The sequence below is a fragment of the Astyanax mexicanus genome, chromosome 12, assembly GCF_023375975.1.
Source record: "Astyanax mexicanus isolate ESR-SI-001 chromosome 12, AstMex3_surface, whole genome shotgun sequence".
Classification (NCBI taxonomy): Eukaryota; Metazoa; Chordata; class Actinopteri; order Characiformes; family Acestrorhamphidae; genus Astyanax; species Astyanax mexicanus.
Window position 1 is genome coordinate 1,903,118 of NC_064419.1, and position 288,358 is coordinate 2,191,475.

Sequence of the window (288,358 nt, forward strand, 5' to 3'; positions counted from 1 at the left end):
TGTTGTAATTTCTTTAAGGGTCAGTTTAATAATATATGTAACAAACTGTGATACCGTGATAACCGTGATACCGCGGTATTTTCTGAGACGGTTATCATACCGTGAAAATCTCATACCGTTGCAACCCTAGTCTGAACATGTCTTTTCCTGCATACATGAATTAAATCTGAACCTGGTGATCTTTTAACATTTCCTCTAAACACACATGACCTTTACACGTAGGTTAAATTAACATAGCAGCAATGCACAGTACAGCCTATTAAAAACTTCCCTGCTTGTTTTAGAGGCCAACGGGTCAGCGACTGGGAAAGCTCTCCACCAGCAATCAATTTCAGATGAGCGTGTTTTCACTAATCATTGATTGGTTGAATTCATTATCAACATGGAAAGAGTTCAATATCCCATGACCCACATGCTGTAGTTTCACTGCCTTGAAGTCAACCTACAATCAAAATGGACCATTTTTTTACATTTTAATATGACTGAATATATGATATTCATCTAAATAAAATTTGGAATTGGTTGTAATTTTATTGCGCACCAGTAGAGTAATATTAACCAACTACATCCAACAAGAATGGTGGATGAATAGGTGTACAGCTAAAGTGAATTCCTCTCCTCTTCCAGGCAGTTGGTTTCTCTTCCAGTTCCAGGTGGTTTTCATGGTGTTGCTAGGTGGTTGCTAAGGTGTATTAGCTAGTCACCATGGTGTATGCCGAAAAGATGCTAGATGGGTACTACATAACAGCAAGGTGATTTCTAGGTGACGTTATGTTGTCCAGCTTCATAGATGTTGCTTAGTGGTTGCTAGGTTGTTGATTGGGGTTGCTGGGCAGGTGTTGCCATGGTGTTTCAGGTGGTTGCTAAGGGGTTGCGAAGTGGTTTCTGTAAAACCCAATATTGATTGTTTAGTGTTACAAAAACAGCAGGTACAACCTACAACTTTTGCTAAGTGATTAGCCTCTTCTCTTGCACATCGTACTTCCTATTTCTGTTCTCGAATAAAACGACTATCCAATCGCCTTCTCTCTGGTGACGTAGCCATGCTAAATGCCTTCCAAAAATTATCACACCCTAACCTTGCCTCATGAGGGTTCCACTTCCTCCCTGCTTTTGTCAATGGTGATCCAATGAAGCGATGATGTCCAATACGATAAAAAGATTAGGTTCATACAGAGATATTTACACAAAGAAGAATACATATAAACTGTGACAATAAACACCACTATATTTATATAACAGTATACAATTATACCACATTATATTGTAGTATAATTTGTAGTATAGTTTAATTTAGGATTTATTTCATAGATTTATGGAGGTTCCTTGCCTTTTCCCTTATCTAGAGGACCTAGATACTCAGTTCCTCTCTTCCTCCCAAACTGTACCATCCCTGGCACTGATAGATTTACCCACCAGGCTAGATTCACCAGTTGTAGCAGACAGGATCTCTTCAGTAGAGTTTTGTGTGGCGGAGGGGGGGCCAGGAAGCCGACCTGCTCTGCACACTTCCATTCATTTGTGAAGCTGTCACACGCCGAGAGGCGGCATAGCCGGGATCATCAACCACAGCGAAAGACCCTTTGTCAAAAGGCAGCCTTCCGCTCTGTGAAGTGGCTCTCTGCGAAAAGAGAATAAGACACTTAAAAAAAAGGAAAGAAAGAAGAAAAGGCACCAAAAAACAGCAGCTCGGGTGCCGTAATAAGATGTGCTTCAGTGACAGCTCAAAAGTCCGACTGACGTTTGTGTTTTTGTTTTCCCACCCCGAGCACTAGGAGGACGGCTTATCTGACCTTAAAAATGTAGACGAGGAAATATCCGCCCCGGTTTCGCTGGGTCCTTCAGGCCGCTGTGTAACAGGCCGCTGTTTTCTCCAGCGAGGAGCTATCAGAGTTGGCAAAGGAATTCAAATCAGGACTTTGACTCCACCACTCCAAAGTCTTTCTGGCTGTTTTTCTTCATTCTTTGAGAAGTGGATTGCTGGTGTGTTTTTGGGTCATTGTCCTACTGCAGAACCCAAGTTCGTTTCAGCTTGAGGTCACAGCAAGTCCTGAAGCAGCAAAACAGCCCCAAACCTCACACTTCCTCCATTTCACTGGGTCTCCCAGGCCGCGGTGTAACAGGCCACTGTTTTAACCAGCGAGAAGCAATCAGAGTTGGCAAAGGAATTATAAGCATAACAGCTCTGACTCAACACATTGAGTAAACAATCAATCAAGCCCCCAATCAATAGACCAATCATACCATTGATCAGCTGGTTTTCTGCCGGTACATTTACTTACCATCCATTAAAACATGCTGTCACACTCTGACACACTCTGACACACTTTGGCACTCACATACATACATACACACACACATACATACATATATATAATTGTGTGTGTGTATGTGAGAGTACATATAAGTACGTAGAAGCTACACAGATGCCAAATTAAAGGAAGACTCTGACTAACGAGTGCAGATGTTTCCAGACAGGTGGACTGCATGACACATTTAAGCAATTAACATCCTACAGTGATGCTTGGCATGCATACATGCATGATGAGAAGATCCAGCTGACCTCGATTTTTAATTCAATGTTAGTTAAATCAGTATCCCATTTAAAAGTTGGTTACATTAACTTAATATTTTTGGCTGAAATAACAAACAAAAAAGATGCAGAGCTTTCAGACCTCAAATAATGCAAAAAAAAAAGTATTAAGAGTTCAGAAATCAATATTTGGTGGAATAACCCTGGCTGGTTTTTAATCACAGTTTTCATTCATGCATCTTGGCATCATGTTCTCCTTCACCAGTCTTACACACTGCTTTTGGATAACTTTATGCTTTATTTTTACACTCCTGGTGCAAAAATTCAAGCAGTTCAGCTTGGTTTGATGGCTTGTGATCATCTATCTCCCTCTTGATTATATTCTAGAGGTTTTCAATTTGGTAAAATCAAAGAAACTGTCTCTCCATCACAGAAACTTTCTGATATAGGAGAAGGACAGGAAAGAAAATATAATCCTGGTCATTTTGGAACATTTCCATTGGTCTATTCATTATGACAAAAAGTGTTGATAAAAAAACAACTGTCTCATTCAAAAAAAGCAAATATAGTGATCAAAGATTTTTGCACATAACTGAATGAATATAAAGGTAAAAAAGCACTTATACAACAGCAGGATCATTGTATTAGTCACAATATTGTACATATGGCCAGTTTTCCTTTGGTTATCCTACAACCTTAGGACATGGACACACACACACACACACAGATCCTGACGCTCTTTCTTTGCTCTGACATTTCATAGATTCAAGTCATGCTGATATTCTGCATTCTTGCATATTTGCTGGGTTTAAGGCCCACATCCAGACAGTATAATTGGCAATTACCTGTCATCTTCCCCTGAGCCATATCCTCCAGCTTCAGACTCTCTACATTAACAGCAAGTTTGTGGACCTTAGAAAGGTAATAACCAAGAGGAAGGATTTCATACTCGACAAATGAAAGGCTGACTCAGAAGCTGCAGAGTATTACTGCTGAATATCATCAGATTACACCAGAATATGTCTTTGGCGCATGTTATGAAGTAGATAAGGATCAAAGGAAAAGAAAATAAATCATATTTTTATTAAAGATAAAGAAGCTGCTGGTCAAGCAATGCGCCCAGTATAGCAAAGATCATATGAAAGCTGCTGTGACATCCCAGCTGGTACATGAACGGACTTTATACTACGAATGTTACTATACAGTTAAAATAATGTTAGTTATAGTTTTTATATATTAAAAAAAAAACATAAATTTAAAACATGTTTTTTTCCATAAATATGAGAAGATAATAACACAATACTTTTTATTTAACGTTGAATTTTAAACATAATTTTTTTTGCTAGTGGTTGGAGAGGTGAAGTGGATAACACCACCGCCTTGCCAGTGAACTACCATGCAGGAGACTGGGGTTCAATTCCAGGTCTGGTTACTGGGTTACTGATAACAGTCCTTGGGCAAGACTCCTAACACTACATTGACCAACCTAATAAAATAGAAATAGAAAAATCTTGTAACTCGCTCTGGATAAAATAGTCGTCGTAAATGCCATAAATGTAAATATTGTCATAAATACGATCATGATTATGATTTTATGAGAATTTTAATATTTTTTAATCATAGGACCACTTTAAACATCTAAGTTCATGAGAAAAGAGAAGAGCAGAGCAGACTGTTGTTTGCAATAAGTCATTGTCAGTGAAAAGGTCATTCAGTGTTGATCTGAATGCGATTTTCTATTTCTCAATTCATCACTATGTAGAGGGATTTACAAAATTCATCAACAGCACAGACGACCAAGGTTTTGCCAGTTCAGATTAAAATTGGAATGGATCGATCTCTTATTAAATCTCCAGTTCTTGTAAATCTGAGTTTAATAAAATATAATATTGCTTCACATAGGAAAGGAGAAGTTAGAAGCTGAAAGAGACTCACAGGGATGATGGTCAATGTCTGGTGGAAAAGAGTGATGAAGAGCTTGAGCGAGATGAGTGGGAACTGTTCTCAAGTTCTCAAGTTTTCAGATAAATCAAAAACTTAATTTTTCAAATGTTACCTTAATTCATCTTTATTTGTAAAAATAATAAAATAAAAAAGTGAAGCCACCGCAGGTCTAGCACCTCTCACTCTGTGCCCTATCATACATTCTTTGCAAGACATGTCACAATGCTCATTGCTATCTTACACCCCGACAACTGTGTCTATTTTCATGCCTTGCATTTTTGTCAATTAAATAGCAACAGAGATTGTGAATATATCAATGCTGATGGGCGTAATGGTCTGGAAATGGTTGTGTTCAGGTAAATTCTGGCGTATTGCTATCTTGACTACAAAAAAAAACACAGGTGCGCCACTGACTGAACAAACAACAGCAACTTAAATTGTTGTTGGCTCCTAAAAGGGAATGATGGCAATTGACACACTGATTGATTTATTTCACGTTACGCCCTATAAACACTCATGATCAATGAAGAAAATGAGTACATTGCTTTTGTGCAATGATTTCGAACGACACAATGCTTACTTTTCCTGTCGTTACGATAGCAAAGACAGTCAAGCTGCATGGTGCTGAAGCACACATTGACAAATTTTATTTTCCATTTTCCATCTTCCATTTCTGTGGAACAGAAGGATAAAGAACAAAACCCTTCAGAGTCCATGTTTCTGGAGTCATTTGTTCACGTCACATTAAATCCGTGTCTAATACTAATTATCCCATGAGTCCCATGTGTCCCAACCTATCTGGCTCAACAACCATATTGTTTAATTAATGCTTCACCTACTGATACTGTAAACATTTATAATAATTCTCAGACAGCTGAAGGCCTGCAGAGCCACTTAGTAAAGGCTTGGCCTCCCGACTCATAAATCCCCCCCCCCCCCCCCCTGTTGCCAGATTTTTTTTTGTTTTTTTTTGTTTGTGCCTCTGGTTTTAAATTAAACTCCCCCTCCCCTCCGCCCGCCTCCACCCTCCGCTCCGCCGCACTTACGGCCAATTTTCCATTCGAGACCGGGGTTCCAGTCTCCGCTCGAGCAAACACACCATGCTACACCAATAAGGGTCCTTGGGCAATACTCTCGCTACATTCGCCCACCTCTGTAACATGATTAAACTGTAAGCCGCTCGGGGTAAGGCTGTGCCAAGCGCCATAAATGTAATTGTAAATATACATAGCCTAAAAATAGAGAGCATATATTAATTTAATTTCATCTCAGACATAGAGGGAGTGAAAAAAAAACAACGTGCACAAGTGCGACATTCTTAAATATCTGAATCCAATGGTTCTGGAAGAGCACTGGTGTATCTGGGGAAATCTCTGTTAGAATTGATTTCTGTTAGACACAATAGTGGATAAAGTATGATGTATTGCGCTCTGTTGCAGGAAGTCAAATATTGGCTTTGCTCTGATATTTATTTCTCTGCATTGTCCTGAAATGCCCATGGGGAAATATTTCACAATATTAGATAGAAGTGACCAGCACACTGGCCAGTTTACAGGCTGTTGGCTGGAGCGTCACTTGGGAGAGTCGTAAATTCGAGTGGGAGGGTCAGGAAAGCGGCCAGGTTGACCCGCGAAGCTGCGAAATGCCACCAGACCCGCTGTAATCGCGTCTACTGTATCGTCGAGGCTTTTTCCGAGGCTTTGGACGAGCGAGGAAGAGAAAGAATGATGCAGTACAACTGGAATTAGCTAACAGATCTAATCAGTATTATAACAGAGGTTTAGATTATGCTTCAACAAGGAACATAATAGAGCTCTCACACACTTTGCAGAAGCAGTTATCATAGAACTAAATGATGAGCCATTAACAAGCCATTAACCGTTTAGGGGGAGAAAAATGAGCCACTTTTGAGTGTGGGGGAGGCCTCCAGACTTGCTTTAAATCATTTCCAACGCATAAATAAAAGTGCAAATTGTCGATGAGTGAAGACAAATAGGCAAATGAAAACTGCAATATTGCACTAGGGAGGCTGTGGCAGATATTTCATGACTACAAATGAAAGGTAATTTGGAATAATAGCCCGTCAAACGGGAAGCAATCGGGACACAGGCAGACTAGGAGTGGGCGGACGTAATATCTTTGGCTGCGCTTCCGCCATTTAGATCTATGAGAGAATGGGCCATTTTCAGTCGTCTGTATAACACATGGCTTACACCTCACATCTCGCGTCTGGGAGGAGTGATCTCGGAGTGAAACGACGAAAAAAAACAGCGCTGATTTTAGGTTTTGGTCTAGCGTTTAATGTCACAGGTGGAGCCTCGCGAATCCCACTCATCTAAAAGCAGTTACACTCTAAAACACGGCGTATCTGAATCTCATTCACAGGAAAATCACTCAGGCCTAAAACTCCGGCAGTTACATCTATTTCCGCTGCACCGACGGAGTTCAAATGGATTCATCTGGGACTCCGCAGGGCTGCTTAATTCAACACTTGCCATGTTATCGTGTTGGAGAAACTGCGAAACAGTCATCAATCAGCAGAAACAGCACTGCTCCACAGTTCCAGCCATGGATTTAAGTGGCACTGTAAGCAGATGTTCCTAACGCAGCCCACAGAGACCCCCAGTCACTTCACAGTTTTGTTCAGCTCTGGTTCCCAGAGCACACCAGAGCAACTCTGTAGGCTTCGGTTTTACTCTGATTACCTGGCTCAGGTGTGTCAGGAGCTGGAGTGCAACAGTAGTAATATCTAGTAATATCTATTAGACGACTGGAGACTGGAGACGGCTTGAGAAGCTCTGCTAAGGGACTCTAAAACTAAATTATACACATTAAACTCTATGTATACAGTATACACCCAAAAGTATTGGAACACCTGTTCATTCATTGTTCTTTCCAAATGTAAACTCTACTGGCCAGGGAAGGCTTTGTACTAAATCAGCTTTGGAGGATTTGGCTGCATTCAGAGACAAGTGCATTAGCATGGCCTGAATCCCTAAAACTATAATAAACTAATACTAATGCAAAAACTACCCAAAACAATTGGATAAAACGCCATCATTTTAGAGAACACAATTTTTTTTAATGCTGAATGGTAGTTTGGACAGGTGATGATTGACTATTGACTGTTGTCAGGGTTTAAATTAGTCAGTGGAGCACCTGAAGAAATTTACCTGATCACACCTCACTCCCCAATAGACAGTTGGCGGGGTTTAAGATAGCAAAGAACATCACAGCACGCCTTGTACAGGATGCAAAATAGGGCCAAATATACAGTTTCTGTCTAGGTTGTTTTCAGTCAGTAGTGCACATGTGTTTAACATTGCCAAGATAGCAATACTCAGCAATACCAGTCGTTGCTATTCAAATGACGCAGGCGGAAGGCGTGAATACAGGATACACACTTGGCAGGATGTAAGATAGCAGTGAGCATCACAACCCCCGTTGCTCAGATGTAAGATGATAAGGTCCTAAATTAAGGTCTTAAATTAGAACATAATAATTCATAAAAGGTATTAATATGTTATTTATTTATTAAGACATTTATTAAAACATATTTTACACCCATTCCTCTGTGTGAAAAAGTGATTGCTCCATCTACGCAGGAGCTGGTTACACCCTCTTCTCCGCAATAACTGATTTCTGTTGCTGTTAATTAGTGTCTCACAACACCGTGGAGGAATTTCAGCCCACTGTTTCCTGTGAAAATGCTTCAGCTCACTGACATTTGCAGGCCTTTAAGCCTGGACTGCGTATTTTAAGCTTTCCACAGCATTTTAGTGCGGGGTAGATTGGGATTTTGTCTGGAACATTTTAAAAGTTTACGTCTCTTATACTTTAACTGTTCTGTGACAGTCTGTGAAGTCTGTGGACTTTCAGGACCATTTTCTTCCTACATGACCCAGATGAGCTTTAGCTCACAGACAGATGACCTGACATTCTGTCTGGACAAGACTGTGAGACACTAATTAACTACAGAAAGTGTTTGGATGCAGTTATTTCTGGTATAGAACAAGCGATTAAAATGAATGAGGCTGCACGTTGTTCACACAGGGGGATTGAGTGTAAAGTTCTTTCTTCATAAATAACATTTCTTAATAAATACATTTTTATGTTATTTTTCGATCTTTGTCTTTAAGGCATTGTTGGATCTCAAATGTGCTTCTGGAAGAATGGTCAAAATAAAAGCCAAAGCAGTTATAGCAGCAAAGAGTGGGCTGACATTAAACATTAAACTCTATCAATTAAGGGGACATATTATAAAATTAACTTTTTGGATAATTTTGAATTTTTACTTTGGTCTCACTAGATCAGTTAAAGAAATGCCCTTTTAGTCATTTTGGTTGAGAATCTCAGTCAGTACACAGCACATTTAGGAGCATATTTAGAATTACCCTGCAGACTTTGTCTGAGGGAGGGATCTGTACTCTCTATTTGTTTGTGGCAAGTCAGCAGAAGTTTGTATTTCTATTACAGTAAATCATGAACTAGCTTGTTTAGCACAAGCTAACACTAACATGTGGTAAACACTAAGCGTATACATGGCATGGCCCATCATAGCACATCATATTCTAAAAGGAAGTGTATTTGTGCAAGTATACTTATATGACTCACAGATAAAGCACAAATGTTTCATCCCTTCTTCACTAATGAATATACTGGACATTATACACGTATAATACAGTATATAGCTCTTCATTTTTGGATTGTCTATAGCGGATTCAGCACCTGAGAAGCATTTTGGTGTTTCTTGACTTTTTTGAACAATTGTTGCCAGTGATTTTGTGCAAAAAACACTTGAACATGAACATGTTTTCTACATAGCGCAAAGACCTGTTTTAACTTGTATAAAAACAGGTATAATATGTTCATTTAAGAATCACTCAAATATTTTTGGCATTATAGTGTATCTGCTTTACGTAGCATAAACATAGTGACTCTAAAATCTTGCCATGCTGTAATATTCAAAAAGGGTCTAGAAAGAGAATGAACAGGGCAGTAAAGCGTGGAGCGTGACGGTCCTCTTCGACAGGCAAGCAGGGAGACGCATTCTCCTGGGGAGGTGGGCGACGGGTGAGGAGGTGAGCGATGGGGCGGCGCGTGTCATGAGGTTTGCGGCTGCATTGACGGGGCCGACACGGGCTCATCACACTCGCATTTTATACTCTATTTGTGCCGAGACACTTCAGTGGTTTTCGTAAATAGGCAATTATTTCTGAAAGCAGATACTGGCAGGATTTTTTGCATTGACAGCTGCATTGACTTTATTGGGCGCATTAATAACTGCATACATCAGGCGCTAAGCTATCAGCGAGATGCGTTTTTTTTTTTTTTTATGTGCACGGTAATGACCGCCGCGCACAATAGCTTCGTCTGCGCCGCAGGTTTTCAGAGGAAAAATAGCCGTCTGAGGAGTGGGACTTATGCTAATCTGACTGTAAGATGATGTATTCAGGAGAGGGTACATGTTACATATGCTAAGTATGCGTGTCACGCTTGCGTGGGCCTTTGTCTCAGGGTTCGGGACACCGTGAATGTCTGGACAGCGTGAAGAAGGTTTTAAGTCCAGGCTGAATTCATTAATCTACTATCAGCTGGCCCCATCTCAGGGAATTAAAACCCTCTTACACTTTCATTACGAGGACGATGGTGGTGATTCCATGAGCAGGAGGGCTGGGATAGATTAAGTCTTGTGTGTGTGTGTGTGTGTGTGTGTTTGTGTGTGTGTGTGTGTGTAAGTGCCTGTGTGTATCACTATCTGTGCCTATGTAAGTCTAGATATCTTAAAACGTTAAAAATATGTGCAGCAATGTTTTTAAATGTTCCAGGAAGTTTAGGCTGAAATTTTATACCTAGAAATGATGTTACAGGATTGTTCTAAAAAATTACCCCCAGCTAGACGAATTATAGCTAACATTATGAAAATTGATGTGAAAAAGTAGCATTTCCAAGGCTCTAAGGTGCTGCAACTATGATTGGGAGATTGCAGATTCGAATCCCGGTCATGCAGCTTGCTATTAGCTGCCGGAGCCCCAAGAGAGCACAGTTGGTCTTGTTCTCTCTGGGTGGGTAGAGTACAATAGATGGCAGTCTTCCCCCTCATCACTCCTAGGGTGATGTGGATCAGCACAAGGCTGCGTCTGTGAGCTGATGTATCAGAACCGAGTCGCTGCGCTTTCCTCCGAGTGTTAGCGCTGTGATGCTACTTGACAATGCTACACCATCAGCAGCAGTTCAAAAAGAGGCGGAGTACGCAACTATGCAACACAGCTTCAAAGAAAAATAAAAAAGCTTAAGATTTAAATTGAATGCTTTTTTATATTCCTTCATCACTCCTGTGATTCTGGAATAGATGAAACCGAAACTTCAGGTGAAGCATTGTGGTTTAGCGTTAGTATGAGTGTCATTTACACAGTGCAAACTGTTCAGACAGCTGTCAAATATGGATCACATTAAAAAGATAGTGTGAACAGCATTAAGCATTGGATTTGGTCTACTTTCACCAGCCTATGTTTGCACATGTTTCTGCCTGTCTTTTTCCACTCTTTTGTTGTGCCAAAGCTAAGGTCCACTGGTTTAGCATCTTTGGTCTTTTTCAGTCTTCAGGCTTCAAAAGCTGAATTTCTTACAGGTAAAATATAGCAAATCCCCCCACGGCCCACCTGCCCACCAGCAGGGCCCTCACACTGTGTTCAGAAGCTCTGCAAAAGAGATTAGGCAATGGATTTTGCCACTGGGTGCCCCAGAAACTGTTGTCTTCAGCATCTTTTGTCAAATGGGAAAAAAACACTAAAGAAAAGATAAATACTCTTTGGCAAACATCCAATGAAAGAATAGCAGGTAGAGAAAAAGCTCTAAGGCAGGGTTTTTTTTGTGTTTGCCTCATTAAAAATTCAAGCATTAAAAGTAAAAGATAATAAATAGAAGGTCAGATCAGGTAGCAGAAAGAAATTCTCCATATGCTGGAAACAAGACTGTTTAAGATCACTGATCACAATGCTTGATTTTGACATCAACATGTCTACATTTATATAATGTATATTTTACTAAATATTAAGAAAAAATAGCCAGATTTGTTACTTGGTCATGGAAAAATCATATGACGTAAGTCACATGATTTCCCAACTGGTCACATATTATTCATATGATGTCACGACTTTTCACATATTATTCACATGATATCACAACTATCACAACAATGTCATAGCACATTTTCACATGATGTCACAACTCACACATTACTCACATTATGTTACAACTGGTCAAATGTTATTCACATGATGTCACAACTAGTCCCATATTATTCACATGATGTCACAACTAGTCCCATATTATTCACATGATGTCACAACTAGTCACATATTATTCACATGATGTCACAACTAGTCACATATTATTCACATGATGTCACAACTAGTCACATATTATTCACATGATGTCACAACTAGTCCCATATTATTCACATGATGTCACAACTAGTCACATATTATTCACATGATGTCACAACTAGTCACATATTATTCACATGATGTCACAACTAGTCACATATTATTCACATGATGTCACAACTAGTCACATATTATTCACATGATGTCACAACTAGTCCCATATTATTCACATGATGTCACAACTAGTCACATATTATTCACATGATGTCACAACTAGTCACATATTATTCACATGATGTCACAACTAGTCCCATATTATTCACATGATGTCACAACTAGTCACATATTATTCACATGATGTCACAACTAGTCACATATTATTCACATGATGTCACAACTAGTCACATATTATTCACATGATGTCACAACTAGTCCCATATTATTCACATGATGTCACAACTAGTCACATATTATTCACATGATGTCACAACTAGTCACATATTATTCACATGATGTCACAACTAGTCCCATATTATTCACATGATGTCACAACTAGTCCCATATTACTCACATGATGTCACAACTAGTCACATATTATTCACATGATGTCACAACTAGTCACATATTATTCACATGATGTCACAACTAGTCCCATATTATTCACATGATGTCACAACTAGTCACATATTATTTACGTGCTCACAATTTTTTAAAATGATGTCACAAGTCGTCCCCTATTATTCACATGATGTTACAACTAGTCACATATTATTCACAATATTGTCACAACTGGATACTAAAATTATGTCATAAAGTCACTTGTTATCTATATGATATTCACATTAGATGGTGTCACATTATGTAGATTATGTCGCACATTATATAGATGATGTCACAAGGGACCACAGGTTATACACAAGATGTCACACCTAATCAGGTTATTCACACAATGACACATACTGTGTAATTCATGTAATTCACATGTAATAACATATATTAGCCATTTATTGATTTGTATATTGATTTCTAATAGTTTTTATAGTTGTATACACATGTAAATCAACCATATATTTGGATGGATACCAATACATGATTTATAAAGGGACCATATCCTTTTATTTTATTTTTTATTATTATTTTACTTTATTTTTTTGTGTACATTTTTATACAGTTTCCAAATTGACCATTTAGTTCCTGCATACGGTTCATATAGGGGAAATAGGATGCATTAGGTCTGTCTGAATTCATTATTTCTGTAAGGTGATACAAATGATGCATTTAGATGTTTATTAGTTGCCTATTCAGCAGTTTAGTCCCGCCCACTGATGTAAAAAGAAGTGTTATAGACCTGACTAAATCGTGAGCTCTGAATAAGGTGGTAATTTACACAAACCCATATACACCTAGTAAGTGGACCTCTGGGAAAAATGAACAAATGGATGAAAACAATGGGATATAACCCTTTAACTCTGGATAACTGGATTTATGTGGCTAAATATGTGGATAAATGGAGATTTTTGTGTTTTGTGGACGTTTTGTGTAAATGTATCGAGACAGGAAGCTTTGTAAAGATGCTGTTTGTAGTTTTCCCCGGGAGCCGTAAACGCCAGTGCGTTTGCATTATACTGTCAGTCTGTTGCCACATGAAAATGAGCAGAGGGGCATTGATAGAGAATGCTCACCTGAGCAGAACGCTATTACCTCAACGTGTCTATGAGGGTTTACTAGCAGATATGGGAAATGTAAACAGGGTAAGTGTAAATAACCCCCCTCACAGTCCCTGCGCTGCAGTGAACGCTGACCCGTACGATAGAGGCGGAGTTTTAAAGAGACGCTGGCAGATCCTGAGCTGTGTCTTTTTAACAGCCTGGCTCTGACTCAGGTGTGTATCTTAACTCTCTGTAAATGCCAGGGCTCCCAGCAGCGAGTGCAGTGGAGGTGGAGCTGTTGATCCTGCACTTTGCCAAAGATTACTGCCATTTACATTTCACACAACCACAAAAACCAGCACTTTTGCTTCGGCAAAACAAATATAGAGAGATTAAAATAAATTTTAGTCTCAACCAGAATAAAACAGACTAAGTTTTAAAGTAATGTTTTAACATTTTTCATCTTATTATCCGCCTGTCTGCTGCTGTACGGTATTGTTGTTTTACAATAAGAAAATTGAAAATAAGTGTATTCAACTTCTTGTGTTTAGAAATTGAGAGAAAATCTTAAAAAAATCTTTGGAGCTATATATTTATTAAACAAATTATATTTTATATTCTTCAAAGTAGCACCTCTTGCTTAGATGAACAGCTTTTTACATCTCTGCTGGATTTTCTCAGTCAGCTTTATGAGGTAGAGTCACTTTTAAGTTACTAGATAAGTTTCTTAGCAGCGTGGATGAAGGTGTGTCCAAACTTTTGACTGGATTGAAATTAAGCACATAAAATATTTCAGAAATTTGACTTTATTATATTTAAAGTAAATGTAAGACACATTAAATTTTTTTTATTTGCATTTTGTATACTTCCTCCTTTCTGATTCTGGGTTGTATGTTGCTTGTTTGTTCTTTAAGGACCTTCAGTGTCCCTATAAAATACATATTTAAGTAATCTGTTTGTGTGTGTGTGTGTGTGTGTGTGTGTGTGTGTGTGTGTGTGTGTGTGTGTGTGTGTGTGTGTGTGTGTGTGTAAACACTCACCTGTGAGAGAGAAGGGCTGGAGGACCACACAGGTAATGGGGGTACGTGGGCAGATGGTCTCCCAGATGGAGGTTCCCCTGCATCCAATGGACATACAGCAGGAGGGAAAGCCATTTATGTCACCTGATGTCCCTGAAAAAGGAGAACGAGAGACAGAGAGAGAGAGACAGAGAGAGAGAGAAAGAGAGAGACAGAGAGAGAGAAAGAGAGAGAGAGAACAGAGAGAGAAAGAGAGAGAGAGAAAGAGAGAGGGACAGACAGAAAGACAGAGACTTAGAAAGACACAAACAATCTACACAAATACCCAAACAATCAATTACAATGGTTATTTATCTCTAATTAAGCTTAGTGAATTGTTTATGTATATTGGAACTGTTTATGTATGCATTAATGTTGTCTAGATCGATTGTTGTTCTTTTTATTTTCAATTAATCAATTAGTTAATTAATGCTTTGGTAATACTGTAATTTACTATGGTCATGCCAATAAAGCTTCTTTGAACTGAGAGACAGAGAGAGAGAAAGACAGCGAGAGAGAGAGAGAGAGAGAGAGAGAGAGAGAGAGAGAGAGTGAGAAAGACATGCAGAGAGAGAGAGAAAAATAGACAGAGAGAGGAAACAGACAGACAGAATGAGAAATAACTGCTTGTAAGATATAACTGCGTGAATAAAGTATATGCTCATATTATATGTATCCTTTCATAAAAAGCCTTAATATTAAATACTGATATTTGTATTTAATACTGTTATCACTTATTTTGTAACTTAATTGATGTTGTTTTTTATTGATGTAATGCTTTGACAAAATTGGTGTCATTAGTCATGCCAATAAAGCTTCTTAGAAAAACAGAGAGGGAGAGAAAGTGAGAAATTGAAAGAGAAAGAGAGAGACAGACAGAGAGAGAGAGAGAGAGAGAGAGAGAGATAGAAGGAGGTGATGAGAATATGGAGGTGTGAAAGAGCAGTTTGGGTGATAATTCTCCGGGATCTGTATGTTCTGATTTTAGTATCTGAAATGATGACGTTTCCCAACTACAGGCTTCTGATTAACGGGCAATAGCTGTTCTATCGTTTAAAATAGACAGAGGGATGGGTGACGACGTGTGGGTGTGAAAGAGTCACACTTTTATGGTTCACACGCGCACACACACATCACACACACACTGTACACACACACACACTGTACACACACACTACAAATAGTCGCACACAGCTCTCACTCACTCACACACACTACCACACACACACACACACCCTCTCAACAGCGCTTTTATCAGGCAGCTCTAGAAACCAGTGCTCTAGTTCCTCTTAATGGTTAAAAGACATTTATCCTTTATTCTGTAGCTGATTTTAACTCCCATCCACCCAGATTTGATCCACATCTCTCAAGCAAATGTACCGAAAATAAGATACGATTTCAAAACAATGAAAAAAGATATCAAAATAACAAGAAGTGATTTTTAATGTAACACAAATTCATTTTAAAATAAAGAGAACACACATCAAAATAAAAAAATAAAATTAATTTCATTCAAATTAATGAGATTCCATTAGAGATATGTCAAAATAACGAGAAAATATCTTAAAGTAACAAGAAACTATGTCAAATGAATGAGAAAAGATCTCAACAAGATAATATCTCAAAATGAGAAGACCATTTCTCAAAATAATGAGAAAATTTCTCAAAATAATGAGAAAAGATCTCAACAAGGAAATATCTCAAAATAACAAGATAATATCTCAAATATTATAAAAATGTTCCTCAAAATAATGAAAACATATATCTACATTCTACAGAACAACTTGTCATAATGAGATGATATTCCTAATTAATGAGAAAATATCAAAAAATAATGTGAAGAGAATAATTAAGAGCCAGGTGAGCTTTGACTTGTGAGTCGTTTTTATAAAGATGCAGATTTCATTTTCCAGCAGGACTTGGCACACTGCCCACACTGCCAAAAGTATCAATTGGTCTAAAATATAATATTCTAATTTTCTGAGATAAGAAATAAACAATTAAAATAGATCACTCTGTGTTTTGAATACATCTAGATAATATATGAGTTTCACATTTTTCTAACTAAATTACTGAAATAAAGTAACTTTTTAGTGATATTCAAATTTTTTGAGATGCACCTGTAGTATCGATTCCCCCCTACACACTACTCAACAGACCAGTCAGGTACTTCCACAGTGCTACTAGTCAGGTTCAAAAGTTGTCCAGTTTCTTCTTCATATCTCACGTCTCACGTCTCACGTCTCCCGTTATACAAAGTCCTCTGGCTATAAAGCCCAGTTTTAGAGGCTCTGTCTCCTTCTCAACCTGTCTGTGTGTGTTTGCACTTTACATCTCCAACCATCCCGACTTTCAGAAGCCGATGCCCGCCTCCCTCTGACACGCTGATGCCCACGGGTGAAGCTTGTCAGATTTTGTTCGGAAACACTCTCCCACACAGAAGTGTATGCGTGCCCGGGGTCCTGGGTGGCTCCGGCTGGGATATTGAGAGGGAGAGATCCGGAGCTCTGTTGCGGGGAATGATAAACAGCCGAGGGGTTATAAACGAGGAGCGAGTGAGTCAGAGGTCGTGGAGGAGAGAACAGAGCAGGAGCTCTATTAGTTTTCCCATAATCACTGATGCAGCCCAGCGGACGGCACGGCTCTGCATATTCAACACTTCCAGTGCGGTTAGAGGACGGAGGCCTGCGCCCAGCGACAGCGCTCTGCTCTCTGTGTTTCTAGAAAGAACCAGGGATTTGTTTATTTGTTGGGTAATTATTACTGTAATACTGTAATACTGTAATACTGTAATATAGTACTACAACAATACTGTAATGGTCCCCCACAATAAATACATTAAAGGAGAATTCTGGTGTAAAATGTACTTTTATTGTAGTAAAACATGATAAAAAGTTCTTACCTTTGATGAATAGCACACCTCCGTTCTCCCACAGCTTTCCAACGTTTCAGAAATTTTAACAGTTTCAGACTGGGTGATACAAGCAGTGATAAATCACTTTTTTACACCCTTATCCAGCTCAAAGTAGCTCATTAAAAACCACTGTTTCCATCCCATAACTCTAGCTTCAGCGCTGAGCGCCGCCATTACTCTTGGCGCCAGGATAATGGTGGAAAAAGCTGAAATTTATCAGGGTAAATTGTGCCCCGTGTTGCCCGGTCTGAAGGGTTTTTTGGACAAACTGTTAAAATTTCTGGATCTCGGAACCCTGTACTCAATGTCCTCACCATAGCCAAGAAAACCATCCTTAAAGAGGCTCTAAACCCCTGATTTTTGTTGAATCCACCCTTAGCTCAAATTTGAAAATGCTAAAAAATTGAAGGAAAAGTTTGTGAGGGGCACTGGGTGATGTATGGGTTTAGAGGTGGTGCAGAAGGAACAGTTGATTGGGCTGAGCAGTGTGCCTCTGATAGCAGTAAGATGCAGATGATTGGACGACGGCAGGGGGGCGGTATTATTGATTGACTGATTGATTGATTTGCATATTGTGAGTACATCATCCTCGCCTATAGCACAGTTACACAGATAGAAACACAGAGATAGCCCAGGAAAGACAAAGAACAGGATGAGAACACAACAAAGACATTTAGCCTGTATATGGGTTGGGCAGATGCGTGTTAAATTTGAACAAAAGAAGAGAAAGTTCCAGAAACTGGGCTTTAAAAAACTCAAAAAACGGTAATAAAGGCAATGTGAGCCCATCAGAAAACTGTATTATTGTTGTTGTTATTATTATTATTATTATTATTTATTTATTTATTTTTCTCCCTTTTGTAATAAAAATAAACTGGTCCTCCAAAGAGGGGTTAGGAGTGGAGGGCTAACAAAAAAAAATAAATAACGAGAGATTACCACAAGCCAATATAAACACGGCACTGGATTATAGCCTTTTGTTTTGTTATTGCTTTCCATATTTCCTATAAAAATATAAATAACTTTTTACAACAGAAAGGGAGTTTTTGGAAGGACATGGACATGTATACAGTGGTGCGATCGCTCGGCCGTGTTTTTAATTTCAGCAGAACAAGAGTTTCTGCAGAAAAAGCTCTGGGGATTATACAGATCTCAGAGCTGTACAGGAGGGAGAGCTTTTCTGCTATTATTATAGTACAAGAGGAACGATTAGGGCTCCCTTTATGCAGGTAAAACTGGTTATTAAAGTGAAATGTATAAGCTATTTATCTGAGTGATGTGAAAACTGCCTGGACAAAAGCTATTAATTCAGTCGTCAAGCTGCAAGCTGTCCTTATATTATAGACTCGGCACATAGTCTACTGTTCACACATATTTTACCTTGTCTTGTATTTTCTTTAAGCTTTTACAACTCTGTAAAAAATGAAGAGACCACTTCAGTTTCTGAATCAGTTTCTCTGATTTTGCTATTTATAGGTTTATGTTTGAGTAAAATGAACATTGTTGTTTTATTCTATAAACTACAGACAACATTTCTCCCAAATTACAAATAAAAATATTCTCATTTAGAGCATTTATTTACAGAAAATGAGAAATGACTGAAATAACAAAAAAGATGAGCTTTCAGACCTCAAATAATGCAAAAAAAAAAAAAAACAAGTTCATATTCATAAAGTTTTAAAAGTGTTTTTTAATCACAGTTTTTTTCATGCATCTTGGCATCATGTTCTCCTCCACCAGTCTTACACACTGCTTTTGGATCCTTTTATGCTGCTTTACTCCTGGTGCAGAAATTCAAGCAGTTCAGTTTGGTGGTTTGATGGTTTGTGATCATCCATCTTCCTCTTGATAAATTCCAGAGGTTTTCAATTTGGTAAAATCATTTTTTAAGTGGTCTATTTTTTTTCCAGAGCTGTAAGTGAGCCCCTCGTGAGCATGCTGGCTCAGATATATTGTTTTATTTGGAATAAAGCGCACATATCGAATCATTTCGCTTTATAGCAGGTAGTTCTTGTCATTCCTAATTCTGCACGGCCGCCTGTAGAAAAGCTGTTTAACCAACTGTGATAATCAACTTCCTCAGGTGCTGTTAATTATTCTAACCCACTCATCCTGGTGCTATTCGTTATTCTGTTTTCTTCAGGTGCTGTTAATTAAGGCTGATAATTAACCCATTGACTTATTAGTGTTAAATCAGTCAGTGACCAGCACTGTGGAAATAACCCAGCAACAAAAACCACTCAACAGGCTCAACCCAGCATTTATTGAGTAGAAAAATAGTTCCTAACACTTTGATCCTGTGTGTTTGAACATTAGCTACATGCTTCTTTCTGATTCTAGTCTTTACAAACTAGCTGTGGATATTTTTAAAGTAAACAATGAAGTACTTTTGTAAGTCACTCTAGATAAGGCAATCTGCTAAATACCTTAAACTCTTTGTCCTGCCCTTCACCTAAACCCATACATCACCCAGTGCCCCTGCCAAACTACCCCTCCCATTTTTATCCTTTTTCAAATCATCCAAACTTGAGAGATAATGGAAAAGATTTAGAAATAAATTATTAAAAAATTATTAATATCCTTCTATAGTTAAATTGGTCTTTTTGAAGTAGTTGAAATCTATCTGCGTCAATCTACAAGTCACATAAACATCTTATTAGCCACTTAAAGAAGTATTTTCTCCTTTATCTTTCGAACATAATTTTTACAAACAAACAGAGCTGATCATTTTGAATCATTTTCGATCTTTTTCATAATTTTTAGTCATTATTTTAGTCAAAATGTCAAGTCTTTTTAATGAGATAGCAATGTTATTTTATTCTTTATTCTGTTTATAAAGAAGAGTTAAGTTAAAAGTCTGGTTTAATAAAAGAGCGGGGATGAACATGTAATAGGTTTGGGCAACTGACTGCTGATTGTTGTTAGGGTTTTAATCAGTCAGTGGTGCACCTACAGTATCACAACATTTCTTTGCCATCAAGATATAAACCCACCAGATATTTTTCCACACCTGAACACACCTCCCTGCCAGATAACCACGTTCATTAGTGTAGATTTATTCCTAATCTCTAACTGACGCTATTTTACTAGCAGGGGCGCAAGGCTTGAAACTAGACTGTTTACAGGGTGTAAGATAGCAATAGACTCTTGACACGCCTTGTGCAGTGTGTACGATAGAGCCCTGAAGTGCCAAAGCTGAAAGGAAGAGAGATAGAGATGCAGCAGATTGAGAGAAAGCAGGATGTGTTAGGAAAAAGAGAGAGCTGCACCTCTAAAAGACTGTAATTGGGTACATATGTCTGTCAAGCTAAAAGCCTTACACTTACACTAAAGTGCAGTATTTGAGTATGCCAGCTTCAAACACTAATGTCCTCACTCACCATTTGATCTATGCGCGCTCCACCCACAAAATACACCCTGAGGAATGCATCATCATTTTGTAGTTGGTGTCGTGCCCAAGTGAGGCGCGTATTGGGCGTGTGCCACGGGGAAAAATGCACAGCATTCATAAAAGTTTAACTGTGGAAAACAAAAACGGCCCAAAACCAATATGTTTTCTACCGTCTTCATTTGTCACTGTATACTCTGAACAGTCAGTAATTCAGGAAGTTGTCGGAATTTGGATGTTCTCAGTTAACAATAACAAAATGGCCTGGGAACTTACAGTAAGCCTGATCTGACTACAGATGGTAGTCACAAATATATGGATAATATATTGTCCCAGAAATATTTGCAGTACATAAAATGTATGTTATTTTATAACCATTACATGCTACCAATTTAATAATAACACCATTTTAATATAATAGAATACAAATGTATTCATATATTTCTTTAAAGAGCAGTGTGCTTTTAATTATTGTGAATATATACATACTGTTTACATATTACTCTATAAATATATCAGTATCAGTCAATATATTAACTTGCGGTTTCTGAGGCTGGTAACTTCTTTGATGGTCCTCCTTTCCTAAGGCGTTCCTGATGAGAGCCAGTTTCATCATAACGCTTTTGATGGTCTTTGCGACTGAACTTGAGAATCCTTTTAAAGTATTTTTTTTCTTTATTTAGTTGAGTAGTTGTTTCTTCTCTTAATCTGGATTAGAACATTACTCAAATTTTCACTATTCACTGTATACCTGTAACTCTACCTCTTCACTACTTTACTTTAACTGATGCTCTCAAACTAACTTTATTAAGAGACAAGAAATTCAAGTAAGTAACTCTTGATGAGTTCAGCACAGCTGTTAACTGAAAGCCTGAATTCCAGGTGACTCTAGCCTTATAAAACTGCCTAAGAAAATGCAAAACTGTCAACTGTCTAAGCAAGAGATGCTCCTTTCAGAAACCTACATTTTAAAACATATTCTGTTTTGTTTCATTTGTTTGTTTAATTTTTTTGTGTACTAAATCATTCAATTTTTTTTCTTCATAGTTTGGAGGATTTTGGTAAAAATGTACAATAGAGAACATTTAAAAAAATATCTTATACATCAGCTAACAGACACCTGTGCCGACCAACATCACACGGCGAGTAACATAAGGGAAAGAGCATGGCAAACTGTGCTCTCTCTGACTCTGGCTGTTGATGCAGAGCAGCAAGATTCCCGATTGAAACCAGCAATTATCGGATTATAGTAGCAGCAGCTTAGTTGATGTGTATGTTTTTTTTTAATGCAGTGTAATGCTTTTTTTCCAAAAGCAACTAGATACTTAATAAATGTAAGTTTTTCATTATTTTAAAATTATGTTCTGCATTTTAGATTAATACTAAACTCATCCAAACTATATGAAAAACTTATACATCAGCTAACAGACACCTGTGCTCACCAACATTACACCGCTGGTAACATAACGGAAAGAGCATGGCACTCTGTGCTCTCTCTGTACTCTGGCTGCTGATGCAGAGCAGCAAGATTCCCAATCCAATCCATCCCAATCCAGCCATCCTTGACTCATAGTAGCAGCACCTCAGTCCGCTGGACCACTCTTAGCCTGTAAGATTGAGTTCTGAGTGGCTCCAGCCGGCAGACAGAGCTTCCCGCTGGCTGTGAATTGAAGTTGTTAGTCAGTCACAGGTTGTTGGCGTCAGCTGCACTCATAACAATGACATTGATAAAACTAATGATACCCTCCACTGTTATTGCTGTCATCATCAACATAATTACCGTACAGTTATAAGAATAGGCTGCTGCTCTGGCACGGAGAGCAGAGATCTGAACGTGAAGCTGATTAAATGTAATTCAGACACAAACAGAGTGGAACCAAAGCCTTGTTTATGAGGCGGAAATCTGTTCATCTATTTATGCCAGTGGGAGAGGCGGCGAGGCGGTGATGCAGGGAGGAGGTGGCGGCGGTGCAGAAACGGTCACGCGGACGCCACCGGGCCCTGGAATAATGCAGCTGCAGGTGGAACTGAGAGTGGCCCTCGGAGGGTACTCATCACGGGGCCCTCTCAGACTAATCGGCTCGGATGTGAGATGCTCCAGAGCGGCCTGGAAAAACAGGTGAGGAGAGAGGAGTTAAGGAAACAGTCTGACTCATGTAGAGAGAAAAAAGATCTAGAACGTTCTTAAACTTTCTCAGTGTTTTTTTTTTCATTATTTTAAAATTGTTCCATCTTTTTCTTCCATTTTTTTGCACCATTAAAATATCAATTTGCCAGTCAGAGCACACCTGGCTCGTAAAGGGACTTGATTGACTTGACTGATTTGTTTATTTCATGCTACACTCAAAACATGCCCATGATTTTGATTCACGCAAGGCATACTTTTCCCATCGTTACGATAGCAAAGACACACTGACACGTGGTTGACGGTTCACCTGTAGATCATTCAAATAGGGCACTTTTCATAGCTATAATGACTGATACTTCACTACATTTCACAGAGAATTAGCTCAATAACTGTTTCTTCCAAAACCAAAGGTAATAAAAGTTAAAATGAAGAGTTCAGTCCAGGGAAGGCATTCTACTAGAATTATTCTGCAATGCTGTGAAGATTTGATTGCATTCGTTGTGAGAAACAGATAGGGAAAAAGCGGTCAGACTACAGGAACTTACAGCGGCATATGAAGGAGTAGAAGAAGAAATAAACATGCATGCTTGCACACACACACACACACACACACACACAGCAGTAGTATATAGAAAGCATTCTCATGCGGCGCTCAGACACAGCTATCTCAGCGGTGGCCCAAACATGCACCATTAGAGAGCGTCTTTACCAACAGGGGGTCATTTGTCCAAAAGAAGTTGAGTGTTCAGTGTTCGGTATGATCTGATCACTGCTACACTTGAAGAAGCCCCGTGCAGATACGCTACCCTGCCACTTTAAAAACACTCCAGACTCGAGAAGCTTCAGCAGACGAATAGAGGAAGATTGCTTCTGCAAATGCAAAAAAAAAAAAAAAAGCCTCAGATTTTCTATGTAAAACCAACATCCACTCAAAAACCTTTTTTTCCACTTTGTGTTTCTTGAGGAAACAGCCAAACTGCACTCTCACAAATAAAGGTTCATAAAATACGAATTCTCTATTTTATATCACTTTAAGAATGAAGAATTTACAGGCTCGGATGTGAGATGCTGAGTTTTTTTTAACTACCACTGGAGGTCTAGAGGAGATGGGCTGCTCTCCAGTATCAACAACAAAAACTACTGTATTCTCTTAAAGTCATTGTTATGTAGTGAAGTTTTTAAACTGTAAGGTTGTAAAGAAAACCACCACCAGTTGTGCCACCAGTTGTGTATAAGGCACACTCAAAATCGTTTCATAATGCATTAGCATTAGCCGTTAAGCACTAGCTCTTTTGCCGTTTAGAGATGAGTATTATCGGCCTGTGGACTGCTGCTAATCGAGGCTAGCACTGCTGGAGCAGCATTAGCATTAGCTGCTAAGTGCTAGATCTTTTGCTGTTTAAAGGTGGGTACTATCAGCCTGTGGCCTGCTGCTAACCGAGGCTAGCAATGATGGGGCAGCATTAGCATTAACCGCTAAGCGCTAGCTCTTTTGCTGTTTAAAAGTGAGTATTATCAGCCTGTAGCCTGTTGCTAACCCCAACTAGCACTGCTGTAGCAGTATTAGCTCCATCTTAGTGCTGGAGAAATCCGTGAATCTAAGCTTACTGTAAATAAAATAAAGCACTTTACTCACCCAAATAAACATTTTTCAAGAGGTAAATTTGTGTAGATTACATCCAGTGCTTGTTTGACTTTTTTAAGAATTACAGATTTTTTAACATCACTTTACTTAGTTAACTTAATTAGAAGAGAAACATGGGGACACCCCTGTTCCTTACTAGTGTCACCTAGTGTGCCTTATAATCTGGTGTGCCATGTAGTGCATAAAATACAGTACATTTCTGTTTTATTGTCAGACAAATAAGCTTGTAGTAATGCAAGTAGTTTTCTACAGTTTATAGTGCATTTCCATAAAAATCATCTCATTAAGGAGACTGTTACACTGTTTTTTTACAGTGTAGCTAGCAAGCTAACAGTAGCTAATTAGCTGTTTTATATATTTATATATGTCTGTTCGTGGCATCATTTATAAAAAAAAAAAATCTATTACAAATTCAGTCACCACCAGCATCCACACACTTTAATTAGTGCTATATAACACTAATGCTATGCCAGTCTACAATGGTACGACCTTGGCTGGACCACCGAAAGCAGGATCTGTGTTTTTTGGCTGTTTGTTTGATGTGTGTCAACAGCTTCAGGTAACGTTCAACAAAATCGATGAATATATCTCAAGGTTCTGCTCAGGAACATCGCTGTGTAGATATGCAGCTGAGAGAGGTGGAGTTTGGACCCCGGAGCTGAAGATTACCTGGAATTTATATGAAGAAAACTGAAAGCAGATAAAAGTGGTGCGCTAATGGTGACGCCGGTCTGTAGCGGGGGAGATGAGATCTCATCCTCTGACCTCCGCGAGTCACTCAGCCCCGTATCCAGCAGCTGGTTCAGTTTATGTATGGGGGGGTTCTTACAGTGGCCGACTGAGTGGCAGAGAGTGATGTGAAAACGCCCCGGGCCAGCCCAGAGCAGGTCTTACAGCTCTCAAGGTGAGTTTGCATCCCCCCGGCAGACCCTCTGCACGCCCTCTTCCACACCTTATCTACCCGCGCCTGCTTCACTGATAAGAACCGTATCTAAGATGCTGCTGTCACTGAAAGGAATTGCCTATATGAGAAAAACTATTACTGAACCTGCACTGAACCGGCTCGTAGAACTGAGTATTACTGTGATGGGCAGTGCTGCACCACTGGCCACCAGCAGGGGAGCTGGGCAACAGAGGGGAAAAAGAAGTGGCATTGGGTCCCGAAACTCCAAGTCCCAGAATCCCCAGCGGTGATCAGTGGCAACCAGCGACACCTGTGCAGCACTCTATATAAAGCCCAGTCAAACCACGCATTCTCTTCGCACCTTTAAAGAGGGGTGACCGGTAACAGAGGGTGTAAGAAAATAAAATAAAAGAAAGAAAGAAAGACCGAATAAAATAAAAGAAAATAAAAGAAAGAAAGAAGAAAAGAAAAGAAAAGAAAGTCGCACAAAAAAGATATAAAAGATCTCAAAAGAAAGTAAAAGTAGAGGTCTGAGCTGTGCTCAGTCCGTTTTGAGTTTGATTGTGTTTTGGTTTGAGTTATTTGAAGCTAAAAAGCTGTGTTTCAGTTGTACATGCCATTTTGTGGCATTTCCTTTGTTCTGTTTCCCGCCTTTTTTTGTGCACCTCTTCAGAGTTTTGTTTTCCACCTATTTTCCAGTTTCCTCTGTGGAAAACCAAACCAAGTTCCACAAGCACACCCTTTTGACACAAACAATATTAAAACATATTTATAAATATCAGAAACAATTGAGTAATCAAATAATTATAAATATACCTAAGCAAACATATATGACTGAAGATATAAATTATTAAATACATCCCAAAACAAACAACCATTTTGCTCTGCACTTGGATCCAACACCACCCTATCCCGTAACAATTATAAAGATTATAAAGATCCTACATGTGTGTAATGACGTCAACTGCAGACTTAAAGAGGTTAAAAGTGGGTTTTAATTGTTTTTTGTTAGTATGCATTAATGCATGCAATGCACTTAAACTGCAACGTTAACGTTTTTAGAGCAAATTAATGCATTCGCAATTTTTTATTTAGTGAAATAACACAGCATCGCTTGTTGCCAAATATACAAGTTAGATGGCTTTCCTCTTTTCAAGCTGTTGCATGTGGAATATGGAGCTAGAGTACACTATAGTTATTTTCCTCATTAATACCTCTTCTTAATTACAATATTTTCTCTCTTTTTTAAAAGCAAATACCGTTCTAGTTCTATAGTCTGCCAGATACATTAAACCACACTACATACAGGGAAATATCCTAATAATAATTTAAAAATATTTAAATCAAGAATAAACAAAATATTGTTGTGATTAATACTTTACTTTAGACATTATAGACATTAAAATATCTATTATTTGATGAATTGATGAAAAAAACCCATGAAAAAGTCCCACCAATAATACCAATATTTCAATTTTAAAAGCATCAAAACTAGCCTGAGATATTAAAATACAGTAAAGTATCATATTAAAAATATATATATTATTTTAATCAAGAATAAACAGAATATTGTTTAAATAATACCTTATTTATATATAAATATTAATAATTGGTGATTAATCAGATTCATTTTACCATAGGTTTTTAGCTTTGTTGCATTTAGAAATATGAAAAATGCTCTTGTTTCAGATTCAGACCAAAAACAATAAACAGATACCCTTTGGAAGAAGAAAGTCTTGATCCAGTAACAATTTAATTGGCTTTAGTAAGCAGTGAATTTGCATTACAAAAAATGTTGTAATGATTTATAATGACTTAAATAGTATTTATTAATAATTAGTTGAGACATTCTGTCTGTTAATAAATGATAATACTGCTTCAGCATTTTTTTATCAGGGTTACTTTTGTGAGCTGGGATTATGTGAATTTTAAATAAAATAAGTTAACTTAATTATTTTAAGATTGACCTGTTTTACAGCTCTGATTTTGGTTATGTTTGATTTTCTTTTGATTTAAGAGACAATAGAGTTTAAGACTCAAAGTTTTACTCGTCTACTTACCGCTTATATTTCTATTATTTAACTAAGCCAAAGAACAGGAGCGCTTTTGCTTTCACTGCAGTTTTAATGCAGTCGTTAGGAGTTTGAGTTAACACTGATGTTGATGTGAGTGAACATGTGGGCCTGTTTAATCACCTCTTCTTACTCAATTCTTACTCAAATCAATTTACCTGCAGCATCTGTAAATATATAATATAATCCACACTGAGTAATCAGGCGTGAGCACAGACTGACTCATGTATGATGCATATGACACATTTCTCTGTTTTATTTTTATTTTATTTATTTTTATAAATCTATAAAGGTGTGATTAACCCTTGTGTGGTGATCAGGTCTGTGGGACCCGTTTTCATTTTTCATCAAATGATACAAAAAAAAAAAAAAATTTGTGAAAAACATATATCAAAACACATTTTCGATAAACACACACTGTACACCCCCAAACCCCCCCTCCCCCCTCCAAACCCCTACACATTTATATTACATACAGTATGTTTGGCCAAGGGCTAATAAACATTGCTTCATTTGTAAATTTGAAACTAAACAAATTTTCTACTCATATCTTGAGTTTAATTCATTTTCTTTTACATTTTATTAAAAAACTAATATAAAAGAGTAGCACTTTTTAAAAGAAATGTAACATAAGAAAGGTAAAGGGTAAATATTAACCATGTAAGCTGTTTGTTTATATTGCTTGCAGTTTAGGTGAAGCGAGCATGTGTAAAGCATTTTTAATGTAAAATTGCTTAATTTTGCTGAATTAAATACAAGTAACAAAGTAAACGAGTAACAAAAATATGAACACCACACAAGGGTTAATGTAACGTTGTTTTTAGGTGCATGAACTTTAGAGAGGCAGGAAATCATGTGAAATGTCAAACACTCCGCTCCAACAAACCATCAGAAATGATCTGGTTGCTGAAGCGCAGGAGACGCGTGAGACGCAGGGGACGCAGGAGACGCGTGAGCGGTTTGAGTGAGACGGGAAGGATTCTCTTCGCTTTACTTTGCAGATGGCCATGAATTGTTTATGAGAGAAAATGCAAGTTTGCTCGGAGTTCAATAGCGTTCCTCCCGGCTCTTTTGTGCAAACATATAGATTTCTCTTTCTGTCCCTCGAGTGCCGGCTGGCCCAGCTGACCCATTTGATGCAACTAATATTTTTCCCTCTGCCGCCTGAACAGCAGAGCGGCCGAGTGATCTGCTGCTGCCCCGGGGGATGCTAATCGCTAACGCTAAAAGTCATGCACTAGGAAAGAAAACAACACGACTCTTTCCCTATTCTTATCCTTGACCCAACACCATTACTTACGGTATAACTGTCCCACACCACCAGTAATCCATCTGTTCAGCTCAATACCTGACTGAACACTGTCTGAGAACAACTTCATTCAGTTCAGTTCATGCTGTTCAGTTCCACACAGAAATTAAATATATAATTTCATATATGTTACCTACAAAATAATACATTATTATTATTATTATTATTATTATTATTATTATTATTATTATTACTACATACATACATTCTCTGTATATACACTACTGGTCAAATGTTTAAAAAAAACATTTTTTTTTTTACATTTCAATCAATCAATCAATCTTTTCTTTCACTCGGGAGTACATTGAGGGTCTCCATTCTTTACAATGCAGCCGAGCATTTTCAGTATAAAAGGGATTAAAAATATTAGATGAGAAATTAGAAATAGAATTAATAACTAATAGAAATGGACATTTTAAATACATTGATTTAATATAGACAAAACAAGCTAAAAATATAAAATAAAGGAAAAAATAATAATTGTAAAAGTAAATGATAAAATAAAATGAAAAGAATGAATTATAATAATGAATTATAATCTGGTACAGCGTTATAACGTAGTTTCAGTGAAGTTTCTCCAGCACTATCCAGCAGTATTAGCATTAGCAGCTAACCTCGCTAAGCGCTAGCTTCCTCAGTGTAGCACTGTTGGGTGGCTGTTAGCTGCTAATGCTGCTGCACCCAGCCTTAGTGGAAAATTGGAATTATAAATAAGAGCTTACTGTAAATAAATGAAAGCACTTTATTCACCTAACTGAATAGTTTTTGGGAGGGAAATCTGTGTAGATTTACAACCAGTGCTCGGTTGATTTTAAAAGAGCAACAAAAAAAAAGTTTTGTTTACTTAGCTTAGCTTTACTTAACTTAGTTATTCCCCCACCACCACCAATCAGCAGTGAGACCGGCTTAAATAGAAGGAAAACATGGAAAATATGACACCCCTGTTCCTTACTAGTGGCAAATAATGCACCTTATTTATGAAACTAGACCAGAAAATCGATAATGCGCCTTATAGTGAAAAAAAATACAACTGCTCCGTGCATTATCAGCAGCATACGCCCTATTTAAGCTCTCCATATTGAGATTCTGCTCAGAACTCACAGTTCTGGATAATGTAATTGTTATAAAGTCATTATTTGGAGATAACAGTCGCAGGTCTGTCAGCTGCAGCTGCGCAGAGCCCGCGGGTGATGATGAAAGGTGTAAAGTCAGAGCATTATCATGCGTCCAGTATGTCGGGGTGTATCGCTGAGATTAAATAAACACCCAGATGGCCGTTTCAGACCCGTGCAGGCCGCAGTTCAGCTTCAGCCAGCGCTGGGAAGACTCCAGACGCGTAAAAATGAAAATCAGTCTGAGCCACGCGCTCGTAGGTTTTGGCAGCAGAAAGTTACGGAACAAAACGCTGTCATCTCGAGCAGCTAACGCTCGGCCCCGAGGGCCACGCCGCCGACGCCCAATCAGCTGAAACCGGCCTGTGTTTACCTGTTCGGTAGCCTGCTCATGAATTATTCATGCGCATGCATGGCGGAGTGATTCGCCTCATATCTCTGGCTCACCCTTATTGATTTACCAAATAGAGCCATATTAAAACCATTCGCTCAAGTACCGATCAATATTCAGAGAGCATATCATAAAAATCCAGCTGTGTGTGTTTGAGAGCCGTTACATAATCAGTGGAAAAGTTCATCATTTTCACAGGTCTTGACTGGATTTGCCGAAGGGGGGACACTACATAATCTGCAGTAACTCTTGTTTATTAGCTCTGTAAACTAATTCTGATTGGTGGTGTGCAAGAAAATGTCCTTAAGCTAAATAATCAAATTAGTCTATGGGGGGAATAGTGGCTAAAATGAAACAGGTGCGATTTGTGACTCTAAACATCTGATGCAATGCATTTAGCACCAAAAAAAATGTGGAAGGATTCAAATGCCAGTACAGAAAAAAAATAGGCATCCAAAACAGACAAGGGCAAATACAAAAATTGTAGATGCATGTAACAGATGCATGTAACAGATCAAACAAGCAGAAATAATGAGATAACAAGAAACGCATCGAAATGCAGTATAAATACTAACAAGACGTCGCACCAGGTTCAGGTGTTCAGGTGCAGTTTCCTCAAATAGTGAAAACAATACTGAGAAGCGCAGAAGCACTGCGCCGTTAAAATATCAATCTGCCAATGTCAGAGCTCACCTGGATCTTAAAGGGAAAAACATTTGATTATCTTAAAAAGAAGTCGTTGTCATCAGACTTTGCAAACTCTCATATCAGTAGAAAAAAATCAAAGGGGAAAATACTAAATTCTGTGTTGGGTCTTTTTATTTAGTTTCTGAATCAGTTTCTCTGATTTCACTATTTATAGGTTTATGTTTGAGTAAAATGAACATTGTTGTTTTATTCTATAAACTACAGACAACATTTCTCCCAAATTCTAAATAAAAATATTCTCATTTAGAGCATTTATTTATTTGCAAAAAATGAGAAATGACTGAAATAACAAAAAAAAGATGCAGAGCTTTCAGACCTCAAATAATGCAAAGAAAACAAACAAGTTCATATTCATAAAGTTTTAAGAGTTCAGAAATAATCAATATTTGGTGAAATAACCCTTTGTATGCATCTTGGCATCATGTTCTCCTCCACCAGTCTTACACACTGCTTCTGGATAACTTTATGCTTGTTTTACTTGGTTTGATGGTTTGTGATCATCCATCTTCCTCTTTTTTATTTGGTAAAATTAATGAAACTCATCATTTTAAGTGATTTCTTATTTTTTCCAGAGCTGTATCTAAATATAAAGGAAACATATACCTTGCAGTTGCATCTACAGGTCACTATATGAGCTCCACTAAGCTTATTATGCTCTGTGCAGGTGGACAGGAACAGACTTTAGCCCATCTGTTGCTGGACAGTGTGTCAGCCAGCCTCACTCCCAGGCCTCACTGGTCAGTTAGTGACCACAGTGAGTGAAGTTGAGCAGATATTAATTGGGTGGTGGACCCAATTCTCAGCACAGCAGTGTGACTGTGTGACAGGAGAGTGTGTATTTTTACAGTAGAGCCACTGCTGGGCTGAGAGAGGGTCAAACTCCTGAAGATATCCAGCCTGGAGCAGCGCTGTGATCAGAAACTGATCGATAGATAAACTGTGAATTAACAGAGTGGCGTTTTTAGTCTTACTTTATACCAACAAAGTGGAGCTACATGGTAGGAAGGATAAAGTGAAGTATACATGAAGTCAACATTGGATCATAACCATATAAAAATGCAATTTTTAGTAGTTTTTAACAGTTTTTCTCTCACATTTTTTAGGATTGAGTTGGTAAAGTATCCAGAAAATTGACACTGACATGCCAGAAGTCATTAAAAAGCAGTGTATAGATTCATCATGAAGTAAAACCTGGACTATGGCTTATATTCCCTCACCTGTTTAAGCTGTAAGGTGTTATCGTGTGAGGTTCAGATGAGGCCTGATAGTAGAAGCAATAATAAACGCAATAATATCACTAACATTTTTGAATATCTATATTAAAATAAACTATAGTATACCCTGAAATATGAAGCCATATCACTTTTTTTACATTTTTTACTGTTTTTTTTAGCAAAAGAAAAATTCTCACCGTTCTCATTTCCCATTATATACTGTATGTCTACTAGAGACAGATTATATTATCTGTTCAGTATCATTTATTTAAGCATTAAACTTTAATCCTGGATATATGGAGATATTTGGAGTGCGTTATTATTATTATTATTATTATTATTATTATTATTATTATTATTATTAGTATCATGACATTCTGCATCATTGACTTTTGTTACAAATCTGATAAAATTCTTTATTCTTTTTTTTTATATCTCAGATAGGGGTGTGCCGTATCATATCGTATATGGTAATTAAATTAAAATTTCATTTTGTTGCAGTGTCACACCTGCCCGCACTGCACCTTTAAGGTCCACCTCTCCTATTAGAGAGTATTAGAGGCTGACTCCTCCCCTCCCTCACACCTGTTTTTCTGTTTTTTTAACCTTATGCCTGTTTTTTTTTTTTTCGTCTTTGCCTTGGGACTAGAATTAATAAACCTGTCTGCGTTTGCATCCAAACTCCCTGGTTGGTTTCTTACATGTTCTTGAAATATATATATATATATATATTTTAATTCAGTCTTTTTTCATATCAGCAGGAGTCAGGATCATTAAAGGTAAAATTCCATGAAATATCGTGATATTCTTTTAGGTCCATATCGCCCTCCCCTTATCAGCACGACTGTGAACAACAAAATTTTCCGGAACAAAACATTCCACATCAAAACACTCTGAATTCACCGTTTAATACTGCAGTAATTAAGAGAAACTGCTGGAATTCATATTTATCGTTTAATGGAAAACAATGTGGTGCCAGAAATTGTTAAGAGCAAAGTGACCGACAACAACCGGAACCAAACAAAGTGCGACTGCAGTGATTCTGCATTCAGAGCACGAGGGCCGCGGTAATTAGCGGCACGGGCAGAGTGCCGGACACCTGCTGTTTCCTCCCCTGAGGGCACCTGTGTACCTGAGCCCGGCCAGCTCTGATCCCCACACAGCTACCCCCCCCCCCCCCCGTCACACGTACCGCGCCATGACACACCAAAACACACCGCCCGGGCCACGCTCACCGCCAGGCAAAAAAAAATGAAAACCCTGCCCCGCCGACAGCCCGGCATTTACAAAAAAACATTTCGCGCTATTGCGTGATTGTGTTATTGAATTATTGAAACGATGCCTCTCATGCAAATCAGTGTGTTTTAAGAGATGAATTAATTAGACCTCATCGAGGGGGTCTGCTGTGTCATGAATTCAGAGAGAGATTTCGCTTCATTAGTCTTTGCGCTCTGTCTTTATTTCTTTATACACACCAATCTTCCAGATGACAGAAAATTATAAATCATTTATTGTTTTAAAAAAAGTCTTGTATCTGCATTTTTGCTGTTTCTTAGAATTTCGTGATGAATGTAAAAATAGAAATTGGAATTGGAATGCCAAAATGACTTGGATAAAATAATTTTTGCATTGACTTCCATTGATCATTAAGAATGTTTTTATAAAATTACCATTAAATTACCATTAAACCACTTAAATCACATGTCTAGACCCAGGCTTTAATAGTGATTTATCAACACTCAACAACATTTTTGATAAAGAACCATTACCCAATAATGCAGAATGGGTTCTGCATTAGAAGTAATAACTAGGGTCCATTGTGTTCAGAGATAATGTAGGAGCACAGAATATTTCATACACTTCAATATTCTGTACAGATTATATTTCCCCCATATTTTATTTGAACACTAACAAAAAAAGGTTGTAATAGGCAATGAGATAACGCACTATAGAGAGGAAAACCTTCAGAACAAACACTCAATATGGAGTGAATGGAGCGAGGGTGTGTATATATAGGGAGCTGAACAGGTGTGATCAATATTCTGGTGATTGACTTCCTGGTAGTGTCGTGTGCAGTGTCACGTACGCATGACTTTCCATTCATTCTTGCTGAATTAGTATCTAGTTTAGTTTATTACCTATGTTATACCACAGTTAGTTCCGATCGTGCAGTATGATTAGCTGAGAGGAATACTATGAGTGCCATTATCAGCTGGTAATGCACTGTAATCAAAGTTCCGCCACATACAGGTAACTTAGCAATGGTGCAGCGCTTACAAGCCAAACAGCGCAGCTGCAAACAGAGCAGCAATGGAACTATTTTTTTAACTTGCGAAGTTTTTATACCTAAACAGAACCTACTTTCCCCTCCTCTTTCAAAAAATCTTCTCAAAATCTTTCAACATGGTGTTTCTGCAGTGTGCCTACAGGATTTAGCAACTTCCAGTGGTGTATAATGACATCGCATTTGGTTTGTATTTGGTTTGTAAGCGCTGCATCGTTACTGTTCGGTTACAGTGCATTAGCGGCTGATAACGGCAAACTCATAGAACGCCTCTCAGCCAATCACATTGCAGGGTCGGAAGTAACTGTGGTATAATACACGTTATAGCACAAACCTAAAGTGTATATTTGCTTAATTATAATGTTGAATTGTAAGCAGATGCATTTCACAGCTCAACCTGCAATCACATTCCGTACAGGACAATACCTAAAAGATGTGCCACATGCTGTGGACCTACATTATAACTTATTTTTTATTTATGGCAGTGTCTGACAGTGACGAAATACTAATACCTGCTCTAAACAGGTGCAGAGTAAATAATGATGTGGTGTAATACTGAGGAAAAAAGCAGCTCAGTGCTGGAATTGGCTCTGGACTTCTGCTCATTACTGTGAATCGCTCTCTCTCTTGTCTGTGGCGTTAGAGCGGGTTCTGCCTCTGGCGCAAAAAACACGGCGACTGGCACCTAATTCAGAGAGATACACCAGAGAGGAAACACACACCAGGGACATAATGTACCGGAAAATACCCGTAACAAGCCCACCAAACTCTACTGCGACCGGCTGATAAAGACTGCTGATATAGCACGCACTTTATTTCTCACGCACCTTGTGTAAATTAGGCCCTCGTGCAAAATAAATAAATAAATAAATAAATAAATAAAATAAAAACCTCATTAGGAAGTTGCTATTATTTCCCGCTATTAAATCATGCACCTACAAATGATGCATGCCCTGGTGAAAAAAAAAATATATATATACTTAATTATATTATGCTGATAAAATATATTAAAAGTACATTAATAGTATGCTTTCATCATATGTTTGATCATACTTTTTAAAAAGTACAATGTTGTGTATTAAAAAAGAAATAGACTACTATGAAGTACGCTTTTAATTTAATGTAATTCAATATACTTTTTTTTCCAAATATACTTTTGTACATTTTTAGTGTATTAAAATGGTAAAAACTAATGTTACAGTAGTTCACTTAAAGTGCTAAATTAAATTGTAGTACAGCACATTAAAATATATATTTTTTTATACCCAACAAAGTTAAGTGTACTAGAAGTGTGCTACAAGAAAGTATATTTGTACTCTAATGTAAATCACATGTAAATCACATATATTTAACAATTTAGTTAGTTGTAAATGAAGTAGTATTTAAAAAAAAATAAATGTCACTTAAGTATATTTAAAATGGTTCCATTTTAGTACAGTTAAGTACACTTAAGTAGCACATAAGTATTGTTTTATCTTTATCTATCCTTCCTTAGTAACTTTTGTGTACTGTGTATACCTGCTGTTGGATGTCCAAAATTTCCCCTTGGGGATCAATAAAGTATCTATCTATCTATCTATCTATCTATCTATCTATCTATCTATCTATCTATCTATCTATCTATCTATCTATCTATCTATCTATCTTTTTGTACTATTTTTATACAATTAAAGTATAAGAATAAGTACAAATAAAGTTGTTCCATTTTATCACTCTTTAAATATACTGATTAATAATAATGTGGCTACAAGAACACTTTAGTGCACTATAGCGTAATAATTCTTAGTATACATTAATCTTTTGTTTTTTATTACACTAGGGTGATTATCGCTTGCTAGCATTGTGCTGATTCTTGCAATGTTGAACTCTCATCTGTGCAGCATGGCAGCGTTCCGGCGTTCCGGCCGCAAGGAAACTGGAACATTTGGGTGCTTCTATTCGGACCAATCTGCAGCGTAATTACTCTATTGTGTTTAGGGATCAGTTTGTAATGTACTCCGCATTAGCGCTGATGCTAACTCCACAAACCTGTGCGATGGAATTGAGCGAGTGCCCGCTATGTAATGGATCTCTGTAATTAGGTTGCATCCCGCGGCCGAGAGCGGCGCGACCGCGAAATCCACCGCGGGCTTACCAAAGATTGTCTTGCCAAACATTCTTGGACGTGCATTGTGTTCTTTTGAGTTCTTGGAGGGGCTTTGAATTCAACATGGTGGGCGAAATCCACCTTAATTTGATGTGGAGATAACGCTCTGCGTGCGGTAGGTACCGCGGGCTTCGCCAGGACAGCAGAGGGTGTGATTTACTGACCTCTGCTCTCCATCAGTCTTAAGTAAAGGCTAAAGATTAGCGGCTGTCCACTGCATTAATTAACTGGACAGCACGGCAGCTTTGGGAGCAAATCCTCGTGCAAAAACCCCACGTCTCTGATTGCATCTGACGCTTAACACTAGAACTGACATCCCTGAGCCTCAACCAGACAGTTTAGCCACCTCTCTGCTGCCAATCAGGTCAGGGCACTTCTTAAACTCCTCCCCCAGCAAGCGTAGAAACAGTTTAAAGGGCCAATGTACTGGAAAAACACTGTGTAATACAAGTTGTTGCAGAGAATTAAACTGTTTTTGCCGTGATATAGCTTACAGAGCATCAAAATGTGCCAATTCCAACCCCATTATTTTAGCGATCTGTAGGCAAGTCGTCAACCTCACATCACGCAGCTTGATTTAGGGTGTGTCAGTGTGTTTTTGCTATCATATTGACGGGAAAATTATGCTTTGCGTGACTTGAAAGGCAAAAAAAAATTTGCTCATCATTCTCTTTCAAAACCAGGTGAGCTCTGACTTTGGCGGATTGCTATTTTAACAGTGCAGCTACCTGGACGTGTCCAACAAATGCTTCTCAGCAGAGGAAACTCATGCTTGAATCATGCTTGTTCATTCTGTTTATTCTGTTGATGTACATGTTTGCATAGCTGCTGTCTATGTTTGTGTAAGTAGTCTCATCAACTTTATCATAATTCACGTTATGTTTTTTGCTTGCCTAATCGTTCGTTTGCCTAATTTACAGATTACATTCATATGTGGTTCAGGGGCTGCTATGATCAGGAGATTGCTATTGTTCGAATCCCGTTTATTCACCTTGATATCAGCTGCCGGAGCCCCGAGAGAGCACAGTTGGTCTTGCTCTCTCTGGGTGGGTACGGTAGATGGCGCGCTCTCTTTCCCCTCATCACTCCAAAGGGTGATGTGGATCAGCACAAGGTTGCATCTGTGAGCTGATGTATCAGAACCGAGTCGCTGCTGTGCTTTCCTCCGAGCGTTAGCGCGCTGTGACGCTCCTCAGAACTCATTCAAAAAGAGGCAGGGTCTGAATTCACATGTGTCAGAGGAGGTTTGTTCTAGTCTTCACACTCAACTTCAATAAAATCATTTTTAATTCTAAGGGATAAAGAGAGACTGGAAAATGACCCTGTTAAACAGAATTATGACTGTTTTAGTTCACAAACTCACACGATCATCATAACTGCACCTCAGGGAGAGTCTACATATAAAACGCAAGCAGAGGAATGTAGAACACAGGCTCTTTAACGGCACGGACGCATCCTGTTGCAGTTCAAAGCGCTGGAGGCTGCAGAAAGCTTCAGAGAACGTGTAGCCAAGTCTCCCAGTGAGCTGGCACGCAGAGGCAGTGACCGTCTTTTCTCACATTTGCCTCCACAGCTGCTGGAGTAATTATCTAGGTTTGAGAGCTGGCCGGACACAGAGAAGCTTTAGTGCCACTTCTTAGAAGGATTCTGATTAAGACTCATAATCTGCAGCAGAGGAATGATCACAGACAGGGAGGAATTTTCTAGAACAAAGCCTGGAGGGAGACTCCAGTGCTGAATAAGTCCCCTCGGGCCGGACGCACTTTCCTGCTCATTATCTGACCGAGGTTTCTCATCAGCATACATTTCGCCAAACCGACGAGAGTGATTCAGCGTTTACTCGCTCAAACCCGACTGAAGGGATGAGGCTGGAAGGCCGGCTTCTCCCAGCGGACCGGGCCTTAAACAGCCCGGGCTTTAGATTCACTCAGACAGATTGGATTTCGCTTATGTTTCCTCATTTGTTTCGCCTAATCAGTATCTCCGTCGTAACGAATAACAGCGTTTCATCCCCTTTACCAGAGGTGAGATGAGCAATGCTGCAACATTGCACTTAATTATTCTCTTTTCCAGTCCAGAAACCTGTGATGCGCATTATTTTCTATAACTGTTGCATCTCTTTTTATCGCTCTGAAAAAGCGTAAATCTGGACTCATCAGATTTCACATCTTCACATTTCCTTCTTCCATCACTCAAGAGTCCAAGCTTTACTAATAAGTGGTTTTCTTTGGGCAACACAGCTGTTTAGTCCCTTCAATCCTTTGAGTTCCCTTCACAGCATTGTGAGTGTGGAAATGCTCTTACTTTCACTATTAAACATCCTAACTCTGATGAGAAATGCTGCAACATTACACTTAATTATTCTCTTTTTCAGTCCAGAAACTAGTAATGTTCATTATTTTCTACAATAAATCAACATCTATTAAAATTACAGTTAGACCCAATCATACAGTGGACAGTGAAACAATCTTGTTGCTCTCTGTTAACTGTTGCATCTCTTCTTACCATGATGCTCCATCACTCTAAAATACTCTAAAATCTGGACTCATTAGACCTTCACATTACCTTCTTCCATCACTCAAGAGTCCAAGCTTCACTAATAAGTGGTTTTCTTAGGGCAACACAGCTGTTTAGTCCCTTTAATCCCTTGAGTTCCCTTCACTGCATTGTGAGTGTGGAAATGCTCTTACTTTCACTATTAAACAGCATAACCCTGATGAGCAATGCTGCAATCTGTTGAAATACAGTTAGATCCAAACATATATATTTTTGTTGACTCTCTTCTTACCATGATGCTCCATTACTCTGGGTAAACAGGGTGAATCTGGACTCATCAGACCTTCACATAAACGTCTTCCATTCCTCAAGAGACCAATCTTTATCTTTTATGCAAAAACTGAAGCTGTTTTTGCCAGTTAGCTTCACTAATAAAGTGTTTTTCTAGGGGCACAACAGCTGTTCAATCCCAATCTCTTGAGTTCCCTTCACTGCATTGTGAGCGCGGTCATGTTCTTACTTTCACTATTAAACACAGATTTGATTTTACCAAATGTTAAAATGATTCCTAGATGGCGATGTTCTCCACTGTTTTTTTACTTTTTAATAATAATGCATTGGACAGCTCTTAACCTGATTTTAGTCGTTTTAGCATTAATCTGCTTAGATGTTTTCTCTGCATAATTGATGCATGCCAATAATTAGTATGCATAAACAACTCAGAGAGACCTACTGTATTTCACAAAGAACAAAAATAGTGTATTTTAGCTGAATGAGACCTTTAACAGCCTACATTATGGTGCATAAATATAATACTGTACATCCAGTTCAGTCCTTAAGCAGGACCTGTATAATAAAGGATGTATAAATGAGGCCCACTGTGGATTTGTCAAGATGTGATGGAAAACCTTGGCCATATAATCAGCAGGAAGAGTGAAGGGAACATTGTAAAGACATTGTATATCTAATAATACATCTAGAAACCTTTAAAATGACCTTCCACTTACCTGCTAATAATTCACTGTACTATATTGTGCTCGAGTTCTATAACTTTCCATTTTTTCCTCTATGTTCTTTTTCATGTAAAGTCCGCCTGCTTTAAAGTCCGTGGCTTTAATTGCGTAGTTGCGTAAGGCTGCGCGCCGCAGGCTAACAAGTATTTAACTCTATTCTATGTATTTAACTCTATTAACTAATGAAGTGACTTCTGACGGGCAGCTCATTGATTGCACTGGATTTTATTTAGGGTTTTCAGAGTAAAGGATTATTTTAATACTTTTGCACGTCACACTTTCTGATTTTTATTTGAATTATTATTTTTTTGTTAAATTAAAAACCATATATTATTTTCGTTCCACTTTACGCTTATGCAATACTTTGCGTTCGTCCATCACTTAAAATCTCAATGAATTATAATGGAAGTCACATGAATGGAACTCCCACACATCATGTTTGGATCAGAGACATTTTTTTACATATTCAATTTTGGAAAAAAATAGATGCACACTAAGAGGCTCCACCAATAACTTTAACAAAATATGGGATCCTTTTTTTTTTGGTATATGCTGAACAGTTTTTATTTAGGAATAAACAGTACTACTCAAACACATCTCATTACAGTTTTACTTTAATGCAAGGGTTTGATTTTATTTATTAATTAATTTCTATTACTTGTTTTATATATTTTTTTTTCTTTACCTTTTTCACTTTGTTTTATTTACCTGGTCATTGTATTTAATTAAATGTATTGATATTACTAGTATAATAATTGCTATTATTACTATTTACAGTAGTGGTAGTAGTATTATTGTTGTGTGTGTGTGTATAAATATATATGTGTATGCATACATGTGTATAACTTGATTTTGACAAAGTAAGGTTTTCTTTTTTTGTTTGTTCTCTCTCTCTCTCTCTCTCTCTCTCTCTCTCTCTCTCTCTCTCTCTCTCTCTCTCTCTCTCTCTCTTTTTCCCCTCTCTTTAAAAAAATAATACAAAAAATGATTGAAAGAAAGTCTCCTTAGAAAAAAACTCAATAAAACACATTTAAGTTTTTGGAGGTAAGGTGGCGAAATGTGGAAAAGTTCAAGGGGTATGAATACTTTTGCAAGCCACTGTAAGATCACTCAGTTTTGAGCATCGCACTGCAGAAGATCAGGCTCTCGGAAGAGCCGCATTAGATTCAGTAATCCTACACGCTTGTTTGCGATTGTTCAGATTGGAGTTTAATAATCGCAAATGAGTATCTCTGTGGGAGGACGATTACGCAGCGATTAAGATATTATCATTGTGTTTGTTTTATGGTTTTTGCACGTCTGTGGGCTGCGAGGGGGTCAGAGGGATGAATGTGTGCGAGAGGATTACAGACCTGATCCCAGCTCTGTGGAATCAGCCAGAGAATTAACACCAGTGACAGAAGTCCTCCACCAAAGTACAGCAAACTTAAAAGCCTTAAGGCGCAGGATCAACACCTTCTGTGAGCATTATGTTCAGATACAGAGCAGGTGGCTCCAGGTTGTAGTGCACTTCACGAGCAGTGCGTGTTGTTTCAGAGAATAAAACAGTTAGAGAGTTATAAATAATTAAATATATATTAAACCTATACATGAAATCTACTCAAAATTACAGTTATTTTAAAACGTTCTGCATTGTAGATTAATACTAAAGTCATCCAAACTACGAAGAAAAAACATTTATTATTTTATTTATGTTCTCAATCAGCTTTCTCAATTCAGGCTTTCAGTTAACAGCTGTGCTGAACTCATCAAGAGTTAATTACTTGAATTTCGTGTCTCTTAATAGTTAAAAGTGTTTGAGAGCATCAGTTAAAGTAAAGTAGTGAAGAGGTAGAGTTACAGGTATACAGTGAATAGTGAATATTTGAGTAATGTTCGAATCCAGATTATGAGAAGCAAGAACTACTCAACTAAATAAAAGACTAAAGAAAAACAATATAACTTTCAGAAATGAAGATCGGACAATCCTCAAGTATCCTCAAGTCATATTAGTAGAACAAGGAGGTCAATTTCTATCCAAGAACCTGTTTTTTGGAAAAAAAAAAACTCCCGGAGAGTTAATAATAATAATAATAACTTATTTTAAATGTACTGTATATGCGTGACCATCTAATAGACTCTATGACAGTGTTACATTCATTATTATCTGGGAGTTTTCTGGCCTTTTAACTCTGTTTCTGAATTAAAATACTAAAATAATCCCATCCAAAATAAAATGCAGCTCTCAGATGGAGTTAATTTTAACATAAACTCTTTTACAGTGTTCACAATTAATGCAAACAATTATGTATAGTTGTGTATGTTTTTTTAATTGCATTGGAACCTTAATCCTGAATTGCAGTTCAGTTCTCAGTGCATCACCAGCACTTTGTCACACTTAACAGTAGAACAGAAGATGGTAACTTGCTCTTATAGCCAACACCATGTCGGCCAGGCAAACAACCATTATATAAAATATAACAGAATACCTCATGGAAAGTAGTCCTGGTGGATAAGACTACACACTGATGGTGAGCTGGGATTGGGGTTAGGATTAAGTTCAGTTACGCTTCTCAACACCTTGAAATAAACTCTACACCGCCAAAGAGTTCCCCTCAACTCAACTTGTGGTCTAAGTTGGAGAATAAACACACACAATTTAACACTTTCACACATTTTTGTTTAACTCGATTTTTAAACTCCATCTCAAGCACCATGCCACCATTCCTAAAGCTTCTATAATGGGCCAATTGAAAATTCATTTTAAAGAAGGACTGAAACTGTCACAAGAATAATAATAATAATAATAATAATAAATCATAAACTGGAAGTTCTCCCACTAAAATAAACGTCTCCTGATGCATCACGTCTTCCTGGTGATGGGTTCGAGGGAATAATGTGGTTCTGTGTTCTGGTTATGTCACTCAAATGGCCTCAGATGTCTGATCATTGACTCATCTCATCACTCAGGCTATTAAGCATGCTGTAACAGGTGATGAGATCCACTCATATCTGCGTGTGGGTTGCTGCTCCACATCTCTAAAATAGCAGAATCACAGTTCTCCAGCAGAGAAGCACCGAGAGCATAAACCACCAATTCCACCTGACTGTGCAGCAGCAGGCCGTAGAACTTAGATCCATTCAAATGAAATGATGTTAATCTAAAATGCATCTGTGCTTTCGTAGCAAAGACTCCCGATTCAGATCACTAACCCTCCTGTTATCTCTAGCGTCAATTTGACCCCATTTAATGTTTAAAGGCTATAAAAAAAGGGTTGACATTAGTTTTGTGATTCATATTTACGTTAATTCTCCTAATTTGGTAAAGACAAATATTTTATGAGGCTGTTTTATTGGCATAAAACATAAGAAATCTCAATATTTTACACATATTTGTGTGGTAATATTTGTCGAGTTCACAATTACATTCAGTTTTATTACTCTCTCTAAATGTACCTTCAGTGTAGGCCCTGACTTAACAACACAATACTTAATATAATACTTATATAATAGTAATAAACCACTTATAATAATATAACACAAGAACCACTAATAACTTGTCAAATAAACATAAAAAAATGGTAGGTAAACTTTGCTAACATGCTAACATTAATTATCTGGAATTACAATCATTTTTTGGAGGTTTAAATTGCTGGGATCGGTACCACTTTAAAATAAGACTACCGTTATAAAGGGTTTATAAATGGTTTACTATTAGTTTATTAATAGTTACAAATTAGGTTGTAAATGCCTTAAAAATCATTAATAATCAGTTATAACACATACGTAGAAGGGCAACAATATAAATAGATGTGGGTTCACTATTTTCTTTTAAAAAACAGGTCTACATACATTTCTACGTATGTGTTATAACTGATTATTAATGATTTTTAAGGTATTTACAACCTAATTAGTAACCATTAATAAACTCATTGTAAACCATTTATAAACCGTTAAAAAAAAATTAAAAATAACAGTTGTTTTGTCTAGCCTCAAATATGTTAATAGTTTTGGTTCCTTAGGGAGCATCTTTCTCTCAGATAAAGTTAATAATATATCTTTATTAAAGAAAAAAACTTGTCATTCTCAGTGAGAAAGTCTTATTTTTCATGTTTAACTGTTATAGTAGGATGGAGCTCAGTTTGTTAAGGCTCTAATTGTTTTATTATTTTGTACATGACTGTTCCTGTATTTTTTTTTTATTATTTATTTTGTTATGTTGCACATTGCTGTTTTAATAGTGCACACTGCTGCTACCAAAAAAGCCACTAGATGGCATTACATATATATTTTAATTAAATTATTTAAATTTGACCATTAGTGTCTAATGTGGTTTATTACAGATCACTTGTATCACTTTGTATCACTTATATTAAGCCCACCTTTTGAAATAAGATATTGTAAATTTGATGAATCAAACCAATGACTGACCATAGACTAATCTAAAACTGGCATAGGCCTCTCTGCTGTAAAAAAAAAAGAAAAAAGAAAATCGAGAATTGAATCGTGAAAATAAAATCGGAAATTAAATCGAATCGAGGCTTTAGAGAATCGTAACACCCCTATGAAATAGTGATAATAAAGCTGAGATTTAATAGTTTGGATTGATACGCTGCTTGGCAGTGTGTGAGAGCGGTGAGTGTGAGAGCGGTGAATGTGAGAGCTGGGTGGATCGGTGAATGTACTTATGCAAGTTTTTTCCCTGTTTCTCATTTTGGCTAAAAATAGGCGGGCTGTCTGCCTGTGAGCTGGAAGCTGTCCCTGCCACACAGCTCCCAGGCTTATGTAAGCGTGAGTGGCGTGGCCGGGCGAAAAACGGTGGGGAGAGAAAAAGAAGAAGAAAATAAAATACTGGCTGTGTACGATAAAGCAAACATTCGCGACATATCAGAGAGAGAGAGAGAGAGAGAGAGAAGATGAAGAAAAAGAAGACGAAGAAGAAGAAGAAAGAGAAGAAGCAGAAAACAAGCTTTAAACCTTCATCTCCACTTGGATCGTATGAATTTTCTACACAGTATTAGTAAAGAAATCGGGTTTGGAGCCGCTGTTACGCAGTTTAATCACAGCAGCTTTCGGTTGCTATTTTGAAGGCGAATTCTGGACTTTGATCAGGGCCGTGAGCGGCGATGACAGCACTCTCTCGCTAAATCTATCAGCGCTCCTTTATTCAGAAAATGACAAACTGGAGAAAAGATGGCATCCTGCTTTCCCAAAGACCCAAAGGCCCAAAGGCTTACACAAACATTCAGAGTGAAATAAAACTCTGTATACATTATTATATCTTCTTTTTTCATCCTTTTCTTCAAAGATCAGATCCACACAGGAGAAAAAAAACACCACAAAGCAGATATTATCATTATGTGCTGAACTCATCAAGAGTTAATCCCTTGAATTTCTTGCTTCTTAAAGTGATTGAGAGCATCCCTGATTTATGCCTGCCCTTGATTTTTGATATCGCCTTGCTTGTGTATGACCCTTGGACTGTTTCTTGTTTATGGTATGTTTTCTCTCTCTTGCTGCTGTTTGCGAGTGTTGACTTTGCTCATTTTGACTACCTGTACCATTTGTCCAACTGCTTTATTTAATAAAGTATCTTATTTGCTTATCTGTGCATGTCTCAGTCCTGTCCAGTCATGACACTACATTAATGATTCTCTTTAATAAAAAAAAAAAAACTAATCTGGGCTGAAATGGTCAGTGTAACAACTATTAATTACATTTTCTGACTGTTTAAAAAAAAAGAAAATTTGATGTAAAAACTCATTATTTTATTTTTTAAAATGTAGTGCAGTGTAAAAGGAAAGAGTTTTCATCCATTTTTACAATTTACATTTTTTCCATCTTTGCCTTTCACTATCATAATTAAATAAAAATATATATTTTTTTCTTCTAATTTTTCCATTTTTGCATTTTGCAGAGTTGAATTATACCATCAGGTTTGTGTAGCAAGATACAAAAAATGACAAATCTGAAAATCGACAGAAGATTCGCCTTTTAATTTTTCTTAAAATTCTCTTTGTAAAAGCCGAAACGAAAAACTATACAATTAAAAAAATGGATGAAAACCCATTTCTTTTTCACTCTACTGTATGGAAAAATGATAATTAGGTTTTATACCCAATTTTCTATTTTCAAATTGACAGTGGCTTGATTCAGTCAGAAAATTAACCTGTTAAACCTTACAAACACTGAACCGGAATCTGTAGATGATTTCATGATTGTTTTTTCTGAATTGTATTTGGCAAGGGCATGTAATAACCAGTATTGTAAAGGAATAAAGTGTGGCAGTGATTAAACCTATCAATACAAGTTTGTATAAACACACTGTTTCTGTAGGAACGCTGTTTATTGATGCAGTTTTCAGTAAGAGGACCACAGAGCAGATCTGGACGACCGAGTTGGCCGAATCAGCGGCCGGCTTTATTGAGCCTGCAGGAGTTTGAAAGTCGTGCACTTGCTAAAATTGTCAGTAAATGGGCTCCTTAGTGGAGATGCCAGCAGGGCCGTGCTTCACTTATAAGCTGGCGGCCGGATCGTTACCGGATCAATACGCAGCTGGTCCTTCCTTGCTCCAGACATGCTGGTTATGTGTGGCCTTTGTGCCGAGGGGTACAGCGCTGGGAGCGTTCCTGCTCCTCTGCATTCTTCTGCACCTCCTACGCACCACAGAATTAATCTAATACATGACGGGCATCTCTCTCTCTCTCTCTCTTTCCCTTCCTCCATCCCTCCTTCTATCTCTATCTTCCTCTCTTCTTCACTCCATCCCTCCGTTCCCTCCGAGGCTTATGCAGCAGGAGGAGGCATTTAAGGCCTGTCGGAGGGCATGTTGGTGAATCCACAAACAGATCACAGGTTTAATAAGCCAGACTGTCTGGAAATCCGGCTCCATGCGTCGTGGACCGCGGGCCGGCCAATCAGGACAGTCATTACTGAGAGGTCAGGGCAGCGGCGCGTGTTCGTCGCTGGCAGATTTGGTAATTAAAAGTGAAACATTACGGTGGACCGCGCCGCCTGCACGCTTTATTTTACAGACAACAGCTGAGCAAGATAGACAAGCATTAAAGTACAAAAGTACCAAATACATTCCCACCCTCTGCTGTCTCTCAGAACTGCTGTTCTTTAAACTGAAAGAACATTTCCTGATCAGCGAAGATAAGTACTAAAGATACCTTTCATAATGTCTTTATTTGGTTTAATAATAATAATAATAAAAAATACCCCCTTGGAGGTTTAAATAGGAAAAATAGAAAAATAAAAATAATTATTTGTTGGAGTTAAAAAAAATGAAATCTGATTAATCCAACAGTATTCTGCAGACTAGGGGTGATACAATGTATCAATATTATGATATGTTGTATCTTTACAATTTTATCACAGCAATATCAATATGTTTATTTAAACATAAAGGTTCTAAAGCTTCCAGATGAATCACATAAAATAAGATAAGATAAGATAAGATAAGACAAGATAAGATAAGATAAGATAAGATAAGATTCCACCAACAAAAGTAGGTTCTGGAACCAGGAATTAACCTAGTATAGAATAGTAGCATAGCGTAGCATAGTAAACCAGGTTCTTCAGCGCAAACCTTAACCGCTTCTGTTCACCACTGCTTTGCAGCGCCCTCTGTTGGTGATGTAAGGTCTGACATTTTAACGGTTCCACTAAAGCTAGTGGAAATGCAGGCTGGTTCACTAAAAAGCTCCATGGTTCTTACATTCCAAAGTTATTTTGTTGGAAAGGGGCTCTGTGATCGGGAAATCATCAGCTACCGGAGCCCTGAGAGAGCAAAATTAGTCTTGCTCTCTCTGGGTGAGTACAGTGGATGGCGCTCTTTCCCCTATTCATCACTCCTAGGGTGATGTGGATCAGTACAAGGCTGCATCTGTAAGCCGATGTATCAGAACCGAGTCGCTGTGCTTTTCCTCCGAGCGTTAGCGCTGTGATGCTAGTCGGCAAAGTCTTCACCCTCCTGGTGTGTTGGGGCGTGACTAATTATAGGGGGATATACAGATAAATTGGGTAGAGAAAATCTATTTATAGACCAATAGAATTAAGAATAAATTAAGAAAAAGATAAGGTAAGAAAGTTGAGAGCACAAGTTGGAATAAGTAGTGGAATCAGTTCATTCAGTCAGACTGTAATTAGATAGGAAAATGTTATTACATTCTTGCAATAATCTCATAATAAGAGCTATTGCACACTATTCACTACATCCACAACGCTTTCATTCGCCAAGATATATCATTTCTGCAGCGTTCGAGAGATAAAACTCCTGCTGTCTTCATCTCAGAGCCTTAATTGAAGTATTTTATTCCGAGTGAAAACAGCTCCGGAGCAGTAATCCGCTCTCTGTAATGCGTCACGTTTGCCAAGGTCAGCCTCTTACCCAACGTACAGCGCTGCATTTCTGACCAATTATGATTAGACACAGCAGAGGAAACACAGTGGCCATTTACCAATTGATTACAGGCAGCCATGCTGGCTGAGAATCATCCATGTCTGACAAATCGGAAGGCGTTGCATGAAGGTCGTCGTGCGGGAGAGAAGGAGACGGAGGAAGAATTGTTTCACCTGCTCTCTCTCTCTTTCTCTCTCTCTATCTCTGTCTGTCTGTCTCTCTCTGTGCATGAGTTTTGGTAATTTGGTAAATCTCATCATTCTCCGAAAAACAGCCAATAAAAAGACGTATAGCAGATTTTTTGTAGACCTACTTGTCTCCCTTTTGAGGTGTATTAATACATATCACATATTTTAGAAAGTGTATTTATTTAAATGTAACATCCACTGTATAATAACCAAGCTTGATAAAGCTTGAGCAGTTTGCATGCTCCATGCTGTTTACACACTAAGAGCATGGTATGTGCAGCCTTCACTGCAACTTCAAGAAGCCACGCAACTCTGTTTAAGTCATCTGTGCTGCACGTCCCATTAAAAACACTGTGTTTAAAAGCACAGCATTCTGTGTTAAAGCAGCTTCACACTGCATATATAGACGCGCTGGAACACAGACTCTTCTCTCTATATTTACTTTCCTATTCTTATGCCAGACAGCTCTGACCAATCAGAGGAGACGATGTGCTTGCATCGTTTATTGGTGCTCATTTAGGTGCGTTTTAGTTCGTTTTAATGCCTGTGTGAAACCAAACCAAACAAAGGGAGAAACTGAAGCTCCAAATAAACAAACTCCTCAATTGATCCAGATAATAGAAACTTTCACAACTACAGGTGTGAAAATGCTTTTTTATACTCATATAATTAAGTTCTAATTCAGAAATCCTTACAACCAAGCTTCTGAGATGTTTATAATAAAGTAAAAAAAACTTTCTCTATCCAATTTATCATGCATTCTTTAATCCAGCGCCCCACGTTGGCTTTATCTCCCCTCAAACATAAAAGAATATACTAGTATTATAATTTTAGACACCACTAATATGAATGTTACAATTGCATTTTACTTTTCTTACATTCATTCTTTTATTGTCATTGAAATATCCACTATAAAAACTTTCATCTTATGAATAACAAGTGTGATTAATCACAGTTAATCACATAATATTGTTGTGATTAATCTAAAAGTCCATCTGCTCCAATTTTAGGCCTTTCCCTGGTCTTTTTCTTCCAAGAAAGAATGAGGGAAAATAAAACAACACTAAGAAAAAAATATCTTTTTTTTAAATATGTTTTTTTGAGTGACTGCAAATGGAAATGCCTATTGTTAGGCAATTCAGTAAATTATTATTTCGCAAAAAATATGAGAAAAACACTGTTTAAACACAAGCAATTGCATTTTACACTGTGAAATAGCCTGATTTAACCTCAGTTAAGAGTGTTTAGCACTAAGAGTGAATGCAGACTGGGCCTTGGCCACAGCAGTGAGGAAAATAGATCTGTCTGCTGCACCTCTCTGAGTTTCCCCAAACAAGACTTATCTCCCACATTTATTACACATTTGTTATGATTTTTACGGCCAGCAGACGAGGAAACAACGTCACTTTCTAGGAGAAATGTCGCCCGACGAATGAGAATAAGCCCACGGATTCTCTTAAATCTTTCCGCAGAGTGACAGATTGCCGATGGCTGCCTTCCCCCGGTCACTCCATATGATGTTTACGGCTGGAATAGAGCGAGTCAGTGCTAAACGTCTCGCGCTCACCTCCTCCGAACGCTGCGTATTTGCACATTTTTTGCTGAGTCTACTGTTACCTGTGTGGATTTACTTTTTCGCCGCGTTAGGTAATCAATTTAGGTTCTGAGGCGAGTCTGCAGGGAATGGGGCGGCGGTTTGAAGCCGTTTATATTGCTCTAAAATGAGCTGAATTCCCTTTCAGTCAATCAGAAAAATCCAATAAGTATACGGGCTTGGGTCATTTCATCATATATTTGCTTTGTTTTGTGGCGTCTTGCACTTGGACTTCACTGGGTTGTATAAAAGCTTGCGTGAGTAGCATTAGCACGTAGCGCAGATGGGATCAGAGTGCATTCATTATGCTCTTCTAATTGGGCCACAATAAGAACCGTGTTGTTTTTTCCATCTCTTTATCTAATCATCAGCAAATAATAAGTTGCCCAGAGGTTTTACAAGGCAATGCATTTCTACTGATAGCAGCTCATTTCAGGGCACTTTAGGGGAGAAAAATACGGCTCTTCATGCTTCCTGAAATGAATGAATTATAGATAATAGGATGAACCAGAATAGCAAATTTCACATTTCGTATTTGACTCCTTTTTTTAACCTCCAGAGGCATTTTTAGCTAATTACAACAAAGAGAGGATACAAAAAATGAGCTAGGTGATGACCCAATGGTAGAATAAATAACACTTCATAGCATGGTGCAAAATAGAGCAATATAGTTATTTATTATGTATTATCATTGATAATGGACATAAAAACATACAGTACTAGTAAAAAGTTTGAACACACCTTAAAATTCAGTGATTTTTCATTACTTAAATTGCGTAAAGTCATCCGAACTATTAAGAAAAAAATATATAATATTTTAGTACACAAAAAGTGTTAAACAAACTAAAATATTATATTAATATAAATTTTATATTTTAGATTTTAGCATTTTTTTCTGTCAGTTTTATGAGGTAGAGTCACCTGGAATTCAGGCTTTCAGTTAACAGCTGTGCTGAACTCATCAAGAGTTAATTACTTGAATTTCTTGTCTCTTAATAAAGTTTGAATGTTCGAATCCAGATTATTGATATTAAAAGAACTTCTTAACTAAATAAATAAAAAAGTCAACAGCACCCCATATTAATGCTTCATAGAGTATTTTGGTTTGTTTAACACTTTTAAGTTACTGGATCACTTCACTATTCAGTTACAATGTTGTACAACATTATATGAGAAGATGTGTGTCCAAACTTTTGACTGGTACTGTATAACACCTAATATTTTTTTTCCAGTTTAGCAGAGCAAATTAATCAAAGCATAAAACTTTATATTTAAAAGCTCTTACATCTCCCTGATCTTCCACAGTAGACAGTATGTACAGATTCCTCCCTCAGAAGAAGTCTGAAGTGTAATCCTGCTTAATCCTAATTAAATGATGTGTACTTTCTGAGGTTCTCAACCTAAATGACTGAAATTTTCTTTCTGCGTTTCTTCAACTGATCCAGTGGGTGGGGCTCTGGTGGTGTTGAAGCCACTTGGAGCCCAAGTTCTCAAAACCAATGGTACCAAGAAGAATGATGATAGGGTTGAGGGTCTGGTACACAGATTTCTACATTCATTTAATGGCATTATTTCCCTTTTTTATATGTTTTTTTTGTATATGCACAGTAAATTGAGGGTAAAACAGTTGCATATCACGTACTTAAAAAATCAGCTGCACGTTTATGGCTGTGTTCGACGAGTCCTTCAGTTCAGAACAGCCTTCTTTAACCAGCCTAAATTTTGGGATGCTCACTAGTGTGTGTACAGTATGTGTGTTTTTTACTAAACAGACGTGTTAAAGGAACGACTCAACGCGTCTAACCCTACATTTCTCCCCTTTTGCTCTGGAATTATTGAAATTTTAAGCCAACAAACCTTCTTTATGCAAACCTTTAAAGCCTTGAAGCCCATTTTTTCTCTTAATAGAACAAGGCCATCCGAGCGAATCAGAAGAACAGCAAACATGGCCTCACTGTCCTGCTTTTAAACTGCTGAATTCCCAGCAAATAAGAGAGTTCAACTCCTTTTATCACCTTCCGTTCTCAGTGCGGTGGAGTTTAAAAGCTCTTTTGGCATGGCAATATAAAAAAATAATATGAAAAAAAAAATTCTAAACTGTATTTTAAAATGTATTAAAATAGCATTTTTTCATTAACCTACAGTGGCATGAAAAAGTATGTGAACATTTTGGTATTTAATAAATCCATTAAATAACGAGCGTTTTCTGAATAAATTTGTTATAAAATTATCAATTCATAGCATCGTAGATCTGGCCACTTCAAAAAAAAAGTGGATTTTGTTTTTCCTACGTCATTCTGTTGTGGACTTGCTACTGCGTTTTTGGTCATTGTCCTGTTGCATCACCCATGTTTTATGATATACAGCTCTGATTTTCTATTTATAGGTTTACGTTTGAGTAAAATGAACATTTTTGTTTTATTCTATAAACTACAGACAACATTTCTCCCAAATTCCTAATAAAAATATTGTCATTTAAAGCATTTATTTGCAGAAAATGACTGAAATATGGCTGAAATAACAAAAAAAAGATGCAGCTCAACGAACTAACCTCAACTAACGCAAAGAAAACAAGTTCATATTTATAAAAAAACTGTATTTGGTGGAATAACCTTGGTTTGCAATCACAGTTTTTTTTATTTATGCACCTTGGTATCATGTTCTCCTCCACCAGTCTTACACACTGCTTTTGGATAACTTTATGCTGCTTTTACTTCTTGTGATCATCCATCTTCCTCTTGATTATATTCCAGAGGTTTTCAATTTGGTAAAAATCTGTATGTATGGAGTCTGACCTCACAAATGCACTTCTGAAAGAATGTCCATAAACACACTGCTAAACCTTGAGGAAAGCCTTCACAGTTGAGTTTTTGATTCTTCAGGTTGCTTCCACTGTGTACGATATGCATATAAATAGCATCCCATGTCCCCGTATTCACTCTCTAACACTACTTTCCCACTGAGCTCTGAGTATAATATAATAGCAATATATTTAAATGTTAATGCACAGCTACAGCTTTCTGAGGTGTTGGAGTAGAAGTCTTGGGAGGGTTGCTATTCTGGGATGAGCGCCGTGGATTCTGACAGAAGGAAACAGATCTGATTGTGTGGTAGAGGCGGAGTCTCACTCGGCACAGAAGGGAACTATAAGTGCTTGGCAAGAAGAGCACGCTAACAGGCTAATGGCTGCTGGAGCTCATGGGGAGCCAGAGAGGGAAGAGTAGCTCCTTCATGTCGTAGGGAAGTGAGCAGCGAGAGTGCCAAGATTTCCCCACCAGCATCACTCATTAATGAGCTCCGACCTCAGGAATCTGCAACCGCCGAGAAGAGTTTCTCCATTCGGCTTCAGCAAAAGACTGGAAACACGACGACTCATCACCCCAAGACCCCACAAATTGTCATCGGCAGGATAAATACACTAACTCAGCACTTTATCAGGCACATCAGCTGTTTTGGGACAGGGTGTAGGTGTACAGTTAGTTAGAGAATTCGGCTCATCTTTATTTATTATATATATATGCGGAGTTTGCATTATCTGTCCTGGTTCTTCATCCTTGGTCAGTTTTTGACCGACTGCACCCGACAAGCTCTGGTGGCTGAATTATTGTTTGCTGGACTGTTCTGAACCAAAAAGTGCTGTTTAATGAGATAAAGTCACTATACATATATGTATATACAGTACAGGCCAAAAGTTTGGACACACCTTCTCTCTTATTCAATGCGTTTTCTTTATTTCATGACTGGTATTTACATTGTAGATTCTCACTGAAGCATCAAAACTATGGATGAACACATGTGGAGTTTTATGTACTTAACAAAAAATGAGCTGAACCTCCACAGTCACCGGACCTGAACCCAATCCAGATGGTTTGGGGTGAGCTGGAGCACAGAGTGAAGAAGACAAAGGGGCAACAAGTGCTAATAAACACCTCTGGAAACTCCTTTCTTCAAGACCGTTGGAAAACTTTTCATTTCAGGTGGCCACCTCTTGAAGAAGCTCATTGAGAGAATGATGCCAAGAGTGTGCAAAGCAGTAATCAGAGCAAAGAGTGGCTATTTTTCTATATTTTTGCATAAATATGACCTAAAACCTAAAAATCATCAGATTTTCACAAGTCCTAAAAGTACATAAAAATAACCCAGTTAAATGAATCAGAAAAAAATATCCTTAGTGATTTATTTTTGGAGTAAAACAATCCAAGATCCAATATTACACATTTGTAAGTGACAAAAGTATGTGCAAATCTAGAATTAGCAGTTAGTTTTAAGGTGAGATTACAGTTAAATCAGGTGTGAGTGGGCGGAGCCTATTTTATTTAAACAACAAGTCAAAGAGTTGTTGATGCCAATCAGAACTGTATGCCCACTGTGAAACATGGTGGTGGTAGTATCATGGTTTTGCCATTTTTTTGCTGCATCTGCACCAGAATGTCTTGCCTTCATTGATGAAACAACGAATTCTAATGGAAAACGTCAGGACTATATATCCATGAAATTAATTTCTAGAGAAATTTTAATTTTAATTTTATTATTTATGGCATTTAATCAAATTCAGGATGCCCTGTTTAAAAAAAAAAATCAGACCAGCATCTAGCTGCAAAAACAGCTACAGAAACCATCATAGTAAACTTCACTCTCAATCCCTCAGTCTCAGACCGCTGTGAGCCTCACTGATAAAACCTAAAGCCAGAACTTCCTCCTCCTGTGTTTAGAGGTCAATCTGAGGTTCCACAGCAAGGAAGACAAACCCAACACTAATAAACACTCGGCCTCTGCTCTCAGATAGGATGTGGATTGAAGGATAAAAATGTGAAATAGAAACAGGGTGAAGGTTCTGTATCAAAAAACACACTGTCGGGAACAGTTCACACTGTTCACACTGTTCACACTCGGCCGTCTGTAGAGAATAGATTAGTGAAACTGCTGAATCCTGAAATTCTGAAGCAGAACGTGTTTCTTCTAATGGGACATTTTATTATCAATATCCTAATGACCGCTTCACAACGATCAATACTGTTATGTCACTCTGTGTCCTGCAATTTACTGAGACTGTTTTGAAAATATATCATTTATCTGGAAAAAAAAAGTATAAAGTGAACTGTTTAACTCTTTATTTGCTCTTAATTTAATTTATGAGACATCATACAGAGAGGGGAATTAGAGACATCTGCATTATTATTTAGTTAAAAGGCAAATAGCAAAGTAGAACAATAAGGGCCCTATCATACACCCTAAAAACTACTTAACTACTTAAAACGTCATAAAACTATGTGCTCATAGTATACAGTAGATGGCTTCAGTATTGAAGCACCATTAAGAATAATATTTTCTGTAATAACTCATAAAATAAAATGGAGTATATCATCAGATATTAAGGAAATATGCTGAGTAGTTGTCAGCAGAGCTTTAGCCAGTATTTTCTTATTTGAACTGATTTCCATATGTCACAGAAATCTGTGTGGGTTGAGGCCTCCGGATCTGCCCACTTGCTGCTCATTCCCCCAGGCCCATTTCCACTCTCAGGGTTGTCAGTTATAGACGACAGTATGCAATGTGCAGTGTACTGAAGCAATAGAAATGGGTGAGTTGGCAACTTTTCAGCTGAACAGGTAATCACTGAGCTTCAGTGCGGTTGCTACTCATAGCTGGGTATTTAAAAAAAAAATAGGACACCACTTAAAAAGGACGAGTTTCTTTAATTTTGTCAAATTGAAAACCTCTGGAATATAATCAAGAGGAAGAGGGATGATCACAAGACATCAAACCAGTTTTGTATCAAGAGTGTAAGGCATAAAGTTCAAATCCAAAAGCAGTGTGTAAGACTGCTGAAGGAGGAGAACATGATGCCAAGATGCATGGAAACTGTGATTAAAAACCAGGGTTATTCCACCACCAAAAAAAAAATTCTGAACTCTTAAAACGTTATGAATATTTTCTGCAAATAAATGCTCTAAATGACAATATCTTTATTTGGAATTTTGGAGAAATGTTGTCTGTAGTTTATAGAATAAAACACGTTGATCAATGTTGATTTCAATCAAACATAAACCTATAAACAGCAAAGGAATCAGAGAAACTGATTCACTGTAGCTTGCAACTGCCTATCAATCTGGCAACCCATGTTTGCTTTGTAACTGGGAACGAGTGGATGGGTCATAAAATGATATATAGTGTATGAAAATTGGATTGCTGTAGCCATTTATCACTGATTGCTCCTTTAATTCACAATGTAGGGGGAAAAAAAAACAAGGAAAAATAAAAAAATATTGAATAAAAGGGTGTATCCAAACTTTTGACTGCAGAGAGGCTACAAGACTGTGTTCTAGCTGGTTAAATTGGAACTATACGACGAACTTGAATACAGTTTCTGCAGAAGATGAGGGCACCTGATATTAATGTAAGTGGAAACATCATCCTGAAGCTTTCCTCCTCCTCCTCCACCACAATCCTATCTGACAGCTGATTGGGTGGCTCTAATCTTGAGGTCATCTTGGATGAAACCCAAAGGGTGTGGGGACTGTCTGGAGGAATCAGCCGGCCGGGTGCACCTTGGTGGAAGACGTGCTGACGAGGCTGAGAGAGGAATGTATGATGATGTATGATAAGACGTGACTACATATGATGGCGTCAACATCAAAACCATAAAGCACTTTGACAGACATGAAGTCACCTCATTAGGCACAGCAGGGTGTTCGGGGGGAAGAGTGTGACCTGTTCTGACACTGCGAGACCCTGAGAGACCGTGAGCGGTGTGGATCTGATGAGTTCATTATTTTCACTGATTAAAAAAAAAATGGAGTTAAGAAATTATTTGTGTTTAGAAATCAAGCCTGGAGCTCCTCTTCAAATTTCTACTCCACCTAATTACACTCCACCATAATCCTCTTCTTCTTCTTATATGTATATATTTAAAAGGCTCCCTCCCACCTTTCAACATGGAAACGCAGAATTCTGCAGGGTGGTAGGGACTACACTGAACTATATTTAAGTTGCTTCTGCTTTTTGAAGCGATACATGATACGGTTTTCATAAAACACACCTTTTTGTATTAGTTTTTAGGGCCACTTTTAAGAGGGGATTTCCTGTGGAGAGCAGGAAATCCCCCTCCCCACAGCAACCACCCAGCAACACCACAGCAACCACCTAGAAACACCACAGCGACCACCTAATTATATTGAATAACATTGCTTCTGCTTTTTGGAGCAATACGTGGTACGGTTTTGCAAAACTGACTTTTTGTATTAGTTTTTAGGGCCACTTTTGATAGGGGAGGAAGATTTCCTCTGGAGAGTGGGAAATCCCCCTCCCCACAGCAACCACCTAGCAACACCATAGCAACCACCTAGCAACACTACAACAACCATCTCCACCAACACCATAGCAACCACCTAGCAACACCACAACAACCATCTCTACCAACACCATAGCAGCCACCTAGCAACACCACAACAACCATCTCTACCAACACCATAGCAACCACCTAGCAACACCACAGCAACAACATAGCAACACCACAGCAAGCAACTATCTGTAACTTGTACTTATCCTGTACAATAAAGGCTACTCTCACTCTTCCTTTCCTGGGGTGGTCCTGATGAGAGCCAGTTCCATCATATTTTTTTTTCTTTATTTAGTTGAGTAGCTGTTGCTTCTCATAATCTGGATTCGAACATTACTCAAATATTCACTATTCACTGTATACCTGTAACTCTACCTCTTCACTACTTTACTTTAACTGATGCTCTCAAACACTTTATTAAGAGACAAGAAATTCAAGTAATTAACTCTTGATGAGTTCAGCACAGCTGTTAACTGAAAGCCTGAATTCCAGGTGACTCTACCTCATAAACCTGATTGATAAAATCCATCAGAGCTGTGCATAACTGATCATCTTTACCAAATAATTTCTTCATAGTTTGTTTTTGTTGTTTTTCTTCATAGTTTGGATGACTTTAGTATTAATCTATTGAAATGTTTAAATATTGAAAAAACACAGAATTTAGGGTGTGTAAAACTTTACTTTTGACTGATACTGTATGTAATGGAACTGATCTGTGATAGCTAACTCATCTCTCAGTCAGTCAGTCAGGGTTTACGGTATAATAAGACACAAAGTCATGCACAGAAATCTCTTTTTTCTACAAATGTACCCACCTTCTCTCATCTAATGAAGAGCTTCCATTCTCCAGGTCAAAGGGCTTTTCCCCTGAAAACAGCACTGGACACTCTTCACTCCTCCAGACTCTCTCTCTCTCTCTCTCTCTCTGTGCTGAAGCTGAAAGACGGCTGTAGCCTTGGCCAGACTGTGTACTTGGTTAATAAATTCACACTAATGAATTCATAATGTGCGGCTGGGTCAGGAGGGCAAGGATGGGCCGTGCTTGTTGAAGACATCAAACATCCTCCAGTCCTCCACAGTGACGCTCATGCATATATAACGCAGCTCACAGATTTGCTGTGTAATCAGCTGTTCACCGGGAGATTGAGCTGATTGAGATTATGGATGTGGAGCGTGGAGAGTCGGCCTGTAATAAGCATGTCCTGTATTGGCAAATCAATAAGTTAATGGTTGCCTTACGAGATTGCAGTCAAGCATAACATTATGACCACTTCCTTGTTTCTACACCCATTATAATAAATTCAAAGCTCGTCGAAAACTTGACAGATTCGATGTTTTAAGAACATTAACTGTAACATTCAGAAAATGTTCTACTAACGAAAAATTGTTAGATAAGAGAGAGCAGCTACAATATTATTTGGGCAGTTGGTTTCAGTTTTTAAACATCCACTGTCAAAGCTAGACTGAGAATAGTCCACCAACCTGATAGATTCAGACCTGTTTCTGCCTGTTTTACCTCTGCTACTTAGTACACCAGTGATGACTTTCTTCTTTAGTATATTTATAATGGTTGTACTGCTCATTTTCATTTTGCTCAGTAGACAAATGTGTGAGTTCAGATAAAAGGTACTTTATTCTTCTGAACTGTGCATCAGATCCAGATCTGTATCTGTATATATCTGGAAATAAAAGGCTGAAATGTTGATCTTTTGTCTCATATTTATCTTTTAATATTTTCAGTCTAAAGTAGAAATAAATGAATTGGCCATACTTTCAGAGAGGACTGTATGTGCCCAATGGATATAAGATAATGGGTAAAGAAACAAACAGGTGGTCATAATATTATGGTTCATTGGTGTATGATTAGTACTGTATTTGGAAAGCTAAACAGACTAAATATTTATTTGTTAAAATGATGACATTGATTGAGAATTTACAGTAATTGAGCATGAAGAGTCGGCCTGTAATAGAATTTTTTTTTTATGAGTTCATGAGATTATGGCTTGTTTCTACACTTATTATCAATTTTTCCAGCTGCATTGAGCATATAGGAGCATATAGAAGCACTTTGTAGCAAGTTTTGGTAATTAATCACGAAAGTGTTACACCCAAACCACTGCAAACAGTGAGAGCAAAGAGCAAGTTTTGTTGCATGTAGGGCCAAAAATAAGTATATTCTTCAAAACACATATTTGACCCCACTATGTCTGCTGTTGTGCTCTAAAACTGGACCGGGCCTGACTTTGATTTAGATACCATATGTCATTTTTCTAGTTTTTTTTTTTTAAAGCTCTAGCCTTCATGCATCCACCAACACCAATAACCTTAAATGGCAGAAGTGGAGTTGACGCAGCAGAAATCCATTTGGTGCAATCTTTATCTCAAACGTGTCAAATCTGACGGCTCGACTCCAAAAAGAGGTTATTTTGTACGGAGTCCGGAGAAAACAGCGGCAGCAGCTACACACTGGGACAGCCCTGCTCCGTTTACCCGCAGGGCAAAAACACAAGGATGTCACATTCGGCTCCTCAGGCTCCAAGTTGAACTGGGACAAAGGCCCTTCCATAAACATTAGGAGGTCAAGGATTTTACTAAAACTGAAGTAGAAAAAAGATCCTGCCAAGAGAAAACATCTACATTTAAATCAATGTACATTATATTTCTTATCATGAGGTTGTTTTGCACAGCAAATATTTTTTTTAGAACAATAGTGTCTTTTATTGCTTAAATAAAAATATTCTGTTTACACTGCAAAGCCACAATATAGGACATTAAGCTCTAATTTGTCTACAGTTTGAAGGGATTAAAAAACATACATATTAACATCATCTATATAGTTACATGTATACATACCTATGCACATACAGGGGTTGGACAATGAAACTGAAACACCTGTCATCATTTTAGTGTGGGATTTTAGGTTTCATGGCTAAACTGGAGCAGCCTGGTGGTCAATCTTCATTAATTGCACATTGCACCAATAAGAGCATGAAGAGTGTGAAGGTTCAATTCGCAGGGTAAGAGCACAGTTCTGCTCTAAATATTGCAATGCACACAACATTATGGGAGACATACCAGAGTTCAAAAGAGGACAAATTGTTGGTGCACGTCTTGCTGGAGCATCTGTGACCAAGACAGCAAGTCTTTGTGATGCATCAAGAGCCACGGTATCCAGGGTAATGTCAGCGAGATACCACCAAGAAGCACCAACCACATCCAACAGGATTAACTGTGGACGCTGTAAGAGGAAGCTGTCTGAAAGGGATGTTCGGGTGCTAACCCGGATTGTATCTGAAAAACCACGGCTGATCAAATCACGCAGAATTCAATGTGCACCTCAACTCTCCTGTTTCCACCAGAACTGTCCAATCAATTATTGTGCTCTAAAACCAGGTGTTTCAGTTTTCATTCACACTTCAGATACGAACTGAATCTTCTCTGTAAGGATTGGCAGCCGCTGCTGCTACAGTTCATCTAGACGTTCCCTGAAATCAGGCCACGTGTCTTCAGTGTGGATCCACTGGAATGCAGAGCTTGTATCTCATTTCGCTTCAGTCTGTTTTCCTTCTTCCTGCAGTGTGTTCCTCCACTGAGCCGGGCACCGCAAACACAAGCAGATAAAAGAGGAAACTGTCAGATGAATTATGAAGAAACGCCACCCCGGCTCAACCTCCGAGACGACCGGGGGGGGCGAAGGTGGGCGGCAAGGGGAGGAGGGGGGCAAAAAAGTGACAATCTACAGTCTGTTGATCCAGACAGGGATGAGCAAGAATAAAAAATAAACGTACTTGTCAGCGAGATCTTTTGATTGGTTTATTTCCAGCACATAATCTCCACTCCAGCTGTCTCCATTCCCCTTTGAGAGCGCAGTCAATTATGTGACGCGTGTGAGAGACGGGTGTCGGGCGGAGGGGTTCCACCGGATCAGGAGCGATCAGGCTTTGATTTGTGTGAGTAAACACGGCGCTTTGAAATTTACAGTAACACGTTCTGCACCAACAAACACAATATAACATCAGACATGAGTCGAGCTGCTCGATGTAAATGCAGTACGGCGACAGACGGCCTCGTCAGGATATTTCTGTGCAGCTAAAACTGACGCCTCTGGTTTGCGACAAACTGATAAATATGAAAGTTTACAGAATATTTACAGTTGTAAATATTGATGTAAAGATTCTAAAACTTTTGTCACAGATGTTTCATAAAAAATTGCTTAGCTTTTCTTATCTTACTCCCTACTATCTTACTTTCCCGCCTTGTGCCTGCATCACTTAAATAGCAACAGTGCTTGTGGATATATATTTACGCCAATGGGTGTGGTGGTCTGGAAGTGAGGTGTGTTCAGGTATATGTCTGGTGTATTGCTACCTTGGCAATTGAAAACACAGGTTCGCCATTGACTGAATACAACCCAGACAACAGGGTTTAGTGCAAAGACTGACGAGGACAAAGTGACACAGGAGGACCATATATACACACAGAAAACACACACTAAACACGAACACCTGGGGAAAGGGCGGAGCTACAAATTGGACACATGTGAATGGAAAACTACTGGGTAAGAAACACAGAGGAGCACAGGTCACATGGGTATAACACACAGAAACATGATAACAGACAGGAAAGAGGGCCAGGACGTGACAGTAGAAGAAACGATGCAACATTAAAATACCAATTTACCAGCGTGCATCTGGCTCTTAAAGGGAATGAGACGTGACATTCTGGGTTATTGTTTTTTATTGTCATTACACCCAAACACACCCATGATAAATTAAGAGAATTAGTACATGTCTTTTGCATGTTTTGCACTTTTCCCGTTGTTATGATAGCAAAGACACACTGACACGCCCTAAAAATGAGAAATGAGACATCAGAAACTTCTTAACTAAGGTTAAAACAGTAGAAAAAAGTTAAATAGTGATCCTGCAAGATCCCCAGTGTTTGCAAAATCTTTGTCTGTGACTAAACGTGTGTGAGTTGTCTTTAAATGTGAGAGGCAGTCAGACTTTAGTCTGTTAAAAGTCTTTTCAGAGTCTTTTTAAAATGGTCTAGTGTTCTAGTATGGTTAGCTTAAGTAAAAACCCGAACATTTCAGTTTCAGTTTTCTAAAACTGTATAATAAATTGTTTTTATTCTGTAAATAAACTGTAAGAGCTGGCCCTGAAGTCTGTGTAAGATAATCAGAAAAGAAAAATCTGCCTGTGTGTTTTAAGCTAAAATAATTTGTTGAAACTTGCAGATAATTTGAGATTCAGTGTGGGGGGAGAGCGGGCGGTGCATGCAGGGTGTTCTCCGCTCTTTATAAGAACTGAATGAACGTTCTCAATCGATACCTCCACTGCTGCTGCTGGCTTCAAACACTGGCCTACATAAAGCCTCCTCCACTGGAGAAACATCTCACTGCAGCTTCAGCTTTTAGATCAGGGGTGTCCAAACTTTTTTTGTTGGGGGTCAGAAGGAGAAATATATTTGAAGTCACGGGCCACAGACTCTGTAATAAAACAAATAATGAAATATACCACCTTAAATAATACATTTTCCTGATTATTTCATTTACACACCATTTTACTGGACTTACTATCTTTATCTTTGACAGTGTTGTGTAAACTAAGATTTTTCAAATTGATGTTTCATTTCATGATGTCTCTTAATATTAAACTCCTTAATTATGCCAACTTTTAGACTCTTTGCCTTGTTTTTCTGCGCTAGAAATGCACACTCTCTTCGCTTTTAGAGTCTTTGCCTTGTTTTTCTGCGCTAAAACTGTGCACTCTCTCCGCTTTTAGAGTCTTTGGCCCATTTTTCTGCGCTAGAAACGCGCACTCGCTCCGCTTTTAGACTCTTTGGCCTGTTTTTCTGCGCTAGAAATGCGCACTCTCTCCACTTTTAGACTCTTTGGCCTGTTTTTCTGCGCTAGAAATGCGAACCCTCTCCACTTTTAGACTCTTTGGCCCAATTTTCTGCACTAGAAATGCTCACCCTCTCCGCTTTTAGACTCTTTGGCCCGTTTCTGACTCCTAGCGTTCAAACTTTGAATCTCACATTATAAAAACCTGCTTAACAGCGGACCAACTTTCATTCTATTTCTTAAATAACAGTCGATCAGCTGAAACAAGGGTGTCCAAACTACGGCCCGCGGGCCATCTGCGGCCCGTTTCCTTTTTTGGAGCGGCCCGCGGGCCGTAGTTTGGACACCCTTGTTTCAGCTGATCGACTGTTATCGGTTCAGAATCATTACTGACTTCATTACGCTCATAGTTGTACTGGTTAAAAGCAGTGTACAGTTTCTGCACAGAAAAGAAATCATTGCATAGGGCCCCAGAACTTCCAAATCCACCACACTTTTTGGTTTTCTATAATCTCTTTCAGCAGGTTTGGACAGGAGAACACATCAGCTAACAAAAGGGATCGAATGCTAATCCACTGCCAGGATTCACAATGCATGAGATGGGGGCCGCGAGCTAGCAATCTGCTGATGAGAAACGGGTCCATTCTGTGTTTAATTAATTAGCGCGTCATTAAAGAGTGCTGATTGAAACTCTGCTGAAGTTCATACCTGGTGCTGAGTGGTTTTCCTGGGAGGAGAGCGAAAGAAGCGCTACTAAAAACACACAGGCCACATATGGTCACTTTCTTGCCCCCGAGCTATAAGAAGACTGGCTGGGTAGCATGCACAGAGTCGGGGCGGCGTGCTGGCGAGGTATGGAGCACACGTCTGCGTTCACCTTTCATGCTTTTCATTTCCAATTGATTTGAAGGATTTTGTAGCACATTTCCCACGGCATGAGGATCAACTTAGCAACTGATTTGTATTCAGCGGCTACATGGACTAGCATAAGTGCATGCAAGACTTTCTGTATTGATAGGTGTGTGTGTGTACGTGTGTGTGTGTGTGTGTGTTTTGTGTGTGTACGTTTGTGTGTGTGTTATGCAAGCCTTCTTTGGCCAGACTTCAGCCCCCCAGGCCCAATGCCTCCAGTTGGCAAGACTGAGGCCAAGAGGAACTCTCGAAACGAGGCGAGAGCCAAGTAACACAGCGCCTCTCTCTCTCTTTCTCTTTCTTTATCTCTCTCTCTCTCTCTTTCTCTTTCTTTATCTCTCTCTCTCTCTCTTTCTATCTCTAAGATGCATCCTCAGTGAAGACAGTGAGTCAGCAGGAGTGTGTGTGTGTAGAGATGGAGAGGCAGAAAACGAAAAGATGGAGAGAAAGAAAGAAAGAACGAAGGCCAGCCAGCTCAAACCAGGAGTCTCTGGCCTGTGCTCCTCTGATCGAGGCTCAAAAAAGCTCTTGACTGGTGACCAAAAACACATGCTGCTCAGAGATATGGGTCTTAGTCACAGCTCACTCAGCTTTAGCGCCAAGATTAAACTCGCTTTTAAACCCAAAATGCCTTTATATGCACCAATCAGCCATAAAACATTAAAACCACCTCCTTGTTTCTACACTCATCCGCTATTATATCAGCTTTACTCACCATAAAAAACACTATAAGTAAAGGTTCTATAACTACAGACTGCAGTCCTCTATCTGTTTCTCTATATATTTTGTTTTTTTACGATGGTCAGGATGATGCAGGATCACCAGAGTTGTGATAGCAGTTTGTGTCGCACTTGCACGAGTGATTGGATCAGATACAGCAGTGCTGCTGGAGTTTTTAAACGCTGTATTCACTCGCTATCCACTACATAGCTGCTCCAACTTGTAGACGTAAAGTGACGTAACCAAATCTCTTGAAACTTAAAAAAAGGGTAGATATATAAGGGGGAGGGGATAAAATTGAGTTACAGTTCAATATATTGTAATGCTGTATCAAACTGTGTAACAAAAAGTGTATAAATTGTAAAAACATGTGTAATATATGTGTAATAATAATTAATTACAAAAGAAGACTTTTAATCTTTTAATGATGGGTATTTAAAGTAAACCAGTGTTACATATTGGAAATTAATTTATATCAAAAATTTATATTTTTTATATTGCTTAATGATTATTATTGTATTAATCACACCAATATTCTGTGATTAATCATAATTCAAATCATGATATTTTTGTACATGCTAATTGTTCCCTTTTCTGTTTGTGAGGGAGAATAAAAAAATAAAATGTAGTGTTGTATACCTGGCAAATTAGAGCATTTTTATTTTATTTTATTATATAATATTATAATATCTTAGGGTAGTTTTGATGCTTTTTTAAAATGAGAATGTATGAGGTCAGTGTAATTAATGTGTTTATTAATTAAATTTTCTGACAATTTAAGGATAAATTCAAAAATAGAAAATTAAGAGTTAAAACCTCTTTTTTATTTAACTCTTACAATTTAGTGTAGGAGAGAAAAAATGGGTTTCCATCAGTTTTTCCAAAAAAAAAATTCTGCACCTCACAAAAAAATTTTATCTTCGCTTAATTTAAAAAACTTTCTATCTTGTAACAAAAGTAAGTTGCATTATATCATCAGGTTTTTTGTTACAAGATGTGAAAATTAAAAATTAAAAAATAAAAATTGAGAGAATTTTTTTTTTTGCAATTCTGTTAGCGAAAGGCAAACTAAAAAAAAGGAAAACTAAAGATTGGAAAAACAGATCAATTTCTGATAAACATTACACTAACTATATGACAATGTTCAAATAAGCTTGGTTACTGAGTTTAACTAAAAGCTTTAATGGAGAAAATACATCTAGTTTAACGATGGTGTAGCTCCATATTCCACATTTATCAACTTGCCAAGAGGAAGCATGCCATCATCAGCTGTGTGTATTTCCAGATGAATCACATGGTAACCTGTTACCATTGACAACGCCTGTAATAAAATGATAATTCCCTTTTTAATTTAGCTGAGAAATGGCTGCTATTCATATCGTTTGTTTAGAACAAGGTCGTTTTTTCTTTTCTCTTTTTTCCGTCCCACACAAATTCTTTGATTTCTTTGGTTTGACCTCTCGTCGTCGGCTATGACTAACTAGTTTTCACAGCTCCAGCAGAACAACTGAAGCATGTCTTTCAATTAGTCTCTCATGCTGGGAAATTACAAGTGCCACTACTGATTCGAGCTGAATATGGAACATTTAGAAATGGCCTATTACACTTATAACCCATTGTGTCACCTCTAAAACTAATGGGATTGTGTAGCTAATGCCGATACACCAGTGATCTCTAGTACACTTGTGGCAGCAGCTGGAAAACAGAAGCAGAAATGTGTGATCATGCTTTCACACTGGCAGACGACAGAGCAACAAGCTAGCATTTATTTACTATATGAAGATACGACAAGCTACGACTCAATTTTTATAGGAGAAGGCAACAACCTTCCATTCATTTCCTATAGGAGGACACAACAAGTAACCATTCATTTCCTATAGGAGAAGGCGACAAGCTACCATTAATTTCCTATAGGAGGATGCAACAACCTTCCATTCATTTCCTGTTGGAGGACACAACAAGCTCCCATTCATTTTCTATAGGACGACACAACAAACTGCCATTTTTTTTAATATAGAAGGATACAATTTACTGACAGAGCGACAAGCTACCATTCATTTCCTATAGGAAGATGCGACAAACTACCATTTATTTCCTACAAGAGGACACGACAAGCTACCATTCATTTCCTATAGGAGGAAAAACAAGCTACCATTCACTTCTTATAGGAGGATGCAACAAGCTGCCATTCATTTCCTATTGAAGGATGGAACAAGCTACAAAATACTCAAATAAATTATTGCTTAAAATAAAACTTCATTTCCTTAGCTTTCATGTTCTTTCTTCTGTAAAAGAAAAGTCTGTTTTAAAGGTTGTTTTGACAGCTACAGTATTAAAACTCAAATGTATTTAATAAAATGCTGTAGTTTACTTTAAGAGAATTTGAGAAAGCCACAATAAATAATGTTGTGTTGTGTAATGTGAAAGCTCCACCGTAAAAATAATAAAAGTATACAAATAATGAAAAAATAACTGCAAACGCCTCGTAATTACAGATGTAATAATAGAAATCTGAATGATCCAGGCTCTGATTCTGTTTAAGGTCTATCATGGATTTAAAAGGTTGACTATAAACAAGCTAGATGAGAAAAATATCGATAGCCTTGAACTTAAGCGTGAGTAAAGACTTTTAAGGGCACCTTCGGGTCGCAAAGAAAACAAACAAATGGATCCTTGATCAAATCAATTCTCACCTCTTACTGAAAGCCTGGATAACCAAACTGAAGCTGCTGTTATTTTGAAGATTTTTGAGAAGAACCAGACAGTAATGCGTGGATCAAAGAAAACACCAGTAAGAAGCTTAAAGTCTCAGTCTAATGAAAACAGAACATTTATAGAAATGTTAGAAATGCTCAGCAACATGACACCACTAAATAATACACAATGCATCTCCTATAATAAATGCATTTAGCTACTTTAAGTTGCAACCTTTGCTGACACAGATGTGAAAATGCATAAACATAGCTTGTCTAGCCTAGTAATTAACTAGAGCCCCCAGAAAATGACCTTTGGATATGAATTAAATACAACGACAAACTGTGTCAGATTCCCTTTAAATTCTGTGATGGTCTACACAACCAGACTGGAACATGTTCAGCAGTATCCATGCACACCAGCTGTTTAATGCCTTTAACAGTAAAACAGATAAAGCTACTGACTAACTGACTTTAGTTTCACTTTCAAATCGTAAAAATAACACACCAAAACCTCATCTTATCCTTAATATTTTACGATATTTGATTAACTTTTCTTTAAGTAATGTCCTTACTCATCTTATTTAACTGAACTGAGTTTTATATGGTGGTCTTTGTAGTCGTGCTCTGCCTGAATGCAGTTCCGCACTGCAAAAGTATCAAGGTGCAGCACATTTTGCCTCAATCTTGGTCAAATAACAATATAATACTTGGCAAAACAATGGTGGTTATAGTGTTTTTTATACCATTTATACCATTGCTTTGCTGTTTGAACTACACTTAATCCAATGTATTTTATTATGTTATCAAACGCATGCTCAAATGCTTAAATATTACTTTGTGTACAGTGTCTTTGCACTGTTAAAATATTTTAGGGATATTAATTGTGGGTTAAGTTTTGCACAGTATGTCTATGCTGAGGTTGCTGAAGGACTTGGGCAAGTGAGGTATTGGATATACAGTTTCTGAGGCTGGTAACTCTGCTAACTCTGATTGACACTAGCAACCACCTGGGTCGCCATATAAATTACTAGGCACTAGGCAACCTCAAATCACAAATCAACCAACACCATAGCAGTCACCATCTACAGTAGCAACACAGCAGTAGCCTCCTAGTAAAAAACCTACCAATCGCATGGCAGCCACTATCTGATATACCATAGCAACCACTTAGCAAAACATTAGTCCCATCTTAATGACCACTTTCCCCTCTCTGACTCCCTCTGGGGGGCTCTAAATGAAGTGCTTCTTTCTCCTAAGTGATTATGATGAGGCTTCTAATGGCATCTGGACTCATTTTCTCAAGAGCTCAGTCAAGAACTTCCTCTAAAGCCAACGTCAGCTGCAAGCACTTGTTAAAACCAATAATGAGGTGGGAATCCATTTGGCTGATAATAAGAAATTGTAATTTCCTGATAGCTCACTAAAAATTAAGGGAAAAGTGAGTAATTATCTCGTGAGGGTTCCTCGTGGAGAAGAGCTTTTTTTAGAAAGGTTTAGAAAGGTGGCGTATTGAAAACGACAGCGCTGAACGAGGCTTCACGGACCACGCTCGGCAATCCAGGACTTTTTAATCTGCATTTTAAATGAGGCGTCCTCTAACCGCGTATGTGTGCACGCTTTGGAGGAGCAGCGACACCTAGCCCGTGGTGTCACGCTTGCTCGCGATGCTAAGTGACTCTACAGGCTTTGTTTATTTGCGGTTTTGGCTCTCGCTGACAGAAAGAAACACGCGCCCTGTCTGAAAACATTCATTAATTACTACAATAGCGGGAAGTGTTGAAGGGTTCTTTGAGTAGAGTGGAGAGGAGGACAGCTAAGAGACTGCCTCGGCTAAGCAAGACACAGCGTCGGCTCGCCGTGTTCTCCAGGAGAGAGCAGAGAAAATTGGCTTTTCAGTGAATGACGATGAATTTGCTTATCGCTCCCTCAAGAGCTGCTACTTCAAGTGACCAAGGAAGACATCACGCTGCTGTCACATACTGCAACTTCTTCTTCTTTTAGAGGATTGTGGTCTAACTGTACTGTAGACCACTGGTAAGGCCAGTTTCCTGGGTATTGATTGAGCTAAAGCCTAGACTAAAAAGGATTTCCAGTGATTAATTATTTACCGTATTTTCCAAACTATAAATCCTTTAATTTTCCCAAAAATCAAGAGTGTTCCTAATAATCTGGTGCTCCTTATGTATGAATTCTACCAGTCAGGTATTAAGGAGCAGTAAAACCACTCCAATGCTGAAGTACATACAGAGTTATACAGAGTTATACAAGAGTTTCAGTGAAGTTTCTCCAGCACCAAGGCTGGAGCAGTAGTAGCATTACTCCCTCTAAACGCACTAAGCTCTAGCTCTTTCTCTGGTTAGACATGAGTATTATCGAACAGCTCAGTGTAGCGCTGTTGTTCAGCATTAATTAGCTAGCCATAGCTAGCCTTATTGGAAATCTGCAAATCTAAACTTACTGTAAATAAATGGAAGTGCTTTACTCATGCAAACAAACAGGAGGTTTTTAGGAGATAAATCTGTGTAGATAAATCTCCAGTGCTCATTTGACAGTTTTTTTTTTTAGAATTACAGTTTTGTTTTCTTAGCTTAGCTTTAAGGCTGCATTAGAAGGAAAACATGACAACACCCCTGTTCCTTACTAGTGTCGCTTAATGCCTGTTATAATCCGGTGTGCATAGTGTTTAAAAAAAATAGACCAGAAAATAGACATTTATTGATAGATCACTTTATCGAGGAGATAATGAGTGTAAGCAGCAAGATAATTGGCTATTTTTGAGGAAGGGCAGGACTTTATCCTTGAACTGATGCAATGATTGGTCTTCCTATTAATATATGTGAAAATAGACCATAAAATAGATGTTTATGTATAGTGCTCTATATAATCAGGTGCACCTTATAGTGTGAAAAATAGCCCGAGATTAGTCTAAATCCATGTTCTGCAAACCAGCTCTTCAAGATATCGAAACCATGGGCAGCTGGAAGGGAAAGTTCTGTGATTTCTGCTATTTTCAGTATATACAGTACCAGCAAAAGTTTGGATACAGCTTTAATTCAGTATATTTTTAATTATTTTAAAACTTTATGCATTGTAGATTATTTAATTCATTCTCTTTTTCAGTTTTTGTGTCAGGTGACACTGCTGTTGCGCTACCTAGGATCCTCTACCTAATTACCTACTAGATTTTTATGTGTTTATCTTCACATATGTTATTTTATCTGCAAACACTGACACATGTGCTGCACTCTACAGCTCTCTTGACTGTGGTATTTGTTTTTCCTACACTGGAGGTGTAATTACCTGCTTCAGAGACTGACAGAAATGGCGAGCTGGAAAAGTGTTTTAAAAAAAGCCTATTAAATGCTATGACTGTGCTGAACCACAACTCTACAATAAATCTACATTAAAGCAACACTATGAGAGAATTGATTTTTCTTGCTTTTGGGCTCCCCCTACAGCCAGGAGGTCTAATTCATATTTTAAGCCACTTGTGAAGGACATGCTTGTTACATGCATTTCTGGACAAGCTGAGAGATATAGAACTGTCACAGAAAGTGAGTAAATCTAGAGAACTGAGGGAGTCATATTACAGGATTTTACACAGAATTGGCTGAGATTAAGCTATTTTTTAAAAGAAGAAGAGAAGAAATATCTTGCTGGTGAAGACATAAGCTAAAAGACTTGCAGCTGTAAAAGCAGCAAAAGGTGGCTCAACTGAGTATTGATATAGAAGTATAGTAATAAATACCTTTCCATGTTATGTTTTAGGATTAAAATTTTGAAAAAACATGCATCATTTTGATTCCACTTTATAACGATGTGCTACATTGTGTTGGTCAATCACATAACCCTCTTTGGGACAGTGGCAAAATATTTTTTGTTATTTCAACATATCATACCATACCTTATGGCGTATCTTCATCCAATACAATGAGAGTGGGTCATAAATACATATATGTAATTACATGTGCAAGAACATGTAAAGAAGTATATTTGGCTGTTCATATTTCTAACACTCATTGTCTGTGGGCAATGTCAACTGTGTTTTGGTTGGTTCCTTCCTTTAAAACATCTAATTCAAATATAATCAGTTCATCAAAAGTCAAAATAGAAATGTACTTTTGATATATATTCACAGGTACTTTCAAGCTTAAAAAAACACAAATTTATATTTGGGTTTGGACTACAACTGGATTCTTGCTTAAACACTTACGGATTGTACTTCTACTTTTTAACTTATTAAGAGCTTAAATTAAAAGCTACATTCTCAGTTTTGAGAAAGTGGTTCACATAAAAAGCTTTTGAATGTTTTCTTAACATAAATAACAAGTTTCCCGTAGAGTTCATTGCTTACTCGTGAACAGACTCAGAAAATAGGACCCCACACTGCTGCTTTACCAATCCCCCCCCCTTCCCTCCGCATGAGCTTTTGCCATTTGTTTCTTCCTTCAAGCTCATCATGCAGTCATTTCAGCAGAAACCCCTCTGAAATCAAAGCAACTACACGCATGGAGAGGCAGATGCTTTTCTCATTTTCGCCTTTAATTATGTGCCAGTTGACTGAAATTTTTCTATTTCTGCTCGGATTCTGCGGCGACTTTTGTCTTTACACGGCGAATTGAAATATTAGCGTTGATGCGTCGGGAGAGACGGGAGCTGCCGGAGAGAGAGGAGTAAATTACCGGCGTGTTAGATATACAGGAGCTCTATTAGAGGAGATCCGGGCACGCCGGGGGAGTCATAAATGGTCTTGATCTCAGCCGCCGACTACAATGAGCTGGGAGAATTGGCTCGGAGACGGCGGCTCCGGCTCTCTATTTGGCTGCGTCGCAGGCCGGGCTTCCACGCCCAGGGACTGAGCTTCCTTGGACCGAACACCCAGCTCTCCTCTCGGCTTCTCTGGAGAAGCTTCTGGAACGCCGTCAGAGGAAGTTTGCATAATGAGTCTTCCGGACTGCGCTGTAGAGTCCAAGCATGAATTAGTTACAGGCCAGTGAAGCTGCCCGAGTCCTTCCCTAGCCTTACTATACACTCTCTCCACTTAACCGCACGTGTTTATACAGCCTATACAGACACACACATATATTTTACATGAAAAAGTAGCACTTCTATCTTAGATAGAGACAGTTTTGCACATCTCTGCTGGATTTTCTCAGTCAGTTTTATGAGGTAGAGTCACCTGGAATTCAGGCTTTCAGTTAACAGCTGTGCTGAACTCATCAAGAGTTAATTACTTGAATTTCTTGTCTCTTAATAAAGTTAGTTTGAGAGCATCAGTTAAAGTAAAGTAGTGAAGAGGTAGAGTTACAGGTATACAGTGAAAGGTGAATATTTGAGTTTTGATGTTCTAATCCAGATTATGTGAAGCAAAAACTACTCTACTAAGTAAAGAAACAAACATACTTTAAAAAATGAAAGAAATGAACTAATGTGAAACCTTAAGACCTATGAAAGTATCCTCAAGTGCAGTCACCGCAAAGAAAATGTGTAAAAAATGTGATAATGGTGAAACTGGCTCTCACTAGGCTCACACCAGGAAAGGAAGACTTTTGCTTTATAACACTTTTAAGTTACTATATGATACCTTATATGGGCGATTCTCAATCTGGAGGAGATTAGTTTCTCAGGGAGTCCTCTGTGATTTTATTTCTGTCCAGAGCAATCATGTATGTATTTTTCTCAAAAAATTAAAGGCTGAATTATCCACTGTTTTTCTCTGAACTTTAGTCCCGTCAGGACGCACATCTATCTCTGAGTTTCGTCTCCTCGCATTTAATAAAATAGCTATTTGTCCACTGCCGTGCACTGTAATTACACTTTGGGCGGGCGTTTCCACAGCGAGTGGAAATGGAGGAGCTACTGAACGCGATGTCACGTGACTGAGAAAGACTTTTTTTTTCAGTCTTTTTCATTTTTTTTGCCCCCCACCACATTTACTAGTGTGTATCCCAAGACCGTGTGCCACATCAGGCAACATTTATATATTTATTTACTTATTTATTTATTTTATTGATAAGAAAATACTAATTATAAACATAAGAGGCACAGGGGAGCTGAATGGGTTATCTGAAAAACCTTCTCTGACCTTCTCAGCTCAGATCATTTGGCTTCAGCCCAGCAGAGCTCCAGCGCTCAGCTCTGCTCTCAGACTGGTGTGTAGCTGCTGATGTGATAATCATGTTTTATACATCCACCACTGAGGTGCTTCTGCCTCTGATCACTCTGAATTACACACAGCTGCTGCTGCTGCTGCTGGATCTTTCTTGGAGAGGTGAGGTGAAGTGTGTGTGTGTGTGTGTGCGTGTAGGGCGGAGTGTGTGTGTGTGTGTGTGTGCTGAGGGCTGCAGTGGGGCAGGGGCAGTAGAGCAGGGCAGCTCTGTGCACTCGGAGGGGGGGGGGGGGGGGGGAGACGTGCTGGAGACGTGGAGGACACTAATGGGGCCGTGACAAATGCTGCAGCACCTGAGGTGATGGGGTGTCGCATCGCATCACTACGGGTGACTGACGCCTCACCTTGACAACATCCAGAAGACCCTGATAAAAAAGTGAGAGAGTAAAGAAACTCCCCCGGATCCGAACACCGCAGGCAGACGGGCCTCTGTCTGTCACGACCTTTCCTTTCTGTCTCTCTCTCTCTCTCTCTCTCTGTCTCACTGTCTCTCTGCTTCACTCGCTCTATTTCTCTCTCTCTTTATGTCAGGATGAGGTGTAATATTTCTGTAATTCAAAAAAGGGTAATGTAGGGTAAATCTGAATTGGGTAATATGATGTAATATTTCCTTTATTTCATTCTTATTGCTTAACATACAGCATGTAGACAGTGGAGTTGTTTCTTTATTATCCTACAGTGGAATAAAAAAAAGTATTTGCCCCTTATATACTGAAAACAAATATGAGTAAAACTCATTACAAGACTTAAATGTTATATAGAGTAAATAAGTGAACTGAACTTCAGTCAATCCTTTCTTTTAGTAAACTTTACTTCATTACAATTACTTAACTTATACAATATTACTCAAATAATTTATGATACATAATATACTGTACTATAATTCCTGAAATTTAATTATTTTTAGTTAAAACCCACATATTACATTGTCTCAACACATGGGTGGCATGTAATACATTTTTTTATTAATTCAGCAACAATAAATTAAGTAAACTTTTTACTCATCATTTTTTAAGTGTAGATTTCATACTTATATTTTTTAGATTATCAAACAAACTTCAATATATTAGACAAACAAAAAACCTGAGTAAATAATAAAACACCTTTAAATGATAATTTCATTAATTAAGGGAAATAATCTATCTAAACCAATCCAGCCCTTTGTGAAAAGTATTTGCCCTCCATTAAATTCATTAACTTATTATAAACCTTAATAAGTTAGATCTACTCAAATCATTGGAGGCCATTTGTTACCATTAAAGTAATTTTTTAATACTATATGGAGTTGAACGTGAATGTTCATCTTTAAGTTGACAGATAACAGATAACCCACAAGAACTTAACACTCAAAACGTGGTGAACCTGGATTTTAACTTTATAAATTAAAGTAACTACTGCACGACCTCTTTATCTTACTCGTTTAAGTTAATTGCACTGATTATATTAAGTTGCTTTCACTCAACATATTGTACTTAGCATATTGTGGTTGTTTTTATAGCCATAAAATCTAAATTAAAGGGACATCACGAGCAAAATCGAATTAAGTTAAGTTAATATAGACTCTTAACAACAAGATGCAGAAGACAAAACAAGCTTACATTAGTAGTCTCTCCTCAAAATCATTAATGCTCATAAATTATCTATTAGAGTGAGTCTAGAGTATTGAGAGCACAGCAACACAGAGTTACAGCTGCAGCTTAGAAAACGATGCTTGTTCTTACAGCCTAAAGTTAATCATCATAATATATGATTTATAAGTTTACCTAAGGTACCTGAGGGAGGGAGGGGGTGACTACACACTGATAGTGAGTATCTGAAAGACAAGATCTGACCTTATGTCTTGCTATGCTAATTGTTATAACACACTCTATCCAGATTAAAACTTTACTTATTGCACATTTTCACTCTGGAGTCTTCCTGCTATAGAACTAATAAGATTGCAAACATCTGTGAAGATGCTTCTTTCTTCTAAGCTTCTTCTAACAGGGAGAACTAGAGAGTTAAAAATATCCTTTCTGCTTGTTTAGATGCTGCTTCTAATTATGATAGCCTACGTCATTTAAAGCTTCTTTGCATAACATGACAGTTTTTTAAAAAAAAATTATGCTGAAATTTAATTTAATTTACTTAATTACGAGGAATTTTGGATGAAACCCCCTTCTATACACACACACACACACACACACACACACACAGAGAGATCTACCCGTTCACTCCCTGTCACACTCGCTCTGTCTGCTAAGAGTGTTTGCAGATGAAGATGCAACTTTTTGCATTTTAATTGCTTCTTCTCACAGTGAGGCTCGTCCGAGGTAATAAATGGATTTTTTGGTGCTGACCTGCTTCTAAAATGCATCACACCTGTCAGACACGCGACTGCAGCCGAGTACACTGCAGACACTCTGCGCCGCAGTTAGTTTTTAGCACCCTCAGGCTCAGTCTGAAATAGAAAAGCGTTTTACATTAAGGCTGCCTGTCTATACGCTCTCATCACGCCCAAGTGAGAAAACATTATGCAGTGTTCATTAACCGCGGCCGGCTCCCGCTCTGATGAGAGTGTGTGAATCAGCCGGGCCTGCTTGGCTAGCGCTGCGGCTAAAACATCACTCCCCATTTTTCTCCAGTCATTACCTGTGTCCGTATGCTACCGGCTGACGGACACGAGGCTGCAGACAGCTGTGCGTCCGGGTGAAGCTGCCAAACAGAAGCCCTCCACACTCAACTATACCAGAAAATACACTGAAAAAAATGATGAGTAAAACATAAATTTACTTTAAAGTAAATGTAATTTCAGATAAATTTAAGTAACTTCAACTCGTTTTTTAAAGACTTAAATGTTACACAAAGTAAATAAGTGAACTGAACTTCAGTCAATCCTTTCTTTTAGTAAACTTTAATTCATTTATTTCTATGCTGAATCAATCCTTTCTTTTAGTAAACTTTACTTCATTTATTTTTACTGAATCAATCCTTTCTTTTAGTAAACTTTACTTCATTTATTTTTACTGAATCAATCCTTTCTTAACTTAATTTCTGCATACAATATTACCTAATTACAATTACTTAATTTATACAATATTACTCAAATAATTTAATAATAATTCAAATAATTCCTGAAATGTAAATATTTCTAGTTAAAACACACATATTTAACACATGAATGGCAGTAAATGCTTTCTTTTAGTTAAAAAAAGTTTTGTTGAGACAGTGTAATATGTGTGTTTTAACTAGAAATATTTAAATTTCAGGAATTATAATATAATATTATGTATCATAAATTATTTGAGTAATATTGTTTAAAGTAAGTAATTGTAATTAGGTAATATTTTAAGCAGAAATTAATAAAAGTTTAATAAAAGAAAGGATTGATTCAGTAAAAATAAATGAAGTAAAGTTTAATAAAAGAAAGGATTGATTCAGTAAAAATAAATGAAGTAAAGTTTACTAAAAGAAAGGATTGATTCAGTAAAAATAAATGAAGTAAAGTTTAGTAAAAGAAAGGATTGACTGAAGTTCAGTTCACTTATTTACTCTGTGTAACTCTATTTAAGTCTTGAAACCGAGTTGAAGTTACTTAAATTTATCTGAAATTAATTTTACTTTAAAAAAAAAAAGCAAATGCAGAAAAAGTTGAGAAACTTTTTTTAAGTAAATTAAAGTTTTACTCGTTATTTTTTTTTCAGTGTAGAAAGTGCAGGACTTTAAGGTTCTCTGTGAAATGCTAACAGGCCACATAATGACCCCCCCGGCCCACCGCTGTGATAAAGGAATTTCACTGTATAATTCATAGCGGATATGCATATTTCATAAGGTTTGTAATGGGAATTGCATCCATGGTTAATATTCACTCGGCTAATGCCTAGGCACTGAGGACCTCTATGTGTGGTTTATTCCATTACACACTCTGAGGAAGCTTCCTGCCTGCTTCTGTGATAATTCCTTAATTATAAAGGGCCTGTTTTTTATCATTTTCACTATATTTATACATATTTTATTTCAATAAAAGACAATAATGATGTAGCTTGTGTAAACGATGCTCATTTCGGTTTTTTTTTTTTATGAAAAACATTATTCAGCCCAGCCCCTTTATATATACAGTATACCCAGATAACAGGTTTAATGTCATTAAACATTTTAGTAACATTGGTTCAATTTAACACTTGTATCAATGTTTTCTATTTTGTGGATGGTAATATCGTGTGAAAAATGTCCTAACAATGTTGCTATGCAAACCATTATCTATTTCACATTGTTAAAATGTTCCAGGAACATTTTAATGAATTAAAAAAAATAAATAAAACCTTTCCTTTGGTTTAGTGTTTGTCTGGTTGGTAACATTGTGTGAAAAACGTTCTAACAACGTGATGCAAACCGTTGTTATGTCACACATTTACAGAACGTTACTGGAATGTTTTAACCTCTTGTTCATAACATTAAATAGAAGTTTTAAATGTTTCCATAGTGTTAGTGTTTGTGTGGCTGGTAATGTTATGTAAAACACATCCTAATAACTTTATTTTGATGTTTACCATTATTATACTTTTAAAACGTTTTAAAAACGTTCCTGGAACATTTGACTGTTTCCATAGTGTTAGTGTTTGTCTGGCTGGTAATGTTATGTAAAAAACATCCTAATAACTTTATTTTGATGTTAACCATTATTATGTCACACATTTTTAAAACGTTTCTGGAACATTTTTCTGTTTCTATAATGTTAGTGTTTGTCTAGCTGGAAATGTTGTTTCACAAACGTCCCGATAACTTCTAACACTGTGTGAGAAATGTCCTAACAACGTGATGCAAACCATTATTATGTCAAACATTTACAGAACGTTACTTACAGAACATTTTTTTCAAAACATTAAATTGAACCTTTAAAAGTTTCCATAACATTAAACTTTCCAAAGTTTCTATAGCCTAATACTGATGAGTTTCTTTGATTTTATCAAATTGAAAACCTCTCCACCAGGAGTGTAAAGCAGCATAAAGTTATCCAAAAGCAGTGTGTAAGACTGGTGGAGGAGCACATGATGCCAAGATGCATCTTTTTGTTATTTCAGCCAAATAAATGCTCTAAATTACAATATTTACTCAAACATAAACCTATAAATAGCAAAATCAAACAAGTAATAAAAAATAAAACAAGTTATATAACGAGTGCACAGTAGAGGCAGCAAATCAGAATAAATCTATTACCATCCAATTTATCAATCTCTATCCGTATTAATCCTCATTTAGGATGACAGTCGTGTGTCTGGATGGGAGTAAAATGGGCAGAGCATCACTAAAATTGGTGAAAAGCTGCAAGTAATTCAGCCTGTAATTTTATCAGGGTAAAAGAGGACAACACAGACGCGGTCGATACAGACGGATATAAAACAGAGAGCAGAGCACAGAGCAGCTCCTGTAAAAGCAGAAATTACCCCAGAACCCATTCTCTTTAATCCGGCCTAAATCAGGCTTTGACAACATATAACTGCAATGTTTCATTTCACAGGATAAAGAGAGCAGAGATGTTGGTCTGAGGTCACGAACATAGAAAATGTGTGTTTGATTTGTTCATAAAAACAAGCAAAAATGTCGTAAGTGAACTAATTAATGTTAGTATCACTACTTTTTAAAAATAACATTAGTGAGCTTTAGTTGATTCATAAAGTCCTAATGATATAACTTTAATTTTAGTAATTAGTAATTTATATAAGTAAATACCGCCCCCCTGCTGACGACAGCCAATCATCTGCATCTTACCACTATCAGAGGCACACTGCTGCTGCTGCTCAGCCAATCAGCTCGCCCTCCTGTCCCGCCCCTAAACCCATACATCACCCAGTGCCCCTTCCAAACTAATATTTTTTAGCATTTTTTAAATTTGAGCTGAGCTAAAATCAGGAGGCTTATTTACTCTTTAATAGGTAAATTATTAAAATAGGTATTTATTCTGAAATAATGCAGCACTTTGTTGACAAAACTACACAATAGAGTGTATTAATTATTAATTATTTAAGTAAATGTACTAAAATACAGATGCAATCTAAACATACTTTAGTAAGCTTCAGCATTGCAAAGTATATTTTAAATAAGTAATTCTAAATAAGTTCTCCAAGAAATGTGAGCAATATTTACTCACAATTATTGAAGCATTTATTTTTAATTACTTTAGAATTACTTTAGAAGTAATACGTATCAGATTTAGGACCACATATGAAAGTGACTCAAATCTGAGTACTCATGAATATTCATGAGAGGCTTTTGCTTCTAAAGTAATTCTGAAGTATTTTTTTTATAAATCTACCAAGAATTGTGATTTCCTGTTGTTCTTCCTTGCCCACTCCTCCACCGAACTAAAACGGCCTGAAACAGGAGCACCGGAGCGCTTCTTTACCAAAAAAAAACTCCACAAAATCAATCAAAAAATATGGAATGAGCCAGTTTTTTTTTTATAAATTGCATTTAAATTGCATATTATTATACTCAGCCAAGTATCAGACATAAAAAACTGGTATAGCACCTTATAAACCCACTAAATCAGTAAATACACCAGGGCCCTCATGTACTTAAACTACGTACGTACAAAAACATCTAATGCTCACGGTTAGATCTACTAAATGTGACTTGAACGTAACGTTTTTATTTTGTTTGTACGTATCTAATGTGTTTTACCAACACTTAGAGGCGATGCATTGGAATTGCGAAAGTTTTCATCTCTGAGCATACGCAAAATTTTCTTAGGAACCAGGAGGACCAGGCGTTTGGGTTGGTCTGATGTTAAACTTCAAAGGGTAAAAGGGTCCAAAACTCTACAATATAGATGATGTTGATTTTTATTTTTTTTTTCCATCTTTTCTTCTATTTTATGCAAATGTTAAGCACCCAGTGATGGATGAGAGCTCAGTCTATTCCTACATCTTATCCAGTGATTTATTACTGCTATTCCTGTGAGGTAACAAATGAATCACCTTGCCAAGGCCATCAATATCTAAATCTAAACACTATATCTAAAGCCCAGTGTGAGGCGATTCACCATTAATCACTTATCTCACAGAATAAACTTAGTGTATATTAAGAAAAATAAAGACAATTCTTACATTCTTACAATTCTTACAGCTATGAAATAAAAAAAATTAAAAAATCATCTTTTAAAAAAAAGACTGTGGGTAAAAGGTGTAAAAAAAAGACTATTGACGGGGTGTAAGTTAGCAATGAGCAAAATGCGAAATGTATAGTGTAGCATGTTATGACACCTTACAATAAGATGAACATAAATATTTTGTTTTTCAATTTTCAATAACAATATATATATATATATATATATATATTGACAGAAAAATGTTGTGATAAATACAGTGTATGAATTTATGAGGTTTTTATCAAATATATATGTAACACCTTTACAAAAACTCTGTTCTATTCAACCACATGAGTGATGAGGCTAAACACTGATGCTATCCAACAAAAGAAAATGACAAAGAAAACTAGACAAAGAAAATTACGTCAAATTCAAGATTTAATTTTTGCGTTTTCTGTCACTAAAATAACTCCATTGACCTCCTGCAGAGAGAAGGAATTAGATAGTTCTTACTTCAGGCTCAACTGAAGACCAGCTTAGGTTTTCACCAGTGATAATTGCAGATTTTTATCATCATAGATTTGTTTTATCATACTACATATATATCAGGAGTCTGTTCCATTGCACACCAGCTAAAAAAACACTAAATAAGATCTATTTGGCTTCATATCTGAACATCATGGTCATGTATTTTCCCATTAACCTTGTAATTGCTTCAATAATCACAAAATCTGATGTAAACCAACAACTAAGAGCTCAAAAGTACAGCAAACAAACAAACAAACAAATCTAAAAAACATACATTCAAAATACATTGGAGTTCGCATTCACTGCAGCTCGCTGGCTGAGCAGGACGTAGCCGAGCTGAAGGTAAATGGTGCGCTTATCCTTCATGTCCAACTTTGTAACCTCTGTTCTTCCTTGGAATGTTATCTCCAGTGTTCTTATCTCAGCTTCCAGTCTGTTCTATCTGCAGAATTCCCACCGAGAGAACAGAAATGGAAAAGGTTCTTCGCTCGACCCAACAGCCTTGTCTTGGGGTGTTTTTTTATGCGAGGTGAGACGTTTGGCTGCTGGTATCTCATTCTGAACTGTGAATGTAAAGCTTTTACCGTATTTATCACACTATAAGGTGCTCCTTAAATCCTTATGTATGAATTGTACCAGTCAGGTACAGCTTTTTCCCCTTTTAGAGGTGAGTATTATTGGCCTATGGCCTGCTGCTAACCCTAGCTAGCACTGCTGGAGCAGCATTAGCATTTCCCACTAACTGCGCTAGCTCTTTCCTCAGTGTAGCACTGTCGGGCAGCATTAGCTAACAGTTTAGCCTTATTACTGAAGAAATTCTGGAAATCGAAGCTTACTGTAAATAAACAGAAGCATTTTACTCACTCAAGTTTTTAGGAAAGAAGTCTGTGTAGATTAACATCCAGCACTTATTTGACTTTAAAAGAAACTTTTTCTATTACAGTTTTGTTTACTTAGCTTAGCTTTACTTAACTTTGTTAGCTACTCCCCCACCCAACACCGCCAGAAATGAGTTTGAACACACCGAATCTTTGGACCACCACACCCATTTTAACCATATTTTTTTCTATTAATAGCTGACGTGTTCCATTAGAGGACTGCAACATACCAGTCCTGCTTAAACTTTTTATAAAAATTTCCTAACCTTTGAAAAACGCTTTAATTGTGGTAAATTCTGCCTCTGCAGCGCCCTCTCAGTTTCAACTGTGCTAATATAGGCAAGGAAACGATGGAAACGATGTTTTCATGTACTTTGGTACACAGACACATCACAATATGTAGATTCTCACGTCTCTAAACCCATACATCACCCAGTGCTTCTCACAAACTACCCCTCCCATTTTTAAGCCATTTTAAACAATGCAGAAGGAAAATGTGAAAAAAGTTTGTTTGTGAAGTGTAAAGTATTTACACAGATAATAAGCCTCTAAATAGTGATTGTAAAGAAATATGAGTGATGGACTGACTCCTCAAGTGTCTGTTTTGTTTTGTAACAGATGAACGCACCTGGCCGGCGTCCAGAAGGACGGAGACGACGCGTGAAAAACCTGCTCTAGGGGGCGTGAGAGGAGTCCAGCGAGCGGTGATTAATATTCTCTTTCACGGCGACAGATTCCCCGGGAAATCTGTTCCACCCCGGTATCTGTCAGCCGTCCAAATCAAGGAGCATTTGTTACAGGGCGCGACAGTCAATGAGACGAGAGCAGAGGAGCGGCGTAAGAGCGGACATATGTTCCACACTCACTGCGGGTCGCGTTTGGGTTCAGACATACGCTTCTGACATTTGCCAGCTTTTCCCACACTGCAAACAATGAGTCAGGTGACGATCGTGCAAACGAGCGTTTACTCCCCCATTTTCACTAATTGGTGGCTCACTTTGGGCCCGGATTGCGGCGCTGGCTCTGTATCAGCTGTACAGGTTCTACAAATTTGAGTGTGTAGGTTGTTAGTGCCTTTTAAATAATAATAATAATAATGATAATAATAATTATTGTAAAAATAACTTTATTTACATAGCAGCTTTCATACATATAAATGCAGCTCAAAGTGCTTCACAATAAGATTAAATAAAACTGAAAAATGTAAAACAATAAATAGTATTTATTTAAAACAAATTAAAACTGTTACAAGGTAAAAATTGTATAAATAAAAAAATAATTAAACATTGAATAAAACATTATAGAATAAAATAAACAGAATGAAAAAAGATAAGATCAACAAAGTCAATCAAATAAAACATTTAAATAATAACCAAAGAACCTGAAAGAAGCTAATAAAAATTCCCTAAAAAACTCTTTTATCGTAAAATCCTGATGCATACCTTCAGGAAATAAACTTTTAAGATAGAAAATCCAAAAGGCTTCCCTATTTTTTTCCTTTTTTGCTCTGTATTACCTCCTCTTTGAGTATTTTGTATTTGTTCAATACCCAAAAATTAGATTCAACATATCCAGGTTTTCAGGGTACACTGTAAACTTAAGTTAGCATAACTTAGAACATCAAGTTATTACAACTAAAGGGGAAGTTGATTTCTTTTTAAGGTAGCCCATTGGGAATCACTACACGCTGTCTGTCAGAAACTGTTGGACACACCCAGTATGCAAATAGATTGTGACAGAAGCCAATGGAAAAGAAGCTGCCAATGACAACAAACTAAACTCAGTTATTATAAATTGGCAGATTTTCTAGCATCTGTTCATGCTGTAAAAACTGTTATATGTTTGATTTTCTCCTCAACTTTTCAAAGTTAAAAGTTGGTCTACAAGTTCTCCCCCTGCTCTTTGTTCAGATGCCTGTAGTTGAGCTGGCTGATACAAATAGCTGACCAGCACCAGCAGAAACCCACAGCAGAGACTAGCTAAAGCCCTTCAGCATGCTGGACGGTGGTCTCCTGTCACATGTGGCACAGTGCCCCACCCCCTCGGTTCCAGTGGCACCACCGAGAACCCTGGAGGATTATTTTCTTTCACACCTGAGGTGGAGAACCTGTGGGTGTCTTAATCCCGTGCTGGTGGAGAAAGAGCAGTGGACAGGAGCTTCAGGCGAACACCTGTGGGTGTGGATTCCAGGCCAGATAAAGGCGGGTGGGTTCGCTCTCGAAGCCTCAGGCTAACAGCAGAGAATGAACGAGTCCTGAATGTCTAACCGTCACCGTCACGCTGTTATAACCCAACCTAGAGAACTCTTATTTGTTAAAGAGCTAGAATTGCTCATCATTATCCAAATAAAAACATGGCATTAACTCAAAATCTGTAATCAAATGTCTGGGATGCCAGATACAGTATCCCTGCTGACCCTTCCAGTGGTGTTATGGGCTTAAAGAGCCACTAAATGCTAAACCATATTTTTTCCATTAATAGCTGAAATGTGTTTCTTTGAAGTAATGAAAAATACCAGTCCTGCTTAAACAATGTATGCAGTTACATCAAGTAGTACATTTGTAATATACCTTAAGGTTAACAGTTATGTAAAATAAAAAAAATAATGCATTAATGTATATATACATACTTTGATCTCAATTAAAGTGCATAGGGGAAGGGAAAGTCACAGTAATTCAGCTATTAGGTGTATTAGGTTATTTTTATGTAGTTAAAGGTGAATGGATTCTCTCTCACTCAGGAAGAGTATAGGGCACAGTATGAGGTTGAGCCGTGCAGAGACCCAAGAGAACTTGAGAGAAATGTTCCAACTAAGCTTCTTTAAAATATTATAATACATTATATACTATACTCTTATATATTATAGTAAAATACATTAGTTTTCAATGAGCATATATGCAGGGAGCCTAGTGCATCCCAAATTTATCAACATTAACATTTTAAGTAAGCAATAATACACAAGACGGAGTTCTATAACGTGTAATATTTTATTATATTGTTTAACTGCGATTCAACAGCTCCACTATCGCGATTTCTTAAAGTATTTTGAGTTTAACAGGAGAAGAAAACACGACTTGTTGGTTATAAAAACTCCCCCAGTTAAAATAGTTTAATTGCTGCTCTGTTTGTAGCTGCGCTGTTTGGCTTGTAAGTGCTGCATCGTTGCTAGGTTAGGTGTAGGTGGCAAAGTAATACATGGAGGAGAGCTTTGGTTAGTTACAGTGGATTACCGGTTGATAACGGCACTCATAGAACGCCTCTCAGCCAATCACATTGCAGGGTCTGAACTAACTGTGGTATAATATAACATTATAGTCATTATGGCTTTTAGAAAAATGTGTTTTGGGAATCAAATCATTTGGGTTGAAAGCTTGAGTTGATACTTCAGCTTCTACAGAAGTATTTTATTAAACCCTAGTATCTATACTTCTACATGCTTCTTGTAGCTGGGCCGACCAATACCCATAGCTACTCTCTGACCACAGTTCAGCTCCTCAGAGAGATGATCAGATTCGATTGCTTCCGTAAACAAGCGTCTTCTCTCTGCTCTTCTCTCTGTGTGAAGAATCTGCACCTGTTTTCTCGGGGAGCCAAACGTGAAAAGATAAAAAGATTGAGCACTTTTGCGCTCAGGCTTCAGACGGTGAAGTCTGGCCACAGCGGGAGAGCTGATTGGCAGTTAAGAGCTGTGTCAGGTACAGGTTCGCAGTCCCCCTGCAGAGAGCGCACGTGGCCACCGGCGCCGCCGCCGCGGCCGCAATTTGCTCCGAGACGCCGCACAGGCCTGCGTAAGTGGGGTTGATTGATGTCAACAGTCAGTCTGCCCTTTGGAGAGCTTTATAAAACATAAGAGCTTTTTAAAATCCTAGTGAGCAAGTTCAGTAATCCCCAGCGGAGTCAAACTGCGGTTCTCTCACTTTCCCAACTCTGAGTTTTCTCGTCTAACTCGGGGGTTGCGTACACTAGTCAAATATTTGACCTAGAATTCCACTAGACTCCATAATGTGGAGCTGTCGACTAGCTAGAGTTTCTTGTAAATGATTTAAGTTAAATGGACTTTGGGTGTATTTATTAAAAGGTGATTAATAAAAAGTTCCTACCTTTGTTGAGTAGCCCTCCTCCGCTCTCCAGCAGCTTTCTGAGATCCAGTATTTTGTGCACTTTGCCCAAACAGGCTTTAGAATGAGTAAGACGGGGAATTAAATCTCTTTTTACACCGTTATTCAGGCTTGAAGTAGCTCCACACTTCATTGGTAGAATCTGGAGGGTCCTGACATTTAAAACAAGGCATAAATAACTTTAAAACTGAAAAAAAGAAGTTTATTAAAAGCCATTTTTTACATCCAATAGTGCAGGAAAATCTCCGGGTGCCTGAATCTGAAAGTATCTGTCTTTTTTTTAAGCGAGAGGAACACGACATACATATTTTATCATGCCAGCTATAGAAAAGAAACGTGGAAAGAAATATATTTATGTATAATAATGGAAATATTCCTTACAATATGAAGTAAACGCTACCCAAACTTCAAGACACTTCAAATTCATTGGGTAAATTCTATATATATTAGTGTTTATAGTCTATAATTGGGTAAAATTTATAAAGTTTGCATGGCGTTTAGTCCTCATAACAAAGCAATACATTAATTCTTTTGAATGTTATGGTTAAATATGTAGGTAGTAGCAGTTTTCGTAGGGTTTCCCAAGATGCACTGAGTTTTACGGTTATTTACTGTATGATTTATTCAACTATTACTTGTCTTTAACATTCTTTAACATTAAACTTTTTTAAATAACTAGTCGACTAGAACTAGAAAAAGTTATTAGTCATGAATCCTCTTATCTAACCCCTATCTGAAAGTATCTGTCTTTTTTTTATTGTTGAGCAACATCTAAGCGAGAGGAACACGACATACATATTTCATCACGCCAGCGATACCAAAGGAACGTGGAAGGTGTCTGACAGACGGAGACGGTGATTTATTCCCCGTATTGTGTGATGACAGCTGCAGGGCTGGGCTTCCGAGACCTTTCCAGATAAATGAGGTGGAAGTCACAGCGGAAGTTCCTCACAGCAAACCTCTTAATACCACAGCATCCCCCTGAGACGCCTTACTGACAGACCTGAAGGCAAATGACAAGCACCCGTCTCATATCTCTGTAAATACCCTTATCCCTCACACTCCCTCTATATAACACACACACTCACCCCAGACCTATAGCGGGGTCTTCGGCTTTCTGATTTATATTTATATATATATTTATATATGAAAATAAATATACTTAATTGTACTTAAAACATATTCAGAAATGTCTTAAGAAAAGTATTTATAACAGATTTATGTATTTACTTAAAATATATTAAAAGTACATTAATATTATGCTTGCATCAAATGTTTGAAAGTAAACTTGAAACTACAATGTATTTTTAAAAAATAAACTGCTATGAAGTACACTTTTAGTTTAATGTAATTCACTATATATACGTCAATATATATAAACTAAACCCCCTGATGTTTGCTGACTCCACCCTCAGCTCAAATTTGAAAAAGGCAAAAAAAAAAAAAAAAATGGGAGGGTAGTTTGGGCGGGGCACTTGTGATGTATGGGTTTAGAGTTATTGTGCGGCAGGTGAAATTAAATCATATATAAGTTTTGTATAAAATAAAAGCTCAGTTCAGTAAATATGATGGTCATAGTGTATAAGTAGTGCTTGACGATATGATCAAAAATGTATATGAAGTTATTTGTTTTAAGATTCTGACAGTTTCACGGTTTATCATGGTATTTTTATATTTGTTTATATATATAGGTTTGTGACTTACTCTACTGTTAGGAGTACATATAATATAAAACACTAAGGATTTAAATTAAGGCTTTGATTACGATTGGGTTTACTTTGTCCCACAAAATTAATTATTAATAATTTAAACAGGCTGTAGTTACTGCTCTTGAAGTTTATTTGCACCTCATATCCAGAGATTGAATTGAATTGATTAAATGCTGATTAAATTATTCTCTACCCAAAACCGATTCTGGGCTCGTCTCAGGGATGAGAGGACCTTTTTTCAGAGCTGTGAGCAATTTAATTCCTCTTTTTTGTCTGAGAGAATAAATGCTGTTTGCTGTTGTTTTTTTCTATTTTACTTTGATAGAAACACTCATACAGTAAGGAACAGCAGCAGGAGCTCCTCAGATAAAGCTGTTCTCATTTCTCTCCAGGCAGGATGGAACGTTTGACTCCACAGAGCTCCACAGCTTCATCTGAGCCTGCCGGTATACCACCCAGCACTAGTGTAAATACTATACTTTACACTAGTGCTGGGTGGTATACCGGCTTTATCTGAGGAGCCCCTGCTGCTGTTCCTCGCTGGATGAGTGATTTTATCCGAGTAAAATAGAAAAAAACAACAGCAAACTGTGATTATTCTCTCAGACTCTCTCAAAATTGATCCACAAGTAAAGTAAAGTTGTTTACCCTTATTTGAACACTCTGCTGAGCTTTAAGAGCTTCCAAAAGTCACATACACAGTATAGCATCACACTGACGACCCCCTAGGGACGATGTCAGGGACCCCGCGATTAAGAATCCATGGTGTAAAAAATGAGGAAGGATTCTCTGCACCCACAGCATCACCGAATCCTCCAGAGGAGCGTTTTGACACCGCCAGGATCATTACTGGGTCGGTTTCTGCAGCCAGTCATCCTGAAAACAATCAGATGAAGACCCAGCCTGGGTCCAAACACACACTTAAGGCGTGTGTGACAGCAGCGTGAGGCTGTGTTTAAACTGTGTGAGCAATCTCAGCTCTACAGCACGCATGCTGCTGGGAACCCGCCACCTCTGCTTTGAGATAAAGGCTGGAATGATGATTGTGAATCACGGGCGCACAAGCATCCAGCTACGTGAAACGGCACGTACGCAATCTGCAGTGGTTTGTTGATGTTTGTGGAAGAGATATTCGGTTCAGTATGTGGGCAATCTTCAAAAACTCTTCGTATTTATTACAGTTTAAGAGGAAGGTGAATGACTTTAATGTGTTTCTAACTTGGACTGGGTATCGATTCTATTAATTTACAAATATTTCTGTTACAAATGTCACTTTTTCCCATTTTCTTTCCAATTTAGCTAGGGCAATCACAGCGCTAACGCTCAGAGGAAAGCGGAGCAACTCGGTTCTGATACATCAGCACACAGATGCAGCCTTGTGCTGATCGATCCACATCACACTAGGAGTGATGAATAGGGGAAAAAGAGAGCAACCCATAAAGAGCAAGACCAACTCTCTCAGGGCTTTCGGCAGCTGATGGCAAGCTGCATGACCGGGATTCGAACCAGCGATCTTCCCAATCATAATGGCAGACCAACACCACGGGTGCCAAAAGCAAAGATGTAGCTTAGTGTGTCTTAGCTGTTCAATTTAGGTCATAATCACGCCTTTTTTTTGTGTATTCTTGCACTTAAGACAGATTGATACCTGTTGCCTCAGAGAATCAGAATATACATTTTTTTAAATTAAACAGCAGCATACTTTTTGTGTGTGTGTGGTTATATATATAATCATATTATGATATTTTACATTAAAAATGTAATATTAAAGACTATATTAAAGCTCACATTTATCTTAGGACATATAGGACAAATCTGCACACTTTTGGTATTTTAATCTCAGTGTCTTCATGAGGGAGAGTCACCTAGAATAGTTTTCTCAGCGTCTCGAAGAAAGGAGTTCCTGGAGGTGCTGAACAACAGTTGCTGATTTTCCTTCATGCTGTAAAAAAAATATATATATATTTATATACATAAATATTTTTGAATATACTGTACTACAAGTTTTAGTGTGTTACAAATGTACTTAAAATTGTATAAATGTAGTAATAATTTTCTACATTTTAAAAATGTAGAAAAGTATATTTGGAAATACGTATTTTTGAAGTACACTGAATTACATTAAACTACAAGTACATCAAGTCTTTTTTTAAATACACAATATTTTTAAAAAGTATGTTCAAAGTTCCCTTTGAAACATTTGATAAAAGCATAATACTAATGTACTTTTAATATATTTTAAGTATATTTACAGCATATTTATACATTTCTCGGTATGTTTTAAGTACAATGACAGTTTAGACTGACTTTGAGCTGGAGATTTTTGTTGGAGCTGGCAACCCTGTCTGTGCTGTATTTTGATATGTGGCAGCAGCAGCAGCAGTGTGGTGTGTTGAGGGCACTGCAGGCGCTGATGGTTTCTTTAGCGTGGAATGTGGGCACTGCGCCTCAAATACAAATCAGCCGGCAGGCCGGAGCAGCCGGGGGACTCGGGCCGAGACGGTGTCCTCAGACGGAGGCGGGAAAAATGGGGAGAGACACCAAGAGTGTCCAGCACGGCTCAGAGGTCGGGGACACGGCGGTGAAGCGTGTGAACCTGGGGTTCGGCTAATGCAATTACAGCGCCTGCATTCCCTGCAGCTGCTCAGGGACCCGTAACCTTGGACTGGTCTGTGTTCGAGCAGCTTTCCAAAACTGCATTACGCCCGGGAACTGGGCTAGACCTGCAGGTGTGCTTCAGATACAGTGCGTGTGAATCTGAGAGTGTGTGTGTGTGTGTGTGTGTGTGTGTGTGTGTGTGAGTGTTCATGCACCTGTGTGTTTCAGAATAATTAATTTTCTTTGTTTTACTTTGTTTTAAGTTTTTCGGTACCACTTTAAAATAAGACTACCTTTATAAAGGGTTTATAAATGGTTTACAATTGGTTTATTAATGGTTACTAATTAGGTTGTAAATGCCTTAAAAATCATTAATAATCAGTTATAACACATACATAGAAAGAGCAACAGTATAGATGGCTGTGGGTTCACTATTTAACCAACAACATGTCTATATTGCCCTTTCTTCGTATGTGTTATAACTGATTATTAATGATTTTAAGGCATTTACAACCTAATTAGTAACCATTAATAAACTAATTGTAAACCATTTATAAACCCTTTATAAAGGTAGTCTTATTTTAAAGTGGTACCAGTTTTTCTTCTGCATTAATACATCAGGCTCATGTCTATGGAATGATGGTATGACTTCATGAGTGACACATATCCTCCGCATAAAAAATATATATTCATACTACAGCTGGATATTATATCATATTAATAAGACAAAAACAGAATTTTAACATTCTATACATTCTAAAACAGTGACTCATCAGGTCTGCTCCTAAACAGGCCTCCATCACTACCAGCATGGACTTTTATTACTGAAGAACTAGAGCCATCTAGTGGATGAGTTTCACTGATGCTACTTCTAATTACCAATAAAATGAATCAAAGATGGTGAAATATTAAAGACATCCCATACAATCCTGTAAACTCGTTTCTAAGCCAGGTAGCACCAAGCAACACCCACACGTCCAACCAAAATACACTATTTCAAACTACAAACTACAAATCCCATGATAACTGCAGGCAGGAAATGACCCTTTTTGCACAATACCTGCATATATGCCATATACGTCTGTGGATATCTACTGCCTCAGTTACCAGCGTAAAGCCTTTGGAGTAAATTCATCTGCTTGTAGTGGAAAACAAGGGAAAGAGTGTTTTTTTTTCATCGATATGAATGAGAAATGGGCAGTGGGCAGGATCAGAGACTATATCTGGATATAGTACTGCAATCAAGAGATACCAGAGCTAATACTTAGCATTTTTAAAGCATCTTAATATGATGTATCTGTAATTAGACTCTAGTTATTACAGACAGAGGTTGAAAAAGTACTGAAAATTTGTAATTAAGTAAAAGTACCTTTACTTTCCTACAATTCTACTCAAGTAAAAGTAAAACTACCCATTTAAAAATCTACTCGAGTAAAAGTAAAAAAGTACTCAATTTCAATTTTACTTTGAGTAAAAGTTACATCGTTACTTTTAATTGTTTGATGTAAAAAAGTACAACAAATCATAAATTAAATAAATATTAAATTAAATCATTTGGACCTTTCAGGCGGTGCTTGTTCAGACTACCAAGAACAAGTGGCACAGGTTTCTATGATCCATTTTTTTCTTTACTGTTAAAAAGTTTAAAAGTTATGGTCATGTATGTGACTATAAACCGTATTTTTATAGTTTTACAGTTCACAATTACTTTTTAACTTGCCATTGCTATGCTTTAACTGATATTTACATGTTTTTCTAACATCCAAACAGATGTTACTAATAAAAACTTAAGGAATTATTATGAAAAACATGAAAACATACAAAAAAATGTTGGTCGGTGCAGGTGCAGTGCAGTAAAGAAGCACATATTAATGGGTAGCATAACTCGACAGAACACCGATTCCCCGAGCAGAGCACACAGACCCCAGGCTACACAGAGTCTCTCCCGCTAACCGTAATAAACACTGCTGGGAAAAGTTCAGCTGCACTACCATGGAGAACAAAACTCTCTTTTTTTATTATTCAATTTGTTTTGTTTTTTCATTTCCATTTAATTTTTTACTCAGTAATTGGGAATTTTCCAATGTAGCAAAGTAAATGTACTTGAGTAAAAGTAAAATTACCTATTTTAAAAAGTACTTTAAAAAATGACAAATTACTCATGAAATCTTCTCAATTACAGTAATGTGAGTAAATGTAATTAGTTACTTTCCACCTCTGATTACAGAGCATATAATACTTGTTGGTACTTGATAGTGGTGGGAAAATCAGGCGAGGGGGGGAGGGGGATGAACACTCCAAACTCTAAAGTAGAACTTCTGCAAGTAAAGAACTAAGGTAAGAAGCACTGTGTGTAAAAAGGCAAAAGCTGCCTAGAAGCTCCTGAGTCAGTGGTGTGGATGAGATGGTTTCATGGGAGACTCTGTCAGAGGGCAAATGATGACTCATATTCAGTAATGCAATGGATACTGAATCTTAAAGAGATCTGCTTACCATCCACCAAAGGGCCAAAGAGCATCTCATATTCAGTTTATAAAATCCAACATTTTCAGGCTTACCCATGAGTACGACTACTGCCTTCAGCAATATACAATACCATATCATACTCATAAATCCTTAAAAAGTTACGTTATTTCAGTAATTCTGTTCAAAATGTAAAACTTATATATAACACACAGGGGTTGGACAATGAAACTAAAACAGCTGCTTTTAGAGCACAATAATTGATTGTAGTGACGGACAGTTCTGGTGGAAACAGGAGAGTTGAGGTGCACATTGAATTCTGCGTGATTTGATCAGCCGTGGTTTTATGTTTTTTGGATACAATCCGGGTTAGCACCCGAACATCCCTTTCAGACAGCTTCCTCTTACAGAGTCCACAGTTAATCCTGTTGGATGTGGTTGGTTCTTCTTGGTGGTATGCTGACATTACCCTGGATACCGTGGCTCTTGATGCATCACAAAGACTTGCTGTCTTGGTCACAGATGCTCCAGCAAGACGTGCACCAACAATTTGTCCTCTTTTGAACTCTGGTATGTCTCCCATAATGTTGTGTGCATTGCAGTATTTAGAGCAGAACTGTGCTCTTACCCTGATAATTGAACCTTCACACTCTTACAGCTCTTACTGGTGCAATGTGCAATTAATGAAGATTGGCCACCAGGCTGCTCCAATTTAGCCATGAAACCTAAAATCCCACACTAAAATGATGACAGGTGTTTCAGTTTCATTGTCCAACCCCTGTAGATGTATTACACACAGAGTACTCAACTTTAAGTGTCTATTACATTTTGTTGATGATTATTAACAGCCAATGAAAACCCAAAAATCAGTTTGGTACTTTTGGCAGTGTGGGCAGTGTGCCAAGTCCTGCTGGAAAATGAAATCTGCATCTCCATAAAAGTTATCAGTAGGAGAGGGAAGCTGTAAGATTTTGTGGGAAAACAAAACTGCACTGACTTTAGACTTGATAATAAAACACAGTGGATCAACACCAGCAGATGACAGACATGTCTCTCCAAACCATCACTGATCATCAGTAAATTTAACATTTCATTTAAAGGAAATCAAGGGAGCAGAGTCTGGAGGAAGAGTGGAGAGACACACAGTCCAAACTGCTCGAGGTCTAGTGTGAAGTTTCACAATTTCCTCAATTAAAAATAAATAAATACATAAATTAAACCAGCAGCAGTGCTCTTTATGCTCTTTATGCTGAACGTAAAGTCAAGCATGGCTGCGGTGTTCCAGCAGCAGCTCCTGTCTGGAGGGTTAAAGGGTTAAAATAACCGTATCATCTCCGTGGTCCTCAGAGTGTCACACCGCGCTGTAATAACCGTGATTTCCTCGTTCCCTGCAGAGCCTGTTCGTAGATCTTCTCTGCAGAAGCTCCAGCGTGGATATCTCTGGAAGAGAGACAGCCCAGAATAGAGTTTACAGTCCAGAAAGCAGCCGCGAGCAGGACGAGCGAGACCGGGACACCAGCCCAGGACGAAGCTGTCAGCTGGTTATGGAGCACCAGCATCAGCAGCAACAGCACTGTTCCCTAAAGGGTTAAAAAAAAACGTGACGGGCAAATAGTTTAGACATTTACAATTAAAATATATATATATATATATATATATATGTTGTGTGTATTAAATGTGTTTGTAGGTAAATGTTTCAATTTATTTGTGGTGATTCCCCTGTTAGAGCGTTATTTATTCTCTTGGTGTTGGGTTGGATGGTGGATAAGGGTCTCCACCCAGGAGTTATTGTGTTATTATGGGAGAATCACTGCTTTTTTTTTGGCAGTTTTTGATGATCTCGTTTGTTTCAAATGAAGCTTAGATGGGATAAAAAATGGGATATTGTATTCTGTGATATAGCTACACAGAAGCTATTCTGGTTTATAGATTTGAGTGAAATTCAGAAAATATACAAAAAAGAAGAGACATGTGTATACATAAACTCTGCATAGCATAGCAGCCTGCGCCAGGAGGCAGGCTATGCGGAGTCTATGTATATATGTCTATGTTATTATCAGTACAGTAATGGCGGCACTCAGAGCTGAAGCTAGTAGCATTATAGGATGTAAACAGTGTTTTAATAAGCTTCTTGTGCGTTTTTCTCTTAAGGTATTAATGCCTCGAGCTACTTTGGGCTGGATAACTGTGTAAAAAGTGATTTATCAGGGTAAATTATGCCCCGTATCACCCAGTCTGAAGGGTGTTTTGGATAAACTGTTAAAATTTCTAAACGCTGTGGGAGAACAGAGGTGTTCTACTTGAAGTATACTTTAAAAATATATACCTAATACACTTTTCTTTTACAAGGGATGCACTGTATGTTTTCCTTTTAATAGAAAATCTCTATTATTTCTTTCTAGGAATTTGAAGAATAAAATTCTTCATAGATTCAGTGTTTAAATCCAGCGTTTCTTCAGATGCAGAAGTTCTGATTCTGTGAGCAGCAGTGACTCAGCTGTAAGACCTGCCTCTCTTCTGTAGAGAGTTGTGAGATTAAATGCTGTGTGTTGTGAGTAGAGAGTTGTGTGTGTGTGTGTGTGTGTGTAGAGAGTTGTGAGATTAAATGCTGTGTGTTGTGAGGATGTTAATTACCGCGGTGCGGCTGCTGTAGACAGATGCCTCGGCCGTGTCCAGCTGGCTCTGGGTAGTGAACGACGCTAAGCTGTCACCAACCATCATGGCTCCGAAGGCGCGGCTGAGATACAGCTGAAGATTCTCCTCAGATCTGATCTGCAGCAGAGAGGCGGGAGTTTACCTGCATAACTACAGAACTAAATTTTAAAGAAGCTATACAGTTACAGTGATTGGACAATGAAACTGAAACACCTGTCATCATTTTAGTGTGGGGTTTTAGGTTTCATGGCTAAATTAGAGCAGCCTGATGTTCAATCTTTAATTCATTAATTGCACATTGCAGCAGTAAGAGCTGTAAGAGTGTGAAGGTTCAATTAGCAGGGTAAGAGCACAGTTCTGCTCTAAATACTGCAATGCACACAACATTATGGGAGACATACCAGAGTTCAAAAGAGGACAAATTGTTGGTGCACGTCTTGCTGGAGCATCTGTGACCAAGACAGCAAGTCTTTGTGATGCATCAAGAGCCACGGTATCCAGGGTAATGTCAGCATACCACCAAGAAGGACCAACCACATCCAACAGGATTAACTGTGGACGCTGTAAGAGGAAGCTGTATGAAAGGGATGTTCAGGTGCTAACCACGGCTGTTTCCCCCAGAACTGTCCATCGGAACAATCTATTATTGTGGTCTAAAACCAGGTGTTTCAGTTTCATTGTCCAACCCCTGTACATTAGGACATTGGGACTGCCTGCATGATTGTGATACTAGAGCATACTAAGAACAGTAGAACATGAGACATCTACAATAAAACTGGGCCATAAACATTAAATTGACATCAGCATGAGCCGTATAAAGAGCATACCTCTGTGCCCAGCAGCCACCCCGGACACATCAGCCACAAGAGCCCGGAAATTAAATAGCTAAAGGAGTCCATTTGCAGGAAAAACCTCTGTGGTTCCAGGAAAATAGCCAATTTTCCCAGAGATCCTTTGGAATGACTGTGACCTAAGGCCATAACAATCAGACTGCTCACTACAAAGAAGCACAACAGCAGTGCGCTCAAGACAGTCGTCTAAAAAAAAAAGAGAGAAACACACAGCGTTAGACTGCGTCCGACTCCGAGTGTTTCCGATCGCTGCCAGGGCAACAGATCACGTATTACTGCATCACATTTCCTGGGTCTAACGTTAGGAATATGGCTGTAGTCAAACAAACCATGCAAACATGTTTCTCCAGTACCAGTTAAGTCAATATTTTGCTTACTTGCTCTTGTTCTCCTCTGATTTTACACCATTTACAGCGGGCGCCCAGCAGTGCCAGAAAAGCCTGTACACAAGAGGAATCGATTTAAAATACATTCTGGAGGGCTGACTCCTGTGCGTGAAAGCTTGTTTATTTATTTAGGAAAGAAAGAAATAAAGAAAGTAAAAAAAAAAATAGAAAAAAGTCTTAAAGCAAGTGGAACTTTTACTTTACTTGAAATTGTTAGATTGTTTTAATTTGTTTAAGCCTTTTCTCTGCATTATTGCAACAATAAGAATTTAATAAATATATTTTTATTTAATTCATAGCATATGTCCATAGCAATTTGTATATTTTAGCTTATATATATATATATATATATATATAGCTATAGCACATGCCTCATAATAAATATAATAGCTATACAGTGTTTCTTAGATTCAGTGTTTTTTCTTCTTTATTGTAAAATGTTCTGCATTAAAGATTAATCCTTAAGTCATCTAAACTATGAAGAATGTTTTATATTTAAGATTCTTCAAAGTAGCATCTTTTGCTTAGATAGAGACAGTTTTGCTCATCTCTGCTGGATTTTCTCAGTCAGCTTTATGAGGTAGAGTCACCTGGAATTCAGGTTTTCAGTTAACAGCTGTGCTGAACTCATCAAGAGTTAATTACTTGAATTTCTTGTCTCTTAATAAAGTGTTTGAGAGCATCAGTTAAAGTAAAGTAGTGAAGAGGTAGAGTTACAGGTATACAGTGAATAGTGGATATTTGAGTAATGTTCGAATCCAGATTATGAGAAGCAACAACTACTCAACTACAAAATTAGGGGAAAAAATATTTAAAAAAAAATTTCAGATATTCAAATATTTTTACAGTTGCTTCTGTAAAGTATAATAGATAAATGTTTCGGTTTATAACACGCACTATTAATGAACATCTATTTTTTTATATTTTTTTTACACAGATTTCTCTCCTGAAAACTGTTTATTTGGGCAATTAAAGAGATTCCGTTTATTTACAGTAAGCTTAGATTTCCAGAGTAAGTGTCCAGTGAAGTTTCTCCAGCACTAAGGCTGGGTGCAGCAGCATTAGCATTAGCATTAGCCGCTAACCGCAGCACCAGCGGGACGTAAATGACGCTCAATACCACTAGACTGAGGTAACCCATAGCACTATGGTTATAACCATCATACAATTAGGCTCTAGATGTCGTAAAAAGAGGGAAAGAGTTACTCACCACAAGCCGCGAGATGGAATGGGCAAAAAGAGAATGCTGACTACTATCACTTTTAAACAGCAGAAATTTCACATTACTTGCAAACCACACACAAACCAGTGAGCAGGTAAATCCGGATGGAGCATCGCTAGGGATTTGACTCTGTAAGACAGAATAGGTTTGTTATCAGTGAGCTACAAGGTAAAATCCTTATTAAAGGTCTTATTCCATCTTTTTCTTTATTAATTTATGAATAACATTAATGCCATGTGAGCCGTTTTTTGTGGTGTTTCTATTTAGCCCTGCTTTAGATCACTGAAATAGTGGTCTCTGAAGAAAGACAGGTTTTCGGCACTTGCTCACGAATATTCATACATGCAAATATATTGCCTCTGATTGGCTAACAACCCCTACAGTCAATTTTACAGCTCTAAAACTCAAAGAAATAAATGTTTTCAGAGATACAGCCTTAGTTATAAAGATTTAGCACTGAGTGCTGGTAAAGTTAACCTTTAAACTTCGATTAACATCAGACCGATCAACTTGTATTTCTGAGGATTCTCTTTTACTCGCTACTGTAGACATTGGAAGCTGAAGAGGAGTTTTATATCCAGCATGCATATACAACTCAGAGAGAGCTATATCATTATACAAAGAAAAAGTGGATTTTAAAAAAAGAATAAATAAATAAGCAATAAAACGCATCATGCCCACCTCTGGAGAGAGTATGTTCTGCTGAATAATCTGATACGCAGTGATGAGCACCAGGCCGAAAGTGAGTTCAGCTGAAATAACTTGACTCTCCCTGAGTTTCTTCATGATGGCTGGATTTCTGCTGCTGTTTGAGTCTGATGGTATAGCCTGTGGAAGTCCTGTGGCGTAATAATGACCTTTATCCAGCTTCTTATAAAACCTCACGTTCTGAGGCAGGCGGGTCCTCAGCCTTGCTGACTAAGCAAACACTGCCTTTCCTTTCATAATCCGCTGTATTTACAGACTGAACCGCCTGTATAATGAGTTCAGCCATCAACAGAGATGTGTAGTAACAAAGTAGAACTACGTCACTACTGTACTTAAGTACTTAAATACTGTATCTGTATCTACTGGAGTATTATTTTTACTTCACTACTTCTGTACTTAAGTACTAAAATGCTGTATCTGTATCTACTGGAGTATTATTTTTACTACTTCACTACTACTGTACTTAAGTACAGTAAAATACTGTATCTGTACTTTTACTTTACTACATATTTTTGGATGAGTTTAATACTTTTAATCCTATACTATTTTATGATGAAACTGGCTCTCATCAGGACCGCCCCAGGAAAGGCAGAGCAAGTTTGCTTAACACTTTTACCCCCACTTTCTTTCTGTAAGCCTCACCTCAGATGCTCTCTCGAGGCTTTTCCAATACCCAGAATTCCCAATCAGCCTAACATTCCACACCTACTACCCCTGGTGTACAGTGATTTCCTAATGTTTTGGATAAGTTCTTAATATCGCTCACCTGATTTAACCTCATTAAGCTCCAATTTAACAAACCAGGGGCTGATATGATCATAACTAAAAATAATAATAAACCAGGGCTCTTTACATCGTCGCTGTCCAGTGAAGACCAAGTATCTCCAAGTATTTTTGTCAATTTTTAGTTTACTACATAATTTGAAGCACTACTCTACTTAAGTACTAAAATGTTGTATCTGTACTCTATTGTAGAATTATTTTTACTTCACTACTATAATTAAGTACTAAAATGCTGTATCTGTATCTACTGGAGTGTTATTTTAACTTTAAGAAGGTTTTTAAAGTTAAGATTTTAAAGTTAAGAAGGTTTTTGACAGTGATTATAAACATAAAAAATGTGTTGTAAATACACATATAGGGTCCTATTGCAATGCTCAATGCTATCTTTCACCCTGTTAACATTTTCACGCCTTGGGCGTGGTGGTCTGGAAGTGAGGTGTGTTCAGGTAAAAAATCTTGGCTGCGGGAAATACAGGTGCACCACTGACTGATTAAAACCCTGACAACAGTCAACAGTCAGACGCAGGATCATGTGTACAGAGCTCACCTGGCTCTTAAAGGGAATGACGACTGACGGCACACTGATTGATTTATTTCATGTTACTCAGGTTGAGCTGCATTTTTGGGTGGATTTAAGCTCTAGTCCCTATACAACAGGTTTCTCCTCTCTGTGCAGTGTAAAACAAATGATTTACGCTCTTCTGAGTAAAGTAGAACGTGCAGTGCTGATTCAGCAGGCCTGTTTTTTAAACTCGGAACATTCCCACGTCCATCAGACTCGTGTCGGGTTTCCGTGCCGTGCTGGGCAGGTATATAAAGGAGGGATATCTGTGTTTTGGTTTTTCTCTGCAGAAAAAACACACAAAAAGAAGCTTAAATCTGCTAATCTCTTCTCTGATAGAGAGCTAAACTGTACAGTGGTGTGAAAGTTGGTTAATAATCCAATTGTGACCTGAAACAAAGCATTGTTCCATTTCCTTGAATGAACTAATCTCTTCATAGTGAATCTCAGGATGGTGAAACACATTTAGCAAACGCAGACTCTAATATTCTATTATGAAATCTATATAGCAAATAAATCCAATTAACTAAAATATTTAATCGTTTTTTTTATGTCCATTGCATTGGAAGCCTGGGTGTAATACTTTATATTTCATATCAACATTTTATTATAAAAAAAAACATCCTTAGACAGTAAAAACATGACCAAAAGTGTTCTAAATCACATTAAATCAGTACAAATTAGCTGTTACTTTGTCTCAAAGGCTCTATTGCTACTGTTTCATTGGTTTATAAACTAGTTAATTAGCTGGTTCTTGTTCTATTCTAATGGACAACAATCAGCTCTCAATCAATGTTAAATGCAAGAAAACATTAAAAAAAAAAGAAAATACATAATGACCACTGGAATGGATGCAGGGTCTGAAATGGTTAAACAGCGTTTATTAACATTGCTAAAATGAGTTAGTGTTAGGGAGATACTACGCTCCATCCACTTCATTCAAATGATTATTGTATTATATAGTAAGCATAGATTTTAATATTTCATTTATTAATTAATTTATTTATTTATGAATACCCCTCTGAAATGAATTTTTGCATTTTTTTTTATTTCAGGGTGGAATGTCTACTATTGACACAGCCTCACTGTTCCTTACTAGTGTCGCATAATGCGCTTTAGATTCCAGTGCGCCTTATGTATGAAAATAGATCATAGTGCGAAAAATACGTACATATTACATACTACATACTACATATTAGTAGTTACATATTTACAACAGGCAGGAGAAATGATTAAACAAATAACAGAAATACATTAAAAATAAATCACACATGACTGACATCCCTAATGTAAACATGTAATTACACTATCACTCAAATTAGTTGTGTTCTTCTTCATTTTACACAAGCCAAAACCCAAAGTCTCTTTATTTTTAAAAAATCCACTGAAGGTTTGTTGTGTTAACTGTCGAGGATAGTGAAGGAGCGTCCAGTTCTGAAATAGTTCTCGATCTCCTCCAGGGTCCGCCCCTTCGTTTCCGGCACACACACCGCGGTGAATATGATGTTCACCACGCAGACAACGCAGAAGAACAGGAACGGTACGAACAGTCCATAAGCGTCCTGCGAGAAGAAGATTAAAGGGGTCAGAACGGGAACTGGAGTAAACCTGGAAAACCCAGGCTGTGCTGAATTACGTAACACGGCCCAAAACCGTAACCGTAACCGCCAGAACTTCTGCAGAGCTGCAGAAAGAGCGTTTAGGAGTGGTGTCTAAAACGAACCCAGGAAACTTCTGCTATTGCATCACACTGCAGTGCGTGAGTCAGTTCACTCTGCACAAGTCATCTGACCACATTTCAGCTCAGAAAAACAGAAAAATATAATATTACTCCAAACAAAACATATTACCCAGCATTCCTGTCCCTGTGTTCTGACCTCAGGTTCATACATAGTAAAAAACAACAAGAAAAACAGATTAACTCAGTTTTAATAACAGCAGGATTAGCGCTGTCAATGTTAGCATCACGTTAACCTGTTATTATGTTATTAAGCTTGGCAGAAACCTGTACTGTACTTCTGTCTTTACTTAAGTCCTGGCGATGTTTTAGGGGTTTTATTTAGTGATGTAGCTACGGCTGGATATATTTTTTTAGGGTAGATATGTTTTATTTATGCTTAAATATGGATTAAAACACGTACACACACACACACACACAGCTGATCGTATCTACCCAAGTTGTTGAATGTGGAATATGGAGCTAGACTACATAATAGAATTCTCATGTTTGATGATAAAGCTCCTCATTATTCATTAATCTTAGCACATAAAAAAAGATCAAAACATATATAATTTAAATATTTCATTTCACCAATCTAACACTGAAATATTATTAAAAGCTTAGTCTTAAGAAGAAGAAAAATGTGATTCAACAGAAAATTGAGATTTTAATTCATTTAAATCATTTTTTTTGTTTTTTGTCTTTTTATTGACAGAATCCAAAGACAAAGAGGTTATGAAAGTGGGTCATTCTCTGGTTATATGTAAAATAAGTAGGGTGCATATGTTTAAAAGTTTAAAACATTTGTTAGTTTAAAAGTGGGCTACTGGAGATACACAGATTAGTGTAATTTATTATTATTATATTATTAATTAGTAAATATATGCAAGTCAGTTTACTCAATGGTCATCTTTACAACACCACCGGGCAGATATATCCACTCAGACAACACCAGCCACCCATCTGTATGAATGGGGACAGAAATATTCTAAACTGATGGTATAATCAACATTTCAACATTAAAAAAAAAACATGATTTTCTGGTGTATATGGCTACTGCACTTGCGCAGATCTCCTTATCTACGGTGGTTTCCCCACTAGCATGTTGTTCCCCTTTCCCATATTGTGAAACAAAGCAATCTGATTGGCTCTTTTTATTGAAAAAGTGGGACATTATCCTTGAACGGACTCTGGGTTGAGCGATAAGAGAACTTCCTGCTCAGTTTAGTAACTAAAATGAAAGTGGAGTGTGGAACTTACCACAGCGTGCATGAAGAGTTGTGTCAGTGCAAAAGCCGTGATCCAGCTGACCATCACACACAAGCCGGACGCCACGCCACGAGCCCCCAGCGGCAAGATCTCCGACATCAGCAGCCAGGTGATTGGACCCCAGCCCATCGCATAACCTGATCAGAAAACATAAAGGATAAATAAACATGTAGAAATAATTTAATAAAATCTAACCAACCATTTATATGGATTTGTCACTGTTACACTGTTAAAATTATTCTCCAAAATGGCAAATAAGTTATTTTTGAGCATTTCTATTTGTCCATTCATCATAAAATCATGATATTTTCATGATTCAATTCACGTTCTGTCGAAAAATGAGTGAGAGTTTATCCATATTTTAACATAAATTAAAATGAATCCACCTTCTGAACTCTGTAGTAGTACAAAAGTAGACTAGACTAGAGTACATCACTAGGAAGTTGAGTCCACACTTAGCTCTTCCTGCAATCTCCAGTCTCCGGACTACAATACCCAGGATGCACCACACACTGATATTCACCAGAATATTGATTTCACCTGTTCACCCCAGTATAAATATACCATCACCACACATACATAGTGCTTTTTTGTATTATCGATTTATCCACTGCCTGCGTTTACTGTGTTACTCGTTCATGGTATGTTTGCTCTCTCTTGCTGCTGTTTACTGGTTTTGAACAATAAACAAATATACATTTTATTGTATCTGCACATGTCTGACTTAGACTAGACATGACAAAATTATTAATTTGCACAATAGAAATGAGAACATGTTAAAGTTTTAGATTAGTTGCACATGTTTTCGTTTTTTTTTCGCCGTGGCTCGTGACACACATTTGTATGTAAAACCAAACAAACAGAATGTCAAGCACTGTGCAACTCAATTAAAAACCTCAGCAGTGTGATTAATTATATAAACCATGTGGAAATTTCACTTTGCAGACTGTTTAGTGCTCTGAATGTGCTCTGCATGTTAAGTGGCACCAAACCCAAACTGAAAAACAATTGCTCAAACATTGTTTCTGACTGTGTAAAACTGAAACTAGACAGAGCAGCAATGCGGAAGCTGCTGGGTTCAGAAACGGTCAATCCAGACCAAGAAACAGACTTTTATTTATTCATTTATTGAGTCTGCAGAAAGTGAATGTAACTGACAGATTCACCACCATGGTCAAAAAACAAAACCACAATTTCACATTCACACACATTTAATAAAACTGCTGATATGAAAGCACTGAGAACACATGAGGCGCAGAGAGCTGAGGAAGTGTAGATAACAGTATAAAAATGTTTTTTGTGCTTGTTTTTGATTGATTCATTATTTGGTATATAATATGTTAATTCAAATGTAGATTAGATAATTAATTAACAGATTTAATAAAAGTAAGTTGACACAAAAATAATACATTTAATTCGACTTTACCAGTTTTGCCAAAAAAATGGCCAAATGTCCAACCATAATTTAAAGTGCTGTATATATTTGACCCAATAAGTATTTTTACTGCCTTTTTTTTCAACGTTTAATAAACCATAGCTCACATTCTGGATTGTATAGAAGAGGAAAAATTAACAATTTAATTTTTATTCTCTCTCTATGAATCTACATCTCTAAGAAGTAGGAACTGAACAATTACAAACAAATAACTACATAACATAACATAACAATTAAATAACATTTAATAACTACAAGTAGCTAAACGAAGAAGTGTTAACAATACATTTACATCACTGTAGTAAAGCTGAGTACAAAAAAGTTACCCACCATTACCTATTATTTACATGTTGTTTTAACATTGTTTTAACATTGAAACAACAACAGGCAACAACTAACAACAATCATATTTTAACTACATTTCAACAGTGAAAGGCATTTGTGTGCTAGCTGGGATTTATGCCTGAGATAAGAAAGATAAGATGTGAATAGAACTCTTACCAAATATGATGACCATAGCGCTGATGAGGGGAACGAGTGTGATGGAATTTGGGACAGAACCCGTCAATTCTCCATGCCCCTCTGTTAGTTGCAAGCTTGCATCCACAGTGATGTTCCTGTTGTTATCACATGGTGTTGTGTGGGTGTACATGGTCATTGATAGCATGGCCAAATACATTAGAAATGCTGCAAAGATAAATAAACAACGTTGGTCATTTTAAGAAACTTGGGGGCATTTTATTTCTGGATTTCTAGAAATAAAGGGGTATCCAGGGGTAAAATGTGCCATATAGAACAAACCTGATGTGTAGAGAAGAGCTTTTCTTCCAGCTTTGTCCATTAGACTGGCTGCAATCATAACAGAGAGCAGCCGAACAGCGCCTACTAATGCTGCGTCATACTTGGGTTCCTGCATAAAGAAGAAAAAAAAAAATATATATATATATATATATATATATATATATATATATATATATATATATATATATATATATATAACTCTCCATATAAAGTCTCAATCTAACCTAACTATTAAATATACTTTTTTTTTAATTGAGCTTAACTCCTAAAAAGGCACAGTTTAATCTGCTATATTAGGCAGATCATATACTGCTATGATCAAACGTTGTCTCTGCTGCTCCATGCTGTTTTCACTTGCAGTATGTGCAGCGTTCACTGCTCACATCTGCTGTGCACTTCCTATTGAAAACACTGAGTTTGAAAGTGCAGCAGCAAATTTTCAGCGTTCTGTGTAAAAACGTGCTGGAAAACAGAATCTTCTCACTATATATATTTTTTTTGCTCTCGCGCTGTCTGGCTTTTATTTATGTGTATTCTATAGTAGTAGAGTATGGAATTTTTCAACATGATCACTATTTCAGTTATACATAGCGCAAGGTTCGATCATTTTTAGATTTAATAAACACTGTAAAAAGAACACTGACTTTTTAGGGGGACTATAGCTGCAAATACTTTGTTACCTTACTTAAGTATAAGTATAGGTTATTGGTATTGGTCTTAGTATTTATTTTTAAGATGACTTTTTACTTTTACACAATTATCTGAACTTTTTTAAATCTGAACTCTTTACAAGCAGTTTTGAAACCAGTACTATTTAAACACTTTTACTTAAAAAGTAAAAAGCTTGAGTTGATGTTTCAACTTCTATAGAAGGATTTTATTAAACCATAATATGCATTATGCCTTTACTTGATCTGAACTTGTTAGTGGATGGACAGTAGTTAAACGCTGCTGAGCTAATTCCCAAATGATAATCTGTGGTAATAAACAGTTCAGTACAGATGCAGTAGATAAAGATTAGGTGGAAAGACGAATGATAATGTCATGTGAAAGCACATGAATTTAATGTTGTTTTTGAAGTGACTCACCAGTGTTATGGCTGTTTTGTGAAAGATAGGCTCCAGATAAACCAGGATAGGTGTTATTCCTGTCATCTGCTGCAGGAATCTCATAAACACAGAGATTAAGACGGGCTTGTAGTAGAAAGGACTCCTAAGATCAGCCCACTGTATTCCAACCTATAGAGAATTAAGATTAAACAAGAGTTAATCAGTCTTATTCAGAGTCTTTAGGGCTTTGCAATATGACTAAGAACTCTTATCTCATTATGCTCAAGAGAAATTACGATATTTGATATGATAACATTTCTTACAATAAGCAGGATTTTATCACAAAAGATCATTTGTGGTATTTCAGTGACTCAGTGACAAACTGCAATGGATGATGTTTTAGAAATGTTTAAAAATAAGGATGTCATGCTGTTCCTTTAATTACAAAGATTCTACGATATAATTTGTACATAACTGATTTCTATAAAGAGAGAGTTATATAGAGAGATATCCCTCCAGAAACAAAACCATTTCCTCAAAACTAACCCATACACACTCTTTTTGGAAATTGTATTGTTCCCAGTGAATAACCTGCTGATAAACCTCAAGGGGCACATATTAATTGAATCGTTTCTGATACATCAGCTCACAGACGCAGCCTTGTGCTGATCCACATCACCCTCGGAGCTGCATTCATTCTGTTATTTACATTTAAATATTCACTATAAAAACCTGCGTCCTAAGAAGAACAAGTGTGATTATTCGCAGTTAATCACTGAATATTGTCGTGATTAATCGGATTCATTTTTTTTTTACTATTGTTGTATATCGATATGATATATCGATATTTATGATATATTGCCCAGCCCTAGTTTAGCCTGTTTCAAAAATTCCCGCAAAAGAGGTTACTCCCTTGATGCTCTTTATCTGCATTTAGCAGTATGGTTTTTTTTTAGTTCAATTTTTTTAAAGTTTGTTCAACACAAAACAGCTTGTTTGAAGTCCCCAAATGATGAAATACATTTATTTTTATATGATTTTCTCTGGAAAAGTGCTGCTTGTGTTTACCTGTGAGTTGACGCTCCGCTCAATTTGGTTGAGTTCATTCATGTAATCTGAATTGGGCCCCCGGAGCCATTTCAGGGCCCCGCAGGCCTCGTCCCGTTTGCCGTGGGTGATGAGGTAACGCGGGGAGTTTGGCATAAAGCAGAGGAGGATTAACATAAGCAGAACAGGAACTTCCCCAGCCACAGCCAGCCACCGCCACGGAATTACCAAGCCTATGGAGCAAGAGCGAAAACACAGCATTTTTATACTTCTGTTCATGTGAAAGTTTCCCAAGCCAGTTCAAAATGTCAAACTCATATATTATATAGATGTATTACACACAGAGTGATCTAATTTAAGTGTTTATTTATTTTATTGTTGATGATTATGAAACTTACAGCCAATGAAAACCCAAAAATCAGTGTCTCAGAATTGTTTAATATTATATAAGACCAATTGGAACTTTAAGCAGTGTGCTGGAAAATAATTCCTGCTGGAAAATGAAATTCGCATCACCAGCAGATGACAGACATGTCTCTCCAAACCATCACTGATCATCAGTACATTTTACATTTCATTTGAAGGAAATCAAGGGATCAGAGTCTGGAGGAAGAGTGCAGAGACACACAGTCCAAACTGCTCGAGGTCTAGTGTGAAGTTTCCACCAATCAGTGATGGTTTAGATAAAGAGAGACATGTCTGATATCTGCTGGTGTTGATCCACTGTGATTTATTATCAAGTCTAAAGTCAGTGCACTTCATATATTACAGCTTCCCTCTGCTGCTGACAACTTTTATGGAGATGCGGATTTCATTTTCCAGCAGGATTTGGCACACTGCCAGATGGTACATCTCCAGGACCAGAAATGTGTATATTAGTCAATATACCAGTGTGATTAAATGTCTTTAAACCCCTAAACGAAAGAAAAAGACTACAATTAATTAGTATGAAAAAGGGTTTTACCAAGAGCATAGAGTGCCAGACTTCCGAAGACAGCTGTGATCTGAGGGCAAGATCCCAGAGCTCCTCTAACACCTGGATGTGAAATCTCCGACACATACACCTGCAACGTTCAAGCATCACTGATGAAGGCTGTGTTTAAAAAGCTTCCATGCAAGAACTAAAACAAAAGCTAAACAAACCTGGGATATAATGCAAATATAGCTTTTTAATCACAGAAAGTGTGCATGTGATTATGTGTGCAACATATTTTTAGTAAATCCTGATGCATAGTTATTCTGTCATTGGTAGCACATACAAACATAAAGGTTTTTAGAACGTTTTCTGAACGTTTACGACCTTGCTGCAGCATCTCTTGATGTTAGTATTCGTCTACCCAAAAGTAAGTAAGTAACTAAGTAACTAAGTAACCCTAAGTAACTACATGATTCCTTATGTGTTCCTTCATAGTCTGATAGATCACTTCACTGTTTACTCTATACAAGAACATGGAAAGATCTTTTTGTTTGACAGTCTCCATTTAAACACAAATTGTACTGCAAGCAAAACATCCTCACAGCATGACAGATCCTTCCTCATTCATTACAGTTGGCAAACTGTTTCTTCCAAAACAATAAAAGCATTGTTCTTCTCATTCTACTTCGATTTCATCAGACCACGGCACTTGTCTACAAAACTAGAAACCGGCTTCTCCAGATGTTTTGCAGCATACTTCAAATGTTGAGGTTTGTGAAACGGACTTAAGATAAGATTCCTTTCATAAAGACTATGTTTGTGCACACAACACTGCACAATAGAATAGTGCACTAATCTCAAGTTGTTTTTGTTTTTTGGCAGAAACCTTCGAAAACAGGACAACAATAGAAACAACAGAATGGACAAGGCAAAAAATGCAAAACAGTAATACCAAAAAAGGTCAGTAACGATGGAGGCAAAACAATGAAATGTGTCGTAGAAGAGCCAGGAAAACTAGATTCAATACTCAGCACTAAACTGAGAAAATTGAGGGGTATATATACTAGGGAGGGCAGGTGGAGCCAATTAGTAACTTGGAGAGCGGGAACACCACAGCAATATGTAATCAGGGAAGTCTGGTGTGGGTGCATGCTGGGAAGTTGAGTCTTGGCTGTTACATCGGTTAGAATCTGCTCTTCCAGCTCATTGCTTTTGCATCTATTCATGTTTAATTAGGTAAAAAGAGATAAATGTGAGGTGCTGTGCCCAGCAGCTAACCTACAGGAATAGAGCTGGCGGTGATGCCAGCAGCAATGCCGGTGAGAAATCTGCCCAGGAGAAGCATCCAGAACCCCTGTGCTGCCCCCATCACCAGGTAACCCGCGGTGGACGGCACCGCAGATATCATGATGCTCAGCTTGCGCCCAATTCTGTCGTTCATCAGCATGGCGCTCAGACCCCCTGCGGCGGCTCCCAGTGTGAAAATAGACTGTTAAATAAGGAAATAAGGAAAACACACAGTGATTAAAAGATTTTATATGTTTTTCGTACATAGTAAATGAATATTAAAGTGATCTAACAGACTATGAAGGAACATATATATTTATATAGGAATCATGTAGTAAATTAAAAGTGTTAAACAAACCAAAATACGCTAAAAATCGTTTAACTTTTAAGCGTTTTATGAGGCTGGTAACTCTCTGATGAACTCTTGGTCTTCCTTTCCTGGGGTGGTCCTGATGAGTGCCAGTTTCATCATCATAATGTTTTTGATGGTCTTTGCGGTGAAAGTGCTTGAGGATGCTTTTAAAGTTCTTAAATATTTCTTCCTAAAGTCTCTGTATACCTGTAACTCTACCTCTTCACTACTTTTACAACTGATGCTCTCAAACATTAACACATTAAGCGGCAAGAAATTCAAGTAATTAACTCTTGATGAGTTCAGCATAGCTGTTAACTGAAAGCCTGAATTCCAGGTTACTCTACCTCATTATATTTACAGTATAAGATGTGCAAAGCTGTCTCTATCTAAGGAAGAGGTGCTACTTTGAAAAATCTAAAATCTAAAATATATTTTGGTTTGTTTAACACTTTTTTGTTTTCTAAATAATTCCATATTTTCCATGTTTTTCTTCATAGTTTGGATGACTTTAGTATTAATCTACAATGCAGAAAATGTAACTTACACCAAACCAGGAGACTTGATGGACGTCCATGCGCAGGCGTGGGTCATCACCCGCTTGTAGTTGTGGGATCACCGGTGAGGGAAACACCAGAGAAAATCCAAAGTTAAAATTGCCCAAAACTGCTGAGAACACAGCGAGGAAGAGCCAGCCATTTCTAGAGGAACACAACAAGAACACAATACATTAATATAGTTTTTGCATCATTATCGCTAGTTCGAATCCTGGTCATGTACCAGTAGTTTGCCATCAGCTGCCGGTGCCCCGAGAGAGCACAATTGTCCTTGCTCTCTCTGGGTGGGTACAGTACAGTAGATGGCGCTCTCTCTCTTTCCCCTCATCACTCCTAGGGTGATGTGGATCAGCACAAGGCTGCATCTGTGAGCTGATGTATCGCTGCATATTTATATATACATATATATATATATATATATATATATATATATATATATATATATATATATATATATATATATATATATATATATATTCTATAAATCAAAAAGATAGCATCCAAAAAATCTAAATCTTCAATATTGTTACAAGACAAACAACACATATTCCATAACAATACAGAATTCTTTACTACCATTTTGCTTGTTACAGTTAAAATCAATAGGTGTTTTTCATCACAGTCTTTATTGTAACACTTTGGACAGTAAGAATACATTTACTGTTCACCTAAAAATCTGTACACTTAAATAATAACAAATTATGTTCATAAATCCAAAAACATCTATTTACAAAACTTATAAATACAAAACTCAGCTTAATTATCCAAAATATCCTTCTAATTCTCCTAAACTCACCTGATTTTCTTCTGTGGCTGATTCTGCAGTAGAGGAGATCTTTCACTGTGTTCTCGGCTCATGGCTCCTCAGTCTCACACTGATAAAGTAAAAATGAGGATCTCTAAAGTCCGTCCTCTTTTACAGATAACAGAGAATAGAGGAAGAGGAAGTACTAAACTTCTCTGGATCTGAGCGTCACTCTGTGTTCGGAATGTGCTCAAGGTTAAAGAGTTTGCAGTATTACTTTTATTACTGTATAAATATAATGTTCTAACTTAATGTCTTACAGCACCTTTAATATCCCTCAAAAAACTCTACTATACTAAACTTTATGTATATTTATAGCCCTGAAGTGTACTTGTAGCTCCACTAATGTCACTTGTGCTAAAGAGGAACACATTTTTTTTACTTATTATAATTAAACTGTGTTAAGCATACTTAACACAGTTCTTTTAAATTATTTTAGTGTATTTTCTGTTGAATAATTTATTTTACTGTATTTTACCTAATTTATTTATTTTAGTGTATGTTATCTAGTCTTTTTAAGTTTATTGTATCTTGTGTGATATATAGTTTATTTTATCAAATTTATTTTTGTGTATTTTATATAGTTTATTCAAGTTTATTTTATCTTCTATGTGTTATTTGAATTTATTTTACTGTAGTTTATCTGTGTGTAATTTGATTTGTTTTATTGTATTTTATCTACAGTGTGTTATTTTATTTATTTTACTGTATTTTATCTTTTGTGTGTAATAAAATTTATTTTAGTGTATTTTATATATTTTTTTATTTCTGTGTCTTATCTTGTTTATCTAAATGTATATGATCTTGTTTATTATAAATTATTTTATCTAGATTATTTAATTGTATTTTTGGTAGCTTATATTTTATTGTCTATTTTAATGTATTTTATCTTGTGTATTTTATATTATTTATTTTATCTGGTCTATTTTAAGTTTTAATTATATCATGTAAATGTCATAGCCTGCAGTTATATGATGAATATTATGTTTTTTTTTTTTTTTTACCTTGTATGATACATTTTCTGATAATACTTTATTTCAAAGCTGTTTTTATATTTGTCTCAAAAAATAATTATTTTCACAAAAAAATCCACCTGTTTTCCGACAGAAATTCCGCCATCTAGACGGATGTTGGCTGTTTATCATCACGAGGTACTATCCAATCCTATCTCAGGAAGTGCTACAGTGTTAACCAATCCGCGGCGGGAGGCGGGGCCTGTACTAAGTAAATAAGTGCAGTCGGACTGTGTGACGTTTCCAAAATTTCTAAACACACCATTGCTGCGGGACTGGGGCTCAGAGCCTAAATCAAGTGCTATGGAAAATTATATAGTTATAAAAAGTTTACCAACTGCAGTAATTCATTTTTATATAATTAAAATGTATATAATTAAAAGTATTTTTTATATACAGTTAGTGTAGTGAATAAACCAAAGCTGGGTTTTGGGAATGACTTCTGCGTTTGTCAGACACCAGGGGGCGCCCCGAGCCAGTTTAAAATTAATGGGTTCATATAGATCATTTGAGAAAAATAAGTTTATTAGTGTTTAATGATTTTAATACTGGAAAAAAATACTAATTTTGTCAATACAGATCAATATAAAATGTTTCAGTAGCAAATACATTATTTAAAAGCTTTTAAACTTCTTTTTAAACCCTTTCAGACCTGAATTATATCCAGCAATGGGAACATTTTAAATAATGCTCTTTTCTGTCTTTATTGCATTGAAGGCTTGTGTGTAAAATTTATATTTTATATTGACCTTTCTGTTTCATAAACCATACTTAAACAGTAAGAGTTTCAATACTGTTGCTGTGCCCCCGCCCCCCCCCCAAAAAAAAAAAAAAAATTCTCAATAGGGCGTCTAACACTAACAGACGATACTCCACAGTGTCCTACCCAGGAAATGTTTTAAAGATTTTGGAGTGACATCACTGTGGCCACGCCCACAAAACACCTGACACACGTTTTTTTATTATTATTTAAATAATTATTTTTTATTGTTTATTTAATTTAATTGTTTTTATTTATGTACGTGACTGAAGAACATATATCATCACTTATTATGCACAAATAAAAAAGAGATGAATAAAATAAAATACAATAAAATAAATAACACAAGGATTCCACTTTTATTTGATTGGCAAATATTTCACATCATTTTAATGTTTTTTTTTGTATCTGCAATGAACAGAAGTTTAAACCTCGACATTTAACAGGATGATTTGCTGACAGTTTGCAGTGGCTGCATTTGAGAGGAGGAAAAAGAAAGGAGGAGGAAATATGAGGAGGATGAGAGAAAGAGGAGAGGAGGAGTAGGAATGAAGGAGAAGTAGAGGAGTAGAAGTCTTTATTCTTGACATATTACAACTTTATTCTCCAAATGCCATAGCGTACACCTTTATTATCAACATATAACGACTTTATTCCCAAAATTACAGAGTGTGCGTCTTTATTCTTAAAATATTACGACTTTATTTTCGAAATGCCACAGCGCAAACTTCTTTATTCTCAAAATATTACAAATTTATTCTCAAAATTATGGAAGCCCATTCCCGCCCATTTTTTTATTATTATTAAGTAACTGCTATAAAAAAAAACTGCTATCTCAATGTTTTGAGATACTAAGTCATTATTTTGAGATAGTAAGTCATTATTTTGAGATACTATCTCAATATTTTGAGTAAACTGTACAGAGACAGAGTGAGACTAAGACGCAAAAGGAATACTATTAATTAATGAATACTATCAAATAAACTGCTCAATATCTCAATATTTTGAGATACTAAGTCATTGTTTTGAGATACTCAAAACAATGATATAGTATCTCGAAATAATAAATTACTATTTAAAATATTGAAAGTCGTAATATTATGAGAATAAAGTCGTAATAGTTCGAGGACAAATACGACTCATGACTCATGGTTCAAAAACACAGTGGTGGAGAGTTTTTCAAGTTTGTTAGCTTTGATTACTAGGACACCGTTTTATTAAACACACTAAAAAATCTTTATTAGTTAACTAGCATTAATTAATCTCAGTTAATTATATTAGTAGAGTGTTAAATTGGAGTTAAGCAGAGGGCAGCAGTAGTATCGATATTGGTTAATCTATATTAGTAGACTGTTGAGGTTAGCTTTGTAGCAGACTATGTGCAGCATTTCGAGAACTAAGTCGTAATATTATGAGAATAAAGTCGTAATAGTTCGACTTTATTCTCATACATGACCACTGTTTTTATTTAAGAGGCTCTAAAACGCGGTGGTAAAAAGTATGAGTTACCTTCCTAGCTTGGATTACTAGGACGCCGTTTTATGAACACACTGAAACCCCTTAAATTAGGTAATTAGCGTTAGTTAAACTATATTTAGGGGAAGCAGTAATATCGATATTAGTTAATCTATATTGGTAGAGTGTGAAATTAGAGTTTATTAGTAGTAGTAGTAGTAATATCGCGACCACCAGCGCCGGAAAAGTGAAACAGCAGGCAGGAGGGAGACGCACAAAATGGAGGCGGCCGTTTAACTTTCTGTTTCTTTTTCGATTCTCGACGCTTCTCAGGAGCGGAGCGAGGCGGCGGGCAGCGCGGGCAGGGGGCTGGTAGCCGGCGTGCGGCTCCGGGGGACTGATATCCAGCTGTTGGGGGGGATATCTGAGCTGCAGTGAGAGTTACAGAGTTAAATACTAATAATAAGTGTGATAAACTGCGAGCTGCGCGGTGTAACGTTAGCCGTTAGCCTGGTAGGCTAACTGTAGGTGTTAGCTTAGCTTAGCTTAGCTTAGCCTAGCTGTTTGGAGAAGGTTCTTCCTGGTTGCACAACCAGCCCAACTATACAGCCCTCAGGCCATCCAACCAGTTTATTCAGTTACAGCCCTGCTCACAAAATACAGCCTTTACCCCGCTGGAGACCACCATGTTCACCTTCGGATAAGCGCTGTGAGGAGTTAAAGCTTCAGTTCTGGGGTTTGAGTCGAAGCTGAAGACGCCTGGAAGGAGAGAAATGTAGTTTAAGGAAGGAAAAGCAGCAAGACGAGAACAAACACCAGATGCCTCGCCTTCATGGAGAATGACGCTACGCTAGCTAAAGAAGGTGACTTGACTCCAGTTTCACACTCCTAAACTACTTCCAGCGCTGATCCAACTCCAGATATCCCTCTTATAGACTTAGATTATCGATTAATAATGTAGTTAAACAAGTCGAAGTTGTGTCTATTTCGTGATTTCATCAAATCTAATCTAATCTGATCTGCGTTAACTATGTTAACTTGTGGTGGAACTCCATGCTGCGTGTTTATGGGTTCCTCACTGTAACGTTACAGTCCTCAATCCTCAATCCCGAAGCTGGAAAACCAGCTAACCCAGTATCCAGACCAGTTTGTATATATTTATCCAGTCAGGTTCCACGTTAGAAGTTAGCTTAGCTTGTTCACCAAGACGATTACAGTAAATATAAGTATACATGGATATGTCTCAAAAAAAAAAAAAAGCTAGGTAATTAGCTAAATAGAGTAGTTATGTCCTTGACACATAGCAGCAGCCAACTAAAGCTAGCTAGCTCTGTGTGCGTGAGTTGTCAAACTATTTACTATTTAGTTATTTAATTAGAGCTAGCTTAGTTAAATAGTTAACCTAATTAACTAGTTAGTTTACATAATAAGTGCCAAAATTAAACTATATACTACCTGTCTGCGTGTTTCCTTCCTTGGTAACTAATTACATTATTCCGAATATGAAACGTTGTCTAAGTTACTGTAACTCTGTAAATAGCTAGCTACGTTAGCTAGCTAACTAGCTAGCTATGTTTTTATCTAGGGCTGCACGATATATCCTTTTAGCATCGATATTGCATCAATATAATGTACACATTAGCAATAATGCACTGTTTGGATAAAACACTGAAATAATTGTTTTAATTTAAATGTATTTTTATTGTTTTAAAACATTTTGGATTGCAGATTGATACGATTGCCATAGCGTACGTCTTTATTCTCAAAATATCACGACTTTATTCTCGAAATGCCACAGCATACACATCTTTGTTCTCGAAATATTACAACTTTATTCTCGAATTGTATTTTTTTCTAAATATTATGACTTTATTCTCCAAATAAATACGACTTTATTCTTGAAATGCCTTAGCGTACATATTTTTTTCCCAACAATTATTAAGATTTTACTTTCAAAATATTATGATTTTGTTCTCTTTACTTTATTTTATTAACTTTTATGTTTATAGCTATTATAACAGTAGGATCTAACAACGCTAGTGTAGGTTACAACACTGCTACCTAGTGGACCAGAATTAAACACAACAAAATTAACCACTGGCTCACACCTAACTTTATGTGTAAACTATAAATTAAATGTAGCTAGCTGTGATATTAATATTGTGATATAGTGCAATATCAGTATTTTCCAAAACCCCTAGTTTTTACTTGTACAAGTTCTCTGTAATGCTATTATACTAACACAAAGTCTCAGTTGAGATTTCAGTATCAAAGTTGTACTAGTACTAATATCAGCTCTGTATATTTGTAAAGCCATCATGTATTTCATCTATTTCAATTGATTTGCATGGAATTTTTATCTTTTGTACTCTCTTTTTATAATGACTATATTTTAGTAAAAACTAAACTTACAGATGTATATACTATATTTTTAGAAGTAGAATTTGTAATTTCTGCTTTCTTCACTTTAATTCCTCATAGTAAAAAGTTCAGGTCCTCTTATCTATGAAACTGTCTAGTACAGATGCTTATTCAGGATATCGGATATGTCTTTTTTGCATATGTGCAGTTTCAGATCTTCATAATTCAATTCAGTTTTGACTAGCAATAAAAATATTATTGATATCCAAACTACTGGTAATCTGAATATTGTGTTTGCCTTCTGGGGCATATTTCCAAAGGCTTCCTAATAAAAAAGTGAAATAATAGTCTTATGATAAACTATTAGATCAATACAACATATATTAAGCTTTTTATTTTCTTATATGATGGTAAGCCATCATTTGAGTAGATAATTATCTTGGAATAATACACAGTTTTATGTATATTAGGCTTAACTGAACGATACTGATGGACAAAAAGGAATTGGGTCATCTGTAGAAGCATTACAAGATGATTCGTAATGTATTAGCTCTTTTAAAATGAGATTATTTTAAAATCTTTTGATAATAAACATAGTGTTTTATATCCTTTTCTTGATTTATGTTCTAGGTCTTCTTGAGCCTGTACTTCCAGGCTCAGTAACCTTTGACAGCAGTATTTTAGCGCCTCTACGGAACAACTACTTGTATGAGGAGTCCAATGAGTGTTTTACTTACAGTTCAGCGTATTTGATCAATAGTGCAAAACTTCAAGAACGGGTAAATATACTTACATACATTTTTATGAATTTATTTATCCTTTAATCTTTAGCAGTTTTTTGTAAATGTTGCTGTTGCTGCACTGATGTCCTCCTTTGTATGTTGACAGTATTCTGCTTTCCGAGCTGAGAAACAGAAAAATGGCTACTCTAAAGGGGAACTGGAAGAGTCTTTTGGCTTCTTGTTATTTGATGAGAAATCCAGGGTACGTATCTGCAACACTGCAATACTGAACTCCATTGTGCAGCTGTCTGTAAATCCAGTGTTATCAGTATATTTCCTCCTGACAGCCTGTTCCTCTTTGTTTAAAGGCAAATACACTTGCGGATAATGGATTAATGGTGGGACAAGGGACATGCACCATTCTCGGAGATTCCTCAAAGGGTAATTATTACCACAGCTGTGGTAGCTCTATCGCAGGATGGTGTGTGTGTGTGATTGTTTGTTCTACTCTGTTGTGTTTTACTTCAACCAAAGAATAATAAACGTCTATTTTCTGGTCTATTTTCATACATCAGATTATAAGGCACATTAAGCAACACTAGTAAAGAACAGGGATCTCGCCATATTTTGTTTTCAGCAGTTTCAGCAGGTCTAGCCACTGGATAGTGGTATCTATTTGGGTGAGAAAAGCGCATCCATTTATTTACAGTAAGCTTAGATTTCCAGATTTCCCCTATGGTTGGGTGCAGCAGCAGCAGCATTAGCATTAGCGGTTAAGCCGTGGTTAGTGCTAGTAAATGCCGCCTGACAGTGCTACACTGAGGAACCCTGAGTGTTCCAGTAAGCCAGTGCAATATTAGCTACCAAGCTCTTGTAGCTTGTTTTAACACAGTAAATACTCAGACTATAATCTGATATATTTGCCTCTGAATGGTAAAATAGCTAGTGCTTAGCACAGTTAGCCACATAAAAAAATATATGGCTGCCATTTTTCAAGATGGCCGTTTTGTTCCCTGAATAAGATTTGGATAAACTTTGAATTATCTTGGTGTCTATATATAAGTTTCTGAGTATTTGAAATTCAATTCTGCATTCAGACATTCTAACTTGTGTAATGTTATGAAGATTTAAGCCAATTATTTGTCTAAATAGTGTTTTTTGGAAACCCTAAACTTCGTGTTAAGTTTCTTTGGGCTTATAACTTGCAGATAAGTATGGCTCTGGAGTAGAGCTCCGTTACCTGTCCTGTTGAAGTACATCAATTTTGGTGATTGTTGGGACACATAAACTCTATGGCTTGAGCTTGTGTAAAAATGCATGGGACTGAATGGGAGGAATAAGGGATGAGTGTGGAACAGGATGGCTGTGGATCCTAGCTTGGGAACCTTGGGAACCTGCCCTAATGGAGAGAAAAATTAAATTTGCTGTCGGCAAAAGGAAGATTTGGGATTTTGTATGGAACCAAATGAATGGGAGTCAATAGGAGAAACAAGGGATGGAAATAAAACGAAAGCAAAATTCTGATCCAGGGCCTGAATGGAGATAATGCATCTGAAACTGTGTGAATCAGTCAAGCAGAGGTACAGTAGATGGACTTGCACTTTTGCTCCTCATCCATTCTTAAAAAAAAAAAAAAAATTAAATTAAAGTGCATCCAAACAACAGTTTGTATACAAACACATATTTAATATTTCACCACCATAATGCACAATCTGGAGTTGAAATCTTATTAAAATCTTAAAAATTGAGGCACTATTGAGATCCACATAATACAAATAATATTGGATTTTTTTGCGCACCAACTAATTTGACATGCCACATTACACATAATTTAATGCCCAGATCATCACAATATGTGTAGCCATTAAAAATCTACACTGAAAACCTTTATTTCTTATTTAATATCTTGCCGTTCTGCATGGCTAATGTGCTTTTCTGATAATATTTCTAATAATCATTTATAAATGCCATTTATAAATGGTTGTATTACAAAAAGAAGATTCTTCTAGAATATAGAAGATGCTTTTTAACCATAAACTGCTCACTGCTTTAGTGTGTTACACACGTATAATAATTTTATACCATCATTTATATCATGTACCATACTTTTGTTTCTTTTTTTCTAATGTGAAACTGAAAGCCCCCATGCTTTTTAATTTCAGTGTTGGGCTTTAGTTTCAGTTTCTTTACCACAGTTGCTACACATTGATCAGCATACATGTTAGACACGTAAACACTTAAATTCATGTTTATAAAACTAGATGTAATCGATTAAACGTATTTAGAGGCTATTTAAAGACAGTCTCACACGTCTGACACGTCCGACATGTATATATTTATGTATGTTTATGTGTAGTACTCTCTCAGCTCAAGTGGACTAACATAATAACACGTCTGGCACCTTCTTCTGGCAAGCCTCACTGAGAATTACTGACAATGATCTACAGGCTGTAAATAGAAGCCGACAGTAGCTAGAAATAGCCAAATATACACAGAGTTAACACAGAAATACAAGTTTAAATATGCTCTTACCATATGATCTGTCCAGGCCAGGCACTCCTCTGGTTTTGAAAGTGAAAGTGTGGATGTACAGCTTTATATCCTGCATTAGGGCTGAGAAACAGAAACAGAAAGCTCAAAGTGCTTATGGAACAAATGGAGCAAGAGTACGTGACTTAGAGCATGAAAAATAATAATTAAATTGACAAATATGAACTGTACAGAGTGCTGCAAGTCCAGCTAACTCCTCTGTGATCACTGTTTGAGAAAGGGACATTTAGAAAACACAGAGAGAGCTTAAAACTTAGTTAAAAATGACATTTTGATTGCTTTTTTCGGTAGAGATTAAACATTAGACATAGTGAGGAAACAAAAAGCCTTCAACCAGCTGCCTCAGATATGCAGGACTTAAAATGATCAAATGATTAAATGATCAACTCATGATTTCCACTGGTATCAGGGCAGGAGGAGGGTAAGTGAAAAAACGCACAAAGAAGCTAGAACTAAAGTAGGGCTATTAAAACAGAGCGTTAACAAAACACTAAGTATATAAAAAAAATATGGTAAAAATATAATTTTACAATATTTTCACAATGTAGTAGTAACAAATATGGAGTTAAACTTAGTGTCAAAATAACCTTAACCAAAAAACATTATCCTTAGAAATAAAATCAGTAAAATCAGGTATTAAAATTTCAGTTTAGAACAGTTTAAAAATGATAGATAAGCCAACTTTTAGCTAAATAAAATAATTCAGGTACTACATTTTAAGTAAAAAAGACATGTATCAAATAAATATCCAGGGATTAAAAAATTCAGGTCCTTAAAATTCAGGTTGTAAAAATTTAGGTAAATAAATTTTAGGTTGTTAAAATTTAGATTGTAACAAATTCAGGTCAATTACAAAAACATCTAAATATTCAAAGGTAACACCAGATTTCACACACTTTATTTTCAAGTATCATGTTTTTTGGTGCAGGTTCTGGTGATACTGTTTTATCTCCATAGACAGATCTCTAAAAAATACTATTTAAATACGTTCTCATACTAAGTACAGTGATTTTAGTTCAAAATATAGTGCAATTCATCATCCAGTTAAACTTAACGAAATTTAAACTTATGTATGTTCCCTGTTGTGATGTACAATTTGGTCAGTACAGTTTTGTTTAAACACTGTACATTTTAATGCTTTATCAGTTTTTACAGTATACTTTAAAATGTTAATTCCATTCATTAACATGTCTAACTCAGTTAATTGTGATTGCTGTGTTAAATTAGATAAATGAAAGACACCATAACAAAAACACCATAACATACAGTGTAAGAGTAAGAGTCTGTGTACAGTGTAAAGTGTATAGAAGGCAAACACAAGCCTGGTGGATTCTGGCCTGACTTTTTCCATGAAAAAGCGCTCTGAGAACTAGGAGGAAATAAGAGGAATCAGAGTCGAAGGGGTGGGTTGGGTTTCCTTCCCCCTCCCTGCATCTATTTCTCTCTCTGTGAGGAACATTGTGTGCTGAAGCCCAGCAGCAGTATCAGGGTCTGCCTGCTCGAATGTTTTGTGCTTCCTTTTCTTTTTCTTGTTGAAACTGTGAAGAATCATTAAAAATTATACATTAGATTAGTAGTAATAATGTGCTTGTTATAGTAATTATATCTCGACACTATGAGTGTTTGTTTCAGTGGCAGTTTTATTAGGTATACTGATTTTTTTTTTCTCTCTCTCTCTGAGCATGCTCTGTGTTTATAGGCCAGGTCTCTTTCTTACAAGCCTGTTGTGTGCTGCTTCACCCCTAACAATGTGGAGAAACTGGTTTTTCCTTAAGTTTATCTCTGTTTACGTTGGTTGGCGACATGTTAGGGCTTGAAAATGCTGAAAGTTTGATGCTGTTGGTTAGAGGTGGTTAGAAATATGCCCAATTCTGGCTATAGCTTACACAGCTCTGGAAAAAAATTAGAAACCGCTTAAAAATGATGAGTTTCTTTGATTTTACCAAATTGAAAACCTCTGGAATATAATCGAGAGGAAGATGGATGATCACAAGCCATCAAACCACCAAACTGAACTGCTTGTATTTATTTTTGCACCAGGAGTAAAGCACCATAAAGTTATCCAAAAGCAGTGTGTAAGACTGGTGGAAGAGAAGAACATGATGCCAAGATGCATGAAAAAAACTGTGATTAAAAAACAGGGTTATTTCTTGCATTATTTGAACTCTGAAAACTGTCATTCTCTAAATGACAATAATTTTATTTTAATTATTTGAAATTTGGGAGAAATGTTGTTTGTAGTTTATAGAATAAAACAACAATGTTCATTTTACTCAAACATAAACCTATAAAATCAAAATCAGAGAAACTGATTCAGAAACTGAAGTGGCTTCTTCATTTTTTCCAGAGCTGTAGTTTATAGTTTATGTATCAAACTATAGAGACATTTCTACTCACTAAAAAGTGACACAACAGTGTAAGTGTGTTTTGTGTGGAAAAAAAGTCCTTTTGTTGATTGTAAAAGGGAAAAACGTATTTTTCATTCTAATAAAACATTTGACTTATATTTTTGAACCAGGTGTATATATTTCGAAGTACTCTGACTGCCTTGACCTGAAACGCTGGTATGATGGCAAGACCGGCTACATTGTCCTCCTAAAGTTGACAAAGGTGAGAACCTGAATTAAATTGAGTTTATATAATTTAATGTCAGGGTTTTTAGGCACCTTTCAGGTAATTAAAGAGATGTTATCAGTATCAGTATTTGGTATTTACAGATGATTGAAAATCTAGCATCAGTATTAGTTTCGGAAGCATTGTATTAGTGCATCCCTAATAACAATTTTACTTAAAAAAAAAAAATACATATAGGTGCATCTCAAAAAAAATTAATATCATTAAAATGTTACTTTACTTTATTATTTGATTATTATACCTTACAGCCAATACAAATCCTAAAATCTCTGTGTCTCAGAAAATTAGAATATAATATAAAAGACCAATCGGTACTTTTGGCAGTGTGCCAAAATCCTGCTGGAAAATGAAATTCACATTTCTATAAAAAGAGATCTGGTGATCAGGACATTCTAAAATTAATGTTAAATGATGTTTTTAGGGTCGAGTTAAAGAGGTGACGGAAAACTACACCCAGAACTTCACGCCTCCAACCGCTGGCTTCGACTGCCATGTGTCCGACCAGCTCGGAGCAGTGTGCGCCACCACCAGCTCTTTCCTGGCTTTCGAGCGGACTCAGGTGACTTACACCTCATTGGTTATGCATTTCAACTTTTTAACTTCTGAAACATTAAATCCTGTTTATACATGACCCAGCTTGGCATATTAAAAAGCTCATTGCTCAGCGTTTCAGATTACTGCATGTGTATTAAGGAATGTGTGCCCAGCTGAAGTTAATGTTTATTTTTTCAGTATTATTTGTATGAGCTGCTGGATGGAGGAAATAAGCCTGAGCCGTGTCCGAGGCACGTGTGCCCATTCGCTGTCGTGGCCTTTTCTTATGGAAAGACTTCCACCTCACTACAGCTGAAAGAGAAAAGGTCAGCAGTATAAATTCAACTTTTTATAGAAAATCCATAGCTTGTAGTTTGTAGGCCTATAGCTACAGTTCATAAGCCTTTAACTACATGCTATCTTTGTCAAGTAGGAGGCTTGTTACAGGTAATTACACAGTAATTACCGTATTTTTAGAGGCGCATGAGATTATAAGGCACATTTTGTACAACACTAGTAAGGAACATGGATGTCGCCATTGTAAAGCCAAGCTAAGTTAAGTGAACAAAACTGTAAATCTTTAAACAGAAAACAGTCAAACAAGCTCTGGATGTTAATCAACACAGACTTCTCTTCTAAAAACTGTTTATTTAGGTAAGTAAAGTGCTTCCATTTATTTTTTTTTATAGTAAGCTAAGATTTCCATATTTCCATTAAGGCTAGGTGCAGCAGCATAAGCATTAGCAGCTAACAACTAGCGCTATACTAAGGAACCCTGAGGAGAACTAAACTAAAACACTGATGATTTTTGGGAAAATAAAGCATTTTAAGTGTGCCTTATAGTGCAAAAAATAATTTATTACTTTTTTTTATAGAGTATTGGAGTACTTTTACTGAAGTCTGAGTCTCTTAGTACTTTTAAACATGTCTGCTCCTTTGCCTACATACTCTATAAACTATACAAACTTGACATTTTGTACAGTTTAACCCCATAACCCAGCCCTGAAAATATGAATGTAAACACAGCCTTGATACTGAGACTTCTCTTTTTTGTTTTCCTTCCACAGTCAAGAAAAAACATGTAAGTATTTCTCTAATAATCTTTCAGTAATTTTTTATTAAAGACTTTTTTACAATGGTTGTTACTGCACATTTATTTGTAAAATATGACATTAATACTATGTAAAATCAGTGAAAAGTTTAGACAGTTTATGTACTAGGGCAATTTAAATCTAAGGCTTCTTTAAATTGAAGTTGTCTATAAATAGACCATTTCATGTATTTGCATTTAATGCAAACCTTTAATTACAGCATTTCATTACCAACCATGGAGTGGCCAACTCAAGATCGAGTCTGTTGTATACAATGTTGGGTTGCAGTCCATCCATGGAGCCACGTTCCCCGCAAATCTGTGAGTGAGGCTGTCTCAAATGAATTATGTTGCCATAAATAATCCAGTTAAATGGTTGAAAGTTTAGATTATGATGTTCTGACCGTTCTTGTGTTTGTTCCCAGTTCTAAAACAGTTAAAGTTGACCACGCTATTGGAGTCTCTGAGCTGAGGAAGACGTTACCCCAATCAATTTTTGAAACTTCTTTTCTCGGTGAAGGTGTGTTTTAAAGTTAATTCGATTTATTTGTAGCTTTTAGACAGAACACATAGAACTCTGGAAAAATGAAGAGAGCGCTTCAGTTTCTGAATCAGTTTCTCAATTCCAAATAAAAATATTGTCATTTAGAGCATTTATTTGCAGAAAATAAGAAATGGCTGAAAAAAAACAAAACAGATTCAGAGCTTTCAGACCTCAAACAATGCAAAGAAAACAAGTTCATATTCATAAAGTTTTAAGAGTTCAGAAATAATCAATATTTGGTGGAATAATCCTGGTTGGTTTTTAATCAGTTTTTTTTTCATGCATCTTGGCATCATGTTCTCCTCCACCAGTCTTACACACTGCTTTTGGATAACTTTATGCTGCTTTACTCCTGGTGCAAAAATTCAAGCAGTTCAGTTTGGTGGTTTGATGGCTTGTGATCATCCATCTTCCTCTTGATTATATTCCAGAGGTTTTTAATTTGGCAAAATCAAAGAAACTCATAATTTTTAAGTGGTCTCTTATTTTTTTTTCTAGAGCTTTATATATAGATTGTTCTTCCCACTGCATTGTGTGTTTTATCGTAATTCTTTAATTACATTTTCTTTCTTTCTAGTCTCTCTGGACAGCAGATGTTTCAGACTGTATGATGTCGTCTCCTTGGAAGAAAAGAGCGATCTGTCTCTTTTAACTCAGGAGTTGAAGGAGAAAGATTTGGTAAGTGTGGAGTGCAGTGGTTTGTTTTTGGATTAGGGAAGTATTGAGCTTGAATTTATGAATATGCAATTCCTCATACTCATTTCCTTTTTTACACACAGGCCCTTGTTGTATGTTTAGATGATGGTGGTTTCCTTATAATATTGCATTCGTCGCATTTCTTGTCTTACGAAGGTAAAGATATCACTCCAGTATTATTCAGAATAAAGTTTACATGTTAGATAAATATTTATATTTTTAACGCTTTACCTTGAACAGTAAAATATGGGAAATGTTTATATTGTAGGTGTTGGAACTGATAAGGCCTCTGGTCTTCAAGGCCTGTTCATTTTCCCTGACTCCAGAACAGTACCAAGAGGTGAGGAACTTTCTCTGGATTGTCACTCGTTTCATTGCAAACTTCAGCAGTCTTTGAATCAAAGTTATCAGAAGTATCTCCATTCATTACTCTGTAGGTAGAAGTATATTGTAGATAGTAGTGTTTATTAAAATACTTCTGTAGAAGTTGAAAATGTATCAACTCAAGCTTTTTACTCTTTAAGTAAGTGGTTTCAAAACTACTTAAAGTATAAAAGTAAAAGTAATGTAAGGGGGAAAATGCCAATAAGGCTAAAAGTCATAACGACTATAATATTAAAATATAAAAATGTTAATGTTGATAGTATTATTTAGGATGCACTAGCTCAGGGGTGTCCAAACCTTTTTTTGTTGGGGGCCAGACGGAGAAATATATTTGAAGTCACGGGCCACAGACTCTGTAATAAAACAAAAAATGAAATATACCACTTTAAATAATACTTTTTTCCTGATTATTTCATTTACACACCATTTTACTTGACTTACTATCTTTATCTTTGACAGTGTTGTGTAAACTAAGATTTTTAAAATTGATGTTTAATTTCATGATGTCTCTTAATATTAAACTCCTTAATTACGGCAACTTTTAGACTCTTTGGCCCGTTTTTCTGCGCTAGAAATGCGCACCCTCTCCGCTTTTAGACTCTTTGGCCCGTTTTTCTGCGCTAGAAATGCGCACCCTCTCCGCTTTTAGACTCTTTGGCCTGTTTTTCTGCGCTAGAAATGCGCACCCTCTCCGCTTTTAGACTCTTTGGCCCGTTTTTCTGCGCTAGAAATGCGCACTCTCTCCACTTTTAGACTCTTTGGTCCGTTTCTGACACCTAGCGTTCAAACTTTGAATCTCACATTATAAAAACCTGCTTAACAGCGGGCCAACTTTCATTCGATTTCTAAAATACCTTGCGGGCCGCTCCAAAAAAGGAAACGGGCTGCAAATGGCCCGCGGGCCGTAGTTTGGACACCCCTGCACTAGGCTGTTCCCTGTTTCAGCTTCATGTATGCTTTATTGTAAATTAATGTATTTTAGTAGAATGTAAATATATTAAAGCTAAAGCTTAGTTGAACTGGAGTTTGTCTGAAGTTATCTTGAGCCTCTGCATGGATCTTCTTCATACTAGGCTACAAATAGGGAGTTGGAATGGAATATGTGTATACTTCTCTACACCCAATCACAATCAGATTCACTCTATCTGGATGGAGAGATTTATCTGCATAGGTTTATTTTTAAATGATGAGAAGCTGTAATTAAAGGAGCTGAAATAGAATAGGAGTAATGAGTAGAAAATTCAGATAATTGTGTGAAATAACAATAATTACTCCAGGAAAGTATAGATATAATCAGAATCAGATTTCTGAGAAACTAAAGTAACAAAATATTTGTTTTTCTATTTGTGTAGAAACCAAGAGGCCACACAGCAAGCCTAAGATTTCAGCAGAGGTTCTCCGGGTCCTCCCAGCATTGAATTACGCTGAATCAGAAATGGAGAAGTGTCCTTCGAGTCAGCAGGGAGAGCCCCTCGGCACAGTGGAGAAGCATCTGCAGAACTTTGCTACGCTAATTTTACCTGGACTGTCAAGCAGCCCTGCTCGGGAAGCCAGTATGTTTCCAGACCAGTACGATGTACCTGATGGTTTCCCATTGATTGCCCCAAAATGGACAGAAGGTGCTGGGGCATGCTTAAAGAAGTACTTGAACAATCCATGCGGCTTTGTGATTCCGGTAGCGAGGGCTGTGGAGCTCCTCGTTCCTGAAAAACAGCAGCGCAGTGATGACGATCACGATGACGATGTCTATTATTATATATCTTCACCTGAGGAGGCTCCTCAAACACCTGCTGGCGTGGCTGTGGCTGAGGAAGGGGATGTGGCGGAGGAAGCTGCTGTGAGTGGAAGTAATAACGAGGAAGTGAAAACCACCACAGTCGTCAAAGAGCAAACTGAGAATCAGAAAGAAGTGCCTGCAGATGTGCCTCACTCTGCTTTGCAAGAAGAGGATGGCACACCTGGTACAGTGGTGGTTGTGGTATCTTCTGAAAACCCTTTAAACAGGACAGATTCCTCACCTACGTCGAGGGAATTGCTTGAACAAAGTGTTGAAATGGTTGCAGACAGTGAAAAAACACCTGAGAATGTCTCAGCTAATGATGCTAATGAACACAGTGGAGATACAGTGGAGTCTCCACAAGAAATATCAAAAGAAACTCCACTTCAAACCACAAGTGAACCTTTAACAGAAGAGAAAAGTGATGTCTCGAGTGATGTGGTGGCAGCTAAAGTGGATGGAGCCAATCCACATCCTGAAGTAGAAGCTGAGATGCTTGATGATGATATTTCTGGGAGTATACCTGTTGTGGACAAGGACGTTCCAAAAGAAGCAGATCTTCCGATGTCTGTTTCAGCTTCTACTCCGTCAGAAAAACAGATTGAAGAATTGGTTGTAGAAAGTGAAAAAGTAGAACCGCTAACAAACAGCACTAATGTTTTACCTCATAAAAAGCGCAACACGAAACATTTACAGGGATACCGCAGAAGGAAAAGGAAGGGTCTGAAACGGAGTCTTAAGCAAATGGACGAAGCATCAGCTGGACCTGATCACAACACTACTACTAATACTACGCCTGGACAGAGCAGTAGTAGTGAATTAGTGGTTGATTCCTCACACAGCGATCCGCTGAGAAAAGACTGGCGTTCTCTCCCAAGGCGTAAGAAGCTCTGGAGTCCTGATGATGGTAAAAAGCGGGCATTGAGGTCCATTGTCAAGAGCAGTGAAACCAGTGAGACCTCAGTGGAGAAAAGTAAAAGTCCCACCATTACAGAGCCGCCGAGTATCACAGAAAGCAGTGTGTCCAGCACACCGAAACGAAAAATGGAAGGCTTTAACATGAGAGAACGATACGGGCTCAAGACCATAATCACAGACTGTGGTTTTGTCTTTGTTCCCCATGGATCTGAAGTTGCAGAAGCAGACATAAAGACGTCTCAAGATTTAAAAGAAAGCAAAGACTCTTCCTTGGTCTCTACTACCAGTCCTGTAAAGGATAAACCAGAGAAAAATGACTCACCGATCATACCTTTTCCATTACAGCTGGATAAGGACGATCAACATTCGCCCCTAACACACATACTACAAAACCTTCCCATCAACACAGCAGCTACAGCTCCATCTTCCCAACAAATTTATGAGAAAGATTCCAGATCTGTTCAGAAAAATACAGAACAGTCACCGACTCCGGAGCCCAAAAAAAGCGTCTACAAGGCAATTTCCATCAGTAAACTAAAGACTGTGCTCAAAAGAGCAAGACAGACTAAATCTCAGGAAAAATCAGAATCGGATAACACAGAGCCTGAACTGAAAAAGGACAAGCCGAGCACAGATGTGGACTTGAACAAATCTGAGAGTGGAAAGTTGAGTCCTCTGAAAGAAGTGAATAAACTGACTGCTAATGAGCCGAGCAAAACTACACCGTCCAAAAAAGTCCTTGTGTCTTGGAGAGAGCTTAAGAGCCCGCCGTCTCACGAAAAGCTGAAGCCGAAAGAAAATGGTATGAAATGTTTGTTTGTTTGTATATTTTTTGTTGTTTTTTAGCCTTGCACTCGTCGCCTTAAGTGGTCTAAAGTGCTAACAATATGATTGGGAGATTGCTAGGTCTCAAATCCTGTTTATGTAGCTTTTGCTATCAGCTGCCGGAGCCCCGAGAGAGCACAATTGGCCTTGCTCTCTTGCTGCTCTGGGTGGGTACAGTAGATGGCGCTCTTTCGTCTTTCCATCACTCTGAGGGTGATGTGGATCAGCACGAGGCTGATGTATCTGTGAGCTGATGTATCAAAAGAGAGTCGCTGCACTTTCCTTCGAGCATTAGCGCTGTGATGCTACTCGGCACTCGTTCAAAAATAGTGTGTCGGAGGAGGCGTGTGCTAGTCTTAACCGTCCTTGTGTTGTGGCATCACTAGTGATGAGGGATATATAGTTGAGCAGGAGCTAAATGGGTGGGTTGATTGGCCTATAGATAAATTGGGAGAAAAATGGGAGAAAAATTTGAAATAAAATTATAGCAAATCTGTATGTGATCAAGAAGCTTTGAGGATATGATGTGATGTTACTCGTCTGGATACTTGTTATTTGTTATTTGCTTGTGTTTTTAGCTTCTGTTTGTCCTGCTAACCCTACTAAAAATCATTAAATTAAAAGAAAAAAACTAGTTTAACCGTTATAATTACATTTCTGCTCATCACATTGTAATAATATGTTTTTAATAATGTGTTTAGTACATTTTCAGTAGGGAGAGCACCAGGCTATTGCAGCTTGTCTGTCTCCTTTTGCTGCTTGCTTGCTTTTTTTTTTTTTTTTTTGCTGTGTGCATGTTTGTGCATGCGTATAAAATATGCTGCTTTGGTTTCATGCCCGTTCTTCCTTGCTGCTTTTTCATGCTCTGTTGTCTCTGTGTTTTGTTCTTTTTCTCACAGGATGCATCATGTTTGGCCCTTCTGCCCCAAATGAACTAGTTAAACAAGCTGGCCCACAGCCCGTTTCTGCACTTACTGGGAACAGGGTGGTAGGAAAAGCTGTTAGCTCTGAGAGCAAAAGCAGTAAAGCGGCACTGGCCACCAGCCCACCCCTGCATTCTGATGCTCTTAATCTTCTGGCTGATTTGGCCCTCAGTGCGAATAGTGAGAAAATGCTGCCTAATCCAGCAAAAGCCAGAAAGAAGAGCCATGCTGGAGCCAAGACGAGTAACTCGCCGGAGTCGGTCCTTCACGCTCTGTTGCGAGGCTCTTCTGCCAAATTAAAATTACCCCCCCAGTCCCCTTTTCCAGAGAGTCTTTTAGTACCGGGGGAACTGCTGTTGGAAATATCAAAAGAGCATTCTTACTCACAGCCCACCTCTCTGCTATCAGGTTCATCAGGAGCGCCCCCCCAGTTTCGCCCTCCTGCTGGATCTGTTGGCTCTCTTCTCTCCTTGGACCCTAAGCTCCACCTGAAGTTACCACATCACAGTAGTGGCACAATCTATGAGGAGAGAGGAGGAAAAAATGGATGGAGACACCGGGCATCCTTAGATGTTCCCCACCCATCCTCCAGAGTACAAAGGCCGAGGTCGTTCCACCACCGGCACGTCATTGAAAAAGATGGCCTGCTGCAAGTTGCGAGACTTTGGAAAGAAAAGTATGACTGTAGATTTGACAGCAGGTTCACGAATGACGCTCTGGAGAAAAGCGTGACGAGAGCGCTGCATGGGTATGTGGTCTTTTTTTTTATTTTTTTTATCCGTTATAAAATATTTTAATGTTCTCACCATAATATTATTGAAGGAGTGATGACTTAGTTTAATAGTCTACTTTAATTAATTTAGAAAAAAAGCTAAAACGTTTCTCATGTACATGTAGTAGTTTTCTATTTCTATAAACAAATAGGATAATAAAATACCATATTTTTCACACTATAAGGTGCACCGGATTATAAAGCGCATTATGCAAACCCCATGTTAGAAACAGGGATGTCACCATGTTTTCCTTCTAATTTAGCAGGTCCCACAGCGGGTGGGTGGTTGGGTTACTAAAAGCTAAGCTAAGTAAACAAAACTCGATAAAAAAAAAAAAAAAAAAAAACTTACTTTTAAAGTCAAACAAGCACTGAATGTTAATCTATCTATGGAGCATTAGCATTAGCCGCTAGCGGTTAGCATCTAATGCCACTCACATTACTTTTTCGATAACTGGGACAGCTCTAGCAGGGCAGAAATTTAATGAAATGTTTATACCACTGTTTTCTATGAAGTTTTCCTGATTGTATGCTAAGTTTCATTCAAACGTTAGGATGCTGTTTTTTTTCCACATACTCTTGGCCATGAGGTGCATGTTGGGAAACTAAAAGCTGTAGATACAGACTTAACAAAACAGAAGACATGTCTGCGTTTGTGTAGCTTTTATTTATCACAAATTGAAACACAATGCAAGTCAGAAAGTAATCAAGCTGGTTATTTCCTGCACTTTCTTTATCTTCTCAGCAAATGGGATTTCGGCATTGAAGACACCTTTGAGCAGGTCCATCTCATCTTCCATATGTGGATAGGTCTTTTCTACAGCAAGCGCACCTCAAGGTTCTTTCACTTTGACCAGAACTGTGCACCTCTAGAGAAAAAAGACCCTCCACATGTTCCCAACACTATCAGTCCAATTCAGGCTGCTTCAAAACAGCCTGGCGTTCATTTGAGTTCCAAAGAGGACAAAGACGATTCATTGCGTCCTGCAGCAGATATTCTGGATCTGTCAGTCAAAACGTCTGGGCCTTCCAGTAACTGCACTGTAACACAAGGAAACAGTAAGGAGAGACCTGCAACCAGTTCTGACACAAAAACAAGTCTGGTAAACACAACAGAAAGTAAAAAGCCCAGTACCACGGACAGTTCACACCAGGCTCCTAATGTTCCTACAAAATTACCTGCTGTGGTAAGTATTTAAGTATTTAGAGTAATGTAAAGTTCTACAAATCTGTTTTTTGTCTACCAGAAATATGGTGTTGTGTACAACCTGTAGGTGTCATATTTATTTTTCCTCTAAATTTAAAGCAGTAGTATATCTTTAAAAAAATTGTATCATTGACCTTCAGTATCTAATATACACAGGGTTTGTACGGTCATGAAAAACCTGGAAAAGTCAGGAATTAAAAAAAAAATAGCAATTTTCCGACCTCGATAAGTTTTGAAAAATAAAAATACCCAGAAAGTTTTGAAAACGTCATGAAAATTTGGTCTAAAAATGTTGTTTTTTTTTTTAGTTTATCAATAGAGAAAATCTATTTTGAGCTAACAAATAAATCTGATCAGAATTAATTCAGTAATTTAGCTCTACACAATGCACAATGTGTTTCAACATTTCATCTGACTCGTTTCAGACCGACTATAAACTATTTTAATTATAATTTTAGTTGATCGTTTTGTTTTACTGAATCGTCATGAAAATTTGCATTGACAAGTCATGAAAAAAACGTGAATGAACCCTAAATACAGTACTAGCCAAAGGTTTGGACATATTTCTTCTCATTATTTGTTTTCTTTTTAATTTTAAGTTTTTACCCTTGTAAATTTAATATTGAAGACTATATTAAAGCTATACAGGAACACCTTTAAGTGTTAAACAATCCACAATTTGTTTTATACATTTAATACCACTGATAAAAATTATAAGCTTCAAGCATAAGGATGGAAACCACTTGGATGAGAAACAAATTTAATGGCTTGATGGCTCTCTGAACCTACAAACCAGTACAACCAGTGAACTAGCGACCGGGTGATGGGCACCTGAGGCTTACTGATGCAGTCTGTGTTGCTCCCACCTCACAAATTACAGGACATAGAGGATCTGCCCCTGAGGTCTTTGTGCCAGATATCACATAATGCCTTCAAAGTTCTTGAGGAGTCCATTCCTTAGTCCATTCCTTAATAATAATGATCTATCTTGCTTGTATTAGAAGTCTTAAGATATTTGCTATGTACTCAGATCAGCATATTGTAGCATACTATGAAATAATAGACATAATTTCTCCTAATAAAATATCCTGCATAGATTAATATAACTATTTGTATCTATTTCAGGATGACAGACCAGCTGTAAAGCCTGCAAAAGACAGTTTGGTTATGGATGTTGATGAAAGTGATGGAGAGAACGACGCCTCCACTGAAACCCCTTACACAAAACTCTTGGAGAAGAACAGTGCATACAGTAATCTGTGTGAACAGGCATCAAATATGCACATAGAAGACTTGAAATCATTGAAAGGGCAGATGAATGCACCTGTGTGCAACGAGCAAAAAGTGCCAGAGGCCCTTAATATGACCCAAACTTCTATGAAAGTGGCTCCGTGCATAGTCCCAACCTTTGATCCAAGATCTCTCACTGTATTCCACCAGGTACTTCTGCCTATTGGGCCTGTGATTCTCTTAAAAACGTTTGATCCAGCTCCTGAGAGAAAAATCATACTGGGTCCACAGAGTATAAAGGACAATACTGGAGCAGTTACGGTGCCTGCATTAAGGCCCAAAGAGGTTGTGTCTAAAGCTCAAGGTGGAGCAGCACTTCAGACCCTGGAAAACAATAATCCTTCCAGGTCTGTGGTTTCTGATGGATCTAATGTTAAAAAGAATGCACAAACTAAAGTCATATCAGTGCTTGATGGCAAAGATAAAACATCTGTGGACACTGACAAAAATAGTCCACGAGACAAAGAAAGATCTGAGCCTGATATCAAAGAAAACACGCCCATGTCTGTGGAACTTGTGGAAATTGACCAAAAACCTGTGCTTGATGTCACAAAGGACATACCTGTGGATGAGAGTTTAGTTAAGGCAAAGGATGAGATCACACCTACGAGAGATGGAGATGAGCATGCACAGAATGATGGGAATGATGCGACTGCGGATGCACATACTGTTCAGACCACAGACAAAGAAATGCAGATGCCTGAGGTCAAAGATCCAACCTCAAAACCAGATGCTGGAGAAGATGTTTCAATGCATGACCCAAAACTAGATGCTAGAAAAGATGTTTCAATGCATGACGAGAAAAACGTAAATGTACGTGAAACAAACAATAAGGAAAAACAGGCTGAAGTTATACCTGTGGACGAGTCCAGTGTCGGCAAAATTGCAGATGTGCAAGACGTAATCGATAATACTGAGGTTGGAGATGGCTTGCCTGAAAGTTTGCAGAACGTAGATGATGAAGGAAAAACAGAAAAAGAAAAAGAAGACGAAGAAGAAGAGATAAGACCTAAGCCTGATGTCGTTGATCGCACTTCTGTGGATGAGGGTCATGATGATGACCAAAAAAAAAGCATGGAAGTTGAAATGAATGAAATGGTTCAAGAAGATGCCGCCAAAAATGACCTCAACGTCTTGGAGGAAAATGAGAAAATCGATAAAGTTGCGTCTGACAAGATAAAAGAAAGTCATGAATGTGAGAAAACTGAAGAAGAACAACATGGAACAGCATGTGATGACCATGCAAACAGCGAACTTGACTCAGATGTTCATGTCTCAGAGTCTCGTGTGTCTACATCAGAAAAAGACTGCACAGATTGTGTGGATATGGAAATCTCTGATGGGAAGGATTCAGAGGATGAGAGTCAAGTTGAGGAACTTGATGAAAAGGTCGATTCTAGCAGTGTAAAGCTTCAGGAAAGAGAAACGAGAGCTGAGACGTCGGTGGTGGACAATAATGATGATAAGCACACTGACGATTGTAATGTTCAAGAAGAGTCTACAAAGATGGCGGATAATTTATCTGCAGAGAATCAGAGCTTGAAGAAAGACCACAGTGACACTAGCATCCAAGCAGAAAGTAAAAGTGAAGGCGTAGTGCTCGATCAGTCACCTCAGGTTCAGAATAAGGCTCCCGAAATCAGCCCGACTAAATCTGAAAGTGTCTACAGCGAGATTTCCCCTAGATCTACACCCACAAGCCCAGAATCGGGAGAGATAATCGAGTCTAGTGATGTTGACTCAACCAAAGCAGCTGATGAGGATGATGATAATGATGATAATCTAACCATTTCAAATACAAGTGTTGCACAAGTGCAGGAAGCTGATTCAAGCAAAGAAATTGAATCCAAGGGTATCCTAAAAGACGAAAATTACGAGAAGAGGCAGCACAGTTCTGACAGTGGCGAGGTGTCACCAGCTTCTCTGGAAATAGATACCGAGAATGAGATCAACAGCAGAAGCTGCACCCCTACTCAGGACGAACTGCCTTACAGTCTCGGGGGAGAGGATGATTTAAGGATTCAGAGAGTTCTACAACTGCTAGACTTCCACACGCCTGCAAACAGTAGCCCTACAGCCTGTACAGGTATTGAATCTGACGGGTCGGTGTGTTCTACTTCAAGTTCAGGTACAGGAACGCACAATTCCAGCTCCCCCGGAAGCTCAGACAGGGCGCAATCATTCTCTGAAGGTACGCCTCGGTCTACTACTAAGCAGGACACTGAAGAAAAAGTGCCTGATCGTAGTAAGGCATTTGTCAGTGATGCCCACCATGTGCCCAAGAAGGGTCAACTTCATTTTCATCAAGTTAAAGAACTCGAGGAAGCCAATTCTCCAGCGAGAGGGAGTTTAAAGATTTCTAAAGATATCCAGCTTCAAAAAGACCAATCTGACCTTTGGTCCAAGCAACACGAAGCAGAGTCATGGATGCGTGGGTCTAGCTTCAGCACAGATGAACCGTATAATCTCAGGGAACCCTACGCATGTGATGAGGATCCAGAGGCTCCTCTTGCACAATTCAGAAACAGTACTTCTATTCATAGAGAACTTGCACAAAAGCCAAGAGAGGCTACAGAGAGTGATTCAGACATTCCTGACTGGGTACACGACTTTCACTATGCAGCGTCCACATCCACTGTGGCAAAGCCAAACAAAAGAGCTTTTCCTTTCAGACATCAAGACGACGATTCGGATTCATCCGGATCTAGTGACGACTCAGATGTTTGTTACAGAACAAAGAAGCGTAAGAAAGCTTCCTCTAAAGAAAAGTGGGATGAAGCTTCAACGTACAGCATAAATAAGACCATTTCCAGTGGTGTAGATCGAACTAAAACCTTAAGGACGGTCACCTGTAGCCCGTATCATCAGAAAAGAGACAGCAAACAGTCTTTTGACTGGCACAGATACTTCAGGAGGGAAGGAATATTTGATGCAGGAGAGAAGAACCATACGTTTGTCCAGAATCCACCATCTTCGATTGTCACAGTGCTCGACAAGGAAGGAAATCGAGTCATATATGAAAATGCTTCCTCTTCAAAGCGATCATCAGGTGCAACAGGTGGAAGGCTAAATACAGACAACACCCAGTCTGTAATGGAACAAGAGTATCTCGTCTTCTCTGAGAACATGAACCAAATGGTAAAATCCTGCAAGGCTTCTTCTTCCAGAGAAAAGTCGCACCACAGATCGTCCCTCAACCCAGCTGAGAATCTCATGACCATTCAGTTTTCGAGACTCGACGAGCAGGAGAGCTCCAGTCAGTTTGACGGCATGTGGCCGAGTCTTACGAATTTTAAGATAAACGTGGACATGTCTGAAAGGAAAGGTTCGAGAGAGACGGGCAGTTACGGTAAACCCCTGCACCTCCAGAGCCTTTTTTGTGAAAGCAGCAGTGAGGCGTCCTGCTCCAAAATATCAGACATATCAAAAGAGTGCGCCAAGTCCTACAGCAGCATGATGAACGATGTTTGTACCAAAAAGAAACTTCCTCATCAGAAAGGAAAGATGCAAAGAAAGTGGGATTCGGAGAGCACTCCCGTCAGCAAGCAGCCGGCATTCTGCGGCCGAATCAAAAAGGCCATGTTCGACCATCTGCATGACAACCTGAACTCGATTGTGAGGCAGTCGTGCAAGATTAAGTACAAGTTCTTCATCCTCGTTACATCAGACGATCCATTTTTTAAGGAGACAAAGGTAGGAAAACATGAGAAACTGGATTTACACTGCAAAACATTTTAGAAATTATGTGAAAATTAGCTTATAATTATGTGAAAAGCACATATTTTCTTAGTAGGATTTTTTTTAACATAAGCAAATTTTAAAAACCTTGAAGTTAAACCTAAATCAAGTAAAAATCCCTGATTTTATATCTTAAATCTGGACTCAATATTCAGAATAACCTGACTGGTGACTTTTTTTGCACTTTTCTAATTAATTCTTAGCTCGACTGGTTAAGGACATTGTTCTTAAAATAAGCACTTTTAATGCTTAACATAAGATATATATATATATATATTAATGCAGTGTACTGGATATTTTATTATAGTGTGATCATTAAAATGTGCTGACTGGTTTATATTGTTCTGATCTTCAGGACTTGCTGGAAGCAGAGGGACACACGGCTGTTGAGCCTTATGAGTTCGACATTGATGACAACGAGCAAACTCCTCTTATTATCATAATACGAAATGAGGACATTGCTGAGCACATATGTGAAGTAAGTCACTTTTTGCATTTGTTATAACACAGGTAGATTACAGCTCCCAGTGTTATCAAACCAAACTGAACTGCTTGAATTTTTGCACCAGGAGTAAAGCAGCATAAAGTTATCCAAAAGCAGTGTGTAAGACTGGTGGAGGAGGAGAACATGATGCCAAGATGCATGAAATTAAAACTGTGATTAAAAAACAGGGTTATTCGACCAAATATTGATTATATCTGAACTCTTAAAACTTCATGAATATGAACTTGTTTTCTTTGCATTATTTAAGATCTAAAAGCTCTGCATCTTTTTTGTTATTTCAACCATTTCTTATTTTTTGTAAATAAATGCTCTAAATGTGGGAGAAATGTTGTCTGTAGTTTATAGAATAAAACAACAATGTTCATTTTACTCAAACATAAACCTATAAATAGCAAAATCAGAGAAACTGATTCAGAAACTGAAGTGCTCTCTTAATTTTATACAGAGCTGTATACATATAAATATATATATATAGTGTTGGTGCTTCATTACTCCATGTGGTGGCACTATAAGCAAATGACTAGGGTAAACCTATGGTGAAGAATATTGGTTGTGAAATAAAATTCTGTGAAAGTGAACCAATAAATCTATTCTTATATCAATTCCTGGTATTTACTAATTTAGGAGTATTTAATCCTCTTTAGCAACACATACAGAAAAGTATCATATTTAGAATTAGGGCTGAAACTAACGATTATTTTTATTACAATAAAATTAGATAAATTGGATAAAAGTAAATGATGTAATGAAGAAGTAACTTTAGAAAGTCAAATTTAAGGAGGAGTCTTGGAGAGTTTAGAGCACCTATACATTTTCACCTATAAGTTTTAATAAAAATATTGATATTTGATATTTTTTCAGGTCCCACATTTGCTTGATCTGAAAAAGTCTTCGAGAGTCCTGTTTGCAGGGATTGACCAGCCGGACGATGTTGTGAACCTCACACATCAAGAACTCTTCGCTAAAGGAGGCTTTGTTGTAGTTGATGAAACCGCTTTCGACACCCTGAGTTTAGGTAGTGTTTTTTTTACTCATAAATATATAGTTTTCTCTTTTCTTTCATTGCTTGAATTCTGAAACTGTATTTAATGCTAATTCTGCTTTTTTTCTGAAATGTATAAATAGAGCACATGAAAAAGGTCATGGGCATTATGGAGGAACTGGATAAAAAAGGGAAGTGGAAATGGTTTCTGCACTACAGGGACAGCCGCAAGCTTCGGGAAAATGCAAGGTGCGGATGCAAACTTTCATATATATATATATATATATTTTTTTTTTTTTTTCCCTTCAATATACTGTATATATAACCAAAATACATTTGTCCAACACAAGCAAAATTGTATGAAGTACTAAAAAAACAGACTTAAGTAAAAGTACTATAGTAGCGCTTTTTCATTGCACTTTTTTTAAACAATTTGCAATATTACTACTCAAGTACTGAAAATAAATATACAAATATTGTGTTTTGTAGTTTTCCCTCTGCAAAAGATGTTATAGTAAGAGTAAAGTGTTATAAACACATCAGTCATTCTTTAACGCATTATTGGCCCGATTTCCCGCAGATGCAGTCCTGAGGCACAGATGAAAAAGCATTTCATGGACTGCTGTCAGGAAGCTGGGATTGTGGAGGTCCTGCCCTATCACGAGTGTGATGTCATTTCACGAGACAGGCCGGACTACCTTCGCTGTCTGGTTCGTCTCCAGATCCAGAATGCCTCTGCGCGGTTCCCTGTGTTCATTACAGGTAAAAATCTTGCTTTATTTTTTTGTTTGTTTAATGCATGTTTTAAGCTTCACAAAATATACAGTGTTTTTCGTACTATAAGATGCTATTAAAATTCTTTAATTTCCTAAAAATAGTCCTTTGTAAGTACATTCTAAGTATATTTGACTGTAGTCTGCATGTTTACCATGTTAAAACAAGCCCTGGCATACCGGCTAGCTGTTAGCCGCTAATGGTGCTGCACCAAGCCTTAGTGGAAATCTGGAAATCTAAGCTTACTGTGAATAAACAACAGCGCTTTACTCACCCAAATAAACAGTTTTTACAAGAGAACTCTGTGTAGATTAACATCCAGTGCTTGTTGGAATATTTTTAAACTTAAAAAAATAAATTGAATCATGGCAGTCTTAAATTTTTAGCAATGTCTTTCTTTGTCATGAAACTAACATATGCAGACCAGTAGAGGGCGACTCCGCTGTCTTCTGTTATTAAATTAAGCTGTAAATATGTTATTAAGCTGCAAATCACAGAGACAACTGAAACAAAAAAATATATAAAAATATCCTTAATTGTGTCTACCAAGATTAACAATATAGCGGACAATTTGGGCTTAATTTCTAATAAACTGAAGGGAAAGTTTCCATCTTTTTTTTTTTATCGGGTGGCTTAATAAGCTGCTGTTTTATGTTTGATATTAATGTGCTTATTGTTTGGTTTCTTTTTCAGATACACAAACAGAGTCTTTTGGGAAAAATGGAATTTTAACAATGAATATTTACACGCTGTCACGGATTCTTTCAAACGACACATGTTCCGTTTCTTAATGCTAACTGTAAATGACATTTAGGCATTGTTTTCTATAATACGGTAACTTGCCATTGGGCGAGTGCCTCTTGTTAATAGTATAAGTTATTATGCTGTGAATATGCTAAACCTGTAGAAGTATAAACATGTAAAGAGTCTCATATGTTTCAGTTTTAAATACTGTAAAAAACAAAAAGAAATGCCAATGGTATTTTAGTGTATTCTTTGTTTTCTTTCATATGGTTTTATAAATCATATTGACAATTCTAATTTTAATAAAAACACTTTGTTTGGTACTAGTGTGTTTTTTGTGGTGGGTTTCTTTTTATTTTTTTTGAGTGGACCTAAATATTTGTATTTAATAAAATGTTTTTTGTTTTACTGAATTGACCAAATGGCTGTAGTTGCATAATAGTATATACTGTTACTGCCAGAACTGAAGCTTTTCTTTAAATTTAGAAGAGGAGTAAAGATAGCTTCTTAACTTGCATTGGAAGTCCCTGTTTTTTGTAAGGTATTTTGGTTACGTTAAAGGACACATGTATTACAAAATATTAAATATTATTAAATAATAGTTTATTTAAAATTGGGGGGGGGAAATCTACACGTTTGCTTTTTTTTCTTTTTTTCATTCTGTGTTCAGATAAAATTAACCAACTTGGCTCACGCAAATAGTGGCATGAACAATGTCAACAACCAATAGGAGAAGAGCTACGGGAACCTGCAAGGTAAGCACAGAAGCGTTTGTGGAACTGAGCGTGGATGAGATTTCTACAGCGATGGCTCGGACACCACGGTTTTCCTGGAGTGTATAAAAGGTCTTTTCCACGTGTCTTTCCATTTATACCACAACAGAATGGAAAAGTATTGAAATAATAAAAGTAAATATAAAAAAAGTAAAAAAAATCTAAGAATCTTGTTGGAGTCTTGCAAATAGTGATGCTGCAAGATCCCCAGTCTTTGCAAAATCTTAGTCTGTAAGTAAAAAGTCTGACTTGTGTTTAGATTTGAGAGAGTGTCAGACTTTGATCTATATGTTTAGAAAAAAATGTTTGATATTGGATATTGGTTCTAAAATTGTTCTTAAATAATAGGTCTATGCTTCTTCAGTGTTGCAATGTGAATTAACATGATTCTGAACGGATTTCACTCATTTAAACAACCTAAAATATATATATATATATATATATATATTTTTTTTTTAAGCAAAATTTTAATACTCTACTTATTTTAATGCTCTACTTATTTACTTAAATGTTAGGTTTAATTTGGGCTTGGGCTCAAAAAGACAGTTTAAGGCTTGGGTTGGTCTCTATTTCAGAGCTGAGTCCTTTTTAAAGTCTTCTAGTGTATGTTTAGCGGAAGATTGGAGGGTTGAAACATATTGGGTTTGTTTTATTAGTATAAGTTTATTAGGTTTCATGCTGCGAGTCTGTTCATGTCCTGTGTTATCAAACTCAATCTCCTCAGAACATGTCACCTCAGTGAACGTGTGCTTATAACACTTTCTTTCTGTCTTCTGTCTGCTGAAGTCTTTCCTACAGATCTAAATGCAGGGGTTACTTTAACCACTGTTCCTACTAAAACACTGGAGAGTTAAAGAGTGTTTGTGACTAAAGTCTTGCAAACTCTTGCATTTCAGGCTCCAATACTTAAAAATGTCCATCCTTTAAAATCGGCTTATTTTCTCTTTGCAATATTGGTGCAAACTGTACTGCTACATCTTTATAACACTGTTACAGACCTACTGCTGCCTACATAATGATAATTAACTAATTAACACTAAACAATGAACACGCCAGTGTCAGATCAACAGTTTTAGTGTTAAATAAAAGCCCTGCGAGTGTTACTATTCCCTCCTGACACTCAGTAACAGCCCTCCTCACTGGAGCTGGTAAAGTAAAGTTTGGTCAGATAGCGCCTCCAAGTGCAGACTGTCTTTATTTGAAGGAAGTGGAGTCTCTTCTCTCTTTCTATAACGGGTTTTTGGACTTTGGGCGGGGGATAAAGTGTCTCTGGGGGAAAGGGCATGTCGTTATTTTCGCATATGGTTGGTTGCAGGCAGCAGGCAGTGCACCACGAGGGCGCATGCATTTCTAGAATAGAAAAAAGAACAGAAGTTAGATATGTGGATAAATAAAAAGACTGTCAACTGGATTATATAATGTTGCAGGTCTAGAAAAGCCAGATATACTGTTGGATGTACTGTAAAATTACTTCAGAGCTGCTAAAAAAAATGGAAAGAGGAAGTTAAACAGTTAAAAATAGACTTCATGTGAACGTCTACGCGTAAAAACACTCCAGCAACAGTTTCTACAGCAACAATGTCAAGCAAAGAAATACAAACACTGTTACCTTACGTAGAAAATAGCCTTGTGACTCCTATTTAAAAAGATGTCAAAAGTATTCACATTCATTCCTCTGTAGGTAGAAGTATAGATTCTAGGGTTTAATAAAATTCTTCTGTAGAAGTTGAGGTATCAACTCAAGCTTTTTACTCTTTAAGTAAGTGGTTTTAAAACTACTTAAATTATAAATCTAAAAGTAGTGTAAGGGGGAAAATAAAGCCATTAAGGACAAAAGCATTTCTCCTTTTGTGGCATGTTCTATTAGTTTTACTATTTTAGTGTTTTTGAGATCAGATGTTCAGTTTTGGTGGGAAACTCAGATTTACTACACTGACAAGTTTTTGTAAACACTCTGTTCACCATATGATTTTCAACTTTTAGCTACTTGTAGTACTTGTAGTTGTTCAGTTCCTACTTTTTTCAGAGATGTTTATTCAGAGAGAGAGAACAAAAATTAAATTGTATTTTTTCAGAGTTTTTTTTCCCTCTTTTTATAAAATATTGATCATCCTGAATGTAAGCTATGGTTTATTTAACGTTGAATGTACGAAATTAAATCTCTTTTTAAAATCAACACCAAATCCAACAGTGATTTAGCATTGATTGAACATTTGTTCTCAAAAACACTAAAAACAGTAAAAGAAATAGAACATGAACATACACCCAGGTATTGCAAAGAATTGCTGCCAAATTAAAAAGCAGTTGTGTTACTGCAAATGGAAGTAAAACCACTTTTTCTCTTTAAACAAAGCAATACAGACTGTTCGCAAACATAGTTTCCAAACGATGGAACAAACTACCTACTACCAGATCAGGAGAATCTCTCACTATCTTTAATAAACTCCTGAAGACAGAGCTCTTCAAAGAGCACTTACTCTCCTAACACCTCTAACTAACTACCTTCTACTACCAGATCAGGAGAATCTCTCACTATCTTTAATAAACTCCTGAAGACAGAGCTCTTCAAAGAGCACTTACTCTCCTAACACCTCTAACTAAGTAAACTAAGTCTGCCAAATGTAATGTAATAATGTAATTATGTTTTATCATATTTTAATCACTTTTTAAATAAAGAAGGTTGGTTGGTTTTGTGCCAGCTGGGTGGGTTTTATATGTTTAAGTAGTTTTAAAACTTCCTTAGTACTTTTGATAGGTAGGTTGATACTTCAATTTCTACAGAAGTATTTTTTTTTTTTATTAAACACTAGTATCTATAAAATAGTTCTACCTATAGTGTGTGTGTGTGTGAATGTGAACACTTTTGACACCTTTGGTGTCACACCTCACAGTGTGTCTGGGGCAGATACGAGGTTTTTGTTAGGTGTTAAAAAGCGGGAAAGTGTCCTGGAGGTCGCGCGCCGCAGTGTCCGCGTGCGCTCCGCTGGCACCTCACCGCACATGCTCCTGCGCTACGTTCCTCTTTCTGCGTAAAAAGCGCAGAACCGGATGCGCGGTTTTGGTTTTAACTCCGAGCAGAGAGACCCGGAAAAGCGCTGCATGTCGGAGGAGCTCTCGCGCGCTGAAGCTGCAGCTCCTCTCCGCCATGCTGAGCGCTTTCTGCAGGACCTGAGGAGCAGCAGGAGGACCCGAGACCCCCGGTGCGCGCGGACCCCCAGGTGAGCTGCACTGCTGCACCTGTGCGGAGGAGTTTTAGGAGTTTTGGGTTGTTTTGTGGAGCTGTGGTTACGCAGAGGGGCTGATGCTAAGAGCTATTAGGTGTGGCAGCTTTGTGAGTGCGCGCGCGCGTGTGCGTGCTTGTGTGTGTGTGCGTAAGTGTGTGCGTGTGTAAACTTCCCCCCTCCTGAAAGTATTTTCCCTTCATATATAAATATATATATATATATTCATCTTCATCATTAAAAACAGCTCTCAAGTTAAAACTTACCCTTCTGCAAGATAATACTGGGCTCACATGGGTGGAACCTGGGTCAGGTGAGTTCCACCAGAGATGTAAAGTAATGAAGTAGAATTACGTCACTACTGTACTTAAGTACTAAAATACTGTATCTGTATCTACTGTAGTATTATTTTTTTACTTCACTACTACTGTACTTAAGTACTAAAATACTGTATCTGTATCTACTGGAGTATTATTTTTACTTCACTACTACTGTACTTAAGTACTTAAATACTGTATCTGTATCTAATGGAGTATTATTTTTACTACTTCACTACTGTACTTAAGTACAAAAATGCTGTATCTGTATCTAATGGAGTATTATTTTTACTTCACTGCTGTACTTAAGTACTAAAATGCTGTACCTGTATCTACTGGAGTATTATTTTTACTTCACTACTACTGTACTTAAGTACTAAAATACTGTATCTGTATCTACTGGAGTATTATTTTTACTTCACTACTACTGTACTTAAGTACTTAAATACTGTATCTGTATCTACTCGAGTATTATTTTTACTTCACTACTGTACTTAAGTACTAAAATACTGTATCTGTATCTACTGGAGTATTATTTTTACTTCACTACTACTGTACTTAAGTACTTAAATACTGTATCTGTATCTACTGGAGTATTATTTTACTTCACTACTACTGTACTTAAGTACTTAAATACTGTATCTGTATCTACTGGAGTATTATTTTACTTCGCTACTGTACTTAAGTACTAAAATGCTGTATCTCTATTTACTGGAGTATTATTTTTACTACTTCACTACTGTACTTAAGTACTAAAATGTTGTATCTGTATCTAATGGAGTATTATTTTTACTTCACTGCTGTACTTAAGTACTAAAATGCTGTACCTGTATCTACTGGAGTATTATTTTTACTTCACTGCTACTGTACTTAAGTACTAAAATACTGTATCTGTATCTACTGGAGTATTATTTTTACTTCACTACTACTGTACTTAAGTACTTAAATACTGTATCTGTATCTAATGGAGTATTATTTTTACTACTTCACTACTGTACTTAAGTACTAAAATGCTGTCTGTATTTACTGTAGTATTATTTTTACTACTTCACTACTGTACTTAAGTACTAAAATGCTGTATCTGTATCTACTGGAGTATTATTTTATCTCCTCGTTCCACTTTTAGTACAGATTAATACTTTTACTCAGTTTTTGATAAATTTTGTGTATTTATGTATATGAGCTGCATTGTTACTTTATTACGATTTAAAAAAATGTTATAAATCATTCCAAACCCACATTATGACTAAATCCAGAGCGGTGGATGATCTGCACTGTCGCCGGATTTGATTAAAGCTGCTCATCATTGAGCGAATTAAGAGATCAAGCTAATCTTATTAAAAGACCTCGCTGCTCCCGTGCTGCCTTTAGCACCGCTTTCTTAACTAATTAAGGAAAAAAATAATTTCTTCAAAAAATACTTCAAAGATTGTTAAAAAAGTTGAATTAATCATTTATTATTATTAGTTTGGGCATTATATACTTACGTATTCACCTACTTTAATTCACACTGTGTTTATGGAGTCATTGAAGTTATTGAAGCATGACTGACTAAAATACTGTTCACTGTTATTCATGTGAACAAACATATACAAATAAACAAAATAAATGAAAAAATATCACGATTATCAAACATTATTAAGTTCATGTTCACGATATTGCGATGATCGTGACAGGCCTAGTATAAACCCTCGGCCCCAGCACTGCATATACTCCTGCAATACACCTGAAAACACACTCCAGCACAGGTCTGCCTGCACATGCTTTGCATATAGACTGTATGAGCAGATAGAGCAGAGCAGTGAGCTGCTGAACGCTGGGAGAATTCTCCACAGAGCTCAGTCTATAGCAGGGCTATTCTTCTCAATCTGCACACACCAGCTGCTCAGCATGTGCATCAATGTTTGAGTATCACTCATCATCACACAGCTGAGCAATGTAGGTCAGCTGGAGTGCTGTACACCCATCAGCCACAACATTAGGACCAGACCGGTGAATAGGGATAAATATCGGGTTACAATAACACCTGTAGAGAAGTGAGATTTGCAGTATTAGGGAGCAACTGAACAGTCAGGTCTTGTTTTTAGGGCAGGTACTATGCAATATGATCAGTAACAAAGAGTACAGGGGTTGCAGGTAATTCAGTATGTTTCAATATATTGTGATACTGATATGAATGATTATATATATATATATTTTAGGAAATCTCTCATAACAAACAAAAAAACACACTATCGTATTCATAAAATCTGAGTAAAAGAAAAATGTATGATTTAAGCAATTATAATAGTGGGATTTAGTGGGCGGGGCTTAAACACAAACACAAAATCAACCACTGTCTGCCAGCTATCTTGAAATTAAAATCAATACTGTGTTTTTTGTTTTTAAATGATACATTTATTGAAAGTGTCCATACATCAAAGTATCACAATATTTTATTTAGTGATACTATATTTGTAAAGAGTATACTTTTAAAGATTGATGTGAAACAATGGTTCATTTATTGAATTAATCTAAATGTATAAAAAGTAAACTTTTGTTTTACCCAGATTTTATAAAAATGGCTTATCATGTTTTTTTTGTACTATTAGAGTTTTACAAAACTTTAAATGAAACAATCACAATGTATTGTCTTGCTTACAGTATTGCAGCCTCTGTATCATGATATGCAAATAGAGGTGGCTCTAAAATAATATCACAATATTATAATAAGTCCTGCTGGAAAATGAAATCCGCATCTCCATAAAAGAAATTGTCAGTAGCAGAGGGAAGCTGTAAGATTCTGTGGGAAAACAAAACTGCACTGACTTTAGACTTGATAATAAAACACAGTGGATCAACACCAGCAGATGACAGACATGTCTCTTTATTAAATCATCACTGATCATCAGTAAATTTCACATTTCATTTGAAGGAAATCAAGGGATCAGAGTCTGGAGGAAGAGTGGAGAGACACACAGTCCAAACTGCTCGAGGTCTAGTGTGAAGTTTCCACCAATCAGTGATGGTTTAGAGAGACATGTCTGTCATCTGCTGCTGTTGATCCACTGTGTTTTATTATCAAGTCCAAAGTCAGTGCAGTGTGAAAAAGCAATGGGCTGCTGATTGTCTTAAGTTATATTGAGTTTTCTCGGGCAATGTATTGTGAAAATATTGCATCGTAAGATGAGTCTGTGAGTCTCACCTGAAACTGAAACTGAAAGTTAGGGTTTTTTATCTCCTCTACTCTTGGCAGTTGTAGGACATGCCTTATCAGGACAGACTGAACCGTACCTGTGGATTCTTGGACATCGAGGAAAATGAGAACAGTGGGAAGTTCTACCGGCGCTACTTCATTCTGGATACCTCACGCAACTCTCTGTTCTGGTACATGGACAATCCACAGGTAATTAGAACAGATTATCAGTGCATTTAGTTCAATAGCTGCAGGATTTCATGAAAAGCAGAACTTTTAAAGAACACTTAAAATGTTTATCTTAATTCCATAGAACTGCTTGTATGATTTGCATGAATTTGCATTTTTCTTGGGAACAGAACCTACCGGAGGGAGCGGGCTTTGTTGGAAGTTTACGGCTGAGTTATATTTCAAAGGTAATGTTTTTATTACTCTATTACTGACATGCAGAATTTACATAATATACTTTGATAGTACAAGTAGATCAAACCACATGTTGTGGTTACACTTTAATTTATGTCATTGTCAAAACTTTGCAGAAAATTTTAATGCAGAAGAGAAAATCTTTCTTAAAAACGATTTTTGAAAATAAAGTATATTAGTCCAGAGTGGTACATTGGGCTAAGGTGCTGTCACTATGATCATGAGATCGTTGGTTCGAATCCTGGCCTTGCAGCTTGCCATCAGCTGCCGGAGTCCTGAGAGAGCACAATTGGTCTTGATCTCTCTCCCTGGGTGGGTAGAGTACAGTAGATGCCGCTCTTTCTCCTCATCACTCCTAGGGTGATGTGGATCTGCACAAGACTGCGTCTGTGAGCTGATGTATCAGAACCGAGTCGCTGCGCTTTTATTTGAGTGCGCGGTGATGGTGAATGATATTATACCCTGACATATGGTGCCATATTATCCACCCCTAATTATCACATCAGGGTACTACATTTTAGCTGTTTTTATCAAAAGAAAAATTCACACAAATTCTCATTTATTTTACTTTAATCCTGGATATATAGAGATATTTGGAGTGCATTATTATTATTATTATTATTATTATCATGACATTCTGGATCATTGATTTCTGTTACAAATCCATATAATGCCATATAATATCGGTTCGTAGCAATAATAAAATGTAATTTTCATTTTGTTGCAGTAGTGTATTCTTAAAACATTTTTTAACAATATAAAAATATTGTAATATTATTTTAGGGCCATATCGCCCACCCCTAAATGAGACATTAGTTAAAAAAAGTTGAAACGGTTAATAATGTCTTAGTGTCAGTGTCAGTTTCATAAGTTCTGTTAATTAATGTATCCTTATTCTAGTTATAATGCATTTTTACTGATGCTGCAAAGAATAAAATTGCAGTGATCACACTGCAGATGTTAAAACTTAACCTCATTCATGTTCAGGATGTTGTTCAGCTCTGTCTGATTTGCATGGACCTGTTTATTTCCATTCTTTCTTCTTTTCGTTCCTCTTACTCTCGTTTGCTTACAGATCAGCGAAGTGTCAATCAAGCAGAAACCCAAGACTGAATTCTGCTTTGGTGAGTTATTATTATCCTCACTATCACTCATAAATAACCTACACATCAGTCTCATAGCAGGTAATAATAATATTTCTCAAGATTCAAAAAATCAAGAAAGATTCATATTATTAACAAATTATTTTTTTTCAGTTTTTATTATGTTAATTTTATTAATGTTTTCTCATACAGTTCATATAAACAAGCTTTTTTTGCATTTTTTGCACTATAAGGCACAATTAAAATCCTTTAATGTTTCCAAAAATCGACAGTACTCCTTATAATCTGGTGCACCTTAAGTATAAATTCTACCAGTCAGGTATTAAGGAGCAGGAGTTTCAGTAAAGTTTCTCCAGCTCCGAGACTGGAGCAGTATTAGCATTAGCCGCTAACCGCACAAAGCGCTTGATCTTTTGCCGTTCAGTGATGAGTATATCGGACAGTAGCTTGGGTGTTTACTGTGTTAAAACAAGCTACATGGTACAAACCACTAGCTAATATCTCCCTGGCTTACCTCAACACTCAGGGTTCCTCAAGTGTAGCGCTATCAATCTGTATTAACTAGCTCTAACCGCGGCTAGTAATTATCTGCTAACGCTAATGCTGCTGCACCCAGCCTTAGTGGAAATCTGTAAACCTAAGCTTAATATAAATAAACTGTTAAAATGCAAAAGCACTGTAAAGATACACCAGCAGCTCAGTTAAAGGAACAGCAATGTTATTTTATTCTTTATTCTGTTTATTGTTGAGGTAAAAGTCGTGTTTGCGCTCTGCAGCAACTTCTCTAAAACTACAGCATGTTTTAAGCTAAAAACTCAGTAAATGCTAATGCTAACTTGTTTTCTAAATACCCACACAAACTACTTTTGTCTTGTCTTGTGTGGAGGACCAAAAATGACATAAGTATAAAATAAATAAATGCACATATAAATGTAGAAATAAATAAATATATACATAAATAAATTAATAAATAAATACAAGTTGAAATAAATAAATAAATATATAAATAAATGCACATATAAATGAATAAATAACTAAATAAATAAATAAATATATACATAAAATATATATTTATTTATTTATTTAAACATGTATTTATTTATTCATTTATTTATTTATATATTTATGTATTTATTTTTACATTCATACATGCATTTTTAGTTTTTAAACTTATGTCATTTTTGGTCCTCCATAGTCTTGTGATGTCACAAAAAACAGCACTTTTTTCACAGTGTTATCCTATAGATAAAGTTCACGAGTGCCTGGTTACATCAGGATGAGTAGACAAGACAATGGGTTAGTCAGCGTGTGACCCAGTTCCAGTCATGGGTTTGACTCGTCAGTGGAGCCTTTCTAACCCCTGCAGCTCTTCAGTAGTTTCATTGTGTTTGCTGACTTATGCATAATAATTATGTTACTGGATAATTTTATTTAAGATTATTAATTAAATACTTAAATAATTTCATCCTTTAATATTGCACAAATAGATGCAATCATTGGATTTTAATAGTCTAAATATCTGGTTCTATTTATCAATAAAGATATGTTGTTCAATAATGTAAAAATAAAAATATATATAAGTGCACTGTATTTAATTATGTATGTAATTAGTCTAAATATCTGGTTCTATTTATCAATAAAGATATGTTGTTCACTAAAGTAAAAAAAAAATATATATATATATATGTGCACTGTATTTAATTATGTATGTAATTAGTCTAAATATCTGGTTCTATTTATCAATAAAGATATGTTGTTCACTAAAGTAAAATATATATATATATATATATATATATATATATATATATATATATATATATATATATATATATATATGTGCACTGTATTTAATTATGTATGTAATTAGTCTAAATATCTGGTTCTATTTATCAGTAAAGATATGTTGTTCACTAATGTAAAAAATATATATATGTGTGCACTGTATTTAATTATGTATGTATTTTACATACAACAGCCTTAAAGGCACAGTAACACAGTAAACAGGCTGTTCCTTTGTAAGGTACAACCAAGTTGAAGGTTTAAAGGTTGTTATGCACTTCCAATGCACTTAAATATATGATTAAAATATATAGAAAAAGTCTCTTTAATAACTGAATAATACTTAAATAATAAACATTTAATCTGCAATGACATAAATAACACATTTTATTTTATTTACAGTGGTAAATGCTTTGTCACGACGGTACTTCCTCCAAGCCAATGATGCAGCAGACCTGAAGGAGTGGGTCAGCGCACTGAATAACGCCACCAAAATTACAGTATGTGAACACCACACTCAGATACACAGATATAGCTGCTCCTGCCGGATGTAAAAGCTGTACTGATGCAACATGGTTCCTCTATTAGCAAACAAACTGACAGTACTTGTGTGATGCCCTGCAGTAGGTGGGTATCATAAACCTCTAGACCATCGTGACCGGAAACACGTACTGAAAGTCTGTGACCTCCTACACTGTTCCGGAGAACGAGTGGGTTTGTAGAAAGCGAGGTTTCTTTATCTGTAAGGCACAGGTAGTCTGAAATAGTTCTTTAAATTAATGTATAATTGATATATTGATGTTTAGCAGCAATTTTACCAAATTGAAAACCTCTGGAATAAAATCAAGAGGAAGATGGATGATCACAAACCATCAAACCACCAAACTGAACTGCTTGAATTTTTGCACCAGGAGTGTAAAGCATAAAGTTATCCAAAAGCAGCGTGTAAGACTGGTGGAGGAGAACATGAACATGCCAAGATGCATGAATTAAAAACTGTGATTAAAAACCAAGGTTATTCCACCAAATATTGATTATTTCTGAACTCTTAAAAACTTTATGAATATGAACTTGTTTTCTTTGCATTAGTTGAGTTCTGAAAGCTCTGCATCTTATTGCTTTTTATTGTTTGTCTTCAAAAAATGCTATAAATGACAATATTTTTATTTGTAATTTGGGAGAAATGTTGTCTGTAGTTTATAGAATAAAACAACAATGTTCATTTTACTCAAACATAAACCTATAAATAGCACAATCAGAGAAGCTGATTCAGAAACTGTGTACCTGCAGTGACTGTACTGGCATGGTGGTGGTGTATGAGGTGTTAGCGTATGTTGTGCTGCTATGAATGAGGAATTAGTGTATCAGACACAGCAGCAGTGCTGCTGGAGTTCTTAAACACTGTGTTTAATCACTCACTCACTGTCTTCCACTCTGTTAGAAACACTAAACTAAAGTAAAATAAAATACAGAAGCTCTGAATCTGTTTCTGCACAGTTTGTGTTGGTCATCCTCTTGTCCTTCATCAGTGATCACAGGACTCCACCCACAGGACGCTACCGAGAGGACGCCGCCCACAGGATGCTATTCTTAGTCCAGTGGTGGCACTGCTGTGTCTAACACTCTTAACACATCACCACCACTATGACACAATGTCACTGCAGTGCTGAGAATAAATAAATGACCACCACCCATATAATACCTGCTCTGTGGGGTCCTGATCATTAAAGGACAAAAGGAGAAAGAACAGGGACAGAGTTGGGAAGCTGATCAGAGTTGATGGGAAGATGGATGGAGATAAATACAGAACTGGGACTGGGAAGGAGATTCACCTTCCGACAAGACGATGACCCAAAACATACAGCCAGAGCTACAGTGCAATGACTTAGATCAGAGAATATTCATGCGTTAGAATGATTAAGTCCATGAGCTGTTTTATAAAGAAGAATGATGCAAAAAAAATCTCTAAAAGTCTCTTAATGTATAAAGCTGGTAGAGACAAACAACAAAAAGTGTCTCAACTAGGAACTAACACAGAGGGGCTGAATACTTTTGCACGTCACACTTTTCAGATTTTTATTTGATAAAAATTTAGGAAATCATGTACGATTTTTTATTCCACTTTACAATTATATGCTACTTTGTGTAAAATCTTAAAAAATACACTTAAGTTTTTGGTTGTAAAGTGACAAAATAATAATAAAAAAAAAAAAAAACAGGAGGACCAGAGTTTTTTTTTTTTTTTTTTGCTTTCTCGGTCACATGACATCTCATCGCGTTCAGTAGCTCCTCCATTTCCACTCGTTGTTGTGTTTTTAATGTGGATCTCCGTGGAAACGGGCGCCCAAAGTGTACAAAGTGTAATTACTGTGCGCAGCAGTGGACAAATAGCTATTTTATTAAACGTGAGGAGACGTAACTCAGAGATTTAGCGAAACACATTTGATAATTCAGCCTGTAATTTTCTCAGAGGACGTCTAAGAAAAACACGTACATGGTTGTTCTGGATGGGAATAAAATCACAGAGGATAAAACCCCCCTATAACTCAAAAACCTTACAAACAAAAAAAAACAAAACAACTTAAAACAACTAAAATCAACTAAAAGCAACAGTAGCAACTGACTAAATGTGGTTAGAAACTGGCATATGATCAGAAAGTGCTTTAAAAATAAAAAATAAATCAGTTTATTTCTCGATGCACAGCAAGAGAAGACCACCCAACTTCTTCATACAGTAATACACTCTTTTTTAAGTCACTTTTATACAAAACAGCTGGGAATTAATACGTGATGTTCCTCTGCCTCCACGTTCAGGTTCCCAAAGTATCAGCCGTGACTCCGAGCACCGACGCCGCCACCGTGACCAGCCAGACCCAGGGAACATCTCGACAGGCCTACAAGACGGAGATCGTGGGGGGCGTGGTTGTCCACACACCGGTCCAGCAGGTTCTTTACTGCTCCTGTGTTTTATTACTTTTCTGAGAATATCTGAGCTCATGTTTTAGTGTTGATTGTGAGGCCGGTTGGCTGCTTTTGTTTTGTAGAATGAAGCAGACGACGTCTTCACCAGTGAACCCAGCTCACACGTAACGCTGAGGAGGTGCATGAGCTTACGACCCAACATTGTGAGATCGGGATATTGCGTCAAACAGGGAAACGTGGTATGCTGTTTTATAATTCTGCTGTTGAAATGAGATGATGAACATGGGCCTGTCACAAGAAATGCTTTTTTGCAGAAAGTATTGTCCAATAATTAATTACAATAAACAATATTATTCTCATTTAAAAACTATTTAATGCAACTGACATAACGACATAGTAATGTTGTGTAATTGTGTAATAATTACATTAGCAAATTTCCTGAGCCTGGTAAACTATTACTGGTTTTATTTAGTGATATAAACACACAGCAAGTTGTAGCTTGATTACATTTTATTTAAGCTTGAAATATGAATTTAATCTCATATTTTTCTGTCTCTTTACTGACACACACACCGCTGCTGCATGTGTTCTTTTCTGAAGCATTATAATAAAATCTAATTCTCAACTAAATTAATAAAAATATTTATATAACACTATAAAAATATAATAAAGAAAAAAAACAAGTTTCTAGTAGGGCAAACTACACCCTGTTTTTGTTATCTCCCAAAAATACTGCAAAAAATATATACATTTTTTTAAAGCAATTGACACCAGTAATATAAATATAATTGGCATCCTCTTACATTCATTTTTTTTATTTATATATGCATTATTAATCATGATGATTAAATTGAATGATACCACTGAATAATAGTATGTAAAATTGTTATATGTGTATAACAATGGAATTACACCCTTTTAAAGAGCAGCGAACTTCTGATTATTAAGAATTATTTTATTTATTAGGATTGGAATATAACAATGTTTAAATCTTTAAAATAATGATGTTTATTGGCTTGAACAATACAGGGATTTTGATTTAGACAAGGCAGTATATTACAATTCAAATTGTGCTTTTTTTATCCAATCAGAACAGCAGGATCTAACGAAAGAGTACATTTCTGTGGGATTAAAACACACAAAAAAAAATCAGTTGGGCTAACGTTAGGCTAATAAATTCTCTATATATGGTTTGTGGACTGTTTTAGTGGAGTTTTTATATAATAAAAAAATACAAATATAAAAATAATTGATTTCTTGTTTCTTAGTGAGGATGTTAAAGGGTTAAGGCACTGCTTTAATTCTTGATTTTTTGTTTTAACCCTTTCAGAGAAAAAGCTGGAAGAGGAGATTCTTCATTTTAGATGACCAGGGTGTGAGCTACTATAAAAATGAAACGGTGAGATAAAATAATCACAGATGAGGTAAGATGGACCAGTACCAGTATAACCAGTTAAATTGTCTGATTGCAGGATAAGGAGCCGTTACGCAGTATTCGCTTGAGGGACATACAGAAGGTTCATGAGTGCCTGGTTAAGTCAGGGTGAGTAGATAAAATAAGGTTTAATTAGAGAGTGATCCAATTTTTTTTTTCACCCATAGAGGCCATTTTCATCCAGTCTCTTTATTTTTATTATTGTATGTTAATGTTGTTCTGGGTTCTTTTGTGACCTCCTGGATGAGTTGTTCATGCCCTTTTGGAGTAATGTGCCCTTTATGGCCGGTCACTCCTGGGAAGGTTCACCACTGTTCCATGTTTTCTCCATTAGTGAATAATAGTGAATCACTGTGGTTCTTTGGAGTCCCAACGCTTTAGAACAGACTTTGTAACCTTTTCTAAACTGACAGATATCAATGGTGTTGTTTTCTCATCTGTTTTTGAATTTCTCTGCAACGCTATTTCTCGAAAGAAAAGACTTTAATAGCTACAGAGTTCTCTGTGTTTCTGTGTCTTTTTTTAGTTATAAAGAGAAAAGTGTGAATGTGCTGTGTGTGAGTGTGTAAATGCTGCAGTAGAGAGTGCAGTAAAACCATCTGTTCCAGCACTGCTTTACTGCATTCAAAATCTTTGTAAATTCTCATTTTTTAAAATCCATTTCCTTAAGAAGTTTTCATCCTTTAAAGCTTTTGCAGTTTTTACTGCATTCACTGGACCATAAAAGATAAAAATACAGAAATGGGGGCGCTCTAAATCCTTTCACTCATAGTGCTTTTACAGCATGCTTTTAAAATAAATGAAATTACTGTCATTCAGTGATGCAATGATAAAAAACAAAATTGATTAATAGAATATGTTTCTCATCTCATTTGTTTGCTGTATTTATTTAGAGAGCTGCTCTCACGTGATAACCTGTTTGAGATCATCACAAGTACGAGAACATTCTACATTCAGGTACCTAAAACACATTTTTTTGAACTCTAAATTAAGATTTCACAATGAAAAGGCGATGGACTGGGGCTGTTTGTGGAAAAGTGTGAGTCTGTATGTGATCTGCACCTGAATGTATTTTGAGCGTAGCTGTTTTTGAATGATTGCTGCTTAAATGCACTGTTGGTCAAGCAGGATGTAAACAACACCTGTTTTACACCATTCAGCTGCTCATTCCAGGCGTTCAGTAAACACAGAGGCTGCTCTACGAGTAAGTCATTGTGCAGTTTTATCATTGAAAGATTAATTCACGTCAAACTCTGATGTTGATAATGAATGAGAGGCTGGCTACGGTCTTTAGTCATCAATAATTTGCATAATGATAGCTAGTCCTTACACTGTAAGCCTTGATAATCTGAGGTTATGATTACTGAAATGAAAACTTGAGTTAATTAGATTTTAAATGCCTTATGTAAGCTCATTTGTTATATCAGTGGCCTTGCACAATAATAATTCTACTTTAAAAATGCATTAAGGTAATTTACTAATTTATATAATTTTTTATTTAAGTAAATGATAGATTTGAATACTCATTAAATATTAAATGGATACAGAAAATAGCATACGGCCAACACAGTCAGGTTATCAGCTCAGAAAATGATGCTTGCTCTTACAGCCTATAACACAGACACAAGACAATTAATCATAACATATTATCTACAATTTAACATAAAGTAGCCTAGGGGTAATCATGGTTAACGTCCCTGAATAAATGGTTTATTACTGTATGTTTAAGATGACCTAACTTTTGTTTTATATTTTTTGACCCACACAGACAGACACTCCTGAAGAAATGAACGGCTGGATAAAAGACATTGCATCAAAAATTCAAGACTTCCGAGGACCAACCAAGGTAAAGAGTACAGTGTTTAAAACAGATAAATAAAACAGCATTATTATGCATCGATTTGGTCGCTATGGTATTCCTATGTTATTTCCAATTAAAAATTATGAGTTTATTTGATTTTACCAAATTGAAAACCTCTGGAATATAATCAAGAGGAAGATGGATGATCACAAGCCATCAAACAAAGCAGAACTGCTTGAATTTTTGCACCAGGAGTAAAGCAGTATAAAGTTATCCAAAAGCAGTGTGTAAGACTGGTGGAGGAGAAGAACATGATGCCAAGATGCATGAAAAAAAATGAATATGAACTTGTTTTCTTTGCATTATTTGAGGTCTGAAAGCTCTGCATCTTTTTTTTTTATTTCAGCCATTTTTCATTTTCTGCAAATAAATGCCAATTGAATGACAATATTATTATTTTAAATTTGGGAGAAATGTTGTCTGTAGTTTAAAAAATAAAAAGCAAAATCAGAGAAACTAAAAATCAGATTCAGAAACTTCAGAAAGTGGTCTTTTAATTTTTTCCAGACCTGTATTTACCCTTTTGCAGGTTGGTCACAGAAGTACACTGATGCCATTTATTACAATATTTTATATTCTTCTCTCTCAGAAATATCATTAAGGGCTGCTGTTTTAAATTGCTTCCTGGAGAACCATAATCTAATTCTCTCTCTTTTTCTCACAGAGTTGTCGTTTCAGTGGTCCTGTGTTCTCTGGACACGTGAAACCCATGCTTGTAAAGTCGATCTCCACAGCACAGTCGTGGCAGCCTTGGACCCCGGTCCCGAAGCATGAGCCGCAGTTAAAGGAAGAAGTCCAGCGCGAGAGTGCTTTCTCGTCCCTGCCCTCCCTCTCGCACATGGGCAAGAGCTCACAAGAGTCACAAGTACGCCAGAGGCACCACTCCCAGCCACAGCCCTCCAAGGACACAGACTTTCCTCTGGACAGACACATCCGTACCACTGATGTCTAAATGTTTCCTTCGCTACTGCTGCTCAACACTTACGTCATTTTAACCCATTTCATTCTGCTTTACTTTCAAATGAAGGGCTACAGACTGTGTACAGTATAAGAATGCTTTTAGAAAATAAGGAAAAATAAACATGTGAAGGAGGGATGTAAGAAAAGCCGCCTGGCTTTTGGCCAGGGTCCAATTGTTTTTCAAGCTTGTCAAGGCCGCAGAAGTGAATTATTTAGTGAACGGTGCTGGCACTTGTAGGAAAAAGTGCTTAATATGGTAGCGAAAAAGAAGCAAAATTACAGAAGTCCAGTTCCAAAGACTGGAGCATGCTGCAGGGTGTTTTTTTTTTTTGTTAGTTTTTTTTTTTGTTAGTTTTTTTTTTGTGTGTGTACGACTGACTATGCATTTTGTCTTTGCTCCACATTTTAACCCTTTAATGGCACATACTTGAAAATATATGACATTGATAGTTCAAACTGTTGAAGTGTGTTTGTGATCTTACTGTACTTTTTTTAAATGCATAAATGCTGCTGTTGCTAAATGATATGAATAAAATATGATTGGGTAAAACTCTCAACCTGGACAGAAGCTTTATTTCAGAGAAACAGTTTAAAATTTACATCAGTTCATGCTGATGTATGTAACTGAATAAATGAGATGAGAAACTGATGTTTCTAGATTGTTATAGTTCAGTCAACATGGTATAATTCTAAGTAAAATACACTTAATTCTCATACTTTGTTAGCTGTGAAACAAAAGGACCTTGTGGCCATGCCTTAATGGCTTTGATTTAATAATCTAGTTCCCACGCATTAGGATATCAGAAAATAGAATCTGTTTGGTTATAAACACTCTGCCAGTTAAAATAGTTTAAAACATAAAAAATTATGTTTGTAGCTGTGCTGTTTGGCGGAGTAATACATGGACGCTTCGGATACAGTGCATTACCGGCTGATAATGGCACTCATAGACCACCTCTCAGCCAATCACATTGCAGGGTCGGAAGATTATACCACTAACTGTGGTATAATCTCTCATATTGTTCTATGCTTTCTAATTCTGTGTTCTTTTTCCAGTTCCATAAACATATTGGATCTATGAAGTCTGTAACGTTACCTACCAATAATTTGGATATTTTTATTTGTCTGATGATTATTTGTATACTTGTTTGTTGAATACATAATAAATAAAACATAAACAAATAGTGATAAACTCACTAAACGTGTTTTAGCAGCTTGTGATGATTTAGGTTAACATAAAACCTCACAAAAAAGGCAGTTTATACTGTTTTTTTGCTTTAATTTGTCACATTTCTGCCCACCACTTACCTACTCCAGTCCAGTCGGTGGTAGCAGCCTGGATATTAGAGACTCTGCTGGCTAATGGCTTAAGACTGTACACACAGGAAGCTAGCTAAGCTAAGCTAAGCTAACTTAGCCAGCTAACTGTAAGTCATGGGAACCCTGCAGCTCAGAGCTAACTACTTATAACAGGGCTAAAGGACACCTACTGATTTTTCTGGAATTAAATAAGGAAAGATGAAATGGACATAACACGCACTAGACCCTCGCTCTTCAGTGATATCGGTGAGACACGCTTAGCTACGTTAGGTTAAGTAGAAAAGCTTAGCTAGCTAGCATGCTAGCTGCTAACGTCGCTAAGCTAGCTAGATACTAGAGGTAGATAACCCAGGTCCAGAAATTAAAAAAAACAATCCCAGGGTTTTGTACAAACTGCCTGGGCGGCTATGCTGCAGCATAGCCGCCCAGGCAGTTGGTAAAAAACCCTGGGGTGGATTTTTTTATTTCTGGACCTGGGTTACTCGATACTGACATTGACTCAAAGGTAGCAAAGCTAACTAGCTAATCTAGCCAGCTAGCCCCCTTATATATCAGTTTTTTTTTAACGCGAAACGTATTGTAAAAACGTGTCTTGACGTATTTTGGCTAAAACATACTGAGATAATCCGCTATATTCAGCTCAGCTGTCCTGTTATTTTGACTAATTAGCTAACGCTGAGGTGCTAATGCTAACGTTAGCCGTTTCCCTGGCAACCGAAGCGAAACCAGTGCTCGAGCTGCTGTTATTATGGCACATAGAAACAGATATTTTACCGTTTTATCAGTTTTCTCCAGTTTTAGCTACGATTTATTAAGGCGTAGGAATGAGGTCCTAAGGCGTGGCCACAATTTATTAAGACGTGAGAATGAGATCCTTTAGCGTAACTACAACTTATTAAGACTTGGGAATGAGATCCTGAGATCCTAAGGCGTGGCTACGACTTATTAAGACTTGGGAATGAGATTCTAAGGCCCATATATAAGGCATATCCATTCATGATGGTGTGTAGTCCAAAACTAGGCTTAACTCTGTCTGGAAAAACTCACACCCATCTACTGGGAATTTTATTACAATTAACCACAAGAACATTTATTTATTGGTGAGGTCAGATACTGATGTTAAATGATGCTAGAAGCTTCATATCCCACAAGCCATTACTTGCAATATGACTTTTGTTCAGAAATTATCAAGCGTTTGCACAGTGCCGGTTCTTTAAAGCTTTATATTTCATTTATTAGAAACTGTGTCAGAATATTTACATTTTAATAATCTGACCTGTTTTTCCTCTTCTTCTCCCGATGTGTAGCACATGGCCTGGGCTTCTGGACAGACCGCTCTGCCGTTCATGAAGCAGCAGCTCACGGAAGAGTGGCGCAGCTTCAGCAGCTGATTCAGAATGGAGCGATGGTTAATATTGTAGCCGTGGACTCCATCACCCCTCTCCATGAGGCTTGTATACAAGGCCAGACACAGTGTGTGAAGCTGCTCTTGGAGGCTGGCGCTCATGTAAGATTTATACTCTGGTGGTATACTCTGAATTGCCTTATTTGAGTAAGGTTCTAATCCAGATTAGGGCAAGAACTACTCAACTAGGTAAAGAAAAAAAATACTTTAATAAAGAGAAAATCCATTTCGAAAGAAGGAAGAGCAAGAGTTTCCTCTGTTGTTTAACACTTTAAGTTTTTAAATGAATCCTTATGTGTTCCTTCATAGTCTGAATCACTTCACTACATATTTACTATGCAGGAAAAATAAAATAAAAACATTAAATAAAAGTCCCTCTTTTTTAATAACTAATATATATTTTTTGTATTTCAGGTGGATGCCCGTAACATAGACGGTAGCACGCCGCTGTGTGATGCATGTGCTGCTGGAAGTCTGGAGTGTGTGAAGTTGCTGTTGGAGTATGGAGCTGTGGTTAACCCTCCTCTCTTCACCTTCTCCCCCCTTCATGAGGCCTGCATGGGGGGTAAGGGAACATTTTACAGTGTATTTTCTGTACGTCTGATCTTGTTTATCATAATTTAATGTCATTTCCAACTGCGTGTGTGTGTGTGTCAGGTAATTCGCAGTGTGTGCAGCTGATGATAGCCCGGGGGGCGTTCATGGAGGCCCACGACTGTCATTTCGGGACTCCTCTTCATGTGGCTTGTGCCAGGCAGAATTTAGACTGTGTCAAAGTTCTTCTGAATGCAGGTCAGTGTTTCACAGTGTGTATTTTGGTGATGCTAGTTATTTTAAAATAGGCTATTCATCTTGATTTTATCTGTGACATGAGAGTCAGAAAGTCAGTAACATAAACCCCACCTCATTTACACCTGGTCACTTAATGAAAATAGTGTCTGTATGATAGTATGATACGATTCTTGCTTTGTGCATTTGTACTTAGTCAAACTGAAATCCTAAGATAAACACTGAAAAATAATACTGATAATATTGAGAAATACAAGAAAACTCAAACTGCAGTACTGGCATCCAGCAACAGAGGGAGCTCTTCATGCTGCAGCCTGTGCTCATGTGAAATAACAAGACTGGAGGTAGAGTGAGGCAGAGGTCCACAGTGAACACACACACCAAACTACTTCTTAACCTCAGGGGAAAATACAAGCAGCCAAATCAAGTTCCACTTTTTCACAATTTTTGTCCATATAGAAGTGAATATTGAGTGAACATCTTACAATGCAAACATTCACTAGCATCCAGAAGTCCCTCAGAAACTTTTTACTGGTAGTGTATCTTAACCTGAGGATTTATATCTGTTTAAATGTGTTTTGAGAGTGTTTACACTTTGAATTTGAAGATGCATGACGTGATCAGGTGTAAACAGTAAACAGGGTCTTAGATATTAACTCGTTTATTAAAAGAAATGTACAAATGAAGTCAAAGAGGTAGTAAATGTTTTTTTTTTTTTTTCTTTTCAAAACTTGCCACCTAAAGGTGCGAATGTAAATGCAGCGAAGCTCCACGAGACGGCCCTGCATCACGCTGCTAAAGCAAACAATCTGAAGTTGATTGAGTTGCTGGTTGAGTTCGGGGGCAGTGTGTTTGCCAGAGACAACCTCGGCAAAAAGCCCATCCAGTACACCAAACCTGGATCTCCAGCAGCGCTCTGTCTGGACTTCTATGAAAGTGAGTTCCTCCAAATCTTCACTCCAATAAAATAAAGCCTTATATCTCTGAAATTGTAACTTTATACAGCCCTGAAAATTATATTATATTAAGGGCACAAGTGTTAAAAGTCTGCATATGATGATTTTTTTTTATTTGATCTATAGCTGAACCCCTCAGTCTTCAGCACTTAAGCAGGATTGCACTCAGAAAAGCACTGGGGATAAAAGCGCTGGAAGCCCTGCCTCAGCTGGGGCTGCCCAACCGCATGATCTGCTACCTCACCTACATGCCAGCACCACCCACAGACCTGCTGACCAGCTCACAGCTCACTGCGCTCTAACAGTGACCAACTAACTGACTGAAAGTTCAGGGCAAAAAGCCGCTAAACTCTAAAAGTACATTTTCACACTTTCTGGAAAAGTAAAAGTTTGCAGCTTGTGAAGCACTAAATCAAAACCATGCCTTTTTATATTTGATTTAATAGCAAAAAAAAATTGTCATGGAAAATGTTGCATTTATAAAATGAGGAAGAAGAGACAAACTTCCTAATTCAATGGAAGTCAGTTGAAAAATATTGTATTTTAGTTCTCATTTTGGAGCATATCTATTGGTTCATTTATTATTTAATTAGGAGACAGTATAAAAATGACTGCCTGGTTCAAACAGTCAAAAAGTGAAAAATGTTCATAGTAGTTATAATTAATACAAATTCAAATAATCAAAATGAACGCTGCAGCTTTACATGAAAAACCATATCAGTATTTTTATCTCATCAGTATTTTATTCTTATTTTTTTATGCCCTTTATTTTTTCTAAAACTTTAGTCATGCAAACATAACTCATGCTGGTGGTAGCCCTGATGCAGGTTCTGCAGATGATGATTCACCTCTGAGCACTTTTTTGTTTTGCAGTTGGGATAATGTCTTTTATTGTGACGTTTTGTTCCTAATCAGTGTTTGAGATTATTAAAATAAGCTGGCACTGAAAATAAATGAGGTAATGTAAAGGTGTATATATGTATGTACTAATCAACATGTACGATGGTACATGTACACTTTAGTTTTATTTAAATTCACAATTTTGTATCAAGGGTTAAATTTAATTTAATTAAATGTTTATTAAATGTTCATAATTGAGTTACTTTATTATGTAACTACAGTGCTGTGCAAATGTTTTGAGCGCTTTTAAGAAGTAAAAAAACGATTATTTACTCAGTAAAACCCTAAAAGATAAATACTGATAACGTTCACAGTGCATAAAACTTATGAACAGTACTGTATATGTACTATATGGACAAATTCCATAATCTGCTAGATTTTGGAGAGTTGCTGTAAGAATTTGACTGCATACAGTGATAAAGAGCATTAGTGATTGCTAACTCCACAACATCCCAAAAGTCTTCCAGAGAACACTGTAGGGGGGCTTTTTACATTTTTACCTGCTAGCCCTTTAAATAGCTAAATGCATTCTTTAAATGGGGTGTCCACATTCATTTGGACATATTGTGTGTACATATATGATAATACTGTATATACTGTCTACAATGTAATTTATTTAATAATGGATTCGATTCTGTACTGGAATCCTTAAAAGGATTAAAATGTGATGTAATCATGATTTTTATTTTTATTTAGTCAGAGATGGCCTGTGCCATCTGATACATGCACTTTTCTTTACATGTTGAAGTCCATCTGGAATGGTATTCAGTGCATTTAATGATGGTTTTATGCACTTTACAGTTGTCTTTTGTCAGTGGTGCTGTCAAAATAATGAAGAACTTTGAATAAAAAGGAGAAATAAAGCACATGAGGTGGTTTCTCACTTAACCATTTAACTGCCAAACTGACAGTTCAATTCATTCAATAGCCAGAGGTGTCAAGTAATGAAGTACAAATACTTTGGGAACCACTTTAAAATAAGACTACCTTTATAAAGGGTTTATAAATGGTTTACAATTCGGACTGGGAGATTGGTAGTGGGTAGGTTAAGGACATTGTTGTTGTAATGTTTCAAGGATTTTTTTTAAAGTATAAAATAATAATATAGTATATCTAAATAAAAGTACTTTAAAGTACATATTTAGTTCATTAAGTCTTTTCAGAGTCTTTTTAAAGTCATGTAGTACTAAGCCCCTAAGGTGACATCATGTTAAAAAAAAATATTCGTGGCCACGACTTATTAAGGCATCGGAACGAGATCCTAATACATGGGGATGAGATAATTAAGGTGTAGGTGCAAGTTCATTTAATCGTAGCTATTAAGACATGGCCGAAAGTTTCTTTTGTTTCGCAGCTAACAAAGTACGCAGATCTTGTGCACAGTATGACTGCCTAAAAAAGGTAAACGGATCTGCATACTGTCTGTGTCTGAGACTCGTCAGCTTTTAGTATGAGAATTAACGTTAATTGTCTTTTACTTAGAATTATTCCAAGATAAGAATAAAAAGAAATCAATGCACTCTTCATTTTTCTTACAAAAGATTATATTTGAATATCATATCAAAGCTTCTTTAATCCAGTTTCTTTTGGGGTATTAATTTACAGAAAAGCAAGCTTTATTATTCTCGTGGCCACGACTTTGTTATCTCATTCCCACGCCTTAATAAAACATTGCCACGCATTATTTTTTTTTTACATGATGTCACCTTAGGAGCTCTGTAGCTCTGTGTATGGTTATCTATATGGGACATGGCCTGAGTTCAGCCCGGTTTTCCTGAACTCCGCTCTGTAGGGGGCAGCAGTCCTGCGGGCGGTGGCCGGTTTGCCGCAGAGCCCCGAGAGACAGAAGCAGAGAGAGCAGCTGAATTATCTAATAGGAAGCTCAACCTTGCTTTAGGAACTCCTGCTGAAACCAGAACAGACAGATCTCAGCTCTACAGCACTTTAGAACAGGATACCGGCTCCCTGCTGCTTCATTTTACCCCGGTAAAGAAGCGGAGTGCTGTTAGATAGAGTCCAGAATGGCGAGTTATACAGACCGCAACTGCTAAAGCAGCAACACCAGCCGGGGAGACGGAGAGAGAGAGGGAGGTAGAGAGAGACCGAGGACTGCGGACTCTAGTGGTGAGTTTTTATTATATATAAATACTTAAAATTGTTTATGGATTGCCATTTTTTTTTAAATATCATTAAAGTAGTCAGTATTCTATAATCACTTTGTTTTTAAACTGCTTCTAACTAACGTGTTTTTAACTACTTCACTACTTTCGCCTTGGCTGTGTCTCGAATTGTCGTATATACCCTAAATAGTGCACCAGCTCCGTAGGCCAATGTAACCTATGCAGCCGCTGTGCGCCTAAATAGTGTACTAGTCGTCAAGCAGGCAGACAGACAGACATTTGGGACACACCCTAAACATACGGGTGCGCTAAGTTCGTAGCTAGCTAGTTAGCAATTTAACAGTTTGGTAGCTAAGCTAATTAGCTAGCTAACTATCTTGCTTATAATCTCCTTTATTTCGTTCCCTTTTCACACGTTATCTAGTTAAGTAAGCTAATTTATTTCCAATATAGATAGTTAACTAGTTACAAATGAGGGCATTTAAAAATAATCAAATAGAGAAACCAAGACAAGCTAAGTTAGGTAGCTTAGCTGGCTAACAAGCTAGTTAGCTAGCAAACCTAACGTTTCTATAGGTAGTTAGCTAATTAACTGGCTAAGATTAAGCTAGATATTTAATAGCTAATGAGTGACATAGCTAGCCAAGCTAGCTAGCTCGTTAACTACAGTGATGGCAAACTCCAAATCTAGCTGAGATAGTTATTTGAGAGCTCGCTTAATGGGTGACAGAGCTGGCTAAGCTAGTTAGCTAGTTAACTACAGTGATGACAGTTCATTTCCACACAGGATAAGTTCGTAGCTAGCTAACCTAGCAATTTAACAGTTTGGTAGTTAAGCTAAGTACCTTACTAGCATGATAATAATGTAATTTATTTCGTTCTTTTTTCACATGTTAGCTAATAAATAAGGTTAGTTAATTCATTCACAAGATAGCTAGCGTATCTTAACCTAACGTAGTGGTTTAATTACAAGTGAGGGCAGTTTAAAATGAACTTATTAGAGAAATCTAAACAAGCTAATGCTAGTTAGTTAGTTAGCTAGCTAACCTAATATTTCTATAGGTCGTGAGTTAACTAGCTAGCTAGCTAAGCTGCCTATTTAAGAGCTAATGGGTGGCTAAGCTAACATGCAACTAGTTAACTAACTACAGTAATTGCCAGAAGTCCAGATCCACACAGGATAATACATTAGGTTAGCTAATATTTAGATTACATTTTTATTTGTTTGCTTATTATTTAAACAACATCTTAAACTACCTAACTATAATTATACTGACACTGTTTGACCACACATACATAAATAAAGGAACTGGTTTGAAACAAGTCAAATATTTAACCACAGGTGATGAAAATCTGCCTCAGACTCAAAGTCCAACTCTTAATGTGGGTGTTTGTAAAAGGGCCCATATCCTAACTTAACTACTAGTGCATCTCAAACAATTCGAATACCATTAAAAAACTTAAAAAAAATACTTTATTTTAGTAATTTAGGTCAAAATGTGAAGCTTGTTATATAGATGTATAGATGTTTATTTCTTCTTATTGTTGCTTACAGCCAATGAAAACCGCCCCAAAATTTAAACATTATGTAAAACCTATTGGTAGTGTGGGCAGTGTGCCAAGTCCTGCTGGAAAATGAAATCTGCATCTCCATAAAAGTTGTCAGCAGAGGGAGGCATGAAGTGCTGTAAGATTTTTCGGTAAAACAGAACTGCACTGACTTTAGACTTGATAATAAAACACAGTGGATCAACACCAGCAGATGACATGTCTCTCTAAACCATCACTGATTGGTGGAAACTTCACACAAGACCTTGAGCAGTTTGGACTGTGTGTCTCTCCACTGTTCCTCCAGACTCTGCTCCCTTGATTTACAAATGAAATGTAAAATTTGCTGATGATCAGTGATGGTTTGGAGAGATATGTCATCTGCTGGTGTTGATCCACTGTGTTTTATTATCAAGTCTAAAGGCAGTGCAGTGTTTTACCGAAAAATCTTACATCACTTCATCAGAACTGGGCCTTGTATGCTTGTACGCTACAGGTTGTTGGCTGATTGTGTAGGACGGCTCTCATATGATTCTGTGGTCTGTGGGAGTTGATTGAGGAGTTTTGTTTTGATAGCATTAGGTTTCATTCTTCAGTACTAGGTCAAAATGTGTGTACAGTAAAGTACTATACTTTAGTTGCTATACTGTATGTTCACTATATTGTCAAAATAATCCGCTTCCAATCACTTCCATGACCACAGGTGTTTAATAAAAGCAGCACCTAGTCATGCTGGGACTGCTTCTACAAACTTTAGTAAAATAGGTTGCTCTCAGGAGCTCAGTGAACTCCAGCACTGTGGTACCACGATAGGATGCAGCATCTGTGCAACAAGTAGAGTTGTGAAACTTTTCTCACTACTAAATATTTCCACAGCAACTGTAAATGAACATAACTCGCTCTGTCAGCATAAAAAAAAAACATGGTGGGTTCAGCAGATGCTAAGACGCATAGTGCACAGAGGTCACCGACTTTCTCCAGTCTGTCACAACATACCGAATTCAGATTAGAGAGAGCTTCATGGAATGGATTTCCATGTCTGAGCAGCTCCACCCAGGCCTTACATCACTCTGTTATTTATAGTACTTAAAATATCTACAGTGTACTCAAGAAGGTCTATTGTTTGTCATCCTTATGATAAAGTGTGCAGACTTGTGTCTTTGCTTTTAGCTCACTTTTTTTTCCCCTAGAAAGTCTGATGGTAATAATGTACATATCAGGCTATTTGCATTCTATTTTGGGCACTGCATGCATGTTGGTATACTTGTTGTATATGAACATTTAGCATTACTAGTTTTTAGGGTTATAATTGATGGACTTCTAATATTTTATTGTTTAGATAAACGTTTATTTGACGTGGCCTGTGGTTAATTTTGAGGACATGTAACAAAGAAGAAGGTTTTAGCAAAAGCTAGATATTGTAAGGTTGGAAGATGGGGCTGACGTGACCTCCTCCAGGTTCCATGCACTGACTGCACTGATCATTTACTTCACTTGCATGTAGTGAGTTGTTGTAGGGAACCCCGAAAAACTTGAAGTGGACTTTCAGTGGTATGTGTGTTCTCCTATCGATCAAGTGGCCTGGATTATTTTGATTACTGATGTAATATTATGAAGTTCTTGACCTGGGCACTGATTAAAGACATGCTGATGATGAATTTAGGCCATGTTTCCTTGAGTGTTCTTTCCAGCTCAGCTCAAAATCCAGCTCAGTGCCAGGACTCAGAACCTGATAAGCATGGCAGAATTCCACAGTCTGCAGTCAGCAGTGGGTACTCTTTAGTCTGACACCCCTCTACTGGCCTGCATAATCTGCATTTGCTGTTATGGACCGTGCCTGATTGGTGCAGGGGGTGAATTCAGTTGTATTACTTTGAGTGAGATGAGTAATGTAAATAAAGGAGGTGGCTGGGTCGTGGCGGGTGCAAGGTTGTTGGTCACAAAAGGGTCTGGAGATGCAGAATAATATATTGAGAGGCTAGAAAGTGTAGAATATTATGTATATCCATGATGTCTCATTGGTAAATAAAAAAAATGCATAAAATACATATATAATGCCATCATACATAAGCTAGAGTCCGGGGGTAACCCCACTCCATCTCTTTTTTACATAATGTCTTTTACTGGGGTGTAGCCTGAGAAGATCTTTGACATTTAGGACAGCATTCCATAAATAGGTTGGCGGGATTATGTCCTCAGGATCGTTCTGGCTTTGCCTCGAGTTTTAGGAGTGCTTACTGGCACTGTGGATCTGTGTCCAAAGGAGGAATCCCAGAGAATGTGCCCAATAAAACAGGAAATGTTTTCCAACTGAGTCTGACTGTATAGCTAATATAAAAAAAAAAGCGCTAACATTTGGAGGAAAGCGCAACAACTCGGTTCTGATGCATCAGCTCACAGACGAAGCCTTGTTCTGATCGCCATCACCCGAGGAGTGATGAGGGGAAAGAGAGAGCGCCATCGACTGTATCCACCCAGAGAGAGCAAGGCCAATTGTGCTCTCTCAGGGCTCCGGCAGCTAATGGCATGCTGCATAACCAGGATTTGAACCAAGGTCTCACGATCATAGTGGCAGCACTAAGCCCTCTAGACCACTTGTCACCCCAGACGACCACTCTTAATGGAGCTAGGTAACAGCTAACTGGCAGTGCTAGTTAGGAAGCTCAGAATGAGTGATACTGAAATATTAAAATATGCTTTAAAATGATGCCGTAACAGAATGTCAACAATCTTTGTGTTTTTCTCTCTTCTTTCTGCCCGTGTTCCTCCAGGTGAGCCAGGGGCAGCTGCAGGATGACTGAATACAAGCTGGTGGTGGTGGGAGCTGGTGGTGTTGGGAAGAGTGCACTGACGATCCAGCTGATCCAGAATCACTTCGTGGACGAATATGACCCCACCATAGAGGTACTGGAGATCATGTAACATCATAAAACTGCAGGGCTACTGCTGCTCCTGGAGAGCTACATGTCTGAGGTCTTGGATTACTCTGTAAAGCGTGGGTTTCTTCAAGCTGGGAACGACTTCCAACATTAAACATTAAACCATAAAGTTGCCTTGTATATTTTACAATTTACAAATACACAAATGTGTGTACACACGCACATCTCCAACAATAAACTGTGCATGTTTGTAATGTTTGATTTATGCGGGCATGAAGGTTATTTATTGACAGTTCCCTTTAAAAGTATTGAAACAGTGAGGCTGATCTCTTTATTTTTGCTGTAGACTGAAAACAATTGGGTTTGACATTAATAAATGAACATGAAACAAAAGATAAACTTTTCAGCTTTTATTTTTTAGTATTTATATCTGGAACTAATACACTGGTCAAGAGAAAGTTGGCACCTTTTCTGAACCCACCCATTTTCTTGTGAGCAAATGTATTGGAACCTATGACAGGTGTGTTATATTGCCCCTGATGCATTGATTTTTCAAACAATAAATAGCACAGCATATCTCTATGCTCAGTTTCAGATTTGGGTTTTGCCTTTTGCTTTTTGGTTTTGATAAAAGATGCAAACAGACAGTGGGATCGTTCATCATGCAGCATGATAATGACCCTAAGCATAGTTGCATCATTGTATCAGATATCATAGTATCATATTTTAATGTCAAACCCCAATGTTTTCACTCAGCAACAAAGATAAAAGCGTTTGGTTCATTGTTTCGTGTCAGGAATCATATGCTTCAAAAGCCTATGATTGGCTTCCTTATTGTGACATCACCCCTCATCCATCAACACCCAACAGAGCCAGACCCAACCAGTTTGGTTGAGAAACTCGGACAGTACACAGCATTATGATTAGCTAGCAGACTTTGTTTGAGGGAGGGATCTATACCTACTGTACCTTCTATTGTGGCATATATATATATATATAAAATACATATAATATAAGTACATTCAAATCATTCTTTTGTTCTTTATTGAACATTAAGCTTGAAATAATAAAGAATGTCCTGGTAGTTTTGTTCATACAGTGTATGTACATTTAATAATTACCTATTTAATGTCCAGCCCACACTGTGTTTGTGTCTCCTGGGCTGTAGTTAGAGTCTATTTCTCCTTCTCTTCATCCTAAATTTTTGTATTAAAAGCTGCGTCAGATGTTGTGACCTTATGCATGGTTTTTGTTTGGTGTTTGTCCAGGACTCGTACAGGAAGCAGGTGGTGATCGATGGGGAGACGTGTCTACTGGACATCCTGGACACAGCAGGCCAAGAGGAGTACAGTGCTATGAGGGATCAGTACATGAGGACTGGAGAGGGCTTTCTCTGTGTGTTCGCCATCAACAACACCAAGTCCTTCGCTGATGTGCATCTGTATAGGTAGGCAAAGACGTTAGTAATAAGGCATAAAATAATAAATGGCACGTGAATATCTAAAATATGTAATCTCAGTGGCTCAAGCAGGTCTCAAGTCTAACCAATATTTACACCTTTCTTACACCTCTACAGGGAGCAGATTAAGCGGGTGAAGGACTCTGATGATGTGCCGATGGTGCTGGTGGGAAACAAATGTGATTTGGCCAGAACTGTTGACACCAAGCAGGCCCAGGAACTAGCCAGGAGCTACGGCATAGAATTTGTAGAAACTTCAGCCAAGACCCGACAGGTAAGATAAAGCAGGGTGCGAATCATACAGAATAGAAAATCGAGTATAGCACAGGCACCATGCTTCACCTAACTAAAGTCTTTAAACTTAACAATCCTTTAAACTTTAACACTTCACATCAGTGTATTGACTTACTGTAAAACGTCTGCTAATAAATGGCTTATATGTTACATTGAGCCTGTAGTAGATGCACAAATGTATAAAACAGTCCACATAAAACTACACCTGGATACTTTATTTAAATAATCAGTTCCATCTGTTTAATAATCAACTTTCTAAGATTTTATATATAATTTTTTTCTTCAACCAATCATAGTCAAACTTCCTTAAAAAAAAAAAAAGGACTAAAAAAGAGTAAGCAACAAGCCAAAAATCCTGATTTCAAAAATATCACACATGTGAAAAATTGTCTTAAAATTGCCCAAAAATGAAGGGCGCCGAGTGGTCCAGCGATCTAAAGTGGTTATGGTTGCAAATCCTGTTCATGCAGCTTGTCATCAGCTGCCAGAGCCCTGAGAGAGCACAATAGTCCTTGCACTCTCTGGGCAGGCAGGTAGATTTATTACTTTTATTTCACCTTTAATTCCTTGTTGGATGGATGGATGGATGGATGGATGGATGGATGAATGGATGGATAGATAGATATGTGTATGCTGATATTACTCAGGACTGTCTTCTGTGTGTATTGTCCTCTACAGGGAGTTGAAGACGCTTTTTACACCCTTGTTCGGGAGATCCGCCATTATCGCATGAAAAAGCTCAACAGCAGGGAGGACAGGAAGCAGGGCTGCCTCGGCGTCTCCTGTGAGGTCATGTGATCAGGACGTGCGCCACCCCCCTCCAGAACCCCCTCAGAAGCCCACCGGCCAGCAGCTGAACACTTACGACTTACGCTTGTGACTGAAGAGCTTCTCTGATTGGTTAAGATTTTGCTTCAGCTTTAAATCACAGTAGCCTGAATTCGGCCGGGTCGTGGAGTTTCTGCGGTGTTGCCCTCTGCTGGCTAAAAGGGATAAATGCGAAGCCTGGCCTGCTGGCTGTGTGTGTGTGTGTGTGTGTGTGTGTGTGTGTGGACTGTATCAGCTGCTGTGATGGAAACGTGGGGCCTTATATGTGGGACGTTTTGGCTCCTCTGATCATTTTCACAGACGTGCATTTATCTCTTTAGTCATTAAGTGCTGGGATCTCGCATCTTCCCTTGTTTTTCGGATTTCTCATCGGACTTGATCTTAATCTGTAGGTTCAGTACTCAGGAATACTGTGAAGGTAAAAGTGCCTCTAATGCATCTAATGCGTCTTTAATGCGTTTTGTTTTAATGTAGTTCTTTTGTTTTTTGTTTTTTTAAGGTAGACCTATTTGACCTCAGATTGTCTGTCACCGGTTTCTTTTACATTTCAGCTTGATTCGTGTAGATGTTTTGTTTTTTGGGCATGCAAAATTTAGGAATTTAAGGCTAAAAAATAACCTACAGTAAATGAATGAGAATCGATCGCCTTTACATACATGCTCTTAGAAAACGAGACGAAACTCGTGCACCAGAACCTCCAAGAACCAATTCTTAATGCTTAAGAATGCTTAATGAAATTTGTGTGCCTAATTATTTCAAATACGTTCATAAAAAGGAGAAATGTGCCTTTTTTTAGTTAGATAAATGACATCTCTTGTTTTTAGCCAGTAGTGGGAGTCTGGAGTTCAGTAATGCTCAGAAACAATCGATGAGATGCATGAATTAAGGACTGTGAAAAAACTGTAGTCATCTGCACTCTGTGACCTTTTGTTTTTTTAATGTCTGTGCTAAAACGTGCCCAATAGTGTAAAGTGTGCACTGCCTTTAGAAGAATCACCTGGGCCAACTTTATTATTTTTTTTAAGGTTTTAAAGTTTAGTTTTGTTATAAATCTGTGTTTTTTATGTTTGTTTTTAACAGTGCCTGATTTTACATATAGTTTGTCATAAGTGATGTCAGAAGTGGCTTTATATTAATAGATTATATATCTATAGATCTGTCAGTCGTTTTTTGCCTGGTGCTACCGTAATTATTAATGTCCCTAAAAAAAAATAACTGTTCTACAAAACGCAACCACCCACACTTGTTAAAATTGTTAAATACAGCTCTGGAAAAAAGTAAGACACCACTTAAAAATGATGAGTTTCTTTGATTTTACCAAATTAAAAACCTCTGGAATATAATCAAGAGGAAGATGGATGATCACAAACCATCAAACCACCAAACTGAACTGCTTGAAAACTGCTTTTGCACCAGGAGTAAAGCAGCATAAAGTTAGAAAAAAAGCAGTGTGTAAGACTGGTGGAGGAGAACATGATGCCAAGATGCATGAAAAAACCACCAGGGTTATTCCACCACATATTGATTTCTGCATATTTTTTTTGTTATTTCAGCCATTTCTCATTTTCTGCATTTTGGAATTTGGGAGAAATGTTGTCTGTAGTTTATAGAATAAACGACAAAGTTCATTTTACTCAAACATAAACCTATAAATAGCAAAATCAGAGAAACTGTTTAAGAAACTGGAGTGGTCTCCTCATATATTTTTTTTTACAGAGCTGTATGTGTAAGATTTTTTTTTATTATAGCTTTAAGTCACTCCCCTTCTAACCAACCCTGTAGTTTTTTTTTTGGATATTGATCATTACCGATGGATCATTTATTTCATCTGTACCAGACGTGTCCTATCTGGACCTGCGGACTTCTTGATCATCTTCTTCTATTCCTTCTTCTTTTACTAGTAAATTAATTGTAAACTAAATGAGATCAAAGTGTCAGGTGTATGTGTTATTGTGCCCACACACACACACACACACACACACACACACACACACACACGTGTTTGCATGCATGTTGTGGTGCCATTCTTATATAATGCCCCTCACTCCTCTCTACCCCTCTCCGTCTTCGGTTGAACATAGCTGCCTGTTCCACCCTAAAATAGAGTTGGTGCCCCCCCTCCCGGCTCTCGTATCCAGTGTGGGTACACGGCTCTGGTTACACTGGGCGTTCGGGTGCTTCTTATTTCGGCTGTGCGCCGGAGAGCACCACACTTCCCCGCTGACTGGCGAATAGTGTCAGACCAGCCCCGGTCCAGCTCAGAGTCAAGAGGCTGCCAACATGCCTAAGGTTGAAGTACCAGGTGAGTGTCTGACAGCACCACCCCGAGTCTGGAAAGCTTTTCACTGGGTTAACCAACTCAAAAAAGCCAGACGGAGACACTTTTTGTTCAGTTTTTGATTTATGGATTTGCATCATAATTCTTCTAATCTTCTAATCTAATTTTTTCATTCATTTTATTTATTTAAAAATAGTTGTTGGTCTCTAGTATTAATAAATGCTATGTATAACTTTTTAAGCTTTAGTTAACTGTATTAATTAGTGTTCTCTTAGGAAAGACAGCATCTCTGCTCTCACTCATGAATATTCATATATGCAAACACATAGCCTCTGATTGGCTAACAGCACTGCAGCAGCGAACACTTACCTGCCTTCCCCCACAGTCATTTTTGCAATTTTGCAGCTTTAAAACTCAAAAAAGGACAAAATGTTTTTTTTAGAGATAGAAAGATTTAGCGCTTAGTGCTAGGTATATTTAACCCTTAAACGTCTTAAATTAACGTTTCTTTCAGCTAAACTAACGCTATTAAACTCTTACCTCATACTTGGTGATTCGGTGCTTGGTCAGTTTCACCACTTCGAAGCTCTATATCATAGAGTCGGACGCAAAAAAGAACTGTTTTGATTGATTGATTGATTGATTGTTCTTTCGAGTTGTGCTACCTTGTCAAACCGTGCTTCCCTAGTGTATACTGTATTTAAGGTCTCTGTAGAACACAGAATCCACCGGAGATCCAATTTAAACATAGAGTTACTTACACAAAAAAGCTAACGCTAACTAGCTGGTTTAAACAGAGCTGTAAGCTCTTTTAGATAAAGAGACAGTGTCTACTCTGCTGCAGCCCAGGTTCAGTTCTGTATATTATTTTACGGGTTGATGTAGACGCGGTGCTTTTCCTGATCAACTCGTTTTTCTGAGTTTTTTTTTTTTTCTTTTCTTTTCTCAGCTACTGCAGACAATGGAGGTTGAGGAAGAGTTTCATCATGTGCAGCATGCATATACAACCCAAAGAGATCTATTGTATTTCACAAATAACAAGAATAATTATATTTAGTGGAAGGAGACCTTTAATAATTTTAACATTCACAGTGCAACATGGTGAAATTATAAAATTCTGTACAAAATTTGCTGCAGTAGCTGCTTAAAGCTGTAACGTATACTGTTTTATTTCAATCCAGCTATTTCTACTCCTACTCCTACTACTGCGACCAGTGCTACAGCAGCTGCTGCCATTAACCTACGTAATCTAGGAACGAGCGTCTTCTCGGGGGAGATTTTTTGGTGGCGCTATTTTTGCACAACTGTTAGACAAAGCTGTGCACCAGTGTTTTCTTTAGCATCACTAACACACTTAGCACTTTATTTAGTATAATTCGGTTAGTTTGATTGCTCACAACTGCAGAAAAGCCAGAAGCAGAAACCCGCTTTTGTGTTGGTGGTTCAGCTTTTGTTGCATCTGTGGTGATTCACATGTTTCACAAGAGTGAGGCTCTCAGACCACTAGATGTAGTGAAGTTTCATACGATTGGTTGTGGACAGTGTGCACAGATATTGGTACAGATATCCTGAGTAATGTATGCGTCATGTAACAGTAAAGGCAGTACTTTTACTTCTAATACATTGGAAATATATTTTATTTGTGACTTTTAACTAAAAACTAAAAGTACTGTGAATTTCTGTGGGTTTTACAGAAAAACTACAGCATTTCATTAAATACTTTTCTATTACAGCTTGTGTGGTGCTTTTTAAATGTGTTAGTTAGAGAATTATATAGTATATTAGTTATGAAAGCTTGTCAGGGGTTCCCTGGTCTAGTTGCAGTTGCATATCTCATGCATTATGCAGTCAGCATGCCAGGGAGTGGTTTAGTGAAGGCTATAATTCCTTTGCTTTAGTTGGATCCATCAAAAATCCATCATATTCTCATGGAGAGTCATATTTATTTTTTAGAAATACTAAAAACTACGGTACAAATACCATAATTGGGGAAATTAGTGCACTGCCTATGTATAATATATATATATATATATATATATATATATATATATATATATATATATATATATATATATATATATATATATATATATATATATTTACTTTAAATTCTGTGATCTGTTTTGTTAGCTCTATTAGACCCTGTATTTTCCTTCTTTTTTCAGGTTTTGTTGCACATAGCACTATTTGAGACCTGTTGTCCCATCAGAATAGACCATGAAACAGCCAATGAGCAAGTTTATAAACAAAAGAAATAAAAATGAAGTAACTTTGCCCCACCCACTGCAATAAAACACTGGGAAAGCAGTAGTACATAAACTTAATAAATAGAGGCTATTTTTACTAATTTAATGTGATTTAGAACACCTTTTTTAAACATGTTTTATTTACTTTTGGATGGTTTATGGAATTAAAAGGTCAATATGAAATACAAAAAAAATACAAAATTATAAAAAATTACAAAACACAAGCTGCCAATGCCTTACAATTAAAGGAAACTACTAAATATTTTAGTTAGATTTTTTTGCTATATAGATTTTATACTACAATATTAGAGTCTCCTTTTCTGTGCATTGCATTCTTATGCTTTCTACCATCACTGAAGATGGTTCAGAAATGATCAGAAAAAGGGTTAAATCATGGTATAGTAATATTTTAAATACATGCACCAGTGCACAATTTATATTAATACATAGTATTAAGCTCTGATCACTCAGGAACAGTTGTTACCTAAAGAAAATTAACGCCCAAACAAATGTGTTGGCGTTAGTGAGGGACCCCACCAGTCTGACGCTGTCCTGACATTTTAATTCATGGCGGGTGAAAGAGAGAAGGCTCGTACGGGTTTCACTCCTCTGGATTTAGATTTAGATTTGGACTAAAGCCCCTCAGCAGCTGCTAGCAGCACAGGTTGTGCTGGAGGGAAGTGTAGAGAAGTTCAGCAGAATTATCAGCGGATGTGATCAACCACAATTAGTTTTGATGTCAGTGATAAAGATCTTCATGCACAACATGATTAAAACGGCAAGGGTCGCAAACTACACGGCTCCAAGTGTCCCAACATTTAACCCTGTTTACTATCACTTTCATACTATATAGATGCTTACAGTGAATCAGTAATTGAAAATACTTGAAAAAGTAATTAGTTATAGTTACAAGTTATTGAGTTACTCCACTATAAAAGTAACTAGTTACCAGTAAAAGTAACTATTGCGTTACTTTTGTGCTACTTGCCCCTGTAGCCCCCACCTTCTCAGAGCGTGTTTCATAAGCCAGATGTATAGAGTGCACGACAGCAAAGACAAGTATACATAGCACAGAGGTTTGTCCATGAAAAAATGTTTGTTCGGGGACATAATGTGAACTCTGCGTGCACATTTTAACCTTTGACCTCAGTGAGTTTGAAATAGTGTCGTACTACCATCTGGAAAAGGCTGTTTTGTCACTGGAGTCCTCCTGTAAACACCCGCCCACCTATTTTCTCTGATTGGCTGAAGACCAGTGATGGTAAAGTAATCCGATTACTGATTACTGATTACTCCTTTAAAAAGTAACTTAGTTACTTTATGGATTACTTGATTTTAAAAGTAACTAAGTTACTTTACAAGTTACTTTATTAGTTACTTTCAGCAGCTGCAGACACCACCTCCCGCCGCCTTAACATAAACATTATAACCAGTTTTGCTAATAATCCCTTTATTGGAAAATGCATTTTTAACAGCAACAATGTATCTCTAGACATTTAAAGTTTAAAGTCCTGAAAAAATAAGTTTTTTTTTATAAAAATAAAAGACCATTTCTTTTGAATTAACTTAACATAAATATTTTTTTTATAAAAAAATTAAATATGGTCTTTCTTGATTTTACTAAACATAAATACTTGTTTTTATAAAAAAATATAACAAAGAAAGTATTTCTTGACCTGACATATTTAACACTGTAAAACTGAACATTGAACCTGTTGTTCACTGCAGGGACGCAAGGAGTGGTTTTATAAAACAGAACGGTGTATATGGTCGAGGCCGGGTCCGGACCCAGACGTTGTCCAGTGCGGACCCAAACCGATAAACTACTGAAAAGGCTTTAATTCTGACAGTGTTCATTTAAAGCATTGGAACTTTTCTTGTCTTTACGGTATACGCGCTCTGCGGCACAGTAAACTTGCAACTTTGCAGAAGTTTAGTAAATAACGCGTTACTGACATCACTGCTGAAGACGTAATCTTACTATACCTTAGCCAATTATTGCTAAGGCGGTTATCTCATCCTCCCCTCCCTTGTGACTCACACACACAACGCACACACACACACTTGCGCCTTTGTCTGTATGCACAAAGTTAAAAAATAAAAAATAAAAAATTATTGAGCGGCTAAAGTAGCGTGCAGTAACGGGGAGTAATGGGGAAATGGTAACGGCATTATAGTTACAGTCAGTTACTCCTTACTGAATAAAGTAACAGCATTAATTCCAATGCTATTACTCCCATCACTGCTATTGGAAATAGTTTAGTTTAGTCTAGGTATAAGACACTGGCCTTCGAAGTTTGAGTTAGATATTAAATGTAATTAATGTGATTTACCACTGAATTATTAGCCATTTTTAGCATAATCTAGCTGTGGGAAACTACATTTAGCACTAGTTCCCTATCACCTTGCTGGGAAAAACCAAAGATAACTGGAGTTTCCCACAACTGGAACTGAGAACCACAGATTAAAGCACTGTATCAGTTTCTGAATCTCCTTGTGAGCATGTGAGAAATACTAGGAACACTTGCAAAGCCGATATAATGAGATCAGATATCCATATTGATTTTATTAATGTTGCCAGTTTGTTTAAACCCATGAATGTAGAAAATAAAGACGCCACAGTTGCATATCCTTCTGGTCTATAGGAATTGATTCAGAATTGTCTGCCATGTTGTCATGTGACCGGATTCTGTGCAGTAGATTTACATGTTCAATTGGTAAACCTGCCTACTTTTCCCAAATCAAGCAATTTTCAGTGCATTTTCACACTGGAAAGCCCTAAACCGACTGAGTGTAAACCAAAGTTCATGTGTTTTTACATTGTACGGTATATATAGTATATTTATACAGTATTTAGCCTGGTTAGTTTTGGTGAGCACACTAAGCAACTTTAATATGTTGCTACAGATTTTGGCTGTTGCACAACAGCGCCTCCTTTTCTTTCTTTTCATTAAATCGGTTACCATAGTCTGCCTCAACTTACTCAAGTGATTGGTCCATAATTCTTCCGAATCATTGTGAAAATAGTTTTCACAATACAGACAAACGTGGACCATGGTAGTTGGTTTTTGTGGCCTTAAGAGTTGAAGAGTACATTTACTTGGAGTACGTTTTCCCCTTTCGGCTTGGTTTGTTTTCACACAGGCACAAACTTAAATGCACTAAAACGCATCTCAACATACCATGCAAACACATTGTCTTCTCTGATTGGTCAGAGCTTTCTGGCACAAGAGAAAGAAAGTAAATACAGGAAGAGGGTTCTGTGTTCCAGACCAGCATGTATATTTTATATTTTTTTGCAGTGTGAAGCTGCTTTGAAACACAGTGTTTTTGATGGATTGTGTGGCGTCCATTTGCGTCGGCATATATATATATTAAATGAAATTAATTTATTGCAAATATTCAGACATTGGAATTTATTACAGTATCTCATAAAAGTGAGTTTTTTTACAATGTAAAGCAGTCAGTGTACAGTATAACTACAGTATAACAGTGTAAATTTGCTGTGCTCTCAAAATAACTCAACACACAGCCATTAATGTCTAAAAAAACAGTGCCAACAAAAGTGAGTATAGTGAAATAAAGTGAAATAAAGGCCCTTCATTTTTAATTAATTAAGTAATTATTGTGACAGGCCTACTTAAGATGTTTTATTGTCTCAGAAATCAGAAATATTAGTTAGTAGGTTAATAGTTAAAATGTTTTCCTCAATAAGTAAAATTGCTAAGGTTGTGTTTGTAAATTGTACGATAAATCATTGTATCGTATCGTATCGTATCATATGGTAATGATCATGACAGGGCCTGTTTTAAATGTTTTTGCACTGTCACCACAGAGTCTGAACATAAAGAAGTGGAGGATGGGCGTGTCCAGGACCGAAAAAGACACAGAGTGTCATAGTTGACATAATCTAGGAGAGACTGAGAGCTGAGCATGCTGCTGTATACGTGTTGGCTGAGCACACGTGGAGTTAACAGCCAAGTGACCAGAATAGGTTATCTGTCATCAGTGTCACCAAGGCTTTTTTTATTTTTTTAAATTTTATACGGGTGAAAAATAGCAACACTTCAGCCGAGAGCAAGCCGAAGAGACCTGGCACAGATGTGGGTCTGAGCAAGGCCAGCGCTTTTATACTGAGCCTGAAGATAAGGAGTTAACATGCAGGCTCGGGTTTCAGCTGCAGTGTGGACTCTTATATAGATCCACAGAAACATGATTCGACTTTGATTAGACACTCCGGTGTACCTCGATTAAATCGCTGTCATTATTAGGTGGTGTTAAAAGAAGACATGGGAAGACACATTAGCTCCTATACTCTTCCCACTCTAATCCCAGGGTTAGCATTATCAGTTGCAGAATAGTGTTTAATCAAACCACAATCATGTGGTTATCAATCCCTGGCCTCCAGAATTAAGCAGAGTTTTCCCATTTGCCTGATATATGTATTTATCTTCACAGTTGTGAAATAATAAACATATAAACAATTAAAAACCATCACAAGTTAGATGTATTTGCTTGTATTTCTTTGTAATGAGCTCCAATGAGTTTGTCAGTCACTACCTGTGTTAGTCGGTTAGCATTGTCAGTTGCTCGATAGTGTTTAATCAAACCACAATCATGTGGTTATTAATCCCTGGCCTTAAGAATTAGTAGAGTGAAGTAGAGTTTTCCCGTTTTCCTGCTCTGATGCATCTAATTTCTTTACCACAATAAAATGATTAATGGTTCAAATCAAAGCTCAAATCTCAACCTGTCTCCTAGGCTAATATAATACAAATCAACGATCTATATTGACTTTTCTTAATACAATGTTGCTAAGTGCAAGTGTTTTTTTGGCCTATGAGGTTTGTTTAAGCCTTTTACTGTAGACAAAATTGGACGCTGTGGTATATATATTTTTTTTATATTTCATAATAATTAAGTAAAATTGTCTGCCATATTGTCCAATTTGCAACCAAAGTCTGTGCAGTAGAGACCTCAGAGAGAGCCAAACACCTGCTTGTTTGTTAGAACAGTTGTCTCAGACTGCCTTCATTGAGTTTACAGAGCAGCCTACTAGGATCTGCTGGATACCAGGATGGCACAATTAACCCTGCAGCCACGTAAAAGTGGTAAATGGTATCCTGACGAAAAATATACGTAATTTGATGTCATATTATTATAATATTTGTATAGTTTAACCCTATTCTGCACTACTAGCTTTTTATACTGTGTTTAACTACACTACCTCCATTATACACCCTCTAAAAGACTCTACTTTTATACTTTATATTTTATCTGTATTATTATTATTATGTTATCCTTCTTTTGTAACATTTATGTATACCTGCTACTGAATGTCCAGAATTTCCCTCTGGGACCAATAAAGTATTGTCTGTTCAGTAAAAAAATCCACAAGTTAGGTGAATTTGCCTACGTTTCTTTGGAATGATTTCTAAGGAGTTTATCAGTCACTACCTGTGTTAGTGGTTAGCATTGTTAGTTGCACACAATTGATGTCCTCTAATTGGTGAAGTTTTTCATCCTCTAAGCGATGGAGTTCTGTCTACTTCATGCACCAGAGAAATTTGAGTAATGCCCACTTAAACTCCAATGGGAAAAGCATGAGGAAAAAAGTGAACATGAAGCCTATTTTTATGGCAAAAAAGTTTTTTTTTTCTTATTCTTGTTTCATAGTTGTCTGCATTTTGTCTGCTGCAAACCAGACACCACAAGTTATACAGTACTTATCACATTATAGATCATAATTCAAGCTTTATACTGGGTATATATCAGGTGTCAGCAGTAGTTAACTGAATATTGGAGTGTACATCTGACCCATCTTTTTGTTTACCCCTTCTACATGGTCCCTGTCTGATGGGGATGATTTACTAACACAGAGGGAGGAAAGCGTAAGTATCGTGGGGTCCTGAAGAATTACAGAGGAATGATCAATGAATGTGGAGAGGCATGTACTGGAAACTACTGAATAAACCAGTATATTCAGTTGATTGTTGACCGATCCTTATGTTGATAGAAGAAGAGAATGTTGGTGTTGGAGGTGTTGGTCTTTCCAATGTGTAAAGCGTATTATGTCTTTCCCAGACATGGATTAAGCCTAGCCTTGGACTACATAGCATTTTGAATTTTGAATTAAAATTTACTCTACGACTATTGGCTTAATCCATGTCTGTCTGGGAACCTGAACCTAAATGTTTATTGTTTACTGTCCACATACACTATATTGCCAAAAGTATTCACTCATCTACCTGAATGGCATCCTATTTTTAATCCATAGCGTATTATATGATGCTGGTCCGGAAGGTATAACAGCTTCAATTCTTCTGGGAAGACTTTCCACAAGGTTTAGGCGTGTGTTTATTGGAAATTTGACCCTTGATTTTTCCAAAAGCACATTTGTGAGCTCAAACACACCAAACTCCCTCATCCATGTCTTTATGGACCTTGTTTTCAATGCAGTAGTGCGCAGTCATGATAGAACAGATCAACGGGCCATCATGGGTTCTTATTCTGGAAGTAAGGCAACTCTTGAAAAACAACCCCACACCATAATAATCCCCCCTCCACCAAACTTTACACTTTGCACTAATCATTCACTGACTTCCCAAGTCTCCCGGAAGTCATGGAAGCTTAGAAAAAGAGAGAGAGAAGAATATTAATGAAGTGCATGCAAAACAGAGAGGATTCTGATTGGCCTATTCTCTGCAAAGGGTCTGTGAGTCAGCCAATCAGTTTTTAGTGTGGACGTGTGGGCGGGCAGTGTTTTTCCCCCCTCCTGGATGGGATGCTTTCAATGAGTAAGAGAAGGAGCATCATGACTCCCAACAAAACTTTTTCCGATTTCACATCAGACTACTCTAAAGTATATCCTTGTCTGATAAAAGTAAAAAACAATGAAAGTCTTGCCTTCTGTACAGTAATAGTCACTTTAGCATTGTCCAAGGGGGACTAAATGATTGCAAAAGGAATATATTCTTTTCAGAAGCAGTCTGCATGTCTAGTTGGATGGTTTTATACACCTGTGTCCATAGAAATGATTGGAGCACCTGAATTTGGATGGTAGAGTGAAAACTTTTTGGCACTATAGTGTATAATCATCTACAGTGAACTCCATCCATGATGTTTAATGTTTGTTTTATCATGACAGAAAAGAAGAATGGACCTCCTTTGCTCTTCCCACAAAGGCATTGTTGAGTAGATAGTCCAGAGAAACCTGCACTGTAAACAAAATCTTAAATTTGTTTAGAATGCCTGACCTAAATTGTTAAAGCAATTAAACAAAAAATAAAACTAAGTTTGTTCCATTTTAGACTAAACTCATTTTCAATACAAAACTGATATAATGGTTTATGAATGTGTTTGTTTGTGGGAAGAGACTGTGGAGTTTCGTTTTTCTTTGTCTTCTTGTTGATCTTGACGGCACATTAGTAGTGGCTGTAGATATTCTGGAGTGTAAATACAGAAATGAACAAAGGGTTTCCTGTGAGCATGTCCCATGACGCCTGCAGTTTTACACATTTGGTGGAAGATAAAAACATCTTAAATCTAGTGAATAAATCGAATGTCTCTAATTATGACCTACAGCTCTGGAAAAAAAATTATGATAGCACTTAAAAACGATGAGTTTCTTTGATTTTACCAAATTGAAAACCTCTGGAATATAATCAAGAGGAAGATAGATGATCACAATACATCAAACCTGAAAAGCTGAACTGCTTAAATTTTTGCACCAGGAGTAAAGCAGCATAAAGTTATCCAAAAGCAGTGTGTAAGACTGGTGGAGGAGAAGAACATGATGCCAAGATGCATGAAAAAAAAAAGTGATTAAAAACCACAAGGGTTATTCCACCAAATATTGATTTCTGAAATGTCGTCTGTAGTTTATAGAATAAAACAACAATGTTCATTTTACTCAAACATAAACCTATAAATAGTCAAATCAGAGAAACGGATTCAGAAACTGAAGTGCTCTTTTATTTTTTTCCAGAGCTGTATATTTAAATAAATATTCTTATTTTATAAAAATGAATCTACTGTTGCTAAGTTGCTAAGTTCCTTAACCTAATTCCCAGTTTACTCAAGAAGGTTTTTTTCTGTATAATGTGATGAGCATGAAGTTTCCAGTTGATATACAGTATCTGTGAAATGATTGGATAATGTTTTTTTAATTGAATGTATTATAGCTCATCCTTTCCTCAGTCTAACCTCCTGCCTCCCTTTCTTTTCATCCCGGTTTATGGTCCCTGTGCATTTTTCTTCTCTTCAATAAAAAAAATTCAGCTGCCAGTAAGTATGGAGAAGTGCCTCACTTCGCCCCGCCATCGACTGAGCCGTTCTATGTGCTTTATAGGTGTCTAAAAGTGAAGCCATCCATCCATCCATTCATCCATCCATTCACACATTTATACTGATTCTATATGTACTCATTTGTTCATTAGCTGCAAAGTAGTCTGTTACATAAATAGTAATGTGATTTCATTATGTAACAAATGGACAAATGACATGGCCTTGCTGTATTTTGGGCTTAGATCTGCAGCTCATGTGCATGAATATCAGTACAGGCTTTTTGCAGGATCTGGATGTGTGATGATCAGATCATGAACTGTTGGGTATTGATTATTTTAGCCAATAAAAAGTATTATATTTTATAAATTAAATCAATAAATGTGTATAAACAGGGTCATGTACAGTATATGTCATGTAAAACAGAATAGAATTTGGTACCCCTTTAAAATTAAAGTAAAAGACACCTTTATAATTGGCTTATAAATAGTTTATAATGGTTATTAATTAGGTTATAAACCATTACTAAGCAGTAACAACACATAAACAGAAAGGGCAACAGTGTCCTGCAGTATACCCAATAATAGTGATTCCACAGTCATTTAATCTACACAGATTTCTCTCCTGAAAACTGTTTATTTTGGAGAGTTAAGCGCTTCCGTTTATTTACAGTACGCTTAGATTTCCAATATTTTGTCAAAAAGGGTGAGTTTTCAGTGAAGTTTCTCCAGCACTAAGGCTGGGTGCAGCAGCATTAGCCGCTAACCCCAGCAGCTAATGCTAATGCTGCTGCTCCCAGCCTTAGTGCTGGAGAACCTTTACTAAAAACTCACCCTTATAACTCTGTACTTTAGCGAAATGGCTTTACTGTTCTTTAATACCCGACTGGTTTAATTCATACATAAGGCGCACCAGATTATATGGTGCACTGTACATTTTTGGTAAAATTAAAGGATTTAAATGCGCCTTATAATGCAAAAAATATGGTAATAACAGATGCATCCAGGTGTAAATTCGGTCAAATTATTCTAGACTGGTCTAGTCAGATGATGTGTGGTGTCTTCAATAGATTTTTACACTGTATGTTGCGTTGTATGTCAGTGCATGATGGCTGATAGAGGAGTCATGTTAGGCTGACGTCTGAATCCATAAAGAAAGCATGACTTCTGACACACAACAGCAACATATTTAGACAAACATGCACTGAATTTCATTGGAATTTGCACTGGAAAATAAAGGACACCATTATTGTATGTACACTGACTGGCCATTTTATCAAAAACACCTATTATTCTGGTGCATACTGGAAAAAAGTAGAGTATTAAGTATGTAGGTCTATAAGATAAAATGGCCATTGAGTGTACATAGGCTGTTGTTGTCTTATTGTGCTCAGTTGACCTCGGTGTCCTTGCTTTGCTTTGGGGACGTTGAGTGTCTCCAGCTTCTCCTTCACCCATCCAGCTTTCTCTCCTGCACTGTCTGAAACATCCCGTCTCCATGTCTCTAAACTCAGAGGTCCTGACTGTAAATCAGTGCTGTTTATGGTTGTGTGTCTCATCAGAAACAGACGATCGCATGCGTGCGTTCGCTGAGAAGGTGTTCGCCTCCGAGACCAAGGATGAGGACACCCGCGAGGAGATCTCTCTGTTCGGTGTGGCCGACGACTGTCCCATTCTCAACCAGGAGCTGGCGCACCATGTAGCTACGGATGATGATCTGGAGAGACGGTGAGGAGAAAAGTCTAACAGACTAACAGTAACACAGTAATACAGACACACCTTTTTAGTATTAGATTAACTCTGGTAATGATAACACTGGTAAATTTGCAATTTGCTCTGTGTTTCTTTAGAAATCTATACCTAAAAAGAAAGACACACATTAGCCCTATTTGGACGGGATTCAGTTTTTCAGGGGGTTCTGGGGTAATTTTCTCTTTTATGTTTTTTTTTTTTATCCTCTCTGATTTTATTCCCATCCGGAACGACCATGTTTGTGTTTTTTGCTGAACTCCGTGGTCCTCCGGTAATTTTAGTCCCGTCCGGACGCATATCTCTTTTTCGAGTTTTTTCTCCTCGCATTTAATAAAACAGCTATTTGTCCTCGCACTCGCCGAGCACTGTGATTACACTTTGGCTGCATGCGTTTCCATGGAGATTTGTGTACTGTCAACACAACAGCGAGTGGAAATGGAGGAGCTACTGAACATGATGTCATGTAACCAAGAAAGCCTTAAAACTCACTGCTTTACTCCTGTTTTTTCAGTTGCAGTCCGGATGCAGGAGTTTTATCACTAAAGAGTAGAAATGTGAAATATTTTTCACAGACGTACCCCTGAGAAACAAATCCTGATAGGGCTATTGACAATAAAAATAACGCAACCTGGATTGCTTCAAAACTCGACATAAAGTACAGTAATGTCTTGGCACCAAGAGAGCATCCAAAGGGAGGCTAAAAAAGCATCTCTGAGAGGCTACTTTTGGGTAGTGTTCCTCCTGGTGAGAAATCGCTGATTGTTAAGGACATTCCTCTACGAGAGGAGGCACATTATTGGACTGAATAATGAATGAATTGCTCACAATCTAGGCTAACTGTCAGCTAACCAACGTCTCCTGTGTTTGCAATGTTGTTATGAATGACGATTTGTACTGTTATGGACTGGAACCATATTTCCGTTATAAACGTTTGGTAAACTACTTTTAATATGTCATTTTAGCTCCCTGACAGTACACAATTTTGCATTGTTTAGTTTTGGTCCCTGCACTCTAAGAAGGTCGGTTTTTAACAAATGTGAGACTGAACATTTTACACTTTCTTTTTCGTAGTAAGAAGCACATCATCCAAGCTCAAGAGGCCTTTGCTACTCTACTGGAGGAAAAACCAACATACCTGGAGGTGCCTCACTTCCAGAGGGTGGCCATCACTGGGGACTACGCTGCTGGGGTAGGTTTACAGTACATTATTAAACTCTATAGACCAGAGAAATCTTGATCAATCGATGCGTATCAATCAGTGCGTATAGCAGACGCACGACTGGCACTCAAGAAAAAATAAAGTAAGCAGTTTCAAGTTAATAGCCAAAGCAAGAAAAAAAAAACATGAAAATATTACTGATAAATATCAAAGTGGAGGATGAACCTATAGACAGACAGACACACACACCAATGGGGCAATTTCAGTAACTACAATTCACCTGACGGCATGTATTTGGACTGTGGTAAGAAATAAGACATTACTACCTACTGTTATATTATAAGTGTAAGTATAAGTATATTACAATTAGATTTTAAGCTCTAAATTTGAATTGTATGTGTGGTGGGCAGGCAGGTACAGGTGAACAAGTGATTAAAACAAGTGATTTCTGCCGGGAGCGGGTGGTAACGGGACTAAAACAAGTGGAACCAGGCAGTCCTGCGCAGACCTCTACCACAATGCACGTTTTAAAAGTACTCTTCCACATGCTCTTTGCAATTACACATTCTCACCAGAGAGGTCTTTAAATCTCCAAAACTTGCAGACTGTCACAAACCTGACCCCCTACGTGTCTGCTTCACAAAACACTAGTTATGTAACATCAAGTTTAACCTGACCGTGAAATATGCCCGCGTCCCTGACCAAGTTCAGGAATAGCAGGAATAGATCACGCAGGGCAGGAACACCCATACACAGTAGCCTGAGGCCAGACCTGGATTAGGTTTCAGAAACCTAGCTGTGACATTTAAAGTGGAAGCTAAAGGGGGGAGGGACGCATGCAGGGCTGCTGATTTAGCATAATACACATTAATAGCTGAACCAGGAAGACTATAAAACCATCAATTATTTAATAAAACTCTCCAAATTGGCCTATTTGTATTACTCATTGCAGTGCTCAAAAAGTGCCCTCATAAACTAGCCCTAAACAAACAAAACAAAAAAAAACAAAGAACACCAGAAATAAATATTAAATCATTTATGCATAATCATTTCTTATCATTTTTTAATCCATGTTTTCTCTTCAGGTCACCATGGATGACTTCGATCTGGCCTGTAAGGGGCTGTTCCGTGCTCTGACCATTAGAGAAAAGTACATGAGGCTGGCCTTCCAGAAATACCCCAACATCACCTCTGAGTACCTGCGCAAGGTTGAGGGCGAGAAGTGGAAGCCCGAGGACCAGGTGCTGCCAGGTACAAACAAATGAAATTAAAAATGGTTGCTGTGGTGTTGCTAGGTGGTTGCTAAATGCAGTGATAGCAGTTGCTATGTTATTGACCTAGAAACAGCCCTGAATGAACGGGGACGCCTCTGGTTGTTAGGTGGTTGATATGGTGTTGCTAAGTGGTTGCTAGGTGGTATTTACGATGTGGCAAGATTGTTCTGTTACAGTTGTCGTTCTGTCACTGTTCTAAGCACTGCATTTTATCTTTTGGTTAAACAGTAATGTTGTTTTTACCTTAAGGTACGATATGCACAGTACTTTTTTTGTATAAAATTGTTACAAATTCTATTGCAAATGGCATTACAATTGATGCTGTGGTATTGCTAGGTGGTTTTGCTATTATATGTTGGGGGGCAGTTGCAATGGCCTGGATGAATGGGGATGCCTGTGTTTGTTAGATGGTTACTGTGGTGTTGCTAAGTGGTTGCTAGGTGGTATCTATGATGTGGCATTCTATGATTGGTGGCTGATATGATATTCTATTGCGGTTGTCTCTGTCTTGACCTAAGCACTGTATTTTACAAGTGGCCATTTTTGTTTTCATGACAAATTCATTACTAATGGAATTAAACATGGTTGCTGGGTGCGTGCTACTATATGCAGTTGCTATTTTATTAAGGGGGCACTGTGGCTGTTGGGTGGTAGATATGGTGTTGCTATGCGGTTGCCAGGTGAAATCTATGCTGTGGTAAAGTTGTTCTTTTGCAGTTGTCTGTCTGTTTGAACCTAAGCACTGGATTTTCTCTTTTGCTTGGACATTACAGAATGCATAATTTAGATTTTTATCATTTTATCGCTTATATTTTTTATTTGGCAGTCTTCACTTCCCCTCCTGCACAAGGAGAGGACCCCTTCAACACCAAAACACTGCCTCCTAATCTTGGATACGTGGCTCGTATGCGGGATGGTGTCATCAGCGTGTATAAAGATGCAGCTGCTGCAGATAAAAATGAAGCCCTGCCTTATCCTGGTCCCGACTACGCTACCTTCATCGACGACATGAACTTCCTCATAGCCCTGATCGCACAGGGCCCAACGTGAGTAAACCATTAGCAGCGGATATTTTATAGTGATGGGAGGATGACCAGCAGTTCTATGACACGTATAATACTTAATTTTTACTTTGGCCAACGAGATGACAGGAATCCCTGTTTAAAATTCCATAACAAGGCAAATTTAGGTTTTAAGTGGTCAAGGTGGTTAAAAATGTGGTCATCCTATTCTGGTTAAGATGGTTAAACTAAAGACTAAGATTACCTATATACTATTTGTTGTTTAGCGTTACATGTTTAGTTGCTAAGCTAGTTATTTCATTGCCTTTTCTTTTGATTTCTTCAGAAAGACGTACACTCACCGTCGTCTGAAGTTCCTCACGTCCAAATTCAACGTCCATGAGATGTTGAATGAGATGGAGGAGATGAAGGAGCTGAAGAACAACCCTCACAGGGACTTCTACAACTGCAGGAAGGTACTAAACTCTAATATATACTTATTATAGTTTCATAAGGATTCTCAAGTTATCTCAAATCTCAAATATTTGATCTATTAATATAATTAGGATTTTTCGGATATAGACTACATTAAAACAACTATTTGACCGTTTTCTATGATGGGATGACCGTAAAGTCTTTTCTCTGTCTGTAGGTTGACACTCACATTCACGCTGCTGCCTGCATGAACCAGAAGCACCTCCTGCGCTTCATTAAGAAGTCGTACCGCGTGGACGCAGACAGAGTGGTGTACAACGCCAAGGGGAAGGAGATGACCATGAAGGAGCTCTTCGAATCCCTCAAGCTGCACCCTTATGACCTGACTGTGGACTCTCTGGATGTGCACGCTGTAGGTTCCACTTTCACAGCAGGAGAAACTCCGTTGGTCCATTAAAGCACCATTATGTAGCTTTTTACTTTTTAATAACAGCCAATTTAAAATAACTGTGATGCTTTACTGGGTCTACTGTCATTTACACCTTAATCTTAGAAACACAGCTAACTAACTTGCTCCAAAACTTTAGTCTAAGTGCTTCTTTCAGTGATGGTTCTGCATTTCTCAGCTTGTCCAGAAATGCATGTGTAAAGTATGTCTTTATTATTATTATTATCTTTTTTGAATCCTTCAAGTTGTGTAAAAACTTAGACCATTACATTTTCCCTTGAGGAACAAAACCTCCACCTGTAAAATAATAATTACAATACTAATAATCAATTATAAATACACTGCCTAATCATTAACGAGGTTCAATCAACAAATATACACCAGAAAAACAAATACCTATCTGTAGAACAGTGTAACCTTTTGGAAATGCTGACCTTTCTCATGAGAGAGCACAATTGGTCTTGCTCTCTCTCTGGGTGGGTACAGTACAGTAGATGGCACTCTTCTCTTTCCCCTCATCACTCCTAGGGTGATGTGGATCAGCACAAGGCTGCGTCTGTGAGCTGATGTATCAGAACCGAGTCGCCGCGCTTTCCTCCGAGCGTTAGCGCTGTGATGCTACTCTGCAATGTTACAGCATCAGCAGCAGTTCAAAAAAAGAGACGGAGTCTGACTTAACATGTGTCGAAAAAGGCGTTGTGTTGTTTTGTGGCATCATTGATGGGGAATATACAGCTGAGTAGCTAATGAAAAAAATATTTAAATAAAATTATAAAATTTTGGATTGGATTGATTAATTGGATTAATGGGTTTTAAGGTTGTTCTGCAATTCTGATACACTCTGCCTTGTAATATTGATTATTTTTCCATCACTGACATTTATTTTGTTGCATGCCTGATCCTGTAGGGCAGACAAACCTTCCAGCGCTTTGATAAGTTCAACGCCAAGTACAACCCTGTAGGTGCCAGTGAGCTGCGTGACCTTTATCTGAAGACTGAGAACCATATTTCTGGAGAGTACTTTGCTACTATTATTAAGGTAAGGGCTTTAAGGGAACACTGAGCTCCCACTGATCCAAATATTATTACAGTTATCCTGCAATCTCCATTGGAACTAGCTTTATTGTGAGATGCGAGCCTTATGTTTCTTCAAAATTCTTGTTTTAATTTTATACAAACAAACAAACTGTGTTTTGGAATGTTAAAGGAATGTTTTATTGCCACTATAAATGGGAGATTGCTGTTTCGAATCCCAGTCATGCAGCTCGCCGTCTGCTGCTGGAGCCCTGAGAGAGCACAATTAGTCTTGCTCTTTCTGGGTGGGTACAGTAGATGGCCCTCTCTCTTTCCCCTTATCACTCCTAGGGTGATGTGGATCAGGACAAGGCTGCGTCTGTGAGCTGATGCGCTTTCCTCCGAGCGTTAGCGCTGTGATGCTACTCGGCAATGCTACAGCATCAGCAGCAGTTCAAAAAGAACTTGATAAATAGTCAAATTCACAGTATTCTGAAAATGACCCATTTCATTGTTATGATGGGGAAAGCCACTAATCATGTTGAATTTTTCTAAATCCAGGAAGTGGCCAGTGACCTTGAGGATGCCCGGTACCAGTACGCCGAGCCCCGGCTGTCCATCTACGGCTGCAATCCCAACGAGTGGACAAAACTCTCCAGCTGGTTCAACAAGCATCGGGTGTTCTCACCTAACCTGAAGTGGATGATTCAGATCCCCAGAATCTAGTATGTGTTTATTATGATATGTGAGATTTGTGAGACTGCATCTTCCCAACGTTTACTAAAACTCCACCTTGATTCTGTCTCTCCTTCATTCTAGTGACATTTTCAGAGGCAGGAACTTTGTGCCACACTTTGGAAAAATGCTGGAGAACATCTTCCTCCCTGTTTACCAGGCCACCATTGACCCCCACTCCAACCCTGAGCTCAGCATCTTCCTGAAGCACGTGAGTAACAGTGGAAAACCTTCTTTTGTGTACAATATGGAAAGGAAACTCTCACTACAATAATTATTCATCTATCAACAACTCCAAATCAGAAAAAAGTATATATTTTAGCAATATAGTGTACAATAGTCCAGCCTTTTCTGATTTGGGGTTGTTTGTTTGAATCTCTATTTGTCCCCCGCTACAGGTTACAGGCTTCGACAGTGTGGATGATGAATCTAAACACAGTGGACATATGTTCTCCACCAAAAGCCCCAAGCCAGAACAGTGGGACATAGCGAAGAACCCATCCTACACTTACTACATCTACTACATGTATGCCAACATCGCCAGACTCAACCAGCTGCGCAAGTAAGTGTCCAGAAAAGGTAGAAAATAGGAATTTCTATCAAGGGACATACTATGCAAAATTCACTTTTTTCACGTGCTTTTGTGTTTGGGCCACTTGTACCTCAATTAACCCTAATAAACGCTCCAATTAATCATTTTATGAGCCTATTGTGACGTCACAACAAAGAAATCTGCCGTTTCTGTCATTTTGATTGAGAACCTCGGACAGTACGCAGCAGGATTAGCCAACAGACTTTTTCTGAGAGAGGGATCTGTACCTACAGTCAAGTTAGCAGATGAGGGAGATGTAAATATACATCTAAAAAATAATTTAAAACAAGGATTTTTCTGCTTCTGTTGTTATTTACCATTTAGCCCAAGCTAACACTATTGTAAAATATACATGGTGTGGCCAGCTACAGCTTATTTGCATAAAAGTGACAGAGCCCTTCAAAGGCTCATTCTGAAAGGGACAGAAACTGGTAAGAATAGAGCTGGTGAGATCTTTATTTGTAGGTTAGAGTGATTTTGTGCAATAAACTTTATAAACATGTTTTGTGTAGAACATTTATTCCAACTTGTGTAAAATAAGGTATAATATGTTCTCTTTAAAGTATTTGAGTGAATCCTTTTCAGTTTAGACCAGCAGAACAGGTCTGAAGGTGTAAGCAGTGGGTTTACTTAGTTACTTTAGAGTCAAAAAATAACATTAAACCACTTTAAAAATCATTTTACCACAGTTATTATATACTGATATTTTGAATTTTGTTGATCCGGTTGTTTTCCATTATGTCTCCAAAAATCTACAATTTAAAATGATTATGATTTGAAGCAGTGTGGTTATCATTATCTATAATAGGTGTATTATTTGCATCATTTTTTTAGGGAGCGAGGAATGAACACGTTCCAGTTCAGGCCTCACTGTGGAGAGGCTGGAGCTGTCACTCACCTGCTGGCCTGTTTCATGACCGCTGATAACATCTCTCACGGCCTGAATCTCAAGAAGGTCAGTGTGTGTTCCCTGCACTAAACAACAGCAGAGGGCGCCAGGCTAGTCTTACATCTTATTAAAACTGATAAAAAAGTGGATCAATAATCATGCTTAATAGACATAACATACATTATATATAAATATTATATTTAATACTTTTAAATATACACTGTGGCATAAAGAAGGAGGATATTTGGTCATTTTCAGATAGAGATAGAGACAGTTTTGAACATCTCTGCTGGATTTTCTCAGTCAGCTTCATGAGGTAGAGTCACCTGGAATTCAGGCTTTCAGTTAACAGCTGTGCTGAACTCATCAAGAGCATCAGTTGTAAAGTAGTAAAGAGGTAGAGTTGTTATACAGTGAATAGCTCTATTTAAGTAATGTTCTAATCCAGATTATGAGAAGCAAAAACTACTCAACTAAGTAAAGAAAAAAATAATAATCTAAGAAATAAAGATCAGTCAATTAGAAAAACTTTAAAAGTATCCTTAAGTGTAGTCACAAAGACCATCAAAAACGTTAGGATGAAACTGGCCCTCATCAGGACTAAACGCAAAGAGAGGTGTGCTTTCTGTCACATTTTCTTGCTCTAAAAAAATATTTCCAGGACATTGTATACAATTCATATTAAAATGCAGGATACTCCATGAACTTCCGTGAGAGGTGGCATCTCTGCATCCTATCCAGCCACCTAATTTTACCATAAAAACCCAGTCACACTTCATGCTACTGACAATCTGCATGAGTCTCACACCTTCAGCTGTGTTCATAATCAGTGTGTCCCTGATTATCTCTCTGTCCCACAGAGCCCAGTCCTGCAGTATCTGTACTTCCTGGCCCAGGTCCCTATTGCCATGTCTCCTCTCAGCAACAACAGTCTCTTCCTGGAGTACAACAAGAACCCCCTGCTGGAGTTCCACCAGAAGGGCCTGATGGTGTCCCTGTCCACTGATGACCCCATGCAGTTCCACTACACCAAGGTGAGACCTGATTGGGCTGTAGCATGTGAAAACTTTAAATATGAGAGACCCCACACCTAAATAAAACACTATTGTTAGGTATTAACCCCCCATATTACACCATCTGTCCTTAATGAAACCCCAAACACTTTAAGTTTATACACATCCAGGCCATGCCCCCAATTCTAAAAAACTGGATGTAAACATTTAACAGATGACAGAGACACTACTGCTTTTCTAGTTGTAATGTTTTCTGCTCAAAAAAGGCAACAAAAAAATGAACTGGCGGTAAACACACACACATAATGCACATATTTATCTATACTGCACACATACATTTTAAAATGAACAGTTTTTATATAAAATAATGACCCTAAAAAAACTCCAAGATCACAACTGCCTTGCAAAGTAGCCAAAGGAAAAGGAAACTGATTGGGCATATATAACATATATATATGTATGTTTATTTACAGTGTATGTATATATATATATATGCTGTATTCGCTGAAGATCTGTTGACCTTGTGCTTCTTCAGGAGCCGCTGATGGAAGAGTACGCCATCGCAGCCCAGGTGTTCAAGCTCAGCACCTGCGACATGTGTGAAATCGCCAGGAACAGCGTTCTGCAGAGCGGTCTATCACATGAGGTACGGTAACCTTATATAAATTATGTACAAATTATGCAATATGTATATATATATATATATATATATATATATATATATATATATATATATATATATATATATATATATATTGTAATTACAGGATGCTTCATAATCCAATGCAGTCTGCAGAGCCAGTAAACACTTACTAACTGTAAATACACAGTTAGTTTTCGTATTTTTACTACTTAAATATATCATATGTCTTATTTATCTATGAGTTTTTAGCCATATTGTTCAGCCCTATAATAAACATATACCTATACTACTGGTGTATAAATAAGGGATTTGGAAATAATAATGACGAGTTCAGAAATCAATATTTGGTGGAATAACCCTGATTTTTTTAGTTACATCTTTCATGCATCTTGGCATCATGTTCTCCTCCACCAGTCTTACACACTGCTTTTGGATAACTTTATGCTGCTTTTCCTGGTGCAAAAATTCAAGCAGTTCAGTTTGGTGGTTTGATGGCTTGTGATCATCCATCTTCCTCTCGATTATATTCCAGAGGTTTCTAAAAACTGGAGACTGCAGATTAATTTCTAGATTAATTTATCTGATCACTCCTTCTTGTTTCTGCCAACAGGAGAAGGTACACTTCCTGGGAAAGCATTACCTGAAAGATGGCCCAGAGGGTAACGATATCCGGAAGACAAACGTGGCCCAGATCCGTATGGCCTATCGCTATGAGACTCTGTGTTATGAGCTCAATCTTATCAAGGAGGGCGTAAAGGGAGACTAAGTGACTTAACTTAACAAACATACAACTTAATAACCTTTATTTCAGACCTGTTTAAAAAGAATTATGAATATTTGCCCATGCTTTTAAATCCTTTACATTTATTGTGGTACTATTCTGTACACAATATTTTCTATATTTTTTTGAGACTTGCAATAAATAACTAAATATTTAGTTAGTTATAGACAAATTTGATGGTACACAAGCTGAATATCCTGTGTATTTTCCTGTGTTGGATTATACAGCCCTAAAGCAAGCACACACAGAGGCTTCTTCTGCATAGGCCCTGGTGTATAAATTGATTTAATTTATTATTGGTGATATTATTACCCTGCAGGGCTCATGTTTTACATATTTCATAACATCATTAATACTGTCATAATGTAGTAAGGCTTGCCAGTAACTTTTTAATGGGACATCTAATGAAAATAACCTCAATAAATCACAATTGATAATTAAAGTTTGTATTATTTCTCTTTTTTTTTTGGTTCCATCATGTATAAGTCATGTATATGCAGTTATATACATTGTTTATCAATATCGCACTATATTGTATCGTATCTAATCGATACAAGGTGTCAAATATGGATGTTTTTAATGAAACATACCTGCTCTAAACTCCATAATGGTCGCCTCAAACTGATTTAAACTAACTAAATCTAAAGTTATTGCTTCATTACTCCACATGGTGGCGCTAATTAAATGAACTTCATGCTTCCCTCTGCTGACAACTTTTATGGAGATGCAGATTTCATTTTTCAGCAGGACTTGGCACACTGCCCACACTGCAAAAAGTATCAATTGGTCTTATATAATATTATAATTTTCTGAGACACTGATTTTTGGGTTTTCATTGCCCCTAAGCTTCATAATCGTCATCAATAAAAGAAATAAACGCTTAAAATAGATCACTCTGAATACATCTATATAATATATGAGTTTCACATTTTGAACTGAATTACTGAAATAAAGTAACTTTTTAATAGTACATTTTTTTTAGATGCACCTGTAGCATTTCACAATAATGACTAGCACCGCAGTATTACAACTTAGCATAGCATTCTAATATAATGACTTAGCATCTCAAAATAATGTTTTAGCATCTTAAAATAGCAACTTAGCATCTCAATATAATAATTTAGCATCTGAAAATAATGACTTAGAATCTCAAAATAATTACTTAGAATCTCAAGATAATGACTTAGAATCTCAAAATAACGTTTCAGCATCTCAGAATAACAACTTAGCATCTCAAATGAATGACTTAACATCTCAAAATAATGACTTAAAATCTCAAAATAATGACTCAGAGTTTCAAAATAACGTTTTACCATCTCAAAAAAACAACTTAGCATCTCAAAATATGGACTTTAGTATCTCACAATATCTCCATACATATACAGTAGTTTATAGTTAATAAAACATGACAATAATTAATTTTATGGTGTTTAATGGTGTTTAATAGTGATTAATAGTAGTGTTTAATAGTGTTAACTGGGGATTATTCGTGTTTAATAGTGGTTAATTGTGTTTTATTGTATTTAATGGTGTTTAATAGTGATTAATTATGTTTAATGGTTATTAACTGTGTTTAATGGTGTTTAATAGTGTTTAATAGTGATTATTTTGGTGGAGTTGAGTATCTCTGCTCTGTGGGGAGCTGAGCTGACAGACTGACAGCAGGAGGAGACTCTCTCTCTCTCTGTAACTCTAAATTAACTCAGGACCAAACACCCGGACCGAGCTCCAGCCCGGTCTAAACTTGCAGAAACGGTCTAAATAACACCGGATTAGAGTTTACTTCACCTTAACGCTGTTTTGGAGTCTTTTGTGAGCAGGAAACTCCGAGAAAGAGGAGGAAAAGAGAGGAGTGAGGGAGTTAGCCTTGAGAGGTTAGCTGTAGCGTTAGGGTTAGTGTTGGGTAGTTAGCATGCTGCTCGCTAGGTTAACGTTAGGTTAGCTCTGCTGAGATTAGTTTACTGTAGTCTGTGGGATTAGCTGAAGTTGTCAGTTGTTAACTCTATAGCTAGTAAACCAGTCAATTTAGAGCGTTTTTGGGACTTACTTTCTACTAAAGCGAGACTGCGGTTGATAAAAAAAGCGAAGGAATCTACCAAAGAGCTTTTCCTCTCCATAACAAAGTGCTGGAAATGAGGAGCTGTGTGGAAGTCATCCCTCATCACCAGCAACAGCAGCAACGCCGCTAAACTAAACCTAAACTTAAAATTAAAACCTTAAACTAAGCTAACCTGGGATACTGTCGGAAACTCCAGCACTGCTGAGGTGAGGTAAGTGTTTTCTGAGTTTTTCTGTGTGTTTATTTCTCCCTCTTCACTTTTTAAATCGTTAAACGTTAAATATTCACGTGTAACAAGCTTGGGAACCCTAAATGGTCTCAGTGAAGATCTTACAGCCATCCTGAACTAAATAAATAAATATATGTGCCAGAAATGCGCCTGTAAAACTGAAAAGTTTCACTTCATCTGTTTCACTTCAGCTGATATCTACCTAACTTGTGAGAGTGAGCTTGAGTTAGTATTAGTGTGTATGTGAGTATGAGTGTGTATGTGAGTATGAGTGTGTATGTGAGAGTTAGTATTAATGTGTGTGAGTATGATTGTAGTCTGAGTGTATTATATGTGAGTGTCTTTGAGTATGAGTAACTTATGTGTGATTGCAAATGAGTATGAGTGTGTATGTGTGATTATGTGTGTATGGGAGTATAAGTGTGTATGTGAGTGTGTGTGAGTATATGTGAGTGTCTGAGTATATGACTGTATATGTGTGATTGTAGGTATATATGAGTGTGTATGTGTGATTGTGAGTATGAATGTGTGGGTGATTGTGAGTGTGTATATATGAGTGTATGTGTGAGTGCACAACATATAAAAACTCTAATATTGTCAACACTTCCTATTCATTCATTCATTCATTCATTCATTCATATGGTATGGTACACACAATTTATTGCAATATTTTATCAACAGTGGCAGATTCTTAAAACTGCAATTTAATACTCTTTTTGTGCATAGTAATGTGATTTTTATTTAGTTCTATAATGATGTGTTCTTTAAGCACTGACAAGATCCTTGATATGCTCGATATTGAAGCAAATTGTTTATTCGATAAGAACATTTATCAAGCTACGATAAAATATCATAATATTTTGCCTTTTGTAGAAAAAATACAGTAATGGGTAGAGGTAATATGCAAAAAATTTAAACATCCTTATCTGGCTTTATTATTACTGAAAAACATATGAAGCATAAAATCTCTGTAAACCAAAAAGTTTTCTTTTTTAAAAGAATACACACCTCTCATGCTTATTAGAACAGTTCTCATCCCTGAAATCTTTGCCAGTAATATAAAGTGAAGGTTTAAACCTAGTGACTGTAAATCTGCATGATCTTAATATTTTACTGGAAAAGTATATTATAAATTAGAAAGTAGTTGACCAGATTCGTCCAACAAAGAATCTACATGGTACATGATAAATAAACATATTGTTTCAATTTTGCTGAAATATATACTTCTTTCTTATTGTAATGTAATAAAGACCTGTAATAAACGTTTTTGCATACTCCCTGCTGAGCTCACTCACGTTCCTCTTTCCCACACTCACACACTCGTGTCCTAAACTACCCCACCCGTGGCAAGTTGCCTCATGCAGCGGTACCTGAAGTGGGAGGAACACGTATGATTCAGGGCTGCAATTAAACGTATTTATGTCTATCTGATGATTGGGTGTCATTTGAGGGCTATAATGCTAGTGTCTCGTTTATACTGGTATGTCAGTTTGTGTGTTTGTGTGTGAAAGAGAGAGAGAGAGAGAGAGAGAGAGAGAGAGAGATAGAGAGTAAGTATATAAGTGAATGTATGTGTGGTATCTTTCTCTTCCCCCCACAAGAGCAATGCCATAATTCCATACTGCAGCGGTGTTGTGGATAACCCGTAAGCAGGTGGCTTAAACTACAAAGCAAGGACTTTATCTTGGGTGTGAAGCAGCCGTTTGATGCTGATCTTATCTCCGCTCCATCCTCGCCCGCAGTATGTGGAGTTCGGCTTTCTTTCCTCCTTTCCTTCTGTCTCTTTTGTCCAAATTTGGTCTCCATTTCTTAAAGCTTGAACTCTTGCTGCATCTCATCACAGTGTTTCTCTGTGTCTCATCACAGCCTGTCGGAGTCAGAGCACACTGACCCAAACTAATCCAGCAGTGTTGAGATTGTAGAATGTTTTCTGACACTCTTCTAGAAATGTGAAGGACATCATTCTAGATTTTTTTTCTAGAATTTTTCTCACAAAGAGGGATTGCTGTTCCAGATTGTTGTCCTTTTGGTACTTTTTTAATAATACCTTATAGAAATGATCAATATTCAACAGAAATTATCAGGCCAGAATTCTAGAAAGGCAAACTTTCTAGAGTTCAAGTGTTTCCAGCAATCTAATTGGCTCTATGCTGAAAGGCGGGACTTTTTTCTCATTAATTAGTGTCTTCTTCAACTATAATCTTGTCCAGTGTTCTGTATTTATTGTTGCCGGTATAATGGGCAGTGTTAATCTGGAGCCCTGAACACCTCTTTTGGTCAATTCTTTTTTGGATGAATTGGTCCATTAATGGGTTTACCATCTTTAACATTTGCTAGTTTGGTTCAGAACAAACTAAAAAGTCTGAATGTCTGGACTGAACCGCACAAGGTCCTGTGATTTCTTGAAGGTTACAAATCAGTTCCCCTGTTGCATGTGGTTTAATTGCACCAGAAGTTTACAGTGCTTGGAGTAAACCTAGCTGCTAAAATGTTCCATTTGTGATCCTATTGGGTAAGAGTTATGGAACTGGGCCCTACTGAATTAGTCGACATCCAGCCTGAATCACACATCTGTCCAAAAAAAGCCTGGAATGCATCTCCATGACAAATCTGCTAAACCATCATTATGGACTTTCTGCTGATCCTCGCTTCCTGCGTCTCAGGAAACACAGGCTAAATCTTCCTGCAAAACATTCAGGCAGACAGACAGATGAACGGACACACACACACACCAACACACACATTTACACACACATAGACACACATTTACACAAGTGGGTCAGTCAGTTGATGTGATGATTCAGGGGGACGGGTTCTGGCTCTGATCTTGCTGGGATTCCAGTGCATACGTTCAATTTAGGTCAACCAGAACAAAGGCACCATTTTCGGGCCAGGGCGCTGCACTGATTCTGATCATATGTACTCATCCCTGTACCCGCCCGCCCACCCCCCTTCCCTATTGGCTCTTGTGGAATGTAGTGCATAGGATTATTATTATGCTGGAGATGCTCAGTACAGAAGAATTCCTGGATGTCTTCCTGTCTGAACGCTTTCAGGCTCCTCACTGCGACGTGCAACGTGTCCAAAACGCTTTAGCTGAGGACGAGGGCTCGCGTTATGGCTGCCAGGTCCATCCCGTCTCCGGCAGCCTTAAAGACAAGTCTCTGAGATAGAATCCCTTGAAGAATTTCGAGTGGTCTTTATGCCCGTTCAGCTTGTTACACGCACACCGGCGACGGCTAACACGCATGAAACACTGCATATTCCTTGTTTTTGCCTTTTGATTGATGTGCCGACGGGCCCTTTAAAGGCTGCTATTGTGTGTTGACAGAATGCTGCCTATTTTGTGGGCATGGATGTAAAAATACTTGGGATGCCTGTCCTTTTCGTGCCATGCAGAAAGAGGCCTTTTCTGAGAGCGGTGAAATTGAATTACATTATTCTCGAGTGTGTTAATGCACGGCAGTACTTGGGGAGACCCAGTTGGAGAGGGAGGGGGTGGATGGTGAAACGGGACATGGAGGGGGCGGTTGCTGTGGGTGATGGGCCTCTGCAGAAGACCTGCACAATGCCTCTTGTTCCTCTCTTTTCCTCTTTCTCTCTCTCTTACTTTTTGTTGTAATTTTTGTCTTTTCTTGCAGCACAATAGAATATATTTAATAACAATAATAGAGCCTTTATGTGCCTTCATAAATAAAGTAATATCTAAATTAACAATATTTTAGTTTTTTGTTTTTCTATTTTTTTTATCCCATTTTCTCCCCAATGTACTAGACCAATCACAAAACCCCTCCGATACAAGTGAAGTCAGACTCCACCTCTTTTTGAACGGCTGCTGATGCTGTAGCATTGCCGAGTAGCATCACAGTGCTAACGCTCGGAGGAAAGCGCAGCGACTCAGTTCTGATACATCAGCTCACAGACGCAGCCTTGTGCTGATCAACATCACCCTAGGAGTGATGAGAGGAAAGAGAGAGCGCCATCTACTGTACCCACCCAGAGAGAGCAAGACCAAGTGTGCACTCTCGGGGCTCCGGCAGCTGATGGCATCAAGAAAACATTTATGGACACGTGGAATTACGTTGTAAACAAAACAGCGTTTGTCCCCCACAATCCCCTGACCTATACCAAACTGAGATTTTTTTTTTATTATTCAGCACCTCCAGGAACTTCTTCCTGCAAGATGCTGAGAAAACTATTCCAGGTGACTCTCCCTCATGAAGACACTGAGATTAAAAAAATACAAAGAGTCTATAGCTTTAATGTCTTCAATATTACATTTACATTGTGCACAATTGTACAAAATTGTTGGTGTAGTGCAGTGGATAACACCACTGCCTGCCAGTGAGCTATTATATTGTTTGACTGGTGTTCAATAACAGGTCTAGGTGTCTAGGTGTCTACGCTGTTCTTTTACTCATTTATGAGATGCTTCATAAATGAGACCCTTTGTTGGCGGTGAAGCAAAGGGTTAATAGAGGATGTCTGCTGACAACCGTCACAATTCCTCCTGTTCCTGCCCTTGTCTTACTCTCTCTCACTTTTTTTTGTTTTATTTTTGGCCGTACTGCTCCTCCTGCTGACATTGACTAAGACAATCCTTTTGCAGTTTCCTCCCATTATACACATCCTTGCAATGGTTCCAGTAGCTACTATCTACTATCGCTGCTATTATTTTAAGGTTTTAAACCAAATGTCTTACAAAAAACCCAAAGTTTTACAAAGTCAATTTACCTTCTCTCTGTGTTTCTGTTTCTGTTTTTTTTTTGCTGTATAGGATGTAGTGTGATGGCAAAATGGCAAAGCAACTGGAAGCTTAGTAGATTCTTGAATGCTATCCTACTCAACGATGGCACACATGGCCCTGGAGCTTCCTCCAGTGATGAGTGTGCAGTGAGGACTGGTTTTCACTGTGGCCTGGTCTGGTCGCCATGCTGGCCCTGGGAGTAGACTATGGAAAACCAGGTGGAGGAAGAGAAGGAGGAAGAGGGGGAGGAAGAGGAAGAGGAAAGACGTCGACGGCTTGGCAGTCTCCCGTTAAGGAGAGGTTGCCGGCACGGGAGAGCGGAGTCAACATCAAACAGAAGATTTCCCAGTGGGAGGGGCTTAGCCAGTCAGATGATGGACATGGAGGTAAACCCAACACCCACGGCACCCCGGTCTCTCGCACTCTCTCTGGGGACGTGCTTGGAAATGGATTTTTCTCTGAAGACAAGTGTGACAGACTACGCAAAAAAACGAATCTGTCTAAAGCTATAAGCCTAGGCTTGGATTTCAGGGAAAACCAGGTCAGTCACAGTCAGTTTACAGCAGGACGCAAGTCCGATCCGCATCAGGACCGAGCAGCACGTTTAAACAGAGTCGTAACCTCAACCCCTGTGTCTAAGCTATCACTAGTTTCCACTCAAACCCAACATACCCAACCTCCTTCCAACAAACCGAAGAGCATTAACAGTGACTCCAGTGGCAACTTCACAGACATTGATGTCACATCTCTACCTCAGTGTGTAGAAGACCCTGAGGATTCTCTTCCTCCGGGTAATTTTTACACCTCCCGGGGTTTTTGGAGGAGGCTGGAGGGCGAGGAATCGTTCTGGGACAAAGAGAGAGATTCCTCGCCCCTGTCGAAGCGCCTCTTCTCATTTGAAGCTGCAGTGAGCCCAGCAGACCCGAACGTACCGCCGCCTAAACCACAGCGCACATTCCAGTATCGAGGAGCTGAAAGCCCACCTGCACATTCGGGCCAGTGGGAGAAGCAGACTTCTCCTGTGAGCCAATTCAGACCGGGAACAAGGCGTGATGTCATACGTCCTCCCAGCGGGCCTCCTCCTCCGTGTCCGGTCTCTCCGACTAATGGCTTTTCCAGAAACAGAAGGAACAGGTGAGCGAAGGCCAGCAAATTCTCCTAATCCATCTTAGAGCAGGTGATGTATGTTTTGTAGACAGACAGACAGATTTGTTCATAGTGTAGAAGATCACATCCACTTTATTTGTTATTATTGTTGCATATATACATTTTCATAATTCACTATGTATTGTTATATTTATATATAATATCTGATGGCAACAACTAAGCAAATGAATCATGGAGAAATCAAAGTTAGTAGTGTTTGAGTTCAATGGGATTTAGATCCAGGCTTGTTGCTGGCCAGTGCTGTTTTTCCGTCCATCTCCGGGTGCTTTTAAAGTATGTTTGGGGTCATTGTCTTGCTGGAAGACCCATGAGCTAGGATGCAAACTCAGGTACCTAACATTGGCTCAACATCGTTTGGTAATCTTCCGATTTTATGATGCATTGCACACAGTCACCCAAAGGCACCCAGTGCAGCAGAATAGGAAGGATTTTGGCTTAGTCACGTACATTTTGGCAAACTGTAGTCTAGCTTTTTTATTTTTTGTTTCTGTGGGGTCTTCCTGGGGTCCTGCCATAGCATGTTATTTCATTCAAATGTCTTCCGTCCACGTTCAGGGAGGTTAGCTACAGTGCTTTTGGTTGTAAACTTCTTGATTATGTCTCGCACCATGAACAAAGGAGCATCAAAATGGATAAAAATGGATCTGGACATAGATTGAGTAACATTGAGACGTGAGTTTGTGACATTTTTGCCCATTACTGTTTGACATTATGGGAACTGTAGTGGTTTAGGAGTATTGCTATAAGATCTTGTGTGTGTTTTTTTTTTCTGGAGTGACGTCATACTTTGGGATAAGTTGGGGGATGATTAGCTGAGTCAGCATCCCGACCTCACTAATGCCTCTGATGCTGAGGTCAGTTAAATCCTCACAGCAAAGCTCCAAAATCTAGTAGAAAACCTCTCCAACAAAAGCAACATAAACTCTTTTTAATACCTTTAGTTACAGAAGAAGCAGGTGTCCCAATACATTTGTACATATAAATTATTATGTATTTTTCATGGAACAACTTATAGTTAGTTTTACTGATTGGCTATGTTTGTTTAGTGGCTACCCAGTAGTGCTGAATGATATGATCAAAAATTTATGTCACAATATATTTCTCAATTTTGGTGGATACCATTCAATTGTGGTACCAATATATACATTATAAAAAAAATTATAATCATGATATTTAAAGCTATTTTGACACACAAAAAATGCGTTAACAATCTTAGATTAGTAAAAACTGCTGTTAAATATATACTCTACTCTTTTTTATACTTTACTCTTTTTTTTCTGCCTATCATCCAGTTTTACAGATTTTTTTACACTCCTACTAATGAAATGTAGAGTAGGTTTAGGGTTTTTAAGCACTAAATACATTCACATTTTGCCTATTAAAGCATTTATTGTCTATGATAAGAATATTTAGCATGATGCAATAAAAAATCTTCATATTGCTCAGCTCTACCGCCCAGAGATATTATAATATTATATTCAGTATTGCTCATTACATTACATTCCAGCCTGTAACTGTAAGCACTGTAGACATGCTTTCAGATTATGAGTCACTGTAGGTATGTCCTTTTTTTGGAACCAAAACCTGTTAATGAGGAACTCTGCTTGTTTGCTTGTTCTGCTTGTTCAGTAAAAAAGCAGATGTCAAGTAGGTGCAAAGCTAATCAAATATCCAAAGGTTGCTTTATAGAATACACAGGGCAAGGAGTGGTCACTGAATCTAATTTTCCCATTTGCAGAGAGCATTCAGAGATGTGATGATTTGTGAGTAACACTGGCTCATTGTTGGGCGTTTTGCTGCTTTTAGAGACTTGTCCTTTTACCTCGAGTCTAAAAGTGTCTTCTGTCTTCTATCTTTTGCACATTGTTGCACAAAATTGGTTTTAAAGAGCACTCTGCTTAAGTACAGCATTATACAGGATAGTTCTTTTATTATACAGTTCAGTTCTCCAGCACTGAAGCTGGAGCAGTATTAGCATTACCCGCTTTTTATTAAGCGCTAGCTGTTTCCCTGTTTAGAAATTAGTATTATTGGTCTGTAGCCTGCTGCTAACCCCGTCTAGCACTGCTGGAGCATTAGCTAATATCGCTCTGGCTTACCAGAAAACTCAGGGTTCCACAGTGTAGTGCTGTCGGGCAGCATTTACTAGCGCTAAGCATGGCTAGCACTAGCAGTTAGCCGCTAATACTAATTTATTGCTGCTGCACCCAGTGAAAATGTGGAAATCTAAGTTTACTGTAAATAAACAGAAGCGCTTTACTCACATAAATAATCTGTGTAGATTAATTTTATTATTTTATATTTTAATTAATATAATTTGATTTTTTTTAGCTTAACTTTACTTTACTTAAATTAAAGTTACCCCCACCACCACCACCCAGCAGCTAGACCTGCTGAATTAGAAGGAAAACATGGCGACACCCCTGTTCCTTACTACTGTCGCATAATGCACCTTATAATGCAGTGCACCTTATGTATGAAAATGGACCAGAAAATAGAAGTTTATTGATAGCGTGCCTTATAATCCTGTGTGTCATAGTGCGAAAAATACAGTAAGTAGGGCTGCACGATTTGGCCAAAATATCCAATTGCGATTATTTTTAATCCATTTAACCCTAAACCTGTATTAGTGGTTCCCAGGATTCTCAGATTAAAAACAATTGTCAGTTTTATTTTTAGGAACAAAAAAAGCAACAAAAAACAATCTTCACACACACTTGCAGGCTATTGGCTAATTCAAATCGCAGCTCCTGCGATTGTAAAATTGCCTCCATTTCAATTAAAATGCGATTAATTTTTCAGCCCTAACAGTATTTTAGTTTATTTTATGTTTTGCTTTTTATAAATTATATTTAAAGTAAATATTATATTTATATATATTATATTTAAAGTTGTTCTATTGTTTAGATGATCTTTCCTTATCTTTGTTTATATGTTTTGTTGACTACAGGTTTTTACATTGTAAATCTTAGTATTTTATTCTTTCTACCAAGATATTTTGCACGTTTGTATGTTTGCACTTTAAAATGTGTAGTTTTAAAAGTAAAAAAGCAGACTGTCGTCCCAAGCATTTCACTGCAGGTCATACTGTTTATTACTGAGTATGTGACAAATAAATTTGAAATAGAAATTGAGATCATACATGGGTGGTTTAAGGAACATGAAATGTTGGCTACTTCCCAGAGCTGTGAATATGTAACCTGGGCCGTTCTTTCTGTTTCTGAGATCCCCTGCGCTGGTTTCAGTTCTCCGCTTGCTGGAGTTCGGGTGATTCTGCTGAGAGAGAGCGAGTAGATGTTCTGGCTCAGACCCAGATGTGATGTCAGACCCTCTCTGGCAGAGTCTTGCTCTATTGTCTGGACTTGGCCTACTTCTTTCTCAGCCAGGAGCGCAGGGGTCACACTGAGCTGTTTTTACACACTCTCGCGCACTCTCACACGCTCTGTTGTTTACACTGTCTCCTTTTTATCATTCATTCTGCTTTCTCCTGATCGTCTAGGCCGGTTCCCCTCTGCTGCTCATTGTTTTTCTATCTGCTTTATCTGTCGTCTCATTGGGCGTGTGGTTAAGAATGAAAATTCCACAGTGCTTCTATACAAGACTGTGTCACACATGGAGTGGGTCACTGTAATGCAGAAATACTTTACTTTACAGCTATACAGTTTATGGACAAACATATTAGAACACCTGCTGATTCACATTGTTTGCTTGTTTGTTTGTTTGTTTGTTTGTTTGTTTGTTTTCTTAAAATCAAGAGAAATCTGTGTAGATTAACATCCAGCTTTCGTTTAAAGAAAAATATTTTTTAAGAGTTACAGTTTTCTTTACTTAGCTCAGCTTTACTTATCTTCCCCACCACCATCTCCCAGGGTCGAGACCTGCTGGATTAGAAGTAAAAAAAACATGGTGACACCCCTGTTCCTTACTAGTGTCGCATAATGTGCCTTATAATCCGGTGCAACAGACCAGAATATAGACGTTCATATATAATAGAATATAATAGAACATAATATATTATAAAATAATATAATATAACATAATACAGTAGTTTACAAAAACTACTTAAAGTATCAGAAGTTGCAGAATTTAATTGTGAATAGGCCAATAGAAATGCTTCAAAATGACATTTAAAGTTAAAAGGCTTTGTTTTATTAGTCTGTTAAGCTGCCATTTTTGGAGATACAAAGTGTTTGCATGACCATGACTCGATTAAAAACATTTATCGCACATCTTGAAATGTCACTTAGCAGTTCTCCCTCTGCTTCTGCTAACTATATTAGCCACAAGACCTATCTCTGAACACACACATGATCAAATTGAACTTTGTCGTGTTTACTGAGAGGCAGCTGATTGCACTTTGAGCACACATGTACAGTGGAACTGTTGAACTTGAATATGTATTGGTAATTTTAAAAAGGAAGTAGAATTTGAAGGAACAGCATCCAGAGATTCCAGGTAACTTTTGGGAGAGTCAAAGGGCCATGGAGACAAGACAATAGTACTGGGCATATTTGTCCTGGAAGTATAGATAGAACGTCACTTTGTTATTATTATATTTGACCACAGTCCAGCCACAATGCATCCATTTGAAGTTTATACAAGTGAGTATTACCGGGCCTGTAGCCTGCTGCTAACCTCGGCTAGCGCTGCTGGAGCAGCATTAGCATTAACCGCGCGGTTAATGCTAAGCGACAGGTCTTTCGCCATTCAGAGGTGAGCATTATCAACCTGTAGCTTGCTGCTAACCCCGGTTAGCACTGATATATATATATATATATATATATATATATATATATATATATATATATATATATATATATATATATGCAATATATATGTAATATGTTTATGCATATATATATATGTATATATATGCATTATGCATAAACATATTACAGTTCCCACAATTCATTGCAAGTGGGTTTAGAGTGGCATGTACGCTTGTGAAATTACTGTTCCCACCATAAACTCATATACTGTGTTTTCTATGTGCACCTACCTGTACTACCGGACCTAACCATAACTGACCGCCGTATCATGATGGTTTAAGATGAATCCACATACTGTTACACTCATTTAATTTTTTTTTTTTACCATAGAATATCAACATTCAGGAGGAAGTTTATTTTCCTGATGTAAGCAAATTCAGATTTGATCTAATGCTGTAATATAATTGGTAAATGCCACAATGTTAAATAGGGGTGGGAATCACAAGACATCTGATGATACAATATTTTAAAATATTGATATTTGATGCCCCAAATCGATACAGTTCGATATGATTTATCGTAATATCTATATATTGTCCAACCCCTAATGCTGAATCACTCTATCCCAGCCTGAGACACTTAATTAAGAAGGTAAATTTAAAGTCTAATCATGACTGATCTAAAATACAGTAAACTTAACTCTTTCACTGTTCTGACTGTATGAAACTCTTGACTCCTATCACCACTGCCCGTCTCTGTCCACAGGAAGTCGTTCGAGTTTGAGGACGTGGTCCGGCTGGCAGCTCAGCAGGGCTCCAGAGGGACGGCGGAGGCTCGGCGCTCGGGACTGTACCATGCCCGGTCTGAGGACAGCATCTATGAAGACATCATCTGTGAGTCTGACCTGAACTCGCTGACTCCAATTAGAGTCAACCTGAAACACATGTGCTGATAAAAAAAATAAAAAAAGAGAGAGCTGTGATTATGAAAGCCAGTCAGAAGTGACAGCTTTTTGGAAGAGATGGAAACTGAACGGCTGCAGCTGAGAAATTGCTAAACAAGCGGCCTGCAGTGAACTGGGATCAGATACTGTACACAGGAATCTGAAGAACTGTAACAATGGAACAGTTTTAAATAAAATCAGATTTGGCAGCATGTATAAATGGGCCAGGCTGCAGATTTCTTAGTATTGAAATTCTAGATTGTACTCTTTCGTATTGTGGTATATAGGCCTGTCACGATAATTAAGTTATTAATTTATTTACTTATCAATGTAATTTATATGGACATGACTAGGGCTGTGCGATATGGATATGGAAATTCATATCCTGATATAGGCCATTTCATATTCCAGTAACTATATATCAGGATATGGCACATGTTGCTGATGGGGATAGAGACCTTAGAGTGGTGGGTGGGATAAGCACAGTCTTTGTGTGTTGAGGAGTCTGATTGCCTGGTGGAAGAAGCTGTTGCAGAGTCTGGTAGTGGAGGCTCGGATGCTCCGGTATCTTCAGCTGGAAGGCATCAGTGTAAAGAGACTGTGTGTGGGATGGGTAGGGTCTTCCACAATGCTGGTCCATAATTCAGGTTCAATTCGGGAGTTTAGGAAAACTACTGTTTTACTGCACACAGGTCCGCCATCCAGAAAGCACCCGAAAGAGCTTTAATCTCATCAAATGTGGACAGTGTTATTCTCGAGCCCTGCTTGTGTAATTGCCCTATTTTAGTATTGTAATATCAATAGATCAGTGGAATAAAATCGTCTTAAAATAACAATAATATAGTTCTTTACAATTATTTTTACATTTTTATTTTTATTTGTATTTATTTACATTCATATTTAGCGGACATCCCGAGGGAGAACCCATATGAGGACATCAAACTGTCTCCTATGTGTCTGCCCATCATGCGGTCTCGAAACTGGACTGTTACACAGAGACCTTCCCCTCGCACGCCAAAGGTAATCAACAGTTAATAAAGAGCCATTTCTCTTAAAAAAAGATCTGTAAAAATTTCACAATGTAAAAATGACTGTTTCAATCAAGCATGATTTGATTTAACTTTAAAGGTATGCTTTTGTTTACCAGACTCTTATTTTATCCAGCCTATCTTACACCCTGCACAAGTCACATCGCAATCTTTATTGCATTGCATTACATTACATTGTATTTAATGAACATCAACAGTCTATTTTCACGTCTTGTGCATGAGTCGTTTAAATAGCGAAAGTGCTTCTAAATATACATCTAAACTTATGGGCGGGGAGGTCTGGAAATGAGGTGTGTTCAGGCAAATTTCTGGGGTATTGCTTTCTTGGAAGTGAAAAACACAGGTGCGCCACTGACTGATTTAAACCCAGACAACAGTCAACCATCAGACATTTATTGCTATCTTGGCAGTGAATTGTCACAGGCATGTGACACTTAGGAATGGAATTGAGCTATAAAACTACAGTTTTGTACAATTATAGAGAAGCACATAATCATTGGCTTAATCTAATATACAATGGATTTATAGTATTATGTTTAGAAGTTGAATGAATTTACTTGTTAATATATTAAGATTTGTGCTGAATCTTTTGTGTTTTTAATTTTTTATCTCTAGCTGCCTCCCAAACCCCTCACGTTACGAGCCAACGCAGACAGGCTGCATGAGGAACAGTGGGACTTCAAGCATTCAGTGACTTCTCCATTTCAAACGTCTAAGTTAAGCACACCTAAACCATCAGCATCCAAACACGCTACAGCCTACAGAACTCAGCGCCAGCCTCAGGTAATCACTTCACAGGGTTTTTATCAGTTTACACAATAAAAAATGTGAATTTCTCAGGCTTCTGACGTAAAATCCTGTAATGTAAGTCAAAAGAAGGGGGAAAACCCTAGACATAATCAGGAATGTAACTTCAGAGGAAGAGGGAGAGGGGAAATGGTGAGAAGATGGATGGAGGAGACAGGAAACAGCCTTTATGGAGCGTTTGAGACACAGAGCTTTATCACTCATGTGCCACATGCTGACCACTGCTGACTAACCCGGCTATACTTGGCTTCACGCGCCTGCAGGGTGCAGTTAGACTGGTAGGGTAGATGTATTTAAGGTCATTTATGTTAAGTCGGGTTTAATCCAACCACTGGGTTTAATAATCACACCTACACTTATGAAGCTAATGGAAGAAAGCTGTTTCCATGGTGCGAGAGAGCTCAGTTTGGAGGTAAGAGTCTTTAAATTCTCTGGGAATCGCCTAAAAGTTGGGATTATAGTAGAACATGCTTCAGGTTGTGTTGTAAATTTCTGTAGCAACGTCATCTCTGCCTTTTTTACTGTATGCAGACTGAAATTTCTTATGATTTACTTTTAAAAAATGTTGGTACCACTTTAATAAAGCCTTATTTATAAAGGTTTTATAAATAAGTCTATAAATGATTGTTAATTACATTGTAAATACTTTAAAACCAGTAATAAGCTGTTACAGCATATAAATAGGAAGCTGAACTGCTTGAAGTTTTGCAGCAGGTGTAAAGGCATAAAGTTATCCAAAAGCAGTGTGTAAGACTGGTGGAGGAGGAGAACTGGAAGAGGGTTAAAACATGCCAAAAACCAGGGTTATTCCACTAAATATTGATTTCTGAACTCTTAAAACTTTATGAATGTGACCTTGTTTTCTTTGCATTTTTTGAGGCCTTTTTTTCATTCAGACATTTCTCGTTTTCTGCAAATAAATGCTCTAAATGACAATATTTTTATATGGAATTTGGGAGAAACGTTGTCAGCATCCAGGCAACTGTTGCCTGTTGCCCTTTCTATTAATGTGTTGTAACTGCTTAGTAATGGTTTACAACCTAGTTAATAGCCATTAATAAACTCCTTTATAAACTCATTATGAAGGAACCTTATTTTATTATTTTTTGTCATTTTAAAATAAGTATTTTTTAATTAGTGAAGTCTGAGAATTCACTGTATATAATTTTATCTTTTTCTTGGTGGCTGTAAATATATAATAATACTATTATGAACTATGTGACAGCTGTCAAATATTTATGGGTAGACTCCTAGGGTGATGTGGATCAGCACAAGGCTGCGTCTGTGAGCTGATGTATCAGAACCGAGTCGCTGCTGCGCTTTCCTCCGAACGTTAGCGCTGTGATGCTACTCAGTAATGCTACAGCATCAGCAGCAGTCCAAAAAGAGGCGGAGTCTGACTTTACATGTATCGGAGGAGTCGTGTGCTAGTCTTCACTCTCCTGGTGTTGTGGCATCACTAGTGATATAGCTGAGTAGCAGCTAAATTGGGAGAACATTGCATAAAATTTGAAATAAATGTATAAAAAGCAGCAGAATTAATGCAGAGATCTACACAACTGCTCTGCTGTATATCAATACGGCTCTTTTACTGGTTTTATAAGCATATAATGAGTTCTTTCAGCATTATTGGTGAAAGGGCATCACTGTGTTTTATCAGGGGAGGAACAGCAGACTGTTTCTTTCCGTTCCTCATAAACCGAGCTATCATACAGTCATACAGTGTGTCGTGGGCAGGGCTGGCATGGTTACTAAGGCTACTAATCTTGACTAACTTGTTTCCGCTCGGCAGAATGAAAAGAAATTCAGTTGTCTGTCTCAAGAAAATAGAAACCCTTAATTACTGTACAAAGGCGGGTTTGTGTTTCTTTCAGCAGGAGTTTGTGTTGATCACACACTCAACTGTGGTTGTGATCAAACTAGATTATTAATTACTAGAGGTGTCAATCTATTATTTAAAAAAAAATCTGATTAATCAACAATATAACAGTATTCTGTGATTAAGTGCGATTAATTGCTCTTGTTCTTTTTACGATGCAAGTTTTTACAGTGGATATTTAAATTGAAATAAAATAATGAATTTAAGAAATGTAAAATGCAATTTTACAATTTTTTTATATTAGTGGTGGTATCAAATAAAATACTTATACGTACTTGTATGTTTGAGGGGAGATAAAGCCAACGTGGGCGCTGGAATAAAGAATGCATGATAAATTGGACAGAGGAAACTTGTTTTTTTCTTTACTGAAAATATCTTAGCTTGGTTTAAGAATTTCTATTTATTAATTTATTGCACCCATGTTCACAATGGGGGGGGATGAGCATTTAAATGGCCTGGGGTAAATATGTAAAGGCCCATATTCAGTAATGGGCAGAGTTCTTTTGGGACCGAATTGAGATGAAAGTTAAGGTCAAACTTGGTGGTGTAAATAATTTGCATTTATTTTTATTTTTTTATTTCAGTATGTGAGCAGGATACAAGAGATCTTCCAGGCAAAGAGGGGGTGGAAGAGGGTGAAAAGCCAGACGAGCACCAGCAGAGGTATTGGCTCATTAATAGCCATGACTGCTGATATTATTGATTTAATTATAATAAAAAAAGAAATAGCATCTTTAGTAGATGTCATCTCTTAATGCACTCTCTCTCTATCTCTTTGTCTTTTCTCCCTCTTCGTCTCATTGTTTTATGTATGATAGATGAGCTGAGTGGAACAGAGAGTGATCCAGAAGACAGCACTAAAGGTCTGTGACAGTTTTCATATTAGCTATATATTAACATCCCAATGTTAGTAGTATTTATATTTCTTTATTATTATAGTGAAAATATTTTAATGTAGCACACATGCACACCGCAAGTCATTAGTCATTTGATTAACAGAAAAGAAAAAATAATAAAATCATTACTGTTAGGGAGATATTAGTTTTCACATGTTTTGTTTTTAAGTTTATTTAACTAACTGATCTATACATAGATTGTTCACATAGATTGTGCTGTCTGATAGCGCTACGCTGAGGAACCCTGTGTGTTCTGGTAACCCAGGGTTTAAAACAGTAAACACACAGTATACAGTCCAATATACTCCACTCTGAACAGCAAAAGAGCTAGCGCTGGGGTTAGTGGCTAATGCTAATACTGTTCCAGCCTTGGTGCTGGAGAAACTTCACTGAATCTCCTGTATAACTCTGTACTTCAGGAGAGTTTCTTTACTGCTACTTAATACCTGACTGGTAGAATTCATTTATAAAGGTGCGAAAAATACGGTAAATTATCAATTAACAAGCAATTATCGTCCAACGCCAATATAATTCCAATAGCATCCCTAAATTTGACTGTTTAACAGTGTCAGTTTCTCGTGTTGATATTGGTTCAGGTGGCTCTCAGCGGCTGGTGTATGTTCAGTCCACTTTGAAGAGGAGACCAGGGTATCGAACTCTAGAGAGGGACCTGATCCAGCTGCAGCAGGAACAACTCTTCCAGCTGTTTGTGGTGGTGTCACTAAGAAAACGGTCCCCTGGAAATACCTACTACCCAGAGGTCACACAGCAGTTCCCCACCAAGGTAATGGAAGAAAATAAGAGATCACTTAAAAATTTGTGAGTTTCTTTGATTTAACCAAATGGAAAACCCCTGGAATATAATCAAGAGGAAGATGGATGATCAGAAGCCATTAAAAGTTATCCAAAAGCAGTGTGTAAGACTGGTGGAGGTGAACATGATGCCAAGATGCATGAAAACTGATTAAAAACCAGGGTTATTCCACCAAATATTGATTTCTAAACTCTTAAAATGTTATGAATATGAACTTGTTTTCTTTGCATTATTTGAAGTTTAAAAACTCCATTTCTCATTTTCTGTAAATAAATGCTCTAAATGACAATATTTGTATTTGGAATTTGGGAGAAATGTTGTCTGTAGTTTATAGAATAAAACAACAAAGTTCATTTTACTCAAACATAAACCTATAAATAGCAAAATCAAAAAAACTGATTCAAAAACTGAAGTGGTCTCCTATTTTTTTCCAGAGCTATACTGTGAAAAATAAATTAAGGTGTATTTTATTTTGTCTACAGTTTGAGAAATCCTCTCGGTTGTCTCGTGAAGCCGAGGATCGCCTAAAGGCTATTCCCAGTTTCTGCTTCCCAGATGCCCAGGACTGGAGGCCGTCTGCAGACGCTAACAGGTTACAGATCACCGTTACATGATTCAGTCCTCCAGCATGAGTCACTCTTCATGTGTGTGTGTTTCTGACTCACTGAGTCACTGAGTCAGTCAGACTCAGAATCGAGAAACTGGTCAGAACCACACAGCTTCTCACACACATCTGTCCTAAACCAGGCTCACCACTTTACCCCAAAACCATGCCCAATCATTCTGGCCTGGGTTCCTTAAATATAATATCATTCTCAAAGCCTTTTCTTTCTCCGCAGCGAGACGTTTTCCTTTGTCCTGACGGGGGAGGATGGGAGCCGCTGGTTTGGTTACTGCCGCAAGATACTGGTGAGTTTGAAGCGGTTGGCCATTTTAAAACAGTGGAAATTGTTATAAGTGCTGTATTTGAATGTCTGCTCTTGAGTTTTCTGTTCTGGAGCTGCTGAGTCATCTTTGTTTTGACATTTGTTTTCTTGTTTTTAACCACTGTGTGTTCTGCAGCCCTGTGGAAAGGGGAAGAGGCTGCCCGAAGTCCACTGCATCATCAGCAGGCTGGGTTGCTTCAATTTGTTCGCAAAGGTCAGGGGATTTCCAGCATTGCAGAGCTAATTCTCCGTGCATAACACATCTTACTGACTCTAGAGGCTGAACTGAGGCCTTCTTATTGGTTTTAAATGTAAATTCATGATGTTTTTTGCCTTCTCTATATGAGAAATTAAAACTTTTCAGGGAGGATGTGATTTATTGTTTAGGAGAGTTTAGATTTCCTTTTTTTTTACTTTTGAAGTGGGTACGTTTTTACGTTTGTTAAAGTAAGCTTTACATGTTTACAGACAGATGTTTACTTAAGACTCCAAATTGAGACATTGTGTTCTCATCTCTGGGAAAAAAAAATAAGAGAGCACTTAAAAATTATGGGTTTCTTTGATTTTACCCAATTGAAAACCTCTGGAATATAATCAAGAGGAAGATGGATGATCACAAACCATCAAACCTGAAAAGCTGAACTGCTTGAATTTTTGCACCAGGAGTAAAGCAGCATAAAGTTATCCAAAAGCAGTGTGTAAGACTGGTGGAGGAGAACATGATGCCAAGATGCATGAAAAAAACTGTGATTAAAAACCAACCAGGGTTATTCCACCAAATATTGATTTATGAACTCTTAAAACTAGTTTACAGAATAAAACAAGAATGTTCATTTTAACATATACCTATAAATAGCTAAATGTGTGTGTGTGTGTGTAGATACTGGAGGAGGTGAAGAGAAGACGAGAGATTGCTCCAGCGCTGGTACATCCGTTTATGCGCAGTGTAATGGAGGCGCCGTTTCCAGCACCAGGTCGCACAATAACTGTCAAAAGTTTCCTGCCTGGTTCTGGCAATGAGGTAACGGCCTGTTCCCGTATTAGACATGATTACAAACTTATTTACTTACTTTAAAAAAATAGCTCCTTCTTGATGAATCTGGAATAATTATTACTTTGTCAGTTAACTTGATGACAATGAATATTTTAAATTATTCTACTATGGCTCATTCTTATTGTAAGAATCAGCACAATTCATTTACATTATTATTAATTTGTTTAATATTTTCTTTATCAGGTTTGAATGGCTCCTTAGTTTATCTGTTTTGGATATATTTATCTAATCCTTTTGGATGAGTCTGAACTAGTCAGTCAGCATTTAGGTGTTTATCAGTGAGGGAATTAGTGAGTCAGTCAGTTACTGAATTAGTCAGTAAGCCAGTGAGTCAGTCATTGAGTCAGTTAATTAGTAAATCAGTCAGTATGTTAGTGATTCAGTCAGTAAGTAGGTGAGTCAATGAGTGAGTCAGTTAATTACTCAACGAGACAGTCAGCATATTAGATGTTTGTCAGTGAGGGAATTAGTGACTAAGTCGGTTAGTGAATCAGTCGGTAAGTAAGTGAATCATTTAGTATGTTATTGAGTCGGTCATTGATTCAGTTAGTTATTGAATCAGTCAGTGAGTCAGTCAGCAAGTTAGTGAATCAGTCAGCAAGTTAGTGAATCAGTCAGCAAGTTAGTGAATCAGTCAGCCAGTAAGTGAATCAGTCAGTCAGTTAGTGAGTCAGTCAGTCAGTTAGTGAGTCAGTCAGCAAGTTAGTGAATCAGACAGTCAGTTAGTGAATCAGTGAGTCAGTTAGTAAATCAATCAGTCAGTTAGTGAATCAGTCAGTAAGTTAGCGAGTCAGTCAAATAGTTAGTGAATCAGTCAGTTAGTGAATCAGTCAGTCAGTCAGTCAGTAAATGAATCAGTCAGTCAGTTAGTGAGTCGGTCAAATAGTGAATCAGTCAGTCAGTTAGTGAATCAGTCAGTAAGTTACTGAGTGAGTCAGTCAGCATATCAGATAGTGTGTTTGTCAGTGAGTGAAATAGACAATGAGTAAGTCAGTGAGAGGGTCTCTCAGGGTGTGAGTCAGTTAGTTACTGACTCAGTGAGTCAGTCAGTTAGTTAGTGAGTCAGTCAATACATGAGTTGTCCGGTATTAAATCTGAATGTATTGCTTGTCGTGTGTGTGTGTGTGTGTAGGAGCTGACTCTGTGTCGGCCCGTGGACTCGCGGCTGGAACATGTGGATTTTGAGAGTCTGCTGCAGTGTCTGAGTGTCGGCCGGCTGCTGCAGGTCTTTGCTTCGCTTCTGCTGGAGAGGAGAGTCATCTTCGTCGCAGACAAACTCGGGTACGTGTCATACTGTTATCATTATAACACATTAGCCAGATACACACTGTCTCTGAACATCGTGCACTGATGACAACTGACTGAACTTCACCACATTGGGCCAAAAATATAAAATATTCACAGTCATGTAGGCCAGTGGTCATGATTTCTCATCATGTGGAGCAGAAATTCCACAGTTTGGTATCTCTCTATATAAACTTGCTAAGAACTGCTACAACTTACTCTATATGTCCAAATGTTTGTGAATCCTTAAATACTCTAAAATCTAGTTTAAACATATGAAACGTCTAATTTTTGCATTATTGTCAGATTTTTTAAAGAATATTTAACATAGGTGTCTTAATCCATTGGCTTGTTTTAAGCTTTATTTCTTGACAAAATCTAAATAATCAGTTCTTTACAGAATTAAGCAAAATTATCTGCCAATACAATAAGACACCTTTAGTAGATTATTGGCCAAAGAGAGATTAGTTATTAATTCTTTTAATAATACTTTAATAATCTAAAATTATAATTATTAGATATTTAGACTAAAATAAAGAAGATTTCTCAGTGTGACCCTAATTCTTATTCTTATTGTAGTGTTTTTATTATTACTGGTCCTTCCTTCTCTACCAGCACTTTGTCTCGCTGTGCTCACTCTGCCCTGGCGCTGCTCTACCCGTTCACCTGGCAGCACACCTTCGTGCCCGTGCTGCCCGCCAGCATGCTGGACATCAGCTGCTCTCCCACCCCCTTCCTCCTGGGGGTTCTCTCACCGTCTCTGCCTCAGCTGCTGGACCTGCCCATCGAAGAGGTCAGTCAGAGGAAATATATGAACCCTGAAATAAATTTGATGAGTCATTTAAAATGTTGAGTCATTCCAGAACATGAAGTGAGGAAAGTCCCGAAGCTCTGAGAGTCTGATTCGATTAGCTTCTAATGGAGACTGTAGTTATTTTAAATTTACTTTTGATCAGAAATGTTTCTGAAATGTCCTTATTTAAGTAAATAATAGCATAATTAGTAGCTTAATAATAGCATCACCATCATAACGTTAATATCCTTTATATATTTTTATTTAATCTGAATGCGTCAAATAAGGTTTACCAGAAAACATTGTTCTTGTTAAACCTTTTAGATTCACAGTTCTGGATTTTCATCCATATTTACTTTTATGCTTTTTTTATACAAGTTTTAAAACCTGTACTTTTGCACTTTTACTTAAAGAGTAAAAAGCTTGAGTTGATACTTAAACTTCTATAGAAGCATTTTAAACCCCTTCAAATGCCTTGTCCCGTATACGGGCTACAGGTGTAGGTAATACAATTTTTTTTTTTCTGCAGTAAAATAACGTATTAACATCCTGAAAATTTGTGAGCTTTAAAATCTCCTACAGGGCACCTGGAGAAGCTGCCTGTTCACTTTCTCTCTGCTCCACTTAATAATAATTCCAGATCAGTAACAATCAATCAGGAATCAACTTAAATTCTGCAGGACAAACATAAAGAAACTGAAGGTTTGGAGGACATGAACTGTTATTTTGAAAAGTTCAGAAAAGAGCTAATTTTATAATTGTGTTCATTATATTTTGACATTATCAGATTTACTGAAATATTTATTTAATTTTATTTTATATTACAATTACAATTATGCTTTTTAGTATTTTTTATGATTAATCATGAAAGCTTTTTATGTGTAATGCTTGAATAGAAACCCTCAAGATTTAGTGGTGTAATGCCAAAAATCCTGGCCTGTTAAAGGGTTAAACCCTAGTATCTAAAATATTCTTCTACCTACAGAATAATGAATGTGAATCAGGATTAAAATCAGGCTAAAACTCCAGCTTAAGGGGTATTCCTGGTACAAATGTGACACTGTGGATCAAGGATCAGGATGAGTGTCCCACTGTTTTATTTTACTTGACTATAAACTAAATTCTTATGTTATAAATGTATCACATCACATGCCTCTCGTTTCAGGTGCTCATCGTGGACCTGTGTGCGGACAAGTTTGTGGTTCAGGTGTGTTCTTTAGTACATCCTCTTTAAACAGAGGGGTGTGGGGCTTTTGTGTTTAAAGGGGTGTGTTTTAGGATTCATGTCTTGTCTTGTGTAATTAATTGTATTTCTCTGAATAGTGTTTGCTTTGAGATTTTCTTTGTTTCCAGGTGGTCTGAGCTGCTGCTTAAAAGTGTCTGTGTTTGGTCTTGGTGTCGCAGCTCTTTGATTAGACGCAAAATATCACATTGATGAAGCAGAATAGGTGTTTAGGTAATCTCCGGTAGTGAACTGAACTGTTGGTGTAATTTTTTAGGCACCTGGTGATTATTAAATCCAGTTTTAGAAACTGGAAACTATGGTATTTATTATTTACTGTTTTTAATTTACAGTATTTCTGTTTTTTGGTGTTTTTCCTCCAGCTGGGAGACGAGGACTGTATCCTTCCCAGTAAACTACAAGCAGCCCTACAGGAAGTCCTGGAGAATCGGGAGGAGATACTGGAGCACAGTGAAGATGACAGGAGAGGAGGTCAGTACAAATTCCACGCTAGCACAAACACGTGGCATGGATCTGAACACGTGACCTTTGTGTTTTAAGGGTGTGGCCCACTGTCTCTGTGTACGTTAACTGACTCATCAGTTTTTATTTATTTATTTATTTATTTTTTTTATTCACGTGTTTTTGCCACGTCTTCATTGGCTTTGTTTCAGTTGGCTGCTGAATGATGATTTTTCAGGTTGTTAAGCATCTCCCTGCGTCAATATAAAACCTCACTGTAATAAACAACAGCTGCACTGAGCAGCATTCCCCGTAGTGTTCAGATCTGGCCAAAATAGCTGATGAAACTGACTGGCAATGATTAATGAGGGATGTGTACTCAACCTGCACTCACTTGAAAGACTTTAAAAGCTTTAATTTTATAAACTCGAGCCATTAAACTAATCAAAACTAGCTTTTAATCATTTTTGGCAGGTCTCTATTAAAGCACAGCAGTGGCATATACTGTACTTAGTGTGGCTCAGTCAGGCTGGGGCTCGACTGATTTATTGTTTGGCCAATAATAATGACCAGTATAGACAAGCTAACATTATTAATATAGCTATTATCAGGGCTCATAAGGTTATTAAAAACCTGGAAAAGTCAAGGAAATTAAAAATAGCAAGTTCCAGGCCTGCATAAGTTTTGGAAAAATAAAAATACCCAGAGAGTTTTGGAAAAGTCATGGAAATTTGGTCTAGAAATCCTTGTTTTTCCATTTATCAACATTGAAAATCTATTTTGAGCTAACAAATACGTAAGCTCAGAGTTAATTCAGTAATTTAGCCCTGAACAATGGAGCTTTTTTTTTTTAAATTATCAGATCCGTGACCCCAAACTAGTCACCATAATTGAGCTGGTATGTCAAATGTATTTAAAATAAGCATTTAATATGTATATGCCTCTGTATTAACATACACTTTATCGTCTATTATAAAACAGTTATTGTGACAGGTCTAAATTTGACATTTTGACCTTGACTACATGCACAATCCAGTCTACATAGCTTAAAGCATCTATATTATTTATGCTTATCCTTGTGTGAAGTATGGTTTTACCCTCATGGAGAAAACCATAGATGGTTGGGCCTCTCACAAAAACAATATAAGACACTCCTTGTTTAAGGGTGTACTCACTCTAGGCAATCCGTGCCGTGCCCAGGTACAGTTACCTCCTTGGGCACGACTCGTTTGACTAGTAGTGTGATCACGCCGAACTGTACCCGGGCACGGTACACTGAGCCATGCCCTGGCCTGTTTAAAGAGTTGGGCCAGGGCACGGGTCACTGTTCAACTGTGACTGAGATAACCGTGACTTTTGGCGTGGATTTCTAAGTAAATTAAAGCGGATTATTTTCATTTTATCAAGTAGACGGTGAGTATACACTCTAGAGAGAGGGTGCTTTACATGGCGGGGGTGCTGAATTCGGTGCTGAAAGTATGGTGTGGATTTGGTGCCAAAAGTTTTACACAAAAACGTAAAAGTCTTTAACAGATAAATGTAAAAAAAAATACACAGAAAATTCACAAAAACACAAAAATAAAAGCAAAGACTGGCAAAATCCAAACTGAATCATTTTCAAATAATTGCAAAGGATAATAAAGTAACCAAGTATATTTTAAAATATGTATTTGCTATATATTTTACTACAATTTTTCCCTTTTGATTTAAAAAATTTAGATTGCGGACTTACATTTTTTGTGTAAAACTTTTGGCACAAAATTCACTCCATACTAAAAGACTGTCAAGCCCACTGATCAGTAAGTGAAGACGTAAATGTTTGTGCACGGATTGTTTAAACGTAGTGTGAGTGCAGGGCAGCGGAGGAGTAAGGAGGGTGCAGAATTCTGCTCATGCAAAACTATAACAAAACTATTGGGAGACCTTCTTATTATTGTTTCTTCTTAAATCAATGGTATTAAATAGATTTTATCTTGTTTTTTTTATCAGAGTTACTGTCTTTACTATGCAGGAAAATGCATTTATTAGAAGGGGTGTCCACAAACAATGGTTTCCCAGACAGGGATTAAGCCTAGTCATAGACGTTTCTTTTCAGTGGAAAATTTCTATTTAAAATGCTGTGTTTTCCTGGACGAGGCTTAATCCCTGTTCTGGGAAACTGCCTCATAGTGTTATATTGTTATATTTGACCCCTTACATTTGTATCTCTATAAATGACCCCATAATTTTATCCATAAAGAATTCAAACTATACTAAAACACAGATTAGAAATGACCATTAAACCACAATATCCCAAACAAACACTTCCAACACTATTTGTTATAATAAGACCCTGCGGTTGGCTTTGTTCAGCTGTTATTAAGGAGAACAGAACAGAGGTTATTGTTGAACAGAAACACTGACTTCCCCCAGAGTTAAATTTATAACAGCTTTTGCACTGAAGGCCAAAAATGAGCACAATCTAAGTCCCACCAATTTTTTTTAGAGTTTCCATTGTTACTTACAGACATGACGCAGACCCAGACATGTGATTTACTGACTGACTTTATCCAGGAGACACTTTCTCCAGATGTTCTTTATTCACTTTGTGAATTTGTCACCTGATACAGAGCTAACTAATTCACTAATTCACTTAATAAGAAGCTAAATCAGTTTTTTTAATGGTTAGTGTAACAAAATGAGTGAATTAATAAAGGCAGATTACTTTTTTCATTTATTTTAGATCTTTTACATATATTTGAAGAAACAATTGTATGTCAGCATATACACACATCATCAAAATGTTGTCTCTTAGAACATTTTCGTACATTTTTAGAAAACAGTCAATTATAACCAGAAATTAACATCAAAAAAGGCATGATAGAAAATTTACAATAGTACTCAATCCGGGTGTAGGGAAATATATAAACAACCACTAGAAGTACACCTTGTTATATATATATATATATGTTTTTTTAATCCAGATCTTAAAACCCAAACAAATATTTATCTGGACTTTCCCACAGCCAATTCCCCAGGTACAAAACCTCAAATTAAAAAGGTTTCTGCATTTCTGTGCAGAATATAGGCTTTAATGCTTTATAAACCTCTAGCCAATAACCCTGCATTACTGCATATTACCAGAATAAATGCCAGTGATCAGCCATTTGGTTCCCACATAGTCTCCAGCTCTTATTTTCTGCATTTTTTGTAAAATAGGTCTGCAACAATTAGGAGATGGGTCTCCAAAAGTGCCCAAACACAACAGATTACATATTTAATCACTAAATATCCGTACTTTCCACGTTTAAACAACATCTAGAGAATTAAATGTCTTTTAAATATCTCATGTTAAGCTGTTTCTATTGTTTCTATTGTTTTTAGAGGTGGAGGACATGGCAGAAATATTCGTTGACTAATAATCATTAGCTTAGTTGACAAATAAAATGATCTGTAAAATGTATCTTTTGTTGTGGAGTCATTAAAAAAACGAACCAAGCTTTTCTATCCAAATTCACAGCATATATAGGACTTGTTGAAAATCACATATTTTGAGCCTCTTCTCTTCTGAAATAATAAATTGCCTCTTTCTCCCATTTATTTATTTATTTATTTTTATTTTATGTGTAGAATGAGATTTTTTCCATTATAAAACCCTTGAGGTCTTTAACATTTGTATAAATTTTGAATTTAAAAAGTTTAAATTGATTAAATTAGTTTTAAATTATTTTTTTTTGCCGTTTTTTCCTAAACCTGTTGTTCTCTCCCTGCAGTGGAGTGTGATCTGAGTGCTCTGGTGTCGGAGGCGTTTGTGCGTTTCTTCGTGGAGCTGGTGGGACATTATTCTCTGCACATTGGCGAGACGGGGACGAGCAGCGGCGTCCGCGAGCTGAACAGAGACACGTTCAGGAAGTCTCATCCGTCCCGCAGGGTCCGCCAGTTCCTCCAGCTCTTCATGGACACACAGATGTTCGCTGGCTTCATCCAGGACCGAGAACTCCGCAAAGGGGGCGTCAAGGGTGAGTGAGTGATCCAGGGTTTGGGGAAAAAAAGTTCTTGTGTGTGAAAACAAACCAGCAAGCAGCACAAACAAGCCAAGAATTGGTCCTGGGTGTGTTCTTAAGGTCTTAAGGAGCTAGTTTAGTTTTATCTTCATTACTAACCCAGCACATATATATATATATATATATGGTCATGGAGACGTCTGTGAGTCAGACGTCTCCATGAGTTCTTTTTTTTTTTTTTTTTTTAGTTGAATGTGTTTTAGTTTAATGTGTTTATGGGTTTCTAACAGGCCTGTTTGAGGTCAGAGCAGCAGAATACCTCGCCTCCTGCCCCGAACCCGAACCCAGCGGAGTCAACAAATTCCTGAAGGGACTCGGTAAGATAGCGTCTTCACCTCCACCAAAAAAGGAAGCATTATTTCCCCCTCTTTCCTCCCTGTGTGACAGTTTGCTGTGTTTTAGGGAACAAAATGAAGTTCTTGCAGAAGAAGTGAGGGATTGCCTAACGCAGAAGGAGGCCGGCGTCGAGCGCCGAGTGACGAAACCCGGCGCAGGAGGCTGTGATTCAGCGATCAGGCTGCGGCGATCCCGTTCCTCTGAGAAAAAGAAGCGATCAGAGGGGCGGAGAGACGAGAGAGACGAGAGGTCGAGCCCTGAAAACGCTCCTGCTGGGAGCGCCTGTGCAATTTCAATCGGTTGAAAAACTGGAAATGGACTTTTGTAAACAAGCAACAAAGAAGGACTGAATTAGAGCGGGAGGAAAGGGAGGAGGAGGAGGAGTGTGTGTCATGTTACTGTTGTGTAAAGCAGAAAGCTTTGGATTCGTGTCGTTTGTGCCGGATTGTGTCGATCTGTGAGCTAATGAAGTAGTTCTCTTCACACTAACCCTGATCTGATCTGATCTGATCTGATCTTTCTTCGTCTTTTCTGTGACTCTCAAAAAACAGGACATTTTTATTTTACATTTTTTCTATATTTTACTCCTCGTTCTTTACTCCCAACTGCTTTCCAAACTGGAAAGTATTATTTTTAGAGATAAATATAAATGATTGAGATGAGGAGGTGCTTCTCATCTCCTGCAGAAGTTGTGTATATTTATAATTCCTCTGAGGCACACTGATTATGCTTCTCGATAGATTTTTAAAAGTCTCTAATTATCCTTTTATCTTATTTTTCTTTTTAACAAACTAAAAGTTTGTGTTGTATAATGTCTGCGACGACATATTTCAAAATGCTTTTATATTTGACATTTTGTACAGTTTTATATGTGTGTTTTGTATAACCAAGGAGCTTTTTTTTTGTCTTTTGTGACTTTTTCAAATTAAATGCTTTCATATAAAACCTCCTGTAATCATTTAGTCATTTGGTGTGTGGGAGCTTTTTGCTGATGCAGAAGTTCCTGTAAATGCCTGATTTACGTGTGATAAAGGCTTTGGAAAAGCTGGCAAATCAAAACTGGCAAGTAAGGGCTTCAGGCATTGTAATTAACATTTCATATGCGCGAGCACTGGCTGTGTCTCAAATCAATTACTTGCTCCCTATGTAGTGAATAAACCTTTCCTAAACTCAGATTTTCAGGGAACACAAAAACATATTGCTGTTGTTATTGCTGTATAAAATTTAGCAATGGTTTAAGAGAATAGTTCTAATTTAACATTTAAAAAATATTGATTGAAAAGACAGAACGTTAGCATTTAACATTTTTAAAGCCACAAATTGTAGAATTTCCAGCTAGCTTTATGGACTTGGTAATTCTGCTGACTAAAAAAACTAAACAACTACGCAATATGTATAAGCAATTAATCCTTTAAAAAGAAGAAATAAACTATGGGTGATACATAATATGAAAGAAATAATATATTAAAGAATCCAGTACTGTTAATAATGCTTTAAAACAAACTATAATTGTGTATATATATGGTGCTTAATTATATGTAAACATTTATAAGTAAAATATTGTAAAATAACTGTAAAATGGTGAATATATTGATTATAAAAGGGCGGTGTTAGTTCAATATAGTGTTCCATCTCTTTTTTTAAAGTCAAAAAAATATATGTTTTTTTACCTGAAAATTTAAGTTTATTCATATAAAACCTGGTATAAAGTTTATGATAAGGGCAGGATCCTCATAAACCTGAGAGGCTGCCCACTCCCTGTCTGCACACCACTAGAGGGAGCCCGCGAGAGAGTCTCAAATATATGGGGGTGAATGGAGCTAAACGGCTAAAAACTCAAATTAGAAATAGTTACTAACCCCTTTTCCAGGATATTCCTTTATTTTAGGACAGTAGAAAAGTATTGTATTTAAAAAGCAAAGAGCATTACTGCTACTGTGAGCTGATTGGTTGGTGAGATGATGATGCTGGAAGTACAGTCAGCGCCCTCTGGTGGCAAAATTTATATATTTTGTTCTCTTTTTCCTGAACAAAATTAATCATAAATGAACTGTTATATAAAACAATTATTGAAAATAAACAGACAATATAAAACTGACAAAATAAGAGAGCACTTAAAAATGATACGTTTCTTTGATTTTACCAAATTGAAAACCTGCTTGAATTTCTGCACCAGGAGTAAAGCAGCATAAAGTTATCCAAAAGCAGTGTGTAAGACTGGTGGAGGAGGAGAACATGATGTCAAGATGCATGAAAAAAACTGTGATTAAAAACGAGGGTTATTCCACCAAATATTGATTTCTGAACTCTTAAAACTTTATAAATATGAACTTTCTTTGCATTATTTGAGGTCTGAAAGCTCTTAATCTTTTTTGGTATTTCAGCCATTTATCATTTTCTGCAAATAAATGCTCTAAATGACAATATTTTATATGGAATTTGGGATAAATGTTGTCTGTAGTTCACAGAATAAAGCATCAATGGGGGGTCTAAATATTATAAATATTATCAAAGCTTGGTGTATCTCTGGATTCTAATATCTACAAACTAGCTATGGATATTTTGAAGTAAAAAACGGGCTTCTGCTAAATACCCTGAATATAATGTAAATGAGTGGGGTAATTTTCTTTTAATTTAAAAAGTTTTTTTTTTTTTCGCATTTTCAGATTTCATTAATTGGGACTTGATATACAGTTGAATTTTATTCTAGTAGCATGTAAAAAAATATTTTTTTTTTTAGTAAATTTAGAAGTATGAATAAAAACTTGTCCAAAATAAAGAAAACATTTATATTAAGTGAAATTCTCTGTAAGAGATTCTGTGGTTCAGGTTGAAGGGTATATTCTGGCTGGGATGGGTGTTTTTCCTCCAGGCCTGCGGGCGGCGCTGGTTCCGCTGCGGGGTGAAGGGCTCAGGCGGGCGGCTGCGCGCTGCTGCTGCTGGAGCCGCTGCGGGAGAAACATGGCTGGAACCTCGTCGGTAGCCGGTGAGGTGTTCGTGGACGCGCTGCCGTATTTTGATCAGGGTTATGACGCTCCGGGAGTCCGGGAGGCGGTGAGTACCGGGCGGGGCGGTAACGGAGACCCGGGGCTGTTTAGTTTAGTTTAATTCAGGCTGCGGATCTGTGAGTTTAGAGGAGACGCAGCGTGTTCTCCCTCCTAAACAACAGCCCGGTGTTGCGTCCAGTTACGCTACTCGCCGATACCTGCTTTCCAAAGGCAGTGCGCATGCGCTGACCTAGAGTTATTATAAATTTTCCTGTTTTTTATTATAATAAATCTGTTTTTGTCGTGTCTTTTGTGTTTTAAACAACACGAACTGACTCATTTCATAAAAGTGTAAACGAAAATTAATAATAATAAATACAGTAGCCAGTTTATAATAACCTCCCATTGCCTTAACTTTATTATAATAAAGTGATTTATGCTATTCAAATATACTAAATCTACATCTACTGGAATTTCTACTGAAAACAAGCTCTAATACGGATTTTCTGTTAAATATACACTTGGGTAGCAGGATTTGATATGGTTGCACAATTCGACAGAACACCGGCCTGAGCTGCGCTTCCTAAAGCCGAGTTACAGCCTCTAAACCACCGGTTATATACTCTGTATATACGCTGTAGTGGTGGGCGGTATGATCATATATCATATATCACGGTATTTTTCAAGATTTAAATCATAGATTGAATATCAATGTATTTCTTTATTTTTCTATGTTGGATTTCCAGTGAGTGCATGCTGGGAATTGTAGTACCAAGTTTAACACAGCCAGATCAACGAGGCTGCATATTATTCCACAATAAATAACAGATTAAATGCTAGTTTTGCACCCCTATAAAGTAAAAACAAGTACTAATAAAACAGCAATTGTGATTAATTTACTAAAAATTATAACAGCCTGTACAGTCAATAACACTATATCCTTCTATAACTGATGAACATGTTCTGTTTCCAGGCTGCAGCCTTGGTGGAGGAGGAGACCCGGCGATACCGGCCTACAAAGAATTACCTGAGTTACCTGCCAACACCTGATTTCTCTGCGTTTGAGGTAAATAGATCCTGATCCTGTTTCTATTCACAGATTCTAGTTTGGCTGTGACTCACCTGGTTGTGTGTTCAGTAATATTATCCATAATTGATTGATCGATCGATTGATTGATATAAGATGTTCAGTAGTGTTATTATTTTTATTTATTTTTTTTTTTCCTGCACCCAAAGACTGAGATAATGAGGAACGAGTTTGAGAGGCTTGGTGCTCGCCAACCTATGGAGCTGCTCAGCATGAAGAGGTAGGAGATCCTGAATAACAGATACAAAGACCAGTGGGTTTAGTATATTGTGTGAAATATATTGGTATTTTTGAAATAGGGCTGGATAATGTGCCAAAGATTTATTATAAAATAATTCTTAACTTCAGTTGATACAAAAAACAGCTGAAAAAAGTACTTTCTCTTATCTTTATTGAGAAAAACTATTCACTAATACTTATTTGTAAGTGGTAAAAGTATGTGAACTTTTGCTTCTCAAATTTAATAAAAAGGCTTTTTAAAAAAAGGGAGGAGTAGTTTGCGAAAGAGGGACTGGGTGATGTATGGGTTTAGGGGTGTGGGGCAGGAGGAATTCTCGCCTGTAGCACAGTTGAACCTGAGGGGGCGCTGCAAAGGCAGAAATGAAAACAGAAACACAGCTATTATTGAGTTTTGTGGCTCACTGCCTCCTAATGTACGTAACTTCAGATACGAGCTTCCAGCCCCCTCATCCGGACAGAAGAATGACATCACAGCGTGGCAGGATTGTGTGAATAACTCGATGGCCCAGCTGGAGCATCAGGCCGTGCGAATAGAAAACCTTGATCTGATGGCCGAGTACGGAACCAACGCCTGGAAGTTTTCTAATGAGTACGTATTAAACTGTAGTAGCTTTTGACTTTTAGTTTTAATTATTGTGTTTTTTTTTTATAAAGTAAAACTGTATGTTTATTTGCATCTCTTATTTCTGTTTAACAGTAATTTGGCTTTCATGATTGAAAATGCACAAAAGGAACTGCAGAAGGTTCGGTAAGTAACTGTTGGTGTGTGTGAACAAATGATCTTTAATAGAAAAGTCTGTTTAACTTGGTGGCCATCTTCTTTAAAATGGTACTGGATCTGGATAAGTGGGGAGAGACTAAAATACTCAACTTAATGGTAAAAATAAATATATATTAAAAATTGCATTAGAGAAATCTCATTAATAGTTTCTAGCGTTTGGTATAATAATGCACAAAAAAATGTTTTATAGCTTTTTTTTTTTTTTTTTTTTATGTTTGGTAGCTTTTTCACCAACCAGTAAAATGATGGGCGGGACTTTATCTGTAAACAGATGCCATATTGGTAGTTGCATGAACTCTTTTTTTTTTTATTTTATCCAGTTTCTGATCTTCTAATTTATACCATCTCTGTTCTGTATTTTTATTTAAATATTTTATTTTTATTTCAAATGTAGCAGATATTTCTAATTCTAAATAAAATTTCAAGCAAATTTAATGAGGAATCTGGCATGAAATAGGTTTCCTCCAATCATCCCCAGCATTGAGAAATAAAGCACTTTTTGCAGATGCTCCCACCAGGGTCACAATGCTAGGAATAGGGGCATAGCATCTGCCTGTGCAAAAAAAAAAAATCACTATTTACAACCTTAACCAAGATCAAAGTAGCTCCACACTTCACTGATAGAATTCTGAGGGCTCTACATTTAAAATGAGGCAATGAGAGCTTTAAAAGTGCACATATATGTTTATTAAAACACTGTTTGTTTATATAGTGTTTAATAAACTGTAAACTATAATTAATACACAGTGTTGTGCTGCAGTGCTTTTCTCTGGGGATTATATGGGCTGTGTTTGTGCACCAATTAGCACCTGTGCCTCCATGGAGTGCACCTGGAAAAACTTTAAATCACTAATAAGAAGAGGTACCTGGATACGTTTGGATCATAGACTGTATATAAAGATGGACGCCGTTCCCATTCATTCAATGAAAATGAAGCCAAAATCTTCCGCCATGTTGGCGATTCTGAAACCCGAGTCTGCGCAGTAGAGACCAGAGGAGGGAGAAAGGCTGTGGAGAGACCGCCTACTCATTTAAATAACCCCGCCCCTGAGGGCTGCCTCGCGGTCACAGACTGCAGAGCGGGGCGGAGCAGAGCTGACGGTCTGTTATTGGCCCCGCCCATAACCAGCCCTTTTACCATAACCACACCTTTTTTGAATAGAGCCGAATAAAGTTTTAAAAACCGAATTCTGTGGGATATAAAAATTTGACAATATAAGCAGAGGTTACACTAGCTGCTGCATTTAAATAATGGAGGTAGAATTACAGCATATTAGAAAAAAACGTGATTGAGAGTTGTCTGTTTTGCCATTGAAACCTATGGGGATGGGTGGAGTTACACAGCTTTCTGCAGCCGAACAGCAGGGGGCGCCCGACCTGTGGTGGCTTCACTTTTAAGAGACGATGCTCTGTCCAGCTGTATACAGTCTATGGTTTGGATGTAATGTAGTTTGGAAATATTTAAACATCGATTGTTTAACACCTTGGTTTTGACTTTTGTGATTTCAGAAAGCAGATTCAGGATCTGAACTGGCAGAGAAAGAACGATCAGCTCACTGGAGGAGCCAAACTGCGAGAGCTTGAGTCAAAGTATTTTTTTTTATGTATTATGATCCAATAAAAAATATTTTTTCTGTATTTTTCGCACTATAAAGCACACTTAAAATCCTATACTTTGCCACAAAATCGTCAGTGCACCTTGTAATCAGGTGTGCCTTATGTATGAATCTTACCAGTCAGGTATTAAGGAGTTTCAGTAAAGTTTCTCCAGCATCAACACTGGAGCAGTATTAGCATTAGCTGCTACCTATAGTGCTAGCTCTTTCGGCGTTCATATCGTACTGTATATATCGAACTGTAGCCTGAATGTTTTTCATGTTAAAACAAGCTACATGGAACGAACCACTAGCTGATATCACCCTGACTTACTGGAACACTCAGGGTTCCTCTGTGTAGCACAGTCAGGCTGCATTTTCTGGCGCTAGGTGCTGCTAATTTTATAATATTGGAAATCTAAGCTTACTAAAAGGAAACTGATGTGCTTTGTTATTAGAAGGGAAACATGGCGACAACCTTGTTTTTTACTATTGTTATTTAAAATGTGCCTTATAGTTAAGTGTATAAAAATAGACATTTTTTGATAGTGTACCTTATAGTCCACAAAATACGATATATTAAACAACGATCTTATTAAAGTACACTATGACCGTGACTGATGCATCTTTACCTCTGACAGCTGGGTGTCCCTTGTGAGTAAAAACTACGAGATCGAGCGCGCCATCGTGCAGCTGGAGAATGACGTCACCCAGCTGAGGCAGCAGCAGGGGGAGGAGAATAAAGAGAACATCAGACAGGACTTCTAACCAGAGGCATCTTCCCAGACAAACCTGGAATAACCAGCGGACTCGGATAAAGTGTGCGGAAAAGACATTTCAGAGAATAGCGGTGGAGTGTCCCAGAGAGGAAATGGCATCAGAAATGTTACCTGTTTTTGAAAGCCTGGTACCAAACAGCTCAGCAAAGCTCTGTTGGTAGTTTGTATGTATTTTTTTATAATTTTTAAGCTGTACAAATGTAATAAAAGCTTTCTTTGGCGAATCATGCATTTCTTCTTTAACCTGTGTGGGACCCATATGAGATTAAAGGCACTAGGGCACTAAACTACCTGATTTTTGCTAACTCTAGCCTCAGCACAAATTTAAAAAGGCTAGAAAAATGAGAGGGGTAGTTTGGAAGGGGCACACTGGGTGATGTATGGGTTTAGAGGCAGGGCAGGAGGGAGAGCTGATTGGCTGAGATGCAGAAGCAGCAGTGTGCCTCTGATAGCGGTAATGAGATGCAGATGGTTGGATGTCATGAGCAGAGGGGGCAGGATTATTAATTGACTAATCTGCTTATTGTGATGTATCTGTGTACCAAAGTACATGTAAACATCATCCTCACCTATAGCACAGTTGAACCTGAGAGGGAGCTGCAGAGGCAAAAAAAATAAATAAATAAAAGTGTTTTTTAAAGGTTAGGAAATGTTTATTACAAATTTAAGCAGGGCTGCTATGTTTCATTACTTTAAAGGAACACATTTTAGCTATTAATGGAAAATATATGGTTTAAGGTTGTTTAGCCTGGCTGTTTAAGGTGGTCTGTAATGATGGGGCTCATTTAAAAAGCCCAACTAGATCCCTACATGTTGCATACACACTGACTCTATCTCGCCAGCCAAATTCATGAGCATAACTTTTTATTCTAAGCTCACTTCTCAAAGAAACTGCAAGAAAACTGTCTATAATGAAAAACTAGGCCACCTTTTGGGCCTCATTTGTCACTTCAATCAAGCAACCAGAGAGCGCTAATGAATCTATAATGGTATTTCATTATTCAGAGTCTCATTCCAGTTCATAAAAATTAAACTCTTTAATGCTTTTTTTAGTCCATTTATCATTTATTCCAACCTTCATGCTAGCCCCAAAGCTACGGGACTTTCCTCAAGTCTAAGACTTTAAAATCAAATACAGAAAATACAGTCCAGTCAGAATATTATGACCACTTACTTGTTTCTACAGGCTTTCTTCATCTTATCAGCTCTACTAATCAAATAGCAGCATTAAGTATTTTTTTATACAAAAGCTCTATGCAAAAATAATTAAACAATCAATTCCCAAAAGCATCAGTTTAATTAAGTCATCAGTTTCATGGGAACACATTGGAAAATCAGAGGGAACAATTTATTAATCTCATTAACAATGATTTAGTATATTGAAAGAATTATTTATTTAACTGAGAGAGCAATTTATTAAATTGTGGCATGATTAATGTTAGGAGCTCCATAACATAAACTACTCTTATTGCTGTAGCTTGTTGTGCTTACCCAGTCGCATATATAAAATCAAACCCTAGTCCTAGTACCATGGAGAAGGTGGTGTTATCCACTGTGCTACACCACGTAGTGGAGAGGGACTTGCCTTTTGTGCTGTTTCTTCTTAAATATAGCTCTGATAAAACACTAATAGAAGAGTCTTGTCTGATTAAATACATTATTTACAAAACCCAGATAGCAAAAGGAAATTAAATCAACATTATATTTTTCATTTTCAGCAATGAAACACTATTGGTCTCCTACTTCAGAACTGACCTATTTGTACACGTTGAATTTATTTTTTACATTTTTTATCAGTTTTAATAAAATAGTTTAATTTTAGGGCTCCAGTGTTGTTTTTTTTTACAGCAGCTAAAATGTTAGTAAACTGAAAGAAGTATGTGGGTTTTAAAGCCTAGTTTCAGAAGTGTTTACAGTTGTAGTCACTTGTGCTGTAAGATGATAAGATAATATCTGGAATATCCAGGTAACATTGCGAGGCTGGAATATGTTTAACCCCTACAGAATTAAATGCAGCCGAGATCATCATTCCTTCATGTTCCCTAGAAAATGAAACAGCGCCCTAAGTAGGGAATAAGGGATTGGTTTGAGACACACCCACCCCTGGCACCATCCCCCAGCTCTATATTACACAGATTATCTAACGAACTTTTCCTGACCTGATAAAGTACTTACAGCCCCTTATCTTTCCGTCTTCATGTGTTGAACTGAAACTCTTAAAGGGAAACCACGTGAAGACACGAAACTCGAGGAAAACACATGGTACTTTACCTAAGATTCATAAAGTACCCGTCAAAAGTTTGGACACACCTCTTCCCCTATTTAATGTGATTTTACCTTGGAAATTTTATAATGTAGTGATTAAAGCTAAAGAGGAACATGTGCTGTATTATGATATAAATAAAAAACAGAATCTGTTTTATACTTTAGATTTAGCTCATTTCCACCACTTGGAAATAAATAAAGGTCCTCCACTAGGTCATAATTAAGAAATACTAAGTCAGAATTTTTAGATAATACTGCCAGATTCTGTATCTCATAATTATGACTTAGTGACTCGTAATTATGACTTACTACCTCATAATTATAACTTACTATCTCATAATTATGTCTTGTAATAATTACTTACTACCTTATAACTGTGATTTACTATCTCATAATGATGACTTACTACCTCATTATGACTTCGTGTCTCATAATAATGACTCACTACCTCATAATTATGACTTAGTGTCTGGTAATAATGACTCACTTCCTAATAACTATAACTTAATAATTAACCCATATATATATATATATATATATATATATATATATATATATATATATATATATATATATATATATATATATATATATATATATATATAAGAAATCGATAAGTTTAGATGTTTTTCACGAACTTTTCGCAGAGCTGGTTTATGGAGAGACTGCCCACTCCCATCTCCGCCGGAATATCAGTGAAATACAACAGACCGCTAGAGGGAGCCCGCGAGTGAGTCCTCAATGAGTGGGGGTGAATGGAGCTAAACGGCTAAAATAGAACAATAAAGATAGCAAATAACCATGTGTTTAGGATATTACTTTAATTTTAGAACCTAGAATATATACAAAAAAATATATATATATATATATGTTGGTGCTCTTGAGAAAAAATGGGAAGGGTAGTTTGGGAGGGGCACTGGGTGATGTATGGGTTTAGAGTTTAGGGTTTAGTGGCTCTTTAAGAAATGGATTTCACTCAATCCAAATACTTTCAAGAACTTTAAAGTATGTGATGAAACTGGCCCTCTTCAGGACCACCCCAGTATGGGAAGACCAAGAGTTAGAAGAGTTAGTTTTCAGCTTCAGAAACCAGAATTTAGGTTTATTAAGATTATTATATGTTTTATTATATGTTATGTTATAGTCTGGGTGACTCTAGTATAATACTGTATTATGTATGTATACTGTATTCTGAAGATACTGGCTAAACGCGCTGACGCACGGACGCCCGCCTCTCACTGCTGCGTGATGACGTCGCACGCAGCTCCGTCGTGTTGGACGTCAGGCGGTTCAAAGAGGAGGGAAGATGGCGGACAACAAAGGCCAAGCGGAGACGGAGAGCTCGGCTAGTATGGAGGTAGAACCCGCCGCCCCGGTGAACGGAGACACTAAGGAGGTGATTTCAGAGCCGGCTGGTGTTACAGAAGCGGCCGGTACGGGTGGGAGCGACGGACAGTGCGGGGAAAACGGTCCGCGGGAGTCGACACCTCCACCACCGCCCGCCGCCGCCGCTGCTGCTGCTGCTGCTACCACCTCTGTTGGCGGGGAGAACAGCAGCGACATCGCGGGAGAAGGAGGCGGAGGAGGTGGAGAGGGTGGCGGAGGTGGTGGAGAGGGTGGCGGAGGAGGTGGAGAGGGTGGCGGCGGCGGTGAAGGTGGAGGAGAAGTGAGCGCTAGTCGCAGCACCCCGGACGGCAACAGCGGCGAGACTGAGGCCGAGACCGGGACCGGGACTGATAATGGGAACGGGAGTACGGAGACTGAGACTGAGACCGAGACTGCGACTGCCGAGAACACCACCACCGCCGCTGCCGCTGAGTCGTCCGGGGCTGCGGGTGACAGCGCAACACCAGCCCCGGCCGAAGCCGGCGGGTCTCCCCCGGCTCCCTCAGCCGAGCTGCCGCCCCCCGCGCCCGCCGCCCCGATCAACCTGCTGGATACGTGCGCGGTGTGCAAACAGTGCCTCCAGAACCGCGACTGTGAGCCCAAACTCCTGCCCTGCCTGCACTCATTCTGCCTCAAATGCATCCCTCAGCCCGAGCGCCAGATCAGCGTGGGAGTCCCCGGCCCTCACGGCCAGGATACGCACATCGGTAGGTGGATCTCCCGCTTTAGAAAGAAAGATCGAGAAGCGACCGGCTGGCTGGTGCTTCCAGCCTCCCGACCACGAGCACCACTGCAGCTCCTTCTAGCCTTAGTTAACGCTGGTTAGTTATCACCTAAGCTAGCTTAGCTAACGAGTTGTCAAACCGTGCTAACATTGTGTAGCTCTAATTAAAGCTGATTATTGTGGTAGTCGACTAATCTGATTATTTTATAAGTCGATTAGTCGATGATTATTTATATTTTCTATGATATCTATATTCTCAACCGCTGTGATTTAAAAACTCTTAAACCGCCCACAAGATGTTCAATTAATGTGGAAAGTTATGATAATCAGTTGTGTTTTAATGTCTTAAGTTAACTTGTTTGTTTTTGAGCATATTTGGGGACACAGACCAAGCTAAACTGAATGTAAACATTCATCAATTATGTCGACTAATCGTTGCAGTGGTCTAAGTTACTTGTTGCAACCTAGTAAAAATAAACAAATCCCCTCACCACCATATTATAGGGCTGTAATGATTCCAAATTTCACCAAACTAAATAGTGGGCAGAGAAAAACACAATGGTAGAGAGGAGTAATGGGTTCATTTACAAAGTTTACACTCAACTTGGCCTCTGTCTCCAAATGTGCCCAAACACATATACATATATACATATTTACATATTTACATTACATATTTACTCACTAACTATCAGAACTATTCACTTTTAAACATCCTCTGGGCATTTAAAGGGAATAATCGTTAACTGGTCGACTAATCGAAACAGTAATTATTAGAATAGTCAACTATCAAAATAATCATTAATTGAGACTCTGGCCTCAGCCATCACGCACCACTGCAGGTCCTGTAGAGTTGTTTTTAAGGGTAACCTATGGCTACTAGGATTAGTCAATATGTAGAAAGACAAATTTGTCAACTAATTTGTTAATTCGTAACACAGCACTACACTAAATGCTTTGGAGTGATAAAAACAGTGGAAGAGAGGGATAATGGGCTCACTCACAACCTTCACACTCAACTTGGACCCAAACACAACAGATTACATATTTACTCACCATACTATAAGAACCGTGCACTTCTAAACATTATCAACTTATCGTCTAATTGAAACCGTAATCAGATTAGTCAACTATCAAAATAATCATTAGTTGCAGCTTTAATTGAGAATCGACCGGCTGGCGCTTCCAGCCACAATCCAGCCTGAATCATCACACACCACTGCAGCTCCTGTTGAATAGTTTTTCTGACACACTAGGAAATCAGGGTTTATCTTTAAAGCTAAACTAGGGCTGACACAATTAGTCGATATATAGATAGACAAATTTGTCAACTAATCGTTGATTTGTAACGGCACCATACTCCACAAAGAGCTAGGAATGGTGTAGGAATAGTCTCCTAAAGTGCCCAAACACAACAGATTACACTTTTAAACATCATCTGGGCATTAAAAGCGCATTTAAAACCTATGCTCAGCTAGTTCTTTCATTTTGAAGGGATGGGGGCATGACAGAAACTACCAAAATAATCATTAGTTGCAGGCCTGATTAGAACATGCTCCCAGACGCCCTGCAGACGTCTAAGTAGATAAATTAAATAAATGAAATTTCTGTATCAGGATAAAAGTAAGGTAATTAAAGATTAAATTAATGTTTTTCGTAGATTTAAATGTTCTATTTGCATTTTAAAGCCAGAATTATCATGAAAAGCACATGATAACCTAAAAAACTAAATGTGGCACACCAAATGCACAGTGCTGGTTAGCAACAATGATCCATGGGTAGAATTACTGAACAGATCATTGAGATTGAATCTCTTTAGAGCACATTTGGCTGGCTGAGGCCTTCATTAGATTTGTTTTATTGGTCAGATTGGTAAATTTAAGACATGGCTACTATTAGGTAAACTCCACACACCATTTATTAGTATTCTACAACCAAAAACAGCTAAAATGTTACAATGTTTTGATAGAAATTCTTGTTCTAAATTCATCAATCAGTACTTACACTAATTTAATTCTCCTCTTTATTATTGTGGGCTTTTTTAATATGGCTAGTTTGTTTCTAAGCTGCTTTCTCTTTCTCTCTCTCTCTCACTTCTCTTTCTCTGGATGAACAGAGGATCCAAACCCAGGGCCTCCAGTACAGCGAACCCATACAGCTTTATCTCGAATGGGAGCTTAGCTAAGGGAACTGGGGCTTATAGGATTGGGGCGATATCCCAACTAGCTAGTACTCTAGTATTAGCTGACATACTGTTGGATATACTGCTATTTGGAGCACAGCTATTTTGTGATCTGTATTCAATGGATTATTTAACCAATAAATCACAGACCACTGTATAATGAGCATTTATTATTTCATTGGTTATTGTCCTTTATATCACAGACGGCTTTTTTTCTTAGAAACATGGTCATGGTTTATTTATCCAATACATCACACATATGTGTTAGAAGTGGGCAATATGATGGTACATTTTTTAAATTGGCACTATACTTTTTTTTTTAGGCATGTCATTAGTGGTTATCGAATGCAGATTTATGTTTCATTTGATAAGTTGTAGTATATTATGTATAAAACTCAGTCTGCTGAGGATGGAAGCGTTTTTTTAAAGGATCTCTCACTACTGATTCATTGAAAATGCGATCATATCACAACAAATACTGTGTGCAAATCTTAAAAATGTATTTAAATAATGTGGTATAAAATTTTTACCATATGATTCAACCCTAGTCTGTGTACATTTATAATAATATAACGCCTAAGAATTAGCCGTGTCTGTGTTGATGATGATAAGCCTTTTGTTTATGGTCTTTTATTTCAATTTTTAGACTTTAGACTACTAGCTAACTTCTTACTTAATCATAGCAACCACCAAGGATACCATAGCAACCGCTCAGCAACACCTTAGCAACCACTTAGCAACACCATGGAACTAGCCAGGAACTGCAATCTAGTTTATATATACATTATTTTAACTTCATCAGTTCAAAACATCTTTAAAATGCGTGAAAAATATATATATATTTTTTGGAAACAATTGGTGTTTATCTTGTTAATGTTTATAATACAGATAATAATAATAATAATAGTAATTTAGTGTCAATTGAAGAGAAGACAATGAGACAAGATGGTTATTTTGTTTTTAGCATAGCACTTTTTTTGGGCTGAAATACTGTCCCAGAAGTAAATGCGACAAACAATATTATTATAGCATTATAATAATATAAGTATAATAAAACATTTGGGCATTGCTTTTACAGAGCAGTTACTTATTAAGACACTTATTAAGAATTAGCTGTTAAGAATATTCATACTTTGCAATTGGAATCTAGAAAAATATGCTAAGTATCCAAAATAAATAAAGCATCAGTAAAATAAACTCACTCATTATAAACAGAGTCAGCATACTTTCTCGCTAAGTAAATACAACCAGCAATATTGAGGACAGCAAAAATGATGCAGGTTATCTTCATATATTGTATGATAAGTTATTGATTTGTTATCATGACAGGTCTAATCAATGCGAGCTCAAATAATATCTGATGCTGTGATATGCAGGGGGAGAAAGAGAAATATCACAATATTAAATCTTATCAGCACTGGCCAGCTGTACGCTCTACTTTAGGAGTCTGTTTAAGAGCAAAACTGATTTGTAAGACATTGAACAGTTTTGGATGTTTATTTAGCGGCTGGTACCTCTGTTTTTGAGGTAAGTAACATACTACAGGAAGATGATGCATCTGTCCATTCCCCTCCCCAGTACTTTACCCCTCACTCACTATAACCTCCAATAATCTCCTCCACCTAACAGCTAGGGTTCTGTAGTTTAAACATATTGAAGTTGGTTTATGTAGGGCTTTTAATAATAGATGCTGTCTAGGGGTGGGCGATATGGCCCTAAAATATCACTATATTTGATGGTATTTTTGCAAAAACGATACTATTGACGATATGACCAAACTCTGATAAAAAAAAAAAGAAATCAAGAATACGCTACTGCAACAAAATGAAAATTAAATTCTGTTCTTTCATACAATATGAAATGGCACTCCCCCTAACTGATATACTGAGATATTGAAAAAATACAAGAATTTTATCAGATTTGTAACAGAAGTCAATAATCCAGAATGTCATGATGCTAAAAGGCACTCAAAATATATAGGAGTGGCATAAAGTTATCCAAAAGCAGTGTGTAAGACTGGTGGAGGAAGACATGCCAAGATGCATGAAAACTGTGATAAAAAAAAAAAAAACAGGGTTATTCCACCAAATATTAAATATTGGTTTCTGAGCTCTTAAAGCTTCCTATGAATATGAACTTGTTTTATTTGCATGAAAAGAAAAGCTTTGCATATTTTTTGTTATTTCATCTAAATAAATGCTCTAAATTACAATATTTTCATTTGGAATTTGGGAGAAATGTTGTCTGTAGTTTATAGAATAAAACGACAATGTTCATTTTACTCAAACATAAACCTATAAATAGCAAAATCAGAGAAACTGATTCAGAAACTGAAGTGGTCTGTGTCCCTGTTGCTAAGCAGGTCTTATCTTAGGTCTTTTACAATATTTGATTCAATTTTATGTGCTTTACTCTTATGTCTCTTACCACAGTCTGCGTCATTTGGTGGGTACTTAAGATTGTTTTGAAAACAGGGGCCAAAATACATACAAATTAGATAAATATAGAGTCTAATTTTTCCGAGAATTGTGTGTTGTTTCTGGCTAATATTTATAGTATAATTTAAGACTTCCTTTGCTGTAAAATTTAACAGTCCAATCAGAACAGGCTGAAACATTTCTCTATTATCACCTTTCACCAGCAGGCACTTGTGTGATGGTGTGATGACTGTGAAGCATGTGAGACTCCACACGCAGCTCACTGTAAGCTTGCTGGTGAGCAGCAGTCTGAGTCTCTGCTGATTGATTGGTTAGGACAGTGTGATGGTGCTGATTATTCTCAGTGTCTGAAGCTGCACTAGTCCCATTTATTGCTTGAATTAATGTCCTTTCTGACATTTAATGTTCGGCACGTACTAACCCACCCGTTTCTGATTAATTCCCCACGTCTCGGTCTTGCGTTGGACTAATTGCCACACCTTCATTAGTCAGTCTGATCGGCTTGCTGTGCTGTAATTCATTCTTTATGACCGTTCTTCATTTACAGTCATTAATGTCTCAATTATGTCTCATTCATGTGTGTTCTGCACTGTGTTGTTAACCAGTCTCTGGACTACAAGTCACATGTGGTCACAGACTAAACAAACTACATATTTCCAGATGCTTTATTGACAGTAGTCCCCCTTTTTTTTTTTTTTTTTTTTTTTTGGGATCATCCACAAATACACAGTTGCTTGATTCTACCATTATTGCAGATATAGTACATTGACAAAGATGTGCGTTATCTGTCGTTTGTTTCATTACATTTGCACTGTTTTAAAGAGACCATTTAGAGAGTAAATGATTGTAGTCATGATTTGTAGTCAATATGCCAAAACATTGTATATAAAATCTTAATATTATTATAAATATAATATTGCCGTGATACTACAACCTACGACATAGCCTACGCGGCAAAGAACGTTTATACTTTTGCGGGTGTGTGTCAGCGGCTCTGCGTGGCTTTGCTGTTGAAACAGCAAAGGCGGGAATGTGTGGGAGGGAATGCGAGGTACAGCGGACCAATCATAGCTGCAGCTGTCCGCGTCACATGATGCGTAGTTACATTTCCAGGCTACAGAGTAGGGTACGCGGTGTAGGCTGTGGCATAGGTTTGACGCAGAGGTATAAATTGGTATTAAGGCCCCTGCTGCAGACACAAAACGTGGCTGAGGTATGTTCAAACCACAAAACTGAAGTAGATCATGTCTAATTTTTCAATTCTAATTTCCTTAATGTCAGATAGATCAGTTTTTTTCAGGGCTGTGTAAACGTGTCAAATCAAATCTCTTCAAATCAGATTTTCTGTGTAGTTCTTGATAGAAAACGTATCAGGTTTATGGTGAATTCGTGTTTGGTCATGTAGGATTTTATACATCCTTTTGGTTTTGTTTTTGGCGTGTAACGTATGTAATTAGTGCTTTTGATGATTGATGCGAAAATACGTATCGGAAAGTACGCTCAGTCTTCGCAGTTCTGCTGGACCATTGTTACCAGTCACTTATGACCAGGCTTTGATCTTTTATGAATTGTCAAACCTGTGCTGACCTTGATTTTGCCTGTATTGATTACTTGTATATATTTGAGTTGCGATGCTACTTTTAGCTGGTTACATTGCTCCTTTTTCTTTTTTTAAAGAAATATCGCATTAGATAAATTAAATTATATTTTTATTAGTGGTGTCAGTCACTTAAGAATTCTGTATTGTGGTGGGAAAGTAGTAAGATTGGTGTGATTTAGGTCTGGCAGACTACATACTTTTTATTGTATTATAAGAGAGAAAGAGAGAGATCACGAATAAGCTGAAGAGAGAAAGACTGCACTGATAAGAGAAAGAGAGCCTGAGAGATTTCAGCACAACGGCTGTGTGTTGACCGTCTGTCTGCGCAAGCTTTTCATTTCTGCGCGTCAGGGCGCTGTGGGGGTTGTTTTTATCGTACCGTGCACGCTCTCCGTGTTTATGCACGCTTCATGCGAAGCATCAAAGAACAGGCACCAAATTTTTGAGACCTTCCAGTACTTGGTAGTACCGAGACATTTCATTCAGTACCTTTTTTGGTATTGAATTTCGATACCCAGCCCTGTCCATGCCTGGCCTACAACACTGCGTTTGTAGTCCTCAGAACATCTGGTGAGTCTGTGCACTGGAACACACACTGCTCAGCTAAGATTGGCCTTCTGTTGTAAATCTATCAATCATGTCAGATGCTGACCGCTGTCCTTAACTGAGGCAAGACGAGAAGGACGTGGTAACTGAATATGACTGACCACGAAACTGAGACGGTGGGGCCTGATGAATTTGGTGACCGTGAGCACATAATTACAGAGGTTATCTGTAACTATAAACAGACTGTTGCGGTGTTGAACTGATATAGATAATGATGTGGCTGCCACGGCGCGCCAGAGTCTGTTTCAGGAGGTAAAGACTGATGATAAAATTAATCCACTGTTTCCTTCTATGTTTGTTTATGTACGATTGAATATCACAAATATTTTATTGCCGAAAAAGTTTGTGGAACAGTAAATCATCCTCTTATTACATGTTATTGTGGCAGGCCTAGTGCCAGTAAAAAATGAAAAGGTACATAAATAGTGATATCATGATTAAAACTAGCATAATTGCTGGATTTTGTTTGTTTAATATGGGATATGGAAGACATCAGTAATTATTATTGATGCATTTAATTATTCTTGAAAATAAGACAGTTTGGCCAACTGTAGTCTTAATTCTGGCTAATATCTATAAAAGTAAATGTTATATTTTTCTAGAGGAAATCAAGCAGGTTTTAATGCCAGTTTCTGCATTTTACTATTGGCATTGGTACGTCAGTGAATCCCTAGTTTTTAGGTTGTTGGAGTTGCAATTTAAAGAGGCGCAAAACCTTAGGTCTGGCTAACTAGCTTACGCTACAGCGGTTGGGTTAGTTTTTCTGCATTAACTAACATCACAGGTCGTCGTCCTCTCAGATTATTGATCTTGGAATGGATGAAACAAGAGCATGTTTAAACAAATGTACTTTTATTTCCTCAGAAATCAGTTTGTTTGTATTAAGAAATGCTGCCTGATCAGAATTCTTACAGTTAGCTTTAACCCACAGCAGCTCAGCCCCCTCAGCTCTCCCTCATGCTCCTCCCACTAAACCCATACATCACCCAGTGCCCCTAAACCCATACATCACCCAGTTCCCCTTCTTGAGTACCCTATGTTAACATTTAACATTTTCACACCTAAATATATGGATCAGAGTCTGAACCAAGGTTTACGTCTTTGTTTTACAGTTTTACTGCTGCTGTAGTCTTTAACACTGTTTTAGCAGACAATACATGGATACATCTGCAGCATCTGTTTTAACGCAGACAAAACCGCTTAAAACTATAAATACTTTCTACTCTTTTCAATCATAATATTGAAGGTAATATAGAAATAATGCTCAGTATCGAGTGATACTATAATATACTAAAATATATATGTTAAAATGTCCATTTTTGGTTCTGAAAAGATCCATGTTGGCAAAGGAAATGAGTTTAAGTAGGCTTTGTCTTATGGTAAAGTTTCTGAACCAGTTCAGTTAAAACATTTTCCTCTCACGTGGCTTTTAACTAAAAAGGGTTCTGTCAACAAAAATGAGTTAAGCATGGCTTTGTTTTTCTCTCTCCAGTGTAGAACCTCTATTCTCAGTGATACGAATTCCAGGATTAAGTTTAATCCCTGTCTGGGGAAAAAAACTGACTTTAAATGTTTGTTGGAATTCACAAAAACTTCACAGCTTTATTAACTTGTTTGTTTTTCTTTTATTTCATCAGTGAATAAGATGCTGTCGTAGATAAATAAAGAAAACAAAGGGTTGATGAGTAAAGGTGCTTTGAATGGTTTTTGAACAATGCTGTAGACGAACCCTTCTTGATTCTGTGTGTGTTGTAGAGATGTGTGAATCTGTTTAACCATTTAGGACCATTTAGGAGTCTTCTTGCACCAATGCACCAAAAGGCATTATAACAAACTACGTCAAACATTTTGCTCCTTATTTGGCTTGTTGTGAGATTTGTAATCGACTTACCGTAAGATAGAAGAAAACTGCGTTACTTTTAACCAGATGTGTACTGTTTTCATCCTTTCATGTTTTAATTTTCTGTACTGAGTACAGTTTTACTGCTGCTGTAGTCTTTAACACTATTTATGCAGGCGATACGTGGATATATCTAGTGCTGAGCGATTATGGCTTAAAATAATCTTAATAAAATAAACCATCCGATTTTAGATTATAATCGATTATTTTTCCCCTTACTAAAAATTTAAACTACAAATGACAAAGAAATGGTTCAAAACTAGGGTTACCTATGTTAAAAAAAAGAAAGAAAAAAAGAGTTGGTGTTTGGTGTTCAGATGCTTTGGGTTGAGTTGAGTGAATCGATGATTTAAAACATTGTTTACAAGTCAATGCGTTCATATCACGCGGTGACCTTCTATACACACAACCTTATTTTTTATACTTCATAACGTGGGTTTGTGACTTAAGTAAAAAAAGTAAAAAAATTGAGAAATAGCGCACTAAACGAGTCACAGAATAAACTTTGAAGGAGAGATTTTTATTGTTCTTTTTTAATTAATCATGGATGCAGTTTTAATAGTGGTAGGATTTATTTCTAGCTAAATATATGCTTATCCCCCACTGGGTGTTTGTGTGGAAAGTGCTGGAATTTTTCAGTATGAGCTCAGTCCTCGGCAAAATGTTTAGAAAATATGCGCGGGTTAGTCTGTGGGAGGTGCCGGTAACCAAGGTAAGATAGATAAACACTTTAGAAATGAGTAGCGTTTTCAGATATTATAGATTAAAAAGATAAAATTTATGTATGTAAAGAAACATCTCTTTCAACGCCGGCGAAACCATTTTCGCTTACCCACCTGTGCTGTGTGTGTTCATTTATCACAATAAGTATTGGGACAATATATCATCCATTAGAAAACAGTTATTGTGACAGGCCAATTCTTTTTTTAGTCAGAGCTTTATTGGAGGAGAAGGTCCTTTGTTCTAGACTAGTGCGCGCTACTGTGCTAAAAACAGAAGAGATGGCATTTGTTCATATCTGTCGTAATCACCTGTGTAATATACCAGCTTACACCACACCTGAGCAGCAGTTAAGCCCCTGATAGTTGTGTCAGATAAGGGTCAGATCTTGTTCTCACCACAAACTAACTTCAGACCTTTTTTAAAGACCACTTCCTCTTGCGGGTCTCTGTGTGATTGTTTTGGTCTGGAGTCTGATTTGTGCCAGAGTGAATGTGCTCTTAAATAAATAAGGAACTATAATGTGATGTAAAAAGTGTCTTCACATGCAGACTTGATTATATTAGTCATTTTAAGACATAAAATTTGTATATCTGATTTAGCATTTGAGGAGCAGTGGAATTTTTTCACTATTCAAAATAATTTGATTTAAAAAATTTGCAATAAATGAAGCATACCGTATTTTTCAGACTATTAGGCGCACTTAAAATCCTTTCATTTTCCCAAAAAGAGCCAGTGAGCCTTATAATCTGGTGCGGTTTATGTATGAATTCAACCAGTCAGTAAAGTTTCTGCTGCACCAGGGCTTGAGCAGTATTAGCATTAGCCGCTAACCGCACTAGCTCTTTTGTCATTCAGAGAGGACTACATTGGACTGTAGTCTGCATGTTTACTGTGTTAAAACAAGCTACGTAGGACAAACCGCTAGCTGGTATAGCCCTGGCTTCCTGGAACACTGAGGGTTCCTCAGTGTAGTGCTGTTGGGCGGCATTAGCGGCTAACAGCTAGCAGTTAGCCGCTAATGCAGAACAATAAACAGAAGTGCTTTTCTCACCCTAATAAACATTTTTTTTTTCAGGAGAGAAATCTGTGAAGATTAACATCCAGCACTTGTTTGACTTTAAAAGAAAGTCTCTTTTTATTACAGTTTTGTTTACTTAACTTTACTTAACTTAGTTAGCTAAGTTAAGTAGCGTCTCTTAAATACGGTACATTAAAACCACTGTTTTTAAACATGACATAATAGCTTGTTGCTAATTGTAAAATGCATTGCTCATTAGTTCTATGTATTGTTGATAATGCAATGTTTTTATTTAAAAACCCTTTCTAGCAGCTTTATTTTTAAGAGATAACTAAAAAAATGTCATCAACTTGAATTTTAAAGCTTAGCTTAAGCTGTTAAAAGCATGTTTGCGGTTATTTTAATGCTATGATGTTAGCTGTTGTTAGTATCTGTATTTAACTGGGCAGAAAACACTGTGGTTAAGCTTTGCTCTAATTCAATAAAAAAATGGAGGAATCCTCTAGAACTGCTTTTCTGTTTAATCAGGCACTCGACTAAGCACATGGATTGAAAACTAGGCCAAAGCCCTTGAATCTTTTGGTTGGATTGATTGGCTTTTACATTGCTGCATACATTAAGTCTGATCTGCAGTGCTTAATGTAATGCCATGTGCATTTAGTCTAATGCACAAATGCGCAGTACAGAGGTTTTATTGCGTCTGATTTGCCTGGTTCTCTTCAAGAGGTATTGGCTGCTCTTCACCACTTTCGTCAAGGCCAGTGGAGTTTTGCTATGCAAAGTATTTCTATTTGTTTTCTCTTTTTCTTTTCATTTTCTGTTCATTTTTATTTTATTCTTAATGTCAGACTTTTAAATTGAGACTCTCTGCTTTAAAATACCCAAATAATGAGAGTAGCTCCTGAAATCAGTCCATATATATTAAAGATTACTGTAAAAGTGGATTATTTTCCAATGTGTTTTCAGCACACCCCCTCTTCAATGTGTTTTTCACCCCCCCTCGCTTCATTATAATCACATGCACCACAGCATTCCTGACTACTGATTTTACAGATTGGGAACATGGCCTCTGTGCTCATCTATACTATAATGTTTTGTATGTTCTGTCGTTTAACATAGCTACCGTATTCTTTCCCATTTTCCAGACAGGGTTTAATCCTACGTCTGGGCTTAATCCCTGTCTGTGAAAGTGTTTAGTGGATGTTGGTGATTTAAGTCATGTGATGGTTTAACTCTTGTTTGGACATCAATTTATTGCAGTGCTTGTGTTGTGGCTAACGGGTAGGTTAGAATAAAGGACTAAATAAACAGGAATTTAGTCAATACATAAAGTATCTGTACTAAATATACAGAAATATGCTAAATATATGGACAGAGATTAGCTAAAATACTCAATATACAGAGTGTATATATACACAACAGTACAGGATGTACTTTATATAATTTGTAGAAGTAGCAGAAGTATTTTATATAAATGAAATATACTTTACATAGAGAAAAAATGCTCCATACACAAACATATACTCAACATTTTGGCCTAAAACAAGTGGGTCAGTGAGAGTTTCCTAAAATTAGATGTATCACAATATATTGCGATGTTCAGTACGGGTCGAATATGTACCCTGAAATATTTTTGCTGTTTTTAGCAAAAAAAAAAAAAAAAAAAAAAAATTCACACTGTTCTCATTTCCTGTTATATATCTACTACAGACAGTATATATTGTTATTAGTATCGTGATTTTCAGAATTTTTCAATTCAGTGAGAGTATCGTTATCGGGAAACACCATGAAATATCATGATGTTATTGTTGGGCCACATCGCCCATCCCTAGTAGCTGCGCAAAACCCTAGTCATACAGAAGTATAAAACTATATCATAAACACGTACTTATTTTAAAAACTGTATATTTATTTATTGATCTTCGTTTTTATATTTTGAAAAGGATTATTTTCCAATCCCTGTTTTTAGAACGTTTTTAGTTTTTATATGGATTATCGGGCTATATATTATTATTATTATAATTATTAGTATTATAAGATGTATGGTATGTTTATGCTGGGTATGGTCATTATTCCTTCACAGCAGACCACACCACTTTGCATGAGGTGTTTTATGGCGCAGATGTGACTTGGGCAGAATCCCAGAGCCTCCAGTTAATGAAGGGACTGAGTAAATCCACTGCAGTGGCCCTGCACTCAGAGAGAGAGAGAGAGAGAGAGAGAGAGCGAGGCTCGCTTCAGCTGCACTCGCCAGCCAATCGCCGGCCTCCGTCTGCAGCTGGGGCTTTAGGGGGAACTGGCTGAAAGCGGTAGGAGCCGGCGCGAACAGGATCCAGCCGGCTTGAAGCGGTTCTGGCCGCAGCCGGTTAGATGGGGGAAGTGAATTGATGGCGTGTCAAGGAGATTAGGAGGGGGCTGGGTGATGGATGGGCTCGTGGGGGGAGGGGAGGAAGGAGGGCTTATCAGCCAGCATCTGATTCCAAAACCAGATTAAAACAAAATTGAATTAGTTTCACGAATACATTAATCTAATGCCTGTGCTCTAGATCAGAGAACACCCGAAAGGAAAATAAGGAAAATTCCTCCTCAGTCGACGCAGACCTGCACCAGAATCTCACGAGCGTGAGCGATCTGTCTCTGTTTCATCAGATTTTATTATTTTTCTTATAAATTAAACATAAACTCTCTCTGTAATAAAATATAGATCTAATATATAGAGCACAGCTCTGAGCCTCAGGCACAGTTCTTCCCACACGCTTTCCATGGGGGTGTTAATGATTTCCATCATTTGGAGTGCATTTGTTTAATTATCTTAACCCTTTCAGCCCTGAATTATCTCAACAATGTACAAATGCAGTTTTCTGTCTGCAATGCACAGAAAAGAAGACTATAATATTGTACTAGGGGTGGGCGATACGGCCATAAAATAATATCACAATATTTTTTCATGATATGTTCGCGATAGCGGTATATATATATATATTTAGAGAATATTCGAATGCAACAAATTAATAATGATATGGCAAAAAATTATATGACACGCCCCTAACTGAGAGATTTGAAAAATATATAATTTTATCAGATTTGTAACAGAAGTCAATGATTTAGAATGTCATGATACTAATAAGACTAATAATAACGCACTCTAAATATCTGTATGTATCCAGGATTAAAGTACAATAAATGATACTGGACAGATATAATCTAAAGTCTCTATTAGATTTATAATGGGAAACAGCAAATATTATATTATATAGCAAATTAACTAAAATATTTTATATGTATATTTTTTATTTCCATTGCATTGGGAGCCTGTATGTTTTTATATATATATATATATATTTCAAATTTCTAACCTTTTTTTTTTTCATAAATCCATTCCTAGAAGTGTTCTAAATCATCAATTTACATTAAATTAGTAAAAATTAGCTGTTACTTTTCCCTCAATGGCTCTAATACTACTGTTTTTTCCAGTGTTTTTCCAGTGCAGTGGGCGGGGTCAAGTTACTGTATCATTAGTTTATAAACATGTTCATTGGCTGGTTCATGGTCTATTCTGTTCAACAATGAACGGCTCTCAAATAGTGTTATGCGCAACACAATTAAAGAAAAAATAAAGAAAATACATAATGTCTGTTGTAATGGATGCAGGATCTGAAAGGGTTAAACTGCTAAGGCTCCTCAGCTGTTTATTTTATGTTTTTTTTATTATAAAGTGTATAAATTTCTCTCTTTTATTCAGTCTTGCGCTTTGTCTTTTAAATTAATACAGATGCATATGTATAGAGCATGCTGTGATGATTATAATTGCACATAGCAGTCACACATTAGTGTAAAACAAATGGTGTTTGTAGGGGGAGGGGGTAGTTAACATACTCCCATAATCCTTTGAACCTTGGGCTTACTTTTACACCTTTTACACATTTACACATTTACACATTTACAGCTGCTCTTAGTGTTTGCTTATATATCTGAAGTGTCTCTCACAACATTGGTAGACCAAAGAAACATTGGGTATCTTGCCCAAGGACTCTAAGGCAGAAAAAAGTGTCGCAAATCAAATCTTTTTCACCAAAATTGACAAAGATGGGTAGTTTGTGTGGTTGTGTTGAATGTGTTTTTCAGTCCCAATTTGGGCCACTTCAGTTTGTGGTATTGAAATCTAAGTACAGCTCTGGAGAAAAAATAAGAGAGCACTTAAAAATGATGAGTTTCTTTGATTTTACCAAATTGAAAACCCTTTTTGCACCAGGAGTAAAGCAGCATCAAGTTATCCAAAAGCAGTGTGTAAGACTGGTGGAGGAGAGCATGCATAAAAACCGAATATTGATTTCAATTTGTATTTGGAATTTGGGAGAAATGTCTGTAGTTTATAGAATAAAACACCAATGTTCATTTTCTCAAACATAAACTTATAAATAGCAAAATCAGAGAAACTGATTCAGAAACTGAAGTGCTCTCTTCATTTTTTCCAGGGCTGTACGCATTTGATTTGTGGCAGAAAGATTAATATTCATGAGACTTTTGTGTGTGAGATATGAAAAAAAGACATGAGGAAAAAGGTGGAAATGGATGACAGCCGTGAGGAAGGTGTCAAATTAAAAAAAAAAAAAAAAGCTTAATAATAAAGTGTAAAGAAATAAAGGACACAAACTAAAGCAATAGATATGTCCTTTTACACTAGAACTCCTGAACTACTCTTGTGGTGATGCTAAAGATGAAACCGAAACTTCATGTGAAGCTTTGCACTTTCTTTGCACATGTGCCTATATAGTATAGTAGCACAGCCTGTTCTGACAAATGTCTGATTATAGGTTGCATTAAAAAGCTTAGATTTTCAAATTTCCAAATTTCAACTAAGGCTTGGTGCAGCAGCATTAGTTTTAGCATTAGCGGTTGCATTAAATAGGACTGTGTGAAGAGCATTGGATCTTGGCAACTTTTACTTGCGTTGTAAATTTAGAAATCAGCCCTAGTTTAGCACAGGGCTAAGGACTTTTTTTTACCCATTAAATTAGGTAAAATAATTGTAGTACCTATTATTCAGTAACTAGCAATTATTCAGTAACTACTATAAATTATCCATCGACTGCTATGAGAGTAATAAGTAACCTGAGGTCGTAAAAGTATTAACTCACTCAGAGGCTTTCAGGGTTAAACAGGTTTACCAGCTTTGGTTCACGTGTGCTTGAGGAGCTTCACTTTTTCAGTTAAACAAACTCAACAGAATTTATTTAAAGATACGTGCAGTGCACAGTGTGGACTGCAGTGATTCTGAAAGATGATTTTGTTAGAACTGTTATTATTAGAAATCTAGTTAGTTCTTGACTAAATGTGGTTGAATTTATTAGTATTAGTAGAAATTATTTTACAGTAGTAGAAGTCATATCTCTTATTTAAAACAGCTTTGTATAAACGAACCCAGGAAGATCCTGTTGAAGCTGTTATCAGTGATAACAGAGATTACCATCCACATTCCACATATGCTGTATTTTATAGAATCATTGACAAATGAGTTTTATTTATCTGTGCAGTTAATACAAAAATTGTGAATTTACATCACTGTGCTCATAAAACATTTTTGACGCTCTCTAAATGGCTCTCTAAAGCTTTCTAAATAATATTATTTAATGGCAAGTGCTTAGTAAAAAAATAAATAATATTAATAAGGTAGCCAAAAAAAATCTAAAATTACTGAAGAGCAGAAATTTAAGTAGGGTTGCCAAGTATTGGCAAGAACTTGGCAATACGATACGCATCGTGATGCAGGGGTTACATTACAATAACTAAAAATATAAAATACATGTAAAAAAAAAAATCACATTACTTTGATATTTCGATTCCAGTATTGATAAAAACAGTGTAAATGCCTTCACCGTTTGAAGTATGTGATCATGCACTGAAAGAGCTGGGCAATATGGTAAAAATATGGTAATATATTATATCATATGATTTTTTTAATATTTTTGTATATTCGCACAATATACACTGTTAATCGCGGAAGCTTGTCACAAAAGGTATTAAACAAAATGCATCAGCAGTGGCAGATTCTTAAAGGGGCACTAAATCCCATGATTTTAAATGACTCCACCCTCAGCTTAAATTTGAAAAAGGCTTAAAAAAATAAATGAAATAGGAGGGGTAGTTTGGAAGGGGCACTGGATGATGTATGGGTTTAGATGCAGGACAGGAAGAAGAGATTACTTGAAAGGAAAGCATTTCAGCTATTAATAAAAATGGAAAAAATGGTTTATGGTTTAGTGGCTCTTTTTAAAAACAGGGCTTTACATACTCACATGCATTTTTTTCTTTTTTTTAATATACACAATACAGTTATTTTTCTTCATATTTTGAAGCACATCATCCAGTTAAGCTGCGCAAATTACTCTCTCTTAAGGAAATGCAGAGATGGGTCAGTGTGCTTTAAACACTAATGATAGTGTTCTCAATATTCTCAATAAGCTTATGATATGATAAATATGATAAAATCTGATAAAATAATGACGTATTGCTCTAATATGGCAGCGCACCCCTATTGTATAAACATGCTGCTGTATTCTTGTATTCTTTCATTTTAAAGGGGACAAATCTAATCACTCCAAAAGGCTCATTCTGGAAGATCGCAGCAGATCAGTGAGGTCAGCCTGGGTCTCAGCAGTGTTGTTTTTACTCACCGTCTTGTTCCTTGTTTTCTTCTCTTACTCAACTCTAGTGAATGTCATGCGGTGTACAGTCTGCTACCAGGAGTACAAACAGACCGACATGGTGGACAATTACTTTGTGAAGGACACGACAGAAGCCTCCAGCACTTCCACAGAGAAATCCACACAGGTGAGAGCGTGTCCCGACTCAGCAGCATCCTGACTCACATGTTAGGATGCTCATCAGCTTTTAAGCATTTTGCATCTGCTGTATTTTTCTCACTATATAAGGCACAACAAATTATAAGGTGCACCATCATTGGACGTCTATTTTCTGGTCTATTTTCATGAATAAGGTGCATTATGTGACACTAGTAAGGAACAGGGGTGTCGCCATGTTTTCCTTTCAATTCAGCAGGTCTTGCCACTGGGTGGTAGGGGGTAACTAATTAAATAATACAAAAGTTAAGCTAAGTAAACAAAACTGTAATTCTTAAAATAATTTAAAAAAAATTAAAGTGAAACAAGCACTGGATGTTAATCTACACAGATTTCACCCTGAAAACTGTATTTTACTTGGCTGAATAAAGGCTGGGTGCAGCAGCATTAGCAATATTGGCTAACAGCTGAGGAACCCTGAGTGTTCCGGTAAGCCAGGGCGATATTAGCTAGCGGCTTTCACACGTAGCTTGTTTAAACACTGTAAACACATAGACTACAGTCCAATGTACTCATTTCTGAGTGGTGAAAGAGTTAGCGCTTAGCGTGGTTAGCGGCTAATGCTAATATTGCTCCAGCTTTGTGCTGGAGAACTAAATTGAAACTTGTGTATCTAACCCTGTACTTCAGCGGAGTGGCTTTACTGCCCCTTAATTCATTCAAAAGACACACTGTCGATTTTTGGGAAAATTAAATAAAAATTAAATGATTTAAAAAATACTGTATTCTTCAAATGGATAAGTAAATAAATAAGTAAAAATGGCCATAAACAAGCATCCCCAGTTTAGGCCTATCTGCATGAGCTTTCCAAGCCCATTATAACCTCCTTTTGTGTGTTTCCTTGTAACAATGCAGGTATGCACCAGCTGCGAAGACAATGCCAGTGCCATTGGTTTTTGTGTGGAGTGTGGGGAATGGCTATGCAAGACTTGCATTGAGGCGCACCAGAGGGTCAAGTTCACCAAGGATCATAATATACGTAAAAAAGAGGAGGTCTCCAGCGGTGAGTTTTAGTGCTGGAGCTCCATCTGCTCTTACAATGCTGCTGCTGCTGCAGAATGTGCACATGAGCCTCTGAGCAGTCGGGGTTATGAATGTTTGTTTTATTGTGTGCTGCTAGCGTTTTGACCAATCACAGATGCTCTTTGTTGGATCGTGTGAATGTCTTCATTTATACAAAATACACACATGGCACGTGCATACATTATATTAACCAATGCAGCTTAAATCAGTGGTTAAATAATGTGTGCTTTTACAACAACCTTGAAAAAGACAGCTCTGGAAAAAATAAAAATAAGACAGCACTTAAAAATGATGAGTTTCTTAGATTTTACCAAATTGAAAACCTCTAGAATATAATCAAAAGGAAGATGGATGATCACAAGCCCTCAAACCACCAAACTGAACTGCTTCAATTTTTACACCAGGAGTAAAGCAGCATAAAGTTATCCAAAAGCAGTGTGTAAGACTGGTGGAGGAGAACATGATGCCAAGATGCATGATTAAAAACTGTGATTAAAATCCAGGGTTATTCCACCAAATATTGATTTCTGAACTCTTAAAACTTTTAAAAGACCTAATGAGTGGCTTGGGTAAATGACCTTGTTGAAATAAAACATATTATTTAAATATGTGCAGCAAAATGATTATTATTTTTTATATAAAAATGATTGTCTAAAAGTTCACTGTATTTTGAGTAAAAGAGCAGTGGCAAAGCAGTTTTAGAGTGGCAAAACATCGCAATAGATTTACTATATCATGAAAATGTCTTGAATTTCAAAATATAATGCTGCAATTTTGTTACCATATCGTCCAGCCCTACTTTATAGTGTTCTCCACTCGTGGTTCATGGTTCACAGTTCAATTAGTAGTGTACTTCTGTGTTCAGCTAACAATTTATATTAATTTATATTAAAAAGAGCTCAGTGTATGTATGTCTGTGTAATTCAGCACCGCCGGAAACCCATTTTTTGCAGTGTCACATGTGGACCAAAGTCAGGAGCAAGTCTGAGAACAGTTGGCGCAGTGATTAGGACCAATCACAGTCAGGAAAGGTCTCAGAACAAACGGTATTGTGATTAGAACCAGTCACCATCAGGGAGAAGAAAAAGCTGGTGATTTGAGTCCATCACAGTTAGAGAGGGGGAGGTCTCGGAACAAACAAAGTGGTGATTAGGACCAATCAGAGTCAGGAGGAGGTCTCCGAAACAAGGTGATGGTTAGGGCCAATCAGAGTCAGGGGAAGTCTCGGAACAAACAAGGCGGTGATTAGGGCCAATGAGTGTCAAGAGGTGGTCTCGGAACAAACAGGGTGGTGATTAGGGCCAATCAGAGTCGGGAGGTGTTCTCAGAACAAATACGGTGATTAGCGATCCGGGCGGGAGGCGCAGTACGACGGTATGACCTCAAACTAAACTAAAAAAAATGAGGATTATTTGTAGTTTGTTTGTATGATTTTGCAGTTTTTCAGCTGGAACAGTGGTTGCCAGGTCTTGAGCACACAGTGGTGGAATGTCATACATGAAGCTCGTCTGAAGCTGAGATAATGAGATAATGAGATAATGAGATAATGCATCCTCCGGAGAGTCTTTCTGCTCACTGGATTTAAAATCGATTTTAAAATAAACGCGTATTATTAGCGCGCTCGTTTTTTTCTGCAGTTGAACGCATGATTTGACGGGAAGTTGGCGTGCGCAGGCATCTCCGTCTGTGGTCGCTCTGGCTCCAGTTTTAGAGGCTGGAGATCCTAACGCAGTTTCTATGGCAACAGGCAGGCAGGAGTTTGGAGCGGGTCCGTTTCTCTGCCCATGCTGTTTTCATTACTGCTAACTCGCCTACGGTCTCCCTCTCTTCGCTCGGGACTGGCTGGGTGGTGGAGGGGTGGTTAAAACATACGGCTCTTTGGGAGAGAAAAAGAGAGAGAGATGAAAGAGTGAGAGAGGTTGTGAATGCTGTGTGCTGTGGTGTTTTCATTTAAAGCTTTTGAGTTCATGTGAGTTTGATGAGTTAGTATAGATAAGGGCTTTGCCATATGAAAGAAATGTTCTCATTTTCTATTATATATCTACTAGAGACAGATTATATCTGTCCAGTATCATTTTATTTTACTTGAATCCTGGATATATGGAGATATTTGGAGTGCATCTGATTAAATTATCGATTTTTTTTAGTATCGTAGTTAGGGGTGTGCCATATCATATCGTATGCAGTAATAAAATTACATTTTTATTATGTTAAAGCAGTGTATCACCAAGAGTATCGTTATCGTGAAATACCATGAAATATCGTGATATTATTTTAGGGCCATATTGCACACCTATACAATATAAAATGCTAAAAAAAAATGCTAAAAAAAAAAAAATCTTTTTTTTTTATTGCGATAATATTGATTTTGATGTGATTTGGTACACCCCTACATAGCACTGGATGGTATGAGCAAAATAATATATATATATATATATATATGTGTGTGTGTGTGTATAGCACTTTCTTCATTTTGGTCATAATAATTAAATAAATATTACATTAAATAATTGAATAAATAATTGATATCTGTGCTTCTAAGCGTCTAAAAAAATGAATTGGCCCATTCATGTAATTAATGGCAGTCAGTATCAGATGCTCTAAAAAGAATAATGTATGTGAAAAAATACAGAATGTGTTTAAAAGTCATTTATCACAATAGGAAACATTTTAATAATGGTGATGTATGTTAATATTGAATTGTTCATCCCTGATTTGTGCATAATGAAAATACATTAAACTATAATTAAGGTAATTTCACCTCACCAGCTACCTATAAAATGATGCTACTAGGCCTGTCACGATAAGACATTTTTTGTGGACGATATATTGTCCCAGAAATTATTGCGATACACGATCATTTAGTCATTTTAAGACCATTAAATGCTACTGACATAATGATAACAGAATAGCATAAAAAAGTAATTATACACTTTCTAAAGACAGCTAAAATTTAAATAATAATTTATTATAATTAGTTTGGGAATTATAAAGCTGTGTGTATATTATGGAGTCACAGTTATTGAAGCATGACTGGCTAAAATACTGTTCAATGTTATATATGTGAACAAACATATACAAATAAACACAATAAACGAAAAATATCATGATTATCAAACAGGATTGAGGTTTATGTTCATTTATTGTACAATAAATCGATATTGCGATTATCGTGACAGGCCTAAACGCTACAGCTGCAGCTGCATCATATTTCAGGTGATCTAACCGGACCCTGTTTGAGCTGTGATTTCTGTGTTTCTGCAGATTCTGTGGGTTCTTCAGGACAGAGGACCGTGTTCTGCCCGGTCCACAAACAGGAAGCCCTGAAGCTGTTCTGCGAGACCTGCGATAAACTGACCTGCAGAGACTGTCAGCTGCTGGAGCACAAAGAGCACAGGTGAGCCTCCGCCTGCAGCACTGCTGCTCCTCTTCATAACGGCTATTATTAGCCCTCGATCAGTCCATCAATAATACATGAGGAGGAGGAGGAGTGCTGGACTGTGAGATGTGCTAAGATATATGTGAGATATGCTGAGATATATGTGAGATATTAGCACTGGTGGGCTGCAGTTAAGATCAGCACACCAGTACTCACAGTACTCCCGGTGTAGCACGCACTCCCTCTTGTGTACTGTTGGGATAATGCCACAGTTTCATTATTGAGATTCATTGTCAAATGCACACATATATATATATATATATATATATATATTTATGAAAGTATATGGGTCAAAGAAATAGAAATATATAAAATCAAAAAAAATATTTCCCTCTTTATTTTTGTGTGTGTATTTATGTATTTATTTATGTATGTATTTATTTATGTATTTATTTATGTATTTACTTATGTATTTATGTATTTATTTATGTATTCATTTATTCATTTTCCTCCCTCTTTAACAGGTACCAGTTCTTGGAAGAAGCCTTTCAAAATCAGAAAGGAATCATTGAGACATTTATGGCAAAACTGCAGGAGAAGAAAAATTTTGTGCAGTTTTCTGCAGCTCAGGTGCAAAACAGGTAAGACTGCTACCAAATTAAATTTCTGTTACTGACCTTTTGTTATATATGATAATATAAAATTGCATAATAACTGAATCTGCGGCACAGAGTGGTTCAGCGCTGGAACTAGAATTGGGAGACCGCCGGTTCGAATCCTGGTATTATGGGACCCCAGGAGCAAAAATATACCAGCTCTACCATAATCCTGCTTTAAAAGGATCATTTTTCTTTGTGGATATTATTTCTCCAATATATTTTTCTCCGCTTGGAATAAGTTTTTGTGTTGCTGTCTCTTAAAAATAAACTGCGTCCACATCCTCTTTCAGAAAGCACTCCCCTTGCACCCCTTGACTTTGTGCGTGAGGTGCAAAACTGGAATTTACTGTATGTTTCACACTATAAGATGCATATTTTAATCTATTTAAAATTTGCTAGCTCTTTCGCTGTTTAGAAGTGAGTATATCAGACTGTAATCTGCATGTTTACCATGTTAAAACAAGCTACATAAGATGAACCACTAGCTAATATCACCCTGGCTTGTCAGAACACTGTTGGGCAGCATTGACTAGTGCTAAGTGCTGCTAACAGTGGCTAGCGCTGCTGCTAATCGCGCTGTTGAAAATATTAGAAATCTAAGCTTACTGTAGATAAACGGAAGCGCTTTACTCACCCAATATGAAAAGAGATATCTGTGTAGATTAACGTCCAGCACTCGTTTGACTTAAAACAAAAAAAACTAATTATTTTAAAGAATTACAATTTTGTACACCTTTTAGTGCAAAAAATGTATACATATTTTTCCTAGTTATCCACATTATAAAGGCTTTTTTTATATTTATAACTATCTGTGCTTCCTATCTAAACTGCACATCCTCCAAACAACAAAGCTCTCGTCTAGTCTAAACGCTCTTCAGCATCCTGTATAAACACACATCCTCATCGCTCACATTCCCCCAGCTGAGGTGTTTAAATCACAGGTGTGTGACTGACTGACTGACTGTAGTTCTGCAGGGCTGAAGCGCTGCACCGTTACCCTGCTGTAACCTCGGCGGTTTGAGATCATTAACTCATTATTAAGCGTGCGGCTCGTGACGAGTCGTGTGACGGGGGGCGCTTTACTAGGAAAACACTGCTTTGTTAGACATGTTTGTCTGTCTGTATCTTGGTTGATTTTATTGCATCTTTAATGGGAGGTAAAGGCCTTTGATTTACCTTATTCTCTCTCTCCATTTCTCTCTTTTTCTCACGGCAGACTGAAAGAAGCAACAGATACGCACAAGAAGGTTGAGCACGAGATTAAGATTGCAGTATTTACACTTATCAATGAAATCAACAAGAAGGGCAAGTCTCTGCTTCAGCAGCTGGAGGTATGTTCGAGAAAGTGTTTTAGAAATGAGGTGTAGTCTGTTTATGAAATTAATGCAATTAAAAATATATTTATGTTGGACCATTTTATAAAATATTGGGATAAATGGGACTTCACCTCTTCTATTGGTGAAACTAGCACTTTAAAATATTTTTCGCACTATAAGGTGCATTATGCAACACTAGTAAGGAACAGGGGTGTTGCCATGTTTCCCTTCTAATTCAGCAGGTCTCACAGCTAGGTGGTGGTGTAGGGTTACCAAGTTAAGTAAAGCTAAGCAAACAAAACTGTAATTAAAAAAAAATAAATAAAAAATAAAAAAACATTGATTTGTATTGAAGGAGATTAAAAGGGTTCTTTAGCCCTATCTGGACGGGATTAGTTTCTCAGGGGTTTCTGGGGTCATTTTCTCTCTTTTATGGAGGGGGTTTATCCTCTATGATTTTATTCCCGTCCGGAACGATCATATACATGTTTTTCTCAGACGTCCTCTGAGATTAAAAATTACAGGCTGAATTATCTACTGTTTTTCTCTGAACTCTGTGCTCCTCCGGTAATTTTAGTCCCGTCCAGACGCGCATCTCTGAGTTTCGTCTCCTCTCGTTTTATAAAATAGCTGTTTGTCCACTGCCGCGCACCGTAATTACACTTTGGGCGCCAGCACTTTATATAGACAAACCAGCTAAACTCACTCCCCCTCATTACCTAAAACTTTTTAATTACTTTTATATTGAAGTCCAGACTTAACACATTGAATATTTCAGGAATTACTTGGATAAAGATTAAAAATAGGAATTAATCTACTTTCTGAGGCTAAATCTTGGGAGGTGTAGAAAAGTGACCCACAACAGAAAGGAAGCTGAAACAAAGGGGGGAAGAACAAACATTTAAACATCTAAAATTAGATTTGTGTGTGGAAGCTTCTGTGCAGTGTTATGTGCAGCTAAATGCTGAAAATAAAAGTAAATTTAATAAATATACAACGTAGGTCAGAAAAAATGTAAGGTAGATCTATCACAATAACTCATTAATAAATAATTGCAATAAATTATGTTAGGATCATTTTGAGGCCATTTTATGCCACTGATATTCATTTATTTTGTAAAAAATAAAATAAAATCATATCAAACAAAAGCAGAGTTTATTTTTTGTTGGCACACCTGCTCATTCCATTTATGGCCATTTTTCAATAAATAAAATAATTGAGGTTGTGCAAATATATTATATTATGATAATAAGTAGATAATATATTTATCGTGACTGGCCTATTGCGCAGAAATAAATATTTTATTTAGTTCGTTAAACCTGGGCTTTTTGAGGTGCTTGATTTGAAACTTTCTGAAATAAAACTTTTTTTAACGTCCCCTTTATGTCCGTGTCTCTTTCCATCACTGTTGTCTGTCTTCCCTTCTTGTTAAACCTGCTGTTCTTCCCCTGTTGCAGAGCGTGACGAAGGAGCGCACCATGAAGCTGTACAGCCAGCAGCGGGACATTAACTTGATGGCGCAGCAGATCCTGCACGTCCTGCGCTTCACACACTGGGCCATCAGTAACGGCAGCAGCACCGCCCTGCTCTACAGCAAGAGACTGGTGAGACTCCCCAACACTCAGCTCCACCCTGAAGCAGCCGGACTGCAGCTACTGCCCGGCGTTAATCCCCCGCCTTAAATTACTCCTTACAAAGTCCGTTTTTAGTTCTGGGTTAGACCGGAGTGTAACAGTGACCCACCCTGTGTACGGCTGTGTTTTGACTGCAGGCTTCAGATTCAGATCAGTGAGGCTGTGTTTAGAGTCTGAGCCTCAGACTGTTGCTTTAACATCAATTTTTTACTGCTTTTTCATTTGGTTGCATTGATTTTGATCGTTTTACAAGGATGTACCGTATTTTAAGGACTGTAAGGCGTGCTGTATTATAAGGTGCACTATTAATGAAAGCCTATTTTCTGGTCTATTTTCATACATAAGGCACACCAGATTATAAGGCAGCTAAGTAAGCAAAACTGTAATTCTAAGAAAACGATTTATTTCAAAGTAAAACGAGTGCTCAATGTTAATCTACACAGATTTCTCTCCTGAAATATGTTTATTTGGGTGAGTAAAGCACTTCTGTTTATTTACAGTAAGCTTAGATTTTTAACAGCGCGGCACTATCACGGTAAACATGCAGACTAAATTCCAAAAATACTCTTCTCTAAACAGCAAAATAGTTAGCACTGCAATTAGCTGCTAATCCTTATGTTGCTCCAGCCTTAGTGCTGGAGAAACTTGACTGAAACTCCTTCTGAGATGAACTACTAGCGTTTAAGTTTTTATGGTTGTTGAAAATTGAAGAAAATGGTAATATAATTGAAACTACACATTAAACTATGGTAATACATTAATTATTTTATTATTAATTATTTTCAACTTAAAGAAAGTACATGCATTTTGGGGTTTCTGTGGTCACTTCTTTGGTGCTGCCATCTTGCCACTGATTCTTCACCCTCTGTTTTGTGTGTGCCTCTGAAAAATCTCTGTAGCCCTAAAATTAGAGGGTAAGTCTTAGGGAGTTTAGAGTAGAGCTGGGCGATATGGCTCTAAAATAATATCACGATATTTCAGGGTATTTTTGTGATAACGATATACTTGGCGATATAGGAAAACAGAAAAATAATTAATTAATTTCAGGAATATAGTATAATAGTATAACAGAATAATCATAATATGGCAAAATAAATAATATAGCATAAAATAATATAATGCAGCAAATAATATTGCACAATATTTAGTGCATGCATATAAACTGCAAACTAAAACAATTATACAATAAATACACCTAAAGCTTCACAGTAAATAATAGACTACTTTTAAGACAGAACAGCCCTATTCTATTATCACGATATGGATTTTTAATATCATGATATTTCTGTGTCACGATATATTGTATACAATATAATATTGCCCACCCCTAGTTTAGAGCACCTATGTTTTAATGAAAATATTAATATTTGACATCACATATTGATATTGATATGACACTCTCTAAAAAATATGATTTTTTTTATATCTATAAATTGTTCCACCACTTTTTTGCCAGTAATTTGCAAGGAGCTGTAAATATTGCAAGAATATTTTATATACTTCAAAGTTCCTGCTGCAGCTTTTTGTTAATATTTTTATTATTATAATTTAACAAACCAATATAGATTATAACCTATTTTTATGGTTTCTAATAACACAGTGCTGCCCTTTTCTAGCTCTGTGCTCTATTATTATTATCTGATTATTCTCGTGTTCATGCAGACTCTGAGAAAACCAAATCAAATCAGGTTAGAAGTATAAATGCCCTGAGAAATTCGATTACTGATCTAAAATCTTGCTCTCCTCATCGGATTCCTTAATCTGGTTTCTTTGCCTTAATCTTATCTAAGAAATCGAAGCATGCTGTTCACGTGACCCAGAGTAATCAGATCACTGCAGTAATCCAGTTATGATCGGGTTATTGAGTGCATGCTGGTGCATGCATGCTGGTGCATTGCCTGTGCGCATTTTAGTTTAGACACAGCTCTGTATTGGTTTCCTGAAAGTGCACTATACTATATGTACAAAAGTACTAAAACACTTATTTTAATGAGGAAGCTAAAATTCTTTACTTCACGCTGCATCCATTACTGATACAGGCATTAAGTAGTTGTGCATGTGTAGCTCATAGATGCTCTGTAGGCTGCTCCCTTTACAAAACTAACTTTTTTAAATAGTTCCATAAGCCCTACAAATGGTTCTTAATACTCAAACTGTAAATATTTAAAGAAATAGTTCTCAAAAGCTCTATTGCACAAGTAAGACAAGTTTAATATCAAATTACACTGTTATTCTTGAAGCCATTAGAGGCTTTTCAGTATTAAAATTTTAAAATTAAAATTACTTTCTCCAGTTAACAAATAATTCAGTTCAGTGTGCATTAAAATGATCCTCGATGCTACAGTATTAATATATTTAGAAGGGTTGTAGTTACTGCTCTTAAGGTTTATTATTTGCACCTCGTAGTTTTATTTTGAGTTTTATCACTTGTGCTGAATGTGATTCTGTACACGCAATTCAATTCCTCTATTTTCAGAGTGAATAATTGCTGATAAAACACTTATACAGTGAGAAACAGCAGCAGGAGCTCCTCAGATAAAGTTCTGTTCTCATTTTCTAATTGTGTGTGACAATCCATAGAGCTGAGCCGCAATCACTGTAGTTAATTAGCTTATGCTAACTGCCTATAAAAAGCACTTAACATACTAACTGTGGGAATTTCTTCGTCTTCCTCCTGCAGATCACATACCAGCTGCGTCACATCCTAAAGGTTCCCCTTGACCCGGTACCTCAGGCCAACGGAGCGGTCCGATTCTTCTGCGACCCCACCTTCTGGGCCAAGAATGTCGTCAACCTCGGTAAGAGGTGGAAAGAGGTTTAAGAACAATGCCATAGTCAGACCAACTTTGTTTCTATAAAGAATTATGATTATTAAAGAGTTCCTAACTCTACACATTTTTCTTACAGTTCTTACATGTTTTTCTATGGCATTGCTCAAAGAACCATGTCTGTATGCGTGCATATTTTATATGAAAGCACTGAATACTCTGCAACTGATGGTATAAATGTAATTATATTAATACTGAATAATGACTAGTTATTTTAGGTCATATTGCAGTGTTTCTGCTATGATATTTTTCAGCAGCAGTAATGTGATACTGATTCCAAGGCAAAAAAACTGCAGACTTTGCAAATAATCCATCTCGGAAAAACATTGCGTTTTTAATTTATGTATTGGTGGGAAAAAGTGGCAAAATAAATGAAAACCTTTGTTCAGTATTCTGCCTTCAGCCAAAAGCTTTACTTTCACAGCATCTCTAGTATTTGCAAAGTTTTGGGATTTTCCTTCCCATTAACAGACCTCCCAATCTTTGCATAAGGAGAAAGCTTCCAGGACCAGAATTGGCCAACCCCTGCACTATATATAGAAATATATATATTTTTTCTTTTCAGGTAACCTGGTAATTGAAAAGGTGCCTCCACCAGCCCCCCACCCTCCGAACATGATGGGGCAGCAGATCTCACCTGGACACAACAACCCAGGAAAGCACCCTGGACAGATTAACCTGGCTCAGCTCCGACTGCAGCACATGCAGCAGGTCGCTTTCGCTCAGAAGCATCAGCATCAGCAGCAGCAGCAGCAGCAGCAGCATCAGCAGCAGCAGCATCAGCAGCAGATCCAGCAGCAGATGCGCATTGCCTCACAAATGTCTCAGCATCCCAGACAGGGGGGACCACCTCAGATAATGCAGCAACAGGTGAGGAGGGCTCGACATTTTACCCTGACTGTTTTTAGAGTCTGTTCTAACAACAACAGTAATCGGCCCTTTAATCAGGCATTTAAGTATTTTTTAAAAAGGTAAATAAGAGCGTTTTTTTACTGGGATTAAAAGCATGAATTCAGCTGTAACTGGAAATATCTGCACTGCAAAACTGTACTCGACTGAGCTGCGCACGTGTGTTTACAAGCACGTGCCCAGCCATGTGGATGGAGGCCATGCGTTTACCTCGTATTAGTCCTTTCCCATCTTTATCTTTATTCCCATCTTTATACCCCTTTCTGGGAGGGAACAGAACGTTCTAAAACAATCCATGCCTGATGTAATCATCTTCTTATTTCTGCTTAACCTTTCAAAACGTGACCAAAAGGTTGAGGTAGTCTAATTTTTTGGGTGTCCTGTTCTTTTAAAAGAGGAAATGAAACAAACATAAGGAATAACTCTGGAACAGAGAAGTGAATCTTAGGATCACGCAGGATAGGATGCTGCAAAATAGAGAAAGTATCGAAAAATCCTTATATTCAGTCATACATGCATTTGGTTTGAGCACAGTAAATATATCAAAATGCCATTTTGAATTAAATGTTTCTGTAAAATGACAGCAGTAAGTATTTATCCAGATTATGCTCAAAATTTAAATTGTTTTATAAGTTTGGATACTGAACGCTCTAAATCAGCTACACCATGCACAAAATAAAGATGAGGGCTGTGGCAGCTACCATGCTCTGTATGTGCTGGAAGCGTTCCCATGCTTTCTGGGCTCACAGCCATATCCTGCAGATGGCACAATGTAGGCATATATACTGGCTGTGCACAGGCAGCAGAATGCTGCTTTTGCCTGATTGGCCAGATTGGCACAGCTGCCGCATGTGATTTGCATAAAGTTGAAGCCAGCTCAGCTTTTCTAGCCGTGCCACAAGTCACGTTCAACAATCACTTGCACTTTTTTCCCACTACAAAAAAAAAAAGAAAATCCATTTTTGCATTTCAGAGAATTGTTGAGGCAAACCTGACAGGATCACACAATTCAGCTGATCATGCATGCCAATCATATCATCATATATTTGTGAGATAAGGATTACAGCAGCTCTGTGTGAGCATCACTGTAGTGGCTCCTTGGTCACAGGAAGCTGGAGTTCCTTGTTCAGCCACTAGATGGAACTACTGATCAGGCACAGGGCTGTAAACACAGCCTTTTTAATATTAGCATAAATTAACTGGATAGCCCTCTCAAGAGTGCTCAGCCTTATAGTGATGAGCTATAAAAGTACAGCAACAAAGTAAAGAGTGATTAAGGAATTGCATTCAGAATAATGTTATACTTATTCTTAGTTATACTTTTAGATAAGCAATTATTTTCATTTTGAAGTGGCACAGGGTTTTGAGTATCAAAACAAATTTACTGCAGAGACGAAAAGTTTTAAACTATTTTTAGACCCTTATTTAGCTCTGTGTTTGTTTGTTTTTGTTTCTAATTGGGGTAATCTCTGTTTTTCAGCCTCCTAGACTCATTAGCATGCAGGCAATGCAGAGGGAGGGGGTCAACGGTTCCTCCCACATGTACCCCCCTCCCCACCACCTGCGCATGACCGCCTCCCAGGGTCGCATGCCCGTGGCCCAGCCGCGTCTCAACGGCCAACCATATCCCATGATGCAGCCGCAGCTCCAGAGACGGGTCAGCTTATGTGTATTTCAGTGTATTTTCCGCTTCTCTTATCTCACACACTGCCTGTAATACTTTTTATTTTTTTGTGGTTTTGCGATATATATATATAATATATATTGTGATACAGGAGTAATAATGTAATGTGTCTAAGAATTATTGGACATAAATGGTATATAAATCTGGAATCTGGTAGATATGTGATTTTTTTTTTTAAGCAGCAAAAGACTTTTGACACAAAAAAGAGCATTTCCCGGACTAATTAGGTTCTTTGTAATGAAATGTACAGATAGATCACTGTTCTTTAAGCAGTAATAATATCCTTTATATGCTTTAAGTATGTAGTCTATAAGAATATATAAGAAAATATATCACCATAATTCTATAGAATAAACTTTCGTCATATTTCCCAACTGTAATAATGAATGATTGGGAGATCGCTGGTTCGAATCATGTTCATGCAGCTTGCCATCAGCTGCCAGAGCCCCTAGAAGGCACATTTATTGGCCTTGCTCTCTCTCTGGGTGGGTACAGTACAGTAGATGTCGCTCTTCTTTCCCCTCATCACTTCTAGGGTGATGTGGATCAGCACAAGGCTGCGTCTGTGAGCTGATGTATCAGAACCGAGTCGCTGCGCTTTCCTCCGAGTGTTAGCGCTGTGATGCTATTTTAATATATAGTATTTTCAGAATCTGTAGGTTCATTTTTCAGAGGGTTTTTTTATTGACTAAAATTAAGAAATATATTGCAATTTCATTTTTGAGTTTTTTGTTTTGTACTTAATTTTAGCTAATCAAAATTTTGATTTAGGTTTATCTGCTTCAGAATCAAGTCAGATGTGTCCAGAAGGTGAAAAACCGACTTCAGTGCTGTGGTATTTTAAATATGGCAGGTTTACAGCACTGCCTTTATAATGGTCTAGTGCACATTTGTCTTTAATTTGGCTCCCAGTAAACGTCTGGCTGGGGTTCAGTGTTCTATATGGCATAGCTGAGGCATGTTGGTAGCTTGGACAGAGCACAAATGTGGACCATCTGGTAGACCCTGAGGGGCTGGGTTGAGAAAAGGCATCCTAGTATCAGAATGTGGACCATCTGGTGGACCCTGAGGTTTGGGTTTTGGAAACCCCTGAGATATTGATCTAATATTCAGACATGCTTCTCAAAACGAGGGTATTATTGTCTACCATGTGTCAAGTTCAAGAATATATGAGCTTAAGGAAACATTTGTCAAATATTATGCCAAAGTATTGCAATAATTTCATATGCAATAATGTATTAATTCTTAAATACATGGTATAGTTTTTTTTATTGAATAGTTTGCTTATAAGTATTTGTTACTATTCGGAAGTACTGAAAGTTGTTAGAGATGTCTATGTATCTCTTAATTAAACTGTGTGAAAGACTACAGCAGCAGTAAAACATGTGCTTGTAGTCTGCTTACCCATCAAAGTACCGGATTATAAGGCTCAATACTTCAGATTTTCACTAAGGCTAGGTGCAGCAGCATTAGCATAGGGGGCTAACCGTTAGCCGCCAGACAGCGCTACACTGAGGAACCCTGAGTGTTCCAGTAAGTGTCCCAGGATGATATCAGCTAGCGGTTCATCCCAGTTAGCCTGTTTTGTAACTGTAAACACGCAGACTACAGTCCATTATACTCTCCTCTGATCAGCGAAAGAGCTAACGCTTCAGTTAGCGGCTAATGCTAATACTGCTCCAGTCTTGGGGCTGAAGAACTAAACTGAAACTTCTGTATAACTCTACTCTGGCTTTACTGCTCCTTAATACGTGACTGGTAAAATTCACACATAAGGAGCACCAGATTATAGTCATTTTAATTTCGCACTGTTGATTTGGGGGAATTTTTTATTATTTTAACACATGGTAGTGTCTGTGCTAAAATACACACATGAGTACAGTGGGCAATATATAGGTCAACAAAATTGATTAATTAACCTAATTTTCCATATGATAAGTCGTTAACGTAATCATCGTGACAGGCCTAATTAGAAGTATTTTTATTTTGCAGATTTTATGCATTATGTTTATACATTATGCATTATTAAAATACTGTTCACTGTTATATATGTGAACAAACATACGAATAAACACAACAGACGTATCACGATTATCAAATATAATTGAGTTCATGCTAATTTATTGTACAATAAATTGATGTAATTATTGTGACAGGACTACGCATTATAAAGTTCACTTAATTAAAAGGCGCACTATATATAAAAGGTCTATTTTCATACATAATGACTTGTGACAGTGGTCCCAAACCTTAAATTGAAGCAAATCGCTGTATATTACCCTTCTTTCAGTTTCCCTACATATTGCAATATATTGAATCCCTGTAATCCTTGTCTCATGATGCATATCATCTCAGCAGGTTCTTACCAATGAAATCCCTCCTCCACAGTCAGCCTCCCTTTACAATGAACCCTGTTTTCTTTCCTCTGTAGCATTCCAACCCCGGTCACGCGGGCCCATTCCCCGTGGCATCGCTTCACAACGTCAGCGCTGCCAACCCCACCAGCCCCACCAGCGCCAGCATGGCCAGCGCTCACGGCCACCGGGGTCCTACCAGCCCTGTGGTGGGACCCATAGAGCTCATTCCCTCAGTCACCAACCCTGAGAACCTGCCCTGCCTGCCTGACATTCCCCCCATCCAGGTACACTCATGCTGCAGCTTGTTTATTTATTTGTTTGCTTGCTTTAGTTTTCTGAATACCTAAAACTGATCTCCTCGTGTTTCTCAGTTGGAAGATGCAGGTTCCAGCACGTTGGACAACCTCCTAACCCGATACATCTCCGCTAGCACTCAGCAGCCAAACCTGGCACCCGTCAATAACCTTAACGCGTCACCGGCTCCCTCCACACACTCTCCAGGCTCGTCAGGTACTGTCAGATAAGGAGAAAAATGTTCTTTCTTCAGTATTTTTAATGTTCATAAATTGGCCATACACTAATTCGAAATTGTAGAACTTCAAATGTTCTAAATTGTATAAATTTAGCTACCGTATTTTTCACACTATAAGGCGTACTATCAAAAAACGTCTTTTTTTATAATAGCATAATAATATGATATTTTCATGTCATAAGGAGCGCAAGTTAAAAGGCACATTATGAGACACTAGTAAGGAACAGGGGTGAGGGCATGTTTTCCTTCTAATTCAGCAGATCTCGCGGTTGGGTGATGAGACTTGTAAAGCTAAGCTAAGTAAACTGTAATTTTAAAAAAGCACACGAGCTCTGGCTGTTAATCTACACTGATTTCTCTCTTGAGAACTGTTTATTTGGGTGAGAAAAGCACTTCTTTTTATTTACAACAAGCTTAGAGTTCCAGATTTCCATTAATACTAATGTTAATGCTGCTCCAGCAGTGCTAGCCGGGGTTAGCAGCAGGCTACAGGCCGATAATACTCACCTCAGAACAGCAAAAGAGCTAGCACCTAGCGTGGCTAAGGTATGGAAAATGCTAATGCTAATACTGCTCCAGCCTTGCTGCTGGAGAAACTTCACTGAAACTCTGTACTTCAATATAGCTCCTTAATACGTGACTGGTAGAATTCATACATAAGGAGCCCTGATTATTTTTGTAAAAATTGAAGGATTTTAGGTGTGCCTTACAGCTCTAAAATACGGTACATAAAATAAGCATGGTTTTGTATATATGGTAATCATATGTCTTGTCTCTAAATCTTGTGTTTTTGACTACTTTTTATTTTATTTTAATTTTTTTCAGGGTTGTCAAACTCATTGACTCCAGCTCGACCGTCCAGCTCCTCAAGCACTGGCAGTCGTGGCAGGTAAATTGATTTTTTTTTTTTTTAATTCTGCATAATTATTGGATCAAATGTGATGAATTCTGATGAAGTTATTACCTATAGAGTATAGATTCTTATACTAAATCACTCTGAATTACTTTATTAACATTTTAATAAATAATACAAGTACTGTCACACCAGAAAATAGGAAGAAATGTTGTTTTTCTTGAATTAATTGCTCGATTTGCTCCACCCCAGACAAAAGTCAGGTTTTTGTCCTTGTTGGTTGTTAAATGGGTGTGCATGTGTGTGTTGCAGCTGTGGGTCAGCAGGTAGGTCAGGGACTGGGGGCGCAGCTGTAGACCAGGTGAAGGTAAAGCAGGAACCAGGAGTGGAGGAGGAGTGCGGATACTCCGGGGCCAACGTCAAAACAGAGCGGGGGAAAGACGGCAGACGGAGCGCGTGCATGGTACTGTACTCCTCCTATATTTATATATACATATATTTATATATACATCTCCCAGAAGCAGCTGTGATTAATCAGACCCTCAGGAATAAAGGTTGGAGAATTAAGACTAACATACTTACTTCCTTCCATGCATCCTAAAATTGGCAACTACCAATTGTGGTGGGAAAGAGGTGCAGGGTAGAGTGGTGTGAAAATGATGAGTTTCTCTGAGGAAAATGAACATTTGTTGTTTTATTCTATAAACTGCTGACATATTTTTCCCCAAATTGCCAATAAATATATTGTCATTTCGATAATCAAACCATCTAACAAAGCAAAACTGCTTGAATTTTTGCACCAGGTGCGGCATAAGGTCACCCAAAAGCAGTGTGTAAGACTGGTGGAGGAGAACATGATGCCAAGACACACGAAAGCTGAAAAACCAGGGTTATTTCACAAAATATTGACTTTTAACCTTAAAAATTGCTGTTTATTATTACATTATTTGTGGTCTCAAAGCAATTGAAATTTGGAAAAGTTAGTTTTTGAATAAAACAACAATGTTCATTTTACTCAAACAAACCCCCTTAAATAGTAAAATTATAATAATTGATCATTTTGAATCGGTCAATGTTATTCTTAATTCGATAACTCTAAATGAAAGAAGAAAAAAATAAACTGAAGACAATGTCAAAAACCCCTCCTACCTTTAAGATACATCATCAGAAGGACGTTTTATAGTTCGTAAAGTGCTTTTGAATGTTTGAAAACTTTTTCTAGTTTATGTGCTCCTTTAAATTAAGTTTTTGTCTCTTAAATAACTTTTTTTTTGTCCTCCCTCTGTCCAGATGAGCACTCCTGAGGTTCATGCGACCCCTCCTCTCCCTGTCCTCGGCTCTGTGTCCACCGGATCTGTACAGGACATGTTAAGAACCCTGGGAGAGAACGTGAAAATGGAGCCGCAGAACCAGTCCTGCAGCAGCATGCACAAACTCAGCACACACAGCAGCACCGCTCTGACCAACGGCAGCATGGACTTCGCCGCGCAGGCGTCAGCGGTGCATCGCTATCAGAGGAGCGGCGGCTCACAGGCTAACGCTAACAGCCAGCCGGGAACACAGGGGAAGGAGGACGACCCGAACGAGGACTGGTGCGCTGTCTGTCAGAACGGAGGAGAGCTGCTGTGCTGCGATCGCTGCCCTAAAGTCTTCCACATTACCTGCCACATCCCCGTCCTGCGCTCGTTACCCAGGTCAGTAATGAGGGATGGAAGTGGGAAAAAAAACACCTTTTTTATATAAATAAGCTGATGTTAATTTCTCTCTCTTTTCTCTCGTTTGTTCTGTAATACAGTGGAGACTGGATGTGCACGTTCTGCAGAAATCTGACCAAACCAGAGCTGGAGTATAACTGCGACGACGACCCGCCTAGTTCAAAAGCTGAGAGCGATCGAGGCATCAGTCCTGAGGACCAGAGGGTGAGTAGATTTTCATGTTGTTAAAAAAATTAGAATATCATTTAAAAAGTTACTTTAATTCAGTAATCATATATTATATAGGTGTATTAAACACACAGAGTGATCTATTTTAAATGTTTATTATTTATTTTATTGTTGAATGAAACCCCAAAAATCTCAAAAAAATTGGAATATTATATTATTCCTCTTTTGGTATATTTGGCAATGTGGGCAGTGTGCCAAGTCCTGCTGGAAAATGAAATCTGCAACACCAGCAGATGACAGACATGTCTCTTTATCCAAACCATCGCTGATTGGTGGAAACTTCACACTAGACCTGGAGCAGTTTGGACTGTGTGTCTCTCCACTCTTCCTCCAGACTCTGCTCCCTTGATTTCCTTTAAATGAAATGTAAAATTTACTGATGATCAGTGATGGCTTGGAGATTTCATTTTCCAGCAGGACTTGGCACACTCCCCACATTGCCAAAAGTACCAATTGGGCTTATATCATATTCTAATAAAGACACTGATTTTTGGGTTTAAGATGCACAAGTCTATGCATAATTAAATTCAGATGTTCACAATAACTTGGGTAGTTGTGCTTCTGTTTATTAAAAGTAATATTTTCTTTTATTTCCTTTGCAGAAATGCGAGCGCCTGCTGCTTTATTTGTTCTGTCACGAGTTGAGTGTAGAGTTTCAGGAGCCAGTTTCCTCCTCGGTAAGGTTTCCCATCAACATTACTACACTCACCACACTTAGGGTCCACATACAAAATTAAGACTTTTTTTAAATTGAGATTAAAATCTTGCCTATTAGAATTAGCCTACACAAGAACAGTAGAGTGTAGAGCGCCTAATAGAACTGGTTTCCATTACTGAGAAACTTACTGAGAAATCTTACCAGTACATTACACAACAGGTTAAGGGACATTTTTGTCAATGTAGTGTATAAGTGCATGAATACACATAGTGTAAAACCCATTATATACACTGAGAAGAGTACATTGAGTGATTTTCATTGATCTGGGCCTTGACGTTTGAACATATCTTTAAAGAAGAAAAGGGATTAGATTCTATGTTGTTTCTAGGAGGGGTGGGTAATATGGCCTTAAAATAATATCACAATATTTCATGGTATTTTCACGATAATGATACTCTTGGCGATATGAAAAAACATTGTTGCAGTGATGTTTTCTTAAAATTATTTTTCAATTTAAAGTGAAAAAGACTTTTTTTATTACTGTATTCAGTAAGATATGGCACATCCCTAACTGAGATATTAAATTTTATCAGTTTGTCAGAAGACAATTTGATTCAGAAAGTCATGATACTAATAATAATGCACTCCAAAATATCTCCATATATCCAGGATTAAAGTAAAATAAATGATACTGGACAGATATAATCTGTCTCTAGTAGATATTAATTTTTCTTTTGCTAAAAATAGTAAAAAAGTAGTACACTGATGTGATAATTAGGGGTGGGTGATATGGCACCATATTACAGGGTATATTATTCACGATATTTAAAATGTTATTGTTATGATGTTATTGCGCATAATACGATATGGCACACCCCTAGTTCCTCTATAATTTCTATTTTGCACTTGTTAACCTTCCTCTCTTCATCTTCTCTCCAGGTTCCCAACTACTATAAGATCATAAAGCACCCCATGGATTTGAACTATGTGAAGAGGAAGCTGCAGCTGAAGCACACACAGCACTACAAGACTCCCAAAGAGTTTGTGTATGACGTCCGTCTGGTCTTTAGCAACTGTGCCAAGTACAACGAGGTGAGTGAGCGCATGTCCACAGCAGATGTGGGTGCCGGGGGGAGGAGGGACCTCGGTGCATGCTTGTGTGTGTGTGTGTGTGTGTGTGTGTGTGTGTATGTTTTATAGTTTTTGGTTCTGGTTTTGGAAGCAGCATGGTAACCAGGCGGTGTGGTCCGCATGTGTTTGCAGCACCACACTGGTTTATCTTTTTATAACACACCTTTTCTACTAACAAGTGAAATAAACAGCACTGTAAACAGCACTCTGAGTATTCAGATGTCATCTGTGTATTGTGAACGTTGGCTGTTTAGCATTCAAACTAACACTGTTCCTTTAAACTCACACGTGCACATTTTTTCTTTATTTTAGAATAAGCAATATTAGCTTGATGTTTGCATTAAGACCACTTAAAATGATGAGTTTCTTTGATTTTACCGAATTGAAAAAATTAAAACCTCTGGAATATAATCAAGAAGAAGATGGATGATCCCAACCAATCAAAAACCAAGCTGAACTGCTTTAATAAATTATTGCACCAGGAGTAAAGCAGCATAAAGTTATCCAAAAGCAGTGTGTAAGACTGGTGGAGGAAGAGAACATGATGCCAAGATGCAGAGACCACTTCAAGTTTCTGAATCAGTTTCTCTGATTTTGCTATTTATAGGTAAATGTTTGAGTAAAATTAGTAAAATTATTTTATTCTACAAACTGTGGACAACATTTCTCTCAAATTACAAATCAAAAATTTGTCATTTAGAGCATTTATTTGCAGGAAATGAGAAATGGCTAAACAAATTCATATTCATAAAGTTTTAGGAGTTCAAAAAGCAATATTTTGTGGAATAATCCTGGTTTTTAAACTGTTTTTATTCATCTTGGCATCATGTTCTCCTCCACCAGTCTTACACACTGCTTTTGGATAACTTTATGCTGCTTTACTCCTGGTGCAAAAATTCAATTAATGGCTTGTGATCATCCGTCTTCCTCTTGATTATATTCCAGAGGTTTTCAATTTGGCAAAATCAAAGAAACTCATCATTTTTAAGTGGTCTCTTATTATAAATTTTTTCCAGAGCTGTATAAATTTTTATATATAGTACATAGACTGCTGCAGTGATTCATGTAGTCAAGCTGCTGAAATTCAGTGTTTTCTTAGTGATCCTCACGGGTTCCCAAATGTTCCACATTTTGGCTCTTTTTTTATTTTTTATATATTTTTATACAGATTGTCTATTCGTGTGGAGCAAACAAATTCAATAAAAAATCTGGACCATCTGTGATTCCCTCAGAACCACAATAAAACACACTTAACCGTGTGAAACCATGCATCCTTTCAGATATTTCTAAAGATTAAAAATCCAAGTCCATATATCATGTGCGGTTTATTTGAATAGTTGTGTCAGTAAAGACTGGCTCCCCAGGCTGAGATTAAGTCCAGTCCTGAACTGAGTTTTATTTTAATCGAGAATCTCCATTTAGAGAGATCTAGAAAAGTCTGGACTAGGGTTAAATTCTTCCCAGGAAGCCAGCCCTTACTGTTTATTATATTATATTTATTACAGTTATTATATATTATATATATATATATATTTATTACAGTTATTATATATTATATATTAATTATGTATATTATATTTATTACAGTTATTATATATATATTAATTATATATTAATTATGTATATTATATTTATTACAGTTATTATGTATTATATATTAATTATGTATATTATATTTATTACAGTTATTATATATATATATTAATTATATATTAATTATGTATATTATATTTATTACAGTTATTATATTATATTATATATATATATATATATTACAGTTATTATATATTATATATTAATTATATATATTATATTTATTACAGTTATTATATTATATTATATATATATATATATATTACAGTTATTATATATTATATATTAATTATATATTAATTATATATATTATATTTATTACAGTTATTATGTATTATATATTAATTATATATATATTATATTTATTACAGTTATTATATTATATTATATATATATATATATATTACAGTTATTATATTATATTATATATATATATATATATTACAGTTATTATATTATATTATATATTAATTATGTATATTATATTTATTACAGTTATTATATATTATATATTAATTATGTATATTATATTTATTACAGTTATTATATTATATTATATATATATATATATTACAGTTATTATATATTATATATTAATTATGTATATTATATTTATTACAGTTATTATATTATATTATATATATATATATATTACAGTTATTATATATTATATATTAATTATGTATATTATATTTATTACAGTTATTATATTATATTATATATATATATATATTACAGTTATTATATATTATATATTAATTATGTATATTATATTTATTACAGTTATTATATATTATATATATATATATATATTACAGTTATTATATATTATATATTAATTATGTATATTATATTTATTACAGTAGGTTACACAGATTAATTCATTAATTTCATATTGTGTTTTTGGTTCTAATTCTTTTTTTGTGTATGTTTTACTCATAAAGTTAGATGGTTCTTATTAACCACCAAAAGATGCAGTTTGATGGTTTGAGTTTTTGAAGCTAGTAAATGATAAACTTTCTTCACATTCTTTCCCAGCATCTTTACTAAAAAACAAATACATTTTCATAGAGTAACTGTTATGAAACACACATCCAGTCAGGGTTTGAAGTGTTAAATACCATATAGAATAGACTGCTATTCAGCGTCGACCACAGTGAACTGCACCACATCTTATTGCTGCTGTCTGTGTTTCACTGTGCTGGTTGTTTTATCTGTGCTGCTGCTTTATTAAAGCTCCAGGGAACTGTAATCTCATTCACATTAGGTTTAATCATTTTAGCTCTTGTGAAAAAAAAAAAAACAGATTGTATACAGTACGCTAAATAGATAATATAAAAAACACTGTGTTTATTTGTTTAAAATAAATGTAATTCTGCTCACAAACTTTTGCTAAGAGAAGCCTAGTTTAACCGTGGCTTTAAGGTGGAATAGTGCATTATTAGATTATTAGAACCTAGTTTTCTGTGGAAGCCCATTACTGACAAATACAAAATATATATTTCAAAAGCATAAAGCATCATAATATGAAGAAGAAAAAACAAGAAGTTTTTAAAATAACATTAACTACTTAAAATAATCTCAAAATAATGGGAAATCATCTCAAAATAATAAAACATCTTAGCATACATTTTTTCTAAATGACAAAAGACCAATAAAGTTATATGAAATAATGTTAAAGGATCTGAATAGTTCCTTCAAATAGTTTCTTCTGTCTTAAAGAGAAGAAAAATCTTGTCAAACTAACAATAATAATTTTACAAAATGACAAGAAATCAAATGGTAAGAGATGGTTTCAAAGTAATGGTAAAGCAAAACATTTGCTATAGCAGTTTAGGTTGTTTTTTTCCATATAAATAAATAAAATTGAGATGCAGGGTTTTTTTTTTTTTTTTTTTGCTATAATTTGTATTTTTGTTATCCATCATAAAATTGCTGCATGTTTACTGTAATGCTAAATTTTAACACCATACAAACTCAAGGCCTTAATTCATCAGCTGTTCTTAAGATTAACTTCTTTAACTTCTATATATATAGATTCTGATATTCACCCATGTACTTATTTAGGATTTTTTTAGTTGATTATTACATTGGGATCCTTTATTATAGGAGTAGAGCTGTTCGAGCAGTTCGTTGGTTTATAACCGCGTCATAAATCTGATATCAGATGCTGGTGAATGGGTCTGTTTTTAATACTGTGTTCCCTGGGACTTTAATCCATATTTATTCAGTCAAAACTTATGAGATGTCAGACTTGGGTGCGGCAAAGGGCCCATCTATAGTGATGTGGGTGTTTTTTTATTCTTATTATTTTCTTTCTGTGACACACGAACATATTACAGTGATTTTCTTTTCAGTATAAAATTGCCGATGTCTTCATATAACTGAAACTGAAATGCATATGATGAAATTGATGTCAAAGAAGCACTATATACCTGTTTTTATTATTATTATTATTATTATTATTATTATTATTATTCTCTCCATAGATATTTTTTACTTGCTGTGTACCAAGCAGTTTTTCAGGCCTTTAGTTCAATTCATATATTTAATTATTTAATTGTATACAGTACCAGTCAAAAGTTTGAACACACCTTCTTATTTAATATATATATATATATATATATATATATATATATATATATATATATATATATATATATATATATATATATATATATACTCTTGGTCTTTCCTTTCTGCTGTGGTCCTGATGAGTGCCAGTTTCACCATGTTTTTTTATAGTCTTTGTGACAGCAATTCTGGATTAGAACATTACTCAAATATTCACTATTCACTGTATACCTGTAACTCTACCTCTTCACTACTTTACTTTAACTGATGCTCTCAAACACTTTATTAAGAGACAAGAAATTCAAATAATTAACTCTTGATGAGTTCAGCACAGCTGTTAACTGAAAGCCTGAATTTCAGGTGACTCTACCTCATAAAACTGACTGAGAAAATATATCCAAGATGTGCAAAAGCTGTCATCTAAGCAAAAATCTAAAATATAAAACATATTCTGGTTGTTTAAGACTTTTATATTGGTTTTAAAATAATAAGGAAATAAAACACTAAATTTAAGGTGTGTTCCAAATTTTGAACTGGTACTGTATTATGGGGGATGGAGGAGAATCAATCAAATCAATATATATATATATATATATATTTTTTTTTTTAATTATTAAAAATGCAAAAATGTAAGTTTTTTTTTTTTTAATATTATTCTTAAAGATAATTGCTTAATGCCTTTAGTTTGGCACATACATTTTTAATGTTGTTTTTTTTTGTTTGTTTTGTTTTTTGAGCTGACAGAATATTGTGCTCCTTGGACATTTTGTGCTCCTCAAGTTATACAGCTGAGGTTTTTGACCTCTCTGTATATATGGTAAAAAAATCTTTCTTCCCCCTTTCTTTTTGTTTTCATTTCTTTTATTATTATTTTTTTTTTTTCTATTTTATTGCGCTGTCGTCGCCCCTTTTTTAGATGTCTCGAATAATCCAGGTATATGATGAGGAGAAACAGAGTAATGTGCAGGTAAGCTGTTCGTAACACACACCCATGAAGGGTTGGGTCTGCTGCGTTGGCGTCCGAGCCACTTGGAGTTTTAACCCTCTTGCTCTAATTCTCTCTTTCCTCTTCATCATCTCTCACTCCTCTCTCTCTCACTCTCCCCCCTCCTTTCTCCCCTCCTCTGCTCCCTCTCTTCTCTCTCTCTCTCCGGCAGGCGGACTCCGAGGTGGCGGAGGCGGGGAAGGCCGTGAGCATGTACTTCGAGGAGAGGCTGGCTGAGATCTACCCCGATCAGAGTTTCCCCCTCGAGGCGGAGAAGCGCTCGCTCTCCGACGCAGACGGCGAAGTGGACGACGACTCGGACGACGACTTCGTTCAGCCCAAGCGCAAGAGGTTAAAAAACGACGAGAAACTGCTGCACATAAAGTGAACGGGATCCTACGCCACGTAGGGACTACAGAAAAAAGTGTTTTCGGTCTTCCTCACAGTCGCCCCCTCGTTCTGGACCCACCGCTGTTCGGGTTACACGTTTATAACTTCATCCTGCTTACTATGAAGGGTCACTGTACATAAATAAGCGAGAACTTCAAAACTTTAAAATATGAACTGTTAAGTCTTGAACTGAGAACTTGTTGATTATTATTTTTTGCTCTTTTGTTCCTCTGGGGAGATCCGTTCTTCTAAGGATTCAGAGGATTCGGAGGATTTTGAGGATTTTCGTTTCTGGTATTCGTCTCATCGGTCGGTACTGACAAGAAACTAAACCTGTATTTAAAAAAAGAAAAATGCCGTTTGTTTGGACCGGTTAAGAAACATCTGATCAACTGTTTCTTTTCTAAAATATATCATTTATGACCATGTTTGTAAATCTGTTGTGATGAAACTACTATGCTTTATAAAAGAACTCAAAACTCCCGTATGCCCTTGTCTGTATGTATGATAAACAGTTATGGCTTACCTGCTCCTGTATACGTGCTTTTGTTGCAGTTTGTCTGCGCTCTTCTGTAAATAACAAACTTTTCGTCGCTGGTTTGAGCGATGGTAATGAACTGAAGTGGTCGTATTATTATTATTATTATTATTATTATTATTTTATTTTTATTTTATTTTTTTCCAATAAAGCAGTCATCTCTGTATTTTCTCAAATAGTGTCAATCTCAAACTCCCATCTCTGAGTTTTATAAAAGCAGGGTTGGGATGGAAATAAATACTTGTAACAGTATTCAGTGTGTATAATCAGAAATGTTCAGAAATGCAGTATCTGCATTGGGTCCTGTTATATTTTATAGAATAAAGTTTAAAATGTGTTGGGAAATACTTTTAGAATACTTGGGCTGTGACCGAAATTGAGTATGTCGGCCATTTTTCTCCCGAATCGTACAGTGAAACTGGAATTTGAACATGATTTTTGAGAGCACTAAAAACTCCCATAATGCATCAGGATTCATAGTATCCATCGCTGCTTACTACACAAGCTGAATGTGTCCCAGAATGCATTGTAAGTCTCACTACTAAGCAACAGACAGCTGACCAAAAACAGAGCGGACGGCGAGACACCAGGGTTGCCAGATTGTTACAGTGAGATTTAAATCAAAACCATCCATATTTATTGGATAAAATGTGTTAAAATCTGCCAAAATCCTAAGAAAACCGTCAAAAAAAAACAGAGCAACTGATGTTATACAACATCTCAAGCAGTATAACAAGATTTATACCAACATGATCTTAAATAAAACACATTACACTTTATCTGCATGTTTATAGTATATGTGTTTTGTTTAGCATACAACAGAAATTATATTGAAAAACAGTTCTACACTAATCTAGAGCACGATCATTAGAAATAGTGCTAATAAAATAGGATTAAATATAAAATAAATAGTAGATATTGCTCACATACTGAAATGCAGTGGACCTACAGCTACAAACAAGCAATACAAGTTTGGTACATATAAATAAGGGATGGTGATGTTGCTGTGTAAATATCATTGTTCTAGAAATGTTGTGGTAGAGTCACACAGGACTCAACAGTTTTAAAACTTTGGCCGTGTTCAGTTCTAAGCCTTCTCAAAAAATTGCAATATCGTAGAAAAGTTGCTTTATTTAAGTAAAACAGTTCGAAATGTGAAACCACATCATGTGAAATCACATGTCTCTCCAAACCATCACTGATTGGTGGAAACTTCACACTAGACCTCGAGCAGTTTGGACTGTGTGTCTCTCCACTCTTCCTCCAGACTCTGCTCCCTTGATTTACTTTAAATGAAATGTAAAATTTACTGATGATCAGTGATGGTTTGGAGAGACATGTCTGTCATCTGCTGGTGTTGATCCACTGTGTTTTATTATCAAGTCCAAAGTGCTATATCAATCAAGCCTTTATGCTTCCCTCTGCTGACAACTTTTTATTTTTATTTTTTTTTTTTTTTATGGAGATTCAGATTTCATTTTCCAGCAGAACTTGCCACCCTGCCCACACGCCAAAAGTACCAATTAGTCTTATATAATATTGTAATTTTCTGAGACACTGATTTTTGGGTTTCCATTGGCTGTAAGCCATATAATTATCAACAATAGAAGAAATAAATGCTTAAAATAGAAATATCACTCTGTTTAATGCACTTAGTATGAGTTTCACGTTTTTAAATTGAATTTTTGAAACTTTTCATTGATATTCTATTCTATATAATCTATATTTTTTGAAATGCACTAGTATATTTCTGAAAGTATTCACCTGTCTGTCTTCACACACACACACTCATTAATTTCGCAGAAACTAAGGGTCTGGCCTAACTCCTGAAAAACTTCCTCGCCTGAGCTCCTGCGAGAGACCCACTCTTTCACTAATGTTTTTTAGAAGCAGTCCCAGCATGCCTAGCTACTGCTTTTATACTCCTGTGCACATGAAGTGATTGCAGCAGCTGGATTTAATGGTTTTGATGGGTAAGTGAATAGTATTTATTAATGACAGCAGCAGCTCTAACACATGCTGTGCAGGTTGTGACAGGACATCAGTATATCGGTTGTGTTACTGAGGCAGTGAGAGTTGAATACATTCAGGAAAGGCAGAGCTGCTGGTTGCAGAACATTATAAACGTAATGTTGAGCTGTTAGTGTCTGTAATAAAGACCAAAGGTGATCTGGAATTATACAGAATTGCTCCTCACAGCAGAATGACACCAGATCTTTTAGACGCGTGACAACAAACCCATCCCAGATCTCCTTTAGTCTTTTTTACAGGCAGAAGGTTAATAAGGTCCTGCATCCAGTGGCTCTATCTTTTCTGAATGCACACTCAGGTGTGCTGTTTCAACAAGCCAAAAAAAAAGTAAAAACTTGAGTATCCGTAATAAAAAAATGTGAATACTTTTGACATGTCACCAGGTTTGATGAAGCTCCTCATCATTGAGTGAATCAAGAGATCAATCTGATCTTATAAGAAGATCTCGCTGCTCCCGTTCTGCCTTTAGCACTGCTAACTTTATACTGATTTCTGTAATTAACTACACTAATAACCAGAGGTGGAAAAAGTACTGAAAAATTGTAATTAAGTGAATTTTTTAGTCTTTTAGTCTGATATATTTTTGATACATTCCATACAATACAATACAAAATATTCAGGCTCAAAGTAGCTCCACATTTCATTGCTAGAATCCGGAGAGCTCTGACATTTAAAACGAGGCATTAATAACTTTAAAAGTGCACAAGAAGCTTATTAAAACCATTGTTTTAACAACCCATAGTGTAACCTAATGTTCTCCTTTAAGTGTGGAGCTTCAAGAACAATTTAACTTCTACTCAAATCACTCCTTTTTGATAGAGTGCTTTTTGAAGGAGTACTTTTACTGAAATCTAGCTCTCACCACTGCAAAAAAAAAAAAAAAAAACATAGCAAGTTTAATTTTCTAAATTTAAGGCAATAAATCTTATTTTCTTCTCTGATAAGATTTTTGTCTTACTAAGCATTGTAAGTGTTGGATATTGCTTGTTTTAGGGATAATTATTTTTATTATTTTAATTATCTTAATCATTCTTACTTAGAATAAAAAAAATAAGCACAATCAAGCAGCAATCAAGTTATTCTGAATGTTGTGTCCAAAAACAGTGACTTTTTTTGCTTGATTTAGGTGTTACTTCACTCATTTTGAGACTTTGCCATTGCTTTTTGTAAGAAATCTTACTAAGAAAATTTTGCTGACCCCATTGGCAGATCTTAATTTGCATATATTTTGTCTAGTTTTTGCCAATGGCTTTTTTTTTGTAGTGTATTTCTGCTTTAGTCATCATTTTTTACTGAAGCTACATCACTTCCTGCTGCAGATCAGACTTCTCCTCCTGCATGCTGCTGAATAGACAGATGTGTGGGTCAGGTGAGAGACGGTCAGCTGATCAGTGTGTGTGTGTGTCAGTAAAGGCTGTAACTGAGTGGCTCAGCTCTGCCAGGCTCTCTGACTCTAAGGTAAGACCCCTGCTCTACTCTGCTTTACTAATCCACACTATTTAAGGTTAATCTTCTGCTGTATTTCGTAATCAGACTCATAAATATCTGGATTAGGCTGTGGAATATGAGGCCAGTGTAAAGGGGTTTAATATGCGGAGCTGCTGCCCTTATTTCAGGAATGTGTAGCGCAGTGGATTGATATGTGGGAGAGAAGTGTGAAAACATACCAGAGACACAGATGACCGTGACTTACTTACTTACTGACATTCAGCCCTTAAATTAGAGCGAGGTAAGACTTTACTACGAACAGTAAGGATATATGTGCATGTATATATTTATATGTATTTTGTATTAAAAGAGTGTGAGAGTTAAAGTGAAACTGAAAGACTGTGACTGTAGACAGCGGACTAGTTCTGGCTTTATTGTAATTGTGTGGCCGCATAATAATTTAAATATATCCAAATAATTTATTTCCATATATTAAAAAAAAAAGAAAGAACGCGTTTTACGTTTTAATGCTAGCTTTATTTGTTGCTAATCTCCTTTTTTTGTTATTTTATTTTATTAGCGTTTCTCTCTATTTATCTATTTTCGCATTTAGTTTTTATTTTAACTTTTTTAGCTTTTGGTTGCTATCTGGTTTCTTTTTTGCTTTTTATTTTTTATATCTGTTTCTTTTTCTTTTTAGCTCTACTATGTTGTGTAGTTGTGCTTTTTAATTTTATTCTCTCAGCTAATTGCTTATCTGTATTTTTTTGTAACAGTTTTTTTTCCCTTTATTTATGTTTTAGCTTTTCTTTCTGCTTTTTTTTATTTTTTAGCTTCTTATTTAGCTTCTTATATTTTTTAAGTTTCTTATTCTATTTTTAACTTTGCTATTCTGTTTTTAGCTTAGTTATCTATTTTATAACATGTATTTTGTGTTTAGTTTTTTAAATAATAAAATTTATTTAAAAAAGATATAATATATGAAATATAATATTTTTTTTTATTTTAAGCTTATGTTTGCTAATATGTTTTATACTAATATTAATTTATTTAACTTTGCATTATATGTAGCTCAGTTATGTGTTGTATAATAATATTAATTTACTTAGCTTTGTATTATTTGTAGCTCAGTTTTGTGTATTATCAAAATATTAATTTATTTAACTTTGTATTTATTGTAGCACATTTATTTATTTTATATTTTTATTT

The 288,358-nt window shown here is 37.2% G+C and overlaps 11 protein-coding genes across 18 annotated transcripts in view; 9 read left to right on the forward strand and 2 right to left on the reverse strand.

The window, feature by feature from the left end:
- Positions 1-93,263: 93,263 nt before the first annotated feature.
- On the reverse strand, positions 93,264-99,449 carry LOC107197187 (uncharacterized). Its single transcript, XM_022670958.2, has 6 exons — positions 99,301-99,449; positions 98,608-98,748; positions 97,389-97,451; positions 96,988-97,197; positions 96,140-96,277; positions 93,264-95,085 (listed from the first exon to the last, which is right to left on the reverse strand). Exons 1-6 carry the CDS (start codon positions 99,403-99,405, stop codon positions 94,849-94,851), a joined length of 894 nt encoding a protein of 297 aa, XP_022526679.2. The 5' UTR covers positions 99,406-99,449; the 3' UTR covers positions 93,264-94,848.
- A 1,800-nt stretch (positions 99,450-101,249) lies between these two features.
- slc2a6 (solute carrier family 2 member 6) lies at positions 101,250-112,015 on the reverse strand. The gene is made up of 10 exons (XM_022670597.2): positions 111,902-112,015; positions 111,096-111,249; positions 110,192-110,398; positions 108,958-109,057; positions 108,015-108,226; positions 106,986-107,135; positions 105,898-106,006; positions 105,598-105,783; positions 103,653-103,798; positions 101,250-102,234 (listed from the first exon to the last, which is right to left on the reverse strand). Exons 1-10 carry the CDS (start codon positions 111,961-111,963, stop codon positions 102,073-102,075), a joined length of 1,488 nt encoding a protein of 495 aa, XP_022526318.2. The 5' UTR covers positions 111,964-112,015; the 3' UTR covers positions 101,250-102,072.
- Positions 112,016-115,120: 3,105 nt separating this feature from the next.
- On the forward strand, positions 115,121-141,431 carry tasor2 (transcription activation suppressor family member 2). 2 transcript variants are annotated; one of them, XM_022670598.2, is made up of 22 exons: positions 115,121-116,001; positions 118,130-118,278; positions 118,388-118,483; positions 118,590-118,662; positions 123,290-123,381; positions 123,827-123,964; positions 124,138-124,265; positions 125,007-125,020; positions 125,251-125,350; positions 125,455-125,549; positions 126,151-126,251; positions 126,353-126,425; positions 126,538-126,609; positions 128,006-130,150; positions 131,073-131,844; positions 132,614-133,055; positions 134,201-138,058; positions 138,459-138,581; positions 139,470-139,623; positions 139,734-139,839; positions 140,171-140,352; positions 141,058-141,431. In XM_022670598.2, exons 1-22 carry the CDS (start codon positions 115,971-115,973, stop codon positions 141,153-141,155), a joined length of 9,042 nt encoding a protein of 3,013 aa, XP_022526319.2. In that variant the 5' UTR covers positions 115,121-115,970; the 3' UTR covers positions 141,156-141,431. The 2 variants fall into 2 exon arrangements, with proteins under 2 accessions (XP_022526319.2, XP_049342165.1); XM_049486208.1 differs by having other exon boundaries at positions 115,122-116,001; positions 118,239-118,278.
- A 3,504-nt stretch (positions 141,432-144,935) lies between these two features.
- plekha2 (pleckstrin homology domain containing A2) lies at positions 144,936-159,634 on the forward strand. Its single transcript, XM_022670600.2, has 12 exons — positions 144,936-145,099; positions 148,655-148,804; positions 148,954-149,010; positions 150,093-150,141; positions 152,302-152,399; positions 154,714-154,845; positions 154,944-155,060; positions 156,152-156,220; positions 156,294-156,364; positions 157,150-157,213; positions 158,025-158,102; positions 158,782-159,634. The coding sequence occupies exons 2-12, from the start codon at positions 148,664-148,666 to the stop codon at positions 159,067-159,069; spliced, it is 1,164 nt and encodes a 387-aa protein (XP_022526321.1). The 5' UTR covers positions 144,936-145,099; positions 148,655-148,663; the 3' UTR covers positions 159,070-159,634.
- A 772-nt stretch (positions 159,635-160,406) lies between these two features.
- On the forward strand, positions 160,407-165,313 carry asb13b (ankyrin repeat and SOCS box containing 13b). Of its 2 annotated transcripts, none has more exons than XM_007228898.4 (6): positions 160,407-160,643; positions 161,705-161,904; positions 162,217-162,367; positions 162,460-162,594; positions 163,336-163,527; positions 163,674-165,313. In XM_007228898.4, exons 1-6 carry the CDS (start codon positions 160,601-160,603, stop codon positions 163,847-163,849), a joined length of 897 nt encoding a protein of 298 aa, XP_007228960.1. In that variant the 5' UTR covers positions 160,407-160,600; the 3' UTR covers positions 163,850-165,313. The 2 variants fall into 2 exon arrangements, with proteins under 2 accessions (XP_007228960.1, XP_049342184.1); XM_049486227.1 differs by lacking the exon at positions 160,407-160,643 and adding an exon at positions 161,103-161,257.
- Positions 165,314-166,255: 942 nt separating this feature from the next.
- Positions 166,256-175,496, forward strand: nras (NRAS proto-oncogene, GTPase). Its single transcript, XM_007228897.4, has 5 exons — positions 166,256-166,571; positions 170,887-171,019; positions 172,263-172,441; positions 172,571-172,727; positions 173,426-175,496. The coding sequence occupies exons 2-5, from the start codon at positions 170,909-170,911 to the stop codon at positions 173,543-173,545; spliced, it is 567 nt and encodes a 188-aa protein (XP_007228959.1). The 5' UTR covers positions 166,256-166,571; positions 170,887-170,908; the 3' UTR covers positions 173,546-175,496.
- A 277-nt stretch (positions 175,497-175,773) lies between these two features.
- Positions 175,774-198,549, forward strand: ampd1 (adenosine monophosphate deaminase 1 (isoform M)). 2 transcript variants are annotated; one of them, XM_022670603.2, is made up of 15 exons: positions 175,774-175,877; positions 187,944-188,109; positions 189,205-189,322; positions 190,378-190,543; positions 191,393-191,612; positions 191,914-192,043; positions 192,220-192,414; positions 193,358-193,489; positions 194,026-194,189; positions 194,284-194,410; positions 194,598-194,761; positions 195,626-195,746; positions 196,541-196,714; positions 197,229-197,339; positions 197,947-198,549. In XM_022670603.2, the coding sequence occupies exons 1-15, from the start codon at positions 175,856-175,858 to the stop codon at positions 198,100-198,102; spliced, it is 2,166 nt and encodes a 721-aa protein (XP_022526324.2). In that variant the 5' UTR covers positions 175,774-175,855; the 3' UTR covers positions 198,103-198,549. The 2 variants fall into 2 exon arrangements, with proteins under 2 accessions (XP_022526324.2, XP_049342175.1); XM_049486218.1 differs by lacking the exon at positions 175,774-175,877 and adding an exon at positions 186,367-186,385.
- Positions 198,550-199,762: 1,213 nt separating this feature from the next.
- Positions 199,763-228,481, forward strand: dennd2c (DENN/MADD domain containing 2C). 2 transcript variants are annotated; one of them, XM_022670604.2, is made up of 19 exons: positions 199,763-200,387; positions 205,183-206,286; positions 211,794-211,921; positions 212,876-212,991; positions 213,636-213,803; positions 216,291-216,369; positions 216,525-216,569; positions 217,199-217,386; positions 217,899-218,008; positions 218,256-218,325; positions 218,479-218,556; positions 219,223-219,363; positions 220,529-220,677; positions 221,296-221,473; positions 222,639-222,680; positions 223,079-223,187; positions 226,910-227,155; positions 227,431-227,517; positions 227,603-228,481. In XM_022670604.2, the coding sequence occupies exons 2-19, from the start codon at positions 205,337-205,339 to the stop codon at positions 227,632-227,634; spliced, it is 2,916 nt and encodes a 971-aa protein (XP_022526325.2). In that variant the 5' UTR covers positions 199,763-200,387; positions 205,183-205,336; the 3' UTR covers positions 227,635-228,481. The 2 variants fall into 2 exon arrangements, with proteins under 2 accessions (XP_022526325.2, XP_022526326.2); XM_022670605.2 differs by having other exon boundaries at positions 199,763-200,382.
- A 1,926-nt stretch (positions 228,482-230,407) lies between these two features.
- bcas2 (BCAS2 pre-mRNA processing factor) lies at positions 230,408-235,229 on the forward strand. The gene is made up of 7 exons (XM_007228895.3): positions 230,408-230,590; positions 231,497-231,589; positions 231,760-231,830; positions 232,278-232,439; positions 232,548-232,598; positions 234,141-234,221; positions 234,868-235,229. Exons 1-7 carry the CDS (start codon positions 230,498-230,500, stop codon positions 234,992-234,994), a joined length of 678 nt encoding a protein of 225 aa, XP_007228957.2. The 5' UTR covers positions 230,408-230,497; the 3' UTR covers positions 234,995-235,229.
- Positions 235,230-238,540: 3,311 nt separating this feature from the next.
- On the forward strand, positions 238,541-283,677 carry trim33 (tripartite motif containing 33). 2 transcript variants are annotated; one of them, XM_007228907.4, is made up of 20 exons: positions 238,541-239,363; positions 256,557-256,675; positions 257,560-257,707; positions 260,992-261,124; positions 261,631-261,747; positions 262,982-263,096; positions 264,539-264,685; positions 267,396-267,513; positions 268,109-268,413; positions 269,933-270,109; positions 272,568-272,777; positions 272,865-273,003; positions 273,851-273,914; positions 274,191-274,341; positions 275,169-275,572; positions 275,674-275,797; positions 276,424-276,498; positions 277,419-277,571; positions 282,694-282,744; positions 282,935-283,677. In XM_007228907.4, exons 1-20 carry the CDS (start codon positions 238,577-238,579, stop codon positions 283,148-283,150), a joined length of 3,753 nt encoding a protein of 1,250 aa, XP_007228969.3. In that variant the 5' UTR covers positions 238,541-238,576; the 3' UTR covers positions 283,151-283,677. The 2 variants fall into 2 exon arrangements, with proteins under 2 accessions (XP_007228969.3, XP_015458633.3); XM_015603147.3 differs by lacking the exon at positions 282,694-282,744.
- A 3,434-nt stretch (positions 283,678-287,111) lies between these two features.
- The window catches only part of slc66a1 (solute carrier family 66 member 1), a 10,685-nt gene continuing 9,438 nt past the window's right edge, over positions 287,112-288,358 (forward strand). Inside the window, exon 1 of one of the 3 annotated variants that reach the window (XM_049486228.1) lies at positions 287,112-287,179. The gene's annotated coding sequence lies outside the window, so the exon portion shown is untranslated. Of the gene's footprint in view, positions 287,180-287,278; positions 287,451-288,358 lie in introns of those variants that run through there. The other 2 variants (XM_049486229.1, XM_022670609.2) reach the window with 2 other exon arrangements.

Bases quoted from the DNA above. Each gene is read 5' to 3' on its own strand.
- LOC107197187 (XM_022670958.2), bottom strand. From the start codon at position 99,405: ATGAAGAAACTCAGGGAGAGTCAAGTTATTTCAGCTGAACTCACTTTC. The intron at 97,452-98,607 runs GTGAGTAACTCT...TCTTGTGTACAG, and splicing joins ATTCCATCTCGCGGCTTGTG to GCTTTTCTGGCACTGCTGGG. The intron at 96,278-96,987 runs GTATGCTCTTTA...TCTCTGCTGCAG, and splicing joins GGTGGCTGCTGGGCACAGAG to ATCAGATCTGAGGAGAATCT.
- slc2a6 (XM_022670597.2), bottom strand. From the start codon at position 111,963: ATGAGCCGAGAACACAGTGAAAGATCTCCTCTACTGCAGAATCAGCCA. The intron at 111,250-111,901 runs GTGAGTTTAGGA...GTGTTCCTCTAG, and splicing joins CAGCCACAGAAGAAAATCAG to AAATGGCTGGCTCTTCCTCG. The intron at 106,007-106,985 runs GTGAGTCACTTC...TTCTTTATGCAG, and splicing joins ACAAAACAGCCATAACACTG to GAACCCAAGTATGACGCAGC.
- tasor2 (XM_022670598.2), top strand. From the start codon at position 115,971: ATGGAGAATGACGCTACGCTAGCTAAAGAAG. The intron at 123,382-123,826 runs GTGAGAACCTGA...TGATGTTTTTAG, and splicing joins TCCTCCTAAAGTTGACAAAG to GGTCGAGTTAAAGAGGTGAC. The intron at 126,252-126,352 runs GTAAGTGTGGAG...TTTTACACACAG, and splicing joins AGTTGAAGGAGAAAGATTTG to GCCCTTGTTGTATGTTTAGA.
- plekha2 (XM_022670600.2), top strand. From the start codon at position 148,664: ATGCCTTATCAGGACAGACTGAACCGTACCTGTGGATTCTTGGACATC. The intron at 154,846-154,943 runs GTTCTTTACTGC...TTTGTTTTGTAG, and splicing joins TCCACACACCGGTCCAGCAG to AATGAAGCAGACGACGTCTT. The intron at 156,221-156,293 runs GTGAGATAAAAT...GTCTGATTGCAG, and splicing joins GCTACTATAAAAATGAAACG to GATAAGGAGCCGTTACGCAG.
- asb13b (XM_049486227.1), top strand. From the start codon at position 161,146: ATGGCACATAGAAACAGATATTTTACCGTTTTATCAGTTTTCTCCAGT. The intron at 161,905-162,216 runs GTAAGATTTATA...TTTGTATTTCAG, and splicing joins TCTTGGAGGCTGGCGCTCAT to GTGGATGCCCGTAACATAGA. The intron at 162,595-163,335 runs GTCAGTGTTTCA...TGCCACCTAAAG, and splicing joins CAAAGTTCTTCTGAATGCAG to GTGCGAATGTAAATGCAGCG.
- nras (XM_007228897.4), top strand. From the start codon at position 170,909: ATGACTGAATACAAGCTGGTGGTGGTGGGAGCTGGTGGTGTTGGGAAG. The intron at 171,020-172,262 runs GTACTGGAGATC...GTGTTTGTCCAG, and splicing joins AATATGACCCCACCATAGAG to GACTCGTACAGGAAGCAGGT. The intron at 172,728-173,425 runs GTAAGATAAAGC...TGTCCTCTACAG, and splicing joins CTTCAGCCAAGACCCGACAG to GGAGTTGAAGACGCTTTTTA.
- ampd1 (XM_022670603.2), top strand. From the start codon at position 175,856: ATGCCTAAGGTTGAAGTACCAG. The intron at 191,613-191,913 runs GTGAGTAAACCA...TGATTTCTTCAG, and splicing joins CTGATCGCACAGGGCCCAAC to AAAGACGTACACTCACCGTC. The intron at 194,411-194,597 runs GTGAGTAACAGT...CCCCCGCTACAG, and splicing joins TCAGCATCTTCCTGAAGCAC to GTTACAGGCTTCGACAGTGT.
- dennd2c (XM_022670604.2), top strand. From the start codon at position 205,337: ATGCTGGCCCTGGGAGTAGACTATGGAAAACCAGGTGGAGGAAGAGAA. The intron at 217,387-217,898 runs GTAATGGAAGAA...TTTTGTCTACAG, and splicing joins CACAGCAGTTCCCCACCAAG to TTTGAGAAATCCTCTCGGTT. The intron at 218,326-218,478 runs GTGAGTTTGAAG...TGTGTTCTGCAG, and splicing joins GTTACTGCCGCAAGATACTG to CCCTGTGGAAAGGGGAAGAG.
- bcas2 (XM_007228895.3), top strand. From the start codon at position 230,498: ATGGCTGGAACCTCGTCGGTAGCCGGTGAGGTGTTCGTGGACGCGCTG. The intron at 231,831-232,277 runs GTAGGAGATCCT...ACGTAACTTCAG, and splicing joins GAGCTGCTCAGCATGAAGAG to ATACGAGCTTCCAGCCCCCT. The intron at 234,222-234,867 runs GTATTTTTTTTT...TACCTCTGACAG, and splicing joins CTGCGAGAGCTTGAGTCAAA to CTGGGTGTCCCTTGTGAGTA.
- trim33 (XM_007228907.4), top strand. From the start codon at position 238,577: ATGGCGGACAACAAAGGCCAAGCGGAGACGGAGAGCTCGGCTAGTATG. The intron at 273,915-274,190 runs GTAAATTGATTT...TGTGTGTTGCAG, and splicing joins AGCACTGGCAGTCGTGGCAG to CTGTGGGTCAGCAGGTAGGT. The intron at 274,342-275,168 runs GTACTGTACTCC...CCCTCTGTCCAG, and splicing joins GCAGACGGAGCGCGTGCATG to ATGAGCACTCCTGAGGTTCA.